The sequence below is a fragment of the Protomyctophum bolini genome (genome assembly GCF_963924005.1).
Source record: "Protomyctophum bolini genome assembly, chromosome: 8".
Classification (NCBI taxonomy): Eukaryota; Metazoa; Chordata; class Actinopteri; order Myctophiformes; family Myctophidae; genus Protomyctophum; species Protomyctophum bolini.
The window spans coordinates 19283279-19569275 of NC_137869.1; the positions used below are offsets into that span (position 1 = coordinate 19283279).

At 40.7% G+C, this 285997-nt stretch overlaps 13 protein-coding genes across 25 annotated transcripts; 5 read left to right on the top strand and 8 right to left on the bottom strand.

Moving 5' to 3' along the window:
• Positions 1-1048: 1048 nt before the first annotated feature.
• jade3 (jade family PHD finger 3) lies at positions 1049-15421 on the bottom strand. Of its 2 annotated transcripts, XM_080770052.1 has the most exons (13): positions 15240-15421; positions 12488-12554; positions 9637-9696; positions 9459-9538; positions 8662-8819; positions 7947-8137; positions 6582-6793; positions 6030-6197; positions 5537-5653; positions 5194-5388; positions 4459-4737; positions 3922-4039; positions 1049-3213 (listed from the first exon to the last, which is right to left on the bottom strand). In XM_080770052.1, the coding sequence occupies exons 3-13, from the start codon at positions 9683-9685 to the stop codon at positions 2339-2341; spliced, it is 2442 nt and encodes an 813-aa protein (XP_080626178.1). In that variant the 5' UTR covers positions 9686-9696; positions 12488-12554; positions 15240-15421; the 3' UTR covers positions 1049-2338. The 2 variants fall into 2 exon arrangements, with proteins under 2 accessions (XP_080626178.1, XP_080626179.1); XM_080770053.1 differs by lacking the exon at positions 12488-12554.
• A 1412-nt stretch (positions 15422-16833) lies between these two features.
• On the bottom strand, positions 16834-23050 carry rp2 (RP2 activator of ARL3 GTPase). Its single transcript, XM_080769450.1, has 5 exons — positions 22739-23050; positions 20632-21300; positions 18453-18567; positions 18258-18343; positions 16834-18170 (listed from the first exon to the last, which is right to left on the bottom strand). Exons 1-5 carry the CDS (start codon positions 22910-22912, stop codon positions 18087-18089), a joined length of 1128 nt encoding a protein of 375 aa, XP_080625576.1. The 5' UTR covers positions 22913-23050; the 3' UTR covers positions 16834-18086.
• A 3010-nt stretch (positions 23051-26060) lies between these two features.
• slc9a7 (solute carrier family 9 member 7) lies at positions 26061-76613 on the top strand. 2 transcript variants are annotated; one of them, XM_080770677.1, is made up of 17 exons: positions 26061-26390; positions 32191-32393; positions 32893-32970; positions 39473-39549; positions 40586-40698; positions 42052-42157; positions 46864-47005; positions 47707-47812; positions 48085-48173; positions 49990-50103; positions 50837-50948; positions 51706-51859; positions 58863-58928; positions 62324-62387; positions 64666-64748; positions 68470-68575; positions 74187-76613. In XM_080770677.1, exons 1-17 carry the CDS (start codon positions 26102-26104, stop codon positions 74439-74441), a joined length of 2157 nt encoding a protein of 718 aa, XP_080626803.1. In that variant the 5' UTR covers positions 26061-26101; the 3' UTR covers positions 74442-76613. The 2 variants fall into 2 exon arrangements, with proteins under 2 accessions (XP_080626803.1, XP_080626804.1); XM_080770678.1 differs by lacking the exon at positions 58863-58928.
• A 1615-nt stretch (positions 76614-78228) lies between these two features.
• On the bottom strand, positions 78229-87318 carry chst7 (carbohydrate (N-acetylglucosamine 6-O) sulfotransferase 7). Its single transcript, XM_080770676.1, has 4 exons — positions 87268-87318; positions 85595-86563; positions 84943-85283; positions 78229-81996 (listed from the first exon to the last, which is right to left on the bottom strand). The coding sequence occupies exons 1-3, from the start codon at positions 87301-87303 to the stop codon at positions 84975-84977; spliced, it is 1314 nt and encodes a 437-aa protein (XP_080626802.1). The 5' UTR covers positions 87304-87318; the 3' UTR covers positions 78229-81996; positions 84943-84974.
• A 203-nt stretch (positions 87319-87521) lies between these two features.
• On the top strand, positions 87522-102047 carry tubgcp5 (tubulin gamma complex component 5). Of its 3 annotated transcripts, none has more exons than XR_013964490.1 (23): positions 87522-88019; positions 88130-88183; positions 89152-89260; positions 89692-89788; positions 90145-90224; positions 90807-90942; positions 91451-91568; positions 92348-92437; positions 92877-92970; positions 93521-93772; positions 94145-94342; positions 94503-94618; positions 95451-95734; positions 96850-97048; positions 97418-97606; positions 97734-97916; positions 98141-98225; positions 98624-98744; positions 99288-99439; positions 99838-99963; positions 100798-100881; positions 101369-101469; positions 101651-102047. XR_013964490.1 is itself a non-coding variant. In XM_080770068.1 (23 exons), the coding sequence occupies exons 1-23, from the start codon at positions 87886-87888 to the stop codon at positions 101695-101697; spliced, it is 3054 nt and encodes a 1017-aa protein (XP_080626194.1). In that variant the 5' UTR covers positions 87522-87885; the 3' UTR covers positions 101698-102047. The 3 variants fall into 3 exon arrangements, 2 of the variants coding, with proteins under 2 accessions (XP_080626194.1, XP_080626195.1); XM_080770068.1 differs by having other exon boundaries at positions 100793-100881; XM_080770069.1 differs by having other exon boundaries at positions 93521-93761; positions 94140-94342; positions 100793-100881.
• Positions 102048-102389: 342 nt separating this feature from the next.
• Positions 102390-103346, bottom strand: LOC308320137 (solute carrier family 25 member 32-like; the record flags this gene model as incomplete). Its single annotated transcript, XM_080770456.1, has 1 exon — positions 102390-103346. The coding sequence occupies one exon, from the start codon at positions 103344-103346 to the stop codon at positions 102390-102392; it is 957 nt and encodes a 318-aa protein (XP_080626582.1).
• A 504-nt stretch (positions 103347-103850) lies between these two features.
• Positions 103851-104111, top strand: LOC308319413 (signal recognition particle 9 kDa protein-like; the record flags this gene model as incomplete). Its single annotated transcript, XM_080769478.1, has 1 exon — positions 103851-104111. The coding sequence occupies one exon, from the start codon at positions 103851-103853 to the stop codon at positions 104109-104111; it is 261 nt and encodes an 86-aa protein (XP_080625604.1).
• Positions 104112-106868: 2757 nt separating this feature from the next.
• cyfip1 (cytoplasmic FMR1 interacting protein 1) lies at positions 106869-151526 on the top strand. 3 transcript variants are annotated; one of them, XM_080771060.1, is made up of 31 exons: positions 106869-107040; positions 114069-114189; positions 116791-116880; positions 117434-117511; positions 117798-117899; positions 118442-118623; positions 120169-120265; positions 120748-120876; positions 121315-121419; positions 122510-122601; positions 123699-123816; positions 127714-127836; positions 128038-128163; positions 129725-129891; positions 131984-132131; positions 134013-134166; positions 136442-136598; positions 137205-137301; positions 138064-138140; positions 138579-138687; positions 139080-139199; positions 139499-139698; positions 140419-140506; positions 145274-145417; positions 145734-145824; positions 146304-146434; positions 148476-148548; positions 149057-149151; positions 149652-149890; positions 150006-150153; positions 150842-151526. In XM_080771060.1, exons 2-31 carry the CDS (start codon positions 114073-114075, stop codon positions 151004-151006), a joined length of 3762 nt encoding a protein of 1253 aa, XP_080627186.1. In that variant the 5' UTR covers positions 106869-107040; positions 114069-114072; the 3' UTR covers positions 151007-151526. The 3 variants fall into 3 exon arrangements, with proteins under 3 accessions (XP_080627186.1, XP_080627185.1, XP_080627187.1); XM_080771059.1 differs by having other exon boundaries at positions 114072-114189; XM_080771061.1 differs by lacking the exons at positions 106869-107040; positions 114069-114189 and adding an exon at positions 114333-114384.
• Positions 140541-144300, bottom strand: fndc9 (fibronectin type III domain containing 9). The gene is made up of 5 exons (XM_080770098.1): positions 144113-144300; positions 143206-143304; positions 142519-142743; positions 141670-141881; positions 140541-141336 (listed from the first exon to the last, which is right to left on the bottom strand). The coding sequence occupies exons 1-5, from the start codon at positions 144125-144127 to the stop codon at positions 141222-141224; spliced, it is 666 nt and encodes a 221-aa protein (XP_080626224.1). The 5' UTR covers positions 144128-144300; the 3' UTR covers positions 140541-141221.
• A 136-nt stretch (positions 151527-151662) lies between the features above and the next one.
• Positions 151663-157509, bottom strand: nipa2 (NIPA magnesium transporter 2). Its single transcript, XM_080771072.1, has 6 exons — positions 157113-157509; positions 155919-156155; positions 154580-154636; positions 154385-154475; positions 154122-154282; positions 151663-152616 (listed from the first exon to the last, which is right to left on the bottom strand). The coding sequence occupies exons 2-6, from the start codon at positions 156055-156057 to the stop codon at positions 151970-151972; spliced, it is 1095 nt and encodes a 364-aa protein (XP_080627198.1). The 5' UTR covers positions 156058-156155; positions 157113-157509; the 3' UTR covers positions 151663-151969.
• Positions 157510-216596: 59087 nt separating this feature from the next.
• Positions 216597-222823, bottom strand: nipa1 (NIPA magnesium transporter 1). Of its 2 annotated transcripts, XM_080771076.1 has the most exons (5): positions 222739-222823; positions 222618-222665; positions 220810-220900; positions 218202-218362; positions 216597-217649 (listed from the first exon to the last, which is right to left on the bottom strand). In XM_080771076.1, coding segments are annotated over exons 2-5 (762 nt in total). In that variant the 5' UTR covers positions 222619-222665; positions 222739-222823; the 3' UTR covers positions 216597-217140. The 2 variants fall into 2 exon arrangements, with proteins under 2 accessions (XP_080627202.1, XP_080627201.1); XM_080771075.1 differs by lacking the exon at positions 222739-222823 and having other exon boundaries at positions 222595-222667.
• Positions 222824-224593: 1770 nt separating this feature from the next.
• osbpl1a (oxysterol binding protein-like 1A) lies at positions 224594-256820 on the bottom strand. 5 transcript variants are annotated; one of them, XM_080770239.1, is made up of 29 exons: positions 256543-256820; positions 253899-254028; positions 251493-251578; positions 251299-251373; positions 251008-251056; positions 250539-250624; positions 250270-250414; positions 249652-249719; positions 248698-248742; positions 248512-248585; positions 247704-247767; positions 245972-246073; positions 245220-245342; positions 243341-243422; positions 242661-242767; positions 238628-238790; positions 236651-236834; positions 234497-234572; positions 234027-234161; positions 231119-231216; positions 230349-230531; positions 230107-230214; positions 229253-229342; positions 228942-229068; positions 228443-228556; positions 227904-228027; positions 227544-227634; positions 226979-226999; positions 224594-226337 (listed from the first exon to the last, which is right to left on the bottom strand). In XM_080770239.1, the coding sequence occupies exons 2-29, from the start codon at positions 254020-254022 to the stop codon at positions 226235-226237; spliced, it is 2847 nt and encodes a 948-aa protein (XP_080626365.1). In that variant the 5' UTR covers positions 254023-254028; positions 256543-256820; the 3' UTR covers positions 224594-226234. The 5 variants fall into 5 exon arrangements, with proteins under 5 accessions (XP_080626365.1, XP_080626364.1, XP_080626368.1 ...); XM_080770238.1 differs by having other exon boundaries at positions 251008-251119; XM_080770242.1 differs by lacking the exon at positions 226979-226999 and having other exon boundaries at positions 251008-251119.
• Positions 256821-257445: 625 nt separating this feature from the next.
• Positions 257446-274011, top strand: impact (impact RWD domain protein). 2 transcript variants are annotated; one of them, XM_080771073.1, is made up of 12 exons: positions 257446-257587; positions 258900-259028; positions 259397-259449; positions 259539-259601; positions 259949-260034; positions 264407-264535; positions 264939-265033; positions 266357-266430; positions 267976-268066; positions 270410-270544; positions 271221-271285; positions 273783-274011. In XM_080771073.1, exons 1-12 carry the CDS (start codon positions 257540-257542, stop codon positions 273883-273885), a joined length of 1071 nt encoding a protein of 356 aa, XP_080627199.1. In that variant the 5' UTR covers positions 257446-257539; the 3' UTR covers positions 273886-274011. The 2 variants fall into 2 exon arrangements, with proteins under 2 accessions (XP_080627199.1, XP_080627200.1); XM_080771074.1 differs by lacking the exon at positions 271221-271285.
• The last annotated feature ends 11986 nt before the right edge of the window (positions 274012-285997 follow it).

Sequence of the window (285997 nt, forward strand, 5' to 3'; positions counted from 1 at the left end):
AAATGATTCACTGCTCTCAGGTCAGGTCATTTCACTTTGGCATGAGTGTGATTCTTCTCTTTTTTTACAGCATGTATGCTTTAGTGTTCTGAGTCAGAAACCAATGACCACTACAGCAGATGATAGCCAAACGTTTGTATCAAGTTTAGCATCAAACAAAACTAGAAATTAAGAGACAGCTCACATATCTTCCCACGCTGTCATATTTCATGTCTGCGATTAGGATTTGCACAGTAAATCTTCTGTATTCATTCATCGATTTTTAACGCATGGTGTGTACAGAATGTAACCAAATGAATTTGGTTAGTGGTTACATTTGTAAATTAGCTCAGAATTTAAAACAATTGGGGGGTCAGGGATTAAAAATGTGAAGTGGCAGTAGACTTCCAGCCTCAGAGGCTGCCTGCTGTGAAAGTGGCCGTTGTGTGCGCTAGTGAATGTAAAGTGAAACACCACTTGAAAACCTCACTTCAGCTAGAGGAACCGACGTTGGTCGACAGAGTACTCAGTAGACAGTACTAGACACTCCACCAGCTGTCACGACACCTCAACAAGAACTGACTCAAAATAGAGCAAAGTTGTCGTGAATGAAGATAAAATGAACATTATACCAGTTTTTTAAGTAGTGTCTGCAACTAACAGCAAATGTACGTACAATATATCTTAAATATGTCCACGGGAGCAGTTTACAGCTCCATACAATAGTTTAGTTTCACTATGGGATGGTGCCATTTCTGTCTACGTGCTGTGTCTCAAAGGTGGAGTATGGTTTGAAAATGTGTCGTCATTTCAAATAATATTTCAAAGGTTATTTTTTTTAACTGATACAAGAACGATGTCTTCTATTAAGCATGCTAACTTTCCAGTAAGAGAAAGGCTGTAGTTTGTATTAGCTGATCTCATTGGTCGGCAGGTTTCTGAACTGCCCACAACCCTTAGCTCTGACCGAGACATACCTGTATAATAGAGCGAGTAGACTGAAATGGTGCCATCTAATAATGAGCATTTGTAAGGGACAATTATATGAAGATCAGGTTGAAAATGTGTGTTCTTTTAATTTAAAACAAAATGCCCATAGAATCAAAGTCTGTGTGCATAATGAAGATCTATCCCTGACTGACTTGAGAACAGTTTCTCTAAAGTCATATTGACTTCTACATAACGTCAGGACTGGCTCAGATATTCTAGATCAGTACTTAATCTGTCTGTACACATCCAGTCAGTCAGTCAGTCAATGTCTAAAATCACACCACAGTTATCCGTTCTTATAACAAGTCACTTCCAGGTGCAACACCTTGAATGCATTCAACATTTCTGGAAAGAACAGTAGGAATAATGTAAACTTGGATTCTCTACATATAAAACATTTGGTTAAAAACAAAAAATGAATCCTGTACTTTGACAAATGGCAGAACAGTAAAAGAACATGTGACAGAAGATGTCAGCCTCACCCAAATCTAGGGAACGCATGCTAGTTGTAACATGGAAATAAGAGGCTCAGAAGACGCTAAAGGTGGTTGCACACCAGCTGCGTTTTTCGGAAAACCGATGGAGAAGCGCCGCTAAAAAGCCGAATTCGCATCCGATTCGCGCCCGGTGTGTGGAGACCTTAAGGCCTGATTTATGCTTAGCTGCACGCCAGTGTTGTTCACCGAAAATAACTGTGAAGTTCAAAAGAATGAGCTTGCTATTTTCAGTGCGCGACCAAGTATAGATCAGGCATAACCTTGACTACAAGGGTTTTCTATTTGACGTGGCAGTTTGATTTACAGACATGCACCCAGTCAAGCTGTACGAGCGTGACAGTCTTTTGAGTGCTATTTTTCTTTCTCCTGAAATACCAATTGAATTTAGCCTCTGCGATTAAGCTACACAAATGATTTACATCCCAATTTGTACATCTAAGATATAAGATCATATGAACAACTATACTCATCCAAAGTATGTTTAATGTGTAGAACTGAGGATTGTTTGATACAAATTAAAGATTTGCAAATTAAAGAGTACAAAAGAACTGCTAGTCAAACTTGTGAATGTCAGAAGCCTGTATAAGAGGTGGCTGCTCTGGACCCGAGCGAAAGCTTGGACAATGGCATCTCCGTGTCTCCCTGTGGGTGACGATCCGGTCTACGGCGCCCCACCGCATATTTGCTGCTGTGACTTATACCCCTGGATAGAAGACCATCAGTCTTTGGGCTTGGCTCCAGTCCCTGGAATCGTGGACCCACGACAGGACGGGCCACCCCCCAACAGAGAGAGCTGTGTTCAGAGGTACGGCCTGGCACTTAGGGGAACCGCTGTAGTGCCACGGCAGCAGCTTTAAGTGCAGAAGCGGCCGTCACCTCTGGACCGGGTTCCTGGAGCCCAGGGACTGCTTTCCACGACTCGCCCCCTTTCGGTAGCCTCCCACTGGGCCGTCCGACTGCGATGCCCTCACCTGTCTATAGGGCCTCCCCTTGGCCTCTGGTTCCGAGTCACTAAGTTCCAGGTCGGGGCAGTAGCCATCGCTCTCCTGGTAAGACTGAGGGCCGGCCTGCTGGTGCTCGGACACTGGCTTGGTCCAGAACCTGTCTTTGCCCAAGCCTTTCCGGGACAACTTGTCAGAGACACGCATGTCCTCCGTGGTCCGTATCAGGCTCACAGTGGCCTCTTTGAAGGACCTGCTGAAGTGCTCCATTGTGGACTTGCGGAATCCGCTCGCCGCGTTTCCCTTTCCCAGTCCCTCGTGAGGGGAGTCCTGTTCACTGGGGGTCTGGCAAGATCTGTCTTTCTGACACACAAAGCTCTCCACGAGGCCATTGGATTTGGCCGACCGCACCCGCTCCTGGTCCACTTTGCCGTTACCATTGGACGAGTGACCGTGGAGGGCGGCGTGTAGAGCTAAGGGTTTCCCCGTCGGCTTGACGGGAAACGCGGGGCTGCTCGCCACGCCTCCATCTCTGTGGGAGTGGCTTGAAGACAACAAGAGTCCGTTGGAACGCTCGTCTCGCCGGCCACGGCCATGGCCGTGTAGCTGAGGCTTCCCCAGGCCCAGGCCCCCCGCACTGTGCTCATGAACATTCACACTGTTGTCCGGACATAGGGGCCCGTTTCCAGACTTGGAGCTAGTCTTTCCATTTCCTAGACTCAAGGCTTTGGGCATCTTCAGCTTGAGGGTTATCCTGGGAGGAGGTCGGAACAGCATACTCTCCACGGGAAACGACACAGGAAGACCTGGAAGAAACACGGATACTTCAACTAGGGGTTAAGGGTTAATCAAACTAATTGATTTCATTGATTTAAAAATATTCAATGATTTAATAAAATAATCGATTAATAATTGATCACTATTTTGGGCATGTTATGATCACATTTCTAAACGTTCAAAACTAGTAAAATAAATAGATCTGTTGCTCCGATCTTGGTGCAAACACCGTTCAGGCCAGGGGTCTGCCAAGCAAATCGCCACACCAGGGTGGGGTCCATGTGGGGCCTCAGGTGCACAGATGCTCCAATCTGCACTGTTCAGGGATTTGCCATGAGAATAGTCACACCAAAAAAACTGAATTGCACACATATGGGGCACAGTATTATTGAAAAAAGTACAAAGACATGCACATCCAACCCAAACTTGGGCAGGTGCTGAGCGGGGAGTAGTAGTCTGAGGAAGAGCATTGCGCTCGAAACGTCAGTCAACTTTTTTGTGCAAATAAAGGCACTTCACGAGCAGAGCCCACAGTGTGAGAGTACCTTATTTTCATTATCTGCACAGTATTATTGGCCATAACTCTGGGACGATTGCTCTGATAAGTACAATAAAACAAAACACACTTCTCGATTACTGGTATTCGATTAATCAAAGTAGTAATGGATAGAATAATCACTAAGAAGATAATGGATAGATGCAACGGACAAACAAAATGAGAGCAACAGATGACTCACCAGCAGAGAGCTCCTGGTTGAGTAGCTTGACTTGCAGGTTGAACATCTGCTCATGGGCTTTACTCTGCGAAAGCTTCAACTTCTCCCTGCGACTCACCATGTAGCACAAGTTCCTCACCTGCAAAAACAAAACAGTTAACCCCTGTACTAGACTCGCAGATGCATGCGTGCAGATGCGATGCGTTGTTTATTGACGATAGCCGACAATTTATTTCTATTGTTAAATGTTGCTTTTTTGTTTGTCTTTTAAAAAGGAGCATACATAAATGTATACCAGTCATCTACCAACGTTAATTATGTAACCTATACATGCATATTGCATTTGGGGTAGCCTAAAAATATATATATAATAATAATCAACAACTGTTAATTAACCAGATAATGCCATCGGCTACCCGGCTGGGGGAATTAACCGTTACCGACATCCCTATTTGGGGCGATCTGGGGCAACAGGCTGGGATTGACAGCATGCCAGTCCAGTGTCCTCGACAGAGAAAAGTGACATTTGAACAAAGGGGAGCAGCAGGGCAGGCCTACCCTCTCCAGGTCTTGTCTCAGATGCATAAACATGCGCATGCGCGTGTGGATGCTGTCCTCCTGGGGCTCCAGCAGCAGGTTGTCCTCCCCCTCTTTGATGGGCAGCAGGGCCTTGTTGAAGTTGCTGCGGCGCTTCAGCTTCCAGTACTGGTAGATGAAGTCCAGCAGGCTGTGGGACAGGCCCAGGCTGTGGGCCAGCTCCTCAGGCTGGATCAGCGTGTAGAAGTCCTCCTCCAACTCCTTCAGCCTCTGGGCCCGTTGGCCCACCTGCAGAGGGTGCTGCCAACAGTTCAGCAAACTTAGTACCATGGAATGGTGATTTCTTGATACTCTGTTGTTGACCTGAGGCTGATTCTACAAATGCCTTCAAAATCAGGAGTTCTCACACTTCAAGATACAAAATAAAAAAAGAACAAAGAAGCAGATCACAACATGTCGCTTTGTGTCGCACTGCAAGCTTTGTACATCTGCTATTTGTTTAATAGCAAACATTCTAAAATGACACAGATGCTTTCCCGGTTTTGATGGGTTAAATACAGGTTAATCATACTACCGATAATCAATTTAGTTGATTATAAAAAATAAAACAATCCTATTTTTTTCATGTCGATTCATTGATCGATGTAAAATTATAGCAAAATAAAAAAGCTTCTAGATTATTTTACTAATCAAAGAAGTACGGTAATCAATAGAACGATCGCCAAGAAGATAATGGATAGTTGCAGCTCTACCAACCTTCTCGGTCTCAATCGGAGGCGGCTTGGGCCGTGCCGGGCTCAGGCCCGCCTCGCCGTCCTTGGACTTGCTGTGTTTCAGGCAGTAGGACTTGAACTTGACCTCGTCGCCCTCGTCCAGGATGGTCTTCATCTCCAGGGTGTGCTCGAAGGCGCACGTCACGTGGAACGGGATGGTACAATTCTTTACGGAGCACTGTGACAGAGGGGGAGTTTAATTTGCTTTGCTTATTCATGTAAAGGTGCCGTGGATTAGAGTAATTCTGTATAGGTTTGCCCTGAGCCCAAAAGGTTTGAGAACTGATGCTACACATGCATACACTCCCACACTAACACACTCTCACCTGGATGCAGGCACCCGTTTTCAGCTTGCACAGACTGCAAATGAGCGACCAGCGGCTGGGTGGAATGTGGGATACTTTGGTGATGGGCTCCATCCTCTCTGGACACGCGATGCTCACCTACAGCATGTTTAGTTTAGTTATATTAATATATTATAATACATTTCATACAAAGAAAACTCAATGTGCTTCAGAAAAGAGAGAGACACCAAACGTATGGTAATCACACGATTACGTTTTTGTCAAATTGCTTTTGAATACTTTTCATTGGTTCAATATTTTTTTAACCAACACACAGATGTAAAGGGTGTTAGTACTGATTTATTAAAAAAAATCAAAAACCTAAAAGAAATTTAGTTAGGTGGTTTATTTTCCGGACAGCAACGGTATACTACACCCAATGGCCTAATGAGTCAAGTCTACAAAGGGATGAATAGCTATTGAAAAGATGAACAAAAAAATATATATAGAGATCAACAACAATGCAGATATTTACCTCGGGTATCCACAGAGCACAGCTCACATGTGCCCACTTGGTGCCTGCTCGTGTGGCTTTCATGGCACCCCCCTTCTTGGGACATAGAAGGCACTGTGGATCTATGCCCAGAACACAGGTCCTGCAAAGCCAGTTTCCAACGGGCACTTTGACGATGCCATAGCAGGCCTAGAGGAGAAGGGCAGCATGTTCTGGTGATATACTGGGACAACAGGCCACAGATTTAAAACCACTTTCAAACTGTCCCCATTTTGGGCATGTCAATATCATAGCATGGATAATAGTTATTAGTTAACTTGGATATTTGCCAATACAAAGGGTGGAAAAAAAGACACTCCTTGAAACATGAGACCCATGACCATTGGTTCTCAAAGCGGGGTCTGATTTTGAATAATTAACACAAATCTCTTCTGGGGGTCTCTGACACAAAACATCTTCAGAAGGGGGTCTGTGGCCAAATATATATAAATGTGGGGGTTCTTGGCACGAAGAATGTTGAGAACTACAGCCCTAGATTTTGTTGATGTTTGCCGACAAGGTCAAAGGAGTTACCTGGTGTACACATATGTTGCACTTGTCACAGAACACCATGTCATTGCCCTCCTCGCTGTCGGGGGAGCGGCACACGTCACAGATGACGTCCTCGTCATACTCGATGCCCAGCCCCTCCACCGTCTCGATGGCATGGTTCATGTTGTCATGGCACTGCCTCTCCAGGGCCTCCATGGCTCGCTCCATCATTAGCTCGTCAACTGGCTCCTCTCCTGAGAGGGGAAGGCCAATTAAATAACAATTTACAAAAACCATGACAAAGGCATGTCGGGAACGCCAGCGGAAACTGTGCGACGACTTCTACTTTTCAAGGTTCAAGGTCTTAGAATATGGGCCGAAGTGGAATTTGCAGTTGAATGTCTGTAAACATAAAAAATCGAAATACTGAATCAGGCAATTTAAAAGCTGTCACGGCCAAGTAGACGTGATAATGACCCTTGAAGTGTGTTTAAAGGGTAAGACCACTTTTTTGAGGTTTGGGTTACTTTGCAATGATGCAACTCCAAATGTGGACAAGAAATAAAAAATAACTGCTCCAATGATTAGAAATTGATAATTCAAAATATGCTCATTGACTTACATTGTAGCTAAAACAGCTCTCAAAGTCACTCTTTTAGTACGTAAACAAACACAAACAATGTTGATTCAGACAATATAGAGCATCACCAAAACTCATGTAGTTTTATTTTTTCATAAATTGGGAAGAAAACCCGGACTGGATCCGTGGATCCGGATCCAGATCTTCAAATAGTAAAATCAACAGGAATCTAACATTTTTATGAAAAAATAAAACTACATGAGTTTTGGTGATGCTCTATATTGTCTGAATCAACTTTGTTTGTGTTTGTTTACGTACTAAAAGAGTGACTTTGAGAGCTGTTTTAGCTACAATGTAAGTCAACGAGGAGCATATTTTGAATTATCAATTTCTAATCACTGGAGCAGTAATTTTTCATTTCTTGTCCACATTTGGAGTTGCATCATGGCAAAGTAACTACACAACCCAAACCTCAAAAGTGGTCTTACCCTTTAAGTAAAATAACCTAAGACAGTGGTTCTCAACTTCTCACATGATTTTTGCGGGTCCCCAGAAGACAGTTAAATGACAATTTAACTGTTAATTTAAAGGACTTTTAATACTTTTTTAAACGTGGAAAAAAAGACCATTACTCAAACGCAATCAACAAACTATACTATAGAAACTGGTGAAACATTGGCCAAATTGACAAATATAAGAAAATGGACGATCTTCTCGAGTTCTGTAGATCAGAATATTTGTACACTATCTGTGTTATGAGGGTCTTTGAAAGTAAATTAAAGAGTTTGAGAGCCACTGCTTCAAGTGGTTATGGTCCCGGGTCTTACCCATGTGGTCCAGCTCTGTGTTCAGAACGTGCAGCCAGTAGAGGTCCATGTCGTCCAGGTCATAGCGACACATGCCTTCGGCCAGCTCCTTGATGTTGACGTAGCCCGTCTCCGTGGTGTCCTGGCTCCAGCACTGGATGTACTTCCTCTGCCTGCTGTACAGAACCTCCTTGGGCCTCTCTGCAATCACTCTGGAGTAGGGATATACAAAGATTACATGTCACGATTATACATTTTCAAATGGTAAATTTATATAGCGCCCATTAACACACATTCACACACCGATAGCGGAGGAAACCATACCAGACACTAACTCACACTGGGGGAGCCTGGGATCCTGAGCTCTACCTCCTGAGCCACTGCCGCCCCATTATTGTGGCAAAGATTATTGTGATTAATTATGGCGACATATACTGGTACCCTTCAAAACAGACCAGAAGAGGCTATGTATTTAATAATTTAATACCTTCAAAACGTTTCAACAATAGCGAAAGTAGTTATCTACAAGCTTTTGCAATTTTCCCAACATACTTACAACATAATTGCGATTGGGTGATTATGTAACAATTGTGACAGGCCTAAAAATGTGGGCAACTGTCGTCTGAACAACCGGGCTGTGTGCAATAAGCGTTTTAATTATTAGAGTCTATAGGGTCTATAAATATAAGAGTCCCCTGGTGTGTACAGTACGTCTGCAGGGAACGAGCAGCTTTACCTGACTGAGGGTTGTGGGATGGTGTCTGGGCTGGCTGTCACCTGAACCCCCTTCTCCCACTCCTGCCTCCATGTGTCTGCCAGCAGGTAGTAGTCCTCTGGAGAGACATGGTGTGAGTCAGGCAGCTTCATAACACTGATCAGGTCTTTTCTGAACACCTACAGGAGGGAGGGAGGGGGGAGGAGAGAGAGAGATCAGAAGCATGCCATGTATTAAACCATTAAGACCTGAGGCCGATTCTACAAATGCCTTCCAAAATCAGTACTCATGCTTTCAAGTTTCAATAATAGCAGATGTGCATGCTGCAAGCTTGTATATCTGCTGTTTTTGAATAGCCAACACAAAAATCTAAAATGACACAGATGCTTTCCCAGTTTGAATGGGTTCAAATTGTGTTTCATCTCTTTTCTGAGATAGTCAGTGTGACCAGGTTTGGCCATGACTGTCCCGGTCTCAAGCTGTGTGCCCCGAGTCCCGACCAATATCTCTAAAACACTAATATGTCTCGGTTTTCAATATTCACAACAAAATTGTGCCGGTTTCCGACAGTAATAAAAATAATAATAGTTGTTTCACCTAACCAATCAGAAAACATGAACAAATGCATTGCTTATCTGAATTAACTGTTGAAGAGGCTGATCTTTGTCAAACATTGCATGTATCCATTCCAACACCGTATACTGTACGTGTGCATGTGCAATCGTGCGTGAATGGGTGCGTGTGTGCCATAGATTTAAGGGTCTGAGCTTGTGGGGCTTAAATATATGGTCACCCTAGGCTAAGAAGACCCACATTACCTCTGCCGGTTTCTTCTGGTTGGAGGCGGGGGTTCCAGGTTTACTTCCATACTTGTTGGAGCAGAAGGAGGTTGAGGGACCTGAATAAAAGATGGGGTGTCAGTTAAAAAAAAAAACTACATGTTTAAATGCCATAGAATCCTAGGGTATCTTTTGTTTTTCCAGGGAGGTCTCTTACTCTCATTGTCAGAACTGTCACTGCTGCTGGAAGACCGATGGCGTTTCATCCTGTAGCATCCTGCGAGACAGGAGAACACACAGATCAGGGAGAGAAAGGTGTATATTATAAGATTGCATATGTGAATTGTATATTCACCGTCTGCCTTTTAAGAAGAAAAAGCCCTGCCTAGTTTTTTACTTTTCCTGCTGAAAATGTAAGATCGTCCACCCCCACGACAACGGTAAGATGAAGCCTCAAGAAAGCCTTACATGGGATGAGGAGTGTGTGGAAATCAGACATGGGAGAAGATCTTAAGAGGCGGCTGTTCATAGCTACTGTAGAGTCAGTACTGCTGTATGGGGCAGAGACATGGACCCTCACAGTATAACGGGAAAGAGCCCTGGATGGAGTCTACACAAGAATGCTACGAATGGCACTAGGTGTCACATGGACGGACCGCATCAGAAATGTGGACCTCTATGGGGACCTGCCATGGGTCACAAAGTCAGAGAGAGAAGGATGAGGCTGGCAGGGCACTGTGTCAGGCAGTGGCACCCATAACTCGAGGCAAGTAAATAACCCAGGGCAAAGCCAGGAGGGGAAAGAAGCCTACCAGATACCACCTACGTAGACGTACTGTCTGCGGCACGACAGCTTAGCTAACAACACTGAAGAGCTCAATAACCTGATGTTGGATAAGAAATTGTAATGTGGAGAACAGCGATCCAAAATTTTCGAGTTGGTGTTGGCTAGACCTCACTCTCGCAGTAACAAATTAAAGCTTACTTTAGGCTAAGCAAGGGGCCATTTGAAGAAGACATAGCTGAGCCATAAATCATAAGACAGACAATTTATTTTGATTGAATACTTTTTATCGTCAGAAATGTAATCAGTACAGGGTACAGTCAAACACACGTCCTGGGACCTTGCGGTCTTGTTTCCATTCAGGTCCTGGCTGGGTATTCAATTTATAATCATGACATGAAAAATAACAAAAGGTAAAAATAACAAAAATATGTACAGGTTGGGGAACAAAGAAGGGGGTTATAAGGAAGGAGGTGGGGGTAGTCACTATACTTAAGGCTCATTCATAGTCTGAATTTCCGGTGGTGAGGTGACCACCGGCGCTGAAATAATGTTGAGCGGTGGTGATTAAAAACAGAGAGAAGGGCTGGGGCGGTTCACCGCGGCTCGTAACGTCATGTTGTAGTTTGGTGGTCACCTCACCACCGAAAATCTAGACTATGAATAACGCTTAAGGGGGGAGAGTAATCATTTCCTCTCCCTTTGACATGCTGAAAGGTGGAATTTCAGGCCTGTTTTAAAGGACGCCAGGGATTTGTAGTTTTTGACGAAGACAGTCAGGGCATTCCTAGCCTGAGCTAACGTGTTAGATTTCTGGTCTAGAGGGGCGGGTCGCGGCTGAGATTTGCACACGCCCTGATTGGATCTCATCGATCTGTCCGTCACCCCCGGCCCCTCCTCTCCCCCCTAGTGCATCGCTACGTCACATCATTTGGAGCGACACCCACCCGGAAGGGTTGACTCCCACTTTTAGACCAGAGCGGCCAATGCGTTCCTCCAGGCTTTCAATTTTTGCACCAACAAAAATGAAAGGCTGGTACCGTGGCTAGGGCATTCCATACTTGGGTGGCAGTGCTGTAGAAGGAGTATTTGCCCATGTTAGTTTTGAAAGTGGGTGGTTCTCGCTTCCTCTTGTATTGTGGCTGTGGGAGTCGCTCACATTTTTTAGGTAGTTTGTCAGGTATGAGGGTACAGAGGGCAATGCTGCATTTAGAATTTTAAATGTCAGTCCCAATTTAAATTGCTTAACTCTGTTTATTTCTACCCGGAGCCACCTTAGACTATCAAAATGGGTTGCAAAAAGATGGATCATGGGCCAGTTTTTAGTGACAGAGATGTTTGAGAACCAAGAGGTGCAATCATAGTCAGAGTAGGGCTGAATTAGGGCTCCAGCTAGAGTCATGAGAGCACTTTTGTTGACAAACGAGGAAATTCTGCCCAGACATCTTCTTTGGTTTACTTTTTTGATTACCCTTGTTGCTATGCTTTCACCTGTCAGTTTGTTGTCAAGAATGCAGCCAAGATATGTAATCTCTTCTTTGCTAGATGACGGTCGTCAATTCTGACCTTGAAATCATTTACTTTAATGAGTGCATGTTGGATTGGATTCAGTTTTTTCGAGATGTAGTGAGAGTTTGTTATCGGTAAGCCAAGTTTGGATTTTGGCGAGTTCCGAACTGAGAGCCTCCTAAATCTACATTTTGTCCTCCCCCGAAATCAGGGGTGCTGAGTCGTCAGCAAACAGGAACAATTTGCAGTTACAGGCAGCATTCATGTTAAGTAGTAAAGTAGAGTAAAGTAGTAACGGCCCTAGAATGCTTCCTTGAGGAACCCCACAGTTCACTGGGAGGGTGATGTCAACCAATTGCTCTCTTCCATCCAGGTAGGATTTCATCCAGTTTAATGATGCACTATCAAAACCGATCGCCTTCAGCTTGTCCAGTAGAATTAAGTGATTTACAGCGTTGGACATTTGACCTAATTTCTCCTTTCATTGTCAATGGCAAATATTGAGATGTGTGGGGAAAAAAGCTGTATATAATAATAATTATAGGAGTGGCTAGTGCCCCTCAAAAATAAGCACTGCCTAGTTTTTTGTAGGACAGTGTAAACATGTCCTTAGAAATTGTAAACAGTTACCCTTTTTTAATATCTAATGAATTCAAATTCCAGGTCAAAAGGTATGTACAAATGTTGATGTAGGGGTTGGCTCTGCCCTGGCCAAAGTTAGGTTAAGGAGACAGACCAAAGCAAAGCATGCTCAGTCAGAACATTAGCCACTCACCATATATTTCAAATCCATAAGCATGCTATTGGATTCCTCTGATAAACCCCAAACAACCTCTTCTCATCTGCAAATAAAAAAGAAATGGCCGTCAGTCCATGAGGCGGATCAATACCCAACAGTTAAGTCCAGATAACAGTTAAAAGGCTGCATACAGTACACTGTCCATGTATCTGGGAATGTGTCCATTGTGTCACAGTGATTTGTTATGCCTTGGTGGCTGGTCAGACCTCTCTTTGATGAAAGCTGGTTTGTTTTATGCCGTTTAGGGGTCCAAGCTTAAAGTATTAACAATACACAACTAGTGAGGGTGACTCACTGGCCCCAAGAGAGATCAGAGTGGTTGTTGGGATCAACTTTAAGGCCCCTTATAATTCTCTTTCACACACAGAGGGACTCAGACCCCAGAAGCCCCGGATACAGTACGCTGTTTCAACAGACAGGACGTGCCATACATTCCCCATGAGGGCAGGAGGGGTCGGTGGGGAAAACAAGCATGGAGCCCATTTCATGCTACTGCATACTCCCATATGAGCGGAACATAAACCCAGAGGCTAAAGATAGTTGAATCAGCAATAAGTTAGTTAACCAACTAGTACTGATCACTGATCAGATTAGCCTTACAGACATATTCTCATCCATCTATTCTAGATCACCACTTAAGCCACACTAATCACTGTCTGTCTGTGTGTGTGTGTGTGTGTGTGTGTGTGTGTGTGTGTGTGTGTGTGTGTGTGTGTGTGTGTGTGTGTGTGTGTGTGTGTGTGTGTGTGTGTGTGTGTGTGTGTGTGTGTGTGTGTGTGTGTGTGTGTGTGTGTGTGTGTGTGTGTGTGTGTGTGTGAGAGAGAGAGAGAGAGAGCACTAAAACACACCAGATGCAGACAGTCCTTTCCCTGCAATCTGTAATATTCACAACTGCTGCATCTTGCCGTCAGTCAGTGAAAAGCCCCCTCACTCCCTTACAGAGCTGCTTCTGTATGCTCAAAATACAAAATGTTCAGAAAGAGTCAGTACTTGAATCTAATGGGACTTGCGTACAAAATCAAAAACTAAGTTCCTACTTTGGCTTCATCCAATTCAGTTCTTTGCATTAGGTAACAATGAGTGTTTAAAAGAATAGCCCTCGCATCCAGCCATACACACAATTTGCCACTACTATGTGGCCTTAGAATCAACTGTAATACATTCCAAAGAAGCAGGAAAAGAATCGAACACAGCGAATTGCAAAACAGAATGACACGCGCACGCACAGTATTGAACAATGGGGCAATCTTCAGAGCATGTGTGACAGGAAAAGGGCGTGTTAGTTCAGGACTCACTCACACAGAGGCTGCATCCATCTGGAATGGACGCAAAAATGTTTGCATTCTCTAATACACATTATATTAGCTGGTGCGTTCCGCAGACTTACATCCAATGTCTGAATTAAACAGACACAATGCATTATGAGGTACACCCACAGACCAAAGCTGCAAATCCCATCCCATTATATTCATAGACATTCATTCATTAAAATCGGCCTTTAAACCGGCCTTTAAAGGGAGACCCAGGCAGGAACTACAGTAGATGATCCACATAGTTCTTTCTTTGGTCCATCTGCACCATTTGTGGCTTTTGCAGAAATCAAAAAGGCACACATGTACATGTGTAGAAAATAAATACAACTTGTATGCCCCATGGTTCCTAGTTTTGGCTCTGTTGATCCAAGTTGCCAGGGGGATAATCATGTTTAACCCCAAATACCCTTTGTGACTAGAGTCTTGATGCATCACAATGAGCTTATGCATATTAACCGAACATGCATCACTTCCATAACTTCCCTAGGTCAGTGGTTCTCAAAGTTGGAGAGGAGGTCTGGGGACCTCCATGTGTCTTTGAGGGGGTTTCAGGGGGTCCCCCAGGTAAATGACTCATTATGCCTTTATGGACCCGTGGTCCCTTACATCTCTATTTAGTACACCCACTACGAGTCATGGGGGACCATCAAATGTATCCCAAACTGGGGATCAAAAGTTTGACAATCACTGGCATTGCTCTCGGTCAGTGGTTCTCAAAGTGGGGTACGGGGACCCCCTAGCCATGGTTCATATGACGCTCGTACTTCACGAGATTATTGACGTGTCATGTTTCAGGGCTACCCCATGTGTCTTTGAGGGGGTACCCAGGTAAATTATTCATAATTTTGGAACCAAATCGACCCTACATGCCTATAAACTCATAATCGTGTGCAAATGGGTCCATTTGTACACTCTATTATGAGTCATATGATGAGGGTCCTCCCATGCGTACCAAACTGGGGGTCCTTGAAATTAAAAAGTTTGACAATCACTGCCCTTGATGATGATGACACAATAATAACTCGACAATTAAAAGCCACACATTTCGCGCGGTGCCTTGGCGCCAAAGCAGCGCGCTGCTGCGGGAGGACAAGGCTGTGCGTGCGGGGGAAGAATCAAACATGGGCGCCTCCGACATACAAAGATGTCACTTCCTCGATCGGGCCTTCTTTCTATATGCGCTCAGACCCATTCACAGAGAGAGCTCCCCGTTTGATAAACCACCCAGCGCACGATCCCGTTGAATTGTCCGTCTCATTCACCCACCGTTACTATTAACCATGATATGAAGTAAGTATGAGTGTAAGAAGTCATAAAGGAAACAAGGCCCTGTGTGGCCTCTTTGCACACACCGAGTGCCACTGAAACAAACACACACACACACACACGTTCACATTCTTTGGACCTTTTCTTACCTTGAATTCGCGTCCGTTATCGTGCGGGTTAGTGGCCGCCGAGGTGTCGTCGCGAGCCAGTATCGAGTATATAACATATAAAATAGAGATCCTGGTGATCTGTGTTCATGAAATGGTTGTTTTGTTTAAATATTTCCACCACAGCAGGAATTTCAAGGGGTTGCAATGCAATCTCTCTTCCACCACCGTCCACCACGGCACAACAGCTCTATTGTACCGCGCATCCCGCAGGGTCCTAAACTCCACCCCGTTCATCGTTTTGTTGGAGTTTAGGTAGGTTCGATTTTGTTTACAACTTTAGTTTACTATCCATGATAGGCGACGCTACATGACATGAATGAATGATAATACAAAAGTAAAATGACTTAACTCCAGTTCCTGGAATTAGTACTTTGTAATATTTAGTTTTTATTTATTTATTTATATATATATATATATATATATATATATATATATATATATATATATACATATATATATATATATAGTATGTATATATGTATATATGTATATAGTATATATATATATATATATATATATATATATATATACACACACACACACACACACACACACACACACACACACACACACACTTACTTTAGTTTTTCATGTGTCATTGTTAAATAACTTTGTATAAACAATTCATATTAATAAACACAATTTAATTATTTTTATACACCAAATTTTGACTGGGTGTCACGGTCACCACATTTTGACTGGGTGGGTTGTCATCATCATAGCACTGGCTTTCAAGTTGAACTGAATGTGATCTGTTTGATACACAGTGCATAGTATGTGGTTCTAAAAGTGGGGTCCATGAAGAGTCCCTAGCTAAATGCCTGGTAACTGAGAATGTACAAATAGTGGTCACCTTAAAACTGGAGTAGGTATGATGCAAACCCTGATTCGTTATGAGGACACAAAATTCAAGGTTGGAAAGGAATGCATGTACTAGAGTAGATTCTACATCAGGTGTCAATCAGCCTACATGAATGACATTGATTTACCAGTATGACAATTAGCCCATCTAGTAGAAGTAGATACTTGCTGGTAACAAGAGATTGACTTTGTTTGTTATGCATGCTACAACTTGAACTTGCCATGGCATTTTAGATGTTTCGGTGTTAAAGGCTTGTTGATGCACTAATATAGGCACCTCACAAATCATCATGGCACCCATAATCATAGTATAGACTAGAGAAGGGGTGCCCACTGCCCACACTTTCTTGAGCCGAGATGCATTTTCAAAATGACCACCCCACCAAAAACGTAATAAATTATCCCATTGCTGAAAATGGTTTAAAATTGTACCTGGTACCAAAACCGTTCCTTCCACTCGCTACGTCCGGCCGGGGAAACTCTCCCCTGTCAGGTGAAAAGAAGCAGCTTGGACACCACATGCGTAGAAGGAAGCCTAAGGTCAGTCTGCTGCCCCCCCCCCCCCCCCCCATTGGTAGAGGAAGTGTAGCGCCCAGGATTATATTAGATAATTGACACTGGGTGAAGAAATGGGTTGCAAAATCGTGGGATAAAAGAGAGAATACATATACAGATAGGCAATAAATGGAGTAGACAAGAACAGAAATAAGTCACAGTGACACTTTTACTACAAATACAATTTAAAACACTTTCCTATACAAAACCAGTTCAGAGTATAAAACAAAGCATATTACAAAATAAAACTGATTACATTAATTACCCTAAATTATAATCCCAGCCATATTCATATTTAATAATGAGTACAATACTAGGTAAACAAACAAAAAGGTACCGTGAAGCATATCAACCTTTTACAATCAAATGTTTGTCCAAACAGCTACTGTATTAACAAATATGTAACGAATAACGACCAACTGCAGAATACGGTAATTGAGAACAGACATAAATTCACAGAATTACAATTATCTAAACCACACATACAATAAATCCTGGGAAGAAGAAATAAAGATGTGTATATTAAATATTCTTGTGCTTTCAAGTTTTCAATACAGGAAAAAAAATTCAAACAGCAAAGAAAGAAAACAAAGCATTTGATTTATCACTTATCAGTAACTACATTTACAGCAAATGTCTACATTCATGTGATAGAAGCAATCGAATTATCAAATCCATTCATGGCAAATATAAATATTCACACTTCACAGCACTGATCATATACAGTAACTACCAATGTGCAGTGGTTTACAGCAAAATATTTCATTTTATTCTTTGTGTTAAAAGGTCTATACTTGTCACTCACTGTGTCATTATCTACAATATATACAATGTCGGACCCATATTTTACATAAATCGATACTTTTCCATCGGTCCATCGCACATTTAAAATTCACTGAATTGGCTGAAATTCACCGTTAAGTTAGGATCCCTCTCCAAATACATTTTGTTAGAAATGCAGCACTTTCCAAAATCTCTAGTCAACATGAATGGCAGTGAATGGAATTTCATGAGGAGCAAATGTAAAACATAACGAGATCTTAAAAAAAAGAAGGAAAAAACAGCAATTGAGTGTAATATAATCTAGAGTTACATATATCTAGATGTTGTAAATGTACAATGAGACATAGTGACACTGAGGAACTTATTTCTACACAAATCTTTGTAAACGGACAGCTGAGCTAACGACAGCATTTCAATTGTTATCAAAACCCATTTCAAAAGGCATTGTTTAAGAAGGTCTTTATGGTTTTTCCTTCCAACAGATTTCAAGACGGAGGAGAAAGGAGGAAAGTATACACAGCTGATATTCAATCAAAACAGAGTAGCTGGGACCGGGGGTTTCCAAAATCTGATCCATAATCTAATGTGCAATTTAATTTTGATGCTCTTGGCTCATTGGCTTGTGAATTACAAGCCCATCTGCATGTCAGCAAAGTTGAAGAAGTTGTCCACATCTCGAGAAGATGTATTTTTGTTCTCGGAAACAAAAACCTGCCAAGAAATACAGAACATTTGCTCAGTCCAACAGAGCAACTATATCAAGAGCAAAGTTATACGAGAGATGAAAAAACGTATTACCTTGGTTCCACTGAACACTTCATTGGCAATGTTCTTGCAGGCATCTACTGCTCCATCTCCACTCAACTCTAGGGCAATGACTGGGCCTTTGACAATGAGACATTTATTTACAATAAAAAAGATTACACATACACGTTATTCTGCATTCACACTCACGCGGAGAAGGACAGAACAACAAAACGGACAATCAATTACCTTTAGAGGTGCAGTCCACAAGATCTTCTGCGTTACGCTGGAACACTCTCTTCACATCTTCGGGTCGCATGGAGACCTCCTTTGTCTGGATCAACACCAAACCCTTTTGGATAATCTGTATAAAATAAGTCATAAACCAGAAACATGTGTCACAGAGTGATAATGCACATCTTGTGAATGTTTTCATGACAGCACAGCCAAGTATTGGAATGTTTGAACACGAACACGAACACCAGCTTGCTTGGCATCGATGCAGCCTCCTTCCACTTTTCAGGGTGAGCCAAAGAAAATTAAACTGTAGGAATTCCTGGCGTACTCACATTTGGCTATTTGAAACTAAGCACATGATGAGCAGAAACTAAAGAGCAACCAATTACTAGTTCACACCAAAGTATTTCCCTAGTTTTCTATTCACTGGTATGTTTAGGTAGACAGGATTTGTATTTGTATGTGATCAAGTTAACTTGGACTAAACTACTGCCATTATATTGTGTGATTATTTAGCTACTGCCATCAACCATACATGTGAACAGAGCTTTTTCTAGAGATTGTTAATCCTCATTGAACAAAACTGATGTTACATCTAATAGGCTACTATTTGTCATTTCACTTTAGAGCCAAACATACTCGTTTTCAAAGCACCAATATTGCATGGGTTTTAAAATAGTTCTGTAATTTTAACATTAGATTATGAAGTGATTTAACACAGTTCATCAATAACGTTTTAGCCCTGCTACCAAAAGTGCGGGCTGTAAAGTCAGGTTTGAGCCAATCCGTGTACAGTTGAGTAGGAGAAGGGACAGGGACTGAGCTGCAGCATTCTCCTCACAGAAAACTGTTCATCTGGTTGATGTTGTGCAAATGAGGAGATGACCATCGCAGTGACAGCGCTTCATTTGTCTATTTTGGTTGGCAATATCAGTCCGGCAGCTGGGTTCAGTCTGCTTTGATCTGGTTGGGTGACGGAGCAGCCTGCTTCTCAGTCTGTACACCCTACCAACTTGTTTGTTCTACAAGCTCACATAGCTGAGATGTAGATCAGTCCAAAATAACACGTTTTTTTATTGTAATTTATTTCACCCTGTGGCACAAATAGGGGAAGAGGGACATAATATTTATTTGCTGAATTGCTGCCATGAGTGGATTAATCAAACTTGCACACAGTCAGAGGAATACTGCTGACACCCACACCAGGAACATCACACCCATGGAGGTCACAAATTGGCAATGTTCCTGCTGATGGGATATTTTGTTGGCCCTTGTGTGGAATTCGGAGAAAACACTGCACTGCGTAGTTATTGGCCAAGTGCAGTAGTTTATCGCCTCAAACTTAAACCCTGATTTATACTTGGTTGCACAGTGTTGCACACCAAAAATAGCCAAGTAAGGCTGTGATACATTGAGCTGTACATTTTGAGCAGTAATTACTATTTTCAGTGTGCAACACCCACGTGCAACCAAGTACAAATCAAGCCTTAGTCTTCTTAGATTAATCCTGAAAAAATATAGCATTCAACTTATGTGAGCTTTGTATTTTAGTCATTGGACAGTAATACAATAGAATTGACCAACTTATAGTAAAGTATAAGTCATTATAAATAAGTTACTTACGACACTTCTGTTTCCATGTATGAACTACAAATTTCTACATTCCCACTTTGTTATGCTTTCCTTGTTATTCTTTTGTTCCATTACACCTCCTTCTCTGATGTTTTCTTGCTTGATTTTAGCAAGCATACAGTATTATGCTGACCGCAAAGGAAAAGACATCACAGAGCACACAGGAAGGTGACTCACCCACTCAGGCCCAAGGGAGTTACGTGTAGGCAGCATTTGCTCATACAAACACTGAGGGTGTCAGTGTTGCTCATGCTGATCTGATGATTGTGTGTCACCTAGTTCAGTGACTCAAACATTTTAGTTAAAAATGTCTGAATTATTCCACTTAAAAAATACAGTTAAAGTGGTTAAAATAATTTTGATGCTCACTTAGCTGGGGACCCGATGGAAATCTGTTTTTAGACTACAAAAAGATATTATAAGCACAACAGCCGTAGTTGAATGAAATGAAGAATACCGTTATAAATCCCTGTCTGCTATACTTCTATAATTCAACCAAAAGGTCAAAAGCAGCAACCCTGCATCGATTACGGTCTCATTGTCTCACGGCTAGTCTCACCTCATCAATCAGTTTGCGAGCGTTTGCAGTTGTGTAGTCCCCAGAAAAAAACACAAACAAACAGGACTCTTCACTGTCTTTGCGCCTCCCTCCCTTTGTCAAAGGCACGATGCTGCGTGCCGCGTCGGCTGCAATCCGCACAGACTTGAATTCTGACTCTGGGTCTGGGGCCGGCACGTGTTCCAGAACCACGATCGACTCTGGCAGCAGACTCCAGTTAGTCTCCCCAGAGACGGGGGTGAAGTCGTGAATGTTGCTCCAGTTATTGTTGAATATACTGAGCCCGGCATCCTTGAAGTGGAACGCCAGCTCAGGGTAGTAGTACTGAAAGCAGCCAAACTTCATGCCAGTAGACGACTCAATGATCGGCTGAGTGGCACAGCACAGGAACACCTCCATCTTCTTACAGTCTCGCGTGCGAAACTGCTGACAGGCCACCACACACTTGATGTCCTTGCAGTCCCTGAAAAACACGCTGCCCTTAACGGGTCCCAAAACGATGCGGCAATTGACACAGTCGTCGATCGTAATGGTGGCGGAGTGGTCGAGCACAAAGATGTTACAGTTCTCACAGTCTTGGATGACAAACTGTTGCCCGTTGAGTTTACCAGGCAAACGACCCGCAGTAGCATCTTTGAGACCTGACAGCATGTAGTCCTTCGGATCCACCTGAACAGAAACAGAAAATGTATTCATTTATTTTAATTTTATTTATAGCAATGTAGACATTATGGCCTATGAATAGGAAACAGAAATGTTTCGCTGGCTAGCTGAGACAGAGAAGATCAGAGGCAGGAACGTAGGGACGTGCAGCTAGCCAGTCCCAGTGCTGGAGGCGGTACAATGGGAAGTCAATAAGGAAGTGAAGTTAGGAAGGAAGAGAGAATTTCAGAGCAGCCAAAACAGTCAAACAAATGAAATTTCTCTGACGTTTCCGTTGTCTCCTATAGTCAATAACGATATATGCTTATTTTGAAACATCTCACCACCACCAAAAGGCTGCAGCACGGCCTTTCCCGAGGGTATGTACGTCTGTATACCATATGGCATGGGATAAATGCATAGGTACCATCCATAAAGTAATCAGAACTTTACGGAGGGTTCTGAGAGGGGCTAAGCCATAGAGTAAGACAGAGTTACGCAAACTCTGTTCACTTCATGGGGGCAGTCCAATGGCGGCTCTTCTACCTTGACGCGGGACAACTGGAAGTTTACGGAATGCATTGGAGTCTTTAGGCTCGCGCGAGTACATGACCCACGTGACCGGGCTGTTTTCTGCCCCCTCAATATCGCAACTCTTCTATTAGATGGCTCTGGTACAGTTGTTGCAAAGTGTTTAAGTGAGCTTGAAATAATTCAGGTCTGTCTGCCTTTCTGGTTGCAACTTTGCAATGACAAATTAGGAATTCCTAGAATGTGTTCAGCACTTGAACGAGCCAAGAAGAGCATGCAGGGTTGTCATGTAGGGGCGTTAATCCTATAATGAGCTCTATCCATGGACATAGAAAAGGGGGCAACGCTGTCCACTGTGACAAAGGATGAAGTGAACCTTAAGTATACATGCATGGGTTGGTGGTCATTCCATTCAAACGTTTGATGTATGTATGCATGTCCCCAGCTAAATTATTAATAACTAGATTGGCGTTCCAGTCAGATATCAAATGGGGGTCCATGGTCTAATCATTCACTAGACTCTTGTTTGTTATGCATTAGACTCTAATGCCTAACAAACAAGAGGAATCCTTGAAAATAAAAGGGTTGAGAATGGTTAGATGCCATTACTGTCCACACCTACTTTATTAGATTACCAGATCACAGTAAACCTCAAAGCGGAAGCACTGGATGCCATTAGACTGATGTAATGTTAAACCCTCTGGACTTGACAAGTTGACAAGTTGCTCTTGTTCCTTCTACACCAAATCATCTCTTCACCACACAAAGACAAGACAAGTAGTTCTGCCATTTCTGGGGAATGCTCCTCTGGCTCAGTCAGAACATGAATGTTCTGGTTCTGGCAGTGATTCCTTTCATGTCGATGATTGATCACCTCATCACCTTTAGCTTAAATATCCCTCCAAGGCTCTAAATTAGACGTTTATTTATTTACCTTCTCTCGCTTATCCCAGCTGTACTGTTTGGGTGGCTCCTCCGTGGTGTTATTGCCCAGGGGAACAGTGTTTGGAGTATCACCGGCAACAGTCGTTGTTGTGGGAGTAGTGTTGCTGGGATCCTCCTTTTCGTCCAATTTCCTCCTGGATTTCTTTGAGTAGAAGCAGCCCATTGTCACCTCTTATTTATTTCAGATGTGGCGGGGGAAAAAACTACTATGTCAGATTGGAGATCAATCGAGTGTCTTCCTCGGACGATTTCAGTGTTTGCTATTTTAATTTACAAGGCTGGTAGGTTCCTCACTCGGCTCTCCCTGCCCTGCCCCTCAAGCTTAGTTGTCGTTTATACGCGCACGCACAGTACGCACGTAGAAGACCAGAGTTGTGCATTGGGGAGCTTCCCGTTTCCTAGCCAATCGATACTTTGTAGCTGAGTGCGATTGGCCAATCAGAGCAGCTCGACGCCGATCAAGAGGCGTGGGGCTGTGGTGCATTCAGGGTGACCCTCGGAATTTGTACGAAGCCATTGACAAGCCCAGTAGCCCACCACAACGCATTGTGGTTTTCGTCTATGGAAGCCACTTTATATCCATTTTTCAAAAAATGATTGAAGTATTTTTCAGATCTAGAATAATTTGTACAAGTAGGAAAACCAATGTTGATAGGATGATAACAGGAAGAGTGGGCACTAAGCCTGGCCACCTCGATGTAAACATACACACATTACACAGCATATAAGTATTATTAATTGTATCTATGACTATGTCTCATTAAAGTATAAAGTGTGATTCCGTAATATTAGGCTGCTTCTACTTTCCAAACAATCTACTGTTGGGATGTTGTACAGAAAATTAAGGCAGTATCTCAGTCACACTATTGATTGATTGATGCATTTATTAACAGATTGGAGAATTACAGTACATTTCAAGCACAACTCAAGACAAAACTGTCAACTGTGGACAACACCATAAAGCATTACACTTGTTTACAATAGGGCCCACAATGTTCAATTCATCATAACAATTAGACGTACAAATATACTCTATATAGAAAAACAAAAAATCATCATAGAGGTAAAAAGGGGCCGTTTTTGAAGGCCGATTTTGAAGGAGTCAAGGGATTTGCATGTCTTAATGACTGTTGGTAGGGCGTTCCACATTTTGGTGGCATAGGAGCGAAAATAATTTAGTCCCTTCAATTGTTTGAGCCGAATCTGGGACTGGGTAGTAGCCTGACCAGTTTGTTTTGGGAAGTCTGGAGCCTTGTCTTAAAGGCCTTAGAGGTGCTGTGGTACCAAGAGGTGTATGCATAGTCGTAGAAACCTTGTACTAGGGCTCCTGTTAGGGTCTTCAAGGTGTTTTTGTTGACCATTGAGGAGATCCTGTGTAGGAATCTTGTTCTTTGGTTGACTTTTTTTTATTACGTTGGTGGCCATTTTATCACCGGAAAGATTTGCCTCCAGGATGGAACCTAGGTAGGTAATTTCATCTTTTTGTGTGATAATATTGTCACCCACTCTAATCAAGAAGACATCAGCCTTGCTGAGATTACTATTTGAACCAAAAATAATGGATTAAGTTTTTCCCAGATGTAAAGAGAGTTTGTTATCAGCGAGCCAGGTGCAGATTCTACCGAGTTCAGAGCTGAGGGTCTTTTCAACCTGCAGCTTAATTGTTCCTGTCCGAGACCAGCAGTGCTGAGTCATCTGCGAACAGGAACAAGTTGCAGTCACAACCAGGTAACCAGAATTACCATATAACTATGGTAAACAATACATCAGATTAGCTGACAACTTACTTGAGACACTGGGCCATGCTAAAAATAGGTAGGCAGCGTAGGTTAATCCCCAGTTGTCCATTTATGCCCTGTGAGAATTGTCTGGCCTCACCATTCACATATTGTTTCTAAATCAGATTGAAAAATCACCTATAATGGGTTGGGGTGCTAGACTCCCAGGGGAGTCGGGACTCGGGAGAGTTCAAAATCATACATTTTCCATCAAAAAGGAAATGGTCAACCTATACCCATTTTAATATTAATTTTGTATTCATCCTTAGGATCCCAAATCACACCTTAGAAAGCATGAGTGTCTATTTCAAACAAAGTGGATGTATAGCATGAGTGTCTATTTCAAACAAAGTGGACGTATAGGGCCTTAGTCCTATTTCAAACAAAGTGTTTTTTGACTGGGGGGGTCATATTGCCTGAATTGCCTGTCATAATTAGGATGTATTAGGATGTTGATATTCATTCATCAGCCAACACTCCCCACTGACAGGTAGTACCCCCCCCCCCCCTTTGATTTACATTAAAAGGGCATGTGAGCTCAAACCCACAATTCAACATTTTGGTTTTAAGATGTTAATATTCATTTTGTATTCATCCTTAGGACCCCAAATCACACCTTAGAAAGCATGAGTGTCTATTTCAAACAAAGTGTTTTTTGACTGGGGGGGTCATATTTTGACAGGAGGAATTGCCTGTCATAATTTGACCTCCCTGTATTAGGACGTATTAGGATGTTGATTGCGAACGCAGTGATTGCGAACGCAATGAGCACTTACTATGAGACCTAGCAGATCATGTCTGTCTGTCTGTCTGTGTGCCCGTGTCCCCCCTTTGTGCTCAGTTGTAAAGATTTCATCACTTGGGCAAGAGATTCAAATCCAGGGTAGAACAGGAAAGTTAGACTACTCAACCTTACCCCAGTGAGTCAAGTCCTACTGGTGGTAAAAAAAATGAATTATCCGTAGGCACCCTGAGCTCAGTCAAATTGGCTTTCTAAAAAAAGAAAAGTGAGATTGTAGTCGATCTCTTTCTTCTGTGGCTATCTTGTTCCCTAAAAGTAGCAGAGTCAAAAGTAGGCCTACAATATTTGAAAAATGTAATGAAATCATAATTAAGTAGCCTATCATACTCAAAAATGCAAGTAGCTAAGTACATTTACTTATAGGCCTATACTGTCCACCAACCACCATGGACACCATCATGTCTGGAGGCTTTGGCTGCACAGTGCATTCTCGTTCAAAAGACTGCTCCTATCAAAACAAGTCAGAGTCCCTTGATGCAAAGTCATCATTGTTGCAGGAAATCTTCAAGAAAAAGCTACACTATCTATGCAGGATTCTTCTTTCCTCACCTCTCTGGCTTTGATGGTGTCATGCGGTTCCTTCCAGGGGGGCAGTGCAAGCTCACAGTGACGCGCGTCCTCATGCATTTAGTGCGCACTGTGCCTTTAAAAGGTTGAACTATACGGTCTACGGTTTTTTTTTGGCGAATTGTTTTGCACTCATCTCTGTCTACCTTGCGCAGTGAGTGACATGGCATAGAGAGGACCAGTAGTATCAGCATCCTGCACCACCATGGACGCTTTCAACCGGCGGGGGGTCCCTGGACTCCGTGCTGCTTTGGACAAGAACAAGATGTTGCCTTTTCTGATTGTGCTGCTGAATTTGGTCTCCACAATGAACGCAGAGGACGACGGAATGGGGGAACTTACAACCGAGAAAGAAGCGGAGGAAAGTCACCGCCAGGACAGCGTTAATTTACTGACATTCATTTTATTGCTGACCTTAACGATTCTCACGATATGGCTCTTCAAGCACAGACGGGTCCGTTTTCTACACGAGACCGGATTGGCAATGATATATGGTGAGACTAGGCTTATGATTATCCCCACTATCAGACGTAGCACACTGCTACAGCACGGTGTTATGCATGCGTGATTCATTCTTTCAAGTGGCTCTAATACTGTAGAGGCTGCACAGACGCGACGGGAACCGGTAGCAATTTGTTAAATATGGATTGATGCACCAACAACAATGTTTCATCACATTTAATCCATGTATATAGCTGACACTTTAAATAGCTGACAATGTCGAACGTGCGTTTTTGAAATGCACTCTTGCCTATGCCCTATGGCAGTTATTTTAACGGGCGAATGTTATTCAGACTTAGGAAATACCCATACTCAAGTTAAATATGCTACTCAAATTATGTCTACATTCTGTCTGTCTGTCTGTTTGTCTATCTATCAATCTATCATCCATCCATCCATCCTTGTGCATTGTTTTGTTTGCAGACTGAGGCCCACCCACACAAAGAACAGCAAGTACACTTGTCTATATTATACTTTGGGTAGCTCTGGTTAGAGGCATATTTCTCTCAAGCAGTGTCAGGTCAGGTCTAAAGAATAAAAGTAATCATATAAGCTGTGCCAACACCATAATATAGAACATAATGCACTGGAATTTTGCTATGATCTGTCATCTCCAGTCATCTGTGAGTGAGCACAGAAAGAACCCAACTTATCCTTAAATTTTCTTCTCACTTAAACTAGCCAAACAGAATAATTCAGTCATACTAGTGATACATACCCACATACATATTTTCACAATGTATTTAGTATCACTATCATGATCCATTCTTCCCCATCAGTTAGCTCTGATCCATAGCTCTAATGCCTTCATTAAAGCTATGGAACTATTCTCTTCCTACGCTCGCATAAATGCAGACCAGCCTCTCGTCTGTAGCGTAAATATAAAAAAATCACACCTGTGTGAACCGAGTGGTGCAACTCCCCTCCCCCCCCCTCCTCTCTCTCTCTCTCTCTCTCTCTCTCTCTCTCTTTCTGCTCCGTCAGATTAGCTTTATTATGGATATCAATCCGCGTCACAGAACTATTTTTTCATTATTATTTTGGCTCGGCCTTTCCTTCTTTAGCGAACCTAGACAGTCAGAAGTTGGATTTGCGTCCAGCAGGTGGCAGCCATGTCACATACTTCTGTTCCAATTTCACGCATGCGCACACCACTCATGCTCATTCACGTACACAAACAAACAGGTACACGGACATTGCTGGTTGTAGGAGTGGTTGCACCACTCAAAAATATGTTACCTACTCACCAAAACAAAGGCGGTTTGTGTAATTAGAAAGCCTACTTTCCTTAGTGGACTCACTCTGAGCCCCCCACCACATTTTTGGCCAGAATTTGCAGAAAGATCTTGTCTATGAGATTTTTCTCTTGGCAATATCGTTAGAGGGAGTAAATAAAAGTATTTATTTTCAGGTGGGAAAACAATCTTTTTCTGGCCAAAAAGTGGATTTTATACATGTGGTGGGGGGTCAGAGTGCATCCACTAAGGAAAGTAGGCTTTCTAATTACACAAACCGCCTTTGTATTGGTGAGTAGGTAAAACGTTTTTATTTTATTTATATTTCCGCTACAGAGGAGAGGCTGGTCTGCGTTTCATGAGACGGCTAGAAGTGGTGGAGCCTTAATGCAACGGCAGCAAGAGCAGTAAGGCTATGGACCAGAGAGCTACCCATCAGTGTCACTTAGCGACTTGGGAATTCTGATGGCAGGCTTTGATTCCTTCCTGGAATGTCCCTTATACTGGATAAAACGGGACAGGTTTCAGGCAAAAGCTGTATCTACAGGGCATGCGCCGAAGTCCTGACGTAACTCGCTCATCCCCTGGTTCTGCCTTGTTCACGGAAGGGGAACTTAAAATCGTTTCATATAAGAATTGTGGTCCAGCTGTCTCAGCGTTATTCAATTCAATTTCAATTCAATTTTTACAACAAGTTGTCTCAAGACACTTTACAACCACCAAAGATCCATCCAGAGCAAGCAATATTGCGACAATGGTAACTAAAAACTCCCCTTTTAGGAAGAAACGTCAGGCAGAACCCGACTCTAGGGTGGGCGGCCATCTGCCTCGACCTTGTCGGGGGAGAGAGAGGGGGGGGGGGGGGTAGAGGGGGAATAGGAAGAAAGAATAGAAGAGAGATAGACACGGTGGGCTCCGTGGAGGGGCCTGGTCCACGTCTGGTCCAGGTTGTGCTCTTTGAGGCCGCGGCCACGTTGTTGTCAGGGAGGTGTCTCTGTATCGTTTGTTACTCGTATATGATACAGTCTCTTCATATCCATATGAGTGAAACGGCCGGGATGACATGTTGGCATGTCAAACACAGTTATTATATGAGGCGATCTAAAATCCCCCAATGGGGATTTTACAATGCAAATAAAAGCCCTCTACCTATATTGACGTCAGACTTCGGAGTCTATTGCATGAAATATTTCACTTTATACAATACAAAACATACAAACAATACAAACAATCACACCCGTGTGAAGTGAGGGGTGCTCTTATCATCATACACATACATCATCTCATTCTGTGGTCTCACTTCACACAAAAAAGTCTCACTTCACACAAAAAAGTGTGAAGTGAGGGGCGCTCTTATCATCATACATCACATTCCGTGCTGAGCCAAACAAATCATCACAAATCAGTCAGTCTTCACTTTTTTCTTCAATGTTCATGTTTTTGTATACCCGGAAAGCTGGGCATAGGAGGGGCTGGTAATAATAATTAGGGGTCAAGCCTGAAGGGCGAAGACCCCTTATTGTTTTCATAATTATTCAGCAGATCTTAGCAATTCTGTGCTGTTGTTTTCCAGATCTAAGGGTCAGAGGTCCTTTGACAAATTACCTCTCACTCTTAGATCTCCCAATTAATTAATTATATGATCTGCTGTATCCTCTCTTGACGTCAAAAAAGCGACCTAAAAGGTTTTCGTACCCTGGTTTACCACTCCCCCTTGAAATCGCATTTCCATTAATTTGTGTGGAATCTGGACCCTACTAATGCATGGTTGGTTTGCGGGAGTACAGCGTTGACGACGGGTATCTCCAGTCTCTAATCAGTGAACCACACAAGCCTGGAACACGGACCCTGATTGGGTCCAAAATCTGGGCCCTGCTAATGTATGGTTGATTTGTGGGCGTAACAAAAAAAGTGACGTCATCTCCAGTCTCCAACCTAATTTGGAGACTACTTTTGAGCCCTAATGCATTCATTGTTTCTATACCTCATTGTGCAAATTGAGTATAGCTTCTTTCTTTTATGGCTTAACCCTGTCTTATTGTTACATTTGTTTCCTTGACAATTATGCCATTTTAGCAGTTTTGCACCACTCGGTTCACACGGGTGTGATTTCTTTACTTGCACATTGAAGACTTGCAGAGGTATTGTTGCCAGAATTATTGGGAATACAACTAGCTGATCCTGTGTTCATCTACATATTGTCTTTTTTATATATTTTATTATCATACATGCATCTGTTACATTTAAAATTAGATCAAAAACCTGTCAGAGATGTCAACAGTACATTCAGTTTGAGGAAAGAACTTTGAACCTCTGTTTGCCTTGATTTGTCAAGCTGCGTCACTGCCTGCCTGGTGCGAACGTTCTGTCAAGTGAAAACCACCTTGCGGTGTGGTACTAACGGTGAATGCATTGCTGGCAGCTTTACCCAATCTCATGCTGATGACAACTGTCTTTGAGGATTTATGTGCTGGAACTGCCTAGTGCCTGCATCATCTCAAGCTTCCTCTTCATTTTTCCAAATTCTCTACCTTCCCAAAGTTCCCCTACACTCTCCCTGCTTGGATCTTGTTGACTGCCATCCGCATGTGTTCGGCAAATAAGATGACTTTCAACCATGCCAGTGTTATTTTATTAACCCATTGTGTTTTAACCCATTCTGACCTGAGATTAGATTCTAACGCACAGAAGAATGGTGGTTCTTTTACTCATTTTGACCTGAGATCAGATTCTAAAAATGTCTTCTAAATCCTGACAGTTTAAAAAAATAGCAGACCTACAAGCTCGTAGCGCGCCACTCGGTGGCACGCTAGTTATACTTTAGATATTGAAAAATGGTGAAATGTGGTGCAAATCTTTGAATATATATTCGTTTTTAACTCAAATCTTTGCTTGGCGGGAGGGGGGGTCACTGGAACTCTCTTTTCAGATGGGGGTCGGCGGCCAAATTACATATCATTTTTGGGGTCCTTGACAGGAAATCGTTTGAGAACCACTGATATAGAAACATGGGTTTTTCAAACGGTCATTTGTAGAATTGTCCTCAGGTCTAAATGGGTTAATCTATATTCTAGATGATTGAATTTGTGCTTAATAGACAGTGTGATGATGGCTGAATGAAACACTTTAGAAGGTGTCACTTTTCTCAGTGCGAGGTAGTATGGGCCAAAAAGGCACTTGAATCAGCTCTCCAAAAATACTCAAATAGTAGAACATTATTATATAACATTAACAATATTGGGGCGACTGTGGCTCAGGAGGTAGAGCAGATCGTCCAATGATCCATGGGTCGGCGGTTCGAATCCCGGCTCCTCCTGTCTACATGTCGAAGTGTCCTTGGGCAAGACACTGAACCCCAAATTGCTCCCGAAGTGCTGGTTGGTACCTTGCATGGCTTCCGCCGCAATCTGTGTATGAATGTGTGTGAATGTAATGTAAAGCGCCTTGGATAAAAGGCGCTATATAAATGCACCATTTACCAGTCTTTTGATGCACAATCAAATGTGTCTTTATTCACCTTTTGCAGAGCACATTAAATAGTCGTTCAAACAAACACCAAAAGAGGTATTTACAGCGCACAATCGAACCAGTGCATCAATGACCAGAGACATCACATTTCATTCATAACACACATTTTAAAGTATCACATACTACTTTATAAATGATCCACATAATATAATTAAAGATAAAGAGTTATCTAAACAAACCCTAAACAAACAAAAGGGTAGTTGCTCCCTTCAATGGAGTGAACAATCAATTAAAAACAATCCACTTGAATCAAGCGTCAAACAATATAAAGTAAAAATAACATAGCTCTCTGCAACATACACAATAAAGAATAATTCAAACTTTAACCCCATTTATGTCACAACCTTCCTGTTACAGGTTATGGGGAAAAATAAAACAGGAACTTAATTAGATGTATCATCAGTGGCAGGGTGAACACAGAAGGGTTATTTTTAATATTGGTTTCTAGAACAATGGGAAGAATCACAAAAACAAAAAACATTGAACAAAAAAATATTTTGGGGAATCGGCTATTGGCCAAATTTATAGGCTATTTTAAACATCGATATTGGTGCATCCCTACTGGAATCTATCATTTTGGATGGCAAACTGACCTGGAAAACATTTGTTACACTAAGATTCATCCTTTCAATTTGATGTAGGACTATTTCAGTTCAGTGCCATGTGTAGGAGAGAGTAAAATAAAATTGTAGATTAGTAGATCAAGACGGAGGAACATTCTTCAAGTCTGTATGGGTTTTATCTGAACTGAACTAGGACTGAGAAAGTGACAATGCAGAATTCCAAGAATGTACAAATGATTCATATTGTGCCATGATTTCAATGCTCTGAGCATTAACCTTTCTCAACCTGATGATAATATGAAAAGCTCACAATGTGTTGCAATGCAGTGTGTTGTGAACTTATAGAACATAATTTCTTTGCGGTTTATCATACAAGAAATTATACAGTATACATCAATAACTTAAGTAATTGATGTGGACCTTGTTTACTCTCTGCTATCATGACCCCTGTCCTCTCCCTTCCTCAGGTTTGTTAGTGGGTGTGATTCTGCGATACGGCATCCCTGCCACAAGCTACCACCACAAGACTCCCCCGAGCTGTGCTTTGAAGGGAGGCCCCACCAGCACCCTGCTGCTCAATGTCAGCGGCAAGTTCTTTGAGTACACGCTCAAAGGAGAGATCAACTCTCGTGAGATCCACAATGTGGAGCAGAATGACATGCTGCGAAAGGTAAACGGGGATTTCTTTTTACTTTGCTTGTTTTATACCTTAGGTGGATTATACCTACTGTATGTAAACATTAGCAGTTAACCTCTTCCCTTGTTCTACACATTTTGACCTATTGAACTGCACCTTAAGAACACTATCTGTTGCTACTTTCTTTAATCTTTCCTCAGAGTACCATCTGAACGCCACGATTCAGCTTTTAGTTTAACCATTTAAAACGGCAATCCATAACTTAAAACTTAACCACTACTGGTTAACGGTTATTATTGCATGAAATTCAAAGGGAAATATCTCGCTTTCCCAAACAAGCTGTGCCTTTTATTTCAACAGTTTAAAATGTCAGCTCTGTCACACAGCAGGCTTTGAATTCCGGGTAGAACATGAAAGATTGCAGCTTTAAGCCGTATTTTATATCATACTATTTGAACATAACTCATCTACAAGCTCACCACATGAGGTTTCCACCCGACAGCAACAATAAGCATCTTTCTCTTACCCACAGGTTACATTTGACCCTGAGGTCTTCTTCAACATATTGCTGCCTCCCATCATCTTCCATGCTGGATACAGTCTGAAAAAGGTGAACCATAGCATGAAATGTTATCGATTATTATTTTAGAGAGTATTCTATAGATTACATTATTGATTAATCAAATGTTTTTCAGATCATTTGTTGTATCTTTTATATATTAACAAATTGACCAGAATTATTTAAATAGATTTATATATTAACAAATTGACCAGAATTATTTAAATAGATTTTTGTATTATCAACTAAGTATGATTAACCATTAAGCCTTTTTTTTGTCATGGAACAGTGTTGCACAAAAATAGAACACTACAAGCTCACCTTATCTTCTATTATCTATTAAATAGTTTAGTTAAATTAACTGTTGTTACCTAGTACCTTCAGTGCTTGTGTCGTTGCTGTGTCTTTTGGAAATTTGAAAGAGTAACCCATTCTACTGAGTACATTTATTTGATAACAAGGGGTTAATAGAATGCATAGTAAATGGTAATTTGAGAGTGGCAGTGCATAGTGGGGTCCAGGAGGATATATCTGCTGCCACAAACTGCTGTTTCATTGGACAGATGGTCTGCTTAGGAGAGCTCTCATTGGCCAGGCTGTGCGGACATTCAGTGTTTACTGAAAATAAATAGCCCCTTTGAGGTGAAGTCTAGACCAGATGTCTTTCGCTTCCTCTCTGAGGCTGGCACATAAAAAATGCTTGACTCTGACATGTCCAGTTTCTTCTGTATGGTTGTTAATTGAGCCACGAGAAGCAATTGATAAATGATGTAATGAGGCTCTATGTACTGTACAGTGTACTGTATCTATTATATATTTGTAAAGTGGTACCCAAAAGTTGAAAGAAACCCAAAGCCACGAACGCTACGTCGCTACTGCAACGCCCACAACTCCATCTTACACACTACACTCACACACACTCACACACACTCACACGGGCAGTGACGTCACACACTTACCCTTCGCAGTGTTCAAACGCTATCTCCTACTAAATCGCGCCTCGCCAACGCTGACCACTAGCTGTCAAACAATAGTCTTTGCACTGGCACTAACACTGCCTCCCTTCCACACTCACGCCGGCAATGCATTTGTTTAATACAAACATTATCGCCCCAATCACCCACACCCCCGAGGCTTCCCTACACGGAACACTAACCACTGCTGCCTATGCTGTTGCCCCAACAGGTCCAGAAACAAGGCCTTTAACCACGCTACTTACATACACTACAACTCACTTACAATTCGCAAACCTGGCAACACTGCCCCTCGGCCTGTTGCCCCAACAGGCCCAGAAACAAGGCCTTTAACCACGCTACTTACATACACTACAACTCGCTTACAATTCGCAAACCTGGCAACACTGCCCTGTCTTCTCTGTTCTCTCGGCTCTCGCAGGAGAAGAGAATCGGCTCTCGCAGGAGAACAGAAAGAAGGAAGGGGAGGAATTATAGGCTCACTATTTTGCTTATTCCTTCTAAATCTCTGTATTTACAAAATAAATGACTCAGCGAATCCCTTAGTTAAATCAACATTGTTCATTGTCACTACTTGGATTGTGCCTAAATATTTACATTACACGTATAGCTTTTGCTATTTTCGCCTGCCAGCCAACTGCCGACTACACACGCCTGCACACACACGCACGCCTGCCTTGCACACACACACACACACACACACACACACAGGAATAGCCATGCAGGCTATACGGCGGCGAGACAGCACGTTATAATTTTCAGTTTCATTAAATAACTGTCTTCCTCAGCACGCGCACGTGCGCACACAACATTATTCAAGTGAAATGCGTAACGCCAATATTGGGCTCATATAGGCTACCAATACAGGACGAAATAACTGACAGGAGTGACGGTGCTGTGCTGTGAGTAAACTGACAACGCTTGGCTTTCTGACATCCCTTTCTCACAATCTACAACAATACATTTGTTACTAACATTAGGTTGTGGCGAAGTAGAAACGTGGAGAGCAGATAGTGTGTTTTGGACAAACAGGTTAGGTATTGGTGTTGATTTGGGTCAAATGGAGTCTATATGGCTAAAGATAACACATGACGTTGGTGGGAGAGGAGTTATTGTGTGTTTTGGACAAACGGCGTGGTGTTGTTTTGTGTCAGCTGAAGCTTCATGTGTTTGTGTTGGAGCGCCTCAGTGTGGCCGTACAGGTCATGTGCAACCTCTTCCACAGAGAGATGGAGACACTAAATCTCAGCTGGAGAAACATGTTTGCATGCATGCATCGCTGCCTTGCATGCTGTGTGCTACTGTTGAGTCTGTCACTTACTTTGACTGATTTATGGCATTGTCTTTATGTTAATTTAAGAACTCTGGACATATAGGTCATTGTTTATTAACTGTGCACACGTGTAGCTTATTGTATGTCAGACTGTATGTCTGTCCCACAGTCACAATCCTTTAGTAATTAGGCTGTGGAAATATTCACACTACTTTTGGATTTGCAGGCCCGGTGCCACGGGGGGCAAAGGGGGTATATGGTTACAGACAAAACAATGGTACATTTCCAGGCATTCAATTAAATTCCATTGCTTGAAAGGAAGGAAGTAAGGATGCATCTTAATGATCTCCCATCTAGAACTGGAAAAACAACATTCCTCACCTATAGGCCATCCTTGGGGTGGGGAGGGGTGCTAATGTCATTGTTGCAGTGGTCAGGGTGCTTAAGTGGGCAGCTACTGTAACTAGCCAGGGGTGCTAATGTCATTGTGCTGTGTGTGGTCAGGGTGCTTAAGTGGTCAGCTACTGTAACTAGCCAGGGGTGCTAATGTCATTGTGCTATAATAATAACTAATAACCCATCCGTTACTACATGTGGAGTCAACTCCTGCAATTTCTTTCTTCCCATAGTGTGTGGCGAAGTAACTCTGGGATGAGTTCTCACTAAGCGGGCGGAAAATTCTATACTATACATGTATGTTTTATGTCACTCTGTCTGCAGTCACTCAATAGACTGTATTAGGGCTGCAACTATTGATTACAAACTTGGTGATTACTTTATCGATTAATCAAATCATTAATTAAGATTCGAGTGCCAACCCTATCGAGCGAACGTTCGAACCCCGAATGTTTGTTGTATGTTGTGTTTGCGGCCCTAGCAGTGGAAGCATGACAGTGGGGTAACACGGAGAACGGTGGCCACGCTAGTGGGCTGGGGTGTGAGGTTTCACGTTTTCCCATGTAAGTAGATGGGACATTTTAATTCACTAATGAATTAATTATTAATTTGTAATTTGTTAAATGGGGAAAAGGGCTTCGTTAAGACCTCCATAATATTATGGTCAATGCCTGTGTGAAAAGTGAGAGCGATTTAATGTCTGAAACAGACATCGTTGCTCTTCACTGCCTGCCCCAGACATTGGCTGAATTTTAGTTAGATGCTTATCGGTGTTGCGAGGATGAGGGGGTACCTGGAAAAACCAATCTCCCCCCAAAGGGGGTACCTGGGCCAAAAACGGCGGTGACAACAGACCGAAGTGTGCAGGGAGAAATTCCTTGGCATACCGACGACATTGAGGCGAAACAGGAGTAAAATGTTCTACTCTAAATTAAAAAAGTTATACTGCTTTTTTTCTGTGACTGTTTCAGAATTGTGCATTTCGAACACACTCACACTGTACAAACTACTGAGCTACTTGTTTCTGAAATAATGGGAAATGAGATGTTTTACAGCCCCCATGTGACATCTAATGTCATGGTTTGGTGAGTAAGCAATTCTCAAGCTGCTTCATTATGCAGTAATAGATGGAGTCACAACACATGCAGTGGGTTTAGGTTATGTATGAGGGCAAAGGTACAGTGCTCTGCCTCTACTGCAGAACAGGTTTATTAAAGGCGGTGGTTGACACTGGCTGTAGGGTATTTGATCAGACATAATATTTGATCAGCCAGTGGTTGACACTGGCTGTAGGTTATTTGATCAGAATCTTGTCAGGTGTCATCTCAGTATCATCACATGACACCTGCTGGAACTCATTTCAGTGTTTGTTGAGTTATATTGGGGCGTAATTCAACTTATTCAAAGGGTGTTTACAGCTAATGCAATACTCAAGTGTCAAGTATATAGCGTGGAAGTAGACTAGTATGGAACATATTTTAATGAGCTGAATAATTTAAACACCTGAACTGAACCGACCTCAGTGATTTTAAGCCCATGCCTGCCCTGAACGACATCACATACAATATTAAGCCTAGGTGGCAACTCAAATAACATGGCAAATCCACATTGTAAAGTGCTTTGGAGGAAGGCACTTTATAAATGCAGTCCGTTTGTCTAATGAATTTCTCATGCCATACACCTGTTCTTCTAGCAGGTGAATGTATATTACAAGTAAATGGCGAACCGTTACCGCTACGTACAGTAGCTTTATATTTCTATCGACCTAAAATGTATTTGTCTCTTCATGGCAGCCTACTGATTAATAAAGACAAGCAACAAACTGTTACACACTCAGAATTCAGAATAAAAACAAAGCCAGCTGGCTGAAGCGTCAATCAATATAAAATTGCTGCATATATGAGAGTTGGATAATGTTTTCCTCTTGCTAAGTTTGTTCCCGGGGGTCAGAACCTCACCACAGCCTTTGGTGTGTGACATGCGTTACCTTTCCTTTTAGCCTAGTGATTATTCTCACTGGATTATATGACAATCTGCCTGCCGTTCTTGAGGTATTTTGAAAACATTCAGACTGTGACCTTGATTGTAGGTGTGCAACACAAACTATTCAATTTAATCGCTTGTAAAAATATATACATTTTATTTAAAAACGATCAATTTTTTCTACAAGCTCAAAACATTATCCCTAAAACGATTATATTTGTTTCGTGTTTTATATAAATTAAAATAAAAAAAACATGCTTGTATTGATTATTTTTAATAAAAAAAGCAATTGCTATAAAAAAATAATCGATAGTTGCAGCCCTACTTGAATTGATCTTGACTTACTGATGAGTTGCCCCCAAAAATAACTTTAAGGTGCTTTCCTTAATTCCTTGTAATTTGCTGAGTCAAACACGAGGCTTCAGGAAACGAGAATCAGGAAAAAGGAAGTGTGCTCAGCTTTAAAGAGTCCCTCCATCGTTTTTGTTTTGAGAAAGTGAGAGTCAGCATATGCTAACTTAAACGATTAAATGCAGCTGTCCTGTCCATGGCTCCAAACTTTGTTTTGGCTATAAGAACCTCAACTAACCATTAACACCAGCAAAGAAGCGACAAAGGTTAATGCTATGTGAAAAGCTGGTATCTGTTTTGAAAGACGCAGCTGCCTAAACCACATGAACCAAAGCGTCCCTATTTTGGATTAATGGCATTTAATGTTTGTGTTCGTAACTTTTCCCTTCATTGTCAATGGTGTTTTTAAAACAAACACTGGGGGACCCCGGTCAGCTTCATATATACTTTATAGGGTTGAAGTGGTTTAAGTGGTTTGAAGATGTTTCAACTGTTGTTTTTGTCTTGATGTTTCCACAATGTACCCAAACATAGAGCCTTACTGTCAGAGTGGGTTCTGTGGCCAGGAAGTTGATTGTTTGCTCTGTAAGTGGCACATTTCCCATGGAAACAAGATAAGGTGCATTTCTGTCTGTTTGGGAGAATCCAACAGCTAGAGAGAGAGGAATAGGAGGACTTCAGTTACTGAGCTGACAAGAGTGTTTTGGCGTTGGCATGCTTGAAATCTTGTTTGTTTTCTAACCAGTACCAAGCTGCCTGAGGATTAATATGTTTTTAAACCTGTTTTGACTTTTGAGCAGTTGTGGAAAAAGTACTCAAATGTTTTAGTAAAAGTATAGATAATGCAATGTCGATGTGTACTACGTACAGTTACCGTTAAAAATAGCAGATCTACAAGCTCACAATGTGTCGTATCGCGACGCATTGTATAATGTATATTTTATTATTTTCTAATAAAAATTCAAATATCCAAGTTTTCGAATAATTGTAGTGGAGTAAAAGTACTGGAAATTGGAAATACTAAAGTACAAATGCAAATGCCTCAAAAATGTACTTAAGTACAGTACTTGACTAAATGTACTTAGTTACTTAGTTTACGCCACTGCTTTTGGGAGACAGTCATTCAGCTCAGATCAGTCAGGAGGGAAGTACAGTTTACAGTGTGTCTGAGAGGGGAATTCTCGAAATAAGTTGCATAGGTTGCCAAATCTTGATGTCAATTTACGTCTTACAACATTTATGAATCATAATGCAGAGGAGTGAAATGGCTTGAGACAAGTGTTCAAATGAAACCAGTCTCATCCTTTATACTGTTTATAGATGCAAAGTTGTATGGCAAGGGGGCGCTCTGGTGGTGCTGTGGTAAAGTTGAGTACTTGCCCACCACCCTGGAGTCTAGGGGTTCTGTACAGTGGTTTCACATTCTCTTTGTGGCTCAACTAATGTGTAGTGTATAAAACATTTTTAGTTGTTTGTTTGTTTGTTTTTTTGGGGGGGGGGGATTTGACTTTGAATATATAATTACAGATAATGTGGCATAATTTAATACTTACCCGCTCTTCACTTCTCGTTACAGAGACACTTCTTCAGGAATCTGGGCTCCATCATAACTTATGCTTTCCTCGGGACTGCCATCTCATGTTTTGTTATTGGGTGAGTCAATGTTCAGTCTATGACACTTTGTGCCCTATCTTGGGCGGAGTAATAATTTACACCAAATCTTTTCAGAGGGGGGGGTCCATCTGTAAAGATCTACTACTCTTTTAAAATACAACATTATTAAATAGGATGCCTGTTTTGTCCATAGTATATTCTTTATTTTTGCCAGGTGAAACCTGAAGCTCGTTTTCTTCTAGTAACCTTTTAGCGACCTAGTCATGATTGGCTGTCCCTAAGCCAATGGGAGTATGAACGCATACTCTGAATCGCTGCCTAAGCCAATGGGAGTCTGAACCCACACAGTGATTGAACCAACAAAAGAATGTCGGAAACTAATAAACAACAGCCGGGAGCCAGGTTGTGAGAAACATAAACGTTAAAATAATAATAATGTGGGGAAAAAAGAGGGACAGATGCAGTTAACCCATTCCCATTCCATGCTTTTCTCGAGATATCTCGTGCAAAGTTATTAATTGCATCTTAGCCATTCACGAGAAACACGAGATTTGATTAAAAAACATTTCAAAATATTAATTTTCTTTTTCCTTTTTTTTAAGCCGGAGCTAGCATCCATAGTCCTCTCATCGTAGAAACGGCCTACATGATAATCTGCTGTACACGTTCACGCGCACAGGGTTATTAGTGGTATTTATGCTCAGAATGGCATACAATGCCATGTTTTTAGCTTATTAGAACATTATGGTCCGTCCGTTAGTATCCTTACACTACAGAACCTGACTACATCACTTCCGGTTTGGGCGGAAGTGACCATTCTTCACGGATTTCTCTGCCACCTGCGCCAAGATCTCGCCTAGAGGGCTGGGCAGTAATGTGATAATGATACGCGTGTCATTCTCGTTTATTTATGTTGGTATACCAGTCATTGTTGATTGCCTTGATTTTGTATTTAATATATCTGCCATAGAGTTTGGTTAAAAAGCCTAGTTATTCACAATTATTTTGTATGATAATTAATCATCAAGTAAAATGTCATGATTGGATTTGTGACAATCCTAACCTCTGTTCTCAGAAACCTGATGTATGGCGTGGTCAAGCTCATGCAGCTGGTAGGGCAGCTGAATGACAAGTTCTACTACACCGATTGCCTCTTCTTTGGCGCAGTCATTTCTGCCACAGACCCAGGTGTGGTACACATATACCGTATATTTACAAATAGTAGCCCTAACCATTGGGGGTCTGACACAATTTTGCGTATTAGACGCCTCGTCCAAATAATAGCCCCCGTCCGTATAAACTGCAAACTAGTCAGCCTCATTTATATTTTGTTGAATGATTGAATTTGTTGAATTTCCGGCGTGGCACACCGGTGTGCTGCGCCGAAAATAGAAGATCTACAAGCTCCAAGTGTCGCGTCCGCAGCACATTGTGAGCTTGCAGATCTTCTATTTTAGGCACTCTACTCCAAGCAGAGGTATAGAACACAGCTACACCAAAGTTCTCCTCATCCCAAAAATAAGTTGTAGTTTAACTCGTGCCATACTCAGCCAAGTGGCATATACTCTGTGAAGTGTCTATTATCATTGGGTGTATACCGTAAATCTTTTTTTTATATGCCTCTATAAACAATATGGACTAGCTAGAGTCCATATTGTTCACGTGCACTGGCAGCTCTTGAATTATAGGGATATATTAGATGCAGCTGTGAACAGCCTAATTTATAAAATAAGCATCACACATTCAAGAGCAAGATCAGATGATTCCAGGAGGAGAGAGAGACAGGGGACGAGGAGAATGGGAATGACAGACTCGGACAGAATAGGAGAGAAAGAAGTCGACTTTCTTTTCGTGGGCTGGTTGACCTGCCTCGGCCGCCCCGCGATATTGCGTTGGAATCTATAACCCATTCGCCTGCCCTGAGGTTCAATCCACGGGATCTGCAGCTATAGGTCGGCCCGCACATAAATAGTCGCTGCACAGGATGGTGATATGCTCTCTCTTAAAAAGATAAAAGACTTGCCTGTGTATGTTTACCATACCTTTATAATTCTGCACTAAAAAACATGCTAGACAGGAACCTGTAACCAAATAATAATGGCCTGGTGCAGATCGGTGCAAAAATATATAAAAGCCTACTGCAAAGGCCCGGGCTACTATTTTGTTGCTTTTTATGACCGTGATGTACAAAATTCACAAAATAGTTGATCTACAAGGTCACATGTGTTGTGACGCATCGTAAGATTGTAGATGGGACATTTTAGAAAGAAATTGTCCAGTATACTGTTGAATTATTTTGAAAATGTTCACCCTTTCTCATAAATATCATTGCTGTCGGGCAGAAACCTTGTTTCTTCATATTTTATTTTTTTTTCATAAATGAATGCCCTGTTTTATACTTGTCATGCAAAAGTAATGAAATTCTCACAATCGACACAAAAAAACAACACATCTTTGCTAACATGAATGACTGGTACTAGTAGGTGTCCGGCAGCTGCAGCAAATGTCCTCTACATCCATGTGCGTACTGTCTTTTTGCAGTGACAGTGCTGGCCATCTTCAATGAACTCCATGCTGACGTGGACCTGTACGCTCTGCTGTTTGGAGAGAGCGTTCTGAACGACGCCGTTGCCATCGTGCTCTCCTCGTAAGTCCCAGCTGTGCTGCATCGTTCATCCATTCATACGCACACTAGTTTATAGTCTCCTTCGAGCAGAAACCTTGTATCCTCGCTCGGGTGTTGCAGGCAAAGAGTACATGCCCACCAATGATGAAAGTATACTACACAAGTCACAGGTTGCATGCTGCCATGCAATTAAAGCTGATATAGACGAGTTTACAGTGTTTGTACACAGAATTCAAATAGCTCCACCACTCCCCCCTCCCCCTGTCATCCTATTGGCCGAGCCAGGTCATTTCAGGCTATGGGATTGTTGTTGCTGCTGGGAGGGACGCTATGGATATTGTGCTTGTATGGCTAAATATGACATTAAAAAATTATGAATTTCTATCGATATCTTAGTTACAACAATGACATTGAGAGCATTGTTGCAGGAGAACACCTCAGCATCATATAGGGAAAGATAAAATACATTTATATATATTTTCTTTATATATATATATATATATATATCACTCATTCTTGAGATGAGGGACAAAAGTGGAAAAAACATGTCCCACACATAAGAGCCTTATTTTATGTAAAAAATAAATTAATTCATAAAAATAAAAGCACTTGCAAAGTTAAGTGTAATACAGTTGTGTATTATTATGCCCTTAATTTCATTATAATTGTTTTCATATTCCATCTGAATTAGTTAAAAGCAGGCCCTGTACCCAAAAAGGCCTGTATTTAGCCTGTCCCCAGCTAGTGGCCACAATTTCAAACTGCCAAAAAAGTGTCTAATACTGTCACAATCACATAAATATACATAGTAAATTAAAGTAGATTGTCAACAACATAGCAAATAATATACACAGTTAATTTTAATTTATATTTTCTATTAAATATCTCATATCAAATGTTCGTCCCACGTCTCCGTCAACTCCGTCAGGTTTTTTTAAAGTCTTAAATTAATCAAAAAATATTGTCGACAGATTTAGCCTGAAGACTCCTTTTCCAAGTCCCATTTATATTTGTTGCAACAGTGGAGTACCTGGTCTGACAAGCATTCAATTGTTTGATATTTTAAACAAACAATGTTGATAACAATGTGGTCACAGCTTTTACATGTCAACTCCGTCAGCACATTTTTATGATCTTTGTTAAGAATTCCAAAATAATGTTTATTATTTTAGTTTAGGGGTTAGGTTTAGCTAACAAAATTAAGCAAAAACAAAATGGCTACATTGTACTAAAGAGGGTTAAGATGAAAACAAATGCCATTTTGTCAACTCCGTCAGACGTCAACTCCGTCAGATTTTGTGTCTGACGGAGTTGACGTGTATCTGACGGAGTTGACAAAAGTGTTCCTAAAACAATAAAATTATTGTTTTTGAATAATGGGCAGTATTCTAATTTGGCACACAGTTAGAGCATGCCTTAAGGAACATTTTTGGCTATGGGGCCATCACAGATTTGTCTCGTGGTGACCATGGCAGCCATATTACAAAAGAGCCGCCACCTGATGTTATTTTACAATAACTCAAGTTCTACACCACCTAGGATCTTGATTCTGGTGACTAAGACCTCATTTTCAAGGATGAGGGATACAGTGGTACAATTTAGACTTTCCCTGTGACCATGGCAGCCATTTTTCAAAATGGCCGCCACCTGCTGTTATTTTACAATAACTCAAGTTCTACACCACCTAGGATCTTGATTCTGGTGACTAATCATACATTTTCAAGGATGTGGGGTACATTGGTAATATTTAGATTTGTCCTGTGACCATAGCAGCCATTTCTTTTTTCAAAATGGCCGCCACCTGCTGTTATTTTACAATAACTCAAGTTTTAGACCACCTAGGATCTTGATTTTGGCGACTAATCATACATTTTAAAAGATGAGAAATACAGTGGTACTATTTAGATTTGTCCTGTGACCATGGCAGCCATTGTTTTTCAAAATGACCACCAACCTGCTGTTATTTTACCAATAACTCAAGTTTTAGACCACCAAGGATCTTGATTCTGGCGACTAATCATTACATTTTCAAGGATGAACTTTCTCTGGGAGAGGTAAGGGCTTATTTCAGGTGCAGGTTGAGTTTCTACTGACAGGACATTAAAAGGAGGTGGGCTTTCTGTCCTTTGACTTGCCCCTTTCAGGTACAGATGCACAGTTTGACTTCACTGGCCACTGCAGGGAACTGTGGGGGAGAAACCTTGGTCTCTTGACACCCCGATTAGGTTCAGGGTTTTTTTTGGTGGAGACTTGCCTTTCATGACATCTTTGCTGCAGCAGTTGATCTCCTTACTGCCAGTGGTGGCACACTCTGGGTCTCTGGGGCATTGTATCTTGGTGGCCTCCTGCCAGTGTTTCTCCATCCTTCTCCTGAGCTCTGTGTTCTGGGGCTCCGTTATAGTCAACTTACATTGTCTTGGCTGGAGATTGCTTTCCTGCAGGGTCCAGCCCAGTCTTGTGCAGATGGCTGCTGGCCCACCTGGAGGCCCCAACCTCACTTGTTCGGTTGGTGTGATTAGGTGGGGTGGTCTTCCCCAATCAGGATGAGGGGTTTGACCCTTTCAAACGGCAGTCTGGCCAAGTGTCTGTATTTAGTTGTGAGTTTAGATACAGGATACGATTGCTCACCCAGCCCCAGGTGACATGAGGTGAAGGCTCCTTTGATTTGGTAACATTGCTTTGGTTGACATGCTGGGGACACAGAGAAAGACACTGATGCCTTCAGTGTCTGCACATCCTGCCTGATGGTCCTGAAGCCAAATCTTCTGTCTTCAGTCTTTCGCTCACTGTTCACTGCTCACTGTTCACCTCACCGAATTTAGCCCAAGGAGTTTGACCCCTAGTTTGGCCATAGACCCCCTAGTTTGGCCATAGCCACTTGCCCAAATGTGCCGACATGTGCTGACCTCATCACATCTGTACTATCTAAATAGTACAACTGTATTCCTCACCCTTGAAAATGTATGATTAGTCACCAGAATCAAGATCCTAGGTGTTGTAGAACTTGAGTTATTGGGAAATAACAGAAAGTTGGCGGCCATTTTGAAAAATGTCTACCATGGTCACAGGACAAATCTAAATAGTACCAATGTATCCCACATCCTTGAAAATGTATGATTAGTCACCAGAATCAAGATCCTAGGTGGTGTAGAACTTGAGTTATTGGGAAATAACAGAAAGTTGGCGGCCATTTTGAAAAATGGCTGCCATGTTCACAGGGCAAATCTAAATAGTACCACTGTATTCCTCATCCTTGAAAATGTGGGATTAGTCACCAGAATCAAGATCCTAGGTGGTCTAGAACCTAAATCAGTTAAACTTGTCAACTCCGTCAGATGTTCGTCAACTCCGTCAGACGTTCGTCCCGTGATGTTTTTGTTAATTTCCAAATAAATAGAAAATTCGCTGTCAAATCTTTTGTGCTTATGTATTGAAACACCAACTGAAATGATACGTAATGATGATTTTTTTTTTTTTTACATGGTTTTCATGTTATAATATTGAAAATAAAGGTTGAAATGACGGTTTTGAGAAATTGGATATTTCATAATAGTGTGATATTGGAACAAAATAATATTAAAAGATTTGTATTACTTAACTTGATTACTGAAAGCCATTATAAGATAACTGAGGACTTTATATTATTGTTGAAATCATAAAATTCAATTAAAAGGGATTTTAGTGTGTCTGACGGAGTTGACATGAATCAGGTATTAAGTGCATAAATGTCCCATTTTAGAAAGAAATGTTATGCGAAAAACCTGTTCCTTCTCAAGATTGGTAGTTGAGACCTGTGTCTACAAATACATCTATTTGATTTGAATGTATCTTAAAAAAAAAAAAAATCCAGTTTGAAAAAAGTTTTGTCCCTTATCTCAAGAATGGGTGATATATATATAATCTTTAACGTTGCATGTTGTTCATGTATAAATGTGTCTGTGACAAAATGATAATACACTTGAACTTGTTCTATTGGCGAACACATCACCATAAAGTCTCTACATTCATAAAGAGAAACCTTGTCTTTGGGAGTATTTCCATGTATCTCTCATGTCTTTTTCCCCTGTGATGCTCAAATTCTGCACCCAGGTGTGAGACAGAGCGGAGCAGTGAGTTACAAATTACATGTACGCAAGTACTCTGTATTTAAGTACAACTGTGAGGTACTTTTACTAACATTCATTAACCACTTACGCACTATTTTATACTTTAGCTATTCAGAAATTGCCAATATACAAGCTAACAACGCATCACGGTGCCACGTTGGAAAAGGTTTGACAAATTTAGAAGAATGTGAGTACTTTTGCTTTGGTACTGCAAATGCTTTTGTACTTTAAGTAAATAATCTGAGTAGTTCATCACTGGCAGTGAGACAGCAGCATTCTATCACAAAAGGGTCTTTTGAAAAGTAGCGTTCTGGCGCCCCCTACTGGACATTGGACACTAGTTCACAAATCAATGGTATTATTGAGTCTTGACAGTGGTGGACAAAGTACTCAAAAGTGGTTAAATCGTAATATACTTTCCCCCCTACCCAGGAATGTAGTGGAGATAAATGTACCGTCTTGTCTTTTTAAATGTAGTGAAGTGAAAGCCAAGTATCCAAAATAAAAAATACTAGTAAAGTACAGATACAAAAAGTACAGCGCTCAAGTAAATGTACTTTGTTAACTGTCCCCCACTGCGTATTGATTATTGAATGCTTTTTGTTTGTTTGTACGATTCAGGTCTATCATGTCGTACCAGCCCAGTGGCGCCAACACGCACATGTTTGATGCGGCCGCTTTTTTCAAATCCGTGGGTATTTTCCTGGGCATTTTCAGCGGCTCCTTCGCCATGGGTGCTGTCACCGGCGTTGTCACCGCACTCATATCCTTGAAATCACTGCTTTGAACGTTGAATGTGAACTTGTATTTTTGTCAGTAGTGCAATAATACTTATTAGCAAAGATCCAGTCGCTGTTGTAGGGCTGAAAACGTATTTTTTTTTGTGTAATATCTAGTCAGCCTGCTATGTCAATGACATTGACCTGTGACATCAATTATTTAAAGTAACTTAATTTGCACTTAATTTAAGTGTGTCGCAAAGCGGCGCGTTGAGAGCTTCCAGATCTGCTATCTTCCAATGTTGCTGTTTAGCAAGATTGCACACACAAACTGGGGGGTACTAGAACACATCCACTTAATATAGCAGGTGGTTCCATGATCAATGGCAACTGCTGCTGCTGGTCCCTCATACACTGTTTCCACACCTAAGCGCAAAACGGCCGACAGCTGCGGACAGAAGAAGCTGTGCGCAGCTTATTTTTCCGGGTTTTTAGACAGCTGGTGGATGGAAGCTCCACCTCCGCGACTGACGCGGAGGAGAGCGTTTCTGGGAATCTGGCCGTTGCGCAAGTCGTCCGCGGAAGTGGAGCTTCTTTTCCATCCACCAGCTGTCTAAAAACCCGGAAAAAGAAGCTGCGCACAGCCGAGAACGTGCGTGGCTCTTTAGTAAGTCTGGCAGCACCTAGATGCTGTGTGTGTTTCTAACCACGGGAAGACTTCTTTGTTCTTTAACTCTTCTCCCACGTGACCAAGTTCACCAAGTTGCACTGCTTCCCCCTGCTGGAGACGGCACTCTTCTTCCTCATGTCCTGGAGCACATTCCTGATGGCGGAGGCCTGCGGTTTCACCGGTCAGTTCAGAAGCTAGATAGTGAGAGAGAGAGAGAGCATGGATTAAAGTTCTGTCACAAGTAAAGTGTATTGTGTGTGTGTGTGTGTGTGTGTGTGTGTGTGTGTGTGTGTGTGTGTGTGTGTGTGTGTGTGTGTGTGTGTGTGTGTGTGTGTGTGTGTGTGTGTGTGTGTGGGTGGGTGGGTGGGTGGGTGGGTGGGTGGGTGGGTGGGTGGGTGGGTGGTGACAGTGTTTTTGATCATGATAATGCAACCTTTGTTTTGCATCTTGCAGGTGTGGTGGCGGTTATGTTCTGTGGGATCACACAGGCTCACTACACCTACAACAATCTCTCTGAAGAGTCCACCAAACGCACCAAGCAGGTAGGAGTCAGACTATCGTCTACCTACCACCTTGTTTCCATTGCACCCCTTAGTCCGACCACACATCTTGGACAGTTTCCATGACTCTGGTGCCCATAGGCAATCCAATCCATTTTATTTATATACCATATATTTCAAACACACCCAAGTGCTGCACAAGTAATCTAAAAATTAACACACTATATAAGCTAAGAAACATAAACCAACCAACAAATAATCAAAACATACTAAAATGAACGTGAATTACTATAAAATACAACTCAAACATGCGTCACCAGCCAGTGAATTCTAGGCAGACCACAAAACGCAAGCTGTATTAACCCATTAAGACCTGAGGCCGATTCCACAAATGTCTTTGTAGTTATTTGCTTATATCAGTAATTCTCACATTTGCAAGAGTTTTCAAACATGTCTGCTATTTTTGAATAGCCAACGCAAAAAAATCTAAAATAACAGATTATTTCCTTGGTTTAAATGGGTTAAAAGCCAAGGTGTAAAAGTGAGACTCGCAACATGATTTAAAAGTTTAACCTGTGGGGGTCATTTTGATATGGGAGGGTAGCTCATTCCACAATTTGGGGGCTACTACGGTCACCTCTTTTTTTTAAACGTGTCTTTGGGATTTGGTTTTCTGCTGACCACAATGGACCACAATGCCCTCAAATTATTATAAACATGTAAAAGGGCAGAGAGGTACTGAGGTTCCAAACCATTCATTGTGTTAAAGACAGACAATTCAATCTTTAAATTATTTCTGATGTGAATAGGAAGCCAGTAGCCAGAATCTGTCAGAATAGGCAGATGGTTCACTACTCCACCTGATGTGACCTCAAAGCTGTATGTGGACTAGGGTTAGGACAGTTGGGACTTGTTTGTTTAACCAAATAAAGCACTCGGATAACCCACAGACAGCCTGCCTGCTGCACGGGATATGGGTGGTACCCATTACAGTTCAAAAAGAAGTGTAGATCATTGGTGACTGGTGTATCTCAGTCATCTCAACACTGACAGTCTGACACTGGTTGGTGGCAGAAGTACTCAGATTTTCTTTACTTATACTTTAAGTATCACTAGATTCAACAACATAATATAAAAAATACTCTGTTAGAGGTAAAAGGCTTGTATTCAAAGGTTAATTTAAGGGGTAGTTCGCCCCTAAAATAACTCTTTACCACTTTCACTTTCAAAAAGGATTTGAGTCATTTTATCGTCTATTCAGACTTTTGTGAACATCCCGGACAGTTTTTAAGCTTGATTAAGTAACTGTTTTCAAATAAGTGTAAAGAGTAAAAAGTACAATGTTTGCCTTAACTGAGATGTAGTCGAGTAGAAGTATAAAGTATCAAGAAAAATGGGATTACTCAACTGTCAGTCTATCTATGTCTTATCAACATAAAAGCCCCAATATAAGTAATACATTTTGTAGAAGCAAGACTGTGTTTCTGTTCCTATCTCTATGTCATGATTTTTTAGGAGCTAGGGGAAAGAAAAATATTGTTTATAACCTTCTGAGGGAATAGATGAGTCAGGCAGTGTTTTATTTAGAGGTGCAATATGAACTAATAACTCTGCAATCCCCACACTTGAAAGGGAAGTGAGCAAACAATTCCCTGGTTGAATTTGCATAATTTCATTTCATTTCAAGTTGACAATATTGAACAAAATTATACTTGGAACACTTCTCTCTCTCTCTCTCTCTCTCTCTCTCTCTCTCTCTGGAGGGTTAATTTGTGTGATTACGCCACACATTGCACAACAGTTTTGAATGTGCTGTATTCTCTGTTTAATCTTCTGCTCTGTTCTGTTTCATCTGCAGCTGTTTGAGGTCTTGCACTTCCTGGCTGAAAATTTCATCTTCTCCTACATGGGCTTGGCGCTGTTTACCTTTCAGAATCACATTTTCAGCCCCATCTTCATCTTGGGAGCTTTTGTATCCTTTTAATGCACAAGAACATATTCTGTTATGATTTAAATCATATTATTCAACAATTAGAAATACTTTGTATTGGTATTAGTTTTTCCCCTTAGTGTCACTAGTCATATAGTTGATATATCAGTTTACATAGTTTTGACCTCCTGGACTGCAGTTGAGTTTTTGTTTATGCCAAGGTCACCTTAAACTCTTCATTCCCCTACCTACAATTTACCAAAATTTAGAACCAATGGTGGATGGCCATTTTAATCTTGCTCATTTAGGTTAATGCAATTATCAGTATAGATATAATCGGTAGCGTATCAGAAAATTTCGGCCATAAAAATAGTAAAATACTGTATCGGATCGGTCTCAAAATGATGCTTATTATTTTCACAGATATTGATGACGCAATACTGAGGTCAATTCTACATTTAATTTGTGTACTCGTCTCATTCAGTAGTGAAAACAGACACTTGGGAAAAAAAGTATATTTATTGATTGATTGAATACTTTATTAACAGGCTTTGGGCGATGCCTCTAGGGCCTAGGCTTGTTTCCATTGTGGTCCTCGGTCAGAATCGGTATCAGCAAATAATCCGATCGGATATCGGTCATAATTTCATAATCGTGCACCCCTGAGTATAATGGTGTTAAAATAATAATAACAAAAAAGGGTCTTGCGCACATAAACCCCACATTGCTCCATGATGATGCATTCCTATCCTTGACTATAGGCATTGCCTGACAGATTGCAATCTTTATTGGCAGAGCGTGCAACATCTACCCCCTGTCCTTCCTCCTCAACCTGGGTCGCAGGAACAAGATCAAAGGCAATTTCCAACACATGATGATGTTTGCAGGTATGACGACAGACCGTTATGTTTATGAAAAGCTACTCTCATCTGCTGTGTATTTGTCTTGTTCTTTATCCTTGCTAGCAGTGGGGTTACTTCCAACCCCTGATTTATACTTTGTAGCACCAAAAATAACTGTTCTATAAGCTCACAGCACCTCCTGCTGTGGGCTTCTAGATATAATAACCGTTGGTGCATAGCACAGCGTTCAAATAAATATGTTTAAATCACCCTTCTTAAGTAAAGATGTGCCGTTTGGCTGATCGATTCTTCAACAACAAAAAAACCTAGGAGCTGTTTTGCCATTTCATTGTCTTTGTATCTTTATGAAGCCCAGAGCATGTCCCCTATTGATTTTGACATCGCAATGGCCTTTCCTCTAGCAAACATGGAACCAAAAAAAGTCTAATTATTTCCGTCAGACAGTTCCATGTTCTTTTAACCCCATGCTTTATAGTTCTCGTCGGAAACACGCATGCGTGTTCATCAACATTTCAACAACGACTCGGCAACAGATATTCTGCGTCACTTTGTAGCTTTGCATCCTTTATATCTGCTAGTGTGAACGCAGTCTTGTTTCTTCTCTGCGTGTCAACTTCCTTGTATGTGCAGTGCACAGTGACATACCTGACAATATATAGTGACTTTTTTACTCAACTTGAGTGATATTGTATTGCATGTACAATGGCACTCTTTCTCTGTCATTGTAAGTACGATACAACATGTTTATATTCAATTTGTAAATGTATGTGAACTTGTGCAGGGCTTCGTGGCGCGATGGCGTTCGCCCTGGCTATCCGGGACACGGCGACCTATGCCCGTCAGATGATGTTCACCACCACACTGCTTATTGTCTTCTCCACGGTCTGGGTGTTTGGGGGAGGAACCACGCCCATGCTGTCATGGCTACACATCAGGTGACCTTTCTTCTAAAAATCTGTTTCCTACTTCGCTCTAAAGGTCATTTCAGACGAGGAGCGTGGATCAACGACATGTCTGCTGCTCCACGTTTGCTCATGAAGGGCACGACTCGTGTAGCGTAAAAAAGAAAAAGCTCAACACAATCCAGGTCTAGTCAGTCGCGGGCGCGTGCACGACACGAACACACACATGTTGCACAACAATTTCACAGGACTTCGCTCACGTAAATACGCTCGCTCCTCACCTTTTCCACTTTTTCCTACATTTGACAGCAGAGCAGAGATGGGACAGGAAGGGGATGTTTTACTATCCTACTATAAAATTAACAGAACTCTGTCTTGCTGTCTATCCGTCCGTCCATCCTCATCCATTTCTTTCCTCATTGGATTGACCTTATCTGCCTTACACATGGGCATAGGCCATATGCAGGGAGGGAGTTAAAGTTAACACTGTTTAATAACATTTTCTTCATGGGCTTCTAGCCTGGATGGATGGTGTGTGGCCATGCACCTACCTAGTCATGGTGTAGTTAGAATGAATTCCATTTCTGGTGTCTGGCGTCCAGAAGATGGGGCAAGAGATCTCCTATGCTGTTTCCCACAGTATCCAATTATATTTGCTAATTGTCTCCCTCCATCTGTCACTATGGGAACTGCTTTTCCTTCTCCAGTCAGAATTGCATACATGGCAGCACTTGAAACCCAGATCATTACTTAAGCCAGACTAGAGATGATGCAACAGTTCAGAGGCAGGTCAACGCTGCTGCACTAGTTGTTTATGGGCAATGAGATGATTTGCCTTTTGTGTGAAAAACAAAAGCCATTCTGTGTATAATTATCGTGTGTATAAATCACTATTAATAGAACTCATTAAAATGGGTATATACCTGCATGGAGAGTAGCCTACTAGCCTTTACATAAAGTGGATTAGGGGCTCGTATGACAGCCAGCTGTCACGTAGCGTGGATTAAAATGAATGACTGACTGGGCAAATTAGCATTGCGCATATCCGGCTGAGAGGTGAGAACGGGTTTGCCGACGTACTAATGGGGGACCATTGAAAACAAAGACTGCTTGCTGTGGTTTGCTACTAACGGAAATGTGCGTGCGCAAGGGCTGCCAAAGTAGGCTATCATTTGTTCTTGTTTTTTCACCCCTCTCTTCGAAGTTAGACTGGGCAAGCTCTAAACTGCCCAGTGGACCCTACGTCAGTGGGCCATCCTAAAGAGCTCGATGTCGGGTGGAAACCTTGTATGTCCAAAACACACATAACCACTTTAACGTTCACATAAGAATCACACTTGTGTGAAGTGAGGGGTGCTCTTATCATCATACATCATATACATCACATTCCGTGTTCAGCCAATCAAATCACAAATGTAATTCCGGCCAATCACAATTTGCATTCATTTCATTTTTCTGTCCTCACTTTTTGTCTTCAATGTTTGCGTTTACACAAACACCGAAAGCTGGGCATAGGAGGGGCTAGCGCCCCTCAACAATACCAGATCTACAAGCCCACAACACGTCGCATCACAGCTCGTTGTGAGCTTGTAGATCTGTTATTTTTGCTACTTTTGCAGGACACTATATGACTTCTATGGATATACTATGATGAAGTAGGCTATGGGTCTTCAACACAGGGAGTCCGTGACCCCTAGGGGTACTCCGTTACTACAGAGAAGCTGCCAAATATTTGTCTGATGGGAACAATTTTATTTTTAGACTCTAACAGACTCTGAGACATCGGCTACATATGGCAAGCTAGCTTTGCAAACCTTATCGGATTACATGGAAGGCTTTCTCAAAAGGCAAAGAAACAAAAAAGTGTAGTATACAGCACCATTGTATGCAGCATACTGTGTGTAGTGGGCATTGTCTCTCTCTCAGCTAAGGGGTCCTTTTGAAGTTTGGAAGACTTCTGACGTAGGGCATTAAATTACGAAAAACCATAAAGACGTTGAACAATTTGGTGATACGACGTTTACGCCCGACAACAACAACATGAGTAATAATGCTACCTCAGAGTGAAAAGCAGTCTGGCAATCCTCCAAAAAACGGAAGACACTAGAATCTCCCTGTGAGCTCGTCGCCATGGCAACGAGTGTGTGGGGAATGGGGATATCTGGGGTGTTCATCAGTGATGCTGATGAGATCCATCATCCGTGGTGTGCATTGCAATGTCATTTATGACATTCTATGTGCGTGTGGCTCCGGATCCTTGCATACTATGAAGAGGGACTAGTCTAAACCAGTGGTCCTCAAAGTGGCGTCCGTAGACTCCCAGGGATCAGTTGCCCAGCCCACCCTCCCATGAGAAATGAAAATAACATAATGAAAAACATAGCATACACGTAGAAAGTAAAAAAAAACGGAGAAAGAAAAGCAAAACAATTAAAAAGTAATAAATACAATTTACAATTTAGGCATTTAGCAGACGCTCTTAATCCAGAGCGATTTACATTAAGCAAGAACAAAAAAGCATGGGAATACATCACATAAAACATTTATCATGAAACATGCGTAAGCTAAGAAAGTAACAGTGGAATATCTATATAATGAAACTATACATGTAAACTATACATCTATACTACTATGCTATACATCTGTACTATGACTACATACAATGCAATTATAGTGCTGTCTACAACATAACATGCTATAAGTCTGTATCAAATGCTATCTAAGGGGGTGGGGTAAGTGCTATGGGCCATGATGGAGTCTGAAAAGGTGGGTTTTCAGACTACGGCGGAAGATTGGGAGTGATGCTGCAGTTCTGACTGCAATGGGAAGTGTATTCCACAGTTTTGGAGCCAGAAGGGAGAAGAGTTTGGGACGTGTGGAGCATTGTCCCGGCGTTTTTAGTGAGGGTACTTCCAGCTTCCCTGCGTTGGCTGATCTGAGTGCGCGGGAGGGTTTGTAGGGTTCGATCATACTTGCAAGATATGGGGGAGCCATACCTTTGCTTTGAATGCCAGCATCAGAGTTTTGTATTCTGTGCGGGCAGCGACCGGGAGCCAGTGGAGGGAGCGGAGCAGGGGGGAGACATGTGAGAATTTTGGCTGGTTGAAGACCAAGCGAGCTGCGGCATTTTGGATCAGCTGGAGAGACTTAAGTGCACATGCTGGTAGGCCAGTAAGGAGGGAGTTACAATAGTCGAGTTTTGACAAGACTGTTGTCTGGATTAATACAAAATCTATATAGTAGTGTCAGGACATCAGAGATACATTTAAAAAATAAGTGTCCCAAAACGTGTGTGGTTTGGGCCGGGGTAGAAAAAGAATATATGGCTACGGTCTGCATGTGGCGTGGTTGCATCGGTCACATCTACTGTTCACGTTAGGACAGTGGCGGAAACGGCAGGGGGTTCATGCAGCCACGCCCCCTCCCCCCCCCCAGCGGTGGTTGGTACCTTATTTACAGTTTGTTAATGAACACAGTGTTTCAGTTCACAACGAAGAACACATTAAATTGTTTCAGCAACATTTCAACATGATCAATGATAAACAGTGGGTTCAGTCGCGCCTTTGCCAAAATGCCAGGGGGTTCAGTCGCGCCTCTGAACCCACGGAGTTTCCGCCCCTGCGTTAGGATATATCTCTGCTGGCTTTGGAGTACTGGATCCTATATGAAGGACTTTAAACTGTATTAAACTCAATCGTGCACATAAAGTGGAAGAATTTATCCTTTCTATTGCTTCACCCCACCAGTTATCCGAGAAGGTAGACTATCCGAGAAAGCAGACTTCAATGACTGAATAATGTAGTTTCAATACGGTGACAGGGAGATATAGCAGGAAAAAATTACAAGTCTAATCGATTGGGTGGGCCAGATTTCTATGTGGTAGGCCCACCCATGGCTATGCCACTGAGATAGAGATTTGGGGGGATTTTTTTAACGTTGTCTCTAGAGATACAGTGAAAATAAACAGTTTTGTGTTTAGTATTTGGCATTTAATGTTTTTTACTTCGGTAACCAAGAGCTCTCTTCCCTGCGGTTTCCAAGCAAGAGACATGTGATACCCATGCGAGACAAGACAGGGGTCATTGAACCTGGGTCATTACGCTCACTGGTCTCTGTGCACTAACTGGCTGAGCCACAAGGCACCCATGAATTCTGCATATTTTCATTGATAATCGCTTTATTTATTGTCGGATTTATTGTCGTTTTGCACTCAAATCATCCAATTGCCATCCAAGGCATAAGAAGAACTGGCACCCTTTTCACATTGGCCTATTATAGCGCCACCAGGAGGCCACAACCTGACCTGCCCTGGTGGAGACCTGTGCACAGGTCTAGTTTATGAATGTTTATGAGTGGTGCAACCACTCCCTTACGGAGCTATGTGCGTGGCTGGCTGGCTGGGTGGGTATGAGCATGAAAACAGCATGGTTGTTTTTCACCACCTGTGCGCAACCTAACACACACACACACACACACACACACACACACACACACACATTAACTGTATATATGATGATTTTGGGTGTGCCAGTACATTACAGGGTATACATGAGTAGAGGGACCCCCACACAGTAACTCTGTCATTTCTCAACCGTTTCGGACGCGGGGCGGCATGCCGGAACCGGTCTGCCCCCCTGGGCACGTTCCTGGGGTCTGGATGTTCTGTTGTTTTATTCATTGATTGATTGAAATATTTATTAACAGTTTGCAGAATTACAGTACATTTCAAGCACAAACTCAATACAAAGACTGTTAACTGTGTGTGGACGACCCAATTAAGCATTACACTTGTTTACAAGAGGGTCCACCTTGTTCAATTCATCAAAACATTTAGAGACTTACAAATAGACACTTCTATATACCGGTAGTTAAAGAACAGAACAGGAATTCATCATAAAGGAGGTAAAAAGGGAAAAGAAACATATACAGTGAGGGGGAAAAAGGGTGGATGGTGGGAAGGGATTCAGATTTTACGGGGGCCAGTTTCGAAGTGCAGCCGTCCATAGGTGCCCTTTGAGAGCGGTTTTGAAGGAGTCTAGGAATTTGCATGTCTTAATGACTGTTGGTAGGGCGTTCCATATTTTGGTGGCATAGGAGCGAAAATAATGTAGTCCCTTGTTTATGCCGAATCTGGGTTGTACATGGTTCGTTGCACTCCCTCTGGTGTTGTGGGTGTGGACTTCGTTAACATTAAGGAAGTATCTAGACAGGTACATGGGTATCTTGGTGGTGTATCGAATCTTGTGGACCAGACCCATTGCAAGATGCTGTACTCTGTCGTCGATCCTAAGCCATTCCAGCCTGTCAAAGTAGACAGGGGTGAGGTGGGTTCGGGGGGTGAGGCCAAGTAGGAGCCTGACCAGTTTGTTTTGGGAAGTCTGGAGCCTAGTTTTAAGGGCCTTTTTTTTTTAACCTTTTTTTTACCTTTATTTAACCAGTAAAAAACACATTGAGACTGAAGTCTCTTTTACAAAAGGTGCTGTGGTACCAGGAGGTGCATGCATAGTCAAAGAAACCTTGTACAAGGGCTCCTGTTAAGGTCTTCAAGGTGTTTTTGTTGACCAGTGAGGAGATCCTGTAAAGGAATCTTGTTCTTTGGTTGACTTTTTTGATTACGTTGGTGGCCATTTTATCACCGGAAAGATTAGCCTCCAGAATGGAACATAGGTAGGTAATTTTATCACACAGACAGCCTTGTGTGTGTCAGCCCAGGGACACAGCTGGCCCTGTGTCTGTCAGCCTAGGTAAACGTTGGGATCTGCCCGCCGGTTCATACTGCGCTACAGCAGGCCATCGCACTGCCGCAGGGAAGAGCTGCTGCTGCTAATCCTCATAAGACCCAAATCCTCCCAAATTTGTGGTGGGGGGGGGGGGGGGGGGGGGGGGGGCTTCTGCAGAGGGGTAGGACAAAGCCGTAAAAACATTTAATTCCAAGCTTTGTGTCGCCATTTTCCCCCATGATAGTTTGTGTATATGAGTAAATGACTTGTGTATCTCCATTGGATAAGGAAACCTTCCTCCTGTGCTGTTGGACAGCAGCCACTACGGGACGTTTTAAGAGTGACACAGTCCTCCAGCTGTTCCAACTCATGTTTTTCATCCCAGAACATCTGCAGAGTGTCCATGCTAGAGCCAAGGCTCAGTGCATACATGTCAACTAAACAGAGGGTCTAACGCGGGCGAGGCCGGTACAATTACTGTTTTAACTGTGGAGTGGCCTTCCTAAACGGCTTAATCTGCTGACCGTGTTCACTCCACCATTAAATCTATTCTTTACCCTCTCCCCTAGGTTATGCATCCTTTTGGCTGTCCCCTCCCCTCCCCTCCCTACAATAGGGTTATGCATCCTTAGGCTATCCCCTCCCTATACAACCATAACGACTGTTATCATTATTGTTAATGTGAGTGTGACACACTCCCACACGGACACACACACACACACACACACACACACACACACGGACGGACGGACGGACGGACGGAGTGCAAAACATACTCTCTCCCCATGCCTTCGGCCTGGTGGAGACAATAATAATAATCTTTATTGTCCCCAAAGGGATATTGTCTTCACAGGTCTGTATAACACCACCAAAAAAGAAAAACCTGTATAGTACAGACACCACAGAAAATGTATCACCAAGACAATACTTAAACAAGAGGTCCCCCACTGTACACAGAACCATCCTATCGGCGGGGCTGTTTGTTTAATGCCGTGCCACACAAATCTGTGTTGGCGTTCATTCTAATTGTATTAATTCCTCACATGAGTTGTGTTAAAATGAGAGATGTTTGGTTTTGTTATTTGCTAAAAAGGAATATGAATTTGGGACTTAGGGCTGCCTTGTGCAAGTTGTGTAATCTCTATCTGCATCCTGTCGTGAATGACAGTTGAGCCTGGACAGTCAAAGCTCTGTTTTGCATGGCGACGCACACAATCCTATTGTAACAACTTCTGTCTGTATGAGAAGCTATTTCTAGTCAGGGTGAAATGCTAATTTGCTAATTTTACTGAGAGTACGCCTTTGTCACATGACAGCGTTGGGGACGACGAGGCTGCACTGCAGGATCGGCAAAGGCGGCACGAAAGTTGGCCGTACATCAGGTGCTGTATGTGAATTTGGGCGCAACTCTTTGTTTGCTGTTTATGGTGGCGGCGGGAAAGAATGTGGTTGCTGTGTGGTGTGACTCTCAATGCTTCTCAGCTGGCCTGCATGGCTACGTCTCTGGTGTTGGAAAAAGTGGGTAGTTTGTGCTCATCAGGAATATGGGAAAATGGTTTCTGGTTGTCTCAGCAAAGATGTATACATTTACTATGATGCGTCTGTCTGTCTTGTCTACGGAATCTCTGCTCTAGCAGAACCAAATGTATTCAAACATTGACGTTTCAGTCCCTCTGGACCTTCATCAAAAGACACACTTTCTCTGTGTGAAGGATTTTTCTTCATTAATAGTCATTTGATACTGTCTAACACACCTGTATAGCTATTAAAGTAGATAAATTATTAACCTCTTGAGCCCCATTGCCCCTGCCGGCGGGGGCAGCGGCTCAGAACCTCCGAACAGCGCTCAGCGAGTCAATGGAGACCCAATTAGTCTCCGTTCCAACTCCGATGTTGCGGATTTTCCCCCTGGACCCCCCTGGTGTTTAAGAGGTTTTAAGAGTAAATTATGGAACTACGTACATTGACTACATTCTAAGAGTTTCCATTTCCCGAAATGTTTTGGACATGACAAGGTTTCCGTCGGACATAGATGATATGGGCATCCATACAGTAGAAAGGTGTGGACTAGTTAGCATAACACATCACAAGTCCTCTTTCAGGCCGCCTGGTGACTGAGTGGGGGCCAGTGTGGAGGATTGGTGTGACAGCCCAGGCCCACTTTCCTTTTGTGTTTGTTAGGGGGACTGTTGTTCTTGTTTTCACACAGTGATGCGAGGAACGCATCTCTGTGGAGGCGTGCTCAACAGAGCAGTGTGAACGAACGCAGTTGAAAAGCACAGGCAGGAGGCAGGAGCGTGAGGTGATATTACGCATGCACAAGAATGACTCTCATAATTGCCAGCTGCAGCAAGCTCTTGTTTATGAACATCTATGGGTAAGTATCCCACATTGGCCTAGAGGCAGCCAATCATTAAAAAGTGTCCTCTACGGTCGCTACTCATAGATTTATATATAATGGAGACGTCACTGGATTTCTCCTCTCATTTACTTGCATTGGTTGCTCACCCAGTGCATGAAGCGTTCTTCCGGGTTGGAACCAGTGCATTCTGGGATTGGTTATGGGCCATGCGTGATAACTAGCAAGTTAAGTTAAGCCAACACTAGCAACGGCTCTTGAAGGGGCATCCCCATGGAGAAAAATCTATTGATAGACGATGGTTAAGAACTAAATGGAAACCTACAGGTTTGTAACTGTACAGATGGAACCGAATAGTCCATTTGGTTCCATTTGTACACTGTCAGTTATGTGGGTCTGTGTGCCGGCCTAATACATAAACTGGGGGTCCTTCAAATTAAAAAACATTTGACAATCACTGCTATAAATGACCAAGATGATAAAAAAGGGTTGCTCATGAGGATAATATGACAGATTGGCAGTATAGTATAAGCAAGGAATGTTGCCATGACTGTATTGAGTTTAGCTAGTAATTGCAAGTTGACAGTCTGTCCTGTCTATGTCAGTGGTTCTCTTGCATTGACTGCTTTGTAGATCTGCTATATTTTTAAAATATTTGAAAAACTAGTGTTTTTGACCTATAATGACATGCCTCAAAATAAACTGACCCCTTGGTTCCAAGTGGTCAAATTATACAGTGTCTTTCATATGCGAGTAAACTTTGCGCTGCCCCCCCGCCACCCACCCCAGCCTTCTTTCATCAGTGACGTGACTTTCTCCCTGCAGTCCGACGTGCCTTGAGCCTTAAATCTTGGCTCGTTCCTTCGAGATCCTTCCTGAGCACATCCCCCAGCATGCTTTGCAACGTCTTTGTTTTCCCAGGTCACTGACCTCCCCAGCTACACAACCCCCCTGAGGTTCTGTGAAGGGGGCCCCACACTTCCCTTTCTCTCCCCTCTTCTGTAACCTCTGTGAGGCATGCGGAGAAATCTTCTGGGAGAGGCCATAGTATAGCTCCTCAGTGTCTCTAATTAAACCCTGGTGGAAAGTACATTTACTCAAGTGCTGTACTTAAGTACAACGTTGAGGTTCTTCTACTTTACAAATGTAAAATGTCAGTATATATATTTTATACCTTTTTCCTCACTTCATCTCAGAGGCAAATAATAATTATACAATAATTATAAAACTAGTCAAGTCAAATATTTTGACTGTATGAGCACACAGCATAGAGATTAGAGATGACTGTAAACACCATGCAGACAACACATGTTGGGCAATATTTAATGAATTCCTTCTTAAAGGTTTTGTTTGTATGGATTTTTGTTGTTGAACATTTCTAAAGTAGTGACGATAACAGATCTATAAGCTTAGAGTGCATTACATCACAAGACATTGTGAGTTTGTAGATTAGCTATCCAAACATAAAAAAGAAGAAAAAAACACTTTTAATTAATGTATTTTTGTAGTTTTTAGATCCTGGAGAGATACCAAATTAAACATTTGTGTCTCGAGCTGAAAGGTTTGGGAACCCCTGATTTAAAGCATCCATAGTGCCACTTTTGGCTTCAGGTTCCAAATGTAATCACGGTAGATAACACATTTGGCTTGTGTCCAGGCAGACTTGTTTCAACATTAGACTCCACTTACCATCGCTCAGAATGAACCATTCAAGAACTTGTCATTGCTGTCAGGCAGAAACCTCCTATCTCCATATTCAGTTATTTTTTAATGAATGCCTATACGTGATCAATGATCCTGCTGCTAGAGCATCACACAAAGTTATCAAAAGCAGCAGATATTCCACCTAGAAACGCAGTACAAAGTGGTTAATTTTGAGCTTGTATATCTGCAAATTTTGTTATTTTTTAATTTGAATCCTGAAAAGTAACAGTTTTTTGACATATGAGGTTTCCACCCGACAGACGTTATGAGGATTGAAAGTGTCGTGTGACCATTTAAAGCAGATTATGTTTGTTTTAATCCATCTGTAAGGGAAAAGACACAGAGACAAGAGGGAAGGAAGTCTGTCAATGGAAATGGTTGTCTCTTTTTTTTATTGGCTTGATGTTGTTTTTTGTACAGCAGATGGTATTCAATGTTCTAGACACGTAGACACCTTGTTCCAAAGTGAAATTACATAAGTGATGGAAACACTTATAATATCCATGTTCAATTGTCTTTATGTAATGCAGGGCTTTTGAGTTATTACATGCATTATCTTTAATCTCATACTGTATATGTATATTTTTGAACATCCTGCTTTTTTCAAAGCTGGCACTTTGCTCTATACTGATGCACAAATCAAAAACCGGAAACACAACTCTTCCATCTTTCTCTCACACGCTGAGCCACTTATCGCTCTTCCCTCTGTCACAGGGTTGGCGTTGACCCAGATCAAGACCTGCATCCCTCTGGAGACAACTTCCAGGTCCTGCAATCGGTGAGGACTTCTACCCCAGTCATTCTTACTTACTTACTTAAATCTTACTTACTTAAATACTTAAATCCTATACTTTAGATTCCCATGGGCTCTACAACAGGCCCCCCTCCTCTTTTCGCCCTACAATAAGTATCTTAGTGAAAATAGCCAATCTACATCAGTGTTGATTTCGTCGACTCAAACTAAGACGAAAAATGTTCGCGACTACCTTTTTTCACTGACAAACTACATGGAAACTAAATGATGACTAAAACTAAGACTGTATATACCGACAATTTCATCAACAAATAAAAACTAGACTAAAATGTTAAAGGACTAGTGGACAAGAGATCCAGTAGAAGTCATTTTACAATTAGTTGCATACTGAAAATAGCCGATCTACAAGCCTACAAGGCGACGCGTTGTGGGCTTGTAGATCAGGTATTTTCAGCAAGTGATGACGGCATCAATATGACTGCATCAAGGCACCGCCAAAATACATTTTGTTCGACTAAATCAACTGCAGATTTAACATTTAGTCGACTAAAACTAGACTAACACTAAAACATTCCAGGTGACTAAAATGTGAAGAGACTATGACTAAAACTAAAATCAAGATTTGCTGCCAAAAACAACACTACATACAAGCTCACAGCGAGTTGTAAGCTTTCAGATCTTTTATTTTTGCTGATTGTTAGTCCCAGATGCAAAGGTTAAACGCAAAGTGTTTGAATCACGGAATTTCACGCCACTGTTACTCGGGCCGTGGAACACAGCCCGCAAGGCTAGACTGACGTACATGATAGCCAAGTGAGTCGTGAAAAGTGGAAGTGAATCAGCTGAGTCAGACTGCTAGAAGCAGAACAACTTCAAACTCTACTCTTCTATAAACTATAATTATCCTCCTGCCTAGCAATTCTTTCAATTACAGTCATCTAATAGGATATACTTGAGGGCTGCTATGTTCCACCGAAATTCCGGAATTCTTTTATATGGCATGGCTCCTCTGAGACGAGCCACGCACCGCTAGACCATACAAGGGGCAAATTTCTGCCAGTACCTCCATGCTGGCTTTTTCTCAACTATATTTTACACTTTTTGAATTTTCTAGTGGAAGTCAAAAGGGCTCTGATTGGGCTGAAACCATGTCCAGATCTGGAGTCATGCATCATAAATAAGTCAGGTGATTGATGTCATAGATCAGGGCAGTGACGTAGAGTCCGTGGGGGCCACGGGGCCCCCATGAGGATATATATTATTATATATTCGCCTCTGTTCGTCCCGTTTGTACCGCGACAGGTCGCGCCACGCCCGTTCGCGCAATTATCGTCTTTGCATTGACTTTGTATGTAATCGTGCCGCTCTAACCATCCGAGTCTAAATGCACCTTTAACACCTCTTCTGTCCTGGCCCGGGGGAGGGGGGTCGACCGCGTTTCTTGTCGCCTTGTACACAATGCAAATCGGGCAACGGGCATTCAAATGCTAATCTTCCACGCTGTTCCCACACGAATCCCAAGATCCACATCATTCAAGAGTTTTTATGTTTGCATGTCGAGTACAGTTCACTTGACCCTGCTGAGTTCTGTGTGACACTCTTTTTGCCTTGGTGAACCTTGGCCCAGTGTACTGATTCCCCAACCTGCAGGCTGTGAGGATATTGCAAGTGGCCCACCAAGTACTTGGTCAAACACTAAGATTAAATAATGTATTTCAATAATTATGTAACATGTCAAATATACTTTTGTGTGTATTGTGCAACGTTAGTTCCATGCATCCAAGGCAGATGGATCACAATCGATCAGTTGATAATTAAAATAAAACATGCACTGAAGTGAAAACTTCAAGAACGCTTTTGAGATTTTCAAATGGGCCCTGATCGAAGGAATGGTTGGGAACTGCTGCCATGGCCCACTGTAGTTGGCTGCTTTACTGAAAGCCACTACGAATTAAAGCTGGGTTCAGGTGTCACTGCTGCAGGGAGGAAGGGAGCGGGGGGTATAAGCCACTGTAGAGGCCTTAATAACTGTTGTTTAGGACTTTGTTGAGGGCTTTACTCTTGCCAGCACCTTGTCTTATCATTCCTCCCTGCCCTGTTATATTTACCCGCCGGAAAGTCGTTAACCGTGACGCCTGCGACACTGGGTGGTCCCTTAACTCAACAGCGGTCATTGTACTGCAAAACACTGCTTGCTTCCTCTGGCTTCCATCTGGGTCAAACACTGTTTTGATGTCGACAAACTGTTTGAATTGACATTAATATAATGACTTAATACGTCTGCGTGTGTTTGTTTGTTCAGGATGGGCCGCAGGCTGAGGGCCAAAGCAAAACCAAGCAGGAGAGTGCCTGGCTGTTCAGGTTGTGGTACACCTTCGATCACAAGTATCCTTCTTCTGGCTTGTTTCTGGGGTTGTCAAATGTTATCAATTCCAAGCTGGTCCCTTAGTTTGGTATGCATTAAGCCACAGACCCATAACGCTAGAGAGTGTACACATTGAACCAAATGGACCCTTGTCCCTTACAGGTCCATTTGGTTTCATTTGTACACTCTGAGTTACAGTTTGTAATGCTCCTTTTGGTTTCTAACTGTAAATAATTTAGCTGGGGACCCCCTGCAATCCCCCACAAGGACCTCTGGGGGGCCCTGGACCCCACTTCGAGAACCGTTTATGGGACCAAGGCAACCAGTTCTTGTATCAAGAAACCACCATGCATCTGTGTGATAATCTCAGTTTCCCATTGTCAGCAAGGGAGGATTTTCTGAGGATCGGGGCAGAACATTTCCTGGTTTTACGCTGATTGTTTATTTCCAGTCTCTAGTATATTTGGGGGTGTTGTTCGTGTTGAGTATATCGTCACAGGTGCCCAACATACTCTCAAGCTTCCTATTCTTAGCTTGTACATTTGCTATTTTCAAAACATATCTTGAAAGAAATGTGAACAACTTAAAACAAATCTTGAAAGACATTTGAACATTTTGGAATGTTTTCGGAAACATTCTAACACAAATCTTGTATTGGGGTCCTGACTCCCTCCTGGCACAAAATATTTTCAGCTAGGGGTCAGTGGCCAGATACATTTGGGAGTGGTTGAAATGGAAAACGTTTGAGAACCTCTGGGCTCTATAGCACATGTTAAATCCAGCTGTGTTTTGGTTGACACAAAGGGCAAGTCACATGTACTGTAACCTGCGGTCTACACCCACTTCCTCTGTACTGCTTTCAACACAGCTGTGTTTCACCGTGGGGTCTTTTCTCCATGATGAGGTGTGGGCTGTGGCTTATCCACTAAGGTGTGGATTGGGTTTACTTCGTCCCAGGCAGCCTCAAAAAGAGTGAAGGGATAAAGTTGCTTCTATGCCTTTGTGTTGAGTTTTTCTGCTTCTGTGGTTCCGTTACCGTATGTACCTTCTGACAGACTGCCTTAATTCCTATGCAATGGTCCCAGTAACCTGGTAATTTGTATTAGGCTATCCCCTAATAATTGACCTACTGACTGAAATGTATTGAGGCCAAATTCAATACATAAATTGGGGGGGAAATGAAAGTTGCATTTTTAGATTGATTGATTGATTTATTAACAGTTTGCAGAATTACAGTACATTTCAAGTACAACTCAATACAAAAACTGTTAACAGTGAGTGGACGACACCATAAAGCATTACACTTGTTTACAACTAGAATTTCGCCGGCCTTTGGCCGGCGAATCCTAGTTACATTGCAGCGCAATATGGGAAGAAGGAAATTGCGGGAGGTGACAGACTCTACTTCATGTTTCAGCTGTGTTTTTAAACTCAGTAGTGTGCCCTGCACATGTAGTAACGGATGGGTTATAAATTATTATAATAACAGAAAGTGTTTTTTATTTCTCATAAATACGCAAACATGGTGAAACAACTACAGTCATAGAGAGCAGTGCCAAGGTAGCTGCTGCCTGCTAACGATGCAAACAACAGCCTTGCCTGTCGTGTGTGTGTGTGTGTGTGTGTGTGTGTGTGTGGGGGGGGGGGGGATAGCACTAATTTTCGACATTTTACTGTGTCATAAATATTTACATCTGTAGCCTATATTGTGATTACATTTGACCGTACATTTGACTCTTGTGTTATATTCTTGTGAAATATTCAGTAAAGTATTGTGGTGAAATATTCACCCCAAGTTGATAAGATATGCAGAGAATATAATACCAAGAACCCCCAGTTTGAAATGCATTAGGCCACAGACCCCCATTTGATACCATTTGCTCTCTGGGAAAATCAGGGTCCATTTGGTTCCATTTGTATGCTCTTGGAGTATGATGACTGTGCTAACAGTATTATCATAAAATATGTCTCAGTTTGAAGATTCAAAAAAACATATTTCATATGTGTGAGCTTGTAAAGTAGAACGTTCAACCTAGAGACAGTGTTGCCAAGTCTGATCATTATAAGCTACTTTGGACTTGTTTATCTATTGGTAGTCCTTGACATGGAAATGTTTGAGTTCCACTGCTCTGAAACAACATTAGACAACAAAGTTTGACAGTCAACACTATAATTGATTATTTTAAGACTAATTTCCGGAACATTTCTGATTTACCTACTTTGAACTGGCCTATTAACATTTTTATAGACCTGGTTGCTTGTTTCACTCTCAAATCCACGATATGTGGCAACCCTGGTCCCTGGTTTGTTTTGGTTTGCGTGTGGATGTTTTTTTGTGTTGCTTTAGCATCTTTAGCACAGTAGCTATCAGAGGCTGCAGCAGCTGCTGCTGTCATGAAAACGCAAGTTTCTGTCCCAGAAGCTCACGTTAGGTCTGCGCACACTGTACGTTGCTATGGCAACCTGTCATCAAATGCTGCTAACGTTGTGGTCAGCACTGTTAGCATGTGTGCTATCAGGCGAAAGCTGAGATAGATATAAAACTACTGGCCAAAATGTCATACAAAACACAACACCTAAAATCGGAATGTTATTGTGACCTACAGACCATCATGATTTGCTTGCTGGACCTATAATTAATTAATTTGCATTAAATTGCCACTCGCCCATATAAATAAAAAGCAAGATGGCCGATTGCGAGCGGAGAGACGGAGAGAGTAGTGACGTGTGAGCCGGGGGCGGGCCTCTGACAACAGCATGACCACAGGGCAGTGTTGCCAGGTTTGCGAATTGTAAGCGAGTTGTAGTGTGTGTAAGTAGCCTGGTTAAAACGCCTTGTTTCTGCCCCTGTTGGGGCAACAATGTCCACCGCATAATGTCGACCAGTTTCTGTCCACCGCTTTTGGCACGTGACCAACTTAAGCAATGTTATATTAGATAGGGCCCACCATTTTTTTAGATTAGTTTGTAGTGCTGCTTAGCTCCCATTTTTGCTTTTGTGAGTTCCCAGCTAAGGGTGATGATGATACTGTACTGTATATGTATAGTGTTTCCCCAAGCAAACCTCCTAGCCCTTAGGTTAGAGGACCTAAAGGGATAGTTCACAATTTTTTAACTTAAGTTGTATGAAATACTTGCCATTAATGTAGTGGTTGCAACTGTATTAATTGATTGCCCGAGTCCCGTGGTGGGAGTTCTGCTCTGGTTTTGGTGAATATTATGTAGTTCCGGTCATTTTATGGGGGGCACTGGGGCCACGCATTAAAAGTTAATTAATCCACAAAATTTGTGTAATTTGTATGGTTGACCTATTTTTTAAATATTAACGCAACTTGCATTCAACTTTGACCTCTCTATCAAAGAAAGTTGCATTATATGGTAGATATGGCAAGTATTTCATACAGCTTTAAGTTACACATTTCTGAACCATCCCTTTTAATTTGTGCTTTGTTGAATGACAAACTGAAAAAGTATCGACTCTAAACGCAGTTGGAATTACATCATTTTTGTTGTTCAACTAATTATGAATATGACATTTAGTGGCTTTAGTGGTTTCCTTCTCGTATGCATACAGCTAAATCAGGTCATGTCATAGGCTAACTCGCTCATGTCCCTCTGTTTTATGAACAACAATGGTCAATTAAATAAATGTACTATTATTTCCTTCATGTCTTTCCCATTGTTTGAGTACACTGTACATTAATGGGGGCTTAGTCTCCTTAACACTCACCACTCACCAAGCTACATGAAGCCCATCCTGACGCACAGCGGCCCACCCCTCACCACCACCCTGCCTACCTGCTGTGGAGCACTGGCCCGTTGTCTGACCAGCCCCCAGGCCTATGAGGTCAGTACTGGAAACACACACACACACACACACACACACACACACACACTATTACTAGTATTGCTATTATTTGTGAACGAATATATACAGTAGCTTTTATGAATGCCATTTTTTACAAATTATTCCTATTTTTGAGGGTGCACAGCTTTGAGTGTTTGTAACACAGGAATGTGTGATTTGAATGTGTGATAAGAGCGCCCTTCACTTTACATGAGTGTGATTCTTTTTTTAAGTCAAAAGTAACAAGCTCACAACGCTGTGATGCGTTGTGAGCTTGTAGATATGTTCTTTTTGATGCATGGCTTTGGCACGCAACTAATAATAAGTCAACCGTAACTCCAACCCTAACCTCTGAACCTAACCGTTAAATGCCCCATCCTAATCCTAAATCCAACCAGAATCTTTCCATAATTGTAAGCTTAAACTCAACAAATCTTTTTTTTTTTTTTGAGGAGTGCTAGCCCCTCCTATAAACAGCTATAGTTTAGAATTAGATTATGTCTTAACACAAACATTAAATGCCATTGACAATGAATGGAGAATATACATCATATAAATTACGCATCTGAGCAAATCGGCTGTCTTTATGTGTGATGGTATGTCAGTGGAAACCCTTGGCCAATATGGGACCACTATTCTTGGTGACGTAACTACGGTATGTTTCAAGGTTGGTATAAGGTCAATAATTGATTAGACGCCCCTCACTTCAGACGGGTGTTTCTTTTTTTTTTACATCAAACAACCGTTTCTCTAGTGAGGACCAGGACAATAATTGACCTAACGATGTCTGTGTTTCTCAAATTTTGATCATATTGGTGGGGACATTTGGAGCTCACAATTATAGTAATACACACCCTGTCCTCCTGAGCTAGTTACTGTACATTTTCCCCCAGTCTCAAATAATTTCATGTAGAGAATGGCCTTTGACCGACCTGGCTGCCAAGAAGTGCGTGTTCATACAGAGGAAGCCACAGACAAAATGGAACAAAAGTAGAGAAAGGTAGAATTGCATTGCCCTAGTTTAGCGACGCAACAAACCGCAGAGAAAATGTTTTGCCTCAGCTGACGACACAGAGATTAATTTTGAATCACAAGTAATGAATGATTGGTCACATTGTATGTTTATCCAAGCTACAGTACAGCTGAGGTTAGATCAAGATAGTGGGAATTTACGAGAATATTGCCTCTTTTTCTTTTACTATAACAGTACATTGTATTGTATGACACATAATTAAGTTTTTTTCCCTGGAAGTGGTTTCAGCCTCAAGCCCTCTTCTACATAATTGCAAATCGTCGCTGTCCGGTGGAAACCTTGTATGTCAAAAAACGTTGCTTTTCAGGAAATGGGAACCTGTGTTTTAATGGATCCAATGTAGTTATTATTTAGTCAATTTATGTTAATACTTTCATTGGTTAAATATTTCTAAAACCCACTGACAGACCAATTTCACAAATCGTTTCGAAATGTTTTAAATATAGAGAAGCAGCTCTACAAGCTGACAGCTGTGTCACTACTTTTGTGTGACACTATTGTACGGCAGAGTAGGGCATTCATGGAGATGCAAGGTTTCTGCCCGACGACAACAAAATGCTCTTTAATATCACAATTTCAGTCAGTAGAATTGTAACAGAAGTCTGGGGTCTGCTGATGAATGAATGACCATCTTGTAGTACAAAAGACTCATTCAACCTCACTGCAATGATAAAAAGAAAGTTATGTCCTAAAGTCTTTGACACAGAAAACAACCATTGACTGGAAGGTCACATATGGGTTCTCGTTTGAAACTCGGAAACACTGAGTTGACTCTACCTACCCTGTATCTGTCTCACCAAATGTTTTCTGGGCGCATTTTGTGGTCATCTGTCACTGCAATTGTGTGTGCCACTATTTGACTATCAACATAGGAGTGTTTTTTTTTTTTTGTAGAGATTTGTTTCAGGCTTTTTACCTTTATTGATAGTTATTAGTGAAGACAGAAAGGAAAGTGGGAGGAAGAGAAGTGGAGAGACATGCAGCAAAGGTTGTCATGAACGAGACTCGAACACGCAACGCGTTGTCTTGTCAGGCCAGAGCCTATATTATGTGGCATGCGCTTGGACCACTAGGCCAGCGGGCGCCCCAAACATAGTGTTATCCGGGAAAGCCACTAATTTAGTCGATTGTTTATGTAATCGGGACAATCCAATGTTCTGTGTCACCAATTGGAGAGACTTGCGAGAATGGGAGAGATTGAAATTTGTGGACGGTGATGAATAATTTTTTTGTCGCAACATTTGTCTCGACCAGAATTAGTTCAGAGAGATTCTTAATAAAGGCAACTTCATGAATAATTCCCATGCTTTGCTTAAAATGTTTCAGTTTCCGCGTCCATTATCATAGGAAAAAAATAAACATTGCCTTTTCATCTCATTACAGGGCCTGATGGATTTATGTAGAATTTACAGTTTTTTTCTTTGGGAGACATGTTGGGGTGGCTGGGTTATGTAATCAGGATTAATCCATGTGATCTGTTCATCAGAGTAATAATCCTGCTGTTGACCTAGCACAAACCCATCCAGTCAACTCATCTATTTCCCTGAGGACACAAGCTGCCTATAGTACTATCGATTCCCCCACTGTGAAAGCCTGTTCGGCCGTCAAACTGTTTATCCCATGTCCAAATACTTGAGTATCTTTTAAATCTCGGGGTGATTGTAGTCATGCTTCTGCATGGGTCATTATGTTTGAATGTATGCATGTTGACTGCAGCTTTGCAGTGCTAATCAGTCTTAATAGCGCATCGTCATACTGTATGTTTCACTCTCATCCCTGCTACACTTAAACAGAAGTCTCCCACTTTCCCTCTTATTTCTGTAAACCAATAGCGGGTGAACCCTAAGGCAGTGGTCCTCAAAGTGGGTCCAGGGACCCCCAGGGGTCCTTGAGGGGGTTCCAGGGGATCCCCAACCAATTAGTTGTTAAAGCATCAAAACAAAGATCTTGAAAAAATGACTATTTTTTTAATCTTGTCCCTGGCACAAAATATTTTCAGATGGGGTTCCAAATACATATTAATTTGGGGGTTCTTCACATACAAATATTTGACAGCCACTACCCATTCAAGACTTCACGAATTGGCATTAAAGGAGCACTTTTTCCCCATTTTGAACCTTTTCTTCATATAATCGCTCCTCACTCATGGTCATTATAAGACATAGGATACACAATTTCTGTCTGCTCACTCTGTCTCAGAACTGCACTAGTATGGATAGTTCAGGAACCTGTCTCTACCAATGACATCATTGATGGGGACTCAATCAATCAATCAATCAGATTTATTGTTACTTCCACAAATATACACTGGGCATACAGGGGAGCAAAATACCGTTCTCCATGGCTCATGGTGCTTCACATTTAAAAACAATAGACACATTAAAAAGAGGCAAGGCCTTGTTAAAAAAACATTAAGAAGATAAAAGGAGCAGACAACATTGGCAGGAAAAAAGTGCTGATGCATTCAAAGTGCATGTGTGTAAAGTGCTATTCATCCTATCCTTGGGGGCAATATGTGGCGAGTGTTCAGAGTCCTGATGGTTTGGGGGAAGAAACTGTTGGACAGCCTGCTGGTGCTTCCTCCTAGGCTCTTGAACCTCCTACCAGATGGCAGGAGTTCTCAGTTCAAGGAGATGGTGGGAGGGGTCGGTCATAATGTTCATGGCCTTCCTGACACAACGGTCTGTGTATATGTCAGCTATGGGGGGGAGGGGGACACCTGTGATCTTCTCCGCTGCTCTCACTATCCTCTGTAGGGACTTGCGGTCGGCATCTGTGCAGTTCCCATACCAGGCTGTGATGCAGTACGTCAGGACGCTCTCGATGGTTCCTCTGTAGAAGGATGTCGTGATAGAGGGGGGGGAGTTCACTTTCTTCAGACTCCGCAAGAAATACAGGCGTTTCTGGGCTTTCTTCGTGATGGCTGAGGTGTTAGTGGACCACTTTAGGTCGTCAGCAATGTGCACCCCTAGAAACTTGGTACTTTTGACCCTTTCCACAGCAGCACCGTTGATGGTAAGTGGGGTGAGCACAGTGGGGCCTCTAATGACCATCTCCTTGGTCTTGTCCACATTTAGGGACAGGTTGTTGTCATTGCACCAAATGGCCAGTTTCTCCACCTCCTCTCTGTACTGTGTCTCATCGCCGTTCGTGACTAGACCCACCACTGTCGTGTCGTCAGCGAATTTAATGAACTGGTTGGAGCTGGACCTGGCAGAACAGTCACGGGTCAATAAGGTGAACAGGAGTGGACTGAGCACACAGCCCTGGGGGGAGCCGGTACTCAGTGTGATGGTGCTGGAGCTATGTCCTCCTATTCTGACTGACTGCGGCCTGCAGGTGAGGAAGTCCAGAATCCAGTTACAGAGAGGCGTGTTGAGACCCAGTGTGCTCAGCTTCCCTATCAGCTGCTGGGGGATGATTGTGTTAAAAGCGGAGCTGAAGTCAATGAACAGCATTCTGACGTATGTGTATCTCTTGTCCAGGTGTGTAAGGGCCAAGTGCAGGGCAGTAGACACAGCATCGTCAGTGGACCTGTTGGCCCGGTATGCATACTGATGGGGGTCCATGTTGGGGGGCAGGGCTCTTTTGATGTTCTCCAAGACCAGCCTCTCAAAGCACTTCATAATGATGGGTGTCAGTGCTATGGGGCGATAGTCATTTAGGCAAGACACGGGGCACTTTTTTGGGACTGGAATGATGGTGGCAGATTTGAGGCATTTTGGGACAACAGCCTGACGCAGGGATGTGTTAAAAATGTCTGTAAGGACATCCTTCAACTGTTCCGCGCAGTCTCTGAGTACCCGCCCAGATATGTTGTCCGGCCCTGCAGCCTTTCCGGGGTTAATCTGTGACAAGACTCTCCTCACACTGAACGGGACCAAAAGGGATGTCTTTGTAATGTTTTACTGTGCTTGTCTTGCATTGGTTTTGAATAGTCATTGTTATTTATTTATTTTTCCCTATTGCACAGTGGTAGGAGTCCTGACATTTTATGACATCTTTGGTCCCGGGGGGAGGGGTGGGTGGGATTGTCTGTTTGTTTTTGTGATCCTTTCTTTTGCTGTTATGTGTTTTAATATGTTTTGTTTTCTTATTTTATTTCATTCATGATGTTAACATGTTTATTGTGATTTTTTGTCTTTAATAAAAAACAATTGATAACAAAAAAAGACTCTCCTCACACTGGTAGGGGTGAGACACAGAACCTGTTCACCAGACTGTGGCACGGCTTTCTGGGCAGGGGGGGTGTTTGTGGCCTCAAATCGTGCATAGAAGTCATTCAGCTGGTTTGGGAGGGAGGGGTCACTGTCACAGACCTGTGGGGGCGGTTTATAGCCTGTGATGGCTTGGATCCCCTGCCACAAGCGACGTGTGTCTCTGGTTTCAGTGAAGTTGTTATGTATCCTCCTGGAGTGCTGTTTCTTCGCTTTCTTGATTCCCCGAGACAGGTCGTTCCTAGCCATGTTCAGGGCTACCGAGTCCCCTGACCTGAAGGCTGCATCTCGAGTCCTCAAGACTCCAAGATAATGCAAAGTTCATTTGCTGAAATATAAGCCATTGTCATGTGCATTTCAGAACCACGAGCAGTTGCAGGACCACGACGACTCTGACTTGATCCTCAGCGACGCCGACCTGACACTGACGTACGGTGATACGGCCATCACAGCCAACGGGGCTGACGCAGCCAGAGGGGGCTCGGCCTGGAACACCAATGGGAAGAGGAGCGCCAGCACCTCGGAGGAGGCGCTGGAGCGTGAGCTTGACTCCCGCGAACAGGATCTGCTAAGCCGCGGCACGCGCCTCGTCTTCCCCATTGAGGACCACATCTGACCATGAAACAACCCCCCCCCCCCCCCCCCCCCAGCCCAGTACACCCCCACCCTTATCTCCCCCCCTCACTCATGCGCCATTGCCTTCACTAACTCCCCAGATCCGAACCGAAACAAACCGCCTCCTCGCCTTGGACCCTGGGCACACCTCACTCCTGCGGGCAGAGAGTATGGTCCTTTCGTTGAGAGCGGATACGGGGACGAGACGAGACGGGAGGGGACCGGACGAGCGCTGGAGGGTCGACTCTGTGCTTTTGGGGCCCGAGAAGCAGAAGAAGCATTTCATGACCATCACCCTTGGAGCTGGATCGGAGGTTCCAGGAGACATGCGTCGCCTACAGCCCCCTCCAAGAAGGGGGAAAGGGGATTTAAACTTAAGTTGCGCTTCGGTGTCGCTCACTCAAAATAGCCGGTCTACAAGCTCATGTGAGCTTGTAGATTGCCTATTTTTGGAACGTGACACAGCGTGCGAACAAAGTACAAATCAGGCGTAAGACTCCATGCTGTTATACTGTGATTTTACCGATGTTTGTTTACTTTTTTCTCCTTCCTCTTTATATAAACGGGAGGGTGAGTCGTTATGCAGGATTTAGTGACAATCTACCTTTCACGGGACATGCAATCGCTGCACTTTTGAATATGCCATATTTTGTGTGCTCAAATTGTCCAAAAGAAGTGCAATGTGAGACTATGTGCGGTTCAGTGTGCTTGTCACAGTGTGTGATGATTCTGTCATGGGGTGACTGCTGAGGTGACACGGTGAGGTCTCCTTGCTGGCTATTCATTTTCAAGCTCATTAGAAAGCCCTCGCAAATCTTACCCCCGTATAAGAACCTTCAAACTAGAGCCTGACTGATATCAGATTTTTCCGTCCAATGCTGATTTTGGAGAGTCCTACACCACCGAATTTTAGTACAGAATCTTGAAAAGAATTTGAACATTTTTGAATTTGGGAACATCAAATTGAAATAAATTGAAGAAAAATGTTAAGTCCAGGACTGAAAGTGGGTACAAATCTGGGCACATTGGCTGCATTTTTTGCAGATACGGATGTCATTAAAAAAAAAAGTAAAATAATGGCCAATATATGGGCCAGGCTCCAGTCCATACACATGGTATGTGTGAAGACCATGAATTAGTCACCTTGTACCGAGCCTTGAGGAAGCAGGCTGACCAAGGCTGGGTGGATGTGCTGAAGACTCTGTTGCATTCAAACAAAAGCATGTGTGTAGTGGAGAATCTGTAGGCGTGAAGAGGGAAGGGGGTGGATGGTGAATGTTTGGTCATCTAATTACCATCACAAGCTGTAATGAATGAATGTGGGTTAAAGAATGCAAGCATGTAAATACAATGCACACTTTTGTTTTAGTAATATTTTAGAATTGCCTGTGTTCATCTCTACAATTACAAATAATGTTCATGTTACGGGACGTCTCTAACCTTTATTGCATGTCTTTGATTTATGCTATGAAACTAACCTTATCACGCAATAATGTGACATGGCCAGTTGGCCACCTGTGCTGATGACAAAATTGGCATAGCTCTCAGCCTGTTGTTGTCCAGTGCTGTGACCATTTAAAGGCAATTCAGATTTATTTTAAACTGCCAAATTTATGTACGTCTGAATTCATGAGAGGTGCATAGATACATTTCAAATTAAAGGCCACTAAACCATTCAATTAAAAGTCTATATGGTTGAATGTGAATTTGAAACCCAGTCCACTAGTGCAATACCCCACTCTGAAAGTATATTTAACAGATGAATGCATGCATTGAGCCTGAAAGCAGTTCACATGACCACATGCTTTCACCAGTTGGACTGCACTGAGGGCCTTGCGTGTAAACGGCACATATATCGTTTCACCTAAGCTCATGATTAAAACTCCACATTGAATAAAAACTGACTTCTAACATCTTATGGGAATTCAGACGTGCTTCCCTGCCTGTTGTAGCTAGCAACAGCTATAGTACAGATGTTTTAAGTTCCATTTGTTGGGTGAATTGCATAGTAGGTAGACACAGTACAGGGCTTGTTGAATCTGTCTCAGTTATAAGCAATTGGCAAATTACCAAATCAATGTCTATATCCTGTGTACACCAAATCAATGTATATATCCTGTGTACTGTTGTATTTGCTAGTGCTTAAAATATAACTGATTTGGGGAGTCTTCTACATTTGCACTTTTTTTCTTTTTTTTTAAAGGTTTTTGCACCTCTGAGAAAAGTAATCCCACTTTGAGAAACTTTCACAACCTAGTTAAAAGCAAGTGTAAAACAGAACCATGTCAATTGTTTTATGCTTACTATGGCTAATTGTGTAGCCACAATTGTCATTGCCACTTTTAAGTAAACGGTACATGTCATAATGTTTGTCTTTTAGTACATCTGTCTTTTAAAGGTTCAGGGAAAAGGTGAATTCATTATTATTTTTGTAATGTTTATATGTTCTTCTGACTAAGCAAACATGGGGAAATGAAAGTGTCCTTGCAATGTTTCTCTTAACATCCCCAGTCACTGCATACAAATTGCACGACTCAAGCAACTTCCCCATAGCCTGGATACAATTATATAACCCTGTAAATTTTTTCTTCTGTAATATAGTTAGGGGAACATGTGATCTACCTAATGGCACAAATGGCAATTAACATACTGCTTCTAAAAACACAAAAGAAAACAAACGGTATGCAGCAGCAGCTCCCAAGATTAACAATTTTTCTGAATTACTACATGCTGTATTTAGAGTGATTTATACTTGGTTTCACACCGAAATTAGCCGATCTACAAGCTCACAGCGCATTGTTGCATGTTGTGAGCTTGTAGATCGGCTGATTTCGGTGTACAACATGGAACGAAAGTGTAAATCGGGCATTGTCTAAATGTTGTTCCTGCTTAATCAAAAAATCTGCATAATCAAACACGATATATGGAACCAAAACCAAAGTTGTTCGCCCATGCTTTATGTAAAATCAAAATGTTTTAAAGATTACAAATCATTGCTGTCAGACCTTTCAACCGTGTATGTTTTTTTTCCTGCTCATGCCCTACATGCATGAGCTATGCACAAAAGTTGTGAAAATAGCAGATCTACAAGTTCATAACACAGCTTATACAGTAGATTTTAACATGTTTTTGCACAATACAAGGCTTCCACCCGACAGCAGCGAAATGCCAGTCACTGCACTAGTTTCCATCCCAACACTTTCCACAACAGTGTGCTGAGGTCAGTTATTTTCCAAGCCATTGATTTGCACCGCTCCACAGGTTGCTGTGAGCTATAGAAAGCAGCAGTTATTGAATTTGAGCTGACCTCCCAACCGCTTCCTCACTGAGGCACATCCTTAATCCACTGTTCCCCAAACAGTGGGTTGGGACCCATTTGTGGGTCAGATTTATTGTTATGGGTCACGAGTCTCACGACTAGAGTAAAAATCCCATTTTGTTTTCCTACATCAGAATAAAATAATTATATATATAAAATAAATGTTATTTATATATTTTTATTTATAAAATAAAATAATTGCATGAAATGCAAAACAAACAAATGTATACATTTCATTAATAAAAATATATATAATTAAAAAGAAGTGAAAATCTACAAGTTGTGGCACGTGCTTGTAGATCTGCTATTTTCGATAGTTTGGGCAAACATCTCTTTTGGATCTCGACCTGAAATGTTTTTGGGAACCATTGCCTTAGCTTAGACAATCCACACAGGGTACATTATAGTATATATATGGTCGCTGTTGGATGGAAATCTAAAACGTTAACTTTTCAGGAACTGAGGGAAAAAATAACCTGCATTCCAATTCCAATGTAGTTATTATTCAGTCACAAAGCTCTTGTTAATAGTTTTAATTATGTATAAAACCTTCCACAACCACTTTCACTTTAAACAAATAACAAAACTGGCAGGTGTACAAGCTAGACAATTTCTTTTATGTGATGTGACACTAGTGTGATGAAGTGGGGCTTTTATAGGAAAAAACAAAGTTGTTGAAATATGGAGATACAAGGTTTCTGCCTGACGGCAACAATATACAGCCCTTGCCAAAACAAACATTGTCTACTGCAAAATTAGAAATGTATCTGGTTTGCTATTTATACATGTTCGAGTATAATACCCAATCAGTATCAAATTAAAGGAGACATTTTCAACCTTATCTCCATGTAATTAGTCCTCAGTCCTCACTAATGCTCATTATAAAATTTATTTATTTTTAAAATTAAAAAAAAAATCTTCTCCCTGTGACGAGGCCCCCTCAGTGGTTGAGGCCCTAGGCGACCGCCTAGTTCGCCTATGCCTAGAACCGGCCCTGGCTATACTAGTGTACACAGAGCGATGCTCATTTAAGAAATTTTTTGTCTTAATTTATTTTGTTCCCTTGAGCTCCTGTTCAACTGTAAATTGTAGCAGCCTAGCAGGCGATTTGGTGCTCATGTTGGCCTTTCCTGGGACCTGTATAATATCTGTTCCAGCTGTGCACTATAGGAGAGGAATGCAAGCACTTTAGCTCAGCTGAACTGTCTGTGGATTTAAGGGGAAGGGGATTTCAGACTGGATAGAACTGGAACAGTGGTTCTCAAGTTGGGGTCCGGGGACCCCCAGGGCCCCTTGAGGGGGTTACAGGCGGTCTCCAGTGAAATGAGTTGAACATGGCATCAAAATCAGTTTGACCACTTTAACCATATTATATACAGTACATTCATTGGCTATTTGAAATTAGCCGATCTACAAGCCAGTAGTGAGCTTGTAGATATGCTATTTTCTAAATAATCTTGCAAAGATTTGAAACATTTTTAATATTATTTTAAAAGCCACAACACAAATCTTGTATGGGGGTCTTGTATGGGGGTTTGAGAACCACTGAACTGAAGGATGTGTTACCGGTATGTTGGATTTTCGCCTTGGAACATTCTGTACAGTACTAAAGGCTCCCAAGGAAGTAAACCTACAAATATGTCAGTACGTTAAGATCAAGTGTGAATTGCGGTGTTGCAGGGTTGGGTGAAAGGCCCAATTGTCTGGCTTGAACATGAGACAGAACCCCCACAAATGTTAGAAGTCAATAGGGATTTCAGTAGTGAAATCCATCTAGTTATGCAAGCCCCAGCCAGTTGTATGGACTCTGGGTCATTTACACATTATATACTCTTGTAAGAAAAGGGGGGACACAACATTCCGCATTGCACTCTGTCACAAAATCTGTTTCCACAATCTGATGTAGACGAAAGCCTGTATCTGGAACCTACTCATTTACAACTTTGTCTCAAAGAGCCATTGTGTGTCCAGAAACCCGTATTTGGGCATATGCCCAGATCACTGCCCAGTCATGCTAATACTATCATGTCTCCCTCTGTGATGCTCATACCAGCTATTCTGTGCTATATGGCTCATTTTGGTGTAGCTTAAAAAGCAGATATTTACAGTACCTACTGGATGTGAAATACTGTACATATTGGAAACTGTGAAAATGTCCACGGGGGAAATTTGCCTACTATTTACCTGTGTTTTATTAACTAACATAAGAAAAAAGGCCAACAGGGCTTGCATCTGTTTATGTCTAAGATGTATCGGAGGAAAAAAATATAAGTGTTACTATTGAAGACATGGGAGCAATTTATGACTGCAATGCTGTGGACATGTCAAATAGTGGCTACAGGGCAAGGGAGTAGTATTTGGCACTTTAGATTCAAATTGAGGAGGCATGCAAGGAGTCTGGGGGCCCCAGGGCTCCTTAAAGGAACATTTAGCTGTTTTTAACAACTCAATATATGGGCCCTCACTAATATTCACTGTGAGACGGTACCATTTCTGTCTGCACGCTCTGTGTCTCTGAGGTGGACTGTTTGAAAATGTGCCTACCGACAATATTATTATTCACTGATACAAGAACAATGGCTTCTATTTCAGCATGCTTAACTTTCCAGGAAAAGAAAGGATGTAGCTTCCCTTAGCTTGGAATCTCCTCCAGCGATGATGTCATTGATAGGCAGGTTTTTGCGGTAACATGTGTGACTAATCGTACAGCTCTGACTTCGGAATAGTCCACAGCCAAGTTGAGACAGAGCGAATAGACAAAAATGGTGCCATCTTCAGAGCATTAATGGGGACCAATTATATGGAGACCAGGTTGAAAATGGGCGAGGTGTTCCTTTTCAGCTTGATGTATACAGTAATTCCTTGTACAGAAGAGTTATAAATGAAGCATGCCATAACCTTCATGTGCATTGTGCACCCTCTCTCCAGACTGTTGCGCTCTCTCTTGGTCTGTAGGTCTTGCTGCTGGCTGTCTGTCCTTCTTTTCCGTCTGTACTTGTATAATATGAGATATAGCTAATTGTAAATAATAATGTACACCTGTTGTTTCTAGTTGACTTGTTTCTAGTCGACTTTTACATGCAATATTTTGCATGTGAACATGTTGATTAAAACAGTTTCAAATGAAGAGCCATCCAAAAATGTCTTTCCTTTTGTTTTAGCCAGAGATGTCATCATAGACCAGTTTAAACATACATAACAGATATAATCCTTAACCATGGTATTTACTCATTTAACTTTATTGAAGTTCATTTTAGTTGTTCTTCCTTTCCTTGTCAAGAGGACAAGGAATGGATTTTTAGAAATCCATTCCAGAGCAATGAACAGTAAACATCTAGTAAATGGCGATAACATTTCACCCTCCAACACAACATTGACCGGTGGCACATAATAATCAGCACAACATTTTAGAAGATAATCCATTCTCTTTACTGTGAGACTGCTACAGTACATACAATTTGTCAGTATCACCTGCCATGTGACAGCTTTCACAAAGCTAGTTGGCCAAGGAGACAAGGCAGCTCTTGCAGGCACGTCCATGGAATATTAGAAAATGTCACACCAATGTGAGTGTTTCGTCAGTAACAGCGGAGAGCTGGCAGCTGTCTGGATTCCTGAGGTGGGCTGGGGTGGTAGTACAGTATAGCTCCCCAGTCAGCTCTCTTCACACCTAAACAGTTTCTTCTTTCAAAGCTCTCTAAATTAGCATTGTTAGTGAGCCAGCTACTGGTAAGTATCGGTAGTGCTCAAGATTACTGCCACGCTTAGTCACTGGCTGGCCACATGAGGTCTGCACAGAGGTCACAGGTGAGGCTAAACACGATGTGGCCCAGTGCTCCAATCTGGATCTTGGCAGTAAGGTACTAAAGGTAGTATCCAAGGCAGGACCAGTCTCAGGCTTATTCTGGCCCTGGCCTGCCAGGGGATTGAGAAGGGATTAGTGCTGATGAAAGGACAGAGGGATAGGGCCTGGCCAGTGGAGCAGCAGCCTTCTTCTTGGTGAGGTTTGTCTCTGTAGCCGAGTGAGGGTCTTGGTTAACAGGCAATGCTACAGCTGTTGATGGCAGTCTGTCGCAAATACATCTCTTCAAGTGGCACCTCTTTGGCCTCGACTGTCTCCCCGGAGCAACAAATGGGCCTTCTTGAGGGGACGTAACCCAACATGTGTGCTTGTGAATTCCCCTGAGGACCAGATTCCAACTTGTCTCATTGTTATTTCAGCCTGAATGTCTGGCCCCTGTAAAACAGAAATGTATTTAGTTTAAAGTGATTGAGCCAAGGATGTGAGCAGTTCATGCAATGACCGATACTGTACAGTTTAGCTTACAACTTTCAATGACTTACAAGTTACAATGCAGTGCACTGCAGTGATTTAGTGTTTATTTAAAGGGACACTTTTTGCAAATACATATATGTTAATGACGTTAAGAAGCTTTAGAACACTTTTTATGGGGGTCTTTATGTGTGCAATATGTGGTTTTAGATATTTTAGATTGTAGCAGTGAGCCCGGTGTCTCTGATGTCATGGACACTGGGCTCACTTCCTTCCTGGACTACATGTTGTCTCAGTAAGACTGATCTCCCCCTATCCACAAGGAGGAGCAGAGCACCAAAGAATTATGGGAATTGTAGTCCAGGAAGGTAGTGAGACCAGTGTCCATGACATCAGAGACACTGTGCTCACTGCTACAATCTAAAATAGCTAAAACCACATATTACACACATAAAGACCCCCAGGAAAGTGTTCTAAAGCTTCTAAACATCATTAACATATATATTTTTGCAAAAAGGGTGAAGTGTCCCTTTAACTAATGGACACAGACATTTTTTGGTAGAATGGGATTGACCTCCGTCTGGGCCTCCCAAACCTTCAACAGGGTAAACAAGGTAAACACTTTCGACCTGTTTTGGACATAGGCGATTATAGGGGGGGAAACAATTCAATAGCCGATCTTCAAGCTCACAATGCAACACATTGATTGGCTATTTTCGGTGTACGATCAATTATAAAATAGGGCTTGGTAATAGTTGCACTTTCTGAACACCATCGCTGGATGGACCCAAAGGTCCCCACTGCATCCACACTGTGTCTGCAACATGTGGACGGCTTACAGGCAGCCTGGTTGTAAAGGGTTCGCTTGTCGAGGGCTGGCGGTGACAGCGTAACCCTGGGAGCTCGAGCCCTTCATGGACAGGAAGATACAATGACCCCCTTTTTCACAGCATGGTCCAAGGCCCAGCGACTCGGTGCCAGCCCCCAGTTATCCATGAGAAGAGCCCAACGCTGCCAGAAAGGAGCAAACAATGAGCCCTCTATTGAACACCGGATTGGTCAGGGAGAAACGTTTCCCTGACATTTTCTGTCAGAAGCTCCAGCTCCACAATATTGGGCATCAGAGGTCCCTGCAAAGTTTCTTACAGAAGTACCACATAGTTCCACTACACAGGTCGACACAATAATTATAATTCTAACCCTAAAGATCACTAAAAGATCACATACATTGGCTTCTCACAAAGATAGCAGTGCACGCACACACATGCGCGCGCACGCGAACACACACACACACACACACACACACACACACACACACACACACACACACACACACACACACACACACACACACACACACACACACACACACACACACACACACACACACACACACACACTTATAACTGATAAGACGATAAGAATTTCCTACTTTTGACCCTAGCCTGTTCTCTGTGTTTACGTGTACTATTTTTCCTCCACTGGTACCTTGACTTGTTGCACACTTTATATGACTGTAGATTTCATGTATTACCGGTAGGCTTATTTCATGTGTTTTGGATATTTAGCTATATAAGTTTGATCTTATTCTTATATGCAATTAACACAAATGTAACCCATTGCTTATTTGCTTTATACCAGGTGGAAACGCAGGGAGGGAAATGCAACAGGGAAGCTTACTGTGATAACATGGGTTGATGATAGGTCTGTTATACAGATTAATAGATTATGTTATGTGGGCTCTGGCGGATCCGTTATCTATAAGGAAGGAACAGAGTCCACTAACATTGTTAATAAATTCATAACATCTAAACTGAACTGGATCACATTCACGACCATAATGAAAAAGATCAAGCTCATTCAACAGGTGTATTGGACCAAATACACTGGATTGCATTTAACTTATCACTGTTGATTCGTGTTGAAGCAGATTTGCTAAGTAATTAGTTGCTCTACAACAGAATAAGACACATGTCATGAGTTCAAACAGGTTTGGTAAGATTGGTTCTCAAAGTGGGGTACGGTACAGCCCTGGGACCCCTGGGGGTTCTTGAGGGGGTCATCAGTCAAAAGAGTTAAGTGAATACTGTATCAACTATTTGAAAATAGCAGCTCTAAAAGCTCATATTGCATCACAATGCGATGTGTTGTGAGCTTGGGGGTACATTGTGCCATGGATGATATACTTAGACTAAGCCCCTCTCGGAACCCCCTGGGTCAGCCCAATCCGAACCGAACCGGGCTGACCCGTAGGGTCCCTGTGCGGTGATGTGTTTTCGTATGGAAATGATGGAACGCCAACATAAATACCTTCGGTAACGTGGTTTCTGCGCTGTTTGAGGGCTTCTGTTCGTTTGAGGGCTTCTGAATGTGTGAACTCTAGTTTACAACGTACACCGCTGCGAATTATCCTGTGCCGCGGAAGCCGTTAAGTATTTTTAATCTATGTTTGACCGATTTGGAAGCTTTGATTCCTCTCTTCCTTCCTTGTTTGTTTATTTACCGTTTATTGTACCGCCTCCCGCTGTGCGGTTGGCTTGTGCGTGGCTACGTTCCTGCCTCTGATCTGCTCTGTCATAGCTATAGCCACTAGCTAGCCAGATAGGCGGTAATGAGGTGTCAATAAATAAGGAAGGAAGAGAAGAATCAAAGCGACCAAATCTGTCAAACAAACATACTTAACGGCAGCGGTGTACATTGTAAACTAGAGTTCACACATTCAGAAGCCCTCAAACAGCGCAGAAAGGACGTATCCGACGGTATTTATGTTTATTTATGTTCGCGTACCAGGTGGCAGGGTAGAGGTGGAATAGGACCCCATGGTAACTACCTGGGTCTCAAAAATGTCAGAAACTTCAGTACCATTGGGTTCTGACGTGGGGCTATACTTAGACATAGTCTTTTTCTTACCTTCATCCTTTGAATCACAAGAGATGTAATGCTTATGTTTCATCCACACCGTTTTTCTGATAACCCAGCTGTCTCATGACTTCACTACAGTACGCTTCCACTTGATTGATCTGTTCCACGTTGAGTCTCTCCCTCCAGGCATAGATGGCCTCCTTGGCATCCCTGGCTGATATGAGGAAGGGTCGGTCGGAGGAATAGCCCTGGCCGTGAGTCATGTTCAGGACAAACTTATCCAGGGCCGGAAAGCTGGAGAGGTTGGAGAAGTGGTAGAGCCTCTGCAGTTCCTCCATGGGGCTCAGCACCAGGTCCTCGTAGCGGATCCGCATGTAATTCCTTCTCACCTGTGGGTGGACAAAGTATACACCGAACTTAAATAAATAGGCTACTCAAGTATTCAAAAGAACAGATAACAAAAGAACATTTTCTTTTTCAAATCAATGCATAATTGCTGTATTGGAATTTAGAGTTTTTCTTTAGTAATTCTGAAATCTTCAGACATTTTCAATAATAGCGAAAAACTAGCAGATCTACAAGCTCACAATACATCATGTATTAATTACAGTATTCCATTTCCACCCTCCCACTTAAAGTACATTACAGTAAATGCACTTTAGTTACAGATAGTCCACCACAGCTTGCTTCTCAATCTCACCCATGGAGGTGCGTTCATCACCAGCAGCATGTCACTGAGCCAGTTGTCGCATATCAGCTCCATGGCGCTGGAGACGTAGTTCTCCGCGCGGTTCACCCGGTTGTTCGGCACCAGCAGACGCTTGTATTTGTCGCTTTGTTTCTTACTCCTCAGCACCTGGATGCTCTCCTTGACCAGCGCCTGCTTGGACTTCAGACGCGAGTTGTGCACGGCCCGGGGGTCCCTGAAAAGCTGGACGATCTGGAGGTTTATCACGGGGTCCTTCATCAGAGGGACCAGGACGCTCATGTCCAACACGCGCACGCCCTTAATGACCATGACGGGATACTTCTTACATTCCCTCTCCAGCTCTCTGATATCTCGTCTCTGGCACTTTCCGCACTGCTCTTCCTTCACCAGACCGATCTCGTGCCTCCGGTGCGAGTTGCACAGCGGCTCCGAGCATATTACTTTGTTCATTTTCCAGCCGAATATAAACGCCGTGGTGATGTTCTGGGTGCCCGCGTAAAGCTTGAGCACGGAGAAATCGCAGCGGTACAGGGCGTTCATCATGTCGCGCACGGCGCCCTGGAGGCTCCCCGCGTCCCCGGGGTACAGGGCTTGCCAAATGTGCCACATGGGCTCGTACAGGTAGAAGACGTCGGGGTGCTGGTTGAACAGCTCCCCTAGGAACGAGGAGCCGGTTCTCCATGTGGCGTGCAGGTAGATGTTGATCCGGGACTGGTTCCCCCGGCGCCCCACGGAGTCCTGCTCCGCCGAGCCGGAGGCGTTGTTGAACTTGTTGTCTCCCCCGGTGTTGCTCCACAACAGAGCCACCGTGTTCTCCAGGTCAGGGCACCGCTGCTGCTGTCCGTGTCGAACATAGTCGGGTCTATTCCGGTAATCCAACGCATAGGGGATGAAAAGAAGCAAACCGGTGTAGCCCAGGATTAAAACCAAGTATTTCTTCTGCAGCCTCCTCTTCATCTCCTTCCACAGAAAGGGGACACCGGAGCTTTTTCTTCCCTCTCTCTCTCTCTCTCTCTCTCTCTCTCTCTCTCTTCTGCTCGATAGGTTGTTTTCTGTTTTGGCTGCAAGTAAGGCGCCGCTCTGAGCAGCAGAGTTGTGTGGTCACCAGCAGCCGCAAAGATCTGAGTCAGACAGACAGACTGAGGGAGAGTGTGACACACACACGCGCGCGCGCACACACACACACACACACACACACACACACACACACACACACACACACACACACACACACACACACACACACACACACACACGATAGAGACTTCACCACGCCCCGTCCAATAGGTAGGACTAGGCCTTCACGACAACATAACATAATTTTATTCTCTTCCTCTATAAGAAAAAACGAATTATACGTTAGGACCCGGACCATTATCAACAAGCATTGAAGCAATAAAATGCCCTACTGGCCTGGGTAATTTAACTAGGCAATTTAACTAGGAAAGGATACTGGCGTAGGCCTATTTATTATATTTTCCTAAATAAATAATTATTATTATTATTAATAACGTAATTTGGCTGCAAAAAAAACTCACTTTCAAAAAGTCTTTAAATTCAAAGATAAGCGATTGAAGACGCACCGAGCCATGGTAGAAAGAGGCGGAGATATGGGCTTGCCTTAAATTGATAGTAGACTAGTCTGTAGACAATCAGTCACACACCAGTTGAATATCTGCACCTTCGACACACAGATCCATAATATCCCGAAATAGTTTTTTATCTTCGAACCCCTCGAAAGAAAAATAAAGTCGCTCCTGTGAGAAAGGTTTGATAATTAAACCGTCATGTGTGACGATGATGATACAATAGTTTCTGAAATAACAAATTGATATATTACAGTCTACTCTGGAGTCTGGACCAGAGCCAACAGCCAAGCTCTCACGGCTCACGCATGAGCACTTACCATACCCGGAAGTTTACGTTTTGCTTTGCTCTGCCCTAGCCCTGCCGCTGTCGGCGCTGTCCAAAAAGAACAGATCTACAAGCCAACACTGCGCTGAGAAGCGCCGCGTTGTTTGTTTGCAGATCTGTGTTTTTTGGAACGCTACAACAACAACCGCGCTTGACAGTTGCGATGTGATGATTAAATCTCTGAAGTGCAATGGATGCAGAACAGATCCAGGCATCACATAATAACGCATCATTGCCTTGTTTGTGGTTTGCCAACGCGGTGGTTATAATATTTCTCAACATAAATATTGTAATAATTAGCATTAGGTTAGCCTGCGGTTGGTGAGGCTAAGCTAAGTTGGCTAACGGTATACCATTCATCCATCAACATGGCACACTGGACCAACTTTGAAAAGGAGACGGAGAAAGAAATTAAAAAACTGATCAAATGCATGTCTGGGATCGAAGATGAAGAGGACCTCAATTTCCAATCGGCGATGAAATATGCTTCGTCCAATTTCAGGTAATTACTAATTAGTTAGAGTCAGACATACTGTATACACAATTAAGGTGGGCTTGCTAACGTTTATACTTCAATAATACACGTTGTTTATATTATTGTGTTTATGTCAGGTTCCATCGTTTCCTCGACGTGGACAGTCATAAGGTTCAACGCAGCATTAGTGGGTGAGTTGTTGACATGATCATCATACTATAGTACACAAGTACCCCCCCCCCCTCTTCGTCCGGTGTAAAGGCTGTTTTGCATTTACAGTCCATGGCATACGAAAGAGTCACACCAGACGAGAACAAATGAGGTGTGAATATTGCAAAGGAGCTGCATTTGCCTCCCATTTCAACAATGCATTGGTGACAACAAAGTACTGCAAAACATTTATATATATATATATATATATATATATATATATATATATATATATATATATATATATATATATATATATATATATATATATATAATGAAATTAGCAAAAGTAATTGCTTTAAAAATATGTAAGTATCCAAAAGTACAAATTACACAGTACATTTTATTTTTAATATCAATACTCAGACTTTCTGGATTTTGTAGATTTGTTTTTAAAATAGTAGACCTACTGGCTTGTAGATCTGCTGTTTTCACAACATATGGATTAAGTGTTTTTCATAATGTGTTCTTTGAGTTAAAGTACAGCATATTTCTCTTTGAAATGTTGTAGAGTGAAAGTCATATGTGCATACAAAAATACTTAAAGGGGAATTCCATTCATTTTCAACATTTTACTATGTCATTAATATACCTTAGAGCTTTTTTGTGGAAATAATAAAATAAAAGTCCCCCCATTCTGTGTTTCCTACCGACCTAGACATTGTGAAGTACATCTTGATCATGGATCCATGATCAAGATGTAGTAGCAGCAGGAGACTCAAATAGTCTCCATTGAGTATCTTATTGAATGATGACCCAGTCATCAGGAATGGCTCAAAAAATAAAAAATAAATCTTCATGTTCATTTTTTGGGTGAACAACTCCATCATTGCTGGAGCCAGCAATGATCTTTCTTAAATTCTTATTATATCAGAATACAACTGCAGTTTGTAACTAGCATCTGTTAAATTCTGTGCTGCCCTAATTCTTATTTGCTACATCCCCATAGGATACACGAAAAGCTAATGGTTCACTCCGATCTAAATAAAGCTGCGAGCTGGATGAGACTGACTGAAGAGTTTCTGGACTCCCCTTTACCCAATACAGATGGAAATAAGGTGCTGGATGGCAATTTATAGAACAATTTACAATTTAGGCATTTAGCAGACGCTCTTAATCCAGAGCGATTTACATTAAGCAAGAACAAAAAAGCATGGGAATACATCACATAAAAAGCATTTATCATGAAACATGCGTAAGCTAAGAAAGTAACAGTGGAATATCTATATAATGAAACTATACATATAAAATAAATATAGAACATAATGCAGCTATGACATGGCACTAACATATTGTGGAACAGTGGAACAGATACGTAAGTATTTCATATACTGTTCTAAAGATGGTGTCACATTTCCTAACTTTCCTCATATAAAGACCATCAGCTAAAATGTACAACTAATAAACAATTAGAACAATAGCTAGTATGCTAATATTATGCACTCAGCATCTGTGTCTGTGTTTCAGTATTTTTGTCTTTTTATTTCAGACGGATGTACATCACAGTATACTGTCACTGTTGCTGTTCTTATCTGAGTCGCCTTCAAACGCTAACTTCACAGAGAGACCCAGGCTAAAGGAGGCTGGTGAGTTGAGTCTACAAGACCAGTGGTTCTCAAAGTGGGGTCCAGGGACCACCAGGATTCCTCGAGGATGTTCCAGGGTGTCGCCAGCGAAATTTTCATACAATTACCCACAAAATTGCCTATCTATCAACAAGCTCACAACTCTTCTTGTGAGCTTGTAGATCTTCTATTTTTGACAAATTAAAAGTTTTGGAATAGTACATTTTAAACGCAAATCTTGCATGGCGGTCCCTGGCACACACTCTTATCAATTTGTGGGGTCTTTGACATTTGAGAAACACTGTACCAATGCACCCTAGGAACAGTGTTCCAGTTATTTCATTTAACCACAATCATCTAAACGTTTGCCTGTGCAGAAAGAGAAGATAACTTTGACTGGGCTAAGTATTTGATGGATGGCGAGGATGTCGAAATCGGACCATATCCAGACACCCCTGTGAGTAAAATTCTATTACTAATTATGCTACAGTGTTGAACTTTTCTACTTCAAAGACTAGATAGTGTTCAGCGCTGCACTCCCTGAAAAAAGCCAGTTAAACTCAGTCCAAATATTGGTAATACTTTCTATGAAGTGTTACCACTTTTATAAAACGTACATTATAGGGCATAGCAGTGGGTGTGTTTTTTCTGGTTCCACTGAAAAATCGTCCATTTACCAAAAATAATCAAAGGTTTTATGGTCATGAATCACCAGGATCCTGGATGGCTTAAAATAATTCATATAAATATTTTTGTAAATCTCTATGGGAAAACATAATGGCATATTTTTCAGTGGAACCAGAGAAGATCTACTTATAATACTGTTTAATTACAGTTAAAAGTACTTGTAATGCTTTAGAACAATTATCATAACAACATTTTAAAGCATTTTATATAAGTTCAAGTAGAAATGCATTATAACCTGTTTATAGAACTCTTAGAGTGTTAATGGAACCAAATGGACCCTCAATTGTACACTCTCAGTTACAGACCTGCAAGGTTCCAGTTGGACGTTGAATGGTTCTTTCTGTTTCTTCAGGAGTGGTCAGAGGAGGAGAGCGAGGACGAGGACAGTCAGCAGCCAATCAGCAGGGAGGATTCTGGCATCCAGGTGGACAGGACGCCATTGGAGGACCAGGACAATGCCAACAAGACCGTCCCAGTCAACTGGACAGGTGCTGACATGACATGACCAGATCCAGTGATGCACACAGCACTTGCATCAAAGTATAGATTATCCTGGTCAAAATATATACTATTTAACTACAAGTAAAAGTTCAAAGAAAAAAAAGAAAAAAAATCAATAATAGTAAAAAAAAGAAGAAATTGCATATGTATGAGATTTTGACCTTTTCTTTTCTTTTTCTTTTATTTATTATATTTGAAATGGGGCTTAAGTGGTTAATTTTCTCCTTCCTAGTAGTGTAGTCAAAAGTACATACAGTATTCTTCTACTTTGGAATGTATTGGCGTGAAAGTCATATGTAAAGTATCCAAAAGTACAAGTATGCAAATAAAGTACAGATACTAAAAATGTTACTTAGTTACTGTCCACCACTGTCGCTAACAATTATACAGGGGTGTGTCTTACTGTTTGGATGATTGCATGTGGTTGTGCGTGTGTCGGCACTGAAGCTGCTTTTGAGACTGTGTCAATAATTCCAGTGGTTGTTGTGCTTGCAGTGGGTGAACCAGATGCCCGGGCCTGGCTTGAACAGCATGTGGTGACGCCATACTGGGTGGCTCATTCTCCCCGCTTCCCCCACAGTCTCCATCTACACTCCAATTTACTAAATATTTGGTAAACCTTCCAAGTACCTTCCATTATCAGAGGAGTTTGTGTACTGCCTCTTACACACTGGCCTGGGGACCCCCAGGAGTCCTTGATTGGTTTCAACGGGGTCCCCAGAAAAATGGGTTAATACAGCATCAAAATCAGTTTAACCACTTGAACCCTTTTCTTTTTTTATATTTTTTTAACAGCTATTGGAAAATAGAGCTAAGATGTTTCAAAACAAAGTTGTAATCTTAAATATTTTCATATGGGAGTCTGCATCAAAATACAATGGAAGTCCTTGAATAGAGAAACCACTTACTTGACCGATCCCTGGCTATTAAGACAAATATGCCTTAAACCATTATACTTGCCCTCTACAACTAAAATAAAAAAATAAAAACACTAAATATTTTATTTCTTTCATAAATAAAGAATATTTCACTCAATAGGAACTGCTCCTGTCGCAAGTTGATGCCCATATGGTCTAGCCCTATGGAATGTGTGGTATGCATATGCTAATAAAAAATAACTTAATATTTCCTACGGTTAATATGAGCATCAAATTATATAAAAAAGACACATCGCACATCGCTGATAATGCGATGTGTTGTGAGTGTGTAGCTCTGTTATTTTTTCCAAAAGTTCACTGCAGAATTAAAAGGAACACTGTTGTCCAAGTATTTCAAAGAAATGTAAAACGGTGTGACGCACTATGATCTTTGAATGGAATCGGTTGAAATGTCATCACTGAATGGGGGAACTTTTCTATGGCCTTGATTTCTTTCCTTTTTGTTTTTCCTCAGGGACCAACACTTGTACAACACTGACCCATTGTATTTGCCAGAAGAAAAGGCCTTTGTCACCGAGACCCAAGTGATTAGAGAGACACTGTGGTAAGAGGGGCTGATGTACTAGCAAGTGATCGTAGAATTGTGCATAGTGTCAAAGGAACATTGTCCTTCACTGTCTCTTAAGAATTAATGATTCTACAGAATGCTTTGGAGTTGTTTGTATAATACAGAATCTGTGCAGCCGTGGTCCTGGTATAATTTGGATGATGAAGTTTGTGTCTATCCCATTCCTGACTTATGTGTAAAAGACAACAAGACATTTCCAAAATACTGAAGGTTGCACATCCCAAAGTCAATTGAGGACAAAATACTTTTACATATTTTTTTTGGCACACACCAATAAACTTCACCGCTTGCACAGTTCCCGGAAATGCTCAAGCAACCAGCTATTTTTCTAATTCATTCACCTCTTTTTTAACTCGACAACAAGACATTGTTGGTAATGTTATGTATGTGTAAATATACATTGATATGATTGCAGGCTTCTCTCTGGCGTGAAGAAACACTTCATATTTCAGCATCATGACGGACAAGTGTCAGTCAGGAACAATGTGGTGGTAACTCATCTGACGAGTGTAAGTTTCAAGTTATTATTTTGTCATGATGTAATCGTGAATCTATAGCTTCTTGCAGTGAATATTTTTTTTAACCAAGCTGTATGATAAAGTATGTAATTATTTAATACAATATAACTAACACAACCACAGTGGTTGTAGTTGGTCTACCTGCTCGTCTATTGACAAATGTATATCCTGTGGTTGGGTAGAACTGGTTATCAAGTGCTATTGCATGCAGTTCAAAACTAAATACTTGCAGTATATCTTCTGTAAATGGGCTTCCTGTATTAGCTCTACAGTAGACATTTGAACCGATTACGCGGTATCCAAGGTATGACCTAAAAGTTATGATGGTGGGCTAATATACTGGTACATCAGACTGGGTGTCATTGAAAAGAACTGTCGCACAACGGTGTCGTGCACCGGAAATAGACAATCTACAAACTCACAAAATGCGTTGTGTCCAAGCTTGAGCTTCTAGATTGTCTATTCCCGACGCAGACAAAGTATGAATCAGGCTTGAGAAGATAACATGGCTGACCAGGACCCCTGTTTCTGTGTGCTGCAGAGCTGTCTGCACTCTGTGCTGGAGCATATAGCTGTGTACGGCCAGGCCGTGTTCCGGCTGCAGAGGTTCATAGACGAGGTGACGGGGTACAGCTGTGAGCCATGTCCTCCGGGCTCTGCATCCACCTCCAAGAAGGGCTCAGAGCCTCCATTCAGGACCTACCAGGCCTTCGTTTGGGCGCTCTATAAGTACTTTGCCAGCTTCAAAGAGGAGCTGACCGCAATAGAGAAAGAACTCATATGTAAAGGCAAGGTGTCATTTTGCTACGTTTTCCGTACCAGCTGTCGAGAGAATCTTTAGTCAACGTTTGAAATGTAAAAGTGAATACATAAAAATGTTTATATTTATAGACTTAAAAGTCTAGCCAAAGAAAATACATAGATTCATAATTAATTATTACTATCTCACAAGATCACTGTGGAAAATCATTGCTACTTGTTTATTCAAGAAATGTGTTTCCACTGTTACATCTTGTTCTAAATACTGAGGACATTTTTCTTTTTACATGATGGCCATCATTTCTAGAAATGCGACAGAAAAACAAGCTGTCGATTTGTTTGTGGTACATTTGTGATACACAGCAATGTATTTATAGTTTCTGATCTGTCCTCTTCTGTAGATGAGACGGTAACACTTTCTGCTGTTCTGGAGCGTCTCAGCCCCCACCTGGCACAGATCAAAGTGCTGCACAAAGTGTTCTGCACGGGGGTAGCTGAGGTGCCCCCCGAGACCCCCAACGTTGTACGGGCCTCCCACCTGCTCAACACCCTCTATAAGGCTATCATTGAGTACGACAGCGTTGGGGAGGCGTCGGAGCAGTCGGTGAGTTTGAGCTGAGTGCTGACAGTTCATGAATCATCATGTAATCGAGAAGCAAGTTTTGGACATATGAGGTTTCCACCCGACAGAGACAATATATATTTTCTTTTCTTGTATATCAATTAATTTACATTAAATCATTAAAGATCTCTCCTTTTTTTAGGTGGCTTTGTTGTTTTCCTTATGGACAGAGACAGTCCGACCGTATTTGGAGATTGTGGATGAATGGATTGTCCATGGCCACCTATTTGACCCTGCAAAAGAGTTTATCATTCAGAGGTACTGTGAACGTATTCATCATTGTTGCCTAGTTTTTCTAAATGTTCATCTACATTTGCCACATTTGTGTCTACTTTTGCCTGCCCAGAATAGAGACGCTAGTGTTCATGTGGTTGAAGACTAAATCTAGACTAGAGCATCTGCATCAACGTTTTTCAGGCCAAGGACCCCTTAACTGAGAGAGACTATCATACATTTTGTGCACATAGTTTTTGAGTGGTACAACCACTCCCTTACGGAGCTATGTGTGTGTGTGTGTGTGTGGGTGGGTGTGTGGATGGATGGGTATGTCTGAGCACAAAAACAGCATGGTTGTTTTTCACCACCTGTGCGCAACCTAACACACACTCGCACACATATTAACTGTATATATGGTGATTTCGGGTGTACCAGTACAGTAGAGTACAGTGACAGTACAGTACAGTAGAGGGAGCTTACCACACAGTAACTCTGTCATTTCTCAACCGTTTCGGACGAGGGGTGGCTCGCCCGAATTGGGCCGGCACCCTGGGTGCGTTCCTGTGGGTCAGGATCCCCCCCCCCCCACACACACACGGAGTTGCACCACCCACTTCACACGGGTGTGATTTTTGTTTGTTTATTTACAAATCCTATTTTCCATTAATATGTTGGCTTCATGTTAATGTGTATTTTCAGACTTTAACCACTTGATCTTTGGCTCTGTACTCGGTCTGCTCCAAACACACAAAGATGTGTAGTAACTCTGAGAACCCCCCTAGAGGACCCAAACCCCCTGTTGAACACCCATGACCCAGGGCCCAGGGCATCTGTTCCCGCCTGACTTCTCTGCATCCCGTTTCCCCTGCCTCAGGAACAAGGACGTTGCGGTGAACCACCGTGACTTCTGGTACGCCACCTACACGCTGTACAGTGTGTCTGAGACGGTGGAGAGCGAGGACAAGCTGAACGACGCGGCCAGCGGCAGCTCCGGAGGCGACCAGGGCTCCAGCAGCAGCAGCAGCAGGAAGCAGCTCACCATGGTGTCCTTCCTCAAGCCTGTCCTCAAACAGATCATCATGGCTGGCAAGTCCATGCAGCTGCTCAAGAACCTGGACCGCAAGGACGTCCAACAGTCGGAGACTGGCTCCTCCAGAGGTCAGTGTTCGCCAGGCACTCGCACATATGTATATTACTATACTTGTGAGGACGTCAAATGTTTTGACTGGCACTGGTATGATCCGTGACACTGGTGTAATCCGCGAGTGGTGTGAGTGGAAAGTTCAGCAGCCAACAGGTTTATTTTTTGTTTTTATTGGCCTAAACTATTACTAATCTAAACTATTACTAAAATAATCCACTTACTGACTGCTGTCAGCATTGAGCAATTTTTTCATAAGTAGCATGTGACATGTCAAACTAGGGGGTTTTCATGATTCTGAATCCATTCCAAGCATTATTTTTGCACATAAAACACTCCTTGGGCTAAAAACGGCCATAGCCACTCGCCCAAATGTGCTGAGGTCTGTGGTAACAGAAAGGTTGACCTAGGACATGACCTAGGACATATGAACAGGCTGGTTGTTAGTCACATTTTTATGTCAATGGGATTGTTGCAGACAAATACACATAATAGTGTGTTCAACAACTCAAAGCACTGCATTGATTTCAGAGCCAGTCTAATTTTTATAAGGCGTATAACATTATAGAATCGTCAGTTTCCATCAGTATGCGAATGTCAGCTGTTTCCTGTGCAGTGTATAGTGTACAGGAGCACGTTTTTCAACAATGATGTCTCCTAACTAACCTGACATAATCGGTCGGGGCTTTAGACCACATTTACCACAAACCTTGTTTTCTGCATGAATCGATAACCCTAAGTAAGTAAGTAGGTCATAGTGGCTTATTGTCACTATCGACCGAGTACGGTGGTGTTTTCAATGGGCTAGACCCCTGGGAGATGGATTGCTGAAGTGGAGAGCCGCAACACTTACCATCAGTTAGCCAAGCCGTGATACTCATACGCTGAGTTGGCCGTACCCAGGACCTTGAGAGTGCTCTACCGCCTGAGCTAAACAGGCACAAATAGAAAGTGGACACGCGTAAAAAGTCCTGTGGGAAGAAGCCATTTGAAAACTGGCTTTGTTTGTTGTGTATGTATGTAGGCAACTCACATTACTGGCTGGTTACCTGATATTATACTTTGCATTACAATTTACCAGAAGGAATCGTCTGGCATTGGTAAAGGACACCGTATGCTACATATGTTGCAGATGCAGAGAGAAAGAGTTTGTACACACTGTTTCTGGAATCCGTGCAGTCACGCCTCTGTCATGGGGAGGAATCGCCCACGGACACAGTGACTGAGCAGCAGGCCACTAGGAGAAGCCTCATAAAGATGCAGTCCATCGTGGTGCAGCATTTGCAAATGGATGACATCCATGATCCACTGCTGGCCATTAACTTTGCCAGGTGAACACAGAGCACATTGAAAGATCCAATTTTAGAAATAGATGTTGCCAAATTGAGCCTTGACAATTGCAATATTTAAATTTCCTAAGGTTTTAGGACTAAACCAGAATGTTTGTAAACAAACGTGTAGGGTGGCATTTCCAGGTAGAAAGTCTATGGATATGTACGTAATAAGTGTCCAGAACATTAGTTATGTCGCGTTTGTGTATATTTGGAACAAAGGAATACATTTCTAATCTAATAGTAATAATAATATAAATATTACTGCTAATAATAATACTGCATCGACGATGCCGACGTTATCTACCCGGAACGGAAATACATTTTTGGTTGTGGTGAGGTCATGCTGATTAGGTCTGTCATTCTCAGGCTGTATCTGGAACAGAGTGACTTCCATGAGAGGTTCTCTGGAGGGGACTTCATCGTGGACCGCTCGTCCCAGTCGGTCACCTGCCAAACGTTTGAGCTGACCCTGCGATCCTGTCTCTATCCACACATCCAGAAGAGATACATCGAGTGCTGCGGGAACCTCATGAAGACTCTGAAGAAAGACTATAAGTAAGTCTATTATATCCATAACGTCAGACTCGGTGTGGATTGGCCTCATCAAACAGTATGGTTGTTGTTTTTTCTTTTGCAGTTGACCTGACATAGGGTGTGCTGTTCATTGCTTTTCCCCATGCAGGCTGCTGGAATATCTCCAAGCCATGAGGAACTACTTTCTCCTGGAGGCTGGGGACACCATGTACGACTTCTACACGGCCATCTTCGACAAGGTGCTGGAGAAGGAGAGCTGGCAACAACTGTCTCTTCTAAACGTCCAGCTGCAGGAGGCAGTGGGACAGCGCCGCCCAGAGGACAGTAGCCGGTACTGCATATGTTACTTTTGCAGCTTTTCCCTTTTAACCATATGAACCTTAGCATCCCGATTCTGGACATGTCATAATCTGCGAACATTTGGTGAACATAGAAAAACATTTTGCGATTTAACAACAAAGAATATAGTGTTTAAGTGGTTGATCTATGAAAGAATCAGAGAATGTTTTCTTTGTTATATTATTTTCTTATAAACAATGTCATTGTTTTTTATAGGTTATCAATCTTCTTGGAGACCATTGATCCTACCAGGAAAAAGCACCCTGTGAATAATCTAGATGTGCTCACTCTTAGTTACAAGGTAAGCCAGATCAATGTGTTGGTGTGTAGACCCTTTCAGTGTACAGTAGTGGAAGAAGTACTCATACTCATATTTCTTACTTACGTAAAAGTAGCAACACCACAATATTAAAAACTGCTCTGTTCTGGATGTAAAAGGTAACTCAAAAAGGTATTGTAACAATCAAAAAGGTACATTATAACATGTTGCGATGCGTGTGAGCTTTTAGATCAACAAAACCGGTTAATGTACATTTTGTAATATCAATCTGAATCTGTAACTAAGCCTAACTTGTTACTTGCAAAGTTTTCAAATAATAAAAATAATAGTAAAAAAGAATAATAACTCTGAGATGTAGTGGAGTAGAATTGAAAAATGGTCACTCAAATAAAGTAACTGTTGTACTTTTTACTCACCAGGTACCCTGGCCTGTGGACATTGTGATCAGCTCAGAGTGTCAGAGGATCTACAATCAAGTCTTCCTCCTCCTGTTACAGATCAAATGGGCCAAATATAGTCTGGACACACTGCGATTCAGCGGTACAGTACCTGTACAATCTCTCCTTTTAGTGCTAAATAGGGCACTTTAATATAATAAATACAGTGTTATTTTAATTGTGCTGTTTGAGACATTTTAGGAACAGAAAATTCATTTTCAATGGATTACCACTTTCATTCAATCAGGAGAGAGAACAATCTAAAGCTAACCAACAATTATTTTAACAAGACATATCACTTACAGCCCCTTTAACTAATCAGCATGGTAGAGTTAGTATATTAATTCCTATTAGCTACAGTAGCACAAATACTTTAAGTAATATGGTTGGAGTTAGTCTCCCTACTTGCAGACACCTGCTGGTTGACCCTGTCAATAAAGTTATTTGAAGCTGATGGCACACCGGAATTGATACTGCATGAACTGACTGCAGCCATCTTTATTGTTCAGTGGTTTGGTGGTAGTAGTTTTCGTAGTTCTCTTCGGGCGAGGAAACCAATGGAAATAAAATGTACAGAGCGTAGTGTTAATTAACCTGGTACTATTTCTGATTTAACATCGTGATTATTAATGACTGTGTCCCATAGATCTGACCGTAGCCGCAAAGAAATCAGAGGGAAATGCACCCGAGGAGTTGGCCCCAAAAGAACCCATCAAACAACAGATCCACAGAATGTGCCTTCTACGGGTCAAACTGATGCACTTTGTCAACAGTCTGCACAACTACATCATGACCAGGGTGAGCATGACATGAGTCATTCATTATTATGAAACGTCTGCTCATTTTCTTCTGTTTCATCACTTTTAATTTCACCTGTTTATGAGTTCTCTCTCCTGATAACATAAAATTGGTGTTCCGAGATGAAAATGCATTTACTGTTTTTACTAAAGAGCTGGAGAGACAGATACCCAGCCCTGTTACTGAACAAACTACAATGTATTACTATATGAGCATAGAGCTATTTTAATTTACTTACTTTAACGTTTTCTTTCTTTTACTTTACTCACTAAATATTTTCATGCTATCGTACAGCAGCCATATGTAGTATGTTCCTCATCTGCCACAGCCACTTAATAGGCAAGTAAAATTTTATCTTATCTTTTGCATGCCTGTGTGTCTACACCGTGTCTTGGAAGATTCTCCACAGTACAGGATTAGAGTTTCAGCACCAAGTCCAGGAAGCTAAGGACCTGGACCAGCTAATAAAGATCCACTACAGATACCTGTCGACCATTCATGACCGTTGCCTTCTGCGAGAGAAGGTAGGCCTTCACCTACAGAGTTAACCACTTTCAAGTTCAACCTGGCATCCCTATTTTGGGCACGTTAATATATCCAAAAATGTAAAAATAAAAGAAATAGCCAATCTGTCAAGCTCACAATCTCAGCACCTGCTATTTCTGACACCATTGTACAACGAAGTTAAATTAGAACTAGTGACCTCATAGATACTGGTTACATGGAATGAAGAAAGTTCATTATTTCCATTTGCTTCTTTGTATAGCATATTTTCATACAAAGCCATACAAAAAATGGAAATGCAAACAAGCTACAGAATAACGCATATTTTTATATGTCAGTAGGTGAAACTGTTATGCCTAATTTGTGCTCCGTTGCAAAATATTTGATTTGATTTATTTGATATATTCATGATACAATTCATAGGAGAGCAGTACATAATTATCAGGGTTGCACAAAAAGTCTGAGGACTTATTTCCATTGTGATCCAAATAAATAGTTACAGCATATGATAAGAAGAACATGTGTACTAATATTACAATACTAATGACATTTACAACCGGCCATCATAGATCAATAAACAAAAGACAATAAATAGATAAATACAGCAATATACTAACTTGCCCATCAGCCACTTTTTCAACATTTAAATTTTTTTTCAAAGACTGGGCAAATGTAGCAGACCTACAATCTCACAAGATACGATGGGTTATTAGCTTGTAGCTTGGCTATTTCCGACAAGCAACACAGTCGTGTGATTAAATATGATTCAGGCTTCAATGAGTTTAGCCTTCATTTATATGAGGTCATTTATATTATCTGCTGAGCTGCTGCTGCTGTTGTTTTCCCCAGGTCAGTTTCGTGAAGGAGGCGATAATGAAGGTTCTCAATCTAGTCCTCATCTTCTCGGACCGATGGCAGGCTGGCTTTGGAGCATGGAGGTGTGTTGTTTCTCCTTACAGACTGCCAAGAGACAATATGACCATATTTATAATAATTATATATATATTATATATATATATAATATATATATATACACACACAGACAGACACACCTTTTTATTTATTTTCAATAGGGATGCCGAACATTAGTATCTGTAAGACGGAAAAGTGAGAACACAAATTTTGATTTGAAAGAATGAGATGATGTCCGATGATAACAGCGCCCCTCACTTCACAGTCACACAGGTGTGATTTCATATGTCCAGCTTTTGGTGTGTGTAACCCAAATTTTGTCCTAACACAAACATTAAATGCCATTGACAATGCATGGATCATTTTGAGTGCTTGTGTAACACAAACATTGATGACGAAGGTGAGGACGCAAATTGTGATTGGCCGGGATGAGATAATGTATGAAGATGTACGATGATAAGAGGATCCCTCACTTCACACAAGTGTGATTTTGTTTTTACATTTACATTCCAGAATCGAGTCCATCGATAAGATGGAATCGGACTTCAAGAATTGCCATATGTTTCTCGTGACCATTCTGAACAAGGCGGTGTGCCGTGGCTCATTCCCCCACTGTAAGTGCAACACTGAGTACTTATGATTGTATAATATATAATTGCACAATTATATTGGACTGCAGCTTTAAGCCCTATTTCAAAATGTTACCTTCTAATGACATACCCAAAATGGGGACACCAGGTTGAAAATAGTTATTATAGAGAACTGTATTCTCTCTTGTCCTCTTGTCATTCGCAGTGGAGTCGTTGGCCTTGTCCCTCATGGCAGGTTTTGAGCAGTGCTGAGCGCAGGCACTCGTGTACAAGGAAGGTGTGGTCCGGTGACTCAGCTGTGCAGCTCCGTCTCATCCCTGCTCCTGTGACTAATGTTGTCCCGACTCCCTAGCAGCTTGACCCGTCAACATGTGAGACTGATCATGATGTCACTGACATGGACAGCATGGTGGTGGGAGAATGATCTGTCTTATGAAGGCCTAACTCATGTGTGGCCCCTTGTGGCCATTCAGAGCATTGCACAATGAATGGCTTGCAGCTTTTGCAATGTTGCTACTACTTGTAAATTAGTTTTTCTACAATGATGCCATGTTGATTGTCATTATGTGTATGTACATAGTAAGCACAATAAATCTTGCACAATGCTGAAGGCCTATGCTATTTTTCAGTGTTGTCCTTCGTAGACTGTTGCTAGTCCGTCATTATTTTGTAAAGCAAGAATTGATCGTAGTTAGTTTAAACAGGAGAGCATCTACTGTAGATTAATTAATTAAGTGGCTTTGTTCATTTTGATAGGACTGGAAAAAAATTAATAGGGATCCTGCTAATGCTACCAAATATTGTAAGGAAGAAAACTATTACAATGCAAACAAAAGATTGAAGCTACACTGTGTAACTTTTGTGTCGTACCCAAATCTCCCATGAAAGTACTGAAAGTTTTATCACTGAGGTGGAAGGAAGTTAAGGAACAAATGTTCTTTTCCTCATTTGAATTGGCCCAGCAGGAATTGAGTTACCTTCTCATATACTATGAAGGTGATACAACAGGCTGGAATGACAGAGATAATGTTGGGGATGACACCTTTGTAGAACCCTCTAGCGCCCTCGTTCCTCCATGTCCTTCTGATGACATCGATAACCCCACTGTATGCAATGTGCTGGTCCTGTAGACGAACCTGCACCACCTGGTATGGGTATGTTGCAGCCATAGCGCATATTTTAGATAATGCAGCCATTGTGATACATTCCAATGGACTCAGCTTGTGGTCTGAAGGCATGTTGTTGTATTTGTTGTATTCTCTCTTTAGCTCCTCATAGGTCATTAACTGCAATGCTCCTTGAAAGGTTCCAAACAGAGCAGGGACATACCCCCGGTATAGACCTGGCACTCCCTCGTGGCGGTACACCTTTACCAGAGTATCAACGATGCCATTGTACTGTTTACTGGATGGGTCAGGATTGTACTGAAGCACCAATCGGGTCTTTATTACCCAGATTGGGTTGGTTATAGTAGCAGTCAGCATACCTGCTTCAACTGCAGACACTAGGTGCTCTGTGGCACTCAGCTCTGTTTGACGTCCTTCTTGTGTATATGCTTTGATTGCGTTATAAAAGAAAAGGTAGAGTCCCCATGATGTTCCAGCAGCAAAAATGCTCGGGGTCACCCCCTGGTAGAGTCCTCTTAGTCCCTTCTGTTGCCAGACACTCTTCAAACAGTGAAAAATGCCATTGTATTTCGGTCTTAATTCCAGCCCGTCGCTTGCAGCAAATCTGAGTTTTACCAAATCCAGAGGATGTAGCATCATTGTTGACACCACTCCTCCACTGAGACCTCCAGCCAGGTTCTCCAACCTCACATGGCTCAGCATTTTCTGGATAGGACCTGCTGGGAAGAGATTGGACCCCTGGGGACCTGAAGGTCCTGTAGGAGAAGAGTTCATGTTCAACTGAGGAGTTAGGTAGCTGAGAGGTTAGCTGTGGGGAAACCCAGTAGACTAGTGAACAATATTATTCAGCAGCACTGCCGTCACATTAAACACCGCAAAACTAACAACCTTTGCATGTTCGGTGGGCAGCATGGATGCAGTAAAAATGTTAAAGACCTGGTGAAAATGAAATACAATGGGTAACAGATAAATTATGGAAAGAGTTGAGTATAAAAGCACCACAATCAAACAACAAAAAACAAACAAACTGATAAAATAATAAGACTAGATAGGTTCACACAGCGGAGTTCATACTGTATCTCCACCAGAAAGTATATGATGTCACTGTCATCTATGACATATCTGACGTATGACTCCATATTTGGGCAAAGATTCATGCATCAGACTACCATTGACTTAGTTAAATAGGTGTACACTCCTGCTGATGTTGTGTTCTGACATTAGTAGTAGCAGTGTTTTTAAACAGTATATAAAATATATTTCTGTTTAATCGAGACCATGCCTTACTATCAGACCTGGGAGGAGTTCTCTCGTGCAGCAGAAAAACTGTATTTGGTAGATCCTATGAAGGTCAGAGTGGTTATGAAGTACAGACACTGCGACGGAAACCTTTGCATCAAAGTAACCGACGATGCTGTGTGTTTACAATACAAGACAGACCAGGCACAGGATGTAAAGAAGATCGAGAAACTCCACGGCAAACTTATGAGGCTCATGGTGTCCAAGGAGACGCACCAAGGTGACATGGAGACAGACTGAAAGGTTCCGGGAGTCTTCTCTACAACACCTATACTAGACTGAGATTTAAAACTGAGACAAAAACGTTGGATTGGAGATGAGATCAGAGAGACAAGGAATCGGGATATAGAATGTTGGATGGCAGAACAGCTCCGAACACAAAGCAAAGATGCTGATTCAGTCAGGGATTAGATTTTTGTGTTTGTTTCTTCTGCCCCCAAAATGTAATTTCTTTGGTGACACATGATTATTCATTATCAATGAACACTCATTGTGTTCACAAAAAATTTCATTTTTATAACTGGCAACTGTAACAGGGGACCTGCTTAAAGCAAATATTACAAGTCCATAGACTTGGCTGCCACATGACATGTCTGGAGCCAAACACTAAAGTCCATAGACTTGGCTCCCACATGACTCATGACACATGACTCATGTCTGAAAGCCAGACTAAACAAATATATAAATAAATAAAAATGTACAGACAGACCCATATGCTTTATATTTCTTTATTCTTTATTGGAAGTCTGGGGGTGAGAGTAGGCTGAAAACATTGTCCACATTTGTAGTCATACGTCATAGATACCTCATAGTTGACTGACGTCACTGCATGCCATGAAGTCTGAGTAAATCTTCTGTATTTTCTCATCGATCACAGTTTGATATCTTGAGCTTGTAGATCGGCTATTTTCTAATAATTGGAAGTATAAAATAGAGCTTTAATGCTTTGGGAGTTTGGGCTATTGTGCTACAAGGCAGGGGCTCTTGGCACAATCAACAGCATCATGGATTCTGCCAAGTATCAGGATACCGGTAGGCGGCAGCCAAAATTTTCACTGCCAGGGAACTTGCCTGCAGGTGGACCTTTCAGTTACACAGAAATAAATCTATGGTTTCGTGAATACAGAGTAAAGGGTTCTGCAAAAAGGCCATTGCTGTCTCCATGCAGTCTCTCCACTCTATGGTCCTTTCTTTCAATCATTTTATTTTTCATTTTTGCACAAACTGATGACTCACATATACATAGACAGACTAACACAGACTAGGGTAGGTACCCTCACAAAAACATGCAGTAATCCTGGTCTCTAAACTGCCTCCCCCTGGCCATACAGATGGAATAACATCCTCAATCCAACATTGTAGTATTGACAACCTAGCACAGTATGATACTCAGGATTCTCTTAAATCTATTTAATTCAGGTGTCGTTGGGTGTAAACCCAAGATACATTGTAGGAGATCTAGTTCGATCCTTAGCCCTGTAATAGAGATTTTGTTCTTAACTTCCACCCAACATTTTTGGATTTCTGGACAGAGCCACATTAGGTGCACATATGTGCCCACGTTGTACCATGTACCAGGGCAGTCTTTATCATAGTTGCTCCTTTGATATGGTGTAGTTTGTACTTTATGTATAATCTTGAATTGAATTTCCTTGGGCTTGTAGTTGCACTTGCAACATATCTTTTTATTATTTTACATATTTTTTTTCCATTGATGGTCATTAATTGCAATTTGTAAGTCCCGTTCCCACGACTTCCTGCTGATGTTGGTATTAACGTTCCTTATGGAAATTGATATATATAACTTGTTTTTTTCTTCTTCAGCCGGCAGACCTGGTGAACAAGTCTCTCAATCTGTCCTTTATACTGGGGTATGGAATTTAGATAACTTCAAATTTGTAAATATCTAAAGAAAAATGTAACCAGGGTAGCCCATATTGTTCCTGTAGTTGTCCAAAAGATTTCAAGGTACCATGCTGGTATAGATAATTTATCACCTGAATTCCTACTGTATGCCATTCCTTGAACCTGCAAATTGCATGAGGGGATAAAAAGAATATTTATTCGACATTGAGAATGCCCTCTTTATGTTATACCATGTAATCAGGGTGTTGTTCACAATAAAATTAGCCCAAATACCTGGTACCAATTTAGCATCAGTTATGAATGGTAGATTTGGTAGTAATATAGAGTTACATCCCTGTGGTACAAGATCCAACCATGTTGAGTTGGGGTCTTGTTCCAATTTCCACCCATTATGCTAGATTGTTCACTACTGTTGCCCAATGATAATATTGAAAGTTGGGGACTGCTAATCCTCCCTTTTCCACAGGGAGCTGGACCACTCTATATGGTCCTAATGTAGGCTTTGATTGATTGATTGAAATATTTATTAACAGTTTGTAGAATTACAGTACATTTCAAGCACAAACTCAATACAGAGACTGTTAATTGTGAGTGGACGACCCAATTAAGCATTACACTTGTTTACAACAGGTTCCACATTGTTCAATTCATCAAAACATTTAGAGACATACAAATAGACACTTCTATGTAGTTAAAGAACAGAACAGGAATTCATCATAGGCCGGGCCCGGGCGCTACACTAAACCCCACAGAAAGCATATGGTCTGGCAGTTCATAAACAGAAACAAAGGATAAAACTTGTTTTAAGGTCCTTAACAAATTACATAATGTTTTAAACACCATAAAATGCATGCCTTTATTTGTAAATTCCTTTGATATTGTACCTTTAGTATTCCCCCATGTCCCTAGTGGAGGGGCTGTGTGCCGCAGCCAGCCAAGCAGCAGCTGTGTGATGTATTACACTCCGCCCGTACGACGGTGTCGTGTGCCGAAAACTGCCGATCTACAAGCCCACAACGCGTCGCTGGAGCGACGCGTTGTGAGCTTGTAGATCGGCTGTTTTCGGGGTTTCCTGTCGCTCAGCGGACAGGAACTTCCCTACTCTCTGCTTGCAGCCTGCCCGCCCGCCCATGATAACATCGACCAAAAGGGAAGGGAAGATTCCTCTGCCGTCCGAGTGCGGAGTCGGACTGCACAACTTTGGACAGAACTGAAGAACTAGTCCCATATTCGGATATATTTGACATTAATGGCGTTTATAGACGTATAAACGATACCGACATTCCCTGGAAAACAACTCCGGGTGAGTAGAATTGATTGGTATGTTGTTGGGTGTTTTAAAACTCCCGTGTGAGTGACTACAACCAGAGGAGTTGTAGTTGTAGGAAAAGTTGTGTGGTGTTTCTTTTTGGGGTGTTGCCTTGTTCTTTCCAACACCGCGTCGGTTCCATTGACTTATTTTTAACGTGTTGTCGTTTAAATTGAGAGTTTAGGTGGTTTAAACACGGAGGTCAACGTTTAGTTTGTGGGGAGGAATGGAAGTCCGTTCCAACCGCCTATGAATCCACTTCCACAGGCCCGACTATTATGACTAATCCCAGGCCACGGTGTACAGCAAGGATTATTATGTATCCACTCATTCACCACTACTGTCTGTATTCAGTACGCTACAATATGCTGCGATCAGGTAATGTTGTTTAAATGTTGTATGAGTGCTATGATTTAAGATCACAACACTGAGATTACATTGGGATATTGCAAACTCATAAATAACTACACATTACAACTGGGAAGTGGGAACCCAACCCACCCCTAGGCAGGTAATGGCATGCACGCACCCCCCAAACCCAATTAATCCCCCACCCACATATCGAGTAGTGACCCCGCCTACCACGAAAATAACTTTTGGTTAATAAACCTTTTATTCAAGTCAACATGAAGTCAACAAAAAAATCTGCAAATGGCACCTGCTTTAAAAAGAAACATTTAAATCAGAAAGTCTTACAACTAGGCCTATATTCAGTGATAATAACAAGTCCATGCATTGCATTAAAAATGACCAGTCCATATGTATTGTACAGCACTTATTTTTGCCAATATACTATGCATGTCATTTTGTAATCTAATCTTTACAGGAGTATATTTGTATACTAGTATCAAATAAAAAATAGATTAAGGTTATTACATTTCTGAGAACCATTGCATCAGACAATCATGTAACTTTCTATAATATTGGTTCTCAGTCTCAACCGGTCTTGGGGCCCACATTTGGAGACATGGATATGTAATATCCCTTGATTAAAAGCTGTTCTTTGTCAGAATATCTCACAACGACCAAATGTTATGTCCTGCATTCCTGCTGGTTGCAGAACACCGGTCTGATTGAACGTCCTCAATGAGCGAGATGTCTTCTCTTCATGATCAGTGTCATGTCTCAGTCAGAGGAAAGAAGGGATTTCTGTCCCCAAATGGCATTTTGGGGACACACCCTGCATCCATCACCACCATCATGGGTGGGACACATCTTCTATGCATTCCCTGTCATTTGCTCCATTGGGTTGAATGCTGTATGAGACTTAAAAAAATGTTCAAGTGAAGCCGCGGATTGGAATATGTACGACACTGTGTCTCACTGGCCTTGGAACATCTCTGGATCTCCCAGGAGGAAGTTTAGAAACCGTATATTTGTGTGATCTTTGTTTACTATTCTTTTTCTGCATTATTTATTGGCTCAAGGTTGCTTTTATAGGTGTTTCTGTTTCCCCACACCTCCACACAATAGGAGAGATATGGTGTTATAAGGGTGCAATAGAGTGTATAGTGAGTTGTAATTTAGAACTTACTACTTAAATAGTGGTTCTAGAACTGCTTCCATTCTAAATCCTTGGAACCTTGGTGTTCTCGTGGAACCGGCTGACATTTTTTGGTTCCAGTTCCAAACCAACTTTTAGGATACTGATTACTGAACCAATATTTTGTTTTAGTGGAAACACTGAACTGGTTAAATATTTGACAGGAAAAAAAACGGAACCCTTTCAACCTCGGTGGAAAAGGGGCCACTGATGGTTAGGTTTAGGCATTGTTTTGTGTCGGTCAGGCTATGTGGGGTGGGTGGTTAGAAACTGAGATCGGGTGACCTCAAACCATTTCGGAGCAAGTAGAAATTGTGCACCTGGCTGTAATATTGCTGGTATGATCCACATCCTTTTTATACTGTACACTTAATCATGGTTATGTGACATTAGGGCCGGGGCGGTAATAGGGTATGGATTTTTGGTTATCGCGGTAATTAATCACTGTTTACTGGCAGTATGGTCGCATCTCCCCCAAAAAGTTATTTTGAATGAAAAAAAGAAAATACAATAAAAAATAATAACAGTAAGAATCGTGGTTATGAACTCGACACTGCAGTATGCATTGCACAACCGCGGCATTGGCAGTATTGTGGTTATTGCACCTGGCTAGCCCTATGTGACATCATGTCTACGGTTTAGGAAGACTAAAATGTGTTCCACAGGGGAGTGTGTAATCAATGAAAATGTCATCGCTAGTAAGCAGTGATACTAAAAGTATTTGGCTAAAATATAGGCTTCAGCACACATCTTATATGCTAATATAGCCTATATAACCTGAGAAAGGAGTGACAATCATGTGGCAATCGGCATTGCAGTGTGCAGACACGTAGTCTCGCGTTACCAGACTGTTGCCTCTCGCAATTTCCAAATGCTTTCATCATACAGTCTGGAGAAACGGAAGAGCTGTCATGAGTAAAATATAAAGCAGAGACTCCTCCCCACTTCTGTTTCGTCTTTTATATAGTCGCGCAAATGTATCCTAATATAAATACAAATAGAAATCATCTAAGCATATAGCTTGTTGCTTAGCAGAAAATGAAAAAATGAAAATAAGCTCTAAAGATATTTTAAAATATATTTTCGTGAACGAAAATAGCAGCTTCCTTACTCTGATTTCGGTTTCGGTAGCTGCAGTTCCAGATTATATAGCATTCAGAGATTGTGGATGTGGAATAGTTGTCTAGCTACACGAGACTATAGGCAGCATATTCATACTCCTATTTTAGAGCAGAATAAAAGTCGGTTCGGCGCTGTAGAGCCTACAATGTGACGGTGCTACTGAAAACGTCTGACGAGCCGAAATCATTTCGGCACTACAGCGCCGAAACAGTGATAAAATAGGACTAGGAGTATGAATCGGCCCTTACCTTACCACAGCTGTGTCTGTGTTTATTCTCTACACCTGCATGCCTGCTGTGTTATTATTTTCCTTGCATCATTCCACTGTGTTGATGCAAGTCAACCATTAACACCACCACTGTGAGCCGTGTGCATATTAGAGAGGATAGTGTGTGTGTTCTGGGCCATTGAGCCACTTCAGGAGATGCAGCGCAGCAGGGGGATTTAAAGTGTGCAAACGAGACATGCCATACACACACATCATTGGTTCTTTATGATCTGTGACTGTCTGTAATTTAAAGTACCGTAGGACTGTTGACAGACTAACACCAACACATGGTCAGTAGTTTGTGTTTGCAAAAAAGCCTTTTTTTACGTTACGGCATGGTGATCTCTCAAGACAGATTTTTGTCCCCCAAATTGATGGCATGGTGGCGTGTTGTTGTTTGCCCTCAAGTCAGTACACCTAGGCTTACTCACACAAGGTCAATTTAAGCTGCTTATGGTTTCATTCTGAAGGTAGGTAGCCCTGTAAACCAAAAGGATTACTTCAGTGGACCAAACGGCTAATATGGTGTCATTACTAATGACTTTCCTCCTTTTCCTCCTTGTCTCTCTCTCTCTCTCTCTCTCTCTCACTCACTCACACACACACACACACACACACACACACACACACACACACACACACACTCTCTCTCTCTTCATGGGAAGGAGACGGCTGTAGACTTTATCTTAAAGAGGAACTGTGTGTACTGAACAATAAATAAGTCACAGGGGAATAGGGATCCCTTCCCCATTTTCTAAAGGAAGTATCCTGTCTGCAGAATTAGCACTGACCCATAGGCTAAAAGGAAAGTGTAATAACAAGCTGAACTTCTGGCGAGGAGGACACAGGTGTTTGTTATATATGTATTATTTTCTTTCAGCAGGCATAACATTTTGCTCAGTAGCCTAGCTTTCAATTTATTTTTATCTGCACAGTTTTCATAGAGTATTCTTGTAGTTTATTTCTATACTTGCAGTATGTATTGTACAGTAGGCTAATTAAACCACCATTAAGACCATCCATGTCCCTCTGTGACTCAGGTTTTTGTCACATGCCGTCTCTTTTGTCTTAGTGTATATGACTCATACTGTACTTTGCTATTTTGTGGCATGAAAGCAGGTTTATTTCCTGTTTGATAAGTCGCCTTTTAGCTCCACACCATTGATCAGACAGTGTCGGCATGAAGAATGCTTAATGTAGCTGTTTCCATTTGGCTTGTTTCTCTTTTGAAAAACTGTAGTTCCGCAAAAAACTCCAGAGAAACATCAACCACTTTTGTGATGTTACTCCCAGTCGGCCCAAGTTTCCAAATTGGCCTCTTGGTGGCATTATAACGGGCACCATCACGATGTGGCCTATAACTCTTGACCGGAAGGTCATAGAATAATACATAGATTCCCCCTGGATTCCTTGGTTCAAGCTCCCAATATAGACAGATTTTTTGTTTACAAACATTGAGACTGCACAAGCTGGTGCTGGCTTCATGTAATCAATTCCCAATGCTCCAGTCACACATATTTGAAACGGAGACAGAACGCGTGTTCTGTCTCTGTTCTGGGGGGAGAGGGGGCAATGGGAGTCACGTGGTTTTGACAGAACAGCTCTGCTCGGCCTGGGCCGTGGCTGAGCGGTCCAGGCACTGGCCTGGTGGCATGCCACGGGTTCGAGTCCCGAGCCCGCCGGCCGTTGTTGCGTGTCTTCCCCAGTCTCTCTCCCCCTTTTCTGTCAAATCACGCCAAAAAAAAAGAACAGCTCTGCTCGATGGGGGGAGGAGGGCAGAACAGAGCCCTGCAAGGCTGTTTTGTCAAAACCATGTGACATCCATTGAAAATGAATTGCGAGCTGCTCTGCCCCCCTCTCCCCCAGAACACGCGTTCTGTCTCTGTTTCGAATGTGTGAGCGAGGCCTCATACACACATATCAAGCACATGTTCTGTGTTCTGTCTGTGTTTGATGGCCACTTTTCCAAGCCTCATACACATATATCAAGCACAAGACACGTCTTGTCTGTGTTTAATGGCCGTCTCAATGCTTTTCCAATGGGAGTCACATGGTTTGACCAAACATTTGTGTTTGATGGCTGTGTTCTGCCCATCAAACAAATGTTTTATCAAACCATGTGACTCCCATTGGAAAAGCATTGTGGTGGCCATTAAACACAGACCAGACACAGAATGTGTTTGATGTGTGTATGGGATCCCAAAACCTGTTTGGTTAGCATTGGTTTCTGTTCAACCTACTCATGTGCGTTGGCTGGTGAGGCACTCCTAGCATATACAGGTCCATCTCATGTTTATTAGATTAATTATAATATTTTGTATATTTATGTATATATGTTCATTTTCTTCCGTAATATAATTCAGTATTTAAAACCTTTTTTGTTTTAATCTTGATGATTATGTCGTACAGCTCTACAAATCACTGTTTTGTCATGTCCAGAGTCTCAACACAACCATCTATTATGATATTTTACAGCACTGTGTGCTTCCGTACATTGACAAGCCGAAGCCTTATGTTGAGAGTACATTGTGCTTAAGTAATGTTGACAAGCTTCATGGAGATGCTAATTTTCTTTTCCAGTTCGATTTGGCACCTGCCCACAGAGCCAAAACTACTAGTAACTGGTGTACCGTCCATGGTATTACTGTGCTTAACTGACCAGCCAACTGGCCTGACCTGAACAACACAGAGAATCTAGGTTGTATTGTCAAGAGGAAGGTGTGAGACATAAGACTGAACAATTCAAATGAATTTATGGCTGTTATCAAAGCAAACCTGGGCTTCCATAACACCTCAACAGTACCACAGCCTGTTCACCTCCGTGCCACGCCCCATTGATGAAATAAATTGTTCAAAAGTAGCCCAGACCAAGTATTCACTGGATTCATTAATATACTTTTCAGAGGGTCAACATTTCTCGTTTATTGGGACACGCATAGCTGTGTAATGGAGCGGAGGCACCGCCCAAAAACCTTGCTTCTTGGTTATACGTCGGTTGTTGGTTCTAAGGTTTCTGAATTAATTGCCTGGCCCTAGCTAGCGCTATCACAGTCAGAAGTCGTTCCCCTCTGTTTGCTATGTGTCCTGCCAGCCTGCTCAGTGCAGCAGCAGACCTTGCCTGACCTGGGACTGTGTACACAGCCGCCCCCACAGTCCCTTTGTTGTTACCAGTTACCAGTAGCCGGTGCTCGCCTGAGCCACTGTACTTTGTGTTTTGGAGCATTCCCCCTATCAGCAGGCTGCAGTAGTGATAGAATGTGTGCCAATGCAAAAGCATGCTTCTGCATCACTTTAACAGCATCAACATTAATGATTCCATGTATTTTTATTTTATTTAACCTTTATTTAACCAGTAAATTCACATTGAAACTGCGTCTCTTTTACAAGTGGGAACTGGCCAAGAGGCAGAAATAAAAATGACACTTCAATACCACATCGTCAATGTTACATTTTGAACCAGCAAATCAACATCCATAATACACCTTAAAGTACCTATGCATAAATACGACAAGTCACCTGTCCTACTTTTTAGTAGCAGGGCAAAATACACCATATACACAATCTACACGATCTGAACGAATATAATTAATATATAGGCATGAACTTAGTACATATCCAAACATGTGCAGGTGTTGGATTGTACATCAAAGATGATCCTTTTGAAACTTCTCAAGGGAACTTTCAAAGCCAATTTTAGTCTGGACTGTAGTTCATTCCATGACCAAGGACCAAAGAAGGCCAGACATTTTTTAGCCCCCTCGGACCTGAGGTTTAGGCCGTTTTGGACCAGGTCGAATTTGGATGAAATGTAAGACGGCAGGTCACCCAGAATGGCTTTATAAATGAAAATACTGTGCAATTTTATTAGTTTACAGTTTAGTTAAATTAGCATACAGTAGTATATATATATATTTTATTAATTTGTGTACGCACGCACCCCGATGGAAAAACACAATTACAGTTTGAAGAGCTTTAATTCAACTTAAAATGTGTTCAGAAAAAAGCCCCCTGGGTTCATCAAGTGTGCAATTTGATGACTGACGCTTGACGCTTTATTTTGCTTGCTGTTGTTTTTTTCTCCCTTTCCAGCAGAATGACGTCCCCGGTGACTTTAGAAGATGCTCTGTCCAACGTGGACCTGCTGGAGGAGCTTCCACTCCCCGACCAGCAGCCTTGCATCGAGCCCCTCCCCTCCTCGCTCATCTACCAGGTAGGCCTGTCTGTTGCATCGAGCCCCTCCCCTCCTCGCTCATCTACCAGGTAGGCCTGTCTGTTGCATCGAGCCCCTCCCCTCCTCGCTCATCTACCAGGTAGACCTGTCTGTCGAGCCCCTCCCCTCCTCGCTCATATACCAGGTAGGCCTGTCTGTTGCATCGAGCCCCTCCCCTCCTCGCTCATCTACCAGGTAGACCTGTCTGTCGAGCCCCTCCCCTCCTCGCTCATATACCAGGTAGGCCTGTCTGTCGCATCGAGCCCCTCCCCTCCTCGCTCATCTATCAGGTAGGCCTGTCTGTCACAGAGCTACCAACCTGCACACAAATGTGTGCAGGTTGGTAGCTCTGCAGTGTCGCATCGAGCCCCTCCCCTCCCCTCCTCGCTCATATACCAGGTAGGCCTGTCTGTCGAGCCCCTCCCCTCCTCGCTCATATACCAGGTAGGTCTGTCGCCATTATTACATCATCGCCCAATTGATAATCAATTCCCTATATTCAGCTATTCGTGTACATTTTCGTCTTACACAAACATGAAATTCCCATTGACAATGAATGGAACATTTTCGTCACATGTGGATGAGCAAATCGGCTATATTTATCCTACCCATTGACAATGAATGGAGACTTTACATCATTTTACTGTGCTGTTAATTTAACATTTTACCTTTTTACTGTGTACCACATTATTTTGCTACAGACACCACTTTTGATTATGAAACCCCACAGAATTTGAATCTTTTAATAATAAGCAATGACTTACTTGACTTAATCCTCTTTACCCCGTCGAGGGGCATAGGGCATCCACCAGAGCTCTCCATAATAAGCAATATATGGGCCTTAATTAGGAAACATTCGACTAAATCAGTAGACAAGAAATGGCTGAGATATAGGCCCTCATTTATCAATTGAGTGTAAACATCTGCCCCAAATTCGAGTGTGGGTTTCGTAGTACACCCACGTCGCCACAGCATTTATAAAGTGATCGCAAACAGCTGATCCTTCCTTAATTTCGTTCTAACGTTAATAAATGTGACGGCTGAAATCTATCTGCCACGCCCTATGAAATCAAGCCTCGCCCTCGTTTTTGCGACATGAACAACTGCCATACGTCCTGGAAACCATGGTTACAGGAAGAAAAAAAGTTTCTCCCGTGCCTCACCCCCCTCTCTCATACACACACACACACACACACACACACACAGACGCACACGGATGAACTTGAAAGCCCAACTAACTGGTGTGTTGTTAAATAAATAAGGAAAGAACACCTGCATGAATTAAATAAAGTTGTAGGCCTACCCTGTCTGTTTCCCTCTCACCTCGCTTGCCTTGCTGTCATGCACGCACGCACGCACCTACATGACGCATCGACATCGCATCGCCATGAATGGAATACGTTTGTAGGCTGGCCTATATTAATTTTACCCATTCGTGCGCAGTGCACGGCGAAGGCGTGAGACTGCGCACTGCTGTGATAAGTCCTGTGGGTGAGTGTCGGCTGCCTGCATGAGAGATATGCTATCATGTCGTCAAGGCAGTCATAATCAACGTTGTAGTGATTTGATCATTGATGAACGAATCATAAACCTATGGATGAAGGCTTGCCGCTTGCATGTGTGCTGGTATGTGTTGGCGACGCACGCCGCGGTCCCGTCCTCCCGACCCCCTAAAATGATCTCGCTTTTATCTGAACTGTCAAAGCACTTATTTAAATGGTGAATGATTAAGCCCCTTACGCCTATAGCCTGCTACAATTGCAAATAGGCAAGCTGTATATGCTTGTCATTGTCACTTGGAAATAAAGGCGTGCAGTCCATTTATGCCTTTTTTTTTTAAATAATATCACTCACAGACAGTACAGTGATATAGGCATCTGATGTCATGCCGCATGCACTCCCAAATCATCTCACAAGTGTGCTCGCATAACAAGGCCAGTAAAGCACTGTTGGATTAAGCACAAACTAATACATTGTAAACATTATATATATATATTATATATTGTTTTTAATTGCGCGAATTGAATTACTTGTACAGTTGGAAATCTCTCTTTTTCTTTTTTTACATGTATATACATAGTTTTATATTAACATTTTAGGAGTGAAAACATATGCTTAGATGCCTGTGACAGCGTGTCAGCAGTTCAGACAATGCTGCTCCGCTTGTGTACGACAGAAAAACAGCCGAGGACACAGCATACGACAGCTCCCGACCAGACGTGACTTTTTGTCCTACTCAAGTTCAATTTCAAGCTTTGGCGGAAATGGTAAATGCCGAAAGTTTCGGTAATTTTGGCGTGCACCCATATTTTGGCGTACGCACGGTTGATAAATGAGGGCCATAGATTGTATTGTAGAAATGCAATGACCCTTTGTGTGTGATAAAAGGCAGAAAAGTAAGTTACCAGGATATTTCCATTGGCAAAAATACATTACCCTATTGTCCTTACATTCAGGACAATGGGGTACTTTGACTCATGCTATATCATGTCTGTTTTGTAGTTTTATAACAGTAATTCTACAGTACCATTAGACTGGTTCAGCTTTGTATGTGCATGATGTTCCATCCATAATTTCATATAATCTTTCATCTCTCTACAGCCAAATTTCAACACCAACTTCGAGGACCGCAATGCCTTCGTCACTGGCATCGCCAGATACATTGAACAGGCCACAGTCCATTCTAGCATGGTAAAGTAGAAATATCTATTTTGCTTGAGAAATTACATCATTTATTTTCTTCTTAACTTTCAGTTCTTGTTCCCAGCACAACCTGGGAAAAACTCCAGAACAGGGACAAACGCTCAGTAGAGAAAATGGTTATGGATAAGCATTTCGTTAAGTGAAGAGGCTTGGCTATCCCCTGTGAACATTCGGACACAGCTCACGGACAATTGGGTCTTTGGCAGTTATTGCAGGAATGCTACTGCTTTGTGTCTAATTAGTGAGGGATAATTGCAGGTTTAGAGCCAAGGGTCTCAATCCAACAGTACTTTGTATGCAGCCTGGGCTTTTTTGAAAGCATTGAAGAGCTGCCCTGCCGCCCTCTGAGAATAAATGACTCACACGTGTGTGTGTGTGTGTGTGTGTGTGTGTGTGTGTGTGTGTGTGGCTTACAAATATTCCAGATTTCAGCCTTTATTTTTACCAAATAAACAGACACTTGAATGTGAAAGTGACGACGACATTTTGAGATTCATACCTTTTTAGTCATGCATTAATGGTGTTTGTGTCTTGGAATCAGAATGAGATGTTGGAGGAGGGGCAGGAGTATGCAGTGATGCTCTACACATGGAGGAGCTGTTCACGAGCCATACCACAGGTAAACTGTCCTCTGCTAAGCCCATGATTTACCATACGTGTGATAACATCAGCTTCTTTTTCTAAACTGCTTAAATTCTAACCCACTCGCACACAAACCATGCAAGGCACCAACCTGCTCATTGGAAGCGGTTAGGGATTGAGAGATTGTGTGTGTGAGATCAGATATGTGTTCCTTTTAGATTCACTTACTGTAAATTGTATTAAACATAATAATAATGATATGGAACAAAGGCTTTCTTAAGCAAACCTTTCTTCATTCTCTTTCCACGCTCACCGCCTCTCAGGTGAAGTGCAACGAGCAGCCTAACAGAGTGGAGATCTACGAGAAGACCGTAGAGGTGCTGGAGCCAGAAGTCACCAAGCTGATGAACTTCATGTACTTCCAGGTAACACACTCCACCCAAACTTAAATGAGTTTATCCAGTTTTGGTTGTGCTTGTTTTTTTGTGTCATGAATTAATATAATTTTATTTTTTAGATTGACAAAGACTTTTTTGCACTATTTATGTGCTTTCTTTTGGGAGAAACCTAATTTAATTTATTTTATAATTTGATGCTGCTTGTAGAAGAACACAAATCAATCAATCAATATTGAATCTTGAAAGACACTAAGGTTAATGTGGTTAAGGTTTGATGTTCAGAGAAAGTGTCACAATATCGGGAGATTGTTGTAATTAAGTGATAACAAATCGCCTCTATGCATTGGCACACAAATGAGTATTGACATTTGCATTACATTAACACAACATGAACATTGTCTGTGTGACACTCATTGGGTTTTCATTCCTTTTTTTCCTTTTTGAGTGGTGCAACCACTCCTAGAACCAGCAATTTCCGTCCCTCCCTATGTCTGTCCATATGTTTAGAGTACCAACAGGGGGCGCTGTTGCACCAATCACTTCAGACAGGTCTGATTTTTTTCCCCTAGCGTACGGCGATCGATCGTTTCTGTGGGGAGGTGCGGCGGCTATGTCATGCAGAGCGCAGGAAAGACTTTGTTTCGGAGGCCTACCTACTCACGCTGGGGAGGTTCATCAACATGTTCGCCGTGCTGGATGAGCTGAAGAACATGAAGTGCAGTGTCAAGAATGACCACTCCGCCTACAAACGGTACGTAAACCACAGCACAGCCCTTAACACATTCTGTACATACGACGTCTGGAAACGTCATAGGGACTCGAACCGAGGGGTATATACGACGTCTGTAGACGACCTCCTAGTGCATCCTCAATGATACCGGGCGAGAGAGGAATATTCTGAATTTTTTTATTTGTCAGTTGGCCTTTCGGCTACACTCTGCAGTCATATTACCAACGCTGACTTAGCTGTTAGCGCGGCAGAAAGTATGACTGGTCTCTCCTAATCCAGGGCGCTCTCTGTGGTTCTGAACTGATCCATATACTGGCGCTTCATTTCTGCTCCTCATCCGTCTCTCCCGCAAAATATGAACGCTTTTTGGATTAATATATCGTATAAATTAAAACGATAGCAATGTAAGCTAGCAATGTAAAGCACACTTATTTAGCGGATTGTTTCCGGGTCGTGGGTTTCAGAGTAAAAGCGGCCATGTCTTTCCGGCACCCCAGAGCTCCTATTTTGTCCATGGTCATCATATGGGCATTCCTAACAATGGATGCCAAAAAAAAGGGAACATTTTCATTTTTGTGTATTCTTATATCAAAAGTCAATAAAAATCAAATTGTAATTACTTCCTTTGAACGAAAACGTGCTGCGTTATGATGTGTCGAGGCTCATATACATATTAATGAATCTTGATTATATTCACTTGTTTTATTCCCATTGCTGTGTCGTCCTCCAAACACAGGTGGTTTTGAATCTCATTCAAGATGACATCCAGACAGACTATTACTCCTTTTAAACTTAATCATCACGCTAAAATATGTATTTGAAAACATTATGTTAGAATTAAGCCATGAGTTTTGCTGCCTGTCTCTCTCTGACTTTGTTTACAATCAATCTGCATGTGCGTGTGTGCACACATCGCTCACGTAGCAGGGCAACGTCCCATAGCCTTGAGGGATGCGGCGTTCTGATTGGGTCAAAAAATCTTTCAGTTTGAGAGTGAAACTACAAAATAAAATGCTCCAAATAGGCATTTCTCTGGTCACGGGTTTGGTGCTAACTGTATTATGGTTTATTGCTGTGGTTCTCAAATTTTAATTGAAATTACCCCAAAATGAATAAATTTGGTGGCAGACCCACCTCTTTGTCCCAAGACCCCCATTTCTCATACACGTTTGTGTTGTTAAAATGTTTTGGTTTACCAGGGTGGACTTCCTCCACTCCTGACATTAAAACAAATCTGCTCAACTGAATCTTGGGGCGAGGCAGATTTAGCTGTTCAAACATCTTTTTCCAAAATGTATAAAACATTTTTACATATTTATTGTTTTAGTGGTGGATGCCAACGTATAACATAAGTACTGCCCCCCCCCCTCCCACATTATTTGAATAGCTAGCATTTCAAATTGAATATGTTGCCCTGCTTTTAATATCAAATTGACACTAGATGGCAGTAAGGGTTGGTATTCTCCAAGACCTTATTGTGTTGTTCATGGTGCTTGACAATTCGTGAATGCACCAAAATAGCATGCTTTGGCAGAATGTCATTGGCCCCTCATGTGTTCCCTGCAGAGCGGCCCAGTTCCTCAGGAAGATGTCTGAACCGTCGTCCATTCAGGAGTCTCAGAACCTTTCCATGTTCCTGGCCAACCACAACAAAATCACTCAGGTTGGACTGAAATATTCTTTGCATTCAACTGCTCACAAGATGGTTGGAAGTAGTGCTTCATAGTATTTTAGGTTGTTAAATTACTCAAGCTCTGTATACTAAATACCATTTTGTTGCTTTATTCCGTGTAGACAACAAACACTATAATGACAACAGAGTTACAAGGGGTGTTGATAAAACTAAACTACTAAAATGAATGTTACACATTATGACTTAAAAATAATTTACATAATGTTATTCAATTAGAACTTAAAAATCTAGAAATAATATACAAAATGATGATAAATGCACATGTGAACATAAACTGCCATGTCTTACCATAATGTTTTCCCAGCAGTCAAAAACATTCAATTTCAACATTAAACTGATTATTCATATCTTTGCCGAACTATCTCTCATTCAATTTATTAGGTTAATCATTTCACTCCTCATTGCCATTTTAATTTATCATCATCTTGAACCTTATTCTCTGTTGCTTTCAGTCTTTGCAGCAGCAGTTGGAGGTGATCAATGGATATGATGATCTGCTGGCAGACATTGTCAACCTGTGTGTGGATTACTATGAGAACAAGATGTACCTCACGCCCGGTGAAAAACACATGCTGCTAAAGGTGAGCTCCCACCAAGCCGCTGTCGGTGTTCAGTTGTCAACTGCCTCTCTGGCATCCGGATCCCTGCTGACAATATTGATTGACTGAGTTTCCGTGCAGAAAAGTGCAGTTTTGGACATATGAGGTTTCCACCCGATAGAGACGATATTTAACCTCTTCACCAGTGGTGGAAAGTAACTGAGTACATTTTCTCAATTACTGTAATTAAGTACTATTTTGAGGTACTTTTAGTATATTAACTTTTACTTTTGAGTACATTTCATTATACTTCTACTTGTTACAAACATATATTAGCCACTTAACAGTGACACAATACATTTACTAAACTTGTGAAATGGGACATACCACATCATTTTTGGATATAGCATATAGCATAAAATTGCTACTTTTCTACTTTTAGTAAAAAAGTAAAAAATCTACTACTTCCACTATTTCCAGGTAATGGGTTTCGGCTTGTACCTGATTGACGGAACCCAGAGCAACATCTACAAACTGGATGCCAAGAAGAGAATTAACTTGACCAAGATCGACAAGTTTTTCAAGGTATGTGGAGGAGCATGTGTGTCTAATTTACTGTCCACTGTGGCTGTAGGCACCTGACACATCTTCACATCACGTCTTCTGTGTGTCGCACCGTCTGCAATGCTTTTCCAATGGGAGTCACGTGGTTTGACGAGAGAAGCCTGCTCCCTGGCTGTCCTCTGCTCCCCCCCCCCCCCCCCCCCCCCCCATGGAGCAACTGCCTAGAAATAAACGCTGAGCAACATATTATGAAATGATTTGCATTTGCTTTTTGTTTGCCCCTGAGCTGACCAAATAAGGCCCATGAAAGAGAGAGATGGCTTTTCCTCTCTCATTTGAGTTTCAGTCTGCTTAGCGAGAATATATATTTTATCGGATGGAGAAAAACCTCTGTTTGAATAATACAGTGCGAAATGGCTTTTGGTAGCAACACAAATGCACATGAATTAACATTATTTAAAACATGATATGTGTGTGGCTCTACAGTATGTATTAAAATCATTGATCTTATCCACTCCAAAATTACAACAATTAACCCAAATTATTGATTATTTCTAGAATGCAAAAGCAATTGGAGGGGGGGTGGTCAATATATATTAAAGGACCACTTTTCAACCTATCTTCATATAATAGATCCTCACTAATGATCATGATAAAATGTATTTTTTCTACTCAGTCTGTGTCTGAGTAACTGCCCACAGGGCTGTGGGCAGTTCACAAACGCTTCCACCAGTGACATCATCGACAGGGAATCCAAGCTAATAGAAACTGCAGGCTTTCTAGTCCTGAAAAGTTGCAATGCGAAAAAGGAAGCCATCGTTCTCAAGATAATTAAAATCTAAACGTTTTTGTAAAAAGAAGTTTAAAAAAAATCTGCCTAACGATGATGTCACTGGTGGACGGGTTTCTGAACTGACCACAGCCCTCCTATGATACACAGACTGAGTAGAAAAACATTGTGCCATTTTATCATGATTATTAGTGAGGACCTATTATATGATATGTTGAAAAGTGGTGAAGTGGCCCTTTAACACAGAAGATGTTACGTGTAGCATCAATGGAATACATTGTGTGTGTACTGTAATGATGGACATTCTCTTGTGATTCACAGCAACTCCAGGTAGTTCCGCTGTTTGGTGACATGCAGATTGAATTGTCCAGATACATCAAGACCAGTGCTCACTTTGAAGAGAACAAATCCAGGTGAGAGAACAATGCATAGTCAGGCAGGTTCAACCCAGGGAGTTCGCTAATCATAGACGTCTTGGGGTGCAACAGTTGATGGAACTAATTGATTTAATCAATTGTCTTTTTATATTTTACTAAGATAATTGATTCCTTAGTTTGGGAAGTTTCAAAGAAAGAAAGTAAAACATAAATTGTGAAAATAACTAAAACATGTTTCTTGACTATTTGATTCATCTTGGCTTCATGAATAACATTCAAAGAACCTATCTATCATTGATCTGCAGCTACTCTGTCAGGGGTATAAATAAGCACAATGTTGGATGACTCAATGTCCTTGAGCTTTATGGAATTACAGTCCCATACTGAGGACCTCCTCAGTATGTGACCTTGGTTCAGCCTATTCTTCAATACTATATGATTATTATCCTTTGAATGTCGATTTAGCCAATTAAAACATGGAAGCATGTGGTTCTTTCCATCACTTTGCCGTTTCCTTGACTGTAAATTAATAGTAACTATTTGAATAGTAAATGATAGGTTTGAATAGCTTTTTTCTTTCCCAAACCTTGGGAACGTCATTTAAATCATTGCATCTTTCAAATGCCAGCAAATGACTCTTTGTAGCTTAGAAACATTTTCCAAAGCTGCTGAGAGACACATTGAGAACTACCCTGGTGGTGTCAAATTGCCACATGCCACATATTTAAGATTACTTAAAAAATGACCTTGGTATTTCTTGCTCCCGTCTATACAAAGCTTTTCTCAAAGAAATTGGCATTTTCCAGATATGTTTTCGAGTGGCTTAAAAAACACCACTATAGGAGTCTGTAAATATACCCTAATTCATTCTTGGGTCTACAGTCATGTCACTTGAAAACCACCTATTTTCGGCGACCAATGAAGGATCCATCCACTGGTGGGTACTTGAGCCAGTAGGATACAACAGCTGTGGGGAGGGTTTATGGGCATAACAAGTAAATTGGCTTTTTTTAAATTACTAGATTCTTCTCACCTCGTCTCTGAACTCCATATTCTATTTCCTCTCCGCTCTGTGGTTACCTTGAGACTGCTAATTGAATGGGCTTTTTGCTCTGTCCCATCTCTCTCTGCAGGTGGTCTTGTACGTCTAATTCCAGTAGCCCCCAGTACAATATCTGCGAACAGATGATTCAGATCCGGGAAGACCACATGCGCTTCATCTCGGAGCTGGCTCGCTATAGCAACAGTGAGGTCAGTGTGCTGTAGTGTGTACTGTCCCGACTCCCAACACCAGAGATTGTGGCACTGAAATAAACAACATTGAAATACACTGCTGAAGTTATTAGCGGTGCATCCCATATTGTTGCTGTTGGAACTGTTACTTCCGCGACCTGATTCCAGATAAGCGGTTGAAGATGGATGGATCTATACCCTGTAGCCAAACTACAAGCTCACAATGTAATGCGTTGTGAGCTCTTAATTTGGCTATTTTATCTATTCGTCATACAGTAAAGTATTTAGTGGCTTTAGTGGTTATGGGCCATCTCGGGTGTGTGCGAGCCATGATCTTTATCGACCTTTCAGCACAGAGACCTTATCACTGCGGACTTCCCTGGGTCACAATACAATGTGATTTGTATGGACATTTCCCATGACTAAAGAGATGAGCTCGACTGAGATACTAGTAGAAACGGAAACCTCTACAGTACAGTGGTGAATAAAAACGTCAGTCTCCACAAGGCTCTCCATGGCAACAATGTTGTTTCTTTTAACAATTTGGTTGCCTTCCGTCACACCCAGCACCAGGAGACGTGTGTGCGCATTCCATAGGGTCCCAATTAAAAGTAGGATCTTCTTTGGCTGTTTTCTCTGAAAGTACGATCGCTGTCCATGGTGATCATCATCCATCCGATGATTCGGATCAAATTTTCCATTTTCATCGCATCGCACCCGACATATTAACGTTTCTGGCGAAAGATAAACATCGTGAGCTATTGCTAACATAAGCCATTTCTTACAATGGAGGCCTGCTGGCGAGGACCCTGGATGTGAAAACAGTAATCTGCCCTATTCTGGCTGGTGCAGCTAACTGGTCTCTATTGCCACCCGGTGGCTGGAGTGTCTGGAGTGTTGATTGGACTCTTGGACAGCATAAGAAATCAACCCTTGCTGGTTCAGAGTTTAATTAATCTCTCGGGTTTCGCTGAAGCTGTGATGATTATGAATAATGCATCTGTTTTACAACATGACTTACATGGCCCTGAATTGTCATATGATTAGCATCTCTACTTTCAGCTACACTTTATCATTATGTCTCATGCTTAAAGCATGACACCAGCTGCAACCCATGCAATCAATAACTTTTCATGTATTTGAAACCGGTTCCCCAATGCGAGTGGTAAAATGTATAGTGCCGAGTTAATAATTGAAAGACTGTTTGGGCAGAGGCTATATTGCATTTTGAACTTCAAGCAATACCACATCTATATTAACAAGTGAAAAGTTGTCACGTGCGAAAAAGATGTGGCCACAAGCCAATGAAAAGATGTTCGCATGTGGCCACAAGCCAATGAAAAGATGTTCGCATGTGGCCACAAGCCAATGAAAAGATGTTCGCATGTGGCCACAAGCCAATGAAAAGATGTTCGCATGTGGCCACAAGCCAATGAAAACTCAACCAAAGCCAACATGTGCGCACCCGTCACTAGCTCTCAGCCCCTCCCCCTCTTCATTACAATTTACAATTTACAATTTAGGCATTTAGCAGACGCTCTTAATCCAGAGCGATTTACATTAAGCAAGAACAAAAGCATGGGAATACATCACATAAAAGCATTTATCATGAAACATGCGTAAGCCCTCTCCAAGTCCGCACTCCGTCGGAGTCGGAGAAAAAACACGGAAGGAGAGGAATTGTCGCCTCACGATTTTGCTTATTTCTTCTAAATCTCTGTATATAAAATATAGCTCCAACAGCGAATCTCTTAGTTACATCAACATTGTTCTTCGACAATAGTTGTTTTTTGCCTAAGTAAATCGATTACACTGTTCGCATTTGCTATTTCGCCTGCCAGCCATACTGCCGAGTACTTTTGATTGCGCACACACACACGCACACGCACGCCTGGCTTGCACACACACGCACACGCACGCCTGGAAGCCACGATCTCTCTCTCTCTCGACACGCCACACACACACACACGCACACGCACGCCTGGCTTGCACACACACGCACACATACGCCTGGAAGCCACGATCTCTCTCTCTCTCGACACGCCACACACACACACACACACACACACACACACACACACACACACACACACACACACACACAGGAATAGCCATGCAGGCTATACACGGCGGCAGCGAGACAGGACGTTATAATCTTGAGTTTCATTAAATAACTGTCTTTCTCTGCACGCGCACGTGCGCACACAACATTATTCAAGTGAAATGCGTCACGCCAATATTGGGCTAATATAGGCTACCAATATGTGGGTAGCCTACAGGGTTTTGCCGACGGAATGAATATATATATATAATCATTATACCAGGGCTGCCCACACTTTTTTTTACTTGAGAGCTACTTTCAAAACGACCAGCTCATATACCCACCAAATAAAACTATCATCCCATTGCTGAAAATGGTTACAAAATGTAATTGAGGAGCCTTTCATAGGCTACATACAGTGGTTTTCCCATTCGACATACAGTGGTGTACCGTTCGACATACAGTGGTGTCCCGTTCGTCTGTACCAGGCTGACTTCTATAGGTTTTGAAAGGTACCTTTCAATTTTTTATTCTTTATTTACCCAGGGAAGTAGCTGAGCACAGGTGCTCATTTTCAGCAACGCCCTGCTAGGGATGACCAAAAGGAAAGATTGTATTAACCGGTTACCGCCAGGACTTGCCGGCTAAATTAACCGTTATCCGTTAAGAAAAGAAAAGCGCTATTTTGCGCATTAAAAATAATGCGGGGTCCCGTTAGCAACAAGCTAACAGCATACCGGTACGTTCGTTCTATGATCCATAAAACGACAGATCCACAACGCGATCTGCCGTTTAAGGAACCAACATTCGTTGCATGAAGGGCAGATCTGCGGGCGCGCAATGCTGTGTGTGTGTTCGTCTTTTTTTCTTTTTCCCTCCTGCTTCCACAGTCCACTACATGCAGTTGTTTTGGTGTTTTTGTTTTGGGGGAAGTAAGTCACGGCTCATGCGTGGTTGCACTGACAGTAAAGGTGGAGAGAGGGGCTTGGTGCTTTGGCCGCGGTGCCCGCTCTCGGCGCTTCAAAATAAAAAATAATAATCGGTAAACCATTAGCCGTTAGTGTTGTCTGTAACCAATTAATAAACGGCTAACGGTTATCGGTTGGACACCCCTACGCCCTGTACATCGAAACACACACACACACACACACACACACACACACACACACACACACACACACACACACACACAAAATGTCTTGTCAAAGGTACCTCTGGACGCCACACCTCTGATGGGTGGGGTTTAGTCTTAAGGGGTGTGTTTCTTTCACCCACTGTGTAATACAATAAATGGACGGTAGGTGGCAGTAGTACAGAGATCTACCTTTTGGGCACCGCTTAACGTCGGATCAGGGGTTTTGTCGGCCAGCGCCAAAAATGCTCCCCGACAGCATAATCGGAGCAAATACCGGGCAGTGTGTATGAGCCATAACGTGTTGACTACACTACACTACACTAATAAGGACACATAATAATAACTAATAACCCATCCGTTACTACATGTGGAGTCAACTCCCGCAATTCCTTCTTCCCATAGTGCGCGGCAACGTAACTCTGGGATGAGCGGCTGCGAAGCGGCCGCGAAATTCTAGTGATGTACATTTCTCAATAGAAGAGCAGCTATACCAACTACAACTACTGCTGTGTTGTGATCTTGTAGATAAGCTAAAGAGCTTAAATAAAGTAAGGTTTAGTTTGTTTAGTTTTTAATCTATCAAAAAACTAACCAAACTATGTTTTTAAAACAAAACAAGCAAAAAAAAAAACATTGGTAACCGGTGGTCTAAATCGGGATTGGCATTGGACCCAGAAACCTGTCATCGTCGGGCCTGTAATCTCTCTGTCTCTCTCTCTCTCTCTCTCTCTCTCTGAAGGTGGTGACGGGATCGGGCCGTCAGGAGACCCAGAAGACAGACTCTGAGTACAGGAAGCTGTTTGACTTGGCCCTGCAGGGCATGCAGCTGCTATCTCAGTGGAGCGCTCATGTCATGGAAGTGGTGAGCAGCATTAGAACCAGTGTTTGACCACATACGTATCGGCAATTATGCAGCTGTTATGTCCCAATTTTGAACAGGATTGTCATTATAACTGACATGTTGATTAATGAGCTTTGTCCCTGTCAAATAAATAAATAAAATAAAATTATAGGTAAAACAAAATAGTTAAAAAGTAAACAAAATATTTTTTTCCCTGCAAAGTACTCCTGGAAACTGGTGCATCCGACTGACAAGTACTCCAACAAGGAGTGTCCGGACAACGCAGAGGAATACGAGAGAGCAACCAGATACAACTACACCAGCGAGGAGAAGTTTGCCCTCGTGGAGGTCAGTCAAGTCAAAATAACATTGTTCTCCATGTACAGGCGAGCACACTGCGCAGCGTAGCTCGTTTCATTGTCAATGATGTTTATGTATTGTTTTCGCTTATGGCCCATTTCATGGAAGCTCGATTGGTTGCGAACGCAGTGATTGCGAACGTAGTGAGCACTAATTGCGAACGCAGTGAGCACTAACTATGAGACCTAGCAGATCATGTCTGTCTGTCTGTGTGTCTGTCTGTCTGTGTGTCTGTCTGTCCCGCTGTTACACCACCTGCCCGCCACCAGAGGGCGCAGCTGTATCACACACAAAAAACACACACACACACACACACACACACACACACCTTAACTTAAAAAAACGTAACTTAAAAAAACGTAACTTAAAAAAAATCTTTAAAAAACCCAAATATGTACGAGCTGCGTTCGCTTCCCGCGTTTGCGCGTCTTACTTGTGATAAAAAGCAGAACGATTAAACTGGTTTTCAGTGCTCTCTCTCCAAACACCTCGGGCGGTGACTCCACCCGTCAACAATAGAAGTGTCATCAACGCGTCCACAAGCTAAATGTAGAATCAGAGGACAATCACTGCGTCCATTCAAACTAGGGATGACCAAAAGGAAAGATTGTATTAACCGGTTACCGCCAGGACTTGCCAGCTAATTAACCGTTAAAAAAGCGCTGTTTTGCGCATTAAAAATAGACAAATACACCGTTTACACGCGGCCTGCTGTCAATCAGTGCACTAGTGCGTAGGCTACAGTCTTCTATACGCACATATGTATCGCGGACCGATCAGGAAGGATTAGAGAGAGAGAGAGAGAGAGAGAGAAAGACAGAAAGACGTGTTAGAGAGAGCGTCTCTCTAACGCGCGCGAGCGATAGAGAGAGAGAGAGAGAGAGAACGTCTGAGAGAGGGGGGGGGGTCCCGTTAGCAACAAGCTAACGGCATACCGGTACGTTCGTTCTATGATCCATAAAACGACAGATCCACAACGCAGAAGGGCAGATCTGCGGGCGTGCAATGCTGTGTGTGTGTTCGTCTTTTTTTCTTTTTCCCTCCTGCTTTCACAGTCCACTAGTACTACATGCAGTTGCTTTGGTGTTTTTGTTTTGGGGGAAGTAAGTCACGGCACATGCGTGGTTGCACTGACAGTAAAGGTGGAAAGAGGGGGTGTGTGTGTGTGTGTGTGTGTGTGTGTGTGTGTGCTTGATGCTTTGGCCGCGGTGCCCGCTCTCGGCGCTTCAAAATAAAATATATATTTTTTTATCGGTAAACCATTAGCCGTTAGTGTTGTCGGTAAACAAATTAATAAACGGCTAACGGTTATCGGTTGGACACCCCTAATTCAAACATAGAGCGGGTTGAGCCAAATCGCACATTACGCAGACTTAAGTCAAGGGTATTGCCCGCATAAAATCTGTTGCAGGTCTGATCCTACTGATTGGGAATGTTGCATTCATACATACTCCGTTTCATGTCTGAAAGTGTCTTATCTTGGCTAGGGGTCTGACCTGGAAGAAGCTGGTTTTGCCACTGATTGAGTGCATTTTGCCGCCCCTTTCAGGTGATGGCCATGATCAAAGGTCTGCAGGTGCTAATGGGACGCATGGAGAGTGTGTTCAACCACGCCATCCGCCACACCATCTACTCGGCTCTGCAGGACTTCGCTCAGATCACACTGCGGGACCCCCTGCGCCAAGCCATCAAAAAGAAGAAGAACGTCACACAGAGGTGTGTGAAAACAGAGAGTCAGTGCCCATACCTGAAGGCGGGGTTGGCGAAAGGGCCTTTCTGTGTGGAGTTTGCATGTTCTCCCCGTGTCCCCTAGGGCAGGGGTTCCCAAACTTTTTTGGACCAGGTACCCCTTTTGGGGTAGATATTTTTCCAGGTACCCTCTCATCCTCGCAACACGGATAACAATATATTTACAACCACAAGCAGTGTTTCCTGCAGGAAAAAGCTTTGGCATGGTGCTGGGCACAGGCCGCAATTTTGATTAATTAATTAATTAATTAGATTCATTAATTAATAAGATTAATACATTAAGATTAATTTGTATTATTGCTCTTGTATTGCTATTGGAGACACTGGGGGGACACTGGGCAGGCACTGAGGAGGCACTGGGGAGACACTGGGGAGGCACTCAGGGGCACACTGGGGAGGCACTGGGAAGGCACTCGGGAGGCACACTGGGGAGGCACTCAGGGGCACACTGGGGAGGCACTGGGGAGGCACTCAGGGGAACACTGGGGAGGCATTGGGAAGGCACTCGGGAGGCACACTGGGGAGGCACTCAGGGGGACACTGTCTAAATGTATACGTCTAAATGTAGACGTTTAAATGTAGACGTTTAAATGTAGACGTCTATGTATACGTCTAAATGTAGACGTCTACATTTAGCTTTAAACACTTTAGCACTTTATGAACATGAACAAAATGTAGACGTCTACATTTAGCTTTAAACACTTTAGCACTTTATGAACATGAACAAAATGTAGACGTCTAAATGTAGACGTCTACATTTAGCTTTAAACACTTAAGCACTTTATGAACATGAACAAAATGTAGACGTCTAAATGTAGACGTCTACATTTAGCTTTAAACACTTTAGCACTTTATGAACATGAACAAAATGTAGACGTCTAAATGTAGACGTCTAAATGTAGACGTCTTCTCTTATGGGGGTCCCTGGCATATCTTTTCAAATGGGGGTCCACGGGCTAAGTAGTGTCAATTTGGGGGTCCTTGACATGAAAAAGTTTGGGAACCACTGCTTTAAACACTTTAGCACTTTATGAACATGAACAAAATAGATGGGTCCCCCCTGGAACTCCCTCAGGTACCCCTGGGGGTCCCCGGACCCCACTTTGGGAACCACTGCCCTAGGGTAGGTAGTACCCTCACAAAAACATGCAGTAATCCTGGTCTCTAAACTGCCTCCCCCTGGCCAGCTGGGGAGCCTGATGGAGGGGAAAGGAACTGGTTTGAATAACGTGTTCCTTCCACGCGCTACGTCCAACCAGGGAAACTCCCCCTTGTCAGGTGTAAAGGAGCAACTTGGACACTCAAGCATGAAGGAAGCATGAGTTAAGTCCGTTGCTCTCCCCAGGTTGGTGGAGGGTGTGTAGAGCCCGGGATCACATTAGATGATTGACACAGGGGTGAAAAATGGGTTACAAAATCGTGGGATAAAAAATATATTAATAAAAAAGAAAGAAAACGGAGAGTAAATGATGTACCAGACGGTGCACTGTATAAATCCTGAATGTGAATGAAAATGGACCAGTTAATCATTTCCTTTCTCTACTGAAAGTGAGAAATGTAGGTGGGTAATTGGACAGTAAAACCGTCATCAAGATAGAAAATGGAAAGCGTGTAACATTTTAGATTAGAACTGCTGTAATGTGGCAAACAGAGCAGCATTACTAGCTGTGAAATGGAACACCATTATTGTGCATTTGTGTCCCCTGCAGATTTCCTTGAAAGCCGCAGTTCTGTTTTATGAACTGCATTGGCCGTGTTCCTCTGAAGTCTGTGTTCTATAATGGATGTCCTCCCGCTGAGTTGACGCGGCTAACATGATCTGTACCGCCACGGTTTCGCGGTGTTAGGAACCTGTATAAGACAAGAGCTACGCCTGTTCCCTCGTCCTAGCATCCTTAAAGAGAATATAATATAATAATAACCACCATCCATGGCTCTACTACTGTACACTGACTCTCCACTTGAAGTGAGAAATTATTCATGATTAGTGTGTGTGTTTGTATGGATACAGTATATATATACGAACATAAATGAGGTAATCTTTTGAATGCCATTCCAGTGTTCTTCAGGCCATCAGAAAGACCATTTGTGACTGGGAGGCAGGCCGTGAGCCACACAATGACCCTGCCCTCCGTGGGGAGAAAGACCCAAAGGGGGGCTTTGATATCACGGTCCCCCGGCGCGCCGTGGGACCCTCCAGCACACAGGTCTCAATATGCCTTTATTCATCCCAATATTACTCAGACAGACATTCAGACTTGCATATAAAAATGCTGGACTTTATGCAGCTGTGCTATATTCACTAATGTGTAATTTATTTTATACTGTCCCATGGCGACAATAGCAAGCTCACAACACGTGAGCACATTTTCAGAACGGGACACATCATACAACAATGAATAAATGAGGCTTTAGCCTTTGTGGTCTCGAGATGAGTCACAAATATGGCTCTTTAATGTGGGATTAGATGTAAAAAGTTCAATCCTCTCTACACGGGGGGAGATAATGTGGACTTACGAGGCTATGACCCGGCCTTTGTATGTCATAACCCACGCGGCTTGAGTGCAATTTTCAATAACCTTCACACTCAAGGCTAGGATTCAATTATTCATTCAGTCGTCAATTATTTTCATGACAACTGTCCTACTGTTAATGAATCCTACTCCTCACCTCATTACATCTGTAAGCCTGATGTATACTTAATTGCACACTGGCATTCTGTGCTAAAAGTATCTCCACTTTCTATAAGCATGGGATGTGACTCATGCTATTTGAGGCACCACCAGCTCACAAGTATGTATAAATTAAGCTTTGCATTGCAATTTGCATCTATAATTGAATCATATGCAGAGCTTGAATAATAATCCCTTTTATCTGCATGTTGTGCATCGTTATCTCGCAGTGCATCTCCCATGTGACAAACTGCACGACATTATCAGATTCACCTGATGAAGGCCGCCTGCGGCCGAAACGTCGTGTCTTGTATTATGGTGTTTTAAATAAAAGAAAACACCATCGGAGCAAACCTGTGTGCGGACTCTCTTCTCTTCACTGTACTTACCTCAGTCCAGCACCAGACAGGAACTGGATGTGCGCTAGCCACCTGCTTTTTAAACTAATTATCAGATTAGTCTTCATTTCTAGAATGAATCGCTGTTTCCAAGTATTGTGCTATAAAAACAGCAAAACGATTTTTACCAGCCATGGGATTCAGAGGAGTAAAAAAAAAATTAACCCTGAATTGGCTTTTGTTAAACACCTGTTTTTCTACCAAGGTGAACCGATGGATAGTTGGAAAACATTGCTCTCTGCCTTGTATTGATGAAATTCTGTCAATGTGGGGTTTGAAATATTTCTAGTAGAAGTCATTCTGTGTAACCTTTTCAATTAAACACAAGTTGTTTTTGATATAATCTTTCACTGGTATATTTTTCACAATTTCCATATCGGTTTCACCTGACAAAGAGCCTTGACTCGAAACTACATTGTTGAATAAATTACACTGACTGGAGCATATGAGTGTTTTAGTTTTATTCTTTCTCTTCACAATAACCATTCCACATAATTGTGACTTCTCTGTACACTGTTTTTAGTTGCGCCAAAATTATGCAGGATAGAAATTAATTAATTAAAAAGGTTTCTGACAACATTCCAAAATATACTTGAAGTTAGTACCCTGCAGGGTTTGTTTTGGAAGTTCCAGTACTGGTTTTATTTCAAACTGAATTCTGGAAGTCGCCATTCTAACGGAACATGAACAGACCCAGCAATTACAGAGCTACTATAATAATAAGTAACTACAGTATAAGTAGTGGGAGCTGATGGTAGGTGTAGGTGCTCCACCTCAGCAAAACATCTCCCAGGGGTCTAGAGCACATTGTAATCATTGGGGATTTACTCCTGCGTATTTGGCCAATACCGACAATAAGCCTCTTCGATCTTGTACACTTACTCTACCAGAAGTAGAGTAAGTAACGTTGGTGTGGATTCTTTGGAGCAGCCATTTCTTGATCATGCAATGTTGACATTTAATGAAAACTCCCATTTGCTTGTCTTTGGTAAATCACATAATTTTCCTGTAAATGTAGCTCTACATGGTGAGAACGATGCTGGAGTCCCTCGTCGCTGACAAGAGTGGCTCCAAGAAGACACTACGGAGCACCATGGAAGGCCCCACCATCCTGGACATCGAGAAGTTCCACTGCGAGTCCTTCTTCTACACACCCCTGCTAAACTTCAGCGGTGAGAGCCGAGGCTGCTTGTCCTTGGACACCTGTTATGAATGTACTGCACGCTGTCTGTGAGAAGATCTCTCTTTCAGTGCTACTGCTTCCCATTTAGAAACGGTGTTGGAAAGTAATGAGAGTAAAGTAAAGTGTATTAGTAATATTATTTTCACGTTTGGAGTTGATTACAGTTACTATTTCCCCAAAAGTAACGAATTACTATTTACAGGAGCCTGTGATTTTAGTGTTGTTTACTTTCATTCTGTGATTGTGTGTTGTTGTGTGTCGGTACCCAGCTGGGCAAACTGGGATAAAGTTGCAGCAGTCTCGGTCTAGAGCGCCGGATGCATGCAGGTGCAGTAGGCCTGTGTGTGTGTGTGTGTGTGTGTGTGTGTGTGTGTGTGCAAACGATTGGATACGGAAAGGTGGGCCCTAAAACGGGCCTGCAAGCTCGCTTGAGAGATGAAAAACAGTCTCCGAAATCGATTTCATAATCCTTTTTTTTTTCTTTTTGTATAGCCAAAATATAGGCTAATAATTAAGGCTGCATGATATATCGAACATGTACCTTCATCAGAGTGGAGAATATAAGTATAAATCAAGTTGAGCAAAGCCACTCTTCTCTGCCCCTCTCTCTAACAGACACAGTTAACGATCGCTTGTCAAGTGCCTGCCAGACAGACAATCGGATGAAATGAAGGCAGTTGTAGACTAGTGAACTGAACATTTTCTGTTTATATAATAATAATAATAAACTTTATTTGTATAGCACCTTTCATACATAAATGTAGCTCAAAGTGCTTCACAGGGCAAAAATAGAATACAATAAAACATAAGTAGTTAAAATGATAAAACAATGGCAAAGAACAAAATTGAATATAAGAACATAAAATAAATAAAAATAAATAAAAACAAATAATAATAATAATAATAATAAAAACACCACATGCAGCAAATCAGTCAGGGCAGGGTGGGAACGTGCAAATTAAAACTCAATTAAAAGCAATGTTGTAGAAGTGGGTCTTGAGCTGAGCTTTAAAAATGTCTACAGAGGCTGCCTGACGAAGGTACAGTGGGAGTTTGTTCCATGCCGACGGCCCATAGAAGCAAAAAGCTGCTTCCCCGTATTTTTTAGTTGCCATTTTTTTTGGCAACGCGAGCAGGCCAGCAGTGGAAGACCTTAGGGGGCGGTTTGGGACATATTTAGGCAGGCAGTCATTTAGGTAGGAAGGTGCGAGGCCATTGAGAGCTTTATAGACAAGTAAAAGAATTTTAAAATCAATCCTAAAAACAACCGGAAGCCAGTGCAGTGATGCCAAAACTGGAGTAATATGTTCTCTCATCTTAGTTCTAGTTAAAACTCTGGCTGCTGCATTTTGGACGAGTTGTAATCTGTCAGTTGTTTTCTTAGGCAGTCCTGAATAAAGTGCATTGCAGTAGTCAAGCCGAGAGAAAACAAAGGCGTGGATTAGCGTTTTTGCATCGTCCAAGGACAAATAGGCTCTGATTCGTGCAATATTTCTAAGGTGAAAAAAGGCAATCTTGGTAACATGATTAATGTGAGAATTAAAATTCAATTCAGAATATATGAAGTACTTCATACCAGCTCCTTATGAAACTACTCCACAAAGGTCGAAACCGTATTCATAGGTCACCGATTTCAATGTAACAACACAGGAATCCCAGCTAGTGTTTTTGGTCGGTGGTTTCTTAACCACTCGGTGGGAGGAGACAAAAAAAAAGTAGATCCAGTGTCTGGTAGCAGCAACCATAGTGCTGGTGGTGTGCTGAACGCACACGTGTGCATTCACTGGGCGCACAAACACAATACGTTCTTGATTGTGTTACGTTCACAAGATAGACCTCTAGGGCACTGGGTCGTCCATATCTGGGTTGCGGACACATTTTTATGGGTTCCTTTGTTTTTGGTTTTTAATTATTTCCAAACTTTTTCAACAAAACATTCCCAAAAAACCATTGCCCCAAATGCAATGATTTGTTCAGTAATTTCATGAAGCAATAAAATACAAAGAATCTAAGAAATTGTCATAAATTAGAAAACAAATGTTTAAGTAGTAGTGAAAATAGCCGATCTACAAGCTCACAACTTGGTGTGTTGGTGTGCTATGTTCACTATAGGTTGGGTCCCGGGGAGACATCAACTTTCTCTTTTGGGTCACAGGCTAAAAGGTTTGGGAACCACTGCACTAGGGTTCCTTCCAAAAATTGACCCGTAAGAGTACATTTGGTTCCAAGATCAACTGGTCTTTGTGTGTTTCTCCCCAATGCAGAGACCCTGCAGCAGTGCTGCGACCTCTCCCAGCTGTGGTTCCGGGAGTTCTTCTTGGAGCTGACCATGGGCCGCAGGATCCAGTTCCCCATCGAGATGTCCATGCCCTGGATACTGACCGACCACATCCTGGAGAGCAGGGAGTCCTCCATGATGGAGTGAGTGCATATCGTCACTGTGTTACTTTAGGGTTAGAGGGGTGAATAATCTGTGTTCCAATGGATCCAATGTTGTTATTATTTACTCACAAGCGCTCATATTTTTAGCAATGAAAACACTGGAGCTTATTCGACCATTGTGTGAATACATTTTTATTCATGTTTTATCACTGTTGTTTTTCCTGCCCTTGGGCACTCAAGTGGATATGCGTGCGCCGCCTTTTTCCCTCTTGGGAACCATTGGCGCACATTGGTGCTTTGCAAAAGCAAGATTTTAAATGTTTCGGAACAATAAGCTGTTTTGCAGAATTCCTCATTTTGATGCTATTACTTACTTTGTACTGCACACCAGTGACAGAATGGATGTCCATAAAATTTCCTTTTGAAATGAAAATGTCTAATAACGTTGACTTTAGTGTTTAGACCTTAGTGTTCATAAAATTGTGTAGTATTTTATGTATTGGACTCTAGCTAAAATCTACTGTAAACCTGGTTGTACTACTGACATACTGATGATATCCAATTAAATGGGACTGCTTTGTCTCTTCTGTTTGTCTACTTTTTCTTTCTTCTTGGTTAACATTTTGTGAATTCTTCTCTTCTCAGATATGTGCTATATCCTCTGGACCTGTACAATGACAGTGCACACTACGCCTTGACCAAATTCAAGAAGCAGTTTCTCTACGATGAAATTGAAGCTGAGGTAATGGTTAAAAAAGGTTATCGTGTTTTTTGTTTTGACAATGTCCTTTTAAAGCTTGACACATTAACAACAAACGTCTTCTAAATCCTAATATTTGTTTTCAGACTAGCACTCACTGAACACAAGTTTGACACACGGCACACAACTTAGATTAATTAATGACGTCACACACCAATCAGAGCCTGACTATATGTAGCATTAGTCAGTGAAGAAGTGTGTATGCAGGGACATTGAGTGACACAAACAGGCATTCCCCCATAACCCCACACCACCATGTGTGCCATCGGTGAGGAAGTGACTGGCTTGTTGTTCGTCACGGTGTGTTTGGTATAGATTCTCTGTGGATACTTGTTGGCCTACCCACATGCTGGAGGATCAAATTTGTACGCAATTCGTGGGACATAATAATGGCCTGGTTGTGTACCGGTATGTCCCATTTATTGCTTTACATCCAGCAGTAAACGGAGGAGTTGGACCACAGAGCCAGTTTCAGTCGTGGTTGTCTGCAATTGTGACAACTCCACCTGATTTGTCCTTCAAGAACGTCCGTCTCCTTATATGCTCTCATCTTGCTTGGCTGTAGCTAGCTATGGCGTTGTATAACCGTGATGTAAATTAAATGCTAACCTAGATACAAGAAACCATGGTTTCCATGGTTATAAAATATACAGCTTGATCTTATCTGTTGGTCAGAGACTTGCATCAAAAGAGTTTTTTAGAGGTTTCTAACATTGACACCTAACAATTATTTTTTTCTTCCAGGTGAACTTGTGCTTTGATCAGTTTGTGTACAAACTGGCCGATCAAATATTCGCCTATTATAAGATCCTAGCAGGAAGGTAAATAACATTTGATACTTTTATTGTCTGTACAGTATGTCATAAAAATAAATGTTATTTGTTTCTTACTTTATTATTATCTTGGCTGTTTTATCTGTTGATTGTTGTGGTCCATTGGGTGTGATAACTGTATTATTATTATTATTATCATTACTACTACTACTACTACATATTCTCTGTCAGGTGGACACCTTATGTCCAAAACTGTTACTTTTCAAGATTCAACTGCAAAAATAGCAGATCTACAAGGTTCAAAATGCGTAGCTTCACACCACGTTTCCAGCTTGTGGATCTTCTACTTTTGATGCTTTTGTGTGACGTAGTATGATCAAAAACACAAAGTTAAAATATGGAGATAAGAAGTTTCTGCCCGACAACGACATGATTGATGTAAATAAACAGTTCAAGAATCTATACTCTACTCTCCATTCCCTTTAGCCTGCTCCTGGACAAGCGCTTGAGAACAGACTGTAAGAACCAGGGTGCTAACATCCCCTGGCCTGCTTCCAACCGCTATGAGACTCTGCTAAAGCAACGACATGTCCAGGTATTTATACTCCTCATGCTGTGCTCACCTTCCACCACAAAGTCCTTTTGACGTGTGTTGGGGGGTGAGAGAGGGGGTAAGAGAGAGTGACGCATATTGGGGGATACTTCGCCACCATTAAATGGTCAAATTTCTTTCTACTGTGTTTATCATATTGGCCACGGACCCCCATCTCAAAATATTTTGTTAAAAATGAGTTATTATACAGTATATCTGCTTTTCCCACTTCGGTGTTATTTGAGCTTGCCTATGTTTTTATCTGAGCACCTACTGCCTTTACAAAAAGGCATCCAGGGGAAGCACACCTGTATTCTACACTAGTATTACTGCTAACTCGAGTACAAAATAGGAGCAAATGGACCACCACTGAACCTGTCATGATGTTACCTCAGCTCCTAGGCCGCTCCATCGATCTCAACAGGCTGCTCACTCAGAGGGTGTCTGCTGCGCTTTACAAGTCTCTGGAACTGGCCATCAACCGCTTTGAGAGTGAGGACCTCACGTCCATCATGGTACGCAATACGCATAACATAACTTCCTCCTTTTCTGTTCAGAGTGTACACACGTGCACGCACACACACACACACACACACACACACACACACACACACACACACACACACACACACACACCTAGTCACACGCGCACACGGGCACACACACACACACACACACACACACACACACACACACACAGCATACAAATGTGCCCTTCTGTTCGTCGTCCTTGAGCCACAGTAACCATTGGAGTAGCTTGTTTGTGTCTTCCTGACACCTCTATTTTTAATCACTTTTCCTTCCCATGTCGTAGGAATTGGAAGGTCTTCTGGACATCAACCGAATGACCCACAAACTCCTCAGCAAGTTCTTGACACTAGACAGCATGGACGCCATGTTCCGCGAGGCGAACCACAACGTGTCAGCCCCCTACGGCAGGATAACGCTCCACGTCTTCTGGGAGCTCAACTATGACTTCTTGCCCAACTACTGCTACAATGGCTCTACCAACAGGTCAGTCAATTCCCAGAATATTCACTGCTCCTTCTCTGCTTAGCAGAACTCTCCTTAACCACTTTGAACATGGTTGAAAAACCCCAGTAAGTGTGAAAGCTTACACTGATTTTCTTCCGCTGCATGTTAACTTCAATATGGAACACGTTACCAACTATAATCACGGTAACTCTAAGGCTAGTTTTAAAAGGCTCCTTAAAAGACACCTGATCAATTACCCCAATTTTTTTATTTGAATTATTTGACATAATTTAAGGGGTTGTCTTGTTTAGTGTTTTTATTTTTCTGTACTTTTAATGTCTTAAATGTATTTGTATTATGAATGTAATTTTTGCAAGATTGTACATTGTGAAGTGTTATTTTTATTGTATTGTGTAATATGTATTGTTTGTCATGGAATAAAGAATAAAGACTAAAGAATGCAGCCGTTCTCAATGGCTGCTGAAGGACGCTCCAGTGAGGAAAAAAAATAAGCTTTCCCGCACATTCTCATGTCTAGTCTTTTCAGATCTACAGCAGAAAGTGATGCAATACTTGGATGATTCATGGCCCTGGTTGCTACATCAGGCTGACATTGCCCACACTAATATATATACTGATATTATTGAGTTGTCAGGCCTCTAACAATCAATAAATGAGTTTCTTTTGTGTTTGTTGAATGATCTCTGGGGATTATCCCCTGCAACATAATCTTCTCATGATCTCTTCTCATATCTTTAGGTTTGTTCGGACGGTGCTGCCCTTCTCACAGGAGTTCCAGAGAGACAAGCCCCCCAATGCACAGCCCCAGTACCTATATGGGTCCAAGGTCTGTAAACTTCTTACATGTTTAATACACGTCATCCACATTACATGTTTTATTTTCCTGTAACACAAAGGCTTTTTAATTATGTTTATCTGTTTGGTGAACACATCTGTGGCAGTGTACAGTATATTAGTCATGTTTTACAAAGGCAAGCATTTGCTACGTATTACAAATATGTACTTACATTGACAACCAGTATGAATCGGCATGAAAATAAATAACTAAACCATTTCTGCACAGAGTAAACAAATGAGGTAGGTGTAAATGGTAAATGGTGTAAATTTATATAGCGCCTTTATCCAAGGCGCTTTAAATAGATATGTAGACAGGAGGAGCCGTGATTCGAACCGCTGACCCATGGATCATTGGACGACCTGCTCTACCTCCTGAGCCACAGCTGCCCTCCGTGTAGGTGGGGACGGCCTCGACCAAAGTAATATTACCGGAATTTTGTTAATTAATAAATAAATAAAATATTTTGTGCCACGAAGAAGGAATAATTGCCTTCTGTTGTGTGGAATTTATAGAATAATAAAATCAAGACGTTAAAACGTATATATCGTATAATATAGTATACCAAATGGAGAGCATGGAGATGTTTCGTTTTTAAATCCCAAAAAATAAAACACATTTTCACGTCAACTTAGCATAGCAACTAATGGGATTTCAGCGGTAAATAACATTTTAAATATGCTAGCGTGAGCCTGATTCAGCCAGTTCAGACTGAATCGGGCGGCTTAGCGGGTGACCTCAACAGCTGGCCCTGGGCGATGACGTGGCCAGCGGTCTGGGTGACACAGTCGCTGCTACTGCTGCTGGAGAGGCAATCAGACCTGGAGGTACTGTAGTAGGGTTGTCAAAAAAATAGCAGAAATAGCAGTTCTACAAGTTTACAATGTGTCACTTTGTGATGTAGATCAGCTATTTAGTATTTGCGATAATTTTTTTTAGTAATACATAAAAGAATTCCAGTAATTTCTTGATATATTTCAGTTATTTCGTCATATCTGCCCCGTTCACTTTTTCATTACAAAGTCTAAAAGGCAAACGGAAATTTCTACTCATCTTCCAATTTCCAATGCAAAATCGAAGCAAATTAATCGTCGCCATTTTTATTCGTGCGACAATTAATGGTCAAACCTAAATGTGTGTTAATGGTGACAGACCTGATGGTCCCGGCGTGGTGGCGGTCCAGGGGGCTTCCCGGGCCGCTGCGCCCCCCGGGGCAGACGGTGCACAGGCAGCTCCACAGCAGTACGCCGGTGATGAGCAGCAGCATCAGGCTGCTGGCCAGCCACACGCCCAGGGCCAGCTCCCAGCCCACGCCCACGCCGCCGTCACGGGCCTCGTCGCCGCTGTCGCTCAGTGTGCTGAACACCTGCAGTGGTGTTGAGTTTTGACAGCAAGATTTGGGATTTAGTTTTAGTTTTTTTTTTTTTTTTCCATAGTCTTTTTAATCCCAAAAAATAAAACACATTTTCACGTCAATTTAGCATGGCAACTAATGGGATTTCAGCGGTAAATAACATTTTAAATATGCTAGCGTGAGCCTGATTCAGCCAGTTTCCATTATCCAATTTATTTTTTGTCCTATTTTTTTGTCATCTGAAATGTTTTAGTTTGAGTCTAGTTTTAATTGATATGTAGTTTACATTGACAACCAGTATGAATCGGCATGAAAATAAATAACTAAACCATTTCTGCACAGAGTAAACAAATGACTAGATTGAGACTCCAAATTATTTTGGGGAGGTCCATTTTGCAGCTGAATAATGGAAATTAAGAGTTTACATAGTGCATGCATAAACTTTCCTTAATGATTATATCTGGTTTCAGTATTTATTTATGATGTATTTTCGCTATTATTAAGGTTATTGTAGCAGTCAATTTGTATTGGGGGTGGGGAGGGGGGGGCGGGGCAGGGGTCGCGAGACATGGCCAAAGCATTTCCACTAGGGGTCCCCAGCCAAAAGAAATTGTCAATATGTAGTCTTAGTTTTAGTCGTGGTGAACACCTGGCACTGCTCCCGCGCCGGGTTGGCCGCCTGGCAGGTCACGCACAGGAAGTAGGTGGTGTGCGGCACGAGCTTGGAGAGGCTTGTTGCCGTCTGGCTGGCGGGGATGCGCTCCTCATGCAGGAAGTTCCGCCGCTTGTAGACCATGAACAGGCTGCTCCAGTTGGGGTCGTACATGACGCTGTAGAAGGTGTCCAGGCAGCTGGGGGCCGACGGCCAGCTCACCTATAGGTTGTCACAATTATGAATTATTACATAATCGTCTAATCGCATTTTTTTTTGCCATAATCGTATTATTATTATTATTATTATTATTTTGCCTACATGTCTTTTATATCAAAACCATGGTGTGCTAATGACGTGTATAGGCGTCTTTTGATATTTTTTATTATATAAAAAAGAGAGAAAAAGAAACTGCTTTTTGCAATGTTCAGTCTTCATTTCTGACTTCAGCATGCCTCTTGTTTGGGATATTAACGCTTCTAGAGAGACTTGAGCGTACCAGCGCGAGGTAAGAACAGCACATTGGTTGGCTGGGCTTATCAGAGTAAAATCTGCCAGATTTCTTCTTATATTTGTGCACTTCTTTTATTACGAAGCCTAAAAGTCAAACCCCCCCCCCAATTAAATCATTAATCGCAATTATTTGTGTGACAATGAATGGTCAACTTATATGTGTAAGTTCACCCCGGCCGATGTGCTGGAGATGTTGTAGACGCTGACGCCCGCCATGGCGGACTGGCTTCTCTTGCGATCTGTCTCTCTTCTACTTGTCCTGGTCGTGAGCTGTTTGTGTGTGTGTGTGTGTGTGTGTGTGTGTGTGTTATTGAGAGAGAGAGAGAAACGGAAATTGCTTTGATTACACCACTTAGATGTTGACTTGAATGTCGACTCCCACAGGGAAATAGAAAAGTCTTATTAGTTGTGTACTGGTGTCTCGTACAGTAAATAGCTGATTGTAGTTTGGCTATTTTCTGTGAGACACGGAAGATCACAGCTTACAACCACTCTAACAAAACATAAGGGTGACATAATATAATGTGTATATTTATATTGTTAAATAATGAGCATTGTGCAAAAGGTCAGTGCTGAATTGAGCATGCAGACGGCATTGCGATGTGCATTGCAACACAGCTAAGTCACACGTAGCTTAAATTGGTTTCATGTACAAGCTTAATTTGGTTGGGTTTAGTGGGTTGGAGGATTAAATTGAACAAGCAATATGGTTTATCTATATGGTTATTATGGTATGAAGGAATTACTTTATTTTTATTCTATATTTCTGATAACCTTTTCAAATGAAATACACAGTATTACACACAACCATGTACCTAGAGTACAGTACTACCTATAGGTTATAGTTATAGTACAGAATTAAACAAATTAAATCACTTTTAGATCTCAATGTTCATGTTTTTAAATGAGATTTAGATTTATTTTAAATCAATTTTGATTCAATTTATCAAGCAATAGGGAAAATGCAACAACATACTTCAATCTAAACCATAATACCAGAAGGTCCTGCACTCTGCTCCTGTCCAACAATGATAGTTCAGAGAAACGGCTGAAACAACCCCAGAAGGGGAGGACTTACCGAGGAGAAACGCATTGACAGCAGGCGGGTTAGAGTGACAGTTTGGTGGCTGCTCCGGGTGTGGGCGCGCAGCGTCCTGCAGTGGTTCTGCTCCTCAGTGATTGCCCCTGAGGCATGGTAGCCTTCGCTCCTCTTCTGATCCGCTGTTAACGTGCCTCTGTCTCCTCCATGCGCTGTCACTGCCTCGTCTCTCCTCCTACACTACAGCCACACAGTAGGAGTATGATTGCATCAACTCTCACCCTGGCAGGGAGGGAGGGAGGGAGGGAGGTGGGTGGAGTAGTGACAGGGACTGTTGCTCTGTTGGAGAGGATGCTGGATATGGCTTTTAAGCTTTTATTTCCAAAACTGTTACTTTTTAAGAAATAGAAAACGGACTGAGTCTGTGCTCCAATGGAAATAGGCGATCTACAAGGTGTAGTGAGATTGTATACACGGTTTCTGTCCGACAGTGACGCTATATTGGCAAATTACAGCCCACTTTGTCACACCAGCCTCAATTCCAAGCGGTGTGTTTTTGTAAACTTTGTTATTTTTATGTAATGAATTACTTTAAGAAAAAAAAAAGTTTTAAAATAACCCTTAGTTGATTTATTATTATGGTCAAGAGATGCACGCACATCCACACATTTCAACGGTTGCAGGATCCAAAAACTAACTAAGAAAGGAGAGAGGAGATCCGCACACTGTTTTAAAAGCTCCCAAAATAACCGAGCGGATCTGTTGTTAATAAATTATTTTGGGAGCTTCTAAAACGGTGTGCGGATCTCCTCTCTCCTTTCTTGATTTATTATTATTATAAAAATAATTGGAAAAAATAACGAGATCTGAGAACTAAAAAAAATGCTCTCCACAGGTAATTTCTTTATTGGTTGTAGGGAAGGGAGTACAGTATTCAATGCAGTCCTAGCTAATGGCCTGTTCCTGACTTGTATTATTAGACGGTCAGATCGTCTCGACATGATGCAGCTAGTAATTGCTATATATGTATTCAGGCGAAGTTCTGTCAATTTGGTCTGTGTTTACTTTTAAAGAACTCTCTGTCTCACTCTCAACCTCTCACTCTCAAACTCAATCTTTCTATCCCTCGCTCACTCACTCTCTCACCGCCCCCCCCCTCTCTCTCTCTCTCTCCCTCCCAATGTCTCTCTGTGAATGCAGGCCTTGAACCTGGCGTACAGCAGCATATATGGCTTCTACAGGAACTTCCTGGGGCCGCCACACATCAAGGCCATGTGCCGTCTCCTGGGCTACCAAGGCATCGCCGTGGTCATGGAGGAGCTGCTAAAGGTCGTCAAAAGCCTGGTAAGCAACGGAGCGGCCAGGGGAGCAAGAACAGCCTGCTGTCTGAGCAGGGTTATGTCACAATATTTATAAATATAAATATTATATTAAAATGTCTGCCTTCAGCTGACAACTTTTTTTGAGCTTGAAGATGTGCTATTGCTCACAATCTGTGCCAGGAACGTCGGGTTACGTTTTAAGCAGCATACCCTACCTGTGCCAAGACGTAAAGTTGTTATTTGAAAAAAAGAAATTGTGACTGATGATGCTATGATGCTGAGGATAGGGACACCATGTGGGCGCTAAATGAATGGTCCCTCCTCTTCCTCTCATACAGCTCCAGGGAACCATCATGCAGTATGTGAAGACCCTGATGGAGGTGATGCCCAAGATATGCCGCCTTCCCCGCCACGAGTACGGCTCTCCAGGTGTGTGACGCGGATGCCCTTTCTATCAGACGTTTAATTGAAACGGTCAACTCGGCTCAAACACTTTTACTGCGGCATATCCAGTCTACATGGTTCACCAACTAAGGAGGGGACAATGTACTGTACATTAGGGTTTCACTTGCAACTATCGATTTTTAGAGATCGTTATATTAACCCATTTTGGGTGGGAACCCCTTTTGGTGTTTTAAACATTGTTATAATTTAGCTATTGAAAAATAGCAGATCTACAAGCTCATAGCACGCCACCGAGTGTGCTACAAGCTTGTAGGTCTGCTATTTTTGAAAAGAAGAGTTATGGTCTCTTATCTGGATATATGAAATATACATTGTATGGACATGTGGGCCTGTTTTTTAATACGAAGAAAACAAAAGAAGAAAAAAAGGGGTCATGCTCGAAATAAGGATGCCAGGTTGAAAGTGGGTTAATGCAGCTGTACCACCCTCTCCTTCATATGCAGGTATCCTGGAGTTCTTTCACCACCAGTTAAAGGACATCGTGGAATATGCTGAACTGAAGACGGTGTGCTTCCAGAACCTGAGAGAAGTTGGCAATGCCCTCCTGTTCTGCCTGCTCAGTGAGCAGAGTCTGGTGTGTACTTCCTCAAACCCAGCCTAGCCTCGCTGAGATAGAATTGTAAAATCCCCAGTGTGATTGACTCATATTTAGGGCTGGGAAATTAACCGAGCATGTACACATATTTAGAACGAATACCCCACTTTTAACCGAATAATCGAGAAACAAGGTTTTGGAGGGATTATTCTCATGCCAACAAATCGACAAACAAATTACACTAAATCTAGGGGGACGCGTTCTAGCGTGCACGCACACACCATTCCGTTCCTGCGCGTGCACGTAAAAAATTCCTGGTATCACGGTGTGGTACTGCGTTCTACAAGCATGATACCACTGTAGATAGTGAAGATAGCCGATTAGAGCTTTTAGACTGGCTATTTTCATCTATTATGTGCAGTGTTGTGACTAACGCCCTTACATGCGTTACGTTACATAACGTAACTACTATTTGCAGTAACTTGTAACCTAACGCTTTACATTTCCCCATTCCATAACGGCGCTATAGTTATTGTGCGAGCGTTACGCGCGTTATGGCGTTATGTCAACTTATGTGATCAGTGAAAAAAGTCTGGCCATGCAGCTCCGTGAGTCTATCATACAGGCGTCTCTGCGCTGCTGAAGTGAAGGGGGCAAATAAAGTTGTGAATCAATATAATTCAACTAAACTGCGGGAGAAACACAGATGTACAAGCCCAACGTGCTGTGCATTGCGACGGGTAGATAACTTGTAGATCTGCTACTTCCAGCGCAGGAAGGGCGCATGCTTATGACGCTCTTTAACTATGCATTCAGCCAGCCAGTGACAGACTCAACAAGTCACAACACAGAAGTTGACAGAACACACACGCACTGCAGCAGACGGAATGCACAGACAGATCCGACAAAACTTTGCACAGATCTGTGCTTTGCCTTTCATCCACGCTTCCATAGCCTTTTAAATCTTATTTCCCATCCACGGGCACAAGCAACGTGATATCAGCAGCTTCCACCCGTTCTGTGGTGGTGTTCTGTTGACGAGGGAAGCTACTAGCTAGCATGGGAGCTAACCCCTCACACTCGCTGCTGCGTTTACACGGGCAGACACAAAGACGAATGGGAATATCATTTGGAGCTTTAACAATGAATGATAGACTGTATCGTTGCGTCTGCCCGTGTTTAATGGTCAGGGTGTCACTGTCCACAGCAGGCAGACCTGTCAAAACGATGCACTTCACAAAAGTCAGAGACATGCCACCACCTATAAATTCAAACCCACATCTGGAATATTGCTATCTCATTCCACTTTAATTTATTTTATTCCATAGTCTTAGTTTTTCTCTAATAAAGTTGTTTTTATTTGTTTTCTCATGTTCTCCTCTTTAAGTACTCAGAGAAGCTTTATATAAATAATATTATCACTATAATTATTACTACTTGTTTTATTGCCTATGCTTATGTAGAAAAAAAGCTCACTGCTCAGGTCAAATATGCCTATTGATATGCGATTAAAATGTGATTAATTGAGATGAATTCATCACAAAGCCTCCAATTAATTAGATGTTTTTTAATGAAGTCCCAAGTCTCCCAACCCTATTCTTTATAGATCTAGCTTCAAAAAAAAATCCTATATTCGGTATTCGGTTTCGGCCGTTTTTTATATTATTATTTTCTAAAGTAAAGTAAAGTAAAGTAGTTACTTTCATAATTTCATGTAAAGTAAAGTAACAAATTACTTTTTTAGATAAGTAACGATAACTATAATGCCTTACTTTTTAAAAGTAACTTCCCCAACACTGATTATGTGGAATGTTGTTTTATTTTTCATTTGAACGGTATTTATGGACAGAAATGTTTCTAGTTGGACTGGCAGATAGCAGGCTGCAACCAGGGTGATTCTAGGCAAACGGTCATAGTGTATGGCTTATCAGTGCCATCTTGTGGCAGTGATTGATATCACAAATTTAGACCTACATGTTCATAGTATTGATATGTATTCTCAGTTATCAAGGATGGAAGTGAAATATGCTCTCAAAAGAAGATATTATGCCAATGGTTTTGTATTTTGTCTCATCTTTAGTCCCAGGAGGAGGTTTGTGATTTGTTGCATGCCGCACCCTTCCAGAACATTCTTCCCAGAGTCCATGTGAAAGGTAGATATCACAAAAGTTTTTCCCCCTATTCCATTATATTTGCATATACCTTTTCTCTTGGTTCTTTTTAGTCATGTACAAATAAAGAATCAAACAATGGGAGCTTGCTTTTGTTTCAAATTAAATTAAATTAATAGAAAACATTTAACAGCCACATGACCACAGAAAGTTGTTAACTGGCCAACACAAGCAATTGTATGTAAAACCACCGAAATAAGGTTGTTTTATTCAAAGGAAGGTTTAGGTTTGCACAAATTAAACATGATGCTGGTTAAATAATTCAAACTTGCGTTTATCTGTCCAGACACAGTTCCAGTGCTACTGTTTTTCAAACAAGCGTTCTCTGTCAAACGGTTAACCCATATTTGTTTTATTTGATTTACCCTGGGCTTCTTGGTGACTTCTCAGAGCATCTTTCGGCCAGCTCTTGGGCTGAACTTGGTCAGATGGCATGGCCTGGAGAGATTTCCAGTACTCTGAAGTGTGTTGTGGTTTTGACTTTCCGCAGAGGGGGAGCGTCTTGATGCCAAGATGAAACGTTTGGAGGCCAAATACACAGCCCTGCACTTGGTTCCACTGATAGAGCGCCTCGGCACCCCACAGGTACAGTAGGCGTTTTCAGAAATGCCATTATTGTAATCAGTCTTGTGCAGTGAAAGATGACCAAGTTAGGTGCTGTCAGAACACAATCACCAATTTTGTTGTGACTTGGAACTCGGCATCTCCCAACCATGGCAACTAGGGGTGTAACGATATAGTAACTGTATCGAAAAATCTATTTTTATTTCAAGAATCGAAGTATATCGAAATGAAAACTGCAACATTGACTATGTATCGTATCGTTTTGCAATGCAAATAATCGGTATCGAATCGTTTTGCTGTGCAGATAATACTACATTGTTTTGCGTGGTATTTAGCAATTTTTTAAAGGTTTATTTACTTAGTTTAAAATAATGTTAATGTATTTTAAATAGTTACTGTATCGCTTTCAAATCATTGTATCGGATTGTATCACCATAATGAACCAATATCGTCCATGTATCGTATCGCTGTTAAAATGTATCGTTACACCCCCTAATGGCAACCCTTTCTCGTTCTTTTAGCAAATCGCCATTGCTCGTGAGGGTGACCTGCTTACCAAAGAGCGTCTGTGCTGTGGCCTGTCCATGTTCGAGGTCATTCTCACGCGCGTTCGAGGCTTCCTCGAGGACCCCATCTGGCGTGGCCCGCTGCCCAGCAACGGTGTGATGCACGTGGACGAGTGCGTGGAGTTCCACCGTCTCTGGAGCGCCATGCAGTTTGTCTACTGCATCCCAGTGGGAGCCCACGAATTTACCGTGGAGTGAGTCCCCATATTTTGGTTTAAATTCTCAACAAGAGCTGTTCTGGCCTGTACTGACGCGCCTTATATAAATGACGTGTGCATAAACGTTACATTTCACCCGTCTGCTTTTCAGGCAGTGTTTTGGGGATGGCCTTCACTGGGCAGGCTGCATGATAATCGCCCTGCTGGGACAGCAGAGACGATTTGACATTCTGGACTTCAGCTACCATCTCCTCAAGGTGCAAAAGCATGACGGCAAGGACGAGATCATCAAGAGTGTGGTGAGTTGAGGAAAGGCGGAGTAGTAATACTAACTTACTAATGCATGATTTGTACTTGGTTGCACGTGGGTGCCTCACCGTGACAACCAATCTACGAGCTGTCGATGCATTGCAAGCGCAATGCAATGTGGGCTTATAGATCAGCTATTTTCGGTGTGCAGTACCCACACGCAACTACTGTATGTACAACTCTGGCTTAAGAAGACTTCACTTTGACGTGAGTGTGTCACTGTACATTATGCTGAATATTACACGGCTTCTAGTGAACATAATGAATAATACCTAGGCACTTCAGGAGAGACTACCCAAATATAATACTGGCACACGCAAAATAATTAATACATACTGTATTTTGCTGAAGAGTCTTTGTACTTAATAGTGATTCATGATTGATTTCATGAAAAAGGTATTTTATAGACATACTTATTGATGTAGGCTTTTGTCATGGCATAGCACTCAAACAATTTCAATCATACATTGAGAATGTTGGTTAAAAGAGGAAACTAATTTGATTGAAAAGATATACTACACTTAATTTGAGAGCACCCATTATGAATCTTTCCATGTTCCTGCAGTGGATATTCTATTGTCCCCCTTGAGGCAATGCAAATATTTATGTCCATCATCAATCCAACATTTCTCTCATTTAAATGCTGCAACACAGAAATGTCTTGTCTTTTGCCTTCAGCCATTGAAGAAGATGGTGGATAGAATCCGCAAGTTCCAAGTCATCAACGATGAGATTTTTGCCATTCTGAACAAGTACCTGAAGTCAGGAGATGGGGAGAACATGCCGGTGGAACACGTCCGGTGTTTCCAACCACCTATACACCAATCTCTCGCCAGTAACTGAATTTTAGTTTCCGTCGCCTGCCAGCAGTCACAACGGTTCCAAATAGTCATTACCTTTCCTTGCACCAGCCAGAAATATCTAGGACTTGTGCCACAATGGACCATGATTAAAAACAAAATAACTAAGGAAGTTGGGCCACAATTTTATGTTGAATTATTTTCTTTTTTTGTACTCACTTGTGCCTTATTGAAAGATGAATAGCTATTTTCCCTTGTTTTGAATGGACTTTACTTTGTTTTATACTTATGGAACTCTATAGATCAGGGAGGGGAAGACTACTTTTATCAAATAAATATTTAAGGGTTTGCAGTGGTGGAATATTAATGGAGAAATTGTAACCTATTTTAAGTTGGGGTCAAAGTAAATTGTATTTTCTATATTGTTAAACATGCATGCTAAACTCATCCTTTTTAAGAGGAAATCTGAGAAGTAACAAAGTTCATACTTGTTGAGCATTTATTCACTGTGCCTTTCAAATGTTTTAATCATTTTAATTCAATAAATATGTAACAAATCTGTTGATCTGAGTGCTTTTTATGTAAACAATACAAAAAAGTTCATGGTGACTTCAACATAATGTTACTTTCAAGTATTACGAGCACACAAATCTTAGTGAATGTCTGTCATATTCAGCAGGACCCATCTTAAAACACATCTATGAATTTAAAGAAAGCAAGTCAGTGCATGTATATGCAGATCTTTGTACGTAATATAACAAAGTTCTTTATTTTAGAAAATCTGACTATTTACAGGGCTACACAGGAATGAAATAAAGTTCTAAACAAATACTAATCAAGTCATAATTCTGAGAGAAATAAGGCAAATGAAAACTGTAGTACAATCGATTGGTCCAACCAAGTCACTTGTCCCCTAAAACTGATTGTCTTAAGGTTGTCAATACCATGTGCATAGCAATGCCATGGCTGTTTAGTCTGGGAGGGGGTGACAAGTTCCTTTATGATCCTATGGGGCTGTCATTGCACCATTCCTTCTAGATATGCTGTCAAAATTTGAGCCCATTTCTCTGTCCTCGGTGTCTGCGGAGTCTGTGTGTAGCAGCTCGTAGGTGCTGTGAGAAGCCACGCCGTTCGTCGTTGGAAAGGCCTTTTCATCCTTCCTCATGGAGACGGCAAGAGCAGCCAGGCTTACACTAACGTCTTTAAACGCGTGGAGCAGGAAAATGCCCACAATGATGGTGAGGAAGCCACTGAGGGTGCCGATCACGTCGCCTGTGCCCATGTGCTCCCACTCCTTGAACAGGATGGCCGAGCAGGTGAGGACGGACGTGGTGAAAAACACATAGTAGATGGGCGTCACCAGGGAGGTGTTGAATATGTCCAAAGCCTTGTTCAAATAGTTAATTTGTGTGCTCACGCATGCCACCAGGCCCAGGAGCAGGACCCACGCCAGTGGGTTGCCCGACACAGACTTCCCAGCAATGGCTTCCTTGATGGCAATGCCCAGTCCCTTTACGCAGGACACCGACAGTGCCCCGATCACAGAGCAGATGGTGATGTACACCAGGATGTTGGTCTGACCGTGGCGGGGGCCCACCACGAATATGAAGATCAGAGCCACGATGATGACTAATGTAGCAAAGAACACAAAACCTACGGAAACGCAGGGTGGAAGCTTGGTCAATAACTTTTCTTTCTTCACACATTGAAGGTACAAATGAGCAAGTAAACTAAAACATGCAATGATAAATAGACAATATAATGTACTATTACATTATATTGTCCATTTATTTACTATTACATTGTAATGGTACACAATGTGTGAATATAAAAGATGCATGGCTGTAAGTAAAGTAAACTAAGAAAGAATGAGAAAATCAGTTGGAAAGGAATTGCAAATGTTTTTCCATTTTAAATTAGTTAATAGTTTGTAGTAGTAAAGTATTATTATTTTTGATTAGTTTGATTCCCTTAAATGTTTTTATTTCTCACAGCAACAGTCTAAAGTTAGGTGAGGAACTCTATCCCCGAGACCGTCAGGAAAACTCTGGGAAGTGATTGAGCTGGTAAGTAGGTGAACAACAGTATACACTGTGATTGTACTGGATGCGAAGACCTGGTTAGCACATTGCTCTGGGCAGCGCACCCCCCACGCCTCCCAGTTCTTCTGCCCCTTTTTCCATGCGGTTGTCACATTTTCGTTTTACTTTATACCTGATCTGATGTGCTTTTCTGGTTTTATCCTCATGGCAGGCAACCGACCCTGTTTGTTAAATGTAGGCTATATAAAATGTATTAATTAATGTCTGAAATTATTAATGCCTGTAGTTATATGTACATAGCCTACTTTATACGCGGGATTCAGCGTTTTAGCTAAAGCGATAATTTAAGCAAAAATAACAATATAATTTGAAAATGTGTAGATGTCTCTTCAACAAATGGGAGCCAACAGCAGGCTTTTTCCAATTGCAGTCCTTTTCTTAATTCAGTGATTTAGGCAAAGCGATGCAGGCCTAATTATTATATTATGTTCATTCCATACCAAAACTGTCGCGTGCGAGTGTGTGTGTGATTCTGATCTGTCATCTCTGTGTGTTGACACTATACACACGCAGAAGAACAGGGAGGCGGGGGTGCACTGCCCGGAGCAGTGCGTTAACCAGGTCTTTGCGTACTGGACAGCTCCCAGGTGCGAATGTATTTATCTATGGGAGTGTGAAGCAGGGCCCTCTTGAAAAAGAGATGGAAATGCATGTGCTTTACGCTGGCTAAATAAAAAGATTCAAAACTAAACAAATTTTGCATGTCATGTTTGCATGCTGTTACAGATTCTATTTTTTTCTTCAGAATTATGTAAAGCACTTTGTAACTTTGTTTTGATAGGACATATTATTACTATATGATCTGTCATTTATTTGGCAGACATTGAGGACAGCATGTCCCCATTTCAAAAGTGTAAGGGGGAGCTCAGTGTTCTCTGTAACCGACCTCAAAAGTGAACAAATATGGATGAAGTACACCTTCCTGGTCTAAAGCCAAACCAAATACTTTATTGTCATGTGTCCCCAAATTAGAGCAATTCTCAAGGTCAACGATTCCTCCGTCAGATAAATTTCCCTTCTGCTCTAATGAAACAGTCAGCCAGTGTAAGACTATACCTGGGTCAACCATCTTCCTGGCCATGTGTTCCAGGCTGTTGATCTCTTCCTCTTTAGGTGCATGGATGACCATGGTGGTGGAACCTAGGATGCTGAGCATGCAGCCAAGCTTCCCGTGCAGGTTTAACCGCTCTGTCAGGAAATATGAGGAGAGGACGGCGCTGGAAACAACATGAACCATCAGTCTGTCAGATTCAAGTCCACAGGTACAGTCCACAAATAGCAAATCAACAATTAAATGAAGGAAAAATGTAGGTTTGTACCTGACGAGCACACTGAGAGCCCCCAAAGGGGTGACGAGCGTAGCTGGGGCAAAAGCATACGCTGCAAAGTTGGCTGCTTCCCCGGCACCCACTGTAATATTGAAGAGAATAATGTCAGCCTCACGGTTAGTCAAGTATGAGAGGTATATCACGTGCACTTTGTTTAGTGTAATTTCTCTTCACAGTGCTACTTACTTGATAATAAGCCAGCCCACCACAGCCACTCTTTTAGATAGGCATGACCACCCTGGCCTGAAACAAACAGGTGTAAATGTAACAGAGTTTAGTGGGTTCCACTTGCTCCATCAGTATTGACATTTCTTATTGGTTAGTGGGCGGCACCTCATTGAATAACACTGGTGTCCACGTTTAGAGTGGTGTCAGTCTAACATGAGACATGCCCATGGTAAGATGTGTTCCTCAGCACACTATTTTCAACAAGAGTCTGTATGTTTACTGTGATGAATACTAGTGGTTCTAAACATGCTAAATGTACCAACATGAAGTGGTGATGTTTTGTACATGTTTTTAATTCATTATTTTAACATACTAAACTGTAAACTCTTTATAATAACATGCTCTTGGTCACACTGTTAATTCTGTTATAGACGTGCTGAGGATTGGGTGTGTTACACAGACAGAAACTGACCAGATACGTCTGTGTATTTACCAGGTACAGTACATTGTGTTGTTATTTCCTTGAAATCTGTATTGTATGTTTATTGAGTGGTGTTAGTCTAACATGAGACATGCCCATGACGTGCTGAGGATTGGGTGTGTTACACAGACAGAAACTGACCAGATACGTCTGTGTATTTACCAGATTAAACTGTCAACAAAGAGAGAAGTCGTCTGAACTTCATTATTCCACAACACAACGCAGATCACACGTTACATAAACATTAATAATCTTTCATCTCTAAATGACTACATTTTACATGCAGGCTACACTTGTTTATAGCGGCTTTTCTTTGACATTCTCTTGAATGAAACACAAACCTAGGGTTTTACTGTGTAGCAAAGTTAATGATTACTATGTGCAATAAAAGTGAATTCCTATGAGCTGCAGTCATGTGTTGATCCATTTAGACGACAGGTCCACAACGTCTGGTGTGGGGACCACCAGGGTATCCAAATGGACCCTTATGGGTCTATCTCAGGGAGTGTGCAAAAGGGTCCATTTGGTTCCATCTCTCAAGAGTTAAATTAACTTAAATTAAGAATTCCAACAGTATAGATTGGGGGAAGTTTCCTGAAAAAGTACACCGAGTTACAAACCCGTAGTTGTCCAACTGGACCCCACACGTTGAGAATCAGTGATAGTCTATGGCCGTGAATGCATAGGCGTGTCACATGCAGGCCAAGTCAAAGTCAGACAAAGTCAAACCCAGACATGTTCAGCTCAACAACATGTTGCAATGAAGTGTTGCAAACACTATGCCCACGCCCGCGGCCCCATACAATACAGCAGCGGTTCTCAAACGTTTTCATGACAAAGTTGTTAAAATGTTGATCACCATAATACAGTACATACCTGCCCGCATAGAGCCCTTCCTGGCCAGGCGCAGAAGACCTTTTTTCTTGAGGATGAAGCTGCCGCCGATGAAGATGCTGGAACTGACAGCCAGTCCGAGGCCAATGTAAAAATCATACTGCCCCCGGTCCTGACCCATAGTGAGGCTGGATGTACTGACAGCGTGGTCTGTCACATTTACCACCGAACACTGATGATGCTGACCAAGGAGGGAACAGTTCTGACCAGCCAAAATACCTGACAGCAATAAGGGGGAGGAATGGATTTAGAAAAATTATAATACAAAATGTGAGTCAGTTACTTATATGCCTAGAATGTTAGTGACCCTGATGTATTTCATGTATGCCATTGATTATACACAGCCACGGTGGGAGTGATTTATGGCTGTATATGGAAATACATTAAATGTATGTAATATCACAGCCATTTTAGGGCTAGGTTTAGTTACAACAATTAAATCCCCCACAAGGCACAAGCAGACGACATGGCTACCTTGTTAGATAACAACATGTTAGATTACAAACTGCCAGCCCCTGGTTGAGTGTGTGATGATGCGCCATCACCGATATCGACACATTTAAAGTAAATGTCACAAAGATGTGAATTCAGTCCACCACACACAGCTAGTTCCTGGACTTGGCCAGTAAACTACTGCAGTACAGTATAGGCTACAGCCGCTACAGTATGTGTCTGCTGCCTGCTGCACTCAGTCAGAGACTGAGTAGATATATATTTATGTTTGAACGGTACCAGATCGGAGGTGTGGAGTGACAGAATGTCATCTTAAACATTTGAGTAATTTGAGGAAGTCGCAGACAGTCAAAGACGGCAAGACCAGGAAAAGCTCAGCATTGTGGTTGTAATTAACAAGCAGCTGACGACAGCCAGTAGGCTAGACGTGACGCGGGCGTGTGGCAGCAGTCCAATTTGGTTTGTTTCTTAGTTTGGTTTATATTTTGCCCCCAACCAGCGCTTAAACAAACACATTCACTTCCATGTTAGCTTCTATTAGCGCAAGAAAAAGGCTAGCGAAATGGGCTAGCTGACATTAGCTGAAGCGAACCAGAAGAGCCAGCCACCAGGGGAAAACATTATAGCAGATTTAAAATAAATAAATAAAATAAACAACGTTTCATTTAAAAGCAGCGAATGTGCCTAGCTGGTTTTATTGAGTATTTAAAAATGTATAATTACCCGTACGATGGTATCTTGTGTTGGCCCAGACCAAAATGGTGGTGTTTGGTGGAGGTGAGCTGACAGCTACAGTAGCAGTTAGCTGCTGGGCTCCATATCCTCACACAGAGCTGACACACACACACACACACACAGGGACAGTACGTGTTCCTCCCACCCGCTGCTATGCTTGCCTAGCTCTGCTCTGCAGGGCTGCTTGCTCTGTTCTCACTCTGATCCCTCTGCTCATCTATCTACCACCACTGAACCTATCCTATGCTGTTATTAACCCTCCAGCCTCCACAAGCCTGCTGCATGGGAGCAAAGTCTACGCAACTTTTACTACTCTCATGTATACAGTCAAATCCCCTGTTGTAGGCTACTCATTTGAAAGGCTATGATATTAACTATGACACACAGCAATATGTGAGCGATAGAGATATAGTGCTGTACCTCCCCCCAGGAAAAAGTACCAGCTGTCTCTGTCCAATCATGTGGAAATGTTACTAGTAGTAAATTAGTAATACGCATTACAACATAAATGTACCAACGTATTGCATGCGTTGTGAGCTTGTAGATCTGCTATTTTTCACTATTTTTGAACATCTCTGAACAAAGGCCTACAAAAAGAAAATTTAGTATGATTCACTTAGTCCACCATTTCTTTTAGGTAAATCTACTCAATGTCCACCACTGAGACTTACCCATCTGTTCATTGGTGATACTCATCCTCCAACAACTCCTTATGTTTGACTTATGTTTCTGCTTCTACAATTACGCTGAATAATTCATGGCCTTATACTTAATGTAGGTGATTGCCAACACAGGTAACATGTTGCACCCTCAGAACAAATTCAACCACAAACTAGAAAATATTGTTCCTGAAGAAACTATATTGTTTAACGGCGCGCATACTATAGTGCGCCGTTTTTCATCATTTTTGAGGATTTGGAAAAAATGAAAAAAGGAATTCCGCAATTTCCGCAATTTCCGCAATTTCCATTCCCGCAATTTCCGCAATTACAATTTCCCCAATTTCCGCAATTCCGCAATTTGACAAAAACGATGTGTTATAGCCCATGTTTTTTGAAATTTTGAAAAAAAATGTTATCCTCGTTTCTCATCATTTTGGACCATGGGCTATAGCCCATATCGTACGGCATACTATAGCGCGCCGTTTTTCATGATTTTTGAGGATTTGAAAAAAATGACGAAATGACAAAAACGATGGGTTATAGCCCATGTTTTTTGAAATTTTGAAAAAAAAACTTAGCCTCGTTTCTCATCATTTTGGACCGTGGGCTATAGCCCATATCGTACGGCATACTATAGCGCGCCGTTTTTCATCATTTTTGAGGATTTGAAAAAAATGACGAAATGACAAAAACGATGGGTTATAGCCCATGTTTTTTGAAATTTTGAAAAAAAAAATTTGCCTCGTTTCTCATCATTTTGGACCGTGGGCTATAGCCCATATCGTACGGCATACTATAGCGCGCAGTTTTTCATCATTTTTGAAGATTTAAAAAAAATGACGAAATGACAAAAACGATGGGTTATAGCCCATGTTTTTTGAAATTTTGAAAAAAAAAGTTAGCCTCGTTTCTCATCATTTTGGACCGTGGGCTATAGCCCATATCGTACGGCATACTATGGCACGCCGTTTTTCATCATTTTTGAGGATTTGAAAAAAATGACGAAATGACAAAAACGATGGGTTATAGCCCATGTTTTTTGAAATTTTGAAAAAAAAAGTTATCCTCGTTTCTCATCATTTTGGACCATGGGCTATAGCCCATATCGTACGGCATACTATAGCGCGCCGTTTTTCATCATTTTTGAGGATTTGAAAAAAATGACGAAATGACAAAAACGATGGGTTATAGCCCATGTTTTTTGAAATTTTGAAAAAAAAAGTTATCCTCGTTTCTCATCATTTTGGACCATGGGCTATAGCCCATATCGTACGGCATACTATAGCGCGCCGTTTTTCATCATTTTTGAGGATTTGAAAAAAATGACGAAATGACAAAAACGATGGGTTATAGCCCATGTTTTTTGAAAATTTGAAAAACAAATTAGCCTCGTTTCTCATCATTTTGGACCGTGGGCTATAGCCCATATCGTACGGCATACTATAGCGCGCAGTTTTTCATCATTTTTGAAGATTTGAAAAAAATTACGAAATGACAAAAACGATGGGTTATAGCCCATGTTTTTTGAAATTTTGAAAAAAAAAGTTATCCTCGTTTCTCATCATTTTGGACCGTGGGCTATAGCCCATATCGTACGGCATACTATGGCACGCCGTTTTTCATCATTTTTGAGGATTTTTAAAAAATGACGAAATGACAAAAACGATGGGTTATAGCCCATGTTTTTTGAAATTTTGAAAAAAAAAGTTATCCTCGTTTCTCAACATTTTGGACCGTGGGCTATAGCCCATATCGTACGGCATACTATGGCACGCCGTTTTTCATCATTTTTGAGGATTTGAAAAAAATGACGAAATGACAAAAACGATGGGTTATAGCCCATGTTTTTTGAAATTTTGAAAAAAAAAGTTATCCTCGTTTCTCATCATTTTGGACCATGGGCTATAGCCCATATCGTACGGCATACTATAGCGCGCCGTTTTTCATCATTTTTGAGGATTTGAAAAAAATGACGAAATGACAAAAACGATGGGTTATAGCCCATGTTTTTTGAAATTTTGAAAAAAAAAATTAGCCTCGTTTCTCATCATTTTGGACCGTGGGCTATAGCCCATATCGTACGGCATACTATAGCGCGCAGTTTTTCATCATTTTTGAAGATTTTAAAAAAATGACGAAATGACAAAAACGATGGGTTATAGCCCATGTTTTTTGAAAAAAAAAAAAAAAAGGTTATCCTCTTTTCTCATCATTTTGGACCGTGGGCTATAGCCCATATCGTACGGCATACTATAGCGCGCAGTTTTTCATCATTTTTGAAGATTTGAAAAAAATGACGAAATGACAAAAACGATGGGTTATAGCCCATGTTTTTTGAAATTTTGAAAAAAAAAGTTATCCTCGTTTCTCATCATTTTGGACCGTGGGCTATAGCCCATATCGTACGGCATACTATGGCACGCCGTTTTTCATCATTTTTGAGGATTTGAAAAAAATGACGAAATGACAAAAACGATGGGTTATAGCCCATGTTTTTTGAAATTTTGAAAAAAAAAGTTATCCTCGTTTCTCATCATTTTGGACCATGGGCTATAGCCCATATCGTACGGCATACTATAGCGCGCCGTTTTTCATCATTTTTGAGGATTTTTAAAAAATGACGAAATGACAAAAACGATGGGTTATAGCCCATGTTTTTTGAAATTTTGAAAAAAAAAGTTATCCTCGTTTCTCATCATTTTGGACCGTGGGCTATAGCCCATATCGTACGGCATACTATGGCACGCCGTTTTTCATCATTTTTGAGGATTTGAAAAAAATGACGAAATGACAAAAACGATGGGTTATAGCCCATGTTTTTTGAAATTTTGAAAAAAAAAGTTATCCTCGTTTCTCATCATTTTGGACCATGGGCTATAGCCCATATCGTACGGCATACTATAGCGCGCCGTTTTTCATCATTTTTGAGGATTTGAAAAAAATGACGAAATGACAAAAACGATGGGTTATAGCCCATGTTTTTTGAAATTTTGAAAAAAAAATTTAGCCTCGTTTCTCATCATTTTGGACTGTGGGCTATAGCCCATATCGTACGGCATACTATAGCGCACAGTTTTTCATCATTTTTGAAGATTTGAAAAAAATGACGAAATGACAAAAACGATGGGTTATAGCCCATGTTTTTTGAAATTTTGAAAAAAAAAGTTAGCCTCGTTTCTCATCATTTTGGACCGTGGGCTATAGCCCATATCGTACGGCATACTATGGCACGCCGTTTTTCATCATTTTTGAGGATTTGAAAAAAATGACGAAATGACAAAAACGATGGGTTATAGCCCATGTTTTTTGAAAATTTGAAAAAAAAAATTACCCTCGTTTCTCATCATTTTGGACCGTGGGCTATAGCCCATATCGTACGGCATACTATAGCGCGCAGTTTTTCATCATTTTTGAAGATTTGAAAAAAATGACGAAATGACAAAAACGATGGGTTATAGCCCATGTTTTTTGAAATTTTGAAAAAAAAAATTAGCCTCGTTTCTCATCATTTTGGACCGTGGGCTATAGCCCATATCGTACGGCATACTATAGCGCGCAGTTTTTCATCATTTTTGAAGATTTGAAAAAAATGACGAAATGACAAAAACGATGGGTTATAGCCCATGTTTTTTGAAATTTTGAAAAAAAAAGTTATCCTCGTTTCTCATCATTTTGGACCGTGGGCTATAGCCCATATCGTACGGCATACTATGGCACGCCGTTTTTCATCATTTTTGAGGATTTGAAAAAAATGACGAAATGACAAAAACGATGGGTTATAGCCCATGTTTTTTGAAATTTTGAAAAAAAAAGTTATCCTCGTTTCTCATCATTTTGGACCATGGGCTATAGCCCATATCGTACGGCATACTATAGCGCGGCGTTTTTCATCATTTTTGAGGATTTGAAAAAAATGACGAAATGACAAAAACGATGGGTTATAGCCCATGTTTTTTGAAATTTTGAAAAAAAAATTTAGCCTCGTTTCTCATCATTTTGGACTGTGGGCTATAGCCCATATCGTACGGCATACTATAGCGCACAGTTTTTCATCATTTTTGAAGATTTGAAAAAAATGACGAAATGACAAAAACGATGGGTTATAGCCCATGTTTTTTGAAATTTTGAAAAAAAAAGTTAGCCTCGTTTCTCATCATTTTGGACCGTGGGCTATAGCCCATATCGTACGGCATACTATGGCACGCCGTTTTTCATCATTTTTGAGGATTTGAAAAAAATGACGAAATGACAAAAACGATGGGTTATAGCCCATGTTTTTTGAAAATTTGAAAAAAAAAATTACCCTCGTTTCTCATCATTTTGGACCGTGGGCTATAGCCCATATCGTACGGCATACTATAGCGCGCAGTTTTTCATCATTTTTGAAGATTTGAAAAAAATGACGAAATGACAAAAACGATGGGTTATAGCCCATGTTTTTTGAAATTTTGGAAAAAAGAAATAGCCTCGTTTCTCATCATTTTGGACCGTGGGCTATAGCCCATATCGTACGGCATACTATAGCGCGCAGTTTTTCATCATTTTTGAAGATTTGAAAAAAATGACAAAATGACAAAAACGATGGGTTATAGCCCATGTTTTTTGAAATTTTGAAAAAAAAAGTTAGCCTCGTTTCTCATCATTTTGGACCGTGGGCTATAGCCCATATCGTACGCATACTATGGCACGCCGTTTTTCATCATTTTTGAGGATTTGAAAAAAATGACGAAATGACAAAAACGATGGGTTATAGCCCATGTTTTTTGAAAATTTGAAAAAGAAAATTACCCTCGTTTCTCATCATTTTGGACCGTGGGCTATAGCCCATATCGTACGGCATACTATAGCGCGCAGTTTTTCATCATTTTTGAAGATTTGAAAAAAATGACGAAATGACAAAAACGATGGGTTATAGCCCATGTTTTTTGAAATTTTGAAAAAAAAATTTAGCCTCGTTTCTCATCATTTTGGACCGTGGGCTATAGCCCATATCGTACGGCATACTATGGCACGCCGTTTTTCATCATTTTTGAGGATTTGAAAAAAATTACGAAATGACAAAAACGATGGGTTATAGCCCATGTTTTTTGAAATTTTGAAAAAAAAAGTTATCCTCGTTTCTCATCATTTTGGACCGTGGGCTATAGCCCATATCGTACGGCATACTATGGCACGCCGTTTTTCATCATTTTTGAGGATTTGAAAAAAATGACGAAATGACAAAAACGATGGGTTATAGCCCATGTTTTTTGAAATTTTGAAAAAAAAAGTTAGCCTCGTTTCTCATCATTTTGGACCGTGGGCTATAGCCCATATCGTACGGCATACTATGGCACGCCGTTTTTCATCATTTTTGAGGATTTGAAAAAAATGACGAAATGACAAAAACGATGGGTTATAGCGCATGTTTTTTGAAATTTTGAAAAAAAAAAATAGCCTCGTTTCTCATCATTTTGGACCGTGGGCTATAGCCCATATCGTACGGCATACTATAGCGCGCAGTTTTTCATCATTTTTGAAGATTTGAAAAAAATTACGAAATGACAAAAACGATGGGTTATAGCCCATGTTTTTTGAAATTTTGAAAAAAAAAGTTAGCCTCGTTTCTCATCATTTTGGACCATGGGCTATAGCCCATATCGTACCGCATACTATGGCACGCCGTTTTTCATCATTTTTGAGGATTTGAAAAAAATGACGAAATGACAAAAACGATGGGTTATAGCCCATGTTTTTTGAAATTTTGAAAAAAAAAAATAGCCTCGTTTCTCATCATTTTGGACCGTGGGCTATAGCCCATATCGTACGGCATACTATAGCGCGCAGTTTTTCATCATTTTTGAAGATTTGAAAAAAATTACGAAATGACAAAAACGATGGGTTATAGCCCATGTTTTTTGAAATTTTGAAAAAAAAAGTTAGCCTCGTTTCTCATCATTTTGGACCATGGGCTATAGCCCATATCGTACGGCATACTATGGCACGCCGTTTTTCATCATTTTTGAGGATTTGAAAAAAATGACGAAATGACAAAAACGATGGGTTATAGCCCATGTTTTTTGAAATTTTGAAAAAAAAAGTTATCCTCGTTTCTCATCATTTTGGACCGTGGGCTATAGCCCATATCGTACGGCATACTATGGCACGCTGTTTTTCATCATTTTTGAGGATTTGAAAAAAATGACGAAATGACAAAAACGATGGGTTATAGCCCATGTTTTTTGAAATTTTGAAAAAAAAAGTTATCCTCGTTTCTCATCATTTTGGACCATGGGCTATAGCCCATATCGTACGGCATACTATAGCGCGCCGTTTTTCATCATTTTTGAGAATTTGAAAAAAATGACGAAATGACAAAAACGATGGGTTATAGCCCATGTTTTTTGAAATTTTGAAAAAAAAAGTTATCCTTGTTTCTCATCATTTTGGACCGTGGGCTATAGCCCATATCGTACGGCATACTATGGCACGCCGTTTTTCATCATTTTTAAGGATTTGAAAAAAATGACGAAATGACAAAAACGATGGGTTATAGCCCATGTTTTTTGAAATTTTGAAAAAAAAAAGTTATCCTCGTTTCTCATCATTTTGGACCATGGGCTATAGCCCATATCGTACGGCATACTATAGCGCGCCGTTTTTCATCATTTTTGAGGATTTGAAAAAAATGACGAAATGACAAAAACGATGGGTTATAGCCCATGTTTTTTGAAATTTTGAAAAAAAAATGTAGCCTCGTTTCTCATCATTTTGGACCGTGGGCTATAGCCCATATCGTACGGCATACTATAGCGCGCAGTTTTTCATCATTTTTGAAGATTTGAAAAAAATGACGAAATGACAAAAACGATGGGTTATATCCCATGTTTTTTGAAATTTTGAAAAAAAAAGTTAGCCTCGTTTCTCAACATTTTGGACCGTGGGCTATAGCCCATATCGTACGGCATACTATGGCACGCCGTTTTTCATCATTTTTCAGGATTTGAAAAAAATGACGAAATGACAAAAACGATGGGTTATAGCCCATGTTTTTTGAAATTTTGAAAAAAAAGGTTATCCTCGTTTCTCATCATTTTGGACCATGGGCTATAGCCCATATCGTACGGCATACTATAGCGCGCCGTTTTTCATCATTTTTGAGGATTTGAAAAAAATTACGAAATGACAAAAACGATGGGTTATAGCCCATGTTTTTTGAAATTTTGAAAAAAAAAGTTAGCCTCGTTTCTCATCATTTTGGACCATGGGCTATAGCCCATATCGTACGGCATACTATGGCACGCCGTTTTTCATCATTTTTGAGGATTTGAAAAAAATGACGAAATGACAAAAACGATGGGTTATAGCCCATGTTTTTTGAAATTTTGAAAAAAAAAAATAGCCTCGTTTCTCATCATTTTGGACCGTGGGCTATAGCCCATATCGTACGGCATACTATAGCGCGCAGTTTTTCATCATTTTTGAAGATTTGAAAAAAATTACGAAATGACAAAAACGATGGGTTATAGCCCATGTTTTTTGAAATTTTGAAAAAAAAAGTTAGCCTCGTTTCTCATCATTTTGGACCATGGGCTATAGCCCATATCGTACGGCATACTATGGCACGCCGTTTTTCATCATTTTTGAGGATTTGAAAAAAATGACGAAATGACAAAAACGATGGGTTATAGCCCATGTTTTTTGAAATTTTGAAAAAAAAAGTTATCCTCGTTTCTCATCATTTTGGACCGTGGGCTATAGCCCATATCGTACGGCATACTATGGCACGCTGTTTTTCATCATTTTTGAGGATTTGAAAAAAATGACGAAATGACAAAAACGATGGGTTATAGCCCATGTTTTTTGAAATTTTGAAAAAAAAAGTTATCCTCGTTTCTCATCATTTTGGACCATGGGCTATAGCCCATATCGTACGGCATACTATAGCGCGCCGTTTTTCATCATTTTTGAGAATTTGAAAAAAATGACGAAATGACAAAAACGATGGGTTATAGCCCATGTTTTTTGAAATTTTGAAAAAAAAAGTTATCCTTGTTTCTCATCATTTTGGACCGTGGGCTATAGCCCATATCGTACGGCATACTATGGCACGCCGTTTTTCATCATTTTTAAGGATTTGAAAAAAATGACGAAATGACAAAAACGATGGGTTATAGCCCATGTTTTTTGAAATTTTGAAAAAAAAAGTTATCCTCGTTTCTCATCATTTTGGACCATGGGCTATAGCCCATATCGTACGGCATACTATAGCGCGCCGTTTTTCATCATTTTTGAGGATTTGAAAAAAATGACGAAATGACAAAAACGATGGGTTATAGCCCATGTTTTTTGAAATTTTGAAAAAAAAATGTAGCCTCGTTTCTCATCATTTTGGACCGTGGGCTATAGCCCATATCGTACGGCATACTATAGCGCGCCGTTTTTCATCATTTTTGAGGATTTGAAAAAAATGACGAAATGACAAAAACGATGGGTTATATCCCATGTTTTTTGAAATTTTGAAAAAAAAAGTTAGCCTCGTTTCTCATCATTTTGGACCGTGGGCTATAGGCCATATCGTACGGCATACTATGGCACGCCGTTTTTCATCATTTTTGAGGATTTGAAAAAAATGACGAAATGACAAAAACGATGGGTTATAGCCCATGTTTTTTGAAATTTTGAAAAAAAAATGTAGCCTCGTTTCTCATCATTTTGGACCGTGGGCTATAGCCCATATCGTACGGCATACTATAGCGCGCCGTTTTTCATCATTTTTGAGGATTTGAAAAAAATGACGAAATGACAAAAACGATGGGTTATATCCCATGTTTTTTGAAATTTTGAAAAAAAAAGTTAGCCTCGTTTCTCATCATTTTGGACCGTGGGCTATAGGCCATATCGTACGGCATACTATGGCACGCCGTTTTTCATCATTTTTGAGGATTTGAAAAAAATGACGAAATGACAAAAACGATGGGTTATAGCCCATGTTTTTTGAAAATTTGAAAAACAAATTAGCCTCGTTTCTCATCATTTTGGACCGTGGGCTATAGCCCATATCGTACGGCATACTATAGCGCGCAGTTTTTCATCATTTTTGAAGATTTGAAAAAAATTACGAAATGACAAAAACGATGGGTTATAGCCCATGTTTTTTGAAATTTTGAAAAAAAAAGTTATCCTCGTTTCTCATCATTTTGGACCGTGGGCTATAGCCCATATCGTACGGCATACTATGGCACGCCGTTTTTCATCATTTTTGAGGATTTTTAAAAAATGACGAAATGACAAAAACGATGGGTTATAGCCCATGTTTTTTGAAATTTTGAAAAAAAAAGTTATCCTCGTTTCTCATCATTTTGGACCGTGGGCTATAGCCCATATCGTACGGCATACTATGGCACGCCGTTTTTCATCATTTTTGAGGATTTGAAAAAAATGACGAAATGACAAAAACGATGGGTTATAGCCCATGTTTTTTGAAATTTTGAAAAAAAAAGTTATCCTCGTTTCTCATCATTTTGGACCATGGGCTATAGCCCATATCGTACGGCATACTATAGCGCGCCGTTTTTCATCATTTTTGAGGATTTGAAAAAAATGACGAAATGACAAAAACGATGGGTTATAGCCCATGTTTTTTGAAATTTTGAAAAAAAAAATTAGCCTCGTTTCTCATCATTTTGGACCGTGGGCTATAGCCCATATCGTACGGCATACTATAGCGCGCAGTTTTTCATCATTTTTGAAGATTTTAAAAAAATGACGAAATGACAAAAACGATGGGTTATAGCCCATGTTTTTTGAAAAAAAAAAAAAAAAGGTTATCCTCTTTTCTCATCATTTTGGACCGTGGGCTATAGCCCATATCGTACGGCATACTATAGCGCGCAGTTTTTCATCATTTTTGAAGATTTGAAAAAAATGACGAAATGACAAAAACGATGGGTTATAGCCCATGTTTTTTGAAATTTTGAAAAAAAAAGTTATCCTCGTTTCTCATCATTTTGGACCGTGGGCTATAGCCCATATCGTACGGCATACTATGGCACGCCGTTTTTCATCATTTTTGAGGATTTGAAAAAAATGACGAAATGACAAAAACGATGGGTTATAGCCCATGTTTTTTGAAATTTTGAAAAAAAAAGTTATCCTCGTTTCTCATCATTTTGGACCATGGGCTATAGCCCATATCGTACGGCATACTATAGCGCGCCGTTTTTCATCATTTTTGAGGATTTTTAAAAAATGACGAAATGACAAAAACGATGGGTTATAGCCCATGTTTTTTTAAATTTTGAAAAAAAAAGTTATCCTCGTTTCTCATCATTTTGGACCGTGGGCTATAGCCCATATCGTACGGCATACTATGGCACGCCGTTTTTCATCATTTTTGAGGATTTGAAAAAAATGACGAAATGACAAAAACGATGGGTTATAGCCCATGTTTTTTGAAATTTTGAAAAAAAAAGTTATCCTCGTTTCTCATCATTTTGGACCATGGGCTATAGCCCATATCGTACGGCATACTATAGCGCGCCGTTTTTCATCATTTTTGAGGATTTGAAAAAAATGACGAAATGACAAAAACGATGGGTTATAGCCCATGTTTTTTGAAATTTTGAAAAAAAAATTTAGCCTCGTTTCTCATCATTTTGGACTGTGGGCTATAGCCCATATCGTACGGCATACTATAGCGCACAGTTTTTCATCATTTTTGAAGATTTGAAAAAAATGACGAAATGACAAAAACGATGGGTTATAGCCCATGTTTTTTGAAATTTTGAAAAAAAAAGTTAGCCTCGTTTCTCATCATTTTGGACCGTGGGCTATAGCCCATATCGTACGGCATACTATGGCACGCCGTTTTTCATCATTTTTGAGGATTTGAAAAAAATGACGAAATGACAAAAACGATGGGTTATAGCCCATGTTTTTTGAAAATTTGAAAAAAAAAATTACCCTCGTTTCTCATCATTTTGGACCGTGGGCTATAGCCCATATCGTACGGCATACTATAGCGCGCAGTTTTTCATCATTTTTGAAGATTTGAAAAAAATGACGAAATGACAAAAACGATGGGTTATAGCCCATGTTTTTTGAAATTTTGAAAAAAAAAATTAGCCTCGTTTCTCATCATTTTGGACCGTGGGCTATAGCCCATATCGTACGGCATACTATAGCGCGCAGTTTTTCATCATTTTTGAAGATTTGAAAAAAATGACGAAATGACAAAAACGATGGGTTATAGCCCATGTTTTTTGAAATTTTGAAAAAAAAAGTTATCCTCGTTTCTCATCATTTTGGACCGTGGGCTATAGCCCATATCGTACGGCATACTATGGCACGCCGTTTTTCATCATTTTTGAGGATTTGAAAAAAATGACGAAATGACAAAAACGATGGGTTATAGCCCATGTTTTTTGAAATTTTGAAAAAAAAAGTTATCCTCGTTTCTCATCATTTTGGACCATGGGCTATAGCCCATATCGTACGGCATACTATAGCGCGGCGTTTTTCATCATTTTTGAGGATTTGAAAAAAATGACGAAATGACAAAAACGATGGGTTATAGCCCATGTTTTTTGAAATTTTGAAAAAAAAATTTAGCCTCGTTTCTCATCATTTTGGACTGTGGGCTATAGCCCATATCGTACGGCATACTATAGCGCACAGTTTTTCATCATTTTTGAAGATTTGAAAAAAATGACGAAATGACAAAAACGATGGGTTATAGCCCATGTTTTTTGAAATTTTGAAAAAAAAAGTTAGCCTCGTTTCTCATCATTTTGGACCGTGGGCTATAGCCCATATCGTACGGCATACTATGGCACGCCGTTTTTCATCATTTTTGAGGATTTGAAAAAAATGACGAAATGACAAAAACGATGGGTTATAGCCCATGTTTTTTGAAAATTTGAAAAAAAAAATTACCCTCGTTTCTCATCATTTTGGACCGTGGGCTATAGCCCATATCGTACGGCATACTATAGCGCGCAGTTTTTCATCATTTTTGAAGATTTGAAAAAAATGACGAAATGACAAAAACGATGGGTTATAGCCCATGTTTTTTGAAATTTTGGAAAAAAAAAATAGCCTCGTTTCTCATCATTTTGGACCGTGGGCTATAGCCCATATCGTACGGCATACTATAGCGCGCAGTTTTTCATCATTTTTGAAGATTTGAAAAAAATGACAAAATGACAAAAACGATGGGTTATAGCCCATGTTTTTTGAAATTTTGAAAAAAAAAGTTAGCCTCGTTTCTCATCATTTTGGACCGTGGGCTATAGCCCATATCGTACGCATACTATGGCACGCCGTTTTTCATCATTTTTGAGGATTTGAAAAAAATGACGAAATGACAAAAACGATGGGTTATAGCCCATGTTTTTTGAAAATTTGAAAAAGAAAATTACCCTCGTTTCTCATCATTTTGGACCGTGGGCTATAGCCCATATCGTACGGCATACTATAGCGCGCAGTTTTTCATCATTTTTGAAGATTTGAAAAAAATGACGAAATGACAAAAACGATGGGTTATAGCCCATGTTTTTTGAAATTTTGAAAAAAAAAATTAGCCTCGTTTCTCATCATTTTGGACCGTGGGCTATAGCCCATATCGTACGGCATACTATGGCACGCCGTTTTTCATCATTTTTGAGGATTTGAAAAAAATTACGAAATGACAAAAACGATGGGTTATAGCCCATGTTTTTTGAAATTTTGAAAAAAAAAGTTATCCTCGTTTCTCATCATTTTGGACCGTGGGCTATAGCCCATATCGTACGGCATACTATGGCACGCCGTTTTTCATCATTTTTGAGGATTTGAAAAAAATGACGAAATGACAAAAACGATGGGTTATAGCCCATGTTTTTTGAAATTTTGAAAAAAAAAGTTAGCCTCGTTTCTCATCATTTTGGACCGTGGGCTATAGCCCATATCGTACGGCATACTATGGCACGCCGTTTTTCATCATTTTTGAGGATTTGAAAAAAAATGACGAAATGACAAAAACGATGGGTTATAGCGCATGTTTTTTGAAATTTTGAAAAAAAAAAATAGCCTCGTTTCTCATCATTTTGGACCGTGGGCTATAGCCCATATCGTACGGCATACTATAGCGCGCAGTTTTTCATCATTTTTGAAGATTTGAAAAAAATTACGAAATGACAAAAACGATGGGTTATAGCCCATGTTTTTTGAAATTTTGAAAAAAAAAGTTAGCCTCGTTTCTCATCATTTTGGACCATGGGCTATAGCCCATATCGTACCGCATACTATGGCACGCCGTTTTTCATCATTTTTGAGGATTTGAAAAAAATGACGAAATGACAAAAACGATGGGTTATAGCCCATGTTTTTTGAAATTTTGAAAAAAAAAAATAGCCTCGTTTCTCATCATTTTGGACCGTGGGCTATAGCCCATATCGTACGGCATACTATAGCGCGCAGTTTTTCATCATTTTTGAAGATTTGAAAAAAATTACGAAATGACAAAAACGATGGGTTATAGCCCATGTTTTTTGAAATTTTGAAAAAAAAAGTTAGCCTCGTTTCTCATCATTTTGGACCATGGGCTATAGCCCATATCGTACGGCATACTATGGCACGCCGTTTTTCATCATTTTTGAGGATTTGAAAAAAATGACGAAATGACAAAAACGATGGGTTATAGCCCATGTTTTTTGAAATTTTGAAAAAAAAAGTTATCCTCGTTTCTCATCATTTTGGACCGTGGGCTATAGCCCATATCGTACGGCATACTATGGCACGCTGTTTTTCATCATTTTTGAGGATTTGAAAAAAATGACGAAATGACAAAAACGATGGGTTATAGCCCATGTTTTTTGAAATTTTGAAAAAAAAAGTTATCCTCGTTTCTCATCATTTTGGACCATGGGCTATAGCCCATATCGTACGGCATACTATAGCGCGCCGTTTTTCATCATTTTTGAGAATTTGAAAAAAATGACGAAATGACAAAAACGATGGGTTATAGCCCATGTTTTTTGAAATTTTGAAAAAAAAAGTTATCCTTGTTTCTCATCATTTTGGACCGTGGGCTATAGCCCATATCGTACGGCATACTATGGCACGCCGTTTTTCATCATTTTTAAGGATTTGAAAAAAATGACGAAATGACAAAAACGATGGGTTATAGCCCATGTTTTTTGAAATTTTGAAAAAAAAAAGTTATCCTCGTTTCTCATCATTTTGGACCATGGGCTATAGCCCATATCGTACGGCATACTATAGCGCGCCGTTTTTCATCATTTTTGAGGATTTGAAAAAAATGACGAAATGACAAAAACGATGGGTTATAGCCCATGTTTTTTGAAATTTTGAAAAAAAAATGTAGCCTCGTTTCTCATCATTTTGGACCGTGGGCTATAGCCCATATCGTACGGCATACTATAGCGCGCAGTTTTTCATCATTTTTGAAGATTTGAAAAAAATGACGAAATGACAAAAACGATGGGTTATATCCCATGTTTTTTGAAATTTTGAAAAAAAAAGTTAGCCTCGTTTCTCAACATTTTGGACCGTGGGCTATAGCCCATATCGTACGGCATACTATGGCACGCCGTTTTTCATCATTTTTCAGGATTTGAAAAAAATGACGAAATGACAAAAACGATGGGTTATAGCCCATGTTTTTTGAAATTTTGAAAAAAAAGGTTATCCTCGTTTCTCATCATTTTGGACCATGGGCTATAGCCCATATCGTACGGCATACTATAGCGCGCCGTTTTTCATCATTTTTGAGGATTTGAAAAAAATTACGAAATGACAAAAACGATGGGTTATAGCCCATGTTTTTTGAAATTTTGAAAAAAAAAGTTAGCCTCGTTTCTCATCATTTTGGACCATGGGCTATAGCCCATATCGTACGGCATACTATGGCACGCCGTTTTTCATCATTTTTGAGGATTTGAAAAAAATGACGAAATGACAAAAACGATGGGTTATAGCCCATGTTTTTTGAAATTTTGAAAAAAAAAAATAGCCTCGTTTCTCATCATTTTGGACCGTGGGCTATAGCCCATATCGTACGGCATACTATAGCGCGCAGTTTTTCATCATTTTTGAAGATTTGAAAAAAATTACGAAATGACAAAAACGATGGGTTATAGCCCATGTTTTTTGAAATTTTGAAAAAAAAAAGTTAGCCTCGTTTCTCATCATTTTGGACCATGGGCTATAGCCCATATCGTACGGCATACTATGGCACGCCGTTTTTCATCATTTTTGAGGATTTGAAAAAAATGACGAAATGACAAAAACGATGGGTTATAGCCCATGTTTTTTGAAATTTTGAAAAAAAAAGTTATCCTCGTTTCTCATCATTTTGGACCGTGGGCTATAGCCCATATCGTACGGCATACTATGGCACGCTGTTTTTCATCATTTTTGAGGATTTGAAAAAAATGACGAAATGACAAAAACGATGGGTTATAGCCCATGTTTTTTGAAATTTTGAAAAAAAAAGTTATCCTCGTTTCTCATCATTTTGGACCATGGGCTATAGCCCATATCGTACGGCATACTATAGCGCGCCGTTTTTCATCATTTTTGAGAATTTGAAAAAAATGACGAAATGACAAAAACGATGGGTTATAGCCCATGTTTTTTGAAATTTTGAAAAAAAAAGTTATCCTTGTTTCTCATCATTTTGGACCGTGGGCTATAGCCCATATCGTACGGCATACTATGGCACGCCGTTTTTCATCATTTTTAAGGATTTGAAAAAAATGACGAAATGACAAAAACGATGGGTTATAGCCCATGTTTTTTGAAATTTTGAAAAAAAAAGTTATCCTCGTTTCTCATCATTTTGGACCATGGGCTATAGCCCATATCGTACGGCATACTATAGCGCGCCGTTTTTCATCATTTTTGAGGATTTGAAAAAAATGACGAAATGACAAAAACGATGGGTTATAGCCCATGTTTTTTGAAATTTTGAAAAAAAAATGTAGCCTCGTTTCTCATCATTTTGGACCGTGGGCTATAGCCCATATCGTACGGCATACTATAGCGCGCCGTTTTTCATCATTTTTGAGGATTTGAAAAAAATGACGAAATGACAAAAACGATGGGTTATATCCCATGTTTTTTGAAATTTTGAAAAAAAAAGTTAGCCTCGTTTCTCATCATTTTGGACCGTGGGCTATAGGCCATATCGTACGGCATACTATGGCACGCCGTTTTTCATCATTTTTGAGGATTTGAAAAAAATGACGAAATGACAAAAACGATGGGTTATAGCCCATGTTTTTTTAAATTTTGAAAAAAAAAGTTATCCTCGTTTCTCATCATTTTGGACCGTGGGCTATAGCCCATATCGTACGGCATACTATGGCACGCCGTTTTTCATCATTTTTGAGGATTTGAAAAAAATGACGAAATGACAAAAACGATGGGTTATAGCCCATGTTTTTTGAAATTTTGAAAAAAAAGTTAGCCTCGTTTCTCATCATTTTGGACCATGGGCTATAGCCCATATCGTACGGCATACTATAGCGCGCCGTTTTTCATCATTTTTGAGGATTTGAAAAAAATGACGAAATGACAAAAACGATGGGTTATAGCCCATGTTTTTTGAAATTAAAAAAAAAAAAGTTATCCTCGTTTCTCATCATTTTGGACCGTGGGCTATAGCCCATATCGTACGGCATACTATGGCACGCCGTTTTTCATCATTTTTGAGGATTTGAAAAAAATGACGAAATGACAAAAACGATGGGTTATAGCCCATGTTTTTTGAAATTTTGAAAAAAAAAGTTATCCTCGTTTCTCATCATTTTGGACCGTGGGCTATAGCCCATATCGTACGGCATACTATGGCACGCCGTTTTTCATCATTTTTGAGGATTTGAAAAAAATGACGAAATGACAAAAACGATGGGTTATAGCCCATGTTTTTTGAAATTTTGAAAAAAAAAGTTATCCTCGTTTCTCATCATTTTGGACCATGGGCTATAGCCCATATCGTACGGCATACTATAGCGCGCCGTTTTTCATCATTTTTGAGGATTTGAAAAAAATGACGAAATGACAAAAACGATGGGTTATAGCCCATGTTTTTTGAAATTTTGAAAAAAAAAATTAGCCTCGTTTCTCATCATTTTGGAACGTGGGCTATAGCCCATATCGTACGGCATACTATAGCGCGCAGTTTTTCATCATTTTTGAAGATTTGAAAAAAATGACGAAATGACAAAAACGATGGGTTATAGCCCATGTTTTTTGAAATTTTGAAAAAAAAAATTAGCCTCGTTTCTCATCATTTTGGACCGTGGGCTATAGCCCATATCGTACGGCATACTATAGCGCGCAGTTTTTCATCATTTTTGAAGATTTGAAAAAAATGACGAAATGACAAAAACGATGGGTTATAGCCCATGTTTTTTGAAATTTTGAAAAAAAAAGTTATCCTCGTTTCTCATCATTTTGGACCGTGGGCTATAGCCCATATCGTACGGCATACTATGGCGCGCCGTTTTTCATCATTTTTGAGGATTTGAAAAAAATGACGAAATGACAAAAACGATGGGTTATAGCCCATGTTTTTTGAAATTTTGAAAAAAAAAATTAGCCTCGTTTCTCATCATTTTGGACTGTGGGCTATAGCCCATATCGTACGGCATACTATAGCGCACAGTTTTTCATCATTTTTGAAGATTTGAAAAAAATGACGAAATGACAAAAACGATGGGTTATAGCCCATGTTTTTTGAAATTTTGAAAAAAAAAGTTAGCCTCGTTTCTCATCATTTTGGACCGTGGGCTATAGCCCATATCGTACGGCATACTATGGCACGCCGTTTTTCATCATTTTTGAAGATTTGAAAAAAATGACGAAATGACAAAAACGATGGGTTATAGCCCATGTTTTTTGAAATTTTGAAAAAAAAAGTTATCCTCGTTTCTCATCATTTTGGACCGTGGGCTATAGCCCATATCGTACGGCATACTATGGCACGCCGTTTTTCATCATTTTTGAGGATTTGAAAAAAATGACGAAATGACAAAAACGATGGGTTATAGCCCATGTTTTTTGAAATTTTGAAAAAAAAAGTTATCCTCGTTTCTCATCATTTTGGACCATGGGCTATAGCCCATATCGTACGGCATACTATAGCGCGCCGTTTTTCATCATTTTTGAGGATTTGAAAAAAATGACGAAATGACAAAAACGATGGGTTATAGCCCATGTTTTTTGAAATTTTGAAAAAAAAAATTAGCCTCGTTTCTCATCATTTTGGACTGTGGGCTATAGCCCATATCGTACGGCATACTATAGCGCACAGTTTTTCATCATTTTTGAAGATTTGAAAAAAATGACGAAATGACAAAAACGATGGGTTATAGCCCATGTTTTTTGAAATTTTGAAAAAAAAAGTTAGCCTCGTTTCTCATCATTTTGGACCGTGGGCTATAGCCCATATCGTACGGCATACTATGGCACGCCGTTTTTCATCATTTTTGAGGATTTGAAAAAAATGACGAAATGACAAAAACGATGGGTTATAGCCCTTGTTTTTTGAAAATTTGAAAAAAAAAATTACCCTCGTTTCTCATCATTTTGGACCGTGGGCTATAGCCCATATCGTACGGCATACTATAGCGCGCAGTTTTTCATAATTTTTGAAGATTTGAAAAAAATGACGAAATGACAAAAACGATGGGTTATAGCCCATGTTTTTTGAAATTTTGAAAAAAAAAATTAGCCTCGTTTCTCATCATTTTGGACCGTGGGCTATAGCCCATATCGTACGGCATACTATAGCGCGCAGTTTTTCATCATTTTTGAAGATTTGAAAAAAATGACAAAATGACAAAAACGATGGGTTATAGCCCATGTTTTTTGAAATTTTGAAAAAAAAAGTTAGCCTCGTTTCTCATCATTTTGGACCGTGGGCTATAGCCCATATCGTACGCATACTATGGCACGCCGTTTTTCATCATTTTTGAGGATTTGAAAAAAATGACGAAATGACAAAAACGATGGGTTATAGCCCATGTTTTTTGAAAATTTGAAAAAAAAAATTACCCTCGTTTCTCATCATTTTGGACCGTGGGCTATAGCCCATATCGTACGGCATACTATAGCGCGCAGTTTTTCATCATTTTTGAAGATTTGAAAAAAATGACGAAATGACAAAAACGATGGGTTATAGCCCATGTTTTTTGAAATTTTGAAAAAAAAATTTAGCCTCGTTTCTCATCATTTTGGACCGTGGGCTATAGCCCATATCGTACGGCATACTATGGCACGCCGTTTTTCATCATTTTTGAGGATTTGAAAAAAATTACGAAATGACAAAAACGATGGGTTATAGCCCATGTTTTTTGAAATTTTGAAAAAAAAAGTTATCCTCGTTTCTCATCATTTTGGACCGTGGGCTATAGCCCATATCGTACGGCATACTATGGCACGCCGTTTTTCATCATTTTTGAGGATTTGAAAAAAATGACGAAATGACAAAAACGATGGGTTATAGCCCATGTTTTTTGAAATTTTGAAAAAAAAAGTTAGCCTCGTTTCTCATCATTTTGGACCGTGGGCTATAGCCCATATCGTACGGCATACTATGGCACGCCGTTTTTCATCATTTTTGAGGATTTGAAAAAAATGACGAAATGACAAAAACGATGGGTTATAGCGCATGTTTTTTGAAATTTTGAAAAAAAAAAATAGCCTCGTTTCTCATCATTTTGGACCGTGGGCTATAGCCCATATCGTACGGCATACTATAGCGCGCAGTTTTTCATCATTTTTGAAGATTTGAAAAAAATTACGAAATGACAAAAACGATGGGTTATAGCCCATGTTTTTTGAAATTTTGAAAAAAAAATTAGCCTCGTTTCTCATCATTTTGGACCATGGGCTATAGCCCATATCGTACGGCATACTATGGCACGCCGTTTTTCATCATTTTTGAGGATTTGAAAAAAATTACGAAATGACAAAAACGATGTGTTATAGCCCATGTTTTTTGAAATTTTGAAAAAAAAAGTTATCCTCGTTTCTCATCATTTTGGACCGTGGGCTATAGCCCATATCGTACGGCATACTATGGCACGCCGTTTTTCATCATTTTTGAGGATTTGAAAAAAATGACGAAATGACAAAAACGATGGGTTATAGCCCATGTTTTTTGAAATTTTGAAAAAAAAAGTTAGCCTCGTTTCTCATCATTTTGGACCGTGGGCTATAGCCCATATCGTACGGCATACTATGGCACGCCGTTTTTCATCATTTTTGAGGATTTGAAAAAAATGACGAAATGACAAAAACGATGGGTTATAGCGCATGTTTTTTGAAATTTTGAAAAAAAAAAATAGCCTCGTTTCTCATCATTTTGGACCGTGGGCTATAGCCCATATCGTACGGCATACTATAGCGCGCAGTTTTTCATCATTTTTGAAGATTTGAAAAAAATTACGAAATGACAAAAACGATGGGTTATAGCCCATGTTTTTTGAAATTTTGAAAAAAAAAGTTAGCCTCGTTTCTCATCATTTTGGACCATGGGCTATAGCCCATATCGTACGGCATACTATGGCACGCCGTTTTTCATCATTTTTGAGGATTTGAAAAAAATGACGAAATGACAAAAACGATGGGTTATAGCCCATGTTTTTTGAAATTTTGAAAAAAAAAAATAGCCTCGTTTCTCATCATTTTGGACCGTGGGCTATAGCCCATATCGTACGGCATACTATAGCGCGCAGTTTTTCATCATTTTTGAAGATTTGAAAAAAATTACGAAATGACAAAAACGATGGGTTATAGCCCATGTTTTTTGAAATTTTGAAAAAAAAATTAGCCTCGTTTCTCATCATTTTGGACCATGGGCTATAGCCCATATCGTACGGCATACTATGGCACGCCGTTTTTCATCATTTTTGAGGATTTGAAAAAAATGACGAAATGACAAAAACGATGGGTTATAGCCCATGTTTTTTGAAATTTTGAAAAAAAAAGTTATCCTCGTTTCTCATCATTTTGGACCGTGGGCTATAGCCCATATCGTACGGCATACTATGGCACGCTGTTTTTCATCATTTTTGAGGATTTGAAAAAAATGACGAAATGACAAAAACGATGGGTTATAGCCCATGTTTTTTGAAATTTTGAAAAAAAAAGTTATCCTCGTTTCTCATCATTTTGGACCATGGGCTATAGCCCATATCGTACGGCATACTATAGCGCGCCGTTTTTCATCATTTTTGAGAATTTGAAAAAAATGACGAAATGACAAAAACGATGGGTTATAGCCCATGTTTTTTGAAATTTTGAAAAAAAAAGTTATCCTTGTTTCTCATCATTTTGGACCGTGGGCTATAGCCCATATCGTACGGCATACTATGGCACGCCGTTTTTCATCATTTTTAAGGATTTGAAAAAAATGACGAAATGACAAAAACGATGGGTTATAGCCCATGTTTTTTGAAATTTTGAAAAAAAAAGTTATCCTCGTTTCTCATCATTTTGGACCATGGGCTATAGCCCATATCGTACGGCATACTATAGCGCGCCGTTTTTCATCATTTTTGAGGATTTGAAAAAAATGACGAAATGACAAAAACGATGGGTTATAGCCCATGTTTTTTTAAATTTTGAAAAAAAAATGTAGCCTCGTTTCTCATCATTTTGGACCGTGGGCTATAGCCCATATCGTACGGCATACTATAGCGCGCAGTTTTTCATCATTTTTGAAGATTTGAAAAAAATGACGAAATGACAAAAACAATGGGTTATATCCCATGTTTTTTGAAATTTTGAAAAAAAAAGTTAGCCTCGTTTCTCAACATTTTGGACCGTGGGCTATAGCCCATATCGTACGGCATACTATGGCACGCCGTTTTTCATCATTTTTGAGGATTTGAAAAAAATGACGAAATGACAAAAACGATGGGTTATAGCCCATGTTTTTTGAAATTTTGAAAAAAAAGGTTATCCTCGTTTCTCATCATTTTGGACCATGGGCTATAGCCCATATCGTACGGCATACTATAGCGCGCAGTTTTTCATCATTTTTGAGGATTTGAAAAAAATTACGAAATGACAAAAACGATGGGTTATAGCCCATGTTTTTTGAAATTTTGAAAAAAAAAGTTAGCCTCGTTTCTCATCATTTTGGACCATGGGCTATAGCCCATATCGTACGGCATACTATGGCACGCCGTTTTTCATCATTTTTGAGGATTTGAAAAAAATGACGAAATGACAAAAACGATGGGTTATAGCCCATGTTTTTTGAAATTTTGAAAAAAAAAAATAGCCTCGTTTCTCATCATTTTGGACCGTGGGCTATAGCCCATATCGTACGGCATACTATAGCGCGCAGTTTTTCATCATTTTTGAAGATTTGAAAAAAATTACGAAATGACAAAAACGATGGGTTATAGCCCATGTTTTTTGAAATTTTGAAAAAAAAAGTTAGCCTCGTTTCTCATCATTTTGGACCATGGGCTATAGCCCATATCGTACGGCATACTATGGCACGCCGTTTTTCATCATTTTTGAGGATTTGAAAAAAATTACGAAATGACAAAAACGATGGGTTATAGCCCATGTTTTTTGAAATTTTGAAAAAAAAAGTTATCCTCGTTTCTCATCATTTTGGACCGTGGGCTATAGCCCATATCGTACGGCATACTATGGCACGCTGTTTTTCATCATTTTTGAGGATTTGAAAAAAATGACGAAATGACAAAAACGATGGGTTATAGCCCATGTTTTTTGAAATTTTGAAAAAAAAAGTTATCCTCGTTTCTCATCATTTTGGACCATGGGCTATAGCCCATATCGTACGGCATACTATAGCGCGCCGTTTTTCATCATTTTTGAGAATTTGAAAAAAATGACGAAATGACAAAAACGATGGGTTATAGCCCATGTTTTTTGAAATTTTGAAAAAAAAAGTTATCCTCGTTTCTCATCATTTTGGACCATGGGCTATAGCCCATATCGTACGGCATACTATAGCGCGCCGTTTTTCATCATTTTTGAGAATTTGAAAAAAATGACGAAATGACAAAAACGATGGGTTATAGCCCATGTTTTTTGAAATTTTGAAAAAAAAAGTTATCCTTGTTTCTCATCATTTTGGACCGTGGGCTATAGCCCATATCGTACGGCATACTATGGCACGCCGTTTTTCATCATTTTTAAGGATTTGAAAAAAATGACGAAATGACAAAAACGATGGGTTATAGCCCATGTTTCATGTTTTTTGAAATTTTGAAAAAAAAGGTTATCCTCGTTTCTCATCATTTTGGACCATGGGCTATAGCCCATATCGTACGGCATACTATAGCGCGCCGTTTTTCATCATTTTTGAGGATTTGAAAAAAATTACGAAATGACAAAAACGATGGGTTATAGCCCATGTTTTTTGAAATTTTGAAAAAAAAAGTTAGCCTCGTTTCTCATCATTTTGGACCGTGGGCTATAGGCCATATCGTACGGCATACTATGGCACGCCGTTTTTCATCATTTTTGAGGATATGAAAAAATGACGAAATGACAAAAACGATGGGTTATAGCCCATGTTTTTTGAAATTTTGAAAAAAAAAGTTATCCTCGTTTCTCATCATTTTGGACCGTGGGCTATAGCCCATATCGTACGGCATACTATGGCACGCCGTTTTTCATCATTTTTGAGGATTTGAAAAAAATGACGAAATGACAAAAACGATGGGTTATAGCCCATGTTTTTTGAAATTTTGAAAAAAAAAGTTAGCCTCGTTTCTCATCATTTTGGACCATGGGCTATAGCCCATATCGTACGGCATACTATAGCGCGCCGTTTTTCATCATTTTTGAGGATTTGAAAAAAATGACGAAATGACAAAAACGATGGGTTATAGCCCATGTTTTTTGAAATTAAAAAAAAAAAAGTTATCCTCGTTTCTCATCATTTTGGACCGTGGGCTATAGCCCATATCGTACGGCATACTATGGCACACCGTTTTTCATCATTTTTGAGGATTTGAAAAAAATGACGAAATGACAAAAACGATGGGTTATAGCCCATGTTTTTTGAAATTTTGAAAAAAAAAGTTATCCTCGTTTCTCATCATTTTGGACCGTGGGCTATAGCCCATATCGTACGGCATACTATGGCACGCCGTTTTTCATCATTTTTGAGGATTTGAAAAAATGACGAAATGACAAAAACGATGGGTTATAGCCCATGTTTTTTGAAATTTTGAAAAAAAAAGTTATCCTCGTTTCTCATCATTTTGGACCATGGGCTATAGCCCATATCGTACGGCATACTATAGCGCGCCGTTTTTCATCATTTTTGAGGATTTGAAAAAAATGACGAAATGACAAAAACGATGGGTTATAGCCCATGTTTTTTGAAATTTTGAAAAAAAAAATTAGCCTCGTTTCTCATCATTTTGGAACGTGGGCTATAGCCCATATAGTACGGCATACTATCGCGCGCAGTTTTTCATCATTTTTGAAGATTTGAAAAAAATTACGAAATGACAAAAACGATGGGTTATAGCCCATGTTTTTTGAAATTTTGGAAAAAAAAGTTAGCCTCGTTTCTCATCATTTTGGACCGTGGGCTATAGGCCATATCGTACGGCATACTATGGCACGCCGTTTTTCATCATTTTTGAGGATTTGAAAAAAATGACGAAATGACAAAAACGATGGGTTATAGCCCATGTTTTTTGAAATTTTGAAAAAAAAAGTTATCCTCGTTTCTCATCATTTTGGACCGTGGGCTATAGCCCATATCGTACGGCATACTATGGCACGCCGTTTTTCATCATTTTTGAGGATTTGAAAAAAATGACGAAATGACAAAAACGATGGGTTATAGCCCATGTTTTTTGAAATTTTGAAAAAAAAAGTTAGCCTCGTTTCTCATCATTTTGGACCATGGGCTATAGCCCATATCGTACGGCATACTATAGCGCGCCGTTTTTCATCATTTTTGAAGATTTGAAAAAAATGACGAAATGACAAAAACGATGGGTTATAGCCCATGTTTTTTGAAATTTAAAAAAAAAAAGTTATCCTCGTTTCTCATCATTTTGGACCGTGGGCTATAGCCCATATCGTACGGCATACTATGGCACGCCGTTTTTCATCATTTTTGAGGATTTGAAAAAAATGACGAAATGACAAAAACGATGGGTTATAGCCCATGTTTTTTGAAATTTTGAAAAAAAAAGTTATCCTCGTTTCTCATCATTTTGGACCGTGGGCTATAGCCCATATCGTACGGCATACTATGGCACGCCGTTTTTCATCATTTTTGAGGATTTGAAAAAAATGACGAAATGACAAAAACGATGGGTTATAGCCCATGTTTTTTGAAATTTTGAAAAAAAAAGTTATCCTCGTTTCTCATCATTTTGGACCATGGGCTATAGCCCATATCGTACGGCATACTATAGCGCGCCGTTTTTCATCATTTTTGAGGATTTGAAAAAAATGACGAAATGACAAAAACGATGGGTTATAGCCCATGTTTTTTTAAATTTTGAAAAAAAAAATTAGCCTCGTTTCTCATCATTTTGGAACGTGGGCTATAGCCCATATCGTACGGCATACTATAGCGCGCAGTTTTTCATCATTTTTGAAGATTTGAAAAAAATGACGAAATGACAAAAACGATGGGTTATAGCCCATGTTTTTTGAAATTTTGAATAAAAAAGTTATCCTCGTTTCTCATCATTTTGGACCGTGGGCTATAGCCCATATCGTACGGCATACTATGGCACGCCGTTTTTCATCATTTTTGAGGATTTGAAAAAAATGACGAAATGACAAAAACGATGGGTTATAGCCCATGTTTTTTGAAATTTTGAAAAAAAAAGTTATCCTCGTTTCTCATCATTTTGGACCGTGGGCTATAGCCCATATCGTACGGCATACTATGGCACGCCGTTTTTCATCATTTTTGAGGATTTGAAAAAAATGACGAAATGACAAAAACGATGGGTTATAGCCCATGTTTTTTGAAATTTTGAAAAAAAAAGTTATCCTCGTTTCTCATCATTTTGGACCATGGGCTATAGCCCATATCGTACGGCATACTATAGCGCGCCGTTTTTCATCATTTTTGAGGATTTGAAAAAAATGACGAAATGACAAAAACGATGGGTTATAGCCCATGTTTTTTTAAATTTTGAAAAAAAAAATTAGCCTCGTTTCTCATCATTTTGGAACGTGGGCTATAGCCCATATCGTACGGCATACTATAGCGCGCAGTTTTTCATCATTTTTGAAGATTTGAAAAAAATGACGAAATGACAAAAACGATGGGTTATAGCCCATGTTTTTTGAAATTTTGAATAAAAAAGTTATCCTCGTTTCTCATCATTTTGGACCGTGGGCTATAGCCCATATCGTACGGCATACTATGGCACGCCGTTTTTCATCATTTTTGAGGATTTGAAAAAAATGACGAAATGACAAAAACGATGGGTTATAGCCCATGTTTTTTGAAATTTTGAAAAAAAAAGTTATCCTCGTTTCTCATCATTTTGGACCATGGGCTATAGCCCATATCGTACGGCATACTATAGCGCGCCGTTTTTCATCATTTTTGAGGATTTGAAAAAAATGACGAAATGACAAAAACGATGGGTTATAGCCCATGTTTTTTGAAATTTTGAAAAAAAAAATTAGCCTTGTTTCTCATCATTTTGGAACGTGGGCTATAGCCCATATCGTACGGCATACTATAGCGCGCAGTTTTTCATCATTTTTGAAGATTTGAAAAAAATGACGAAATGACAAAAACGATGGGTTATAGCCCATGTTTTTTGAAATTTTGAAAAAAAAAGTTATCCTCGTTTCTCATCATTTTGGACCGTGCGCTATAGCCCATATCGTACGGCATACTATGGCACGCCGTTTTTCATCATTTTTGAGGATTTGAAAAAAATGACGAAATGACAAAAACGATGGGTTATAGCCCATGTTTTTTGAAATTTTGAAAAAAAAAGTTATCCTTGTTTCTCATCATTTTGGACCGTGGGCTATAGCCCATATCGTACGGCATACTATGGCACGCCGTTTTTCATCATTTTTGAGGATTTGAAAAAAATGACGAAATGACAAAAACGATGGGTTATAGCCCATGTTTTTTGAAATTTTGAAAAAAAAGGTTATCCTCGTTTCTCATCATTTTGGACCATGGGCTATAGCCCATATCGTGCGGCATACTATAGCGCGCCGTTTTTCATAATTTTTGAGGATTTGAAAAAAATGACGAAATGACAAAAACGATGGGTTATAAGCCCATGTTTTTTGAAATTTTGAAAAAAAAAAATTAGCCTCGTTTCTCATCATTTTGGAACGTGGGCTATAGCCCATATCGTACGGCATACTATAGCGCGCAGTTTTTCATCATTTTTGAAGATTTGAAAAAAATGACGAAATGACAAAAACGATGGGTTATAGCCCATGTTTTTTGAAATTTTGAAAAAAAAAATTAGCCTCGTTTCTCATCATTTTGGACCGTGGGCTATAGCCCATATCGTACGGCATACTATGGCACGCCGTTTTTCATCATTTTTGAGGATTTGAAAAAAATTACGAAATGACAAAAACGATGGGTTATAGCCCATGTTTTTTGAAATTTTGAAAAAAAAAGTTATCCTCGTTTTTCATCATTTTGGACCGTGGGCTATAGCCCATATCGTACGGCATACTATGGCACGCCGTTTTTCATCATTTTTGAGGATTTGAAAAAAATGACGAAATGACAAAAACGATGGGTTATAGCCCATGTTTTTTGAAATTTTGAAAAAAAAAAGTTAGCCTCGTTTCTCATCATTTTGGACCGTGGGCTATAGCCCATATCGTACGGCATACTATGGCACGCCGTTTTTCATCATTTTTGAGGATTTGAAAAAAATGACGAAATGACAAAAACGATGGGTTATAGCCCATGTTTTTTGAAATTTTGGAAAAATAAAATAGCCTCGTTTCTCATCATTTTGGACCGTGGGCTATAGCCCATATCGTACGGCATACTATAGCGCGCAGTTTTTCATCATTTTTGAAGATTTGAAAAAAATTACGAAATGACAAAAACGATGGGTTATAGCCCATGTTTTTTGAAATTTTGAAAAAAAAAGTTAGCCTCGTTTCTCATCATTTTGGACCATGGGCTATAGCCCATATCGTACGGCATACTATGGCACGCCGTTTTTCATCATTTTTGAGGATTTGAAAAAAATGACGAAATGACAAAAACGATGGGTTATAGCCCATGTTTTTTGAAATTTTGAAAAAAAAAGTTATCCTCGTTTCTCATCATTTTGGACCATGGGCTATAGCCCATATCGTACGGCATACTATAGCGCGCCGTTTTTCATCATTTTTGAGGATTTGAAAAAAATGACGAAATGACAAAAACGATGGGTTATAGCCCATGTTTTTTGAAATTTTGAAAAAAAAAGTTATCCTTGTTTCTCATCATTTTGGACCGTGGGCTATAGCCCATATCGTACGGCATACTATGGCACGCCGTTTTTCATCATTTTTGAGGATTTGAAAAAAATGACGAAATGACAAAAACGATGGGTTATAGCCCATGTTTTTTGAAATTTTGAAAAAAAAAGTTATCCTCGTTTCTCATCATTTTGGACCATGGGCTATAGCCCATATCGTACGGCATACTATAGCGCGCCGTTTTTCATCATTTTTGAGGATTTGAAAAAAATGACGAAATGACAAAAACGATGGGTTATAGCCCATGTTTTTTGAAATTTTGAAAAAATAATTTAGCCTCGTTTCTCATCATTTTGGACCGTGGGCTATAGCCCATATCGTACGGCATACTATAGCGCGCAGTTTTTCATCATTTTTGAAGATTTGAAAAAAATGACGAAATGACAAAAACGATGGGTTATATCCCATGTTTTTTGAAAATTTGAAAAAAAAAGTTAGCCTCGTTTCTCAACATTTTGGACCGTGGGCTATAGCCCATATCGTACGGCATACTATGGCACGCCGTTTTTCATCATTTTTGAGGATTTGAAAAAAATGACGAAATGACAAAAACGATGGGTTATAGCCCATGTTTTTTGAAATTTTGAAAAAAAAAGTTATCCTCGTTTCTCATCATTTTGGACCATGGGCTATAGCCCATATCGTACGGCATACTATAGCGCCGTTTTTCATCATTTTTGAGGATTTGAAAAAAATTACGAAATGACAAAAACGATGGGTTATAGCCCATGTTTTTTGAAATTTTGAAAAAAAAAGTTATCCTCGTTTCTCATCATTTTGGACCATGGGAGATAGCCCATATCGTACGGCATACTATAGCGCGCCGTTTTTCATCATTTTTGAGGATTTGAAAAAAATGACGAAATGACAAAAACGATGGGTTATAGCCCATGTTTTTAGAAATTTTGAAAAAAAAAATTAGCCTCGTTTCTCATCATTTTGGAACGTGGGCTATAGCCCATATCGTACGGCATACTATAGCGCGCAGTTTTTCATCATTTTTGAAGATTTGAAAAAAATGACGAAATGACAAAAACGATTGGTTATAGCCCATGTTTTTTGAAATTTTGAAAAAAAAAGTTATCCTCGTTTCTCATCATTTTGGACCGTGGGCTATAGCCCATATCGTACGGCATACTATGGCACGCCGTTTTTCATCATTTTTGAGGATTTGAAAAAAATGACGAAATGACAAAAACGATGGGTTATAGCCCATGTTTTTTGAAATTTTGAAAAAAAAAGTTATCCTCGTTTCTCATCATTTTGGACCATGGGCTATAGCCCATATCGTACGGCATACTATAGCGCGCCGTTTTTCATCATTTTTGAGGATTTGAAAAAAATGACGAAATGACAAAAACGATGGGTTATAGCCCATGTTTTTTGAAATTTTGAAAAAAAAAATTAGCCTCGTTTCTCATCATTTTGGAACGTGGGCTATAGCCCATATCGTACGGCATACTATAGCGCGCAGTTTTTCATCATTTTTGAAGATTTGAAAAAAATGACGAAATGACAAAAACGATGGGTTATAGCCCATGTTTTTTGAAATTTTGAAAAAAAAAGTTATCCTCGTTTCTCATCATTTTGGACCATGGGCTATAGCCCATATCGTGCGGCATACTATAGCGCGCCGTTTTTCATAATTTTTGAGGATTTGAAAAAAATGACGAAATGACAAAAACGATGGGTTATAGCCCATGTTTTTTGAAATTTTGAAAAAAAAAATTAGCCTCGTTTCTCATCATTTTGGAACGTGGGCTATAGCCCATATCGTACGGCATACTATAGCGCGCAGTTTTTCATCATTTTTGAAGATTTGAAAAAAATGACGAAATGACAAAAACGATGGGTTATAGCCCATGTTTTTTGAAATTTTGAAAAAAAAAATTAGCCTCGTTTCTCATCATTTTGGACCGTGGGCTATAGCCCATATCGTACGGCATACTATGGCACGCCGTTTTTCATCATTTTTGAGGATTTGAAAAAAATTACGAAATGACAAAAACGATGGGTTATAGCCCATGTTTTTTGAAATTTTGAAAAAAAAAGTTATCCTCGTTTCTCATCATTTTGGACCGTGGGCTATAGCCCATATCGTACGGCATACTATGGCACGCCGTTTTTCATCATTTTTGAGGATTTGAAAAAAATGACGAAATGACAAAAACGATGGGTTATAGCCCATGTTTTTTGAAATTTTGAAAAAAAAAGTTAGCCTCGTTTCTCATCATTTTGGACCGTGGGCTATAGCCCATATCGTACGGCATACTATGGCACGCCGTTTTTCATCATTTTTGAGGATTTGAAAAAGAATGACGAAATGACAAAAACGATGGGTTATAGCCCATGTTTTTTGAAATTTTGAAAAAAAAAAATAGCCTCGTTTCTCATCATTTTGGACCGTGGGCTATAGCCCATATCGTACGGCATACTATAGCGCGCAGTTTTTCATCATTTTTGAAGATTTGAAAAAAATTACGAAATGACAAAAACGATGGGTTATAGCCCATGTTTTTTGAAATTTTGAAAAAAAAAGTTAGCCTCGTTTCTCATCATTTTGGACCATGGGCTATAGCCCATATCGTACGGCATACTATGGCACGCCGTTTTTCATCATTTTTGAGGATTTGAAAAAAATGACGAAATGACAAAAACGATGGGTTATAGCCCATGTTTTTTGAAATTTTGAAAAAAAAAGTTATCCTCGTTTCTCATCATTTTGGACCGTGGGCTATAGCCCATATCGTACGGCATACTATGGCACGCTGTTTCTCATCATTTTGGAACGTGGGCTATAGCCCATATCGTACGGCATACTATAGCGCGCAGTTTTTCATCATTTTTGAAGATTTGAAAAAAATGACGAAATGACAAAAACGATGGGTTATAGCCCATGTTTTTTGAAATTTTGAAAAAAAAAATTAGCCTCGTTTCTCATCATTTTGGACCGTGGGCTATAGCCCATATCGTACGGCATACTATGGCACGCCGTTTTTCATCATTTTTGAGGATTTGAAAAAAATTACGAAATGACAAAAACGATGGGTTATAGCCCATGTTTTTTGAAATTTTGAAAAAAAAAGTTATCCTCGTTTCTCATCATTTTGGACCGTGGGCTATAGCCCATATCGTACGGCATACTATGGCACGCCGTTTTTCATCATTTTTGAGTATTTGAAAAAAATGACGAAATGACAAAAACGATGGGTTATAGCCCATGTTTTTTGAAATTTTGAAAAAAAAAGTTAGCCTCGTTTCTCATCATTTTGGACCATGGGCTATAGCCCATATCGTACGGCATACTATGGCACGCCGTTTTTCATCATTTTTGAGGATTTGAAAAAAATGACGAAATGACAAAAACGATGGGTTATAGCCCATGTTTTTTGAAATTTTGAAAAAAAAAGTTAGCCTCGTTTCTCATCATTTTGGACCATGGGCTATAGCCCATATCGTACGGCATACTATGGCACGCCGTTTTTCATCATTTTTGAGGATTTGAAAAAAATGACGAAATGACAAAAACGATGGGTTATAGCCCATGTTTTTTGAAATTTTGAAAAAAAAAGTTATCCTCGTTTCTCATCATTTTGGACCGTGGGCTATAGCCCATATCGTACGGCATACTATGGCACGCTGTTTTTCATCATTTTTGAGGATTTGAAAAAAATGACGAAATGACAAAAACGATGGGTTATAGCCCATGTTTTTTGAAATTTTGAAAAAAAAAGTTATCCTCGTTTCTCATCATTTTGGACAATGGGCTATAGCCCATATCGTACGGCATACTATAGCGCGCCGTTTTTCATCATTTTTGAGGATTTGAAAAAAATGACGAAATGACAAAAACGATGGGTTATAGCCCATGTTTTTTGAAATTTTGAAAAAAAAAGTTATCCTTGTTTCTCATCATTTTGGACCGTGGGCTATAGCCCATATCGTACGGCATACTATGGCACGCCGTTTTTCATCATTTTTGAGGATTTGAAAAAAATGACGAAATGACAAAAACGATGGGTTATAGCCCATGTTTTTTGAAATTTTGAAAAAAAAAGTTATCCTCGTTTCTCATCATTTTGGACCATGGGCTATAGCCCATATCGTACGGCATACTATAGCGCGCCGTTTTTCATCATTTTTGAGGATTTGAAAAAAATTACGAAATGACAAAAACGATGGGTTATAGCCCATGTTTTTTGAAATTTTGAAAAAAAAAGTTAGCCTCGTTTCTCATCATTTTGGACCGTGGGCTATAGCCCATATCGTACGGAATACTATGGCACGCCGTTTTTCATCATTTTTGAGGATTTGAAAAAAATGACGAAATGACAAAAACGATGGGTTATAGCCCATGTTTTTTGAAATTTTGAAAAAAAAAGTTATCCTCGTTTCTCATCATTTTGGACCGTGGGCTATAGCCCATATCGTACGGCATACTATGGCACGCCGTTTTTCATCATTTTTGAGGATTTGAAAAAAATGACGAAATGACAAAAACGATGGGTTATAGCCCATGTTTTTTGAAATTTTGAAAAAAAAAGTTAGCCTCGTTTCTCATCATTTTGGACCATGGGCTATAGCCCATATCGTACGGCATACTATAGCGCGCCGTTTTTCATCATTTTTGAGGATTTGAAAAAAATGACGAAATGACAAAAACGATGGGTTATAGCCCATGTTTTTTGAAATTTTGAAAAAAAAAATTAGCCTTGTTTCTCATCATTTTGGACCGTGGGCTATAGCCCATATCGTACGGCATACTATGGCACGCCGTTTTTCATCATTTTTGAGGATTTGAAAAAAATGACGAAATGACAAAAACGATGGGTTATAGCCCATGTTTTTTGAAATTTTGGAAAAAAAAGTTATCCTCGTTTCTCATCATTTTGGACCGTGGGCTATAGCCCATATCGTACGGCATACTATGGCACGCCGTTTTTCATCATTTTTGAGGATTTGAAAAAAATGACGAAATGACAAAAACGATGGGTTATAGGCCATGTTTTTTGAAATTTTGAAAAAAAAAGTTATCCTTGTTTCTCATCATTTTGGACCGTGGGCTATAGCCCATATCGTACGGCATACTATGGCACGCCGTTTTTCATCATTTTTGAGGATTTGAAAAAAATGACGAAATGACAAAAACGATGGGTTATAGCCCATGTTTTTTGAAATTTTGAAAAAAAAATTTAGCCTCGTTTCTCATCATTTTGGACCGTGGGCTATAGCCCATATCGTACGGCATACTATAGCGCGCAGTTTTTCATCATTTTTGAAGATTTGAAAAAAATGACGAAATGACAAAAACGATGGGTTATATCCCATGTTTTTTGAAAATTTGAAAAAAAAAGTTAGCCTCGTTTCTCAACATTTTGGACCGTGGGCTATAGCCCATATCGTACGGCATACTATGGCACGCCGTTTTTCATCATTTTTGAGGATTTGAAAAAAATGACGAAATGACAAAAACGATGGGTTATAGCCCATGTTTTTTGAAATTTTGAAAAAAAAAGTTATCCTCGTTTCTCATCATTTTGGACCATGGGCTATAGCCCATATCGTACGGCATACTATAGCGCGCCGTTTTTCATCATTTTTGAGGATTTGAAAAAAATTACGAAATGACAAAAACGATGGGTTATAGCCCATGTTTTTTGAAATTTTGAAAAAAAAAGTTAGCCTCGTTTCTCATCATTTTGGACCGTGGGCTATAGCCCATATCGTACGGCATACTATGGCACGCCGTTTTTCATCATTTTTGAGGATTTGAAAAAAATGACGAAATGACAAAAACGATGGGTTATAGCCCATGTTTTTTGAAATTTTGAAAAAAAAAGTTATCCTCGTTTCTCATCATTTTGGACCGTGGGCTATAGCCCATATCGTACGGCATACTATGGCACGCCGTTTTTCATCATTTTTGAGGATTTGAAAAAAATGACGAAATGACAAAAACGATGGGTTATAGCCCATGTTTTTTGAAATTTTGAAAAAAAAATTAGCCTCGTTTCTCATCATTTTGGACCATGGGCTATAGCCCATATCGTACGGCATACTATAGCGCGCCGTTTTTCATCATTTTTGAGGATTTGAAAAAAATGACGAAATGACAAAAACGATGGGTTATAGCCCATGTTTTTTGAAATTTTGAAAAAAAAAATTAGCCTTGTTTCTCATCATTTTGGACCGTGGGCTATAGCCCATATCGTACGGCATACTATGGCACGCCGTTTTTCATCATTTTTGAGGATTTGAAAAAAATGACGAAATGACAAAAACGATGGGTTATAGCCCATGTTTTTTGAAATTTTGAAAAAAAAAGTTATCCTCGTTTCTCATCATTTTGGACCGTGGGCTATAGCCCATATCGTACGGCATACTATGGCACGCCGTTTTTCATCATTTTTGAGGATTTGAAAAAAATGACGAAATGACAAAAACGATGGGTTATAGCCCATGTTTTTTGAAATTTTGAAAAAAAAAGTTAGCCTCGTTTCTCATCATTTTGGACCATGGGCTATAGCCCATATCGTACGGCATACTATAGCGCGCCGTTTTTCATCATTTTTGAGGATTTGAAAAAAATGACGAAATGACAAAAACGATGGGTTATAGCCCATGTTTTTTGAAATTTTGAAAAAAAAAATTAGCCTCGTTTCTCATCATTTTGGACCGTGGGCTATAGCCCATATCGTACGGCAAACTATGGCATGTCGTTTTTCATCATTTTTGAGGATTTGAAAAAAATGACGAAATGACAAAAACGATGGGTTATAGCCCATGTTTTTTGAAATTTTGAAAAAAAAAGTTATCCTCGTTTCTCATCATTTTGGACCATGGGCTATAGCCCATATCGTACGGCATACTATAGCGCGCCGTTTTTCATCATTTTTGAGGATTTGAAAAAAATGACGAAATGACAAAAACGATGGGTTATAGCCCATGTTTTTTGAAATTTTGAAAAAAAAAGTTAGCCTCGTTTCTCATCATTTTGGAACGTGGGCTATAGCCCATATCGTACGGCATACTATGGCACGCCGTTTTTCATCATTTTTGAGGATTTGAAAAAAATGACGAAATGACAAAAACGATGGGTTATAGCCCATGTTTTTTGAAATTTTGAAAAAAAAAGTTATCCTTGTTTCTCATCATTTTGGACCGTGGGCTATAGCCCATATCGTACGGCATACTATGGCACGCCGTTTTTCATCATTTTTGAGGATTTGAAAAAAATGACGAAATGACAAAAACGATGGGTTATAGCCCATGTTTTTTGAAATTTTGAAAAAAAAAGTTATCCTCGTTTCTCATCATTTTGGACCATGGGCTATAGCCCATATCGTACGGCATACTATAGCGCGCCGTTTTTCATAATTTTTGAGGATTTGAAAAAAATGACGAAATGACAAAAACGATGGGTTATAGCCCATGTTTTTTGAAAATTTGAAAAAAAAAATTAGCCTCGTTTCTCATCATTTTGGAACGTGGGCTATAGCCCATATCGTACGGCATACTATAGCGCGCAGTTTTTCATCATTTTTGAAGATTTGAAAAAAATGACGAAATGACAAAAACGATGGGTTATAGCCCATGTTTTTTGAAATTTTGAAAAAAAAAGTTAGCCTCGTTTCTCATCATTTTGGACCGTGGGCTATAGCCCATATCGTACGGCATACTATGGCACGCCGTTTTTCATCATTTTTGAGGATTTGAAAAAAATGACGAAATGACAAAAACGATGGGTTATAGCCCATGTTTTTTGAAATTTTGAAAAAAAAAGTTATCCTCGTTTCTCATCATTTTGGACCATGGGCTATAGCCCATATCGTACAGCATACTATAGCGCGCCGTTTTTCATCATTTTTGAGGATTTGAAAAAAATGACGAAATGACAAAAACGATGGGTTATAGCCCATGTTTTTTGAAATTTTGAAAAAAAAAGTTAGCCTCGTTTCTCATCATTTTGGACCGTGGGCTATAGCCCATATCGTACGGCATACTATAGCGCGCAGTTTTTCATCATTTTTGAAGATTTGAAAAAAATGACGAAATGACAAAAACGATGGGTTATAGCCCATGTTTTTTGAAATTTTGAAAAGAAAAGTTAGCCTCATTTCTCATCATTTTGGACCGTGGGCTATAGCCCATATCGTACGGCATACTATGGCACGCCGTTTTTCATCATTTTTGAGGATTTAAAAAAAATGACGAAATGACAAAAACGATGGGTTATAGCCCATGTTTTTTGAAATTTTGAAAAAAAAAATTATCCTCGTTTCTCATCATTTTGGACCATGGGCTATAGCCCATATCGTACGGCATACTATAGCGCGCCGTTTTTCATCATTTTTGAGGATTTGAAAAAAATGACGAAATGACAAAAACGATGGGTTATAGCCCATGTTTTTTGAAATTTTGAAAAAAAAAGTTATCCTCGTTTCTCATCATTTTGGACCGTGGGCTATAGCCCATATCGTACGGCATACTATGGCACGCCGTTTTTCATCATTTTTGAGGATTTGAAAAAAATGACGAAATGACAAAAACGATGGGTTATAGCCCATGTTTTTTGAAATTTTGAAAAAAAAAGTTATCCTCGTTTCTCATCATTTTGGACCATGGGCTATAGCCCATATCGTACGGCATACTATAGCGCGCCGTTTTTCATCATTTTTGAGGATTTGAAAAAAATGACGAAATGACAAAAACGATGGGTTATAGCCCATGTTTTTTGAAATTTTGAAAAAAAAAATTAGCCTCGTTTCTCATCATTTTGGACCGTGGGCTATAGCCCATATCGTACGGCATACTATAGCGCGCAGTTTTTCATCATTTTTGAAGATTTGAAAAAAATGACGAAATGACAAAAACGATGGGTTATAGCCCATGTTTTTTGAAATTTTGAAAAAGAAAGTTAGCCTCGTTTCTCATCATTTTGGACCGTGGGCTATAGCCCATATCGTACGGCATACTATAGCGCGCAGTTTTTCATCATTTTTGAAGATTTGAAAAAAATGACGAAATGACAAAAACGATGGGTTATAGCCCATGTTTTTTGAAATTTTGAAAAAGAAAGTTAGCCTCGTTTCTCATCATTTTGGACCGTGGGCTATAGCCCATATCGTACGGCATACTATAGCGCGCCGTTTTTCATCATTTTTGAGGATTTGAAAAAAATGACGAAATGACAAAAACGATGGGTTATAGCCCATGTTTTTTTAAATTTTGAAAAAAAAAATTAGCCTCGTTTCTCATCATTTTGGACCGTGGGCTATAGCCCATATCGTACGGCATACTATAGCGCGCAGTTTTTCATCTTTTTTGAAGATTTGAAAAAAATGACGAAATGACAAAAACGATGGGTTATAGCCCATGTTTTTTGAAATTTTGAAAAAGAAAGTTAGCCTCGTTTCTCATCATTTTGGACCGTGGGCTATAGCCCATATCGTACGGCATACTATAGCGCGCCGTTTTTCATCATTTTTGAGGATTTGTAAAAAATGACGAAATGACAAAAACGATGGGTTATAGCCCATGTTTTTTTAAATTTTGAAAAAAAAAATTAGCCTCGTTTCTCATCATTTTGGACCGTGGGCTATAGCCCATATCGTACGGCATACTATAGCGCGCAGTTTTTCATCTTTTTTGAAGATTTGAAAAAAATGACGAAATGACAAAAACGATGGGTTATAGCCCATGTTTTTTGAAATTTTGAAAAAGAAAGTTAGCCTCGTTTCTCATCATTTTGGACCGTGGGCTATAGCCCATATCGTACGGCATACTATAGCGCGCCGTTTTTCATCATTTTTGAGGATTTGAAAAAAATGACGAAATGACAAAAACGATGGGTTATAGCCCATGTTTTTTTAAATTTTGAAAAAAAAGATTAGCCTCGTTTCTCATCATTTTGGACCGTGGGCTATAGCCCATATCGTACGGCATACTATAGCGCGCAGTTTTTCATCTTTTTTGAAGATTTGAAAAAAATGACGAAATGACAAAAACGATGGGTTATAGCCCATGTTTTTTGAAATTTTGAAAAAAAAAAGTTATCCTCGTTTCTCATCATTTTGGACCGTGGGCTATAGCCCATATCGTACGGCATACTATAGCGCGCCGTTTTTCATCATTTTTGAGGATTTGACAAAAATTTTAAAAACGATTGGTTATAGCCCATGTTTTTTGAAAGACCTGGACCAGAAATTGCAATTTCCGCAATTTTCCTCAATTCCTCCGCAAGACTACGCAATTTTTCAAAAAAATTTAAAAAAATAAATTTTATAACCCATTGTTTTTTCCGCAATTTCCGCAATTTTTCAAAAAATTGAAAAAACGATTCGTTATAACCGATCGTTTTTTCCGCAATTTTCCGCAATTTTCAAAAATTCCTTCGGAACACTTCGCAATTTTTCCGCAATTTCCGCAATTTCGCAATTTTTCCAAAAAATTCAAAAAACGATTGTTTATAACCAATCGTTTTTTCCGCAATTTTTCAAAAAATTTAAAAAACGATTTGCTATAACCTCATGAACTTTCCGCAATTTTTCAAAAAAATTCAAAAAACAATAGACACTCCGCAATTTCCTAATGTTTACCATCCTCCGCAATTTGCTAATGTTTCCCATCCTTTCCGGTAAATAAAACACATTGAGAAGGGCACTGCAGGGAGTTGAACCCCGTTCCGGTAAACCAGAATTCCGACACCAGTGCCTTAGTTTTTGTGTTGTTCATTTACAGGTCCAGGCGTGCATACGCATGTGCGCCTGTGCGTGTGTAGGTGCACGCTTCAGTATAACCCATCGTTTTTTTCATTTTTTCAATATTGTCAAATCATCAAAAATTATGAAAAACGGTGCGCTATAGTATGCCGTACGATATAGGCTATAGCCCATGGTCCAAAATGATGAGAAACGAGGATAATTTTTTTTTCAAAATTTCAAAAAACATGGGCTATAACCCATAGTTTTTTTCATTTTTTCATTTTTGTCAAATCATCAAAAATGATGAAAAACGGCGCGCTATAGTATGCCGTACGATATAGGCTATAGCCCATGGTCCAAAATGATGAGAAACGAGGATAACTTTTTTTTCAACATTTTGAAAAACATGGGCTATAACCCATCGTTTTGTCATGTTTTCATTTTTTTCAAATCCTCCAAAATGATGAAAAACGGCGTGCTATATATGCCGTACGATATGGGCTATAGCCCATGGTCCAAAATGATGAGAAACGAGGCTAACTTTTTTTTTCAAAATTTCAAAAAACATGGGCTATAACCCATCGTTTCTTCATGTTTTCATTTTTTTCAAATCCTCCAAAATGATGAAAAACGGCGTGCTATAGTATGCCGTACGATATGGGCTATAGCCCATGGTCCAAAATGATGAGAAACGAGGCTAACTTTTTTTTCCAAAATTTCAAAAAACATGGGCTATAACCCATCGTTTTTTCATTTTTTCATTTTTTTCAAATCCTCCAAAATGATGAAAAACGGCGTGCTATAGTATGCCGTACGATATGGGCTATAGCCCATGGTCCAAAATGATGAGAAACGAGGCTAACTTTTTTTTTCAAAATTTCAAAAAACATGGGCTATAACCCATCGTTTTTTAATTTTTAATTTTTTTTCAAATCCTCCAAAATGATGAAAAACGGCGTGCTATAGTATGCCGTACGATATGGGCTAAAGCCCATGGTCCAAAATGATGAGAAACGAGGCTAACTTTTTTTTTCAAAATTTCAAAAAACATGGGCTATAACCCATCGTTTTTTCATTTTTTCATTTTTTTCAAATCCTCCAAAAAGATGAAAAACTGCGCGCTATAGTATGCCGTACGATATGGGCTATAGCCCACGGTCCAAAATGATGAGAAACGAGGCTAATTTTTTTTTTCAAAATTTAAAAAAACATGGGCTATAACCCATCGTTTTTGTCATTTCGTCATTTTTTTCAAATCCTCCAAAATGATGAAAAACGGCGTGCTATAGTATGCCGTACGATATGGGCTATAGCCCATGGTCCAAAATGATGAGAAACGAGGCTAACTTTTTTTTTCAAAATTTCAAAAAACATGGGCTATAACCCATCGTTTTTTTATTTTTTTATTTTTTTCAAATCCTCCAAAATGATGAAAAACGGCGTGCTATAGTATGCCGTACGATATGGGCTATAGCCCATGGTCCAAAATGATGAGAAACGAGGCTAACTTTTTTTTTCAAAATTTCAAAAAACATGGGCTATAACCCATCGTTTTTTCATGTTTTCATTTTTTTCAAATCCTCCAAAATGATGAAAAACGGCGTGCTATAGTATGCCGTACGATATGGGCTATAGCCCATGGTCCAAAATGATGAGAAACGAGGCTAACTTTTTTTTCCAAAATTTCAAAAAACATGGGCTATAACCCATCGTTTTTTCATTTTTTCATTTTTTTCAAATCCTCCAAAATGATGAAAAACGGCGTGCTATAGTATGCCGTACGATATGGGCTATAGCCCATGGTCCAAAATGATGAGAAACGAGGCTAACTTTTTTTTTCAAAATTTCAAAAAACATGGGCTATAACCCATCGTTTTTTAATTTTTAATTTTTTTTCAAATCCTCCAAAATGATGAAAAACGGCGTGCTATAGTATGCCGTACGATATGGGCTAAAGCCCATGGTCCAAAATGATGAGAAACGAGGCTAACTTTTTTTTTCAAAATTTCAAAAAACATGGGCTATAACCCATCGTTTTTTCATTTTTTCATTTTTTCAAATCCTCCAAAATGATGAAAAACGGCGTGCTATAGTATGCCGTACGATATGGGCTATAGCCCATGGTCCAAAATGATGAGAAACGAGGCTAACTTTTTTTTTCAAAATTTCAAAAAACATGGGCTATAACCCATCGTTTTTTAATTTTTTTTTTTTTTTCAAATCCTCCAAAATGATGAAAAACGGCATGCTATAGTATGCCGTACGATATGGGCTATAGCCCATGGTCCAAAATGATGAGAAACGAGGCTAACTTTTTTTTTCAAAATTTCAAAAAACATGGGCTATAACCCATCGTTTTTTCATTTTTTCATTTTTTTCAAATCCTCCAAAATGATGAAAAACGGCATGCTATAGTATGCCGTACGATATGGGCTATAGCCCATGGTCCAAAATGATGAGAAACGAGGCTAACTTTTTTTTTCAAAATTTCAAAAAACATGGGCTATAACCCATCGTTTTTTTATTTTTTCATTTTTTTCAAATCCTCCAAAATGATGAAAAACGGCGTGCTATAGTATGTCGTACGATATGGGCTATAGCCCATGGTCCAAAATGATGAGAAACAAGGCTAACTTTTTTTTTCAAAATTTCAAAAAACATGGGCTATAACCCATCATTTTTTTATTTTTTTATTTTTTTCAAATCCTCCAAAATGATGAAAAACGGCGTGCTATAGTATGCCGTACGATATGGGCATGGTCCAAAATGATGAGAAACGAGGCTAACTTTTTTTTTCAAAATTTCAAAAAACATGGGCTATAACCCATCGTTTTTTCATGTTTTCATTTTTTTCGAATCCTCCAAAATGATGAAAAACGGCGTGCTATAGTATGCCGTACGATATGGGCTATAGCCCATGGTCGAAAATGATGAGAAACGAGGCTAACTAATTTTTCCAAAATTTCAAAAAACATGGGCTATAACCCATCGTTTTTTCATTTTTTTCATTTTTTTCAAATCCTCCAAAATGATGAAAAACGGCGTGCTATAGTATGCCGTACGACATGGGCTATAGCCCATGGTCCAAAATGATGAGAAACGAGGCTAACTTTTTTTTTCAAAATTTAAAAAAACATGGGCTATAACCCATCGTTTTTTCATGTTTTCATTTTTTTCAAATCCTCCAAAATGATGAAAAACGGCGTGCTATAGTATGCCGTACGATATGGGCTATAGCCCATGGTCCAAAATGATGAGAAACGAGGCTAACTTTTTTTTTCAAAATTTCAAAAAACATGGGCTATAACCCATCGTTTTTTCATGTTTTCATTTTTTTCAAATCCTCCAAAATGATGAAAAACGGCGTGCTATAGTATGCCGTACGATATGGGCTATAGCCCATGGTCCAAAATGATGAGAAACGAGGATAACTTTTTTTTTCAAAATTTCAAAAAACATGGGCTATAACCCATCGTTTTTAATTTTTTTTAATTTTTTCAAATCCTCCAAAATGATGAAAAACGGCGTGCTATAGTATGCCGTACGATATGGGCTATAGCCCATGGTCCAAAATGATGAGAAACGAGGCTAACTTTTTTTTTCAAAATTTCAAAAAACATGGGCTATAACCCATCGTTTTTTAATTTTTTTCAAATCCTCCAAAATGATGAAAAACGGCGTGCTATAGTATGCCGTACGATATGGGCTATAGCCCATGGTCCAAAATGATGAGAAACGAGGCTAACTTTTTTTTTCAAAATTTCAAAAAACATGGGCTATAACCCATCGTTTTTTCATGTTTTCATTTTTTTCAAATCCTCCAAAATGATGAAAAACGGCGTGCTATAGTATGCCGTACGATATGGGCTATAGCCCATGGTCCAAAATGATGAGAAACGAGGCTAACTTTTTTTTTCAAAATTTCAAAAAACATGGGCTATAACCCATCGTTTTTTAATTTTTTAAATTTTTTCAAATCCTCCAAAATGATGAAAAGCGGCGTGCTATAGTATGCCGTACGATATGGGCTATAGCCCATGGTCCAAAATGATGAGAAACGAGGCTAACTTTTTTTTTCAAAATTTCAAAAAACATGGGCTATAACCCATCGTTTTTTATTTTTTTTCAAATCCTCCAAAATGATGAAAAACGGCGTGCTATAGTATGCCGTACGATATGGGCTATAGCCCATGGTCCAAAATGATGAGAAACGAGGCTAACATTTTTTTTCAAAATTTCAAAAAACATGGGCTATAACCCATCGTTTTTTTATTTTTTTCAAATCCTCCAAAATTATGAAAAACGGCGTGCTATAGTATGCCGTACGATATGGGCTATAGCCCATGGTCCAAAATGATGAGAAACGAGGCTAACTTTTTTTTTCAAAATTTCAAAAAACATGGGCTATAACCCATCGTTTTTTATTTTTTTATTTTTTTTCAAATCCTCCAAAATGATGAAAAACGGCGTGCTATAGTATGCCGTACGATATGGGCTATAGCCCATGGTCCAAAATGATGAGAAACGAGGCTATTTTTTTTTTTCAAAATTTCAAAAAACATGGGCTATAACCCATCGTTTTTTCATTTTTTCATTTTTTTCAAATCCTCCAAAATGATGAAAAACGGCGTGCTATAGTATGCCGTACGATATGGGCTATAGCCCATGGTCCAAAATGATGAGAAACGAGGCTAACTAATTTTTCCAAAATTTCAAAAAACATGGGCTATAACCCATCGTTTTTTTATTTTCTCATTTTTTTCAAATCCTCCAAAATGATGAAAAACGGCGTGCTATAGTATGCCGTACGATATGGGCTATAGCCCATGGTCCAAAATGATGAGAAACGAGGCTAACTCTTTTTTTCAAAATTTCAAAAAACATGGGCTATAACCCATCGTTTTTTAATTTTTTCATTTTTTTCAAATCCTCCAAAATGATGAAAAACGGCGTGCTATAGTATGCCGTACGATATGGGCTATAGCCCATGGTCCAAAATGATGAGAAACGAGGCTAACTTTTTTTTTCAAAATTTCAAAAAACATGGGCTATAACCCATCGTTTTTTAATTTTTAATTTTTTTTCAAATCCTCCAAAATGATGAAAAACGGCGTGCTATAGTATGCCGTACGATATGGGCTATAGCCCATGGTCCAAAATGATGAGAAACGAGGCTAACTTTTTTTTTCAAAATTTCAAAAAACATGGGCTATAACCCATCGTTTAAAAAAAAAATTCAAATCCTCCAAAATGATGAAAAACGGCGTGCTATAGTATGCCGTACGATATGGGCTATAGCCCATGGTCCAAAATGATGAGAAACGAGGCTAACTTTTTTTTTCAAAATTTCAAAAAACATGGGCTATAACCCATCGTTTTTTTATTTTCTCATTTTTTTCAAATCCTCCAAAATGATGAAAAACGGCGTGCTATAGTATGCCGTACGATATGGGCTATAGCCCATGGTCCAAAATGATGAGAAACGAGGCTAACTTTTTTTTTTTAAATTTCAAAAAACATGGGCTATAACCCATCGTTTTTTAATTTTTTTATTTTTTTCAAATCCTCCAAAATGATGATAAACGGCGTGCTATAGTATGCCGTACGATATGGGCTATAGCCCATGGTCCAAAATGATGAGAAACGAGGCTAACTAATTTTTCCAAAATTTCAAAAAACATGGGCTATAACCCATCGTTTTTTTATTTTCTCATTTTTTTCAAATCCTCCAAAATGATGAAAAACGGCGTGCTATAGTATGCCGTACGATATGGGCTATAGCCCATGGTCCAAAATGATGAGAAACGAGGCTAACTTTTTTTTTCAAAATTTCAAAAAACATGGGCTATAACCCATCGTTTATTAATTTTTTTTTTTTTTCAAATCCTCCAAAATGATGAAAAACGGCGTGCTATAGTATGCCGTACGATATGGGCTATAGCCCATGGTCCAAAATGATGAGAAACGAGGCTAACTTTTTTTTTCAAAATTTCAAAAAACATGGGCTATAACCCATCGTTTTTTCATTTTTTCATTTTTTTCAAATCCTCCAAAATGATGAAAAACGGCATGCTATAGTATGCCGTACGATATGGGCTATAGCCCATGGTCCAAAATGATGAGAAACGAGGCTAACTAATTTTTCCAAAATTTCAAAAAACATGGGCTATAACCCATCGTTTTTTTATTTTCTCATTTTTTTCAAATCCTCCAAAATGATGAAAAACGGCGTGCTATAGTATGCCGTACGATATGGGCTATAGCCCATGGTCCAAAATGAGAAACGAGGCTAACTTTTTTTTTCAAAATTTCAAAAAACATGGGCTATAACCCATCGTTTTTTAATTTTTTAATTTTTTTCAAATCCTCCAAAATGATGATAAACGGCGTGCTATAGTATGCCGTACGATATGGGCTATAGCCCATTGTCCAAAATGATGAGAAACGAGGCTAACTAATTTTTCCAAAATTTCAAAAAACATGGGCTATAACCCATCGTTTAAAAAAAAAATTCAAATCCTCCAAAATGATGAAAAACGGCGTGCTATAGTATGCCGTACGATATGGGCTATAGCCCATGGTCCAAAATGATGAGAAACGAGGCTAACTTTTTTTTTCAAAATTTCAAAAAACATGGGCTATAACCCATCGTTTTTTAATTTTTTTTCAAATCCTCCAAAATGATGAAAAACGGCGTGCTATAGTATGCCGTACGATATGGGCTATAGCCCATGGTCCAAAATGATGAGAAACGAGGCTAACTAATTTTTCCAAAATTTCAAAAAACATGGGCTATAACCCATCGTTTTTTTATTTTTTTATTTTTTTCAAATCCTCCAAAATGATGAAAAACGGCGTGCTATAGTATGCCGTACGATATGGGCTATAGCCCATGGTCCAAAATGATGAGAAACGAGGCTAACTAATTTTTCCAAAATTTCAAAAAACATGGGCTATAACCCATCGTTTTTTTATTTTCTCATTTTTTTCAAATCCTCCAAAATGATGAAAAACGGCGTGCTATAGTATGCCGTACGATATGGGCTATAGCCCATGGTCCAAAATGATGAGAAACGAGGCTAACTTTTTTTTTCAAAATTTCAAAAAACATGGGCTATAACCCATCGTTTTTTAATTTTTAATTTTTTTTCAAATCCTCCAAAATGATGAAAAACGGCGTGCTATAGTATGCCGTACGATATGGGCTATAGCCCATGGTCCTAAATGATGAGAAACGAGGCTAACTTTTTTTTTCAAAATTTCAAAAAACATGGGCTATAACCCATCGTTTAAAAAAAAATTCAAATCCTCCAAAATGATGAAAAACGGCGTGCTATAGTATGCCGTACGATATGGGCTATAGCCCATGGTCCAAAATGATGAGAAACGAGGCTAACTTTTTTTTTCAAAATTTCAAAAAACATGGGATATAACCCATCGTTTTTTTATTTTCTCATTTTTTTCAAATCCTCCAAAATGATGAAAAACGGCGTGCTATAGTATGCCGTACGATATGGGCTATAGCCCATGGTCCAAAATGATGAGAAACAAGGCTAACTTTTTTTTTCAAAATTTCAAAAAACATGGGCTATAACCCATCGTTTTTTTATTTTTTTATTTTTTTCAAATCCTCCAAAATGATGATAAACGGCGTGCTATAGTATGCCGTACGATATGGGCTATAGCCCATGGTCCAAAATGATGAGAAACGAGGCTAACTAATTTTTCCAAAATTTCAAAAAACATGGGCTATAACCCATCGTTTTTTTATTTTCTCATTTTTTTCAAATCCTCCAAAATGATGAAAAACGGCGTGCTATAGTATGCCGTACGATATGGGCTATAGCCCATGGTCCAAAATGATGAGAAACGAGGCTAACTTTTTTTTTCAAAATTTCAAAAAACATGGGCTATAACCCATCGTTTATTAATTTTTTTTTTTTTTCAAATCCTCCAAAATGATGAAAAACGGCGTGCTATAGTATGCCGTACGATATGGGCTATAGCCCATGGTCCAAAATGATGAGAAACGAGGCTAACTTTTTTTTTCAAAATTTCAAAAAACATGGGCTATAACCCATCGTTTTTTCATTTTTTCATTTTTTTCAAATCCTCCAAAATGATGAAAAACGGCATGCTATAGTATGCCGTACGATATGGGCTATAGCCCATGGTCCAAAATGATGAGAAACGAGGCTAACTAATTTTTCCAAAATTTCAAAAAACATGGGCTATAACCCATCGTTTTTTTATTTTCTCATTTTTTTCAAATCCTCCAAAATGATGAAAAACGGCGTGCTATAGTATGCCGTACGATATGGGCTATAGCCCATGGTCCAAAATGAGAAACGAGGCTAACTTTTTTTTTCAAAATTTCAAAAAACATGGGCTATAACCCATCGTTTTTAAATTTTTTATTTTTTTTCAAATCCTCCAAAATGATGATAAACGGCGTGCTATAGTATGCCGTACGATATGGGCTATAGCCCATTGTCCAAAATGATGAGAAACGAGGCTAACTAATTTTTCCAAAATTTCAAAAAACATGGGCTATAACCCATCGTTTTTTTATTTTCTCATTTTTTTCAAATCCTCAAATGATGAAAAACGGCGTGCTATAGTATGCCGTACGATATGGGCTATAGCCCATGGTCCAAAATGATGAGAAACGAGGCTAACTTTTTTTTTCAAAATTTCAAAAAACATGGGCTATAACCCATCGTTTTTTCATTTTTTCATTTTTTTCAAATCCTCCAAAATGATGAAAAACGGCGTGCTATAGTATGCCGTACGATATGGGCTATAGCCCATGGTCCAAAATGATGAGAAACGAGGCTAACTAATTTTTCCAAAATTTCAAAAAACATGGGCTATAACCCATCGTTTTTTTATTTTCTCATTTTTTTCAAATCCTCCAAAATGATGAAAAACGGCGTGCTATAGTATGCCGTACGATATGGGCTATAGCCCATGGTCCAAAATGAGAAACGAGGCTAACTTTTCTTTTCAAAATTTCAAAAAACATGGGCTATAACCCATCGTTTTTAATTTTTTTTCAAATCCTCCAAAATTATGAAAAACGGCGTGCTATAGTATGCCGTACGATATGGGCTATAGCCCATGGTCCAAAATGATGAGAAACGAGGCTAACTTTTTTTTTCAAAATTTAAAAAAACATGGGCTATAACCCATCGTTTTTTAATTTTTTTTCAAATCCTCCAAAATGATGAAAAACGGCGTGCTATAGTATGCCGTACGATATGGGCTATAGCCCATGGTCCAAAATGATGAGAAACGAGGCCAACTAATTTTCCCAAAAAACATGGGCTATAACCCATCGTTTTTTTATTTTCTCATTTTTTTCAAATCCTCCAAAATGATGAAAAACGGCATGCTATAGTATGCCGTACGATATGGGCTATAGCCCATGGTCCAAAATGATGAGAAACGAGGCTAACTAATTTTTCCAAAATTTCAAAAAACATGGGCTATAACCCATCGTTTTTTTATTTTCTCATTTTTTTCAAATCCTCCAAAATGATGAAAAACGGCGTGCTATAGTATGCCGTACGATATGGGCTATAGCCCATGGTCCAAAATGAGAAACGAGGCTAACTTTTTTTTTCAAAATTTCAAACAACATGGGCTATAACCCATCGTTTTTTAATTTTTTAATTTTTTTCAAATCCTCCAAAATGATGATAAACGGCGTGCTATAGTATGCCGTACGATATGGGCTATAGCCCATTGTCCAAAATGATGAGAAACGAGGCTAACTAATTTTTCCAAAATTTCAAAAAACATGGGCTATAACCCATCGTTTTTTTATTTTCTCATTTTTTTCAAATCCTCCAAAATGATGAAAAACGGCGTGCTATAGTATGCCGTACGATATGGGCTATAGCCCATGGTCCAAAATGATGAGAAACGAGGCTAACTTTTTTTTTCAAAATTTCAAAAAACATGGGCTATAACCCATCGTTTTTTCATTTTTTCATTTTTTTCAAATCCTCCAAAATGATGAAAAACGGCGTGCTATAGTATGCCGTACGATATGGGCTATAGCCCATGGTCCAAAATGATGAGAAACGAGGCTAACTAATTTTTCCAAAATTTCAAAAAACATGGGCTATAACCCATCGTTTTTTTATTTTCTCATTTTTTTCAAATCCTCCAAAATGATGAAAAACGGCGTGCTATAGTATGCCGTACGATATGGGCTATAGCCCATGGTCCAAAATGATGAGAAACGAGGCTAACTTTTTTTTTCAAAATTTCAAAAAACATGGGCTATAACCCATCGTTTTTTCATTTTTTCATTTTTTTCAAATCCTCCAAAATGATGAAAAACGGCGTGCTATAGTATGCCGTACGATATGGGCTATAGCCCATGGTCCAAAATGATGAGAAACGAGGCTAACTAATTTTTCCAAAATTTCAAAAAACATGGGCTATAACCCATCGTTTTTTTATTTTCTCATTTTTTTCAAATCCTCCAAAATGATGAAAAACGGCGTGCTATAGTATGCCGTACGATATGGGCTATAGCCCATGGTCCAAAATGAGAAACGAGGCTAACCTTTCTTTTCAAAATTTCAAAAAACATGGGCTATAACCCATCGTTTTTAATTTTTTTTCAAATCCTCCAAAATTATGAAAAACGGCGTGCTATAGTATGCCGTACGATATGGGCTATAGCCCATGGTCCAAAATGATGAGAAACGAGGCTAACTTTTTTTTTCAAAATTTCAAAAAACATGGGCTATAACCCATCGTTTTTTAATTTTTTTTCAAATCCTCCAAAATGATGAAAAACGGCGTGCTATAGTATGCCGTACGATATGGGCTATAGCCCATGGTCCAAAATGATGAGAAACGAGGCCAACTAATTTTCCCAAAAAACATGGGCTATAACCCATCGTTTTTTTATTTTCTCATTTTTTTTTAAATCCTCCAAAATGATGAAAAACGGCGTGCTATAGTATGCCGTACGATATGGGCTATAGCCCATGGTCCAAAATGATGAGAAACGAGGCTAACTTTTTTTTCCAAAATTTCAAAAAACATGGGCTATAACCCATCGTTTTTTTATTTTTTCATTTTTTTCAAATCCTCCAAAATGATGAAAAACGGCGTGCTATAGTATGCCGTACGATATGGGCTATAGCCCATGGTCCAAAATGATGAGAAACGAGGCCAACTCTTTTTTTCAAAATACATGGGCTATAACCCATCGTTTTTTTTTTTTTTCTTTTTTTTTCAAATCCTCCAAAATGATAAAAAACGGCGTGCTATAGTATGCCGTACGATATGGGCTATAGCCCATGGTCCAAAATGAGAAACGAGGCTAACTTTTTTTTTCAAAATTTCAAAAAACATGGGCTATAACCCATCGTTTTTTTTATTTTTTTCAAATCCTCCAAAATGATGAAAAACGGCGTGCTATAGTATGCCGTACGATATGGGCTATAGCCCATACCCACCAGAATGAGAATTTGGGATGGCCAAATATCCAGTTTTGTTACCAATATATCTGTCAACTTCTGCCAAATTTGGCGCTTCCGTCATAAAATGAACGATAGGTTAGCTATGCCGCCTCACTATGGAACGAAAATCATTCCGAGACCATGGGCTATAGTCCATGATCTTGGAATGATTAGTCTATTTTTGCAAATCCTCAAAAATGAAAAACGGTATACTGAAAAACGAGGATTTGAAAAAAGTTCCATGGACTTCTAATATGGACCCCCAACCCCCAACTGACTGCCGAGTGTGACCGTGGACCACGCCTCTTCACGGAGGCCAATCAAAAGTGTGACCGTGGACCATGCATCTTCACAGGGGCCAATCAAAAGTGTGACCGTGGACCAGGCCTCTTCACGGGGGCCAAACAAACGTCTGATCGTGGACCCCGGCCTCCTGACAGAGAACGACCATGGATTATTACACCACTACACCATATCTTAATATTCTCATACATTATCCGACAACATTGCTATACCACATTATCTTACACCATTACATTAGTATTGCTAACAGTTGTATTTGCCTGCATCTTCTTCCCCGTCTCTCTCTTGTATTTCTTTCTATGCTTCTAACTGGAAGAAGCATTTCCTGTCTGTGCAAATACTGCATGTACAATACACTTTTCAGATGGTCGACATTTAGTTTTAAAAAAAGAATACCGGTAGGACTTTGATTTCCTTGAACTGTACGCCATCAAGACTTTTTTTTTTTTTAAGTTTAATACTTCACTTTAAGCACAATGAATTGAGAATGTATGAAAGTTTCATTAATTATATTATGGAAGAAACACTTTTACAAAATATTCTAAATACATGGGATGGACCTGTATAGTAAACCCACAAATATTACAGTAAGTCAGTTTTTTTATACTTCTGATGCATCGGTATAGGGCCAAAGTTGTTATGTGTAGAAATGTTTGGGCATTTTGATCAAAGATACAATTCAAAATAGCAGTTGATCTAAGGTCAGAGGTCAAAAGTCAGAACATGAAAGTGAGGCAAGAGGAGACACATTTTATTGCTCACGGTCAAACGGATCATGAGCTATGCCCGTTAGCATTCTCAGTTGAGTGCTATAGGGCCACCCATATGGACAATGGTTGTGGGTTTCGCATCCTCACCGTTTAGCATTGCCCTCTAGAGGTTGTCACGATTGTCGTGTATTGTTTACTGAAGTCACATGACCAGGAAGCAGGTACCGACAGGTAACAGAAATGTATAGGGACACCAAAGGTGATGTAACAGGATGTTATGATTGAGACCGGCAAATCGACAGGAGCGGTCATGGCAATAAAGAAACCAGAAAGACAATCTTGTGTATACGATTCAATTCAGTAAGGATATAAGAACACAACACCGATCAGATGGGGTGATCAGAAATCAGGGCCAATCGTCATTCCAAAAATAAAATAAAAATAGGGGGCTACCATATTATTTCGCGAAAACCCGACAGAACGGTTCAGCCAGAACTGCCATTTTGGAGTTATCATCTCTGAAAAGGCAACAATGAGCAGAAAATTAACCATGTAAATACAACAAATTGAGGGCACCGCAGGGAGTTGAACCCCATTCTGGTAAACCAGTAGTACCACACCAGTGCCATAGTTTGTTTTGTTGTAATTTACAGGTCCAAAAGCAATCACATTCATAATAATTTGAATCATAATGGACTATAAATGATAGCCATGATTATGTCTTACAATTGAAATCGAGAAGAAGACTAAGGAAAACTCCTCAGACATAAACTAAGAAAATATTTTATTTTTCCGTGCTCATAAAGAGCTGCAAAGTGCTAAAAGTGAAAAGTGCAGCAGAAAACCTTTGGGTCATAGGCCCATCGTCAATGCCTCGCCTACTGACCGGCATGAATTAAGTTTTAGCTGCAAATGGCAGCATAAATAAATCACATCAATACACACCACATAATGTGATCTGAACTGACACGATGAAGCTTCACTCGCACATTATAAAAGACATACATCACATCAATCCACATCACATACCTAACCCTAGCCCTAAATTCCTCATGTGATGTGGGGATGACGTGATGAAGCCTTACTCACCAATGTGAAATGATACGAGACATAAACACACATCACATACCGGGCCCGTGTTCATATGTGATGTGGGCTTAGATGAAGCTTTACTCACAAATTAGATCTGATAATATAGCACAAACAATGCTCTTATGACCTAGAGGTTTGCTGCTGGACTTCTCACTTCAAGCACTTGGAGCGCTTTATGAACATGAACAAAACAAAAAGATTCTTGGTCTCCGCCCAAGCAGTTGGCCTTAGGTTTGTGGCCAGTTTTTCTAGCCAGTTGTCCCACATTTCTATTTTAAAATCTACATGTTTTCAAAAGAATTGCCCACATTTAAATATACATTACAATTTATGCCATTTGTGGACGATTGACAAATTATACGAGGTGCAAATTATGCAATGGCAGAAGCATTCTTTGGACCCCAGTATTTGTCAGCAATACAGCAACACTATGAACATGAGAACACAACATACATACAACACTGAGGATGACATTAGAACACAAGAGCAATGAACAGAGTGCATGGCGTGCAACGAGCTATCCGCAATTTGTGAAATAATCACATAAAAATATCACATAAATGCACATCACATACCAGCCTGTGTTCATATCTGATGTGAACTGACGTGATGGCGCTTTACCGGCAAATGACACAACGCAAATGACGTGAAACGATACAGCTCCAATCAAATGATTAGAAACTGTATGAGAGACACGACCCGACACACGCACCACATACACTAGTGAAGAACTAGTGATAGATAGGAAAGAAGGAAAGAAAGAAATTACTTATGAAAAATAAAGCAAAATGCGATTAAAAACGCTGAGACCAGAAAAAATAATAACTTTATTAAAGCAAAGAATAGAAGAGAAGATGAAAGGTCGGGGTAGAAACCGTGCATGTTCGATACTAATAGGTTATATTCAATAATGGATGATCTTTGCATCGTGAGCTTGTAGATCAGCTATTTGCTACTTTAGTGTGTGACACTGTAGCATGACCAAGTAAGGAAATTAATTTACAAAAGGTTGAACTATGGAGATACAAGGTTTCTGCCCGACATCAAAAGATAATAAACTACGCCCACTTACCTTCAATATCAGCACTAAACAAAACAAACTAACCAACGAAGAAAATCTGCCATAATTTTCTTCCCGTTAGTTTGGACAGATCTACAGCATAGAAGGCTGTAAACAGTGTTAAGCAGGCTACATGCTACCATAATGATACCGGAAATAAGTCACATGACGCCACATCACATTTTGTACACACAGTCCACTAGTGAAGAACTAGGGCAATAGATGGGCAAGTAAATAAATAAAACACTTTTTTTTATTAAAAGAGAAAGGAAATAGAAATTCTAATAACTCGACACAGAAAACAGCACAGAAAGACTACAACAGAACATACATAATGTGATGTGACGTGACGCGACAGCTTTACCCGTAAATTATGTTAAACAATACATAAATCACATTGCGGCATGTGATGTAGAGTGGCATTATACACAAATTACGTGAAACGATACACGGTGCGAATGACAACCTATGGTATGGTAGCATGTAGCATGTAGCCCACTTACACAAGCATCAGGAATCAAAAGGTTCATTACTAACCTTCACTGCCAACAGCACCCAGGAGTGGCAACAGCACTGTACCTTCAATACCGACGTCGCCTTGTCAGCTTCACGTTCTGAAATGACAAGAAAAATATATATATATATATTTTAGTTGTCGGCCTACAGGATGACATTTTGGAAGTCATAACAGTCACTGAAAGCTCTGTCACCAATATCTTACTTTATTATTGTCGCAAATTGCGATTAAAGCTGCTATAAGCAATAATGTCATGTCAATGTATTTCATTCAGCAATCAGTAAAACACTCCCAAAAATGATTTAGTCTGAGATACATCTAGGGGCCACAATCTGCAGTCAAAGATGTTCCTAGAAGCTTTGTCATTGGTCAGAGAAAAACAAAAAGTAATCTATAAATTGGGTGCTTTTCTGAAAAATGTTCTTCCACTGTACAAATAGGGAAAGCCTTCCGATATGACTATGTATATCGTGTAATCTGTAATGTATTGTATACTTCCGATTGTATACTTTTATGAATCTGTGCTCCAAACCATGTGATCATGGTCGTGAGTTAAATAAATGATGAGAAAAAAAAAAGAACCCGGTCAAAATGACTGACCAATCAGGAAGTAGACAGACAAATCGACCAATGACAAAGCTAGGAACATCTTTGAATGCAGATTGTGGCCCCAAGATGTGTCAGAGACAAAATATTGTTTTACCCATTGCTGGCAGTCTGAATACCAAAAAATAAAAAAGTAATTACATTTGACATATTGCTTATAGCAGCTTTAATGATTCAACCCATTAAACGGCGACTTCACCCCTTTTGCAACCAGAGCTTATTTTAATGATGTTTGGGAGACAAGAAACACTTTCCTGGGTTTTTTATGTGGGTAATCGTCGTTTTTAGATATGTAGTATTTCAAAAGTGTCCATGGGCTCCATGATGTCATGGACACTGGGCTCACTTCCTCCCTAGACTACATGTTGTCTCAGTAAGACCCCCCTATGCACAAGGAGCAGTGCACCAAAGCATTATGGGAATTGTAGTCTGGGTAGGAAGTGTCCATGAAATCATGGACACATTGAAATACTAAAAACACATAAAAACCTCAGTAAGGTTTTTCACCCAAACATATGTAAAATCATATGTATGACAATGAATGGTCAACTTGACATGTAATGGTGACACAGCCACATGTAATCCAGGTACATACCGTGGCGGGGCTTCCGTCGCTCGGTTGAAGATAGCCGGTATTAATAGAGCCGCGTAGGTTGTATGGCACAATACGTCCCGAGCACCGTACGCCTCGTAATCTCAGGGAGCGTTCGTTGACACCGTTATACGTTTCAGCTCAGCCGAGTAGACACTCTATTATCAATACCAGCCATCTCCTGATGACCCCATCCAAGGTCACATGATTAACCTGTAAGACATAAATAAAAACAACATTACTCTTCATCCAGATTTCATACATTGTAAAATTCATATAATATTAAAAGGATATTTCACTTTATCGTCTACTCAGGCTTATGTGAACACTGCAGACAGCTTTTAAGTTGCTTGATTCAGTATTTAGATATTCGATATTCATTTTAGCTTTTTAGCATTTTAACTTAAAAACTGTCTGTAGTGTTCACATAAACCCGAGTAGATAATACAATGACAAAAAGTTTGTTTTTTAAAGTGAATTGTCCCTTTAAGATATTGGTAAAAAAAAATCTAAACTTCAAAATCTACATTATATAACTTGAGTCAAAGTAAAAAGGTTGGCATCAAAATGTACTTAAACATTTCAAATGGGACAATCTGCATACTTGGTCATTTTGAACAGAAAAAAACCTTTTGAAAATAGCAGATCTAAAAGCTCACAGTGTCACATCACATTCACAATGCATTGTGAGCTTGTAGATCAGCCATTTTCAAATGGCCAAAATATGGCTGTAGTGGTAAATCAAAGACAAGACACAAGACAATGCTTTTTTGTTGTGATCAAGGCCCAAGGCCTCAGTCACACATAAGCATATGTTCTGGGCTCTGCCTGTGTTTGATTGCCCCCCAAAAGCAAACACAAATGTTTGGTCAAAGCATGTGCCTCCCATTGGAAATGCATTGGGGCGGCCATTAAACAGACAAGACAAATGGTTTTTTTGTGTGATCGAGGCCCAAGGCCTCAGTCACAAACATGTTCTGTGCTCTGCCTGTGTTTGATGGCCACCTCAATGCTTTTCCAATGGAAGTCAAATGGTTTGACCAAACATTTGTGTTTGATGGAGGGGGGGGGGGCAATCAAACACAAGTGTTCGGTCAAACCATGTGCCTCCCATTGGAAAAGCATTGAGGCGGCCAGCAAACACAGGCAGGGCAACAGAACAGATGTGTTCTTCATGTGTGAATGAGGCCTAAAAGGACAAACATTGCTGACATTGTTGTCTATTTAGTGTCACAATAAACAACAGTCTTATAAATACTCTGTTTAAACAATAAACAGTCCTATAAATCCTCTTAATGTCTAAACAACAACAGTGCTCAAGGATAAAACCGTGTTTCTCAAACAAACGCTTCTTACCTTGGACCAAACAGCTCTGCTCACAGACAGTTGCTGGTAAACAACATGGCCGCTCCTATTTAAATCCAAAGCCCCGCCCACTGGATCCGGTCACCTGTTCAACTAGTCCGTCCGTCATTGGTCCGTTGGCCAGAGTGATGTTTGGATCATCCACTGTTGATGTAACAGCTGTGTGCACCACACACACACACACACACACACACACACACACACACGCACACACACACACACACACACGCACGCACGTGCATTATTTCACCCTTTGGTTGGTTATAAACACTTATATTAATAAACACAAGGACGTGTGTGTCTGTGGCTGTCTGTATCAGCCTTTATAGGTTTGTTTATTCCGCCATCTTGGATCTCACGCATCAACTCAACTCCCGTCCCAAAGTCTCGAGGGACTATATGATCTGCGGAGTGTAACTGTAACAGGTGGTCTGTTGTTGCTACAGCGCCATCGTGTGGTGGTTTAGACTCATAGACAGACAGACAGCTACTCATAGACAATTGGGCAGGCAGGCAGCTACTCATAGACAGACAGCTACTCATGGACAATTGGACAGGCAGGAAGGCAGACAGCTACTCATAGACAGGCAGACAGACAGCTACTCATGGACAATTAGGCAGGCAGGCAGACAGCTACTCATAGACAGGCAGACAGACAGCTACTCATGGACAATTAGGCAGGCAGGCAGGCAGACAGCTACTCAGACAGGCAGACAGACAGCTACTCATGGACAATTGGACAGGCAGGCAGGCATACAGACAGCTACACATAGACAGGCAGGCAGACAGCTACTCATAGACAGGCAGACAGTAAGACAGCTACTCATTGACAGACAGACAAATAACTACTCATGGACAGACAGACAGACAGGCAGGCAAAGAGCTACTCATGTTATGTTATTATAACAGCTACTCATGTTATGTGCAATAATTTGTGCAGTTATGGAAACAGCTCTTTGTGTTTATGCAAGAAAATGTAACACATTAATTTATTTACATATTGTGTGCATGCACATTGTACTTTGATACATTTTGCGAAAATAAAGCAATTGAAAGAGAGAAGTTATCAAGTATCATTAATGTCGTAATTTTATCTACTGGCCCCTGGCCCCTTGCCATTTTTGTAATGTGGCCCACAGGTAAATCTATTTGAGTATCCCTGTCGTACGGCATACTATAGCGCGCCGTTTTTCATCATTTTTGAGGATTTGAAAAAAATGACGAAATTACAAAAACGATGGGTTATAGCCCATGTTTTTTGAAATTTTGGAAAAAAAAGTTTGCCTCGTTTCTCATCATTTTGGAACGCGGGCTATAGCCCATATCGTACGGCATACTATAGCGCGCCGTTTTTCATCATTTTTGAAGATTTGAAAAAAATGACGAAATGACAAAAACGATGGGTTATAGCCCATGGTCCAAAATGATGAGAAACGAGGATCACTTTTTTTTTCTTCAAAATTTCAAAAAACATGGGCTATAACACATCGTTTTTTTCATTTTTTTCAAATCCTCAAAAATGATGAAAAACAGCGTGCTATAGTATGCCGTGGTCAAAAATTATGAAAAACGAGGATTAAAAAAAAAATCAAAAATTCAGTGAGTGTCCAACAATGAAGTACTGTATAATGTTACTTGACATGTCATACAATATATATATTATAAATAGATTATAGTGCATTATAGTTTTTATAATGTATTATAGGCATGGGCTTCATAGAAAGCGTTAGCAGATTTCTCTCTGAATTTTGACAGCCTAGACTTTGCTCTAAAGCTTTATTTTTATGAAACAGGAAATAAAGAAAATATCTAGTTAATGAATAATATTTAAATTAATAGCTGATTTAAATATAAACATGATTTATTTAAAAATATAGTCTGACATTATTAAATTATCATTACCGAAACAGACGTTCTCTCTACCGCAACATACTTAAAAGTATAGCGGTGTATGAGAATGGGTGTTGCGGAGGATGAGAAACATTAGCATGCTACTAGTCCTATACATACTTACACCTAGCAACCCCATTCTAACCTACTTAGGTTCATCTTACGGTGGACATGTTTGCCTGAAAAGGAATCTTTTAAATATTTAATAGTTTTAGAAATAGTGCTTTCAAATTTGAGACATTTAACATGGGGCTCAATGGCAGACATTGGCACGTCAAAAAAGCACTTTCACCTAGAATCTACTACTGATTTTACTACTACTATTTGAGACACCAAAAGGGGTTAAACCTCCCAATCCCTGCTCACAGCTCATTCTTCTTACTAATAATGCACTCTTTGTTTTATTTATTTTATGTTTGGAATGTACTGAGAAACATTATAAATTACATTCACAATTCTAAATATTTTCATACACAGTCAAAAGTAGTACAGGCACTATGGTAATGCAATAGCGTTCAGTAAAACATTAATGTCATTCAGTCCGTCTTTTTTCCTGCCTCTCTTTGGTTCCATGTAAGCGAGGCCTCATGGGATATGCGGAGCAAAACCACTCCAACAAACACTGTTGTTAGACCACACAGCATGGCAAGGCTGTCAGTGACCGTTAGCGCAGTCCATTCCTTAAAAAGGATAGCAGAAGCCAGAATCACAGTGGATGTGAATGTCACATAGTAGATGGCTTCAAACATGTTAGAGCTGTAGCGCTCCAAGGCTTTGTTGATAAACACAAATTGTATAACAATGCTAATAGCCAGTATTCCCAGCAAGCCCAAGAAGAGAGCCAGGGCTCCGTTACTTGATGGCCCTCCACTGAAGGCCTCTTGTGCAGCCAGGCCCAGTCCTTTGCTGCTAGGCACTGTGAAGCTTCCAAGAAGTGAACAAATAGCCACATATACCATGATGTTTGATGAACCATGGGTTGGAGCAATCCATAGAATTAGCACCACCAGCAGCACGACAACCAATGAGGCATACAATAGAAACACTGCAAAAAAGAACAAGTACATTTTCTATTAGTATAATATAAACTTACAAATGTAACGTTTGCACCTCTAGTATATATAAGCCTAAGTAATAAGGCTATAAAAATCACACCTGTGTGAAGTGAGGGGCGCTAATATATTAAAGTCTAACTCATGTTGATTAGGTGATGTAATGGTGAAGTAAAACAAACTGTGCCAACACAAACATTAAACACCATTAACAATACAGAGACAATATGATGTAATGAGGTACATTATGTAAATGTTCCCTTCATTGTCAATGGTGTTTACAAAACAAACATTGAACTAAAGACAAACATTAAACCTGTATAGGAGGGGCTAGCAGAATATAAGCAGTGTGTGTGTGTGTGTGTGTGTGTGTGTGTGTGTGTGTTTGCCAATGTGCTATTTTAGCTTGACTTGCCCTTGTTTCGCATAGTTTATGTCTCTGTGGCGGAGAATGCCACTTTGCCTGAACTTTGTGAGATCCCCCTCTACGGGTGCTAGATTTAACTACATATTAAGTGAGCGTGCTTGTGTTTCAAACGTCACACCTGGGTCAGCTAGCCTCTCTTGGAGCTCTACTCTGGAGGTAACGGCCTCTGTCTTTGGGGCATGAATGATGAGCATAACAGAGCCACAGCAACACAACACACAGCCAAGCTTCCCCAGGATGTTCAGCTGCTCCTTCAGCACCCAGGAGCCCAGCACTCCCCTGCATCACATCACAGCGCATCACATGTCATCACATACAACAAGCACCTCACAGTCTGGCAGCAGAGCATCACATGTCATCACATACAACAAGCACCTCACAGTCTGGCAGCAGAATAATAATAATAATTTGCCAAAATAATTTGCCAAAATAATTTTCCAAATTTATGCCAAAATAATTTTCCTAAATAATTTGCCAAAATATTTGCCAAAATAATTTGCCAAAATAATTTGCCAAAATATTTGCCAAAATAATTTGCCAAAATATTTGCCAAAATATTTGCCTAAATAATTTGCCAAAATATTTGCCAAAATAATTTGCCAAAATAATTTGCCAAAATAATTTGCCAAAATAATTTGCCAAAATAATTTGCCAAAATATTTGCCAAAATAATTTGCCAAAATATTTGTAATCACATACAACAAGCACATCACAGTTTGGCAGCAGAGCAAAGGTGGCAGTTAGTATCATGACATACAGTACATATTAGGGCTGGGCAATTTACCAACATTATATAAAAACAAAGATTTAGAACCACTTCATCTTGCTTATAAGGTTAATCAAATAGTTAAGAAGCTATAAGAATTACCCCCCCCCCCCCCAAAAAAATTGATTGTTGGAGCTATTCACTATTTTGTATTTCACATTAATTTGTTGGATTTGTTTGGTAGAATTATTGTATGCATTATTATTCCAGTTTATTTGTGTTCCAGTTAAAGGCTTTTATTTTGAAGGTATTGGGCAACAAGGAGAGAGATAACTGTGTTTGAGGGTGACCCTCATTTGAAAGTTGTGTCGAGGTAAAAACTGACAACTGCAGTGATCGACTGCATTATTTGGAGCAGTACACCATAGGTAAGCCAAAGGAATTGGTAAAGAGTTGTCAGCAGCTACCACCTGCACAAGGATACCAAATGGCCAGATCCCTTCTTGATGAACATTTTGGCAATGAGTACAAAATTACTTGTGCATACATGGACAAAATTCACAACTGGCCTCTCATTAAAGCAGAGGATGTCAAAGCTCTGCAATCATATTCTCTTTTCCTCCGAGAATGTTGTCATTTAACATATCAAATCATGCGCATGGAGTTAGACACAGCATTCAATCTCAGAAGCATTGTGATGAAACTTCCTTACAAGTTAAGAGAAAAATGGAGAGAGGTTGCATGTGATTGGCAGGAGAAAAGAGGTTGCAGAGCAGTGTTCAGTGACCTTGTGAACTTCGTTGAGAGAGAAGTCAAAATAGCCTCTGATCCAATTTTTGGAAATATCCAAGATTTGCAACCTACCAGATGTAGTAAAACCTCCACTGTCAGTGACCCAGGCCAAAGGAAACGGGAAAGCACTTTTGCCACTAGTGTCACAACAGTGAAGGAAGCAAATATTTACATGGATAAAAAGTTCCCTTCTGTTGAAAGCAACCTCAAATGTTGTTTATTTTGCCAGCAAAACACTCATTCATTGAATACATGCTCACAGTTTAAGTCAAAGATGCATCGGGACAAGATAAGTTTCATAAAGGAAAATGGAATTAGTTTTGGTTGCTTAAAAGTTGGGCACACAAGCTCCACATGTTGGAGTCGTTTGGATTGCAGTGTGTGTCACCAGAAGCATCCCTCTGTCCTGCACATTGAGCAGAAGGGTATAGGTACATCCTTCATAGAACCTGTACAGCATCCCCAAGGCCAGAAGAGGAAAGTGAAGTTTAAGGAATACAACTCTAAAAGGCACTCCACTGTGTGCACATGTACATCCTAAGTAGACCTGCAGCAAAGATCCCTCTGATGTTGGAGGCCACAGTGTAGACTGTAGATGTAGAGCCATGGACAATTATTATTTGTTCTTTCTATGCTGTCTTTCTGTTTCTCTTTCAGGGGCCCCAGAGTACAAGATGGAGAAGTTGAATAGCTCCTTTATGAAATTAGTGTAATTGTGACGTGTCGGGCCGGAATGTTGGAGCTATTCACTATTTTGTATTTCACATTTATTTGTTGGATTTGTTTGGTAGAATTATTGTATGCATTATTATTCCAGTTTATTTGTGTTCCAGTTAAAGGCTTTTATTTTGAAGGTATTGGGCAATTGGGTGTGCACAGGTGAATTGATTTAACTGTCATCAGACAGGCAGTCATTTAGATTTCAGTTTGGCACTGGGAACGTGCACAAGTTTTTACCAGGGTGACAGGGTCAAAGCAAACTAGCAAAACAGTTATTTCCATCATGTTTGCCATACTTGTCTGTGAAGGAAATGGAATAAAATATCACCAACCTGCAAGAGCTGTTTCGACATCGACTCATTTATCCCTGCGTAAGATCCACTACACCCGGTGCCTCAGTGGCCCTTTGAGTTTTATTGTTGTTGACAAATAGCCACTACATAGATTATTATACTTTGTGATACAAAATAAATAAATGTGGAGATGAGTTGGTAACTTCTTTACTTACCCAAACAACACTCCAAGGGCACCCAAGGGTGTCACTATGACAGCAGGGGCTGCATTGTATGCCAGGAAATTCCCAATCTGGCCCGCAATCACTAAAGAGAGTTCATAAGATGGTACAATACAAATGTCAAGATAGATTCTGGTATTGTTGATAATACAGGCTTGGAATTTCATCATTTTGGGCCAAGGCCAATCGGCCAGATTGGCTGGGCACTGGGCAGTAAGTTAACTAAGGCTCTCAAATAAAACAATGGTACATGGACTGCTTTTATATAGTGCTTTTATCCATTACAATGTACTTATTCAGCCATTCATACACCAATGGTGGAGGAAACCATACAAGGCACCAACCTGCTCATCCGCATCAACACATGTTAATGCAGTTAAAGCAGTCAGGCTAGTTTGTCACTTGCCAAAAAGTATCTTGTACATTTATTGTACAAGATACTTGTACATGTCTGTTACAGGGATAAAGACAAGTGGCATCCGTCATCATGTGCCAGAATAAGTTGTGCTTCATCCGTCATCGTAAACGTAAAGGATATCCCCTTGAGATGTATCATCTCGTTTTCGAGGGGGTTAGGTTTGATTGATTGAAATATTTATTAACAGTTTGTAGAATTACAGTACATTTCAAGCACAAACTCAATACAAAGACTGTTAACTGTGAGTGGACGACCCAATTAAGCGTTACACTTGTTTACGGGTCCACATTGTTCAATTCATCAAAACATTTAGAGACATACAAATAGACACTTCTATGTAGTTAAAGAACAGAACAGGAATTCATCATATAGGAAGCAAAAAGGGAAAAGATACATATACAGTGAGGGGAAAGGGGGGGGATTCAGATTTTACAGAGGCCAGTTTCGAATTGCAGCCATCCGTAGGTGCCCTTTGAGAGCAGTTTTGAAGGAGTCAAGGGATTCACATGTCTTAATAACTGTTGGTAGGGCGTTCCACATTTTGGTGGCATAGGAGCGAAAAGAATTTAGTCCCTTGTTTGTGCCGAATCTGGGTTGTACATGAATAGAGGAGGCATGTGTCAGTGGAGTGGGATGTTCTGAAACCAGATTGGAACTCGTACAGCAATTTATTAGTGGCAAGATACTTTTCAACCTGTTCATAGACTATTTTTTCCATCACTTTCGAGATGGAGCTTAGAATAGAAATAGGGCGGTAGTTGCCGGGTTCTAATTTACTCCCTTTTTTGTACAGGGGGGTTACTTTGGCCAGTTTAAAATCTTGGGGGACCCGTCCCTGTTTGATGGAGAGGTTTACTATGTGGGTGATGAGTCTGACTGGAGCTATGGAAATGGCTGAGTCTCTGAGAAATTTGGAGGGTATATTGTCATGGCCAGTGGCCTTGTGGGGTTGGAGGGCACTCCGTTTTTTAAGTACCTCCTCAGTTGTTACCATTGCCATTTTAAAATCATCTTTACAAACACCTAGGTTTTTGTAGAAGGCTTTGATGTGCTCTACACCAAAACGTAGGTTAGGTCCAACAATATAGGCTACAGCAAGTACATAACAATACAAGAAATACAATCATGCATACATAATTAAGACGAATTAATTAAGACGAAGACGAAGACAAAAACAAACAAAAAAGCTCTTCTAAAACTAGCCGCTCCCACCCCACTTAATCACCCACAACAAGTCACAACATAGTATAGGCCTACTTGGACCTGGACCAGAGCTAGCTTCATCGCAAGACCGTGTCGCGCAGCGAAAACAGCTACGACGCGTTACGAGCGGAGCTTGGAGAGTTCCAAGTATAACGTACCCAATCTCGTCATCAATACTCACTAGCAAGCGTACCACTCCACCACACGACATCTTTAAGATAGGACCCACCTGGGGAAAATAAATAAAGATTTAGCCTTCAATTTACATCCGAGATGAGATGTGTTCTTTACATTCAGTGCACCTCTCTTTCGGGCACGTAATATTCCTTTTCTCTGAAGCACAAATGTCGACCCGTTGATGAAACTTGATATCACAGCTATGACTATTCCAACCACCGGTAAAGGTTTACCCGTGTCTGTGTCTGATTCAAAATCCATGACAAGATACAAGCGTATTGTAGTCCGGAAGCTCAGACTGTAAAGTACCGGAAAGAATGGTGACAACGTCAGGTGACGCCTAGTCTCGCGTTGCCAGACTGTTTATTATTATTAATTTATTAAGACAAACAGACAAACAGTAGGCTACAATACTTAATTGCCAGACTGTTGCCTCTCGCTAAAATGTTCATCTTACAGTGGACATGTTTGCCTGAAAATGAATCTTTGAAATGTTTCATAGTTTTATATAAATATAGCCTATAGGCCTATAGTGCTTTCAAATTTGAGAAATGTATAATTGCATGGGGTCAACGTCAATGGCAGATTTTGGCATGTAAAAAAACCCCACTTTCACCTAGAAACTGTACACTTTTGTATAATTCAGCTTACTCTGGACACACATGGTGGAACGTTTTACTTTGAAATGTTTTATAGTTTTTGAGTTATTTAACGCCCAATGCATTGTCAATGGCAATAGCAAACTATTGTAAATGGATTTCTATTAAATTTACAATATCTACAGTATTACTATAGATTACAATGATAGATACGATTTCTTTCTCCAATAAGTCTGAGATATTGTTTCCTGGCAGCTGTGATGTGCCAGGGGATATGCCCATCAGATTTATTTATAATCATTATAATCATTTTGTCTTTGACAGTATAATGGAAGCATAGATGTATGCAATCAAGTAAACCCCTGCCCCATGCATGTCCATCTATCCATCTTCAACCGATTATCCGGAGTCGTGTCGAGGGGACAACAGCTCCAGACTTCCCTCTCCAGGGCAACATTAGTAACTTCATCCTGGGCGATCCTGAGGCGTTCCAAGACCAGTTTGGAGATATAATCCTCCAATTTTGTCCTTAAGGTCTGCCTGGGAGGTTCCTTCCTGTGGGACATGCAACGAGGACCTACCTAGCAGACATATCCTTATGCCCGAACTACCTAAGCTGCCTCTTTTCCACTTAAATACCAAGGTCTCTCTCGCGTGACTGAACTTCTCATCCCATCTCTAAGGGAGATAACATTAAAAAACATATAAAGGGCTTGTGTGCAGGTAGTACAATTAATTAGTGGAAGCAAAGTGACCTAGGGTTTAGATGTAAGAACTGAAGCTAATAACCCATATTGGGGTGCATACTTAGTTTAGACTAGTCCTTGGTTAGACATGGGTTAAGGTTAGGTTTAGGTGTGCTGCCCCGTGGGAGGTTAGGTTTAGGGTTATCTATATATAATTTTGTATTTTTGTTCTTCTCTGGTAGAAATACCAACTGGATTCAGAGGTGCATGTGAGAGTGGAATAGACTCACAATGAGAGACAGTTACAAAGAACACACCTGCTGTACTCATGTACAAAACTGTACTCGGGTCACCTTGTTTTCTGAAACCCAGATGTTTTTTATAGCTAACACACAATCAAACAGTAGCCTATCTGTGCCTCCGGCCATCAGCCAGCATTATCACCCTGCCCATATACATGGTTCAAATAAAGTAGCAATTATTTGGGACTAAAGGCCTAATAGCTCCTTATACTAATTTAAGGTATTTTCTACGCTCCTAATCCAAATGAGTAGATACCATTGCAATGTAAACAAGTTCCACATTAATTCAGTGTCATGTGTGTTGCAACAATAAATAAACCTCAAATCTTATGAGGCAGATTGGACAAGATATTCAAGACAATATATTTCTTTTCTATAAATTAATTTATAGACACAATCATGTAAGTAAATAATGCAATAGTGGTATAGACAAAGTTCATAAGTTTGCATTTTAAAAACGACTCAAAAATACTTTTGATTGAAATCAGAGCAGTAGTGTCAATCCTTTGTAAATTTTGGAATATTATTTTTTTCCCCAGACAGTTACAATACAATACATTTTAATTAGACCATGACACACAGTAGGTGGCCAAATGATGACCAGGAAGTTACAATGACATTTTTCTTAAATAACGAGACTATTAAATAACAAGACTATTATACTTCTCCGTACCTTGTCGTAGGACAAAACTTGTTTCAGTTGAAAGTACATTGTTTGTGTACGTCATTTGACCTGTGTTGATTTCACGATGGTGTTCACTTCAGTCACTGTGGACAAACTTGACATTCTCTCTCATACACACACACACACACACACACACACACACACACACACACACACACACACACACACACACTCACATGTTTTGCAAAGACCTTGCAACTCAACTCAACCAAAAACTGTCCTAATAATTGTAAGTTAACCCAATAATTAGCGGTAGTGTAAAATTGTCGGGTTGTAAAATAAAGATATGCAAAGTTAAACATTGATGCCATTGATACACACAGTACTATTGTTCATAGACGTGTAAGTAAACAAACAAAAACTAATAAATGCTATATGTAGAGCTAACATAGCCCTCCAGAGATCACATGAATAACTAGGCTGCTTTTGTTTTGTTTTGTGTGAATACTATATGTCTCGGGTGCAAGTAATTGGTTTAAGACAGTGTTTCCCAACCTTGTCTGGATCAGAGCCCACATGAGAATCTCATTGAAAACATGCTTAGTAACTAAGCATGGGGCAGCAGGGCTGTCAGTGAGTTTGTAAATCGATCGTGTCCCAGCATGGACCAATTATCATGATGCAAACTATTGTTTCCCCCCCATTTCTTTTTTTTAATTAATATATTATGATTAAAAATCAAGTGTTTTGCCAATTATTTGAGGGCCCAATTGCAATATCCTCACAGTCAGCCCACAGGTTGGGAATAGCTGGTTTAGCAGTAACCAATGGCATGTTCCCTCCTATGAGGGATGAGCTTGGAAGGTGAAATGAGGTAATGAGAAGATCACTGGAGGTGTAGTAATGTAAGATTGTGCAAACTAGTATACATATATAGGAACACAATACAGTGACGATTAAAACAAGACACGCACATTGAAAAACCATAAACCTCCTTATGCATCAACCTATGCTACAGCAACTTAATGCATCAACACATAAGGATAATAAGGTACATTATGAACAGAAAATAATTTGGTCTAAAAAAAAGAAATTAAGAAAAATAAATTTCCAAACAAAATGCTTTACATTTTGTAACTATTAAACACTAATTATTGCCATTTTATGCACATTATTAACATAATAGAATAAGGCCACATTGTACACAATAAAATCCTCAGTTTTAATTCAACTCTGATAGTTAAATTAACAGAGGATTTTACTGTGCAGTCATAGTATGTTTATTTGCATATCATTTGCATATAGGAGGCTTGTTTAGAAAGAAAGCTGGAAGTTATCCGACGACAATGCAGCAGCTACAGTAGCATAGGTGTCATATTGCCCTAATCTGGAGCATCAGGAGACGTCTTCTAGTAGATGTCAGGCAGGTCGGTGTAGTTCCTATCCCAGTAACCACCAGCAAACAGCCAGTCTTGGGCGCTGATGTGGGGATTCTGTCCCTGGGCAAACCACCTGGAGGAAAAAAACAAAAAACAACAGACATTAAGGGTGATTCTCACAGCAGTTGAGACGAATAACCATCTACAGTAAGTCCATAATTTATTCTGACCCCTCCCCGAAAAGGCCTAGCTGTCCTGACTCCTTATCCATGATTTATACATTATGGATAATTAGTATGGACTTATTTTATTATTCGTCTCAACTGCTATAAATAAAATTTGTTCAAACTACAAGTATAACAAAGACAATAGAGAACCATATGGTTATAGTCATCGTTATAGCGATTGGGGTGAGCGGCCTGTATGCCCAATTTACATTTTGCCGTATAATGTTTTCCTGAGATGAAAATAGCAGCTCTAGAAGGTCACGGTGCTTGTGGGCTTGTAGATCTGCTATTTTGGGGCATGTATGAATCAGGCTTTTTTTTCTTCCAGCATGACTGTGGTCATTAGCCAGGAAGTTTACAGGAACACACACACACACACACACACACACACACACACACACACACACTACATTTTGACTTTGTGAGATCACAGGTGATTCAGGTGGTTCTAATTCTACAGTGCAACAAGTGCTTGTTATTAGCATGTCATGATCACTCCACAGTGCACACGTTAAGACACACCACATGAACAGCAAGCGTCTCTAACCTTGGGCCAAGGGCAGGGTTCCTTAACATCAGTGAGAAGAGGCAGCAGAAGGAAATGTCAGGATAAAAAGTTAAATGTAATTTAACTTTAGCATTATAGCCACAAATACAGAAAACAGTTTGAACTCATTATGATTGGAAATGTAACACCATTAACTCTGGCTTCTGACAGAGACAGACAGACAGACAGACAGGCTTCACAATGTTTCCAAAAATTACTAGACTTTTCAAATTTCGTGTAGATTGGCTATTTTCAAATATCTTAGTATAAACTCTTCTTACACACGCACAAGGACTGGTGCATTGGAAAATAAATCAACATGAAAATATGGAGTCCCTCACACAAGCAAGTTGTTTTATTGAATACAGAACAACGTTTTGGATCAACTTAATCAGGTACTGTATCTAGACACCTTATGGTGTCAGAATGTTCCGTTTGTCCACTTGAACAACAGCAAGAGACAGTGTGTGACAGTGTTCTCCCTCTTTTCATGAATATAGATAAAGTCCATAAAGTTGCTATGAACGTAACAAGTTGTAGAGAATGGACAGTGTGACAGTCTCACCTCATCTTCCACTCTTCGTCGGCTTTGGAGCGGTTCTTACGGGCAGCTCTCTGCTTCTCCTCCAACCTCTTCTTCTCTTCACTTGCTAGATCTACAACCACAGAGGTGGGGGGGTGGTTCTCAAACATTTTCAAGGTCCCACAAATTGATATCTGTACGCAGAAACCATTTGAACAGTTTTCGTGCCAGGGACAAAAAAATATTCAAAAAGTTTCCGAAGTTCATTTTATAGAATAATGAGCTTGTAGACAGGCTATTTTCAAATAGTCAAGTAATAAAAAAAAGTCCCCGGATCTAAATTACCTGACAAAAAAGGGAAAACTACGTTTGAAGATGCGATGAGTCAACAATCATTATTACCAATATCGCCGTTCTCCATGGCTCGTATGTCAGGCCTCAGTCTGCAGTCTGTCTTGGGTATGACTCCGTCCATCTCTGTGTTCAGCTCATTCAGACGCATGGCGAAGGACGTGAAGCTGTACATCTTCCCAATAAACCAAACCACATCAATGATTTCAAGTGTCAAAACATCAACGAATCATGCATAATTTGTAGCTGAACCTTTTTGAGGTGTTGCTCAATGATTTCTTTGTTTTTGTTTCGTTAAACACATACTTTTATACGAGCCATTTTATATGAGCACACGTGCACATACATTTTATACTTTTATTTTATAATGGAATGGACTGTATGGGGAGATGATCCATGATCCAAGGAATCCAGATGAAAATTATTTCCTAGTGAAGTGTGTTAAAAATAATAATAATAAAAAAAAACAAAAGGGGCATAAGTTCTTCCTCTGCCTACTGGGAGTGTGCGTCCATAGTTTAACCCAGATCTGTCCAACTTATTCTATTTTCAGCTGTATAATATAATACGCTGTCTGTCTCTTACTGTACCTCGACAGAGTTGGCTGGTCTGGGAGGCATTCTCCAGAGGAGCTGGCTGCCTGGAATAACCTCCACTGTATCTGTGTCTGATTGAAGCACATCCTCGGCCTCCTCACCAGAACCCTGGACATCAACACACATTCAGCAGCAGTGGTGGACAAAGTAAATACTCAAGAATTCAAAAGTACATGTTATTTTTAATGGCTCATGAATTGACATTTAGAACATTTAAAACAGAAAATCTAAAATGTGAAAAGAAGTAAAAATAGTATCGGCTGAATAAGGCTATGGGTATAACAATAAAGAAATTATGGCTTAGCATTAATACCCAAGTGATCTATGTTCATAATATATGTCAATGATGACATACTGTATAGTCCTTATGTATGCATCAATATATTCCTGGAGAGTCTATTTGATCATTCCCCAATTCCCGTATTTGGACATAGGCAAATATTTTCAAAAACGTCAACAAAGTATACAGGCCTTAAGTGGTTCATGTGCATACCGATTTAGCGGGTTTCTTCTCTTCCGTGTCCTTCTTGTCGTTTCTCTTATGTGCTTCAAAGGCAGCAGGGTCTACTATGTACATACATTCTGTCCATTTCCCATACAGAGCGCACAGCTTCTTTTTGCTGTGGAAAAACAAACACAGTTTTAGTTTACTTTTATGAAAAACAAATGGGAAAAAAAGAAATAACAAATAAGACCGACAAAGACTTTCTTGAAACTACAATGGCAGAGCTTGTACAATAAATGATCTCACCCACTTGATGATTTGACAATAATAGTTATGTTGATTTGAGTTGAAAAAAATACCTTTTGTCCAGAATATAGCCTTCAACTTTGTGCAGTTCCTTGCCAAAGAGGCCACATGGTTTGAAATTCAGGCAGCACCTTTCACCAGTTCTGGGTAAAAAAGCAGAAATAACAGCAGAGTCATACTTTTCATTTTTCCAGACATACAACTAAACACCACTTCCTCATTTTTACTCTTCGTTTGCAGGACAAACTTCCTCAACGTATTTGACATGAGTAAGTGTCAGTGCTCGTCTACACAGTAGCAAATAGCGCGCAGGGCACTTTCATTTGAGATGTTGGCACAAGCTAGACTGTCTACAGTGTACACAGTCAAACAGTGCTAATTTAACTGAGAATGTGCAAATGGGTTCCATTTGCGTATGGATTCCATTTGCACATACCGTAATTTAGTAGCTGTACCAACCAAGCACATTCACAGGTGTAACGCTGAATTCACACCAGCAGTGGTATTTCACTTCAGTGTGTCAGTGACGAGGTTCAGTGCATTGTCTACGGAGAGGAGCGACCACTGCGGCAGGAGGAGGAGCCAGAAAAAGTCAAAGTTGCGAAAGATTCCACTTTGCAGCGGTCGCTGCTGTGTGGCGAGTCAGAACAGCAGCCAATCAGTAGCACTCTGTACTCTTACGTAGGCGTGGACAAGAGTATACACTTGACATCACAGAAACTGACTACTCTATAGAAATAGAGAATATTGGGCAGCAGTGGCTCAGGGGGTAGAGCGGCCGTTTGGGAAACGGAAGGTTCCCGTTTCCTTGGCTCCTCCTAGGTTAGTGTCGAAGTGTCCTTGAGTAAGACACTGAACCTCTGCACTAAGGATTCGCTTGCATTCGCCTTGGTTTGCATGTCCTTACTTGTGATTAATCACCTCCATTGAACCATACTGCTCAATCCACAGCTGGCCCACAATTATGTTGTGGACACAACAGGAGGGGTTTGTCCATGTGTAGGCTTCATTGTACCTGGGGAGACAATGGTGAGAACGGAATCGTGGCAAACATCTGGTCCAAATCACTGTAAAAGTTGCATAATGTGCCGGTGTGCTGGTTTCAACCAAAGCCTTTAAAAAAAAGTTGATTAATTTGTTCTCTCTCACTTGGGCAGCTCCAGTGTGATGATGCCCTTCGGCTCGGCTTCCACGCTTTTGCCCCAGAACTTGAGTTTGGGGTAAATGGAGCCGTGGAAGACGAAGTCTTGCTTGAGGCCCTCAGCGTGGATGGCGCTGACGGGAGGGTGGTGACTGACCTGCTCCGATATCAACCTGAAGCCCAGGTCCTCTCTGACGGATTGACAGAGAAACATGTGGAAAAAAAGATCAACAACTAAAAAGGTCTGTACAGTAGCTGGGGTCTTAAAGCTGCAATCCATAACTTTCATATCCTGCTAGGGATGTGCGAGCGCCAAAAGTTCTACAGCTGAGCTAATACAGAATGCTTAGTTTGGGCAGAGCATTGGTTCTCAAACTTTGTTTTAAATTCAAGGATCCCCATAACTCTGAGAGTGTACGAATGGAACCAAAGATGGGTTCTTTTGTACACTCTCAGAGTTACAGACCTGCAAGGTTCATTTGGAACCCTGAGGGTCCCTGGACCCCACTTTGAGAACTACTGGGGCAGAAGATAAAAGTGCTTGGCCTTTCAGTGTCTTGCAATACCTCTCATCAACCAGTAGGTGTCCTACCCAACCACAGGATATAAACATCTACTCTGGATAAAAGAGAACAACGACCACCATAGTTGTGTTTATAGTGTATTAACATACTCAACAGATTGGTTGAAATATACATTTCTTTACTAAAATAATTAACGGTTTGCTGCTTTAAGTACATAAACTGTGTTGAACATGTGCTGTGCATTTCCCTCTTACCTGACCAGCTCGTAGGTTTCTCCGAGCAGTGGATTGAAGGGTTTGCCGGTCCGCTCCCACTGGGAGGCCACGGCCGAAACCGCAAACGCCGCCACACACTGCAGGCACATACAACATCATCACTAATTATGAATGTAAGGCGAAAATCCACAGCCTACTACAGGGGTTTTCAACTGGTTGTGAATGAGGGACCACCACCCTGATTTAGAATCAACCTGGGGTCTGTTGTGTTGGGTGGGGATTGGGTGGGCTATGCATCCCATGTGTATACTGTACATATCCCATTCTCAACCAATGGTCCATTGACTACTAATAATTTCCTAATAATAATAACTCAACAACAATCTGGTGCACTTCCCCCTCTTGAGAATTTGAGATTCTAACTCCCTTTTTCTGTTTTACTTGTCAGTAAATGACTACATTCGTCACCAGGTCATTCACTTCACGGTTTCTCAACTAGTCAAGTGGAAGGAATAAAAAAAAAAAAAAAATCATACATTACAAAATGCATGGTCAGTGTTTCCCCCACTGTCTGGAGTGCACACAAAAGCATGTAGACGTGTTTTAAAGTGTAATACCCCTGCTATAAGTGACCTAATCGTGTTGTAACTTTCTGTTGCAGCGAGTCTACATGCTCTAGGAGCAGAAGGAAAGCTTGCTTTATGTACAGCACAATGTGTCTGTTTACAGTTACAATGTGTGCTGTCTTAGTGCCATTCGGTGACCAATTTATATTATTATTTGCCAGTTTACATGCGGCTGTGGGCCGATTGAGAGCCCCTGTTCATTCCTGTAGCAATAAAGCTACTGTTCATGGAACTATCCTAGTGTTGTGTTCCTCATTTCACCCTGGGCCTGGTCACGACAATTGGTCACAATTACAAACAATGTATCGTCTTAATGGGTAATGAGTGTGGTGCCATCAACACTTTGCTTACATTCAACCAATGAACATTCGAAAGCCATTTCTAACTGACAACAGGAACAAAGCCTTCATTGTGCCAATTCATGCACAGTTCACATCTCCTCGTTAGTCCTCATGCCTTTTTCTGTCCGTTATGAAAAAATTTTATATTTAGGAAAAAAGACATAACTGGAAAAAAACAACTACAAAAAGAAACTTGATGAATATAGCTCACAACTCATCACATCAAGATGTAGAGCAGTGGTTCTCAAAGTGGGGTCCAGAGACCCTCAGGATTCCTTGAGGGGGTTCAAATGGACCCGGTCTGTAACTCTGAGTGTATCAATGGAACCAAATGGACCCCGAATTTGTACACCCTCAGTGCTGTTATGGGGGTCCCTTAATTAATTTAGGCCTGACCTCGAAATAAAAAAGAAATCTTCTAAATCAGTTTTCTGAAATAAATATTTTCACGATTTTTCAAAAATAGCAGACCTACAAGCTCGTAGCGAGCTTGTAGATCTGCTATTTTTCAATAGCTAAATTATAACATAATGTTTAAAACACCAAAAGGGGTTCCCGCCCAAAATGGGTTAAAGGGGAATTTCTTCCTAGCCGTCTTTTTACAAAATTATGTTGACTAGTCCTTACCCGTTCTGAATATATGAACAGCAAATATATATATATATATATATATATATATATATATATATATATATATATATATATATAGAATATTAGTGGTCCATGACATGAAAATGATGTTTGACAGTCAGCAATATTGTTGCTTATTCTAGATGTATTTTCGGATTTTGTGACTTTATCTGGCCTGTTAACATTTTCATAGACCTGGTTGCTTGTTTCCCTCTCAGTCAATGTGGCAACCCTGGTGTTGCTAATGTAGCTTAGCACACAACAGCTAGTAGCAGTAGTAGTGGTAGCTATGTAGCAGCCTTCTAGCTTCATGTTTAAAAGTATTTTGCGCAATTTATGTCCCCGAATGTATGGATATGGACTTATGGCTCCATCGCTGCCTCTTTCTTTAGTAGAAGTAGAAATGTAACGTGTTGCTGAGTGTTTAGCGTCCGCACACACACACACACACACACACACACACACACACACACACACACACACCGCCTCCTGGCCTGAGGGGGTTGGAGTGATGTAAAAACAATATTTGTACAGTGAAATACATCGGTAAAATCGGTAAAATGTAGCCTAGCTGGATTCTGGGAGCGTGCAGATTTTTTTTGCCATGTAGAGATGTGTGGTAATAGTGTGGCTCGGTCGGAAGATAGATGACAGACAGCACAGCCGTTTACCCCCGTTTATCCGTCTATTAGGAGACACACACACACACACACACACACACACACACGCGGCGCCAAATTGTATAGGGCACATTTTGTTGTGTTGCAGCGGTAGCTAGAGGAAGCATGCCAGTGGGGTAACGGTGATAACGGTGGCCTGTGATGCAGGTGGCGCTAAGGGACGGAGGTGCGAGGACTAATTCACTAATTATGGTCCATGCCTGTGTGAAAAGTGGGAGTGATTCGTGCAGTTAATGATGAGATAACGCGCTGTCAGTGACATTCATTCAGACATTCATTCAGACATTCGCTGAATTATTATTTAGATAATATGGATATTGACCAAAAATATATATTAAAAATAAATAAAGATATAGGTCCTTTAAGAAAAGCGTAGGCTGGGTCTAACGTCAGCTCACGTAGAACAGGAATAGTTGCAGCAACAACAATGCATGGAGTGTTGCTGTCATATCATCTAGGACAGATGTAAACAAAAAACAAAAAACAATTGTGCGATTGAATAAGAGTTCTAGTGTTTGATCCGCACGGACGGTAAATCCGCTAATTCGTTATGGAATGCTCTGCATGTTTGGGTTTTTTCGGATGGATACGTGTCTTCATGCGGTAAGAAAACAGCTTGTGCGCAACTCCCATTTAAATGAAGAAGTTTGAGAACCACATATGTAGATACCTTCATCCTCTCAACAGAGTCTGGGGAGGCGATGGCCTGGTGGATGAGGTAGGTGTGTTCCATGTACTCTGTCAGACGCTGCAAGAAGCTCAGGGGCTCATTGAAAATCACTGGCATTGTAATCTTGGAGAGCTCCTAAACATTGGGAGTGAGATAAAAAAAATAAACAATGTGTTAACATGAAACACTCGGTTGTTTTCAACCGAACAAATTCTATGTGTGTGCAGCCATGGATCAGCTGCACAGAAGATCAGCCATGAAGGTGTGCTATGAAAAGCATAATTTCAAAATTCACATTAACATCCCATGTCTTTTGATGGCAAAAGAAAGCATTGATTGGAGCTAAATAAAGGATTAGTGTGAATTCAAGGCTCTATATATCCCCTGCCCTCCTTTTTGGTGTGCGCCAATAAAGAAATGGAAGAGAGTGTGTGTAGTTAAACGTGATTGTGTATTGAATGAAAGCTCACCATTCCAATGCATTTCCTGAGGATGCTCCAGATGCTAAAGTCATTTCTTGAGAACATAGGTGCAGGTAAACTGATCCTGAAAGCAACACGCACGCACACACACACACACACACACACACACACACACCCACACACACACCCACACACACACACACACACACACACACACACACACACACACACACACACACACACACACACACACAGCAATAAGGCTTTATGAAGTGTTCCGACTTCTACAACTGATGCAATGCGACTGACTGCTCAGTATATCAACAGATTAAATGTGCCAGACATGTAATGGATGCAGCGTTCATGTCTTATTCAAGCGAATACAGTCTTCAGTTCAAAACAAAAGGCTGTAGTGTAGTTTCAGGTGCAGGTAATGCTGACATGCTGGACCAGCGCCTAGACTGATAGTCAACACCCAAACGCAAGGTGTTGAGGCTAATTTATGCTCCTTCGCACAACAGTGTCACGTGCCAAAATAGCATACATACAAACTCTATGAGTCGTGTTGTGAGTTTGTAGCCCTGCTATTTTCGCTGTAGGGGTCTTCCTCAGGGACACCTCTACACATTGCGGAGGCTCAAACCTGGGATCTGCCGTTTCCCAGGCCGCCTCTCTCTCTACCCATTCAGCTATGGGCACCCATAAAGTAACATTGCCTTGATTGATTGATTGAAGTATGTATTAACAGTTTGCAGAATGGTTGCATTTCAAATGAAAGCATAACTCAATACAAACACTACTTTGGACGACACACTGATAAAGCATTACACTTGTTTACAACAGGGTCCACCTTTTTTAATTCATTAGAGACGAACAAATATACACTTCTATATAAAATCATGTAAGGAGGTGAAAAGGGAAAGGAAACATATACAGTAAGGGGGAAAGGGAGCGGGGGGGATTCAGATTTTACGGGGGCCAGTTTTGAACTGTAGCCGTCCGTAGGTGCCCTTTGAGAGCGGTTTTGAAGGAGTCAAGGGATTCGCATGTCTTATTGGCTGTTGGTAGGGTGTTCCACATTTTGGTCTCCTGTATCCGAGACCAGCTGTGCAGAGTCATCTGCGAACAGGAACAAGTTGCAGTCACAAGCTGATGTCATGTCGTTTACATATATTAGGAACAGTAAAGGCCCTAGTATCCTTCCTTGTGGAACGCCACAGCTCACTGGGAGGGGAGGGACAGTGTTCCGTTCACCTCCACCATCTGTTCTCTCCCCTCCAGGTAGGATTGTATCCAGCTCACTAATGTGCCATCAAAACCAATTGCTTTTAGCTTGTTAACCAGTGTGAATTGATGCTCAAATAGAGGAGGCATGCGCCAGTGGAGTGGGATGTTCTGAAGCCAGATTGGAATTCGTACATTAATTATTTAGTGGCAAGATACTTTTCAACCTGTTCATACTAGACAATTTGTTCCCATCACTTTTGAAATGGAGCAAGTTAGAATAGAAATAGGGCGGTAGTTGTTGGGGTCTAATTTGCTCCCTTTCTTGTGCAGGGGGGTTACTTTGGCCAGTTTTAAATCTTGGGGGACCTGTCCCTGTTTGATGGAGAGGTTTATTATGTGGGTGATGATTGGAGCTATAGAGATGGCTGAGTCTCTGAGAAATGTGGAGGGAATATTGTGGGGTGGAAGGAAAGGCACTCAGTCTTTTAAGTACCTGCAGTTGTTACCATTGCCAGTTTAAAATCATCTTTACAAGCCTGAAGCTCAGCTCATAATATCACCTCTGACTAAGAGGGCGCCACAATCCACAATGGAGAGATTAGTTGACACATGATCGTGCCGAGTTCCGATTATTGCATTACACACACTGTGACCTCATCAATGTTTTACGCCACCCAGATCATCCCCTCAACTCAACACAAGCCTTTCTCTAGGCTCCAGGGCACCGGCCCACTCTCTAAATTATTCACACTTTTGACTTGGCAAGACCTTCAGTAACGACGAGAAAAGTGTTAATTTAACCCTGCAAGTATTTATTTTCACTCCCGGTCCCGGGGGTAGAATTATCTCTCTTTACTACATAGTTAAAAAACACAGCTAGGCCAACTTGTCCATTTTGTGGACACACACACACACACACACACACACACACACACACACACACACACACACACACACACACACACACACACACACCTATGTTCCGGGACTCCGTTGGGTTGAGCCTCTTCCTCGTTGCCATGGTGATGGTCTTGTAACATGCTGGTGGGGCTGCTGCGGTTGCTGCTGAACAGGACGGAGCCTTCCTCCTCTTCCTCCTCGTCGAGGGAGTTGCTGGCCACTGTCTCGAAGCCGCTCAGGGAATGCTCTGACTCTGACTCTGAGACAAACAGCCACACACACAGCCCACATGCATGCATAGGTTTACGTGCTGGGAATGTCACACCTAGCTAAGACAGGTCGTTGCAATGCTGCAACACTAGCACAGTGCAGTGCAAGAGGTCCAACAATATGGATCTGCCATGTTGGCATAGATACGTTACACACAGCAAAATAAACAGTTGAAGGTAGTGCAAGTGATGTGTTTTGGTGAAGACAAAAAGGTTTCTGTTTAAAAGTTGCATGTTCTGTTTACTAAAGAGCTAGAGAGAGACGGGGAGACCCTTGTTACAGAACAAACACTACTATCACTATTCACTACCAATCATTACTATCAGAATTTATGGAGCTATTTAATACAAATTTTAACAACAACATATCACTTAAACCACAACTACTTTTTTCTTTCCGCAAAGTAACAGAGCAAATTAGATATCACAAATAGTTACATACATTCGATAGTTATTGTCAAACTTTAAAAGCTTCTGCAAACACACACACATATGATAGAACTGATAACACAAGATATCTTTAAGCCAATGTTGCAATAGCGTAACCAACTATTTTTTTACATTTAATTTAGTTGTCATGCAAGTATTTCAACAAACAATTAGGTGTCGTGCAACCCAGATTCGGCACTAACAAGGGACAAAATTATTTTCACTAAATGTGGAACTCCCTACCAACAGTCATTAAGACATGCAAATCCCTTGACGCTCTCAAAGGGCACCTACGGACGTCTGCAATTCAAAACTGGACCCCTAAAATCTGCCCCCCCCCTCACCACCACCCACCCCTTTTTCCCATCACTGTATATGTTTCTTTTCCCTTTTACCTCCTTTATGATGAATTCATGTTCTCTTTTTTTTTTGCTATATAGAAGTGTCTATTTGTAAGTCTCTAAATGTTTTGATGATTTGAACAAGGTGGACCCTCTTGTAAACAAGTGTAATGCTTTATTGGGCCGTCCACTCACAGTTAACAGTCTTTGTATTGAGTTGTGCTTGAAATGTACTGTAATTCTGCAAAATGTTAATAAATATTTCAATCAATCAGTCGTGTGAAATGGCTTCAAGTAGTTCTTGCACATTCAAAACACTTGTAACATGAGGAGCCATGTTGACACCAAAGCCATCCACAACACGAGACAGTGTTCCAGTGCCCCATAAAGGTGTAGGGGTGCAACAGTAAAATTAAAAAATCGACAATACAATAAAACAATCGATTAGAAATCGATCCCTATTTTAGACATGCATGGTAGGTGAAAAGTAAAAAGGAAATCTTTAAAAAAAAGTGAAGATAGCTGGATATACAAGATCACAACTTGTCGCATCGTGACAAGTTGCATGCCTGTAGATACACTATTGTCACCATTTACTGTTTGCATGACACTGTTGTGCTAAGAGTATAAAGTAGGGCTTAACTGGTTAATCCATTCATCAATATCTACCAGTGTTTCTCAAGGTGGATTCCACCAACCACAGAACCAACTTGGTTCCTTTTGAGGTCTAAATTGACCCTTACAAGTGTGTAACCAAATGGACCGTAACAGTTCCATTTGTATACTGTCAGAGTCTAGAGGAAGCCTTGAAATTTAAAATGTTGAGATCCATCGATATATACACAAAATAAAAATACACTTCCCGATTATTCGATTAATCGAAAAAGTAATCGATAGCATTAATTGCCAAAGAAACATTCGATAGTTTCAGGCTTATAAGGGTGAACAATGAAGCCCTTCTCAAAACTCTTCCATCGTCAGCTGTGTAGTTTTAATAAAACAGTTGAACTCACCAGACACGGCGTCGTAGAACTCATCCTCACTGAGGGCGCTGCGCGGAGACGACCCCTTGACGACGGATTGCTCAAGTTCGTGGTGCTCTGTGGCGAGCGTCTGCAGCGCCTCCGACAATATCTTATTCTTCTCCACCTCCTGCTCCAGTTTCAGACTGCGCACCTGTATCCACAAACACACATGCATCCGCACACACACACGCGCACACACACATACGCACACACACGCCACATTCAGCGTCCAGCAGTCCAGCGTGGAAATTGTGGAAATCAGTGTTTCCCAACGAATGGGTCATGCAACCGCTTTTATGGGCCACCATGAGTAAATAACCACCTTTTTTATACAATTTAAAAACCCAGTACTGAATCAAAACTTTTTAAAGAATTTCTGAAATAACAATAAAAAAATACAAATCCATAGAAACTAATTGTAAGAAAATGTCTGCAATGAGACACGTTGTGAGCTTGTAGATCAGCTATTTTCCAGAACCCCTGGTGTATTACACAGCATGGTGATCCTCTGATAACCTCCCTGCTACAGCGTGTCCTCTGAGATAACAGACATCACAGAGGCCTCCGTCTCTAGACCAAGGGTTCTCAAACTTTTACATTTCAAGGTCTCCACTTAACTCAGAGCATTCCCTTAACGGAACCATGGTTCCATTTGTATACGGTCAGAGTTACAGACCTGTAAGGGTCCATTTAGACTCCCTGGCTAAAAAAGAACCCTGCGAATCCCTGGAATCCACTTTGAGAAGCGATGCCCTAGATGGGAACCGGTGCTGAGAGACATGTTTTCTCTGTAACGGAGGACAAGGTATCCTGAAGCGGCCATCTCAGATGGCTCGCCTGTCAACCTGACTCCGCTGGACGAGAGGAGATCAAATGACAGCTGTGGACTTGGAATATGAACCGTTTGCCAAACCTCTCATTTAGGCATCAGAGCAGAAAACATGAAGATGTGTGCTTATTCCTACAAGTAGGTCTGCAACAAATCGATTTAACGTATTGTTACATATTTGATTTTCGGGAAAACAAGCTTTTGTCCTTGTATTGTTTTAGTACGAAAATGGCATATTTTGAAGCTCACAATGTGAGATTTGGACAAAATCTGTAGGAGTAGAAGCCAAAAGTGTGTTTTGGAGAAAATTTAAATTGGCAGGATTTTTTTTCCTGACGAAAATGGGCGTGGCCTATATGTTGAAATGCATCATAAGACATTTTGATTTGACGACTTACGGATCAAAGCATGCAAGTCCTGCATTTCATAGTCCTCTGGAATGCAATGAGGCTTAGCTCACTTGTAAGCCACTAGTTTACTAGGGGCACCCCTAGTAAATTGAACGAATCGATTCATCAATAAAATATATACATTAATTAATTGCAATGTAAATGTAGTAACGTAAATAGTATTGGCATAATTATATGCCCACAAGCAACACAATGTAGGCAATAGTATAGTTTTGTACAAACAAAGCTTAGAATAAAATAAACAGCATGCCTCTGTAATAATGTTATGAGAAGAGTAAGAGAGGATGAAGGTAGAATCAACATGGGGATGTCACAGATGAAGAGTCTCTGCTACGGCATGCCAATGAGCAGGCTATCTCTATTAAGCTACATGGCACCTACAGTACTTTCCTACATACAGTGCTAAAAGAACAAAAATAATAATAATTGAATAACTGTGAGATGTAATTAGAAATATAGCTGCAAGCAGCGATAAGGCGGGACCAAGAAAGAAGACAATACGCAATAAGAACAATAATGCACAAATAAGAATCACTGGTAGAATCACGTTGTCGTTACCCGGATTTGAACACACAACCTTGTGGTCTGAAGGCGAGAGCTCTACTGACTGAGCTACACAGAGACAATCAGTGACTAGTTTGATAACAATCATGTGTATCCTCGTTTTGGGCATGTCATTATCCATTATTACAGTGTGTAGTTGTGTAATGGTCCATACATTGTGTGTAGAATGTTTCACGCAAATTGCTCAAAAAACCAGGCAGAAAATCAGGTATAAGCATTCTTCAAACTGCTCTTACTTGTCAAAGTGACAGATGTGTTCCCCCTGAGTCAAGGTGGAAACAAGTGCCATGAATTTTGGCCAAACAAAGCATGAGTGATGACTGTTCAAAGGTTTCATTTTCAAAAGATTGCTATAGCGCCCCCCTTTGGCCAATTGGAGTAAGACTGGTTACAGGCCTATTTGGCATGACCCTCTACCATACTGTAAAGTCGCATAAGCATATGACGCTGCATGTATGTATGAGGGGCAGAAGAATAATTTTCACAAAACAGCAATTTTCATTGGCTCATAAAAACGTAATTTGTCCGTATAGGTCCAAAGTTCCAAAGTTTTCGTGCATTTGTGTCATTACCAACGGTCAAACGGTTCATGAAAAATGCACGTTCAAAGTTTGCATTTTCAATTGAGTGCTATAGTGCCACCCTTTGGCCAATTGACATGGGCTTCGCATAGTCACCGTTTGGCATGGTCCTCTACCAGATTCCCGCGTTTCACGAAAACCGACTGCACGGTTCAGCCAGAACAGCTATTTTTGGCAGAAGAAGAAGAAGGAGAAGAAAATAAACACAAAAACAATAAGTGAAGTGACTTCTTGGTCCCTTAATTAAACCACAGAGGCCAGTTTTTCAACTCGCCAGCCAAATGGGTTATACTGTAAGTATACAAGTGATATGACTTTAATTCTGCATGTATTTACAACGAAATTATCATGCCCAAAAATCTAAATGGCTGATTTGACTCTTGACCCCCAACATGTAGTTACTGCACTCTGCCTCTTTTTTTTTTGTTAGGTTTTGTAGTTACTTCAATTTTTATCTTTTTCTCTAAAACAAAATGTAACTCTGTTGCAAGCTAAAGCAGACATAAAGGTGTTCATTTTAAGTCATAACTTAATTACGACCTAAAATGTAGTTACTGCATGACTCTGGCTTTGTAGTGCAGTACAGTGGAAACCTTTAAAAAATGCAGAGCACAGCAGTGTTTTGGCTGTGCAATACTTTCACACAACAAACTACATTAGGGCTTGCCTTACAGTATGTGGTTAAAGGTGGTATAGTATTTATTTGTTAACATTTGTGTAAAATTTGTCTAAATTACAGGTGTCTCCCCATCTCTATAGTTAACAGAAAATACATTTTCGGGTCAGGATACCAATTTTATCCAATCTGGCAAGAGTACTCTTACCGGATACAGGATAAACAAGTTAAAATGAAAAAGAAATAGCAGACAAAATTAGCAGACACTGGGGTTCTTTCTCCTTATTGGATAGAATTGCTATCCTGACCTGAAAATCTATTTACTAAAGAGCTGGAGACACAGGAGACTCCTGTTACTGAACAAACACTCTATAGCAAAGAAGATTACACTCAGATTTAAAGCTTTTTAACAAAAACACATCATCCCTCCTTTTGTGAGAGGGAAATAGCAAGAGTCGCAATCTCCGGTTTACTTTCCGTATCTGCGTGAAGTGGGCAGACACATTATTAGGAGACTGGAAGAATGTTGGCGTCTATTCATTTTCAATGGAAGAATGAACGTGAACACAGCTTCTGATCCATTCTTTAGCTCCATGATCACTGAACTAAATATTGGACACAATCATCACAAGTCACACAATATTTCCAAGATGTTCATACTAAAATGGCGAGACAAATCAGGAGAAAATAAACGTTCTCTATCCCAGCAACACACTCTCGCGAGATTTGGAAAGATATCTGAAATGTCTGTCAATCTGAAGTCTGACTGACAACACATAGATAACTCTGGCCCCATATCTAAAATTAGATTATGTATGTGAATATTATAACGTGAAATAAATCATGAATGAACATGAAAAGTGAAATAAAATGCTTAATAATATTTGTCCATAACTGTCTTAGACTCTTGACTGATGTGGGCTGATTTGGGAATCATGACATTTGCCATGTTATTTCTCCTATAGTGTGTGCACTGTAAACGGAGTAGACGGATAGCAGTAACGGGAGACTTGACACCTACCCCATCCTGTTTGTTGAAGAGGCTGAGACAGACGTTCAGATTGTAGCAGGTCTCGCTCGACAGCACGCACACCTCACGCATTTTCTGCAGCAGGGCGGGCGGGAACCCTGAGGGGACAAAAAGGCAGTAGAGTCTAAACAATTAGGTGCCGTAGTAATGGCAGAAATGCATTGAGGTGAAAGCGAAGTAAAATATCAACAGCCATTCTATTTAACCACTTGAACCCTATATACAGTACTTAGTTGACCCAATGTTGATCCCAGAATATGGACGCTAGTGATGTTTTTCGATACATATAAGTGCAGGAGAAAGAGAGAAAATGGTTACCACAGGCTTTATGTTGAGCGCCCTAAACCCTTTAGCGTGGGACAACAATCAGCGTACTCACTCTTTGTTTATGACACAACACATATGTGACATACACAAATGCATATTTTCATATCAAAGCAGCACATGGCAAACCTTTGTGTATTTGGTGGCCATATGTGTGTGTAGCGTTAAATAAATGTGGCATGATGACACTGACCACTGATCAAGATGTCTAAATAAATATTTCACTAGTCAGTAGTCACCATCTTATGAAGCATTTATTTTATTTTATTTATTGTTTTCCCAAAGACAAAGACTTGGGAGTTGGGGGGGGGGGAAACATTAAGAAAAAAGAAAGAAAGATATTTTACGTTCTGCAAGTCCGTCTTCTTTCACCATGGAGAAGAAACTGGTCAGCTCTTTCTCCAGAGTGTTGTGGCTGGCCTCAGCGGTCTGGTAACAAAGAGAAACAGCACTAAGTTTACAAAAAGGAGATGCACTCCGTGGTGTCTCCTTCGGCAAAGCGTATATCTAATGTGCGGCCGAGCATAGACATGGTAATCTCCTGCCTCTGATTGGCCTAACGACACTGCCCGTCTCGACTGTCCTCCGAGATGCGAGGTTACTCCGTGGTGGGAAAATGATACAAGAGAATGACAGAATGCAGCCTTGTAACTAACTTTTAAGTTTTATTTTTGTAGAAGAGGCAAACTAATATTGTTAATGCCGTTTGCTTTGATTGAACACAAGTGTACGATGTACTATGATTTGATTTGGGTGTGTACTTCTAAATAAGTGTACTATTATACTAAAACTGATAAAGGTGAAGGGAAAAGAGACCTTTTTACAATACAATAATGTTTCAGGTTTACACATACAAATACATTACACAATAATCAACACAAGCCCTTTATTTAGAACACACCCAAATCAAATCACATTATGGCGTAAATGTTCAATCAATCATTCAATCAAAACAAACGGCATAAACAATATTAGTTTGCCTCTTCTACAAAAATAAAACGTACAAGTTACAGGCAGTTCTCTTGTATCATACTGATACCATATACTTTTTTCCATATTTTCCACCACCTCGCAGCAGAGATCAGACTATCCAGTCAAGACGGGCCGTGTTGGCAGGCGGGGCGTTACCATGTCTATGCTCAGCCGCACATTAGATATACGCTTCGGCAAAGACATCACAGAGATGAACGCAATAACTCGGGTGTTGCCAATGTCAACCTTTCCGGATCAGGGCCCACTTGAAAATCTATGGGATAAAGTATCCATACTGACCACACAGTGGTCAGATGGGTGGGCCGTCTGCATTTTTAGAGCATGTTTATTTTAATGAGTTCAGTTGTGTTCAGGCTTAGACCAATGGAACCAACATACTAGTATATACTTTAAAGATGGGGTACAGTGATTTCTCCAGTTTTTCATGTGTTTAAGAGGTGACAGTACTTAATTATACCCCTTAGTGTGGTTGTTATATGCAATGATGTCTTCCCTTTGTATTTAGGGTTTCTTCCTGGAGGCTGAAACCTTGACAGTCAAACGTGCCAATGAAAAAAACAGTGATATGGTGACATCACAATATCATCCCTCCCCTAACCCCTCCCCCTTTATCATATACGGTATTCTGGGGTATAGAATGGATATAGTATTATTTATTGGTATCACAATTTGGAGCAGACTGATTTTCTTGCGGCATGAAGACCCATTGAAAGTTAGACAACACACTCCATATTTGGGCCTAGCTGCATTGGGAACTTCTTATATGGTTATGGCCGAGCCATAGTGACATAACTACGTGGTCTCCCTTGGACCCCGCCTGCCGACCAGTCCTCCCTTAACCAGTTTTAATATATAAGATTTAGTTTTTATATTATCATTAAAATCGTAGTGTTTCACCAATTATTTGGGGGCTCACTTGCAATACCCTCATGGCCCACAGGTTGGGAATTGCTGCGATAAACAAAAATTAAGTGTTCTAGCTCAGTGGTTCCCAAACTGTGGTGCATGCACTTCTTGTGGTGCGCAAACGCTCTCTAAGGGGTGCTTGACATGAAAAGGGTAATGGTGGTGCAAAACAAACACTTTTGTAAGAAGATAGAGCAGCTGCGGGAGTATACAGCAGTCTCTCATTTTCGGCCAAATTAAACGAGGGGGGGGGTCAGCTAGGTCAGGAGGTAACAGGGGGTGCACGGCCAAAAATATTTGGGGACCGCTGTTCTAGCTTAAGGCCACCTGCAGTGAGTCTGTGAGGCCGCTCAGTGACATCACTTCGTCCTCGTCCTCCTCGCTGCCCTGTTCCTGGGAGCAGTAGTGTGTGCTGTAAGCAGAGTGCTCCTCCAGAGCCTCCAACCACGCCTAGGAGACATTGAGCTGTTTCCATTAACGTGTCAACTACTGTAGGGCTGAAGAAAGACAAGATAAAAGAGACACACACATCCTGGACCTACTAGGCTGGGTGCTGGATCAAAAGCGCAACATGTAGTGAAAAATAATAAAACCTGCACACCAATACAGTTCTCCCGTTTGCAAAATGTATTATGTAACGTTTAGAGCCCTACAGCTCAAAACGCCTTAATAAGAGCAAATAACAGGAAAAACAAGAATGACGAGTTATAACTGTCAGTTGCAGAAAGCTCTGGTTTATGAACATCTACTGTACAGTTTAATCAGTTTGTGTGCCGCAGCCTCTGTCTGCATCAGCTCACGTTGTGGCGTTCAGAGTATGGGTTTTATGCCCGCGCCGTTCAGACTATGGGTTTTATGGGTAAGTCTCCCATTGGCTTAGAGGCAGCCTAGAGACAAAGCAGCCAATCATGAAAAAGTGTCCACTACAGTCTCTACTAGAGGTAGTAGTGAATGTAGGCCAGGTGCTTTTAAAGCATCTGGCAAAAATATATTTTTCAACAGGCCTAGTGTCAAGTCAACAAACAAAACTCCACATGTTGTGAACACCCATTGATCCATGAGAGAAAAAAACATCTTACTTTTCTTGTAGCCTCTGGGTCATTTTTAGGTGAAACTTTGAATTGATGTAAGCTGTCATCAAAGCACTTGATGGTAAAAAAGCAAGGATCTTTTGCTTTGATCTGAAACATGGAATTGAAGATAAAGTATAATTATCTTGAATGATGCAAATCTGCAATGACAGGTATTGTAATAACCAATATTACTCAAAATTTACATGACTTGTACAATCTATTATACATTGGAGAAGTGGTACCCAAAAAGCTGTACGCAAGAAGTGGTACCCAAAAAGCTGTACGCAATACGTTGTACCCAGAAGAAACCCAAAGCCACAACAGCTACGTCGCTATTGCAACACCCACAACACCATCTTACACACTACACCCACACACACTCACACGGGCAGTGACGTCACACACTTACCCTTCGCAGTGTTCAAAAGCTATCTCCTCATAAGGCGCCCGACGCCAAAGCAGACCACCAGCCGTCAAACAATAGTCTTTGCACTGCCAAAATAATGCCTCCCTCCCACACTCACGCCGGCAATGCATTTGTTTAATACAAACATTCTCGCCCCAATCACCCACACCCCCGAGGCTTCCCTACACGGAACACTAAGCATTGCTGCCTATGCTGTTGCCCCAACAGGCCCAGAAACAAGGCCTTTAACCACGCTACTTACATACACTACAACTCGCTTACAATTCGCAAACCTGGCAACACTGCCCCTCGGCCTGTTGCCCCAACAGGCCCAGAAACAAGGCCTTTAACCACGCTACTTACATACACTACAACTCGCAAACCTGGCAACACTGCTCTGTCTTCTCTGTTCTCTCGGCTGCAGGAGAAGAGAATCGGCTCTCGCAGGACAACGGAAAGAAGGAAGGGGATGAATTATAGGCTCACTATTTTGCTTATTCCTTCTAAATCTCTGTATTTACAAAATAAATGACTCAGCGAATCCCTTAGTTAAATCAACATTGTTCATTGTCACTACTTGGATTTTGCCTAAATATTTAAATTACACGTATAGCTTTTGCTATTTTCGCCTGCCAGCCAACTGCCGACTACACACGCCTGCACACACACGCACACGCCTGCCTTGCACACACACACACACACACACACACACACACACACAGGAATAGGCATGCAGGCTATACGGCGGCGAGACAGCACGTTATAATTTTCAGTTTCATTAAATAACTGTTTCTCCGCACGCGCACGTGCGCACACGCACGTGCGCACACAACATTATTCAAGTGAAATGCATAACGCCATACACACACACACACACACACAGGAATAGGCATGCAGGCTATACGGCGGCGAGACAGCACGTTATAATTTTCAATTTAATTAACCAACTGTCTTTCGCCACACGCGCACGTGCGACGGTGCTGTGCTGTGAGTAAACTGACAACGCTTGGCTTTCAAATCCCTTTCTCACAATCTACAACAGCACGTTATCATTGTCATTGTGCTATAATAATAACTAATAACCCATCCGTTACTACATGTGGAGTCAACTCCCGCAATTTCCTTCTTCCCATAGTGCGTGGCGAAGTAACTCTGGGATGAAGTGCCCGCGAAGCGGGCATAAAATTCTAGTAATTATACATGAGCATATCCGGTTTCATGCAATAATTAATTCCCAATCGTTTAAGACATTTGTCGACAACAGCGACATGCTCAAGTAAGGGAAAGTGGTTAAGTGTCACAAGGGACTACCAACTTGATAACTTGACTCACCAGACAGTTGGCCTGTGTTAGAGACTTACAACCTTGCCTTCTGGTAATGTCTGCTGCATCTAACCTTCAATAAGACACAGTGTGACAGAAGCAGACAGAGAGAGAAAGGGAAGATCTTTAGTTAGACAGTCACATTTAGTATAAAATGTATGTGAAAACAATAAGTGGAGGTACTAAGTTAGCCTACCTACGCTACAAGAAATGTAGCATTCATCTGTTGAGAAGTACGGCAGAATGACGAGAGAGAGATCATTTCTCCCACATTTGACATATAGTTACAGATTCTGTATTTGTGATAAAGGTGGTTCCCAATCAGGAGACTAGAACAGTGGTTCCCAAACTTCTCAGGTCGAGACCCAAAAGAGAGATTAGATGTTTGTCAAAGTAGTGAAAATAGCCGATCTACAAGCGCACAAGTGGAACGTAGATCGGCAATTTTCACTAATTATTAGATTTGTTTGTTTTTGTTTCTTTGTTTTAACATATACAATTATTTTTATTATATTATTATGTATAAAAGAAATCTTTTGAAATGAAAAGAAAATAGGATTTTTACTCGAGTCGCGCCCCATAAAAATTGTTTGTGGGTCGCGGACTAGAGGGTACCGGTACATACTGTTTAGAGTACCAGGACTAGAGGGTACATACTGTTTAGAGTACCAGGACTAGAGGGTACATACTGTTTAGAGTACCAGGACTAGAGGGTACATACTGTTTAGAGTACCAGGACTAGAGGGTACATACGGTTTAGAGTACCAGGACTAGAGGGTACATACTGTTTAGAGTACCAGGACTAGAGGGTACATACTGTTTAGAGTACCAGGACAAGACCCCGTCCTGGAGGACCACCCAGTACGACCGCCAGCTGAAAAACCTGGAACTCTGTGGGATGAAACTACATTAGATCTGCATTCATTATGGGTCCAGCATGAGGTTTCTGTCCTTTGTCAATCAGTAAATATGAACAATTCAATACGCCAGTGTTGTACTGCACCTTCCACAGCAGCCCTTCGAAGGTCTTGACATGACGTGTCATACCCTGCAGAAGTAAGAAACATACAAAATCCTTTTCGTGTTGATGATGATGCACATCATCTATTTATCCACGTAAATTGGTGTAATTGTCCTAGTGAGGTCTTCTGTAGGAGACAAACGACTTGTCACACAACAAAATGTCAAAATGACCAAAATGTGTTACCTCTAGAAAGATTTATTTGTTTATTTATTTGAAAGGATCCCCATTAGCTGATGCCATGGCAGTCAGCTAGTCTTCCTGGGGTCCACACACAACATCAATATCAGTATAAAACACAATTAAATAACATACATAAATTCTCAATTACGTATAAAACAGATTAAAACAAACACTATATAGAATAACTTAACCTAAAGTTGTTTTTTCAACTGGTCATTCAAGTAAATAACTCTTTACCTTTTTCTTAAAGGCTGATTTATTACAGCGATATGCCCATTAACAGCATGCCTTGTATTGTTCTTCAAACAAAAACAAAGGCATGTTTGACTTAATGACACAAAAGAAAAATGTGGCCAAACTTGAGGAAATTCTTTGCTCAATAGTGAGAGGCTGGAGTGCATATTTACAATACAAGTTCTTCAGCCCAGAACAAGTCTGGCTGCCCCATTTTGTGCAACCTGTAATTTAACTAGATTCATTTTAGACGTAGATGACCATACAGTTGAACAATAATCCAAGTGACACAAAACTAATGATTTATAAAAACTTGACCCATGATGTCAGAATGAACATAAGATTGACACTTTCTTGTGACTGCAATACCTCTGCCCATTTTGCTGACTATTGTATTTACATGCTCAGTCCACGATAGTTGACTGTCAAGGACTTGTGGTAGGACTGTCAAAGGTAGACGCTTAATAAAGTGTTGTATACTCTGATTGGATGGGGGAAGACCACTGACAGGGTACTCACTCGATGGATGTTGCCTTCCAAGACTTGCGTCATCACTGTGTCATTGGCCAGATCAAATACCGTCTGACCTGGGAGATAGACACAAATATCAGATTTTAGTACAAGTTGCAGCCTCCATTGCCTGTCAAGTCTCTGCTGTTTTTTAACACTACTTTTCCCTGGAAATTCTTCAAAATAAAGGCGTGTGCCAGCAGATATGGCAGATTTACTCTGAAAAGCCCTGCCTTCCGTTCCCCCCCAAAACCGGGAGGCATAATCTTCCGTTCTTACCTCACGCTAAAGTCTCTCTAGAGCAGGGGTGGGCAACTTTGACGATGGAGAGGGCCATTATATTTCCATATTCACTCCAGAGGGGTGAGTATGGAGTCACTGATGCGACACATTTTTAGCTGCGACCACGCTAGCATAAGCCACTGTTGTCAGTCCCAAATATTCAAATGCAAACTGAAAGCCTGGTTGCCGCTTATCACCAAGAGAACCTGTTATTTCTGTCAAGCAATAAGGTATAAATAAGTCCAGAGGAACCAGTGACAAATCCTTTCAACAACATGTATTTTCACAGTGCCACTAGAGTGGCCCTGGCGGATGAATATTAATGGTGTGATTCATCAACTGTACCATTCTTGTTCTTGATATTGGGGTTAGCTCCACACTTGAGCAGCTTCAGGGCACACTGATACTGGCTGCGGTAGGCAGCACAGTGGAGCGGGGTGTTCCCCAACAGATCAGTGCAGTTGATGTCTGGTGGTTTCTTCCTGCTGAGCTAGAAATGATAGACAAGAAATTAAGTAAATAACACCACACACAGACACACACACACACACACACACACACACACCCACACACACACACACACACACACACACACGTGTGGATGTGACACTAACCAGCTGTGTTAGAGTAGAGAGGTCACCCTCCCTGGCTGCTTCCAGGAGTTGCTCCTCCAGTTTCCTTTCCTCTGTTCTCTCGGCCGCTGTCATGAGCAAGATGAAGCGTGTTATTAATTAAAAGCATCTACCGGTAATTAAAATGCTTACATAGTGATTCGTGAGGAATAATACATTATCCGATGTCACACCGATTAAGCATTAGAAACGGATTTAGTTATGGAGTTTGAATGTACACTTGTACAGTGTACACCGCTCTACAATTTCGCTTTCACAATAACACCTTATGCCCCATTAATTTCATTGTTTGTTCTGCAGTGTCACACACTAAAATAGCCGCTCACAAGGCATTGCATCGAGATACGTTGTCAACTTGTAAATCAGAAAATCCTTTCCGATGCTCGATACGTTGATCAGTGTGCAAATAAGTATAGTTCAGGCATTAGAATGCAACCTTTGTCTCTCTCACCTTCCAACATGCTCCTGATCTCCGCATTGTGAGTGACATCTTTGGGTATCTGTGCTGTCCCATTGATGACAGTAGCACATGCATCATATCGTAGCAGCAGCATGACAACCTCCTGATCAATGGCGTACATGATTGGGCCATTGACGTGATCCGAGTGAGTGATTGGTTAAATGAGGGGATGAATAAGTGCATGCACAAAATCATACCGTATTAATCACACAAGAGATGCATAAATTTAAGTTGTCCAACTCGAATTAGACTGTAGCAGTTCATGACAATAAAACAAATTACCTTTCTCCCTGTGAAGGCAGCTTTATGCAGCGGCGTATCTCCCACGTTATTGGGTAAATTGACCACTGCTCCCGCCTGTGGTTTGTACAGAACACACAGAGACTCATAGATAACACACATTACCCATGCACTTCCTTCAAAACCTATTCAAACATCTTCAAATGTGTATTGTATTCATGTAAAAGTGCCTGTACCTTCAGTAACTCCTCTACAACATCTTTGTGTCCAAAGTAACAGGCAAGGTGAAGCGGGGTCCATCCCAGGTTGGACTTACTCTTGCCTGAACAAATGATACACAGTACACACTTACCTACTTATACCCTATAGTTTGTTGTGCAGTGAATAGTAAAAGCTCACAACACGTCGCAATGCACAGTGTTGTGAGCAAAGTGTACAATCTGCATGATTGTAGGTGGGAAAACAGCTTTGTCAGGCACTCACATGAGGCTTTTGGCCATTGATAGACTGATACAAAGACATACAATTCTATAGAGATTTCTGAGGAAAATAACTTGACCCCCACAAAAAAGCTTACAAGAGATGTCCTTAATTATAATAACATTTTTGAGGGTTTGTGCAAACACAAACATTGTCTTAACACAAACATTGAATGCCATTGACAATGAACGGCCAGTTTTGAGTGTTTGAGTGTATGATGATAAGAGCACCCCTCACTTCACACGGGTGTGATTTTTTTCAACAAAAGGGGAAAAAATTAACCATTGACTGAATTAAAAGTAATTGGACCCATCCATTTTTTCTCCATTTACAGTGCCCATGTTGTTGATTTTTATATAGGCAAGGCCATGTCTAGTATATTGAAATTGTATGAATGCTTTGATTATTGATTTAATTTTCCTGCATGTCTCTGAATCTTAATGGTCTTGCACCAACATAGAAAATGTGCATCTTTAACTCCAGTGTGAAACAGGTGATGTTGTATGGGGCTAAGACTTGGAGAACAACAAACTCACAACACACAGGCTGCAAACATTCACTAAGACATGCCTCAGGAGAATTCTGGTGGAGGGACAAAGTTAGCAATGTGGACAAGTTGGATTGGCCATACCCTCTGAAAACACCAACATTACATAGATCTCTGATTTAATCTCCCCGCAATAACCCCAGTCCCCAGGCCACTGAGATCCTCCACTCAGATGCTACTCAAGGTCCCAAACATCCACCCCAAAAAACTAAAGGGTGACTGAGCCTTCTCTATGGTCCGAAACTATGGAACAGCCTCCCAGCCTTCTCTTTGAATTGTCCACATTTTTGAAACAGCCTCAGTCCCACTTCCAATCAGATCTGCCCCTTTCCTTGACACTTTTAAATCTAGACTAAAAACATACCTCTTCTCCCTCCATCGGACCCATGTCCCACGTCTTTACCTTAAATTCGGTCTTTTGTAAAGTATTGCTTTAATTAGTTAGGTCACATTCCCACCTAAAACTTCGGTAGACTCGATGCGAATTGGCGGAGTTGGGATTCTTGCATATTTAATTTGCTGCGGTTTGCCTTCACACTGCGCTGTATAATTGCAGGATTCTGCAGGATTCGTTTTAATCGCAGTAACGCTTTCTGGTGTGAAGGTGACCTTAATGTTGTTTACTGTCTATTATTACACTTTTCTATGCCATTTTATTATATTGTACAGCACTTTGGTCAACTGTGGTTGTTTTTAAATGTGCTTTATAAATACATTTGACTTAATGAAATAAGCATTTGTGTTTCATCTTTCTGACAGTCAAGAACAAATGAATGTCAATGCTTTTGTGTCATTAAAAACATCAATCAATCAATCAATCATGGACTATTAATTGAATACTCTCAGGACGCCAATGGAAACCAACCATAGTGCTTTCTTGGGTTCAATCCTTTAGCATTGTATTTGCATTACACTGTACTCTTCAGTGTTTTTTTTTTTTTTTGCAAACTGTTATTATTAAAGTATTCAATCAATCAATAATGGACTATGAGGGACAGCCCTAAGTAGGCCACAGTCACCACACTGTCCACTAGGGCTGTGTGATATGACTTCAAGTCAAGAATCACTATACCGGTCATTGTTATACCATTATAGTTCTATATTTTTGAGTGGTGCAACCACTCCTACAACCAGCAATGTCCGTGTACCTGTTTGTGTACCTGTGTACCTGTATAAGTGAGCATGAGTATGTGACTTATTTATACCAGTAGGGGGCACCAGAAACAGAGAGGGCTATTGCTGTGCCTACTAATGAGAGAGAGAGAGAGAGAGAGAGAGAGAGAGAGAGAGAGAGAGAGAGAGAGAGAGAGAGAGAGAGAAAGAGAGAGAGGGGGGGGGTGGGGGGATTGCACCAATCAGTTCACACGGGTGTGATTTTTTTTTGTTAGTTGGCCAGGACTACACTCTCCTTGTTTTAACTTTTAAGGAATGGCTTAATAAGATTAAGATGAAAGAGGCACACAATGTATGGCAGTTTGTCTGTTATGTTTATACTATGTTGATTTAGTTTATTATTAGTTTGTTATTATTGTCACATTATTATTTTTGTATGTAAAAAATCTTTGTACTGAAAAACATAAAAAGCATAATATACTACTGTCCAATGATGATGTACCTTTGCAGTTGATGTCAAAGTGAGCCTCCTCTTTAATCTTGGACATGAGCAGTCTCTGGATGCCGGGCAGGTCTCCATTCCTGGCATGACGCAGAAACTGCTCCTCAGGGTCCGGGTCCTCCATGGACCCCTGTAACAGAACAAAAATATAAAAAATAACATTTTCATCTTACATTGTAGAGGAACACTTTTTTGCCCATGCTGAAGGTTTGACAGCATTTCTAATCAATTATTAATCCTAATTGGTCAACGGTGGATGCAAAACTAACACCCAGACTTGCGAGGAGCACCATTGTGTCCGATCCTCACCAAACTTGGCACAAATACTGTTCAGGAGTCTGCCATGACAGGACGCCTGGGGGGCACACGTGGCCCCTGTTGTGACTACCGGTATTCTCATGGTGTGAATATTCTCCCATCATAGGTGCAATATTGTGCTGATGCGCACCAAACTTGGCACAAACGCTGTTCAGTGGTCTGGTATGGGAACAGTCACCCCCAAGGCCCCAACCACCCATCCCACCCAAAAGATCTAGGGCACTACAGCAGCTCAGTGGCCGGGTCATACCAAAGACTGGGACCCAATGCCTCCCTGCTTGGCACTCAGCATCAAGGGTTGGATTGGGGTGAGTCCCTGCGACTCACTAGCGTCATGTCCAGGGGGTGTACTTGTACATCAAGCTGCCTCACGCTACAGAAACAGGACATAGGCTGCTGCCCTATAATGAGCCTCATGGCTCAGCAAGGCTTTACTAATTACTACAGCAGTGTTCAACACTTCAAAATGGCTATAACTCAATTACCATTGCTCTGATTAGTGCCATAGAGGCTTAGATTTCTGAACATCTAGTGATTACATTTTTTTAAATGCAGTTTTTGTGGGCACAAAATGTCTGATCTATAAAAATAATATCGATCATATGGCTTTTCATCAGAAGTATGACATGTGTTGTTAGTCAAAAACAATACTATGGGTGTATATCTTTCTGGATGCCGTGTTAGAATTTGGAAGCAGTTTTTATTAACGGGTCGTGCTCCTGCCTCCTGCATTATGTGCAAATTTAAGACACCGTCACGCAGGGCCGTTCAGCGACTTCGACGAGCGCTTCCAAACTCTGACACTCTTGACAGAAAGTAGCTCATAACATGTCTACGGTGGATTTTTATGAAACAAACACTTTGAAGATTGAAAGAGGATAATTCAAATTGCGGCTAGTAGACGAGGAGATTTCCAAATTGCAGTGTCACAGGGAAAAATGAGGAAACCAGCATACATCATTACACACAAATAAGTCACCAGACCTGCCTTATAGGAAAAGTCTTGGGATGCTTTTGCTTTATACAGCTTAAGTCTTAAGTGTTATGCAAGAAAGAAAAAAAATCTGCTTTGTCAGTAAAGCTAAATCAAATGCATTGAGAACTGAGAAGCGAGGTGTCATTTAGAAACAGGTTTGTCTGACATTCTCAAACGTCTTGTATGTGTACAGTATTATTCAACTGTCCACTGAAATGTAGTACTCGGTGGGTTCGGGGGGTATTGGCTACTACTGGGCCTCACCCCCCGAACCCACCTCACCCCTGCCCACTTTGATAGGCTGTAATGGCTTAGGGTTTAGGACAGAGTACAGCATCTTGCAATGGGTCTGGTCCACAAGATTCGATACACCACCAAGATACCCATGTACCTGTCGTAAATACCTCCTTAATGTCAACGAAGTCCACACCCACAACACCAGAGTGCAACAAACCATGTGCAACCCAGATTCGGCACAAACAAGGGACTACATTAATTTCGCTCCTATGTCACAAAAATGTGGAACGCCCTACCAACTGTCCTTAAGACATGTGAATCCCTTAACTCCTTCAAAACCACTCTCAGGGCACCTACGGATGGTTGCAATTTGAAACTGGCCCTTGTAAAATCTGGATCCACCACCCCCTTTCCCCTCACTGTTTATGTTTGTTCCCCTTTTGTACCTCCTTTATGATGATTTCCTGTTTTTGGCCAAGTGTATTGTACGCCTCTAAATGTTATGATGAATTAAAAACGGTGGACCCGCTTGTAAACAAGTGTAATGCTTTTGGTGTCTTCCACTCACAGTTAACAGTTTTTGTATTGAGTTGTGCTTGAAATTCTGCAAACTGTAAATACTCCATTTGCTGTTAGTAGACAAACCATGACGTTATAATAAACACTAACAGAATAGAGATGTATTCTGTCTCATTTAACCACGTATAATTTCCAAACTCATGCGCTCAAGACTGCAGTCGCAATGAAGAATGCAGCTGGTCTTGTGACATCCTACAACCCCACTGACTTCAGGTTCGAGAATTTAGAATCTGCTATCTAAAAGAAAGACCTTGTAAGAAAACAAGCTGGCATGGAATGGAAGGACTTTGATTTGTGGAGATTTCAATAGTGAAACGCAACTGTCCGTACTGTTCTTGACACATTCAGATTTACTTAGTGTGAACTGATTTGGATGTCAAATCACAAATCAGTCACAACTCACAATTGATGCCAGGGTCCCGAGAGGGGCTACAGCTATAGGGTTAGCTCGGCGTGACGGTCAAACAAAAAAGTAACTTTTACATAAATTAGTGATTGACAACAAGCAGGGAAAACTTCCCATTATACACTTACCGATTAAATTCTAGGATTGTCAAAGAAAAAAAAAGAAAATCCACTTAAGAAGCGTTGAATGTGATCTCACATATTCCGTATCTGTGGAGTTCAGCATGTGATTAGTTTTAAGCCTCTCTGGCTATTTTCATTCTATTGAACAGAAGCATCAGCATACATGTTACTCTGTGCTTTTATAAAGCAGCACGTAATCCTGACGAGCAGCATTTGACATTTTTTTAGTGAAAAGAACAAGAAGAAGCGTGTCACACACTCCACCACATCACACACACCCTGCTGGTGTCTAGCTGGAGTCTAGTCTGTTTACACCGTTATCAGCTGATCTGCGGAACCAAGGATGCGCACCTCTGTTTTTCAAAATAAAAGTCCAACCCCACCTCCATAGCTACAGCGAACATGTATCAATACAATCCATACATACAATTTTAAATACATAAATACATAAGTATAATGTATAGTGAAGCATAGCAGCACAAGCACATAGCAGCAAGCAGACATTTCTGGTTGCTAGGAATGTGTTTAAACTGTTCAAAATAGAATACCGTAGATAGATTTATATTTCACAGACGCTGTAATTCATCTATCTACAATGAATAAAAATCACAAAACAGTGAAATATGTTGCGCTTATTATAATAACATAATATTCATATTTCATATTCATATGTTGCTGTTGAATGTCGCCGTCGGTACATGGTGCATTGCCCGGCTGCAAGTGGTAAGTATGGCCCTGGGTTTTATCTATATTTTATCCATAGGGTTTATATATAGCATCGTTTAAACTGCTTAAAGTTTTAATTACCGTATGTGCAAATTAATAGTTCTTCAATTGATTCGGTTAGAGGGTACTCTTATTTGTAAGAGATCGACTACCGGAAGTGTTAATATCTGCTGACGGACACCGTCCGGACATAGGCGTTTCGGTAAAAAGTGAAACGTGAGCTTTCTCTTCTTTGCTTTTAATACCTGAAAAACGTTGCGGATTTATAATGAATTAAATGGACGACATCTTAAATTCACAGAATGAGGGGGACCTTCCATCTCAAGTAAGTTGTCTTGTCTGTCATGACATGACTCATGAGACTGATGAGACTATAGGTATAAACTTAAGTAATACTTATAGTAATACTTTTTAGTAGTTAATTAATCAGGTTCCATTCAGCGTTGAGCCAACTAATCGCGTTGTGAGCTTGAAGATCTGCAATTTCACGTTGATCTCGAATTCCCTGTGTCACACAGCAGACACACACACACTTACACTCACCAAACATTAAACAAAAAAATAGAACTTATAAGTAGCCTAGTAGTAGACTCTTAGAAGTTCTAAGACTATAGTCTTACGCACAGTACTGTATGGACTATGGACTTCTTGGGTAAAGACACCCAAGAAGTCCATACAATACTGTGCATTACAGTAAGATGAGGCTGACTGAGCATGTTTGTGGACTAGCACTACAGCCTTCTCCACCAATCGAATGGAATGGAAGCAACTACATACACAGCAGCGACATCCCCCTCTGGTGGCTTAGTGAATGATTGTGCAATTTTAGCCTAGTAGCCCTTGTCAAAAATTTTTTAATATAAAATTGCAAGACTATCATTATCAATGAAATAGATGTGAAATGTGTGAAAATCTGCCTAGTATTTTTCAGACTATAAAATCATAAAATGATCAGATTATTTCCAAATGTCATAAAGTTGACTTATTTTGACATTACTAAAGTCACAGAACATAAAATATCATCAATAACACCTTTATTGCAATGAATAATACAAATTAACTAGAACTCCACCAGCCTTTGGCCGGTTACCATACTGTACTGTACTGTACCGTATTATATGTACTGTACCATACTGTACTGTACTGCACTGTACTGTACTGTACTGTACTGTACTGTACTGTACTGTACTGTACTGTACTGCACTGTACTGTACTGTACTGCACTGTACTGTACTGCACAGTTCTGTGCCGTACCATACCATGCTGTACTGTACTGTACTGTACTGTACTGTACTGTACTGTACTGTACTGCTGCTCTGTGTGTGTGTGTGTGTGTGTGTGTGTGTGTGTGTGTGTGTGTGTGTGTGTGTGTGTGTGTGTGTGTGTGTGTGGTGAAAAGGGGAGGGGTCGGTGAATGTGGAAATTGTGATGTAATTTGCTCCCCCTCCCTCCCCTTTCCATTATAGTAGAAGGATATAATGCATCATAGTGTGAAACATGTTATAGAGCTGTGCATTCTACCTTGCTGTCACAATTGCATTTGCAAAGTGGGGAACAGTCCACATTTGCATTGCTGCATTTGCATCAGCTTTACAGTTGCATACAGGCTGATTGTTATTGTCTTGTCTCACATATAGATTGAGGAGGTGGAGGCACTTTCTTCCATATACGGTGATGAATGGTGTGTCATCGATGAAGCATCCAGAATATTTTGCATAAAAATATCAACTGGCTTGGAGAAGCCCAAACTCACCGCATGTCTCCAGGTAAAGTGTTTGTGTTTGTATGTATTCATCATCATAATATCCTAAATACTTGAATTAATAATAAATCTGGAGAGTAGTGGTTCTCAAACTTGTTCTTGTCACAGAACCCATATTAAGTATTTCACCACGAACCCCCATTTTATTTGTATTGTTGAAATGTTTTTCGAAAATATTATAACATAAAAATACATAAATCCAAGATCTGTTTAAAAAAAATTACAAGCTCAACACATTGTATTGTGATTGTTTTGTGATCTTGTAGATCAAGCTTTTTAAAATAGCCAATATATAGGGCTGTGAGTGTGAGTGTGCAATCTCTGAGATTTTTTTTACTGTTTAATAAGACAAGTATACCTTAAATCGAACAGATAATTCTCCCACTTGATTATCCAAGTGCAGCACCACCAATCTATCAGATCAAGTAAGTTTGTTTGCTCTTTAAATTAATCTAAATACCACACACTGCAATGAGAGATCACACCAACACCATCTTTAATAATCTACCTTTAGTGCGTCGTGGTTGCGAGGCCCTGAGAGGGTGAAGTTATCAAATAGCCTCGAGGACCTTTATGTGTGAGTACATGTCATTATATTTTTTAACACTTTGTAATTGATGTAAATAGAACCATGTTTTGCACATCGTCTCTGTCGGGTGGAAACCTCGACATATGTTCAAAACTGATACTTTTCAGTATCAGTAGCAGATCTACAAGCTTGTGGATCTGCTACTTTTGAGGCTTTTGTGTGACACTGTAATATGATCAAGTAAGGTGTTAATTTATGAGAAAAAACCCCCAAAAGTTAGAATATGGAGATAGGAGGTTTCTGCCCGACAGTGACGATATCTATTCCCAGTGCTCTTTTTGATAAATGCACTTACATACATGTTAGGGACTGGGCTTTTTCTTAAATTCCAACAGAGATCATGCTGGGGAGAGCATCCTCTACCTCTGGGTTGAAAAAATCCGTGAATTTCTCGTGGAGAAGTCCCAAAGCACTGAAGCAGGTGAGTTGAGATATGTAATTTAGTGCAATAGCCTGGTAATACATTTGTCATTTTTAATTAAGTTTAGAAGACTTGTTCCAAAATGAATCCAAAATAACTTTCTGTACTCACTTTCCCTGCTATTCTTTTAACCTAAATGACTTTATCTGTTTTTTATTTTGTATCATATTTATTTTATGTAATTTATGTCTATTAAAGTATTCAATTAAAAACAGCATACTGGGAGGAAATAACTGAGATATGGACATTGGACATCATCAGAGGGCAGTATTGGTCAGTTAATTAAATTGTTACATGAAATGTATGGAACTGATGCTTGGCTAATGACTGAGTTTAAATTGTGTGATAATAAATCCCACTCAAGCCTTTTCATGAGTGGTTGGTTCCAGAGGAAGAGGATCACAAAGGTGAAACGAAGCAGGCTATTAAAACTACTCTGGTGAATGAATATTCATATTCATATTCATAACTGCTTCCTTGACAAAATCTTTGTCAGGCATAAGAAAGGCCAAGATTTTATTGCTGGTATCTCTCAGTTAGTGTAATTGCTTGTAATTGCTTGTCACCATGTTTATCATTGACAATCTAGTTCCAGACAAGAATATGTTGGTTCAATGTTGGAGGGGGCAGGGACAACTATATGAATGATTGATGAATGATTTTATTTATGCAGAGAAAAGGACATTTATTATTTAAATATTTGTATTGGATTTTTCATAAAGTTATGCAAACAAACACAGACAAACACCTAACAGCTACAAAACACCAGACACCCGTACTCAACACACAAAAAATAAATGAAATGTCCAAAACGTGGATGAAAAAGAAAATCAACTATAACAGGGAGGAATAGGCCAATGGCAGTAGAAAATACTTCCTCAAAATAGGACAGAAACGGTTGCCAGACTTTAACATATTTCTGGGTAGAGCCCCTGATTGTATATTTAAGGCTTGCTGTTCAAAAAACAGGGGTTTCGCTTTGCTTCCAAGCGAACCTGACTTCCATTCACTGCAGGTGTGAATGCAATCTGCATCAAATAAAGGAAATGAACCTTGAGGAGTATGGGGAGTAAACACAGTTGGAGACGGAAAAGGCATACAGTATTTATGCAGTGCAAGGTGTACTGACAGTCCTGTTACTGTGTATAGACGATAAGACGTGGTCGAATGAGGAGACCGAAGCCCTCATCGAAACATGATCAGACGAGCACATTAATCAATTGCTTAAGGAAACATAAAAACACTGCAGTGTACAGAATATCCTGTCAGTCAGTCTGTGTGTAAACAAACATGGAACGCTGTCAATGTGTGTGGGTAAATCCCCACACTGGGGATCTATCTCGTAATAGCCTACTTTTAAACACAGCTCAGCATGATCTATAAACTAATATAGAACTAGAGTTCTCAACAGGCCCACCTGTCATTTCAAACTCTAGACGGGCCTGCCCTAAAGCTATTAGTGCAGCCGCACCCAGCAGTGGGCGAAAACTAGAGTTCTCAACAGGCCCGAAAATTAAGTCCCTGCCCTACCTGGGCCCTCATCAAACCCTGTACACTCAAGAGAATGTAGATCTCAGTATATGGAGACCCTTAGATCTCCATATACTGTATGGAGCTCACATACCATAAGTTGATCTGACCTCATCAAACCTTATATGGCCAGTACAGAATTACTTCCATGTTGATCTGACCCCCATGACAAAGCGCCAGCGCTCGCCCAGCAGTTTGCCATCAACGCCCTTTAAGACGAGGTCGCTTCTCGCCCTCAGGCGTCTTACTGGTATGATGATCGGAATATCTGTGGGAGTAAACATCGGATAACTCACACACACACAACGTCCAGTCCCCGTCTCCCCGATGACGACACACTGCATCCACGTTACCCTCACTTTTCGTCCTAGATTTCACTGTGTATTTATGAATTGAACACATTGATAAAGTTGCTGCTGCGGTCTACCTTGTTGAGGTAGTGTCGCTGTCAGAAGCACAGTAGGCTGTCATTGAGCAGCACAGTCTAACGAAGTAGAGGTGAGAATGCGACCTAAGATGAGACATAACCCAGCGTTTGTGGGATGGTGGTGCTGCCTTTTTCCAACTAAACAATATCAGGCGTCTAGCAAGAAAGAGGAGAATGCTAATATGCTATAGCTTCAGCCTGATGAATCGGCATTGGTACTCCCTCTGGGAACACCAAACTAGAGGGGTCCGCGTCAATATGCCGACGGTCCATTGGTCCGATCGACAACCTACCTCAAACCCTCACCCTAACCTCCCCCGGGGCAGACACCTAAACCTAACCACCCACCCTCTCCCGACCCCCAGCGCACCTCGGACCATTGCTCCTTCGGAGCAATGGTCCGTCGGATCATAGGGTGCTTCCCAAACTAGAGTGAGTCTACTATAGCCTGGCTCCAGCCCCTGAATCGCTAGCCACATTAAAAATGTATGTTACGAAATGAAAATTCAGGCTGAGTGTCAGGCTAAGTCTACTAAGTAGCCAAAGAGGAAAACTTGAATCCCGGCTCCTCCTTGGGCAAGACACTGAACCCCACATTGCTCCCGATGTGCTGGTTGGTACCTTGCATGGCTTCTGCCGCAATCGGTGTATGAATGGGTGAATGTGCATGTAAAGCGCCTTGGATAAAAGCGCTATATAAATGCAAAAAAACCACTCTTTGAAACCCCTACATTCCCCCCAGTAACCCACAGGACTGTTGCCTCGTTTATATTCCGAGTGCAGAGGTTTGTGTCTCTCTCCATGTATGCCCTCTGTTTAAGGGTGGCATTACAGACTCAGCAGGGCGATCAGCAGGAGTCAGAGCCGGCATTTAGCTTGTCGTACCCCAGCCATCCCCTCTCTCCCCTGGACACCGGTTCCATTCCACCCCAGGGACACAGTGGCTGACATATCGCAGAAAGAGAGGCGTGTGTATAGGGCAAGGTAGAGAGAAGTGGAGGGAACAGAGTGGGAGAGAGTAAGTAGATCTTTTACTGACTAGAACGCTGGTCACGATTCTTAGGTTCTATGTTCTATTTTATGTTGCATCACTGTACTGTACTGTACTGTACTGTACTGTACTGTACTGTACTGTACTGTACTTATTCTTCTGTCGTATGTCCTTAGACCTTCAGCTCCGTTGCAGCAAGCCATGCAGTCCACTGTGTCATTGTCTAGGTCAATTAACCCACGATCACCATTTGGTGGCCGGTATATGGGGCAGCTGGTCAGCACGAGTTCCACAGTCTGTAATGGATCTCCACATTCGCAGTGGGCACTGTCTGTGAGACCCCATTTCTGCATGGCTGCACCAAAGCGTCCGACACCTGTCCTCAGGCGGTTGAGGGTTGTCCACTCCTTGCGGGGCAGGTGTTGGCCAGGAACATCTGTGGGATCCTCGATGTAGTGGTGAAGCCTGGATGGTTCTGCTGCCTTCGACTGGTCCTTCCATCTCGCCTTCACCTAGGATGCCTTGGAGGTGTCAGCTGGTGTAGTGTGGAGCAGTTCCTGGGCCTGTGTGGCAAAAGGGCGACGGGACTTGAGGCACGTACACTGTGGTGTCTCCGTGACGACCTTTGGACAGGGCTAGTGTGGCCGCCTCTCGCCTGACCTCTGCGGGGGCAATTCCAGCAAGCACTGGCAGTTGGTTGGTTGGAGTGGCTCGTAGGCATCCGAATCCCTCCGGATCCACCATGGGGTCAAGAGCCTTCAGCCGCTCTGCCCCTCACCTCTGGAACTCCCTCCCCCCTGACATCAGAAACATGGACTCTATCACCATTTTCCAAACTCACCTCAAAACCCACCTGTTTAGGCAGGCCTATGACTCTGCATGACCTGTGTCTTCTGCTGCAAGCTGTGTTTTGTTCTGCTTTTAACTGTGTTTTTGTACTGTTTTTAACCTGTACGGCGACCTTGAGTGCCCTGAAAGGCGCCTTATAAATAAAATGTATTATTATTATTATCCTGGACTCCTGGATTATTATTTGGACAGTTCACAGCAAGTGTTTACATCTCAATCCGGCTGGAATTGATGCTGTCTCAGTCAGAATGTACCATACTGACCATTCTTGAGGGTCAATAGGTCAGCAGACCCCTCTGCAGGGCTATAACTACTACATCAGGGAGAGAGAGAGATCACTTCACATGTTCATTAGATCATCCAATGCTGTATGTGCTATAGCTGGATCCGATTGTGGCTTTATACCCTCTCGTTTACTACATACTATACTATACATAATTTAAAAGGCATTTAATGGTATTTCCTTAATTAATTTGAATGAGAGCAAGGCTTTTCTAGACTACAGAAGTGTCGTCTTGAGCCAAATTTGAGCATGGGTCATAACCATAATCATAACCTTGGCTCTGTTCCTGCAGTGGTACAATCCGAGATGGTTAATATGACTGCGGAGGAGGAAGGTGACGATGATGACGACGATATACCTGACTTCAGGACCTTGAAACGGAACATGGAATACGCCCATCTCTTGGCGGATCACACTGATGGTATAGTATGGCCCCATGACGCGTACATGTGGGGTTATTAGAAATAACAGACATGACTGAACAGCAGCTTAAATTGCTGCAGTCAAAAGCAGAATCAAACACATCTGTGCGTGTTCAGTGGTGGAAAAACTACTCACATCTTTTACTTAAGTAAATGTATCTATACTACAATGTACTCATTGTGCAGATTTTTTTTTCTTCATGTTTTCAAAATGTATAAAATTATTAGAAAATTAGCAGATCTATTAGCAGATCTATAAGCTCAAGATCCACCACTGCACATGGAATAATTTGAAATTATATGCAGTTAACAGACGACGGTGACGGTTATAGCAGCTTCAATCGCTGCAGTCGAATGCAGTATGGAAACCATCTGTGCATGTTTTTGTGTGTTTTCATGCAGATGTTGAGGTACCGTTGATCAAACATGGAGAGACAATTACAGATAGACGAAGTACCTTCCAGCCTCACCTGGCAGCTGTGGTCACCCCCAGACAGGTGAGAAATGTGCTCATTAGATTGCAAAAGCTTTGTCTGTGCATTTCTATTTCTTTTGTTCATTTGTTGACTGTTCCCAATCCGACGTATACAGTATATTGTACATTCATCGTATACGGTGGGTGCAGTAACCGTGGCGACCTTTGGCAGTAGAGACTAAAGCAAGAAAAGTTTTCTGGACTCACTCCTCGATCGTTCTCCAAAAAGGAGTAGAAACATACACAGAACTATAGCCCTGGTCCAGTGCATTAGCGAGTTATCTCGCTAATGCACTGGACCAAATAAATAAAAACTATACTACGCTAAACGTTAGGGAGGGACTAGTGGAGAAGAGATCCAGTAGAACTAAGACAAGTCATTTTATGCTTGGTTAAGAAATTAGTCGATCTCAACCTCACACTGCGATGTGTTGTGTGCTTGTAGATCGTCTATTTTCGGCATGCAGCCAAGTATAAATCGGGTGCAGGCATTTGTTCCGACATATCAAGAGTCCGACAGTCATTGGTCCGGCAACGTATGTCGGGAGGCACGGGTGATTTGCAGTGCCCATACCCTAGGTGGGGTTGGCAAAAAGGCCTTTCTGTGTGGAGTTTGTATGTTCTCCCCGTGTCCCCTAGGGTAGGTACAAAGCCCTCTGGGGCTTTGTGAATGTGTGAGGTGACGTGCCATAGACGTACGCCGCTGGGTCTGATCGGTCGGTAGATCGGCTATTTTCACAAATTCGGATAAAAATAAAATGAAAGTTGAATCTTCCACTTCCACTGCTTGATCATGAAGTGCTTGATCTCAGAAGCTCCTGAAAGACAGAAAAGACGCTCTACATTAGATATGAATTAGCCTACAATGTGCGATACAACAGGTTTGGTAGGTAGGCTACTTACTTTGTGTGAAAAATGGCATCTCACGCTCCGCTTGATATCTGGTGTTATGGACGTCAGTTTCATCCGCAGGCAGTTCCCAAGGTTTGTGTCGCACGAGATTTAATCGTTTTTTTACCAGCAAAAATAAATAAAATTAAAAATATATCTACATTTAATTTGTGTAATCATCTCATTCAGTGGACATTCAGTTGTGGAAAGTATTATGCTATTTATTGATTGAATACTTTACTAACAGGCTTTGGGCCAAGCTCTTAGGGCCTATAGGCTTGTTTCCATTGTGGTCCTCTGTATAATATCGGAATCGGTATCGGCAGATATGACTCTGCAAATAATCGGATATCGGTCCTAATTTCATAATCGTGCACCCCTAGAAAAAATACATAAATACTGTAGCCTACAAACCCTGAATAATATTCATTGTTGTATGTTCCTGATGTTGCAGGTTAAAGTTGTCCTGGACAAGCTGTGTGAAAACAAGAAAATTGCGAGTGCCACGCATAATATTTATGCATACAGGTCAGTTCATGTCCAGTATGTGTTGGTCCCAAGACTCCCAACACGCAACTTAGGCCAATGTGTTTTTGTCTTTGTCTGAGTGGCATTAGACAAGAACACTGTTGTATACATTTGTATAAATACTTTTGAAATATAGTTTGCATATGTGACTCTGAGGGTGCCATTTAGAAGGTCAAGTTTTCCGCCATGTATTATGACAGTTCTGCTATTATGACCGTGGTAAGATGCGTTCTCCGCCATGGTAGAGATACCGTGGAGTGCGCAAAACGGCCCTGAATTAGTCATGGGTGTGTTTAGGGCGTCACCTCCATCAACCCAATCAGCCATTCCCTTTAACAGTCAGCTGATCCCCGGTACGAGATGCGCAAATGAAGCTTTGCTTAATAGCGTGTAGTGGTATAGCCACTTTAGAGTAAACTAGGAGGTAAAGGCCAGGGGTGCATAGCCAAATCCCTAGGTCTCAATTCTTTCATTCTTTTCCCCACACACAATGGTGTACAAATTATGACAATATACTCATGTTGCACCATTTCATTTCTGCATGCAGGCACCATAGACATGACATGACTTTGTCACATTTGGGTTAACCATAACGTAATTCCTATTGCACTGCTGTCTCCTTTGTGCCTCAAAAGAACATATTTACAAGCTGTCACAGCCTTGATGTGCATAGCTTGTAGGCCTATGTCTATTTTTTTGTGGTTATTAAAGTAACTTGCAGTGTTGGAAAGTCATGACAGCATGGCAGCGATAGGGAGGGAGGGAGTCGGGAGAGGTAGCCTATTACGCACACAAATCACTTCATTTGTTTCTGTCCTAAGCATGGGAAACCGTGAAAATCTTTATTCTAGTTCATTTGATTCATAAATGAATAACTAAACCTTTGTAATGCCACCTACCTTTCAGATCGGAATGGAACTGCAAGCATATATTATACATATCCCCAGTCAGAGTTAATAGTTCTAATGATTGTATAGAATATGCCGACTTGCATAATTCGAAGGGCGCATAACGAGGTCGTGGTTTGAGCTGATTTTGTAATACCACCTGGAAATACCGCCTTTATAATGGGACCCTATATATGTAACAAGATTAAAAGATTATTAAAGCCCCACTTTTACTTTGCTGGAGTATAACAATTTTTTATACTTTAATACCACTACATCTCATAGGCAAATATTGTACTTTTACTTTGCAGCTCTTATTTCTTCCACTGTTGATGGCCTCAAAATGTAAAGATTGATCTGAAGTAGTGCTAGGAAAGGTTATGGGGGTCACCAATATCCAAATAGCCTCTGGGTAGCATTAATGTTCTCAGTAAGGCAATGTGCCCAGTTGATTTTAACATTTCTTGTGTAGGCAACAAAGTGTGCCTACACATTTCTTGTGTGCAAGTGGAAGTCAATTGGCCTAAGGTTGGTGCTATAGGAAACGGCCATGGGGCCATGAAAAGCAGTCGGGTTTATAAATTCAGAGCATTCCGGCAAACAGCAAAACGTTTGAAATGACATTCACATTCTCTATATCTCCGCTGTGCTGTTGTAGAATCCACTGTGAGGACAAGCAGAGCTTCCTGCAGGACTGTGAAGATGATGGTGAAACGGCTGCCGGAGGACGACTGCTCCATTTACTGCAGGTTCACTGTGTATTACAACAGTGCATATTAAATGTTTTCATGTCAAGGACCCCCATGGCCACTGAACCTCATGTAAATGAATGCCGGGATTTTTGCAAGGGACAAATCTAAAGGGCTAAATCTTTTTAAAAGGTCCATATCAGTCATCAAAACATCCTTGCCAGAGAATGTTCACAGAACCTCCGTTTATGACTCTACTAGTTCTCAAATGGTGTGCCATGTGACAAGTCCAAGTGCGCCTTGGGATTTTGTGACAACCACACAACAAGGATAGAAAGCACTTCCTGGGTTAGGTGTGTATTTAGAACGAGAGAATAATACCTGGGAACTTCAGGAGAGACTATAAATACATGCAGACCATGTCAAGTGCCCCAGTATTTTATTTGGGTAGTGTCTGAAGTCTCTGATGCAATTAATTTGTCCCCGTTGAGCACCGCCACCAACGAGCCCTATTACCTTCAACTGGCTGAAGTGTGTTGGAAGTTATCTTTGTTTGTATATTTAGAGGTTTTTGCCCAGAGCTGCAGCTTATATCTAGGGAGGGAATACTGAGGCACTTCAGGTGAAGCAATTATAATATAATATATAATTATTCTATTTTAAGCAAGGCAAAAATATTTCCCTTGCAAGTATCGTTATGCTAATGTTACTCTACTATGTTGCATACTGTAGAAATGCCACCAGAAAGATTAAACAAGAGCAGTAATTTACTTTTCTGATTTAGTTTCTCATTTGAGAGCCTATTTATTAGGTGGTACTGCCTGTGACACTCATACACATTCACATCACAACAGAACTGTAGTCCAATTCTGTAATGTGTTTTCATCAAATAGGTCAGGTCATTGAGTAACTAATTCCAACTTCCATAAAACCAAAATGATCTCAGATGGCACTGCATGGATTATTGGCGTGCATGAGTCAGAAGCCGTGACCTTAACTGTACACAACAGGTTGCAATACTGTTTGGCTTGCCTACATTTTATCAGTGATGAGTGACACAATCATTCGAGTGAAACATTCCTATGTTTAGCATAGCTAACTTTGAATGAAAACAGTCACGGATTGACATGATGTAAAAAGTATTTTGAAATGTTTTCACTTTCTTAGAAAAAATATATATTACATTTTCACCTATAATTACATGACAGGTCAGAGTCGAGATTGCAGATCTGTGTGAGATCAGCCAAGTTCCCACTTGCTTTGTTGAAAAGCGTCTGATGTTTGCTTTGAAGCGTGATCTTTGTTGATGTTTACAGTTGCGTGGGAGGTTTGAATGCCATGCCACTAACGTTAATGCCAAGGCTCAAAGTATACGCACAGCTTTTCAGTTATTCTTCTGATAGCCTATCTCTTTTTATGCCTGACTGCCTCTATATTTCACACACACAAACACACACACAGAGCAAACACAGCACATAGCATGCTGGCACAGCACACACCCCAAGTTGAGTTCGACAAGCCTGGTCTATGACAGAATTGCACAAATTGTCAAAATCGTTCAAATTACTTTTTTCAAAAATAGCTAAAATAGCACATTTACAAGCTTGTAGATCGACTATTTCTGCTATTTGTGTCCCCCAGGAGTCTAAGCTTGTCCCAACGGAGGTAACGGTGTCCGCACACTGAATATCTGCTCCCAGGAAACTTTTATTGAAGAGTTTTTACTCTTCAATAAAAGTTTCCTGGGAGCAGATATTCAGTGTGCGGACAACCCTCCTTTCTCATTGTACGTATTTTTTGTTCAGCACCTGTAGAGTTTTTTGAGATGTGCGTGCTTCCCTTTGGACCCTAACCTTTCCCACTCATTGTTTTCCCTCTACACCAAAAAGTCCAAAAGTAGCCGATCTACAAACTCAAGCTCGTGAGCTTGTATATCTGCTATTTTCGAGAATGTTAGAAACCCGAGACCATGACAAACTCCTTAACACATAGATTTATTGAGACCAGGTATCAATAAGCTTTGGGCTTCTCGGCTTATGGAGCCTGTTAGCAGCTGAAGTGAATTGAGGGGCGCCTTTGGGGGCGGGGGGCACCCACGACGTCATAGTAAGAAGTCCTTAGACTTGGCTGCCACATCACGTCACAGGGGGGCACGCACAAAGCAAGGGGCACACACAGCCAAAGCCAGGTTGGAGTATCTATCTATTTGAACAGATATTTCTACAAAATAATATAAAATGCTCAAAATAGGCTATTTTGTAGGCTTGATAAAAGCCTCGGTCTATAAGCACGATCGATAAGGTGCTCATTATTCAGTAGAGATTTGAGCTTGTTATTTTTATTTATCGAGGCTATAGGGTTCATGGCACCAACAATACCATTGTGTTGGCTTTCTCGCCTCAGATTCTGGACGTGCGGGACGTGATTGTGGTGGTGTCCCGCTGGTATGGAGGCATTCTGCTGGGTCCCGACCGCTTCAAGCACATCAATAACTGTGCAAGGAACATCCTGGTGCAGGAAGGATTCACCTCTGCCATGGTGAGAGACACAACACGTCATAGTAAATGGTGCATTTATGTAGTGCCTTTATCCAAGGCGCTTTACAGAGACTGTGCATTACATTCACACACATTCATACACCGATGCGGCGCCGGAGGAAACCATGCAACCATGCAAGGCCAGACTTTCACATCAGAGTTGCCCAGTCCATCATAACTTTTTAATCTTTGCTTAAGACCCACTTATTCTCCTTGGCCTTTAGTGTCAGCTGAGGTAGCCCTGTTTTGTTTGTGCCTTTATATTGCCTGCTAAAGTCTGCTTATATTGTATCGTTTTCATTTTTTAAAGTTGCGTTGAGTTGGGTGGAAACGTATCTAAACCGTTATCTTGTTAATACTTTTCATTGGTTAAATGTTTTAAAATCCCACAGACAGACTTCAACCTGGCTTCTCTGGGCATGTCGTCACTATTACTGTTGTGTGACACTGTCATACAACAAACTATAAGACATGACACACTCATCATATACAGTACACTAGTGTGAACTAGAAAGTTGCGCTCAGAGCGCAAATCTCCGCCAAGATTCATGCCCAAATAATAATAGCAATCAATGTGTAATGAAATTCCTGCCTAGAGCCATTGAAGGGTAGTGTGGCGGCATGTGATTACCCGTTGTACACATATCTGTACTGTCTTCCTCTTTCTCCCCCTACAGCTGAAAAGTAATGGCATGTTGGATGAGAGCAGCCGTTTCGACCGAAAATCAACCGATAATTCCCAGTAGGTTACTTATTACGCCGATCTTATCCAGCCGATCGGCTCGTCTGGAGCCTAAAGGCTGCGATTGGCGTTGATGACATGGTAACCGATCTTATCGGTCTAGTCAGGTCTACTGGACATGCTGGGAGCCTACTGAAAATGACAAGCCTCCTCATACCCTCCCCTAAACTTAACCGCAAGCATGTCGCAGCGCTGTCCTAATATTAACGCATGTTCGCCAACCTTAATCCTGTCAGGTTTTTATCAGTCGGCAGAGCATGCCCATACTCGTCGAAAACAATCGTAATGATCCTAAGTGATCACTGCGGCCTTGTCTATCGATAACAGTCGAATCGGGTGATGAGAGAGGTACGCAGCTATATCTGAAATGTGGCAGACCATGCCTGCATAATCTCAAAGAGATCTCAGACCTGTGTGTGCATGTGTGACAATCCACAAGAGATGGAGAGAGAGAATAGACAGAACCCATCTCATCCCTATTATGGGCATGTCAAATAGGCAAATGATTGATAGTTAGGAACCAAATGGATCTTTGTGTCTGTAATTCCGAGAGCGCATAATGGAACCAAATGGACCCTTCTTTTAATTTTCCTTTTGGCTAATTCCCATCGGGTCACCACAGCGGATCATCTGTTTCCATCTGTTTCTGTTCTGTCCTCTCACTGAATGCATAAACCTCCTCTTTGATCCTCCTCTTCTCCTCTTAGCTGCATGGCAACTCCATCTTCATCTTCCTTTTCCCAATGGTACCCCTCATCACATCCAAGAGTGTGTTCCATTTGTACATTATCAGAGTGTCTCCGCCAGGTCAATGGCATAGCACAGAGCCACAGACTATGTTTTCGCCCCTGTCCGTGTGTGTGTGTGTGTGTGTGTGTGTGTGTACTGTGTTCATGATTTGAGGCATTTTGTTCAAAACAGGCCACTCCTGCAAACTTTAGCAGACAAACTTAGACAATCAGGATGGAAATGGAATACCAAATGGAGTAATATACTGCATAGAAAGAAAATCAAAAAATTGGTCTCCTGGTGGTGCTCTGGGACGATATGAAAGATTTGGGGCAGAGGTTCTGCTCTGGCCTCCAGCGCAGTGGTTCTCAAAGTGGGTCCCAGCCCCAGGGGTCCTTGAAGGGATTCCAGGGGGTAAATATATAGCATCGGTAGCTAACAAAATGCCTGCGGTCTCCGAGGCTAGTCGGTAGCGTGCTCGACTTTGAATCCGGGCACCGTCAACTCATAGCTTATGAGTGGAATGGTTTGGGTAGGCATGCCATAAGTACTGGGAGCTGACAGTAGGTGTGGCGCTCTACCTCAGCAATCCATCTCCCAGTGTCTAGCCCATGGGTGGGTAGTGGGTACTATTGTCTTCCAGAGGGCAGTGCGCAAAGTGCCGAAACTTGAAAGACCTACTATTCAATTACTGCATGAATTTGGTTTGATTGATTGATTGATTGAAGTTTTTATTTGACATTATGCAGAATGGGTACATTTCAAACGAAAGCACAAGTCAATACAAAAACTGTTACTTTGTGGACAATCCATGATAAAGCATTACACTTATTTACAACAGGGTAGGGTAAGGGTTCAGGTGATATTCCTTATGGTTAGGGTAAGGTGATATCGGATTTATGTGTGTGACATTTTATTCTGTCTCTAAATGTGAATTGCAAGAGAAAGATGGCTACTGGTCTACAGTAACCTACAGTAACCAAGACAGAAATACTACACTTTATTTAAACCCAGGGTGGGTGTTAAGTTGTCACCTTGTCATTGTTCATTTGTTCCATTTGTACTATTTTGTTCTATATGTATTAAACTTTCATTTTTACTGAGGTGTTGCTATGACAACTCCATGAGTCTCAAAGACAGTATTGCAGAATTCCATCTGTGTTTCTCAATTCATTTCTTGTGTAAAGTGTGGAGAAAACGGTACACAACACTGATGCCATTTCATATTGATGTCCTAATGGAAAACTGTTTGAATGACTGTTTGAATGACATATTTATTGAAATTTGAGTTTAAATCTTGTGCAACCCGGTTCAGGGGATTGAAAAGGAAATTGGTGTTGTATTAAACCCCCGCTGGAGCCTCAGAAATTGCATCCTGACAGCAACTCAAAGGATGAAAATCTACCTTTTTGTTTTCTTTTTTTCTTTTACACTTAAGAGAGAAAATAACTGCAGAAGTAGAAAAATCCTGCAGCACTCCAGATTAGATAAATAGTGTTTTAGCCTTTAGGTGCAACGCTCAATAATGCAATAGGAATGATGATATCAGAGGTAAATACATTTGTGAAAATTACATTAATTTCATTGTGTTATGGCTACTTCTTCATTCCTATTACATTTTAGGAAACTTTAAGTGTGGAGCAAGTGGTTCTCAAACCTTTTCATGTCAAGGACCCCCAAATTTGACGACAGACCAAATCCAAGTACACATTTCATAGAACTCATTTCATGTCCTGACTCCTGATGATTTACTGTTGTCTTTTCACAGGACGAGGGAAGCAAATCAGGAGGGAAGAGTAAAAAACCGAAAAGCAAGAAGACTAAATGAATCTGGGGAAAAAATAAAAATAATTAAATGTTGTACAGTTTGACTTGATGCCATGTCATGGTGTTGTGACATCTGTTCTGAACATTATTTAACATAATGAGGGGATCCCTCTGAGATTAAGGTGAATGTGTATGTGAATTTCCTGCCAATAAATGACAACTTATTAACACACCTGCATCAAAGCCCTGGCTGGACCTTGTGTGGGCAATGTATGAAATTGTGGGTGATTCGTTAGAGGGATATAGTGGCCCCAATAATGTTGGTTGTTAAATTGTGCTGAAAAAAAACCATATCTCATGATGGTTGAGCTACTTTGATTCAAATGTATGTCATGTAGCATGTGCAATACTTTCCAGTCAGTCAATTCTTAGGATGTTTGATTGTATTAAAATGTTATTAAACTGGTACTCTCAGTCACTTTGATCCTACTTTAGAACATAAGGAATCCAGTTATCAGGAGAATATTTTAATGTAGTTTGGTGCTTTGCAATTAAATTATTATTATAATAATTACCATTATCACACAGTCCATCATAAGACAGGGCAGTCTCACGTTCCAGGCTCCAGACTTCCCAAAACAAACTGGTCAGGCTGCTACTTGGCCTCACCCCCCGAACCTACCTCACCCCTGCCCACTTTGACAGGCTGGAATGGTTTAGGGTCGACGACAGAGTACAGCATCTTGCAATGGGTCTGGTCCACAAGATTCGATACACCACCAAGATACCCATGTACCTGTCTAGATACTTCCTTAATGTTAACGTCCACACCATAGACTGTAAAAAACATGGACAAAGCGTTCCGCGGGTCTAACATGAACGTAAAATGAAGCCCGTCAGTCCTTGAATTGTACATCGCCATCTTTCTAGATCCGTTTGGGCCCAGCTGGCCATTGGCTGGCCCAGACAACGAGGCGGGACTTCCCCCCTTCTTCTCCGTTTGTTTTTATTTTGACTCGAGTGAGTGGGGAATCCCGATCATAGACTGTAACGGTAGCCACGCCCCTCAGAACATACGCGACTTTATGGTCATTTTTTTTATAAATGGGACCATCATTTTCCAAAAAGAATATTATGACATTAGAAATTTGACTTTAAACTAGTGACTGGAAGCAGAAAGTATTCATGACCATGTTTATTAAGGTAATACAGTCTAGGTGAAGTTGGGCCCAAATACATGGACTTCTATGGGGCTATGGGCCCAATGACAGCGCCACAACAGGCCATTATTATGAACTTTCAGGAAATCCCAATTTCCTTAGTAGCTTCACAAAATATCTGTCTGACTGCCCCCCTGGTCCACACCCACAACACCAGAGGGAGTGCAACGAACCATGTACAACCCAGATTCGGCACAAACAAGGGACTAAATTATTTTCGCTCCTATGCCACCAAAATGTGGAACGCCCTACCAACGGTCCTTAAGACATGCAAATCCCTTGACTCCTTCAAAACCATTTTCAAAGGTCACCTACGGACGGCTGCAATTCGAAACTGGCCCCCGTGAAATCTGATTTTTTTTGCGGGGGTGCGGGCAGCTCAGGGTTATGCAGGGGGGACACTGAGTTGTCTGTGATTCTTTGAAGGGGCGGACGTGCCGACCTCATCATACACCTACAAATGAACAGGCACATTCGTTTAGGAATAAATAGGACAGCATACTTTCTAATTGACCAGTATAATGAGAAGACTTGTGAAGAAGGAATGTAAATCTCTGATGTCTAAACTTGTGTGTGTGACTTTGACTTGACCTCTGTTTATTCTCATCCTGCCTTTCAGGGTGGTGTTCGGGGCAAATGAGTTCCCTCTGGGTATAGGCACCCCTTTTATAGTTCCGGGAGGGTGACACCAAGTGGGAAATGGATAGAAGGGGAGATTGGGATGGACTATAATGAATGTAATCATGTATGGGATATGTCTATATTTCTATGCTAAATGCTAACTGTGTATTGAGGGTGCATATACATTTAGTAGGCTTATGTAAAATGGCATTGTGTGATTCTAGGAGTGGGGAATATTGTTATTGTTACCTGGGAAATGGTATGGGCTAACCAGGTAATGGGTACCCACCTTATATACTCTATAAAAGGCAGTCAGTTGTCTCTAACCCGAGTGATGACAGGTTGCATTGAATATTACTGTCAAAGTGATTGAGGAAATAATGGAAGAAATAAAGCCTTATTGAAGGTTGCCCTCATGCCCTGGACTGGTCTCCACATGTATCGCCTTGGCCCTAGGCCCAATCAAATTGGTTTTCTTTTACAGAAGCCCCTCTTTTTTTCCTTGTTTACAAAAGGTCAAAAACTGTGAGCTGCAAATTGGTTCAGAGCCGTAAGTTTATGGAACGCCTGCCAAATTAGTCCCCTCAAGGGTGGATAATGAGATACTAGCATTTGAGGACACAGAGCCCTTCCTACCAAACCACATGACTTTGGTCTTGGAGGTGTTTAACTGAAGAGCTGGAGAAGGCCTGCTGGACTCTTCTGAAGCTATCATGAAGAAGTTTACAAACTATATCTGGGGAGGGTCCAACAGAGTACAGGATTGTGTCGTCCACATGAAGATGTATTGCTGAAAATCCAGTAAGAACTGGCGATATTGTTTAGGTAAATAGACACCTTTAGTGACAGGGAGGGGAGAGGAGTTGCTCAGATTAAATATCAATACCCAGCCTGTCAACAAGAATAGTGTGATCAATTCAAAGGTATTATAGATAGAGGGTATATGCGTGTGACATCATCAAACCAGGAAGTTATGCGGGAATGCCTGAGTACGAAAAAAACTACTTTCTGGCTTTGACAGCCCATACATCCATACAGAAAAGTCCAATATGATTGCATTAAACAACGTTAAACTCGATTTTTGCCACTCGATTTGCCATTCACTTTATGCATGTGCATACCCTCTATTCGTTCTGTCTCTCCACATTTCCTGTCTCTCCACTATCACATGGCCTGCATACTAACTTGTTTTATCACAGTTGCTGTTGTGTGCTAGGGGAATTAAGAATGATTAAAAAGAAAAAGGAAAAAGTCTGACAATAGCAAGTTAAGCAGACATTAAACTGAAGCCAATACAAAATAAATGTTAAATACTTAAAGCAGTGGTTTTCAACCAGTGGTCCGGGTACCACCAGTTGGTCCCCAGCTAAATGATGGAGAGTAACCAAATGGACCCTTATTAGATCTTGATTTTGTTAAACATCAGCATTACTTAATTTACAAGAAGTCTACACAATTATATAATGAAAAATTATTGTTATATTTTAACCAACATTTGCCTATGATCTCCTATGGTAGCCTACCACACATCAATAAAGCATGGAATTGTGGTCAAAATCTTATCCAACAATAACAAAATATCCGTTAGTTTTGGGTCTGAGAGGCTAAATCTTATGGTGGTCCGTGGGTAAAATGCAGAATAAATAATGGGCCTTGATGTAAAAAGGGTTGAAAATCACTGACTTAAAGCCTACTGTATAGCCTACTGTATAGCCTACTGTATAGCCTACCTTGTTGAACTCGGTCCCTCAGGGGTCTATACTTTGTCCCCTGCTTTATCAGCCATAGTGTTATATTTAATTCAAATGTCGTAAGTAATCCCTCTGTACAAAAAGAGAAACCAATTAGAACCTGGCAACTATACCACCCCGTTTCCATCCTTTGTTCCACCTCAGAGGTTATAGAGACACAAACAAATCAGCAGCTATACCCAAGGGTGAGAAATGTAACGACTCTAACGAGTAGACTATGTGAAATCATGACACTAATACAAAGTGCCACAGTAGGCCTACAGAATTAACCTTTTGCATTTATTTAAACACAGAATATATATTTTTTTACATATCACATTATGTGGCTACTTTCCAGGGAAATTACTGATTTGAATTTGACAGTGGGTTCACTTGTCCAGTTGTCTTTCATATGTTGATTAGTGACAAAGTGACATTTGCATTGGTTATGCAAATGTCGGCCTATTAGTTGAAAGAGAGCTTCTCCAAAACAAATGATAAACTAGAAAAGAAAAAAAAGCCCTCATATTTTACCATGCTGCACGCACACACACACGCACGCACGCACACACTAGAGGGTTGTTGCTGTCTGCAATGCTATCCCATTGGCAGACAGGTCGGCTAGAGGCTAGAGTCTGTTTGGACTAACTGCAGTAGTAAGGCCACTTTGAAATAACGTGTAACGAGAACCAGGTGTCCGGACAGTATAACAGATGATTTATTATTACTATGTTCAGCAGCCCCCCCCCCCCCCCCCCCCCAAATGGAGTTGAGGCATTACATTAAGTTTGACTCGGTTTTAAAGAAAAAGAAAGAAACTATGAAATTATTTTATAGTTTTAACAGTGTTCAAATGACCTTCATCCATGCCTGAAGAAAAATAAACGACACCCGTTGAGACCATCCAATTTCGTATTCTTTCATGAATAAACTTACATTATTTGACAATTTGGCCAATGGTAGACCAGTTAATTATTTTGGTGTTTTTGCCTTTATTGATAAGAGAAATGGGGGGAAGACATGCTGCAAAGGCAGACGGGCTCAGGACTCGAACTTGTGACACGCCTTCAGGCTGAATTACCGGCTTATAGGTGCCCGGACCGCTTAGGCTTCACTCACACCTGCACAACAGATTGTTGTATAGCTGATGCATGAGACTTATTGACTGTTGCAAGCTCACAACACAGGGCTAATTTAGATACATCCCACAGCACAAAAGCATCTGAAACAATATACCGAGAATCCGCACACAAACATATGCATGCATAAATGCACACATTGTGCCTCTCCGCATGGAGAGGCACATGTGGAGAGGAGAGGAGGCACATCATGCGTATACCCTCGGTGACCCATTACATTGTAAGGCACGACATGGCTTATTTCGTCGACGCTCGTCGCAACGACATATAAAGGGCTGCAACCGGTCGCCAAATGAGCGACGAACGGGCCATTCTCTTCGACGAATGGCTGCAATGCCGCGCCGAAAACTAAATGCCGCGCCAAAAACTAAAAATGTCGACGAATTCGGCCAAGTTTTATTATTATTATTATTATTTCTGGGAAATTAGAATAGTCAAAAGTTTGTCAAAAATGCTTACTGTAATTAGGTGTGTGGTTTGGACTCTGCTGCAAGGTGAAGATAGGTGGGAGTGGCTCACGGGAGCAGTGCCAGAATTACTTTCTCACACACACACACCTTATATGCCGCTTGCATATTCATCTTTTTTTTAAAGGAAAAACTAACGGACAGACAAAGACAGGCAGAAGCTGAAAAGCAAGGAGATCAGTGCCAGCAGTTACAGCATATGGGGAAAGCAGTTATTGGTATTGTTCAGTCAATAGGTCTGTTTTCACTGGTGAATGCTGTGTACAGAATAATTAGTTTACGGGGGTGACGCTCTCGACTGCTGCTTTCAACAATTGTCTCCGTCGGGTGGAAACCTCATATCATATGTGAAAAAAACAAACTTAAAATGTGCTGCTTTTGATGCTTTCGTGTGACAAAATCAAGTAGGGTATTAATATTTACGAAAAAAGTCTCTGCCTGACAGCAACGAAATATGAGCTCATTAGTCCAGGTTGTTTTATGCCTATGTTCAGAAAAATCCTCATGGGTCATTTGATTTGTGCAAATTTAACCAAATGGATACATGTGTGCAATCTCAAGAACAAATTAACAATGAGAATTTTACTGCGTAGGCTACTAGATTACATAATGCTGTGTCCTGCATGTCAGTGGTTCTCAAAGTGGGGTCTGGGGGCCCCCAGGGGTCCTCGAGAGGGTCCCCAGCTACATTAGTCAGTTCAAAATTGTATTACTATGAAGACCTGCAAAACCCCTGAAGCTCGCCTCCCCCTGGTCCCCCATTTTGTTACGTATAGGCACACAACTCTCACACCTTTACGGTGGGGGTTGCCTGTTCCCTATTCACAGAACAGGTATTCTGTATTCAAATGCTAATACGGTGGCTTTTTTGTTTTTTTGTTTCACACCGCCCGTGAACCAAGCAGTAACGACGTGACGGCGCAGTGACTGGACGATGAGGACACACAGCCGCACGTATCAAGCTAATTGGAAAGAGACTTTTCCGTGGATCACGTGAAATGTTGAATCAAGATGCTGAAACAATTTAATGTGTTTGTTGTGACCTGAAAGCGTATACCACTGTGTTTATTAGCAAATTGTAAAAAAAAGTAGCGGGAGACCCACACTAGTTATAAGAACTTTACGTGCCTGCATCTGTCAATCCGTCACGCCTCCATCATGCCTCGTGACATGTCACGCCACCATATATGGTCATCAGTCCGCCACGCCTCGTGACACGCTTCATATATGGCCGTCTCCATATATGAAGATCACGACACTGACCTCATCAAACCCTGGATCTGCATATATGGAGCCGGCCAGCAACTCTACATCTGACCTCAAAATCTCCATATATGGAGCTGACCTGTTCCGACATTCCATATGTTGATCCCTCTCCACCCGTCCTTCCTCTTCGATGTCTCCATTTTGACTGATACCTGTCGATTCAAACTCTAGACGGGCCCGCCCCAAAGTTATTAGTGCCGCTGCGCTCGGCAGCCGGCGAAAACTAGAGTTCTCAACAGGCCCTAAAATTAAGACACTGCCCCCGCTGCCACCCGTAGATCTCCATATATGGAGCTGACCTGTTCTGACATTCCATATGTTGATCTGACCTCATCAAACCCTGTACACAGTACTCAAGACACGCTCCATATATGGCCAGACCTCATCAAACCATGCACTCAAGTTACTTCCCCCGCTGCCACCCTTACATCTCCATATGGAGCTGACCTGTTCTGACATTCCACATGTTGATCTGACCTCATCAAACCCTGTACACTCTAGACGCCAGTACAGAATTCATTCCATATGTTGAACTGACCGCAGCCGTCAGCAGTCTGCCGTCATCCAGGTGGATGCGTGCACGCGACCTCTCCCTAAACGCTTCTCGCCCTCAGGGCGTCTTACTGGCTCCCCAAGTAAAATCCTAGGTTTTGTACAGAAATAACATGGTAGGTTACGTGGTAAAATTACTGAATTATTCCGTTATACTTAGAATAGGCCTATGTAAACAGACACCAACTGAATTTTTCTCATTCAAATTTAATTTGTTGTTTTCTGATCAGGCAAAAACACAGTATAATTATTTCAAAGTATAAGGCCATCATGTTTTGATTTTCTTTTCTTACCATCTTACCATTTTAATATTGTTTGATTTTAGTGTTTTTAGTTATGTGCACTCCATTCCTATTCCATATTAATTCTGCCTCTGGACACATTTGCATCTGAGGCACAAATAGGCAAATGCAATTTTGGGATCCAGGAAATGTGATCCAGCGTTGCTGTTGCTGTTGTTGACATGGCCTGCCCTGCATACTAAACACGTTAACTAACAGACAGGAGGACATGGTCCACTTGTCTCTTTGGCTTTCATCCAGGTTCACCACAATAGCTGAATGTTATGCATTGTTGTGTGCAAGGGAAATAATATAAAATTAACTAGACCTGTCGGCCACCGGCCTACTTGATAACGATGCAACTTGGGAAACTAATAATACCCGTTGTCAACTTGTCATAGCACCCGTTTTAACTATCTGTCTGTGTCCCTTTTTGTGCCCATACTGTATATGGAGATGTCTGTATCTGTCTGTCTGCCTGTGCCCAAAGAGTGCAAACTGACTGTGAAAAGTGTAGTGGTTATAGGGTAATCAATTTTCAGGTGTGGGGTTGCCATGGCAATCAATTGGCTGAGGCAGAGGCTGGAAATTGCACAGGTTAGGGGCCTTAGGCTGATTAGGCCCACTGGCCTACCAGGGCCCAGGAAATTATTCTCTGTTCATTTTCCTCATAGACATTTCAAAAAGTATTTATTTAAAGACGTTTACGCCGCGGACAAAGCCAACTCTTGTTGTGACAAATCATGACAACAAATTTTTTGGGCCGAACAAATAATTAGAAAGAAGAAAAAAACGGCAGGTTACAACACTTGTGTTGTTGTTTTTCTTCTTTGTAATTATTTGTTTGGTCCAAAATATTGTGTTTGTTGTCATGAATTGTCACGACTCGAGTTGGCTTTGTCCGCGGCGTAACAGTCTTTAAATAAATACCTTTTGAAATGTCTATGGGAAAGATGCATTGGGAATCATTTCCTGGGCCTGGCGTCGTCATGAAAGGGGGTGGGACTGCGACACTCTATACCGGGCACTGCACTCCCTGTGGGGGAGTGGAACGTGTGTGTCGAATGTGAAGTCGGTGGGGCAAACGGTTCTCGAGTTACAACCGTACGCACACACACGCAGACACGCAGAGACGTGGCGCATTTATAGTAGGATTTGTATCAGGTCGCAGCAGTGGCGTGCACAGACATTTAGAATGGCATAAATAATATATTGGGGCATAAATAATATATTAGAAGCTTTTTTATCAAGAATTGATCAATGTCACCATGGTCCACATCCACATCATGTACAGTGTAGACTGTACAATTTTTTTCCCTCTTTTTTTTCAAAAGGCCACATTGCTGTCCAGAGGGCAAAGGGCAGGGTATCTGTGCACGCCACTGGGTCGCAGGTCTCATCAACAGACAGTTGATGAGACATTCTCGTCATGTTTTCCTCATCGGCTGGCTGTCCAGCGAGTGCCCTCTAGACTAGAGCAGCTACTGGAGGGTCTGCAACCTTTTTGAAACAAAAGTCATGTTTTTATTTACGAAATTGTCAAGGTGCCATTATAGTCAACATTAATTATAATGACCACTCCACGAATGTTCCCTTTTCCCTTATTTTTTAATATTTTATCACATTGTTATAATATAATAATAATATAGCCCCTTTCATGACATGCAGCTTAAAGTGCTTTACAGACCAATGGAGGAAAAAAATAAAAGAAAGGCAAGGCATAAAACATTAAAACAATAGCAGTAATGCAATTCAGTGAGGACCTGAATAACAAAGAACTTAAAAGATCAACTAAAAGCAAGACTGTAGAAGTAGGCCTTGAGCTATATGTGTGCTTTAAAAATGTCTACAGAGGCTGCCATGTTTTTTAGTTGCCATTCTTTTAGGCACATAGAGCAGGCCAGCAGTGGAGGACATGAAGGGGGCGGTTTGAGACATTATGAAGACAGGCAGTCAGGAAGGTGCGATACCATTAAGAGCATTATAAACGTAAAATAATTTTAAAATAAATCCTAAAAACAGGAGGAAGCTAAAACTGGAGTAATATGTTCTCTCATCTTAAATATGGTTAAAGCTCTCGCTACCGCATTTTGGAAAAGTTGTAATCTGTCAGTTGTTTTCTTTGGCAGTCCAGAAAGTGCATGCATTAATAGCAGTATAGTCAAGCTGAGAAAAAACAATGGCGTGGATCAGCGTTTTTGCATCATCCAATGACAGATCTTATTTGTGCAATATTTCTAAGGTAAAAAAAGGCAATCTTGGTAACATGATTAATGTGTGAATTAAAATTCAATTCAGAATCAATAATGACCCCCAAGTTCTTTACTGTACTGTTACTTAGTTTCTATGGTCAGGTTGCCAAGTCTGCTTATTATTGATTATTTCTGCTCACTAGAACAGATTATGAGAACTTCTGCAGTCTTATCCTCATTTAGCTTGAGAAAGTTCTTACTCATACAGCATTTGATGCTAGACAGACAGGTCAACAACGGGTCTAAAGCACAGGGATCACCTGGAGCTACAGCTAGTTGTTGGGTATCATTGTTCTCCCAACGGCAGTATGTGCAGGGAGAACAATAGTCTCATGTCATGAGACTATAACCTAATCCAGACTCTCTGCAGTCAGAGTTCCACGTTTTAATGAATGTAGGAGTATGTGTAGGATGTAATTTACATACAAATAGAGATAGATGGATGGATAACAAAATTCGACACTGAAGATGAGAGAAAATAAAACTTTTTCTCTCACCATCTGGAAACTCGGCTTAAAGATGGACCAAGGCCGCAACATCTGCACAGCATGCTGTTATTCCTTTCACTATCTGGACTTTGAGACAACGCGACCCTGGGGCCCAGATACGAGAAAGGAGCCCAGGAAACGCAAACATAAACAAGAACTCTACACAGACAATGAACTCCACACAATTCAATTCAATTCAAAGGGCTTTATTGGCACACACACACCTACAGCACACAGCCGCCCCCGTGATGCTGCATCACATCCCCACATGGCTGCCTTTCTATACGAAACCCATAGAGGGGGGGACGCAACAAGACACGTTTAATGCCATAGTCGAAACGGTCGCACGAGCGCCGCTGCCATGATGTCTCAGCGCACCGGAGCACACCGGATTAGATCAATAAAAATAAATTAAATATATTTTTTAATATTTACATTTCATAGCACAATTCTGGAGATACAAGGCAGCCACTGGTAATTAACTGATAATTGATAAGTTATTGTTTTAAATATTTTACCAAAACTCTCTCACACTTATGAGTATGAATCCCACCAACGTTCTGGGTTAGACCTTAGACTAGAGTATATACTCTAAGGGTTAGACCCGCCTTACCATGTGTCTGATTGGCTCCCGGGAAGGCTGATCAAGGTTAGGTTTAAGGTTAAGGTTAGGTTTAGGTATATAGTTTTAATGAGGTTAGGTTTAGGGTTAGGATTAGGTTTAGGCATAGTTGCAAAAATGAGAACTGTCAATCACAGGGACAACAGGCCAATCACAGAAGGGGCTCCCTAGAACGCCGGTGGGATACATAATCACATGCCAGGCTTCACCCTCCTTGCTGCCAAAGGTTGCCTACACCTGCTCTGTATAGGGTATTAATTTACGATAAAACAATATGGAGATAAGAGGTTTCTGCCCGACAGCATATATTTAAATAGTTTTAATATAAGAACCATGCAGCACTTATATTTTACCTGATCATAATTAGTTTCATTCATTAAAGCATGGGTTCCCAAACCTTTTCAGCTGACCCTAAAGATAAATCTCTCACAAAAATATACAAATTAATAATTTGAAACTTGAAAATTCCGAAATGTGCAATAATTATTATTTTTGTATTTAAAAAATCACACCTGTGTGAACTGAGTGGTGCAACCCCCCCCTCTCTCATTAGCAGGCAACAGTGCAGCACTCTCTCTCTCTGTTTCTGGCACAACAGCGCCCCTACTGGTACTAGTCACACTCATGCTCATTAATGTCACACGGACACATATAGGTGAACAACACATAGGCGGGCACAGACATTGCTGTTCCTTGGAGTGGTTGCACCACTCAAAAAAAGTTTTAGAATGCGGCTCTGTCATCGAGAAATGACAGAGTTACCATGTGGGGGTCCCCGGAACATCCAGACCCCCAGGAACGCACCCGGGGGCCGGCCCAGTTCCGGCAAGCCTTCCCTTGTCCGAAACGGTCGAGAAATGACAGCGTTGTACCATGTTGCAGCTTTCCGTGCTCGGACACAGGGACAGTCACACATAGCTAAGATATAATTTCATGCGTAATGGAGCATGAGGCACTGCTCAAAAACTACAAAGGTATACTGAGGACTTGACTTGCAGCATGAATCCTCACTGCATGGTCAGTGTCTGTTTACATAGGCCTATTTTAAGTATAACAGAAGCTGCAGTGCACTCAATATTTTGCTTATAAGCAATGCATTTTCTAATCCCATTTAAGTGATTTAATGGAAATTTTGTCATGCACAATTGAGTCACCAACTTTCCTAAAACAGAAACTGATGACCTGACCAGTGAGTCAGTGACGAAAGTAATGTAGCTCTATCATGATGATGTATATAGCACTTCTGTTCTCTTTACAAATCCATGAAAATAAATCTATGTCTAAATAATGGCCTACTTATGGCATGCAGTTAAATCAGTCAACAAACCATGTACAACCCAGATTCGGCACAAACAAGGTACTAAATTATTTTCGCTCCTATGCCACCAAAATGTGGAACGCCCTACCAACAGTCATTAAGACATGTGAATCCCGTGACTCCTTCAAACCCGCTCTCAAAGGGCACCTACGGACGGCTGCAATTCGAAACTGGCCCCGTAAAATCTGAATCCCCCCCCCCCCCCCCCCTTTTCCCCATATGTTTCTTTTCCCTTTTTGCTTCCTTTATGATAAATTCCT

Coding starts and splice junctions, on each gene's coding strand:
- rp2 (XM_080769450.1), bottom strand. CDS start 22,912: ATGGGCTGCTTCTACTCAAAGAAATCCAGGAGGAAATTGGACGAAAAG. Junction 21,301..22,738: donor GCTGGGATAAGCGAGAGAAG/GTAAATAAATAA, acceptor GTTTCTGTTCAG/GTGGATCCGAAGGACTACAT. Junction 18,344..18,452: donor TGTGGACTGCACCTCTAAAG/GTAATTGATTGT, acceptor TCATTGTCAAAG/GCCCAGTCATTGCCCTAGAG.
- cyfip1 (XM_080771060.1), top strand. CDS start 114,073: ATGACGTCCCCGGTGACTTTAGAAGATGCTCTGTCCAACGTGGACCTG. Junction 122,602..123,698: donor TTTGAAGAGAACAAATCCAG/GTGAGAGAACAA, acceptor CTCTCTCTGCAG/GTGGTCTTGTACGTCTAATT. Junction 140,507..145,273: donor AGTACCTATATGGGTCCAAG/GTCTGTAAACTT, acceptor CTGTGAATGCAG/GCCTTGAACCTGGCGTACAG.
- tubgcp5 (XM_080770068.1), top strand. CDS start 87,886: ATGGCACACTGGACCAACTTTGAAAAGGAGACGGAGAAAGAAATTAAA. Junction 91,569..92,347: donor TCCAATTTACTAAATATTTG/GTAAACCTTCCA, acceptor GTTTTTCCTCAG/GGACCAACACTTGTACAACA. Junction 92,971..93,520: donor TGGTAACTCATCTGACGAGT/GTAAGTTTCAAG, acceptor TGTGTGCTGCAG/AGCTGTCTGCACTCTGTGCT.
- fndc9 (XM_080770098.1), bottom strand. Junction 141,882..142,518: donor CGGCGCGGGAGCAGTGCCAG/GTGTTCACCACG, acceptor ACACCACTGCAG/GTGTTCAGCACACTGAGCGA. Junction 141,337..141,669: donor CACCACGCCGGGACCATCAG/GTCTGTCACCAT, acceptor CAGTACCTCCAG/GTCTGATTGCCTCTCCAGCA.
- jade3 (XM_080770053.1), bottom strand. CDS start 9,685: ATGAAACGCCATCGGTCTTCCAGCAGCAGTGACAGTTCTGACAATGAG. Junction 8,820..9,458: donor ACCAGAAGAAACCGGCAGAG/GTAATGTGGGTC, acceptor TCCCTCCTGTAG/GTGTTCAGAAAAGACCTGAT. Junction 6,198..6,581: donor GCAACATATGTGTACACCAG/GTAACTCCTTTG, acceptor CTTCTCCTCTAG/GCCTGCTATGGCATCGTCAA.
- osbpl1a (XM_080770238.1), bottom strand. CDS start 254,022: ATGGAGGACCCGGACCCTGAGGAGCAGTTTCTGCGTCATGCCAGGAAT. Junction 250,625..251,007: donor GATCAGGAGCATGTTGGAAG/GTGAGAGAGACA, acceptor TGCTCATGACAG/CGGCCGAGAGAACAGAGGAA. Junction 229,069..229,252: donor GGCTATATTCTGGACAAAAG/GTATTTTTTTCA, acceptor GTTTTTCCACAG/CAAAAAGAAGCTGTGCGCTC.
- nipa1 (XM_080771075.1), bottom strand. Junction 218,363..220,809: donor GCCCTTGGAGTGTTGTTTGG/GTAAGTAAAGAA, acceptor GATGTGATGCAG/GGGAGTGCTGGGCTCCTGGG. Junction 217,650..218,201: donor AGAGAGGCTAGCTGACCCAG/GTGTGACGTTTG, acceptor TCTTTTTTGCAG/TGTTTCTATTGTATGCCTCA.
- chst7 (XM_080770676.1), bottom strand. CDS start 87,303: ATGGATCTGTGTGTCGAAGGTGCAGATATTCAACTG. Junction 86,564..87,267: donor AAGGTGCAGATATTCAACTG/GTGTGTGACTGA, acceptor TTTCTGTGGAAG/GAGATGAAGAGGAGGCTGCA. Junction 85,284..85,594: donor TGATGAACGCACCTCCATGG/GTGAGATTGAGA, acceptor GTCCACCCACAG/GTGAGAAGGAATTACATGCG.
- slc9a7 (XM_080770677.1), top strand. CDS start 26,102: ATGGACGCTTTCAACCGGCGGGGGGTCCCTGGACTCCGTGCTGCTTTG. Junction 42,158..46,863: donor GTTGCCATCGTGCTCTCCTC/GTAAGTCCCAGC, acceptor TGTACGATTCAG/GTCTATCATGTCGTACCAGC. Junction 50,104..50,836: donor TCTTCATCTTGGGAGCTTTT/GTATCCTTTTAA, acceptor ATTGCCTGACAG/ATTGCAATCTTTATTGGCAG.
- impact (XM_080771073.1), top strand. CDS start 257,540: ATGGACGACATCTTAAATTCACAGAATGAGGGGGACCTTCCATCTCAA. Junction 265,034..266,356: donor CTGTGGTCACCCCCAGACAG/GTGAGAAATGTG, acceptor CTGATGTTGCAG/GTTAAAGTTGTCCTGGACAA. Junction 270,545..271,220: donor AAGGATTCACCTCTGCCATG/GTGAGAGACACA, acceptor CTCCCCCTACAG/CTGAAAAGTAATGGCATGTT.
- nipa2 (XM_080771072.1), bottom strand. CDS start 156,057: ATGGGTCAGGACCGGGGGCAGTATGATTTTTACATTGGCCTCGGACTG. Junction 154,476..154,579: donor GTGGGCTGGCTTATTATCAA/GTAAGTAGCACT, acceptor TCAATATTACAG/TGGGTGCCGGGGAAGCAGCC. Junction 152,617..154,121: donor CAGGAAGATGGTTGACCCAG/GTATAGTCTTAC, acceptor GCGTTTCCGTAG/GTTTTGTGTTCTTTGCTACA.